Below are 288,358 nucleotides of genomic sequence, written 5' to 3' on the forward strand. Positions count from 1 at the left end.
CTATTGTACAAACATACGTGTGTGTTTAAGAAGGTACCTTCAATTAATACATTAGATCTTATAAAAAGAAACAACAGGTTGGCCAACCTTGAAAAACATTTTTCCGCTTTTTTTATATAAAAGAGCACTTATCCACTTGTTTTTTAAAAACACTTTAGCGCATTAGGAGTTCATGTAGAAATTATAGTGGTCAGAGTATAACTCTAATTTCGTTGAACGCTTTTGAATGTAGTGGTGGAGATAATATTGGAGATTAAACTGTTTTAAGTGTCAAAGTGAAATTATCAATCTGCTTGCTGGCCGATGTCGTTAATGGATTATAAACAGCTTTGGTATGAATCCAGTTTTTAAGTGCAAGAGATGTGGTAGATGTGGTTAGAAATTTCTAACCTTTGTATCCCTTGGTGATCTGTGAAGTCACTGCTAAAATCCTGTTTAGGATGTGAGAATGGAGGGTTCAGGGCTTCTAATTCGCCCTCTGCCCAGGTGATTTGGTTCTTCTTCGATGTGTCCGTACTCCAAAAATAGATTTTGTTCAAATTATTGGCGGGTCTTTAGGGTTCAAACTCGCCCATAGTCAGATCTGTCACAGATACCAGACAGCTAAGGCTATCCCCCACCCCCCTACAACCTCACCCCTGTTGTTTGTCAGTGGTTTTGGGCTCCTCAGAGCAACCACCATCTCTGGAAGCTGTTTGTTTGCTTTGTTTTGGCTTGTTTTTGTGTTCAGAGAAGAGTTGATTTATGACCAGGCTGGCCGGGCTCCTGGAACTCCCGGTCGGCCGCCTCACAACGGACACCCGCCTAACCCCTCTCAGGCTGGCCAGGCTCCTGGAACTCCCGGTCGGCCACAGGACAGCAGAACACCCGCTAACTTTAACCCAGGTCGCTCCAGCAACCATGTGCCCCAGAGCTCCGCTCTTTTGAAGATTAGTAGCCCCTGGGGAGTACAAGGTGTGGGGGAATTGCCGGAGGGGAGCTTCTTTGGGAACCGGGAGTTTTGGACACCCCTAACCCCATAACTTCAACGGACTGTAACTCCGGTCCCCAGTAACGAATCATGCTGATTTTTGGACTGTGAAATCTGGGGACAGAGAGCTTTAAAATGACACCCGAAACCGCCACCCTTAGATATTGAGATTATGTGGGATTTTGGCTCCTATGGAGGCGCTGGTCAGTCTGGAGGGGTGAGAATGGCAGGAAAATAGTGGGATTGCCCAGGGTCTTATCAAGATGAGCTGACTGTATAAGGAGTGTGTGTTTTCAATAAAATCAGTTCCTGATTAACCTGAAGGCTAGTCTGTCTAGTTATTTGGGTTGGCTCCAGCTAAAATAACTTTCCTGTGCTACATAGCAGCCTGTTCCAGGCAGAGGAAGGACACGCTGGAAGAGCTACCTAGTCTGGGTAGCTGGAGTCTGCCATAGGGTGGGACCCTGAGTACTGGTGCTGTCAGGCATCAGGGGTGGCTACAGGCTGTGGTCACTTGCCAGCTACATAGCTGCAGTCAGCAGGGAGGAAGCAGGACCCCTTTTGACAGAGCTACCCAGTCAGGGTAGTGGGGGTATCCATCACAAGATCCTCCTGTAATCAGTGGTGGCTTTTTTGGGGCTTTGATTCTGCTCGTGGTTTGTCTGTGGTTGAAGGGTCCTTGCTTCAGCTCTTGCTGGTCTTTGAGCAGCTGGATACAGCATGTATCAGCGTTTGGTGTGTCCATGTTCTCACTTCCTGTGGGTGTGGCTGCCTCAAAAATTCTTATCTGCTCTGCGGCAATACTGGATAATGATAGAGACTCAGGAAAAGGATATTGCAACGCATTTTGGCTGTGATAGTCAGCCTTTCTCAAGCATATCCATCTGAGTATTCAGGATGTCTTTAAATAGTCTTCTCCTAATTATGTCCTAAACCATTGATTGTGCTTTAATTAGGAAACTGGTGTTGCTGATCACGTAGTGTAAATTTTGCAAAACTGTATCTATTTTGAAGATTTTTTATGACTCCATGGATATTGTCTGTTTTTTACTTTGTTGATTTGTTGATTTCTTATTTATACATATACACTTAGGTTAAAAAGTGGTCTTGCTCTGAGCATAAAGAGTGTCCAAAACATTTATTTTGCTTTGCATATAAAAAATCCATCATGGGTATTTGCAAACCCAAAGTGGTGTTAAACAACGTGACCATAGAAAGGACAATGTAAGAACAAGCTAAGAAACCATTAAAACATTTACATCATAATGAAAAAACAGAATACAACATTATATTACATGAGGTGGTTAGATGGACATATATAAAAAATTGTCTTATGATAATAAAATTGTTAATTAGAATAAAAATGTTAATTCGAAAAAGTTTCAAAGTTATCCATTGAATAATCAACATTTCAATAAAGTATATCTTAATATAGTTATTTTGTTTGATATTCAAGTATTTGTTTTTTGTTGGTATTAGATTTGTTTATTTGGGACTAGTATTCCACTGTAAGTTGGGAATTCCTAAAGAGGGAGATATTTTGTTGCAACTTTTATTTATCTAGTGTTACCATATTAAATAAGTGGTGGGGGATTCAGATGTACTTCTGTCTTTAATCAAATTGGATGGTCACAAAAGGTCTTTAGAGTAAGCAGGATTATCAGATTTGGCATATATGTTGTTATTCTTGTAGTTGTCAAATATTATTTTTCATTATTAAGTATTCAGGAAGCAATTTAGACTAAAGTCTATATTTAACCCCTTGGGCTTTAAAGTCTGGAGGTCAAAGATCCAATTGGCTTATTTCTTTAGAGGTGCTGTAGCTTGATTCCCACCTCTTTTATATGGTCTTACTCTCGCTATAGCTGTGTATCTAAAAAAATGTAGGTTGCAATTATTATTATTTTTTAAATGTTTAGGGACTGTGAGGTCCTTCTTTCGCTCTGCTTCAAAGTGTTCAATGGAGAGTATATGCTCCCTTATTCTCTCTCTGACAGTTCTCTCTGTCTCACCTACATACTGTTTCCCACATTTATTGCAATTTATTAGGTAAATGACGTTCATATCCATACATCTAATTGTTTCTTTTATTTTGTATTCTTTATGCGTCTGATTTGATTTGAAGGTTTTTGATTTATTGGCATGCCTGCATGCCTTACAAATTCTTCATTCCCTGTAGTTCCTCTCCCAATACGCCCTTTGCTATTTTTGTGCTGCAATGTGTCTACCGTGAAACATTACAGCACAAAAATAGCAAAGGGAGTATTGGGAGAGGAACTACAGGGCTTCTATCCATGCGGAATTTGTAAGGCATGCTAAATCAAAAACCTTCAAATGCTTACTCTAAATACCTTTTGTGACCATCCAATTTTATTAAAGACAGAAGTACATCTCTGAATCCCCACCACTTATTTAATATGGTAACACTAGATAAATAATATGGATTTTTTATATGCAAAACAGAGTAAATGTTTTGGACACTCTTTATACTCAGAGCAAGACCACTTTTTAACCTAAGTGTATATGTATAAATTTGAAATCAACAAATCAACAAAGTAAAAAACAGGCAATATCCATGGAGGCATAAAACATCTTCAAAATAGATACAGTTTTGCCAAATTTACACTACGTTATCAGCAACAACAATTTCCTAATTAAAGCACAATCAACGGTTTAGGACATAATTAGGAAAAGACTATTTAAAGACATCCTGAATACTCAGATGGATATGCTTGAGAAAGGCTGACTATTACAGTCGAAACGCGTTGCAATATCCTTTTCCTGGGTCTCTATCATTTTCCAGTATTGCCAAAGATAAGAAGTATCGAGGCAGCCATGCCCACAGGAAGTGAGAGCACGGACACGCCAAACGCTGATACATGCTGTATCCAGCTGCTCAAAGACTGGCAAGAGCTGAAACAATGACCCTTCAACCACAGACAAACCACAGGCAGAGTCAAAGCCCCAAAAAAGCCACCACTAATTCCAGGAGGATCTGACTATGGGCGAGTTTGAACCCTGAAGACCCACCAATAATTTGAGCAAAATCTAGCTTTGGAGTATGGACACATCGAAGAAGAACCAAATCACCTGGATAGAGGGGGGATTAGAAACCCTGAACCCTCCATTCTCACATCCCAAACAGGATTTTAGCAGTGACTTCACAGATCACCAAGAGATACTAAGGTTAGAAATGTATAACCACATCTACCACATCTCCTGCACTTAAAAACCGGATTCATACCAAAGCTGTTTATAGTCCATTAATGACATCGGCCAGCAAGCAGATTGATAATTTCACTCTGACACTTAAAACTGTTTAATCTCCAATATTATCTCCACTACTACATTCAAAAGCGTTCAACGAAATTACAGTTATACTCTGTTCACTATCATTTCTACATGAACTCTTAATGCACTATAGTGTTTTTAAAAAACAAGTGGATAAGTGCTCTTTTATATAAAAAAAACGGAAAACTGTTTTTCAAGGTTGGCCAACCTGTTGTTTCTTTTTATAAGATCTAATGTATTAATTTAAGGTACCTTCTTAAACACACACGTATGTTTGTACAATAGTTCTATGAATAGATTCTACGGCTGTTTCTGTAGATTTTGTACATTTTAACTTATAGGCCCATATTTATCAAGGTCTGTCGGACCTGATCCGACAGTGCGGATCAGGTCCGACAGACCTCGCTGAATACGGTGAGCAATACGCTCATCATATTCAGCATTGCACCAGCAGCTCACATAACTGCTTCATAACTGCTTCATAACTGCTGTTTCTGGCGAGCCTGCAGGCTCGCCAGAAACACGGGGCATCAAGCTCCATTCGGAGCTTGATAAATATGCCCCATAGACTGTATGAAATATTGCTTCACCTTGTGACTGTTCTTATGAGATTTTATTATATACTATTGCTACAACATTTAATAAAAATGCTTTATTAGAAATTTGGCTACACCTTCACTCTATTATCGGTCACAATAATCTTTCACAATAATCTCTTTATATATATATATATATATATATATATATATATATATATATGTAAAATAGATAATTGGAGTCCAGCACCATAAATTTGTAGATAGTTTCCAGCCTGTATGCCAGTCACAATGGAGTATCAGCAAAACTCCAATAGATACAGTCCATGTACAAAATATGTGTCAGCACCACAGTACAAGCTTCTTTTAAAGGTGAAAAATTCTCTTTATTTAGGGTATAACAACCATAAAAAGCAACGTTTCGGACCTACATGGTCCTTATTCATGCATAGTTAAAAAACAATTAGACAGACTTTTAAAAAGGGTATCTGGGCCAATTAGGTTTCAATGCTGCATGCTAATTAGATTAACTCCTACCTGTCCAGGTATTCCAAATTTCATTCCATTAGTGAACTCTAGTGGTACCAGAATACATAACATACCACTCTATTTATAAAACATATATATATATATATATATATATATATATATATATATATATACGTTTAGATTTTTAGATCTACATATCTGACTATAAAGAGGTACACAGAGGTACACAGAGGTATCCTGTGATCACCCCATTTAGGTATTAGCTTTCCAGCACTTTCTTTTCTTATTACACCTTTTCCTTAATATATAAATATATGCATATATATTTAAGTGAGTAGAAAGAGAAAATCTCAACTATTAGTAAGGCGCACCGCTATAAATAGTATAATGATTATTTTCGTAAGTGTGAGGACACGGGACATCCCGCTATCTAAAGAGAGAAAAACACCTAGAGAGCCCAAGATCACCATTGCTATAAAGGTCATTCAAGACAATCATCCAGGCACCAATAAAGAGGGAGCCAAAGGATCATCCTTGCTTAAGTAAGATAGTCCAGGATTCCCATTCCCACAGACGGGCATATTCCAGGAGATTCTCTCAGCATCCAAGAAATCATCTCTACCCCTCCGCTGATCACTTACCTAATAGGATTGAGGTTCGCTCTGGTAAGCACAATATACTTACCATACACTAGGAAATATCCATATAGCTAATACTTGTACTACTGCTACTGTTACAGTACTACACTATGTTCTTGTTTTTTCTTTTTGTATCCACTTGCATATGAGAACATGGGACTTCTAACCTTCTGAAAGGAGGAAAAAATACATAGAGAGTCCAGGATTGCCATTACATGAAAAAGGTCTTTCAAAAAAAGTTATCCAGTCAATACTACAGAGAGAACCAGAGGATCATCCTTGCTTTCGTGAGAGAGTCCAGGATTCCCATTTCTACTTACTTACAGACCTGAGGAGATCGCCAAGGGAGCATACAGTTTCCTAGAGATCATCTATACCCCTTCGCTGATCACTTACCTCATAGGATTGAGGTTGGCTCTGGTAAGCACAATATACTTACCATATACCAGGAATCTGCTGACAAAAAAAAAAAAAAAAAAACTTGTACCACCACATTGTTTTTGAACTTTTCTACGTATATACCATATAGAAAATAATCATTATACTATTTATAGCGGTGCGCCTTACTAATAGTTGAGATTTTCTCTTTCTACTCACATTTTACACAGTGACACGGGTACACTGACTCACAACACAGGCAGCACGCTTAGATCTTATATTAACATTTTCAGCACTCCTAATAAACATAGGCCTAGATTTAGAGTTGGGCGGTAGCCGTCAAAACCAGCGTTAGAGGCTCCTAACACTGGTTTTTACCGCCCGTTGGTATTTGGAGTCAGTCAGGAAAGGGTCTAACGCTCACTTTGCAGCCACGACTTTTCCATACCGCAGATCCCCCTACGCCATTTGCGTATCCTATCTTTTCAATGGGATCTTTCTAACGCCGGTATTTAGAGTCGTGGCTGAAGTGAGCGTTAGAAATCTAACGACAAAACTCCAGCCGCAGAAAAAAGTCAGTAGTTAAGAGCTTTCTGGGCTAACGCCGGTTTATAAAGCTCTTAACTACTGTGCTCTAAAGTACACTAACACCCATAAACTACCTATGTACCCCTAAACCAAGGTCCCCCCACATCGCCGCCACTCTATTAAAATTTTTTAACCCCTAATCTGCCGCTCCGTACACCGCCGCCAGCTACGTTATCCCTATTTACCCCTAATCTGCTGCCCCTAACACAGCCGACCCCTATATTATATTTATTAACCCCTAATCTGCCGCCCCCAACGTCGCCTCCACCTACCTACAATAATTAACCCCTAATCTGCCGACCGGACCACACCGCAACTATAATAAATGTATTAACCCCTAAAGCTAAGTCTAACTCTAACCCTAACACCCCCCTAACTTAAATATAATTTAAATCTAACGAAATAAATTAACTATTATTAAATAAATTATTCCTATTTAAAGCTAAATACTTACCTGTAAAATAATCGGAACAGCCAATAGAATGCGAGCTCAATCTGATTGGCTGATCGGAACGGCCAATCGGATTGAACATGATTCTGATTGGCTGATTCCATCAGCCAATCAGAATTTTCCTACCTTAATTCCGATTGGCTGATAGAATCCTATCAGCCAATCGGAATTCGAGGGACGCCATCTTGGATGATGTCCCTTAAAGGAACCGTCATTCGTCGGGAAGTCGTCGGTGAAGATGGATGTTCCGCGTCGGTGGGATGAACATGGATCCGGAAGAAAGAAGATTGAAGATGCCGCTCGATAGAAGACTTCAGCCGGATCATGGACCTCTTCAGCTCCCGCTTGGATGAAGACTTCAGTCGGATCATGGACATCTTCAGCCCCCCACTTGGGCTTGGATCAAGACATCGGAGGAGCTCTTCTGGATCGATTGGTGAACCCGGCGTGGTGAAGATAAGGTAGGAAGATCTTCAGGGGCTTAGTGTTAGGTTTATTTAAGGGGGGTTTGGGTTAGATTAGGGGTATATGGGTGGTGGGTTGTAATGTTGGGGGGGGGGTATTGTATGTTTTTTTTACAGGCAAAAGAGCTGAATTCTTTGGGGCATGCCCTGCAAAGGGCCCTTTTCAGGGCTGGTAAGGTAAAAGAGCTTTGAACTTTTTTAATTTAGAATAGGGTAGGGCATTTTTTTATTTTGGGGGGCTTTGTTATTTTATTAGGGGGCTTAGAGTAGGTGTGATTAGTTTAAAATTGTTGTAATATTTTTCTAATGTTTGTAAATATTTTTTTATTTTTTGTAACTTAGTTCTTTTTTATTTTTTGTACTTTAGTTAGTTTATTTCATTGTATTTATTTGTAGGTATTGTATTTAATTAATTTATTGATAGTGTAGTGTTAGGTTTAATTGTGACTTAGGTTAGGATTTATTTTACAGGTAATTTTGTAATTATTTTAACTAGGTAACTATTAAATAGTTATTAACTATTTAATAGCTATTGTACCTGGTTAATATAATTACAAAGTTGCCTGTAAAATAAATATTAATCCTAAAATAGCTACAATATAATTATAATTTATATTGTAGCTATATTAGGGTTTATTTTACAGGTAAGTATTTAGCTTTAAATAGGAATAATTTATTTAATAAGAGTTAATTTATTTCGTTAGATTTAAATTATATTTAACTTAGGGGGGTGTTAGGGTTAGAGTTAGACTTAGCTTTAGGGGTTAATACATTTATTATAGTAGCGGTGAGATCCGGTCGGTAGATTAGGGGTTAATTTTTGTAGGTAGGTGGAGGCGACATTGTGGGGGGCAGATTAGGGGTTAATAAATATAATATAGGGGTCGGCGGTGTTAGGGGCAGCAGATTAGGGGTACATAGGTATAATGTAGGTTGCGGCGGTGTACAGAGCGGCAGATTAGGGGTTAATAATAATATGCAGGGGTCAGCGAGCGATAGCGGGGGCGGCAGATTAGGGGTTAATAAGTGTAAGGTTAGAGGTGTTTAGACTCGGGGTTCATGTTAGGGTGTTAGGTGCAGACTTAGGAAGTGTTTCCCCATAGGAAACAATGTAGCTTGTATCTAGAGTTGCAGTGGCGGTAAATATGCTTTACGCTCCTTTTTGGAGCCTAACGCAGCCCTTCTGTGAACTCTAAATACCAGCGGTATTTAAAAGGTGCGGGAGAAAAAAAGCCAGCGTAGCTAACGCACCCCTTTGGCCGCAGAACTCTAAATCTAGGCCATAGTGAGTCTAGACTTAGAAAAAGGAAGAAAAAAACATCACTTACTATCAGAAAGCTTCTCAATACAAAATATAATAACAGAGCAAATATTCTTATTGTAGTTTTAGCGCTGGTGGCCCCCCCTTTTTCTTACCATATATATTTATGTGTTAATATTTGTATATACACATATTAACACATAAATATATATGTTTATAAGCCTATAAATATATATTTACAGAAAACACACAGTCCCCATAGACTGCAATGTAAAGGGACTATACAGTGTTGTTGTTTTTCTAACACCACACAGCCGCCACTTATAACCCCTTATAACTGCTTTTAGCAGTTATATATTTAAAAAATAAAGATACTTATTTTTTTTCTTTTAAAAAAGAAAACACACCACTTTATTTTGGTGCCAATTGGGGGACATTTAGAAAATTAACCAGAGATCTGACCTGTGGTTCATTTTCTGAGAGCTAATCGCACTCGCTGTAGCAATATTCAGCCACTTTTAATGGCTGGTTATTTGTTATGCACCCATAAACAAGCAAATTTGCCTGTTTGCGGATAAATAAGCACTCCACTTGTAATCTAGCCCTTTGTGTGTAATTTATATTGGGTGCTTTAGGGCTGTGCATAGTGGGCAGATACTTTTTTGGGCACAGTCAATGCTTTCATAATGTGATCACTTGATTGTTTTGCTGAAAACTATCCCTGGAAATGTTTTTCCTTCCCCATACCTATCTTTCAATATGGGCAAAATTGAGGAAACAAGCCAGGGTCACACCAGGAAAGGGAGGTCAGAAGCAACAACATCATGATCATCATCATTAATAAATAACAAACAGCTTTTTTAGGGGCCTTTATAACCTTCCCTGATACTTTTAGCGCACACTAAGTCCTTAATAGCACAACACCTTGCTCTATGTTCAACAACTCTTTCGGGCACTCTGCTGTCATTATTGCACCTCAGGGTTCCGGTGGCACTACCACCTTAGTAAGGGATATGGCGTTGACAGAGGAGCGCTTCTAGGCCTGACACACATCAGTTTCAGTCTGTGAGATATCTACACAAATCATACTTTGTTTTTTCAGCAAATAATTTCTTTGGTAATTGTGTGTAACAGAGAGCATTAGCTGAACCTTGGAAATAGCTCTGCCCTTTAATAGCATTTTTTTTTTCATTATTACTTTCCTCATAAAAAGTCTTTTAAGCAGTGGAGATTTATTTGGGAAAGCATTACAATATACACTTTACCTGGCATATATATATATATATATATATATATATATATATATATATATATATTGTATATATATAATACTGTGTTTTAAATGTGATATTCAATTCGAATGTGATATTCGATTTGAATGTGACATTCAAATTCGAAATAGTATTTCTAGTCCAATACTGTGTTTTATAAATGTAATATTCGAATTCGAATGTGATATTCGATGCAAATGTGACATTCGAAATGGTGTTTCTAGTCTACAATTGTGTTTTATAAATGTAATATTCAAATTCGAATGTGATATTCGAATGTAACATTCGAATTCGAATGTGACATTCGAATTTGAATGTGACATTCGAATTCGAATGTGACATTCGAAAACTGTAAATAACATTCGAAAATCAAATTTTTAAGAATATTCGTTCTTATCAACATTCTATTATGTAAATCGAATTTCTACAATAACATTCGTTCTAAAATTCGAATTCAGATATAAACACATTCGCCCATCCCTAGATGAGAGGGCTGTGGCTCCTCACATGTACCGGTGCTGGCTGATACCAGTAGGTTGCGGATGGGCACCACTTTGTACACACTCCTGCTGGTGGGTAGGGGTTTGTGCAAGTGTGATTTATGGAAATAAGGAGCGGGGACCTGGATCTGTTTTGGTTCATGCCATTACCTTATATCCCTGCCTGAGACCTGCAGGTTGGATGTCGGTCACTCACCTGGTACAAGGGGACGGCCTATGTGTTCTCAACATCGCAAATAACACTGATCGTAGTTGGTGTTAAAAATTTAAGGGCGATATGATAAACAAACCAGTTAAAATGTATGCAATATTATGTACTAACCATTATCAATGTGCATAAAATATGAATATGATAGATAATATACACATTGTGTTACAGATGTACACGAAGTTGTGATAAAGTGTAGTCTGGAAGGCCTGTTTTCTAGACAGGAGCCGATATAAGTTATTTTGTTTTTAATTGCTTACTTTTTATTTACAAGTTTTTTGTTCACTGTGGCTGTATTAGGAGCACAAATTTCAGTATAGTTCTTAGGAGTGGCTTGTTATTAATTACCTGTTCAAGTTAGGATGATGTAAACCAACATTAGCGAGTGTGCACATTAGTAAACACGTGTGACGCAAAGTAACCGGAACCGGAAGTGACGTAACTTCCTGAACCGGACTTGCGATACTAACACATGAAAGTTACGATGGTATAATTTAGCACTTATTGAGTGGGTACCAAAAAGGAGAGTGTGTGTGTATAACACTTGGAGAATGCACATTGCAATTTGGTAGTATATGGTATTAAGACACTTATTGAGTATATTGGCTATACACTTAATGTTTGCCATTGTGTACCGGAAGTGGTTGTATAACTTCCGGTGTTGGCTTCACCACAGAAGTGGCAATGTTACATCACAAAGTTGTATAAATTGGATAAATGTTGTGAGTGTAGGGGACACAATGTATTAGCACACAATGTTGGCATAATAAGATATTTTGTGAGTTTATAATTAAAAAGCACTTTTTTACTAGTATGTAAATACATACCGGAAGTAATTGACCAGAGCACTTCCGGGTTACAAAGGAGGAACCAGAAATAATGCAATGTAGGCGCCTTTTCTGAACAGGATGTAGAAAGTGATTGTGTATTAGTTTGCTTATATAAGGTGCTGTGTTTGGGGCATATTTATCAAGCTCTGTATGGAGCTTGATGCCCCGTGTTTCTGGCGAGCCTGCAGGCTTGCCATAAACAGCAGTTATGAAGCAGCGGTCACAAAGACCGCTGCTCCATAACCTGTCCACCTGCTCTGAGCAGGCGGACAGACATTGCCAGAAATCAAGCCAATCGAGTACAATCGGGTTGATTGACACCCCCCTGCTGGCGGCCCATTGGCCGAGAGTCTGCTGGGGGCGGCGTTGCACCAGCAGCTGGTGCAATGCTGAATACGGCGAGCATATTGCTCACCATATTCAGCGAGGTCTGGCGGACCTGATCCGCACTGTCGGATCAGGTCCACCAGACCTTGATAAATAGGGGCCTTTGTGTACACTTTATGTTCTGAGGAAGGGGATTACGTCAATAAATTTGACCCCTGTTTTTTTAAGAAATCCTGTCTGGTTGCTGTTATTGCAGAAGGTTATTTATTCCACAGAACCTACAGATGGTTGACTCACGGAGGGCAGATTCGCATTGAGAGATATGTGTATATATATATTAACATGTATAAATATATATGTGTAAATATGTATAACACATCTCTGATAAATGTGATTTACCAGTGACTTGTAATATCAAGTTGCACACTAATGTTAGTGCGGACCAGCAATACTGCTTATATTTGTAAACACAATATGAAATATTAGGAGTTTTTTCCATATTGTTATGTTCCCATATGTAATGAGAGAAATTTACTTTCTAACACCAAAACTTCTGATGATGCAATGTTTGATCCAAGTGTTAAAAGCCTCATAGTATAATATATAATTAATTTACACTTTATAGACGACTCCTGCAGAGCTGCCATGTCAGGGATATACAGTTCCATATAAAATATGCAGCTGCTGAAAGTGACCTGAACACCCAGCTTAATTAAATTATAAAAAAAAAAATTAGGTTACATTAATACCGGTATTATCTTTACATATCATTCACCTATTTCATGCCATCTGAAAGGAATCAGTGTTTACTAAAATTGTTTTTTTTTTTATTTATAATGTTGGTGAAGAAGGAATATTCATCCCTGAATGAAAATGAATGTAACTCAGTAAAATAGCATGATAATGTGCCAAGGTTAGGCTCATGTGAATTAGTTTCCTGGGGTAAATAATTTATAGTTGTATTTAAACACTTTGGTGGCCTTTTTGGTCAAATGACAGTGACATAAGTTTGAACTGGATTTCATATAAACTGCATAAATATGAAGTTAATGTAAATGGTTGCCTTCAGAGAGAGCTACATTTTACATATGTACTCATTACATCACAGCATTTAAAATGACGAGGACACAAGGATATTATACAGTAATATTAAATATGTAAATACTCTATGCTTTAGAGAATTTTATTTTACATAGTAACAAAGTAGATAAGGTTGAAAAAAGACAGAAGTCCATCAAGTTCAACCTATACAAATTTCCTTTGCTTACTATATGTTAAAGTGACAGTATTTTTGTGCAGTACAGCGGTCCCACCCCTTGCTCTCTCCCCCAATCTCATTTGCTCTCTCTCTCCCCTCTCTTTTGCTCTCTCTCCCCTCCTCTTTTGCGCTCTCTCCCCTCTCTTTTGCGTCTCTCTCCCCCCCTCTTTTTTGCTCTCTCTCTCCACCCCCTCTTCTGCTCTCTCTCCCCCCTCTCTTTTGCTCTCTCTCTCCCTCTCTGTTTTGCTCGCTCTCTCTCCCCCCTCTCTTGCTCTCTCTCTCTCCCCCCTCTCTTTTGCTCTCTCTCCCCCCTCTCTTTTGCTCTCTCTCCCCCTCTCTTTTGCTCTTTCTCCCCCTCTCTTTTGCTCTCTCTCTCCCCTTCTCTTTTGCTCTCTCTCCCCCTCTCTTTTGCGCTCCCTCTTCTCTCTTTTGCTCTCTCTCTCTCCCCCCTCTCTTTTACACTCTCTGGCCTCTATTTATCAAGCTGTCAACTTACCTGCATTCAACGGCACCAATACGCCCACCTAAGTTCGCATAACATCGCTGCCATGGACCTGAATACGTTCTCCAAAATTACCAAAAAAGCTGTCAAAAAGTCGCGCACCAAGTACGGAGCAATAAGCAGCGGACTGTTGTTAACTAACAGTCATCGATCTCGCTGCTCTTCGGCTTTTTCACAGCTTTATTGGTAACCTGTCACTAAACACCCACACTATACTAAACTGTTTTACCCCCTAAACTGCCGCTCCCGGAGCCCACCGCAACTCTAATAAATGTATTAACCCCTAAACCGCCGCTCCCGGACCCCGTTGCAACTAAATAAAGTGTTTAACCCCTAAACCGCCGCTCCCGGAGCCCACCGCCACCTACATTATATTTATTAACCCCTAATCTGCCCCCCCTACACCGTCGCCACTATATTAAATTTATTAACCCCTAAACTTAAGTCTAACCCTAACCCTAACACCCCCTAACTTAAATCTATTTTTAATAAATCTAAATAAAATTACTATAATTAAACTTAAATATTATTTACATAAATCTAAATAAATATTCCTAGCATTAACTAAATTATTCCTATTTAAAACTAAATACTTACCTATAAAATAAACCCTAAGAAAGCTACAATATAACTAATAGTTACATTGTAGCTATTTTAGGATTTATTTTTATTTTACAGGCGACTTTGTATTTAATTTAACTAGGTACAATAGTTATTAAATCGTTATTAACTATTTAATAACTACCTAGCTAAAATAAAATAAAAATTACCTGTAAAATAAAACCTAACCTAAGTTACAATTACACCTAACACTACACTATAATTAAATTAATTACCTACATTAACTACAATTAACTACAATTAAATAAAATTAAATAAAATTATCTAAAGTACAAAAAACCCCCACAAAATTACAGAAAATAATAAAATAATTACAAGATTTTTAAACTAATTACACCTAATCTAATCCCCTTAACAAAATAAAATAGCCCCCCCAAAATAAAAAATCCCTACCCTATACTAAATTACAAATAACCCTGAAAAGGGCTTTTTGCGGGGCATTGCCACAAAGTAATCAGCTCTTTTACCTAAAAAAAAAAGTACAATACCCCCCCCCAACATTACAAGATTTTTAAGACTCCGCGTCGGATGTCTTGAAAATGGAGCTGCTCCGTGCCGGATGGATGAAGATAGAAGATGCCGTCTGGATGAAGACTTCTGCTCGTCTGGAGGACCACTTTCCCGGCTTCGTTGAGGACTTCGGCCCGGTTGGGTGAAGAGTAGACTTCTCAAGGTAGGGTGATCTTCAAGGGGTTAGTGTTAGGTTTTTTTAAGGGGGGATTGGGTGGGTTTTAGAGTAGGGTTGGGTGTGTGGGTGGTGGGTTTTAATGTTAGGGGGTATTGTACTTTTTTTCAGGTAAAAGAGCTGATTACTTTGGGGCAATGCCCTGCAAAAAGCCCTTTTAAGGGCTATTTGTAATTTAGTATAGGGTAGGGCTTTTTTTATTTTGGGGGGCTTCTTTATTTTGTTAGGGGGATTAGATTAGGTGTAATTAGTTTAAAAATCTTGTAATTATTTTATTATTTTCTGTAATTTAGTGTTTGGTTTTTTTGTACTTTAGATAATTTTATTTAATTTTATCTAATTGTAGTTTATTGTAGTTAATGTAGGTAATTAATTTAATTATAGTGTAGTGTTAGGGTGTAATTGTAACTTAGGTTAGGTTTTATTTTACAGGTACTTTTGTCTTTATTTTCACTAGGTAGTTATTAAATAGTTAATACACTATTAACTATTTAATAACTATTGTACCTAGTTAAAATAAATACAAACTTGCCTGAAAAAAAAATAAATCCTAAAATAGCTACAATGTAACTATCAGTTTTATTGTAGCTATCTTAGGGTTTATTTTATAGGTAAGTATTTAGTTTTAAATAGGAATAATTTATTTAATGCTAGGAATATTTATTTAGATTTATTTAAATTATATTTAGGTTAGGGGGGTTAGGGTTAGACTTAGGTTTAGGGGGTTAATAAATTTAATATAGTGGCGGCGGTGTAGGGGGGGCAAATTAGGGGTGTTTAGACTCGGGGTACATGTTAGGGTGTAGACATTACCATAGGAATCAATGGGATATCGGGCAGCAGCGAACATTAACTTTCGCTGCTTTCAGACTCCCATTGATTCCTATGGCATCCGCCGCCTCCAGGGTGGCGGATTGAAAACCAGGTACGCTGGGCCGGAAAAGTGCCGAGTGTACCTGATAGTTATTTGATAACTAGCAAAAGTAGTCAGATTGTGCCGAACTTGCATTCGGAACATCTGGAGTGATGTAAGCATCGATCTGTGTCGGACTGAGACCGACGAATCGTATGTTACGTCAATTAATTCTACTTTGCCGGTCTGTAGGGTTTGATAACTAAGGCGAATCAGGCTCGCCACAAATACGCTGCGGAATTCCAGCGTATTTGCGGTTGACAGCTTGATAAATAGAGGCCTCTATCTCATCTCCCTTATCCTTATGTATTCGTGCTGTATCTTTCTGTATTTTGTTTGCTCTGTTATTTTTGTTTGCTCTGTTATTATTTTACACCTACCCCCTACCCAGCTAACCAGCCCGCCCACCTTCCTGCTGTATTTAATGGTGATCGCTGCACCACTAAAGTAAGTTTTCTCTCCCTTATCCCTATGTATTTGTGCTGTATCTTTCTGTATTTTGTTTGCTCTGTTATTATTTCACACCTACCCCCTACCCAGCTAACCAGCCCACCCACCTTCTTGCTGTATTTAATGGTGATCGCTGCACCACTAAAGTAAGTTTTCTCTCCCTTATCCCTATGTATTTGTGCTGTATCTTTCTGTATTTTGTTTGCTCTGTTATTATTTCACACCTACCCCCTACCCAGCTAACCAGCCCGCCCACCTTCCTGCTGTATTTAATGGTGATCGCTGCACCACTAAAGTAAGTTTTCTCTCCCTTATCCCTATGTATTTGTGCTGTATCTTTCTGTATTTTGTTTGCTCTGTTATTATTTCACACCTACCCCCTACCCAGCTAACCAGCCCGCCCACCTTCCTGCTGTATTTAATGGTGATCGCTGCGCGACAGCGCCGAAGGCGAGCCAAAGGCATGCCCGTCAGCGCCTGTCCGCGCCCTGACTGCACCCCGACTGCGCCCAATGCCACGAACCTTGGCTCCAGAAACTTCCGCCGCTACAACGCCAGCACCCTCCACGCGCTCAACACCGGTAGATTGTCCGCCTGCCACCACGCATCCCTGACCAACACCTTCGGACCTTTCACCTGCCGTAACTGCTCCTTCCCTTCCCTCCGGACCACAACCAAACCAACTAACCCACCCAAAAACAACCGCAATTACCTCAACTGCATCCTCCTCAACACCCGCTCCATCCACAAGCACGCCCTCGAAATCTGGAGCCTGCTGGACTCCACCTCACCTGATATCGCCTTCCTCACTGAGGCCTGGCTAAACCCTGCATCAGGGCCAAACATCGCCACTGCAATACCCGACGGCTATAAGATCTGCCACAAAGACCGCAGTAACCGACCTGGAGGAGGCATCGCCATTATCCACAAACACACCATCCAAGTCACAACCAGCTCCGACGACCACTCACCAGGCCTAGAACACCTACACTTCAAGATCCAGGTCAACCCCAACACCACCCTCCACGGCACCCTCATCTACAGACCTTCCGGACCTCGTCCCACCTTCTGCGACTCCATCACTGACCACATCGCACCCCATGCCCTCACCTCAACGGACTACATCTTCCTCTGTGACCTCAACTTCCATCTTGACAACCCCAACGATCACAACACCTCCACCCTCCTGGAAAACCTTGGGACTATTGGACTAAAGCAACTTGTAAACTACCCAACCCACACAGACGGCCACACCCTTGACCCGATCTTCTCCTCAGGCAACCACATCTCAGTCAATCACATCACCGAACTTCTCTGGACTGACCCCCACTGCATACACTTCTCCTTCAACAAACCCACCACCCAACTCCGACAATACCACCCACCCCGCAGAAACTGGAACAACATCACCCAAGACCAACTACACTGCATTCTAAACAAATCCTCCCCACCTACCTCCACAGACGCCAACTTCTCCACCTGCAACCTCCACCGCTGGATTACAGACTGCTCCAACACCCTCGCCCCCCTCAAAAAACCATCTGGCCGCCAAACCACCAACAAAGCTAGCTGGTTCACCCCGGCCCTCCAGGACTTCAAACGCCAGTGCAGATGACTGGAAAGAACCTGGAAATCCAGCAAGACCCTGGATAAAGCTGCCTTTAAGGAAGCAATCACCACCCATGACCACCTCATAAAAACCGCCAAAAATACAGCCATCCAACTCTAATGCACAAAACAGCAAGGAGTTCTCAGTCATCAAGGAATTCTCTAAACCCAACAGCGACACCACCAACATTCCACCCTCCCAGGACCTCTGCAATACCCTCGCTGCACACTTCCACCATAAGATCCTCGACATCTATGACAGTTTCACACCTCATAACTCAACCTCTACCACCCACTCCCCTACACCCGACACCCCTCCCAAATTCGCCCCCCCCTCCCCACACACAGACTATTTGGAGCCCCATCACCACAGATGACACCCTCAGAAACATGAAATCCATCAACTCTGGTGCACCCTCGGACTCATGCCCCCATCACATATTCAACAAAGCAAGCAACATCAACGCCCCTGAAATCCGCCGCACCATCAACTGCTCCATCAAAACCTGCACCTTCCCGGATATCTGGAAGCATGCAGAACTGAAACCCCTGCTGAAGTTCTGCATTTGGAGCCCCATCACCACAGATGACACCCTCAGAATCATGAAATCCATCCACTCTGGTGCACCCTCGGACTCATGCCCCCATCACATATTCAACAAAGCAAGCAACATCATCGCCCCTGAAATCCGCCGCACCATCAACTGCTCCATCAAAACCGGCACCTTCCCGGATATCTGGAAGCATGCAGAACTGAAACCCCTGCTGAAGAAACCCTCGGCAGACCCCATGGACCCGAATAACTACCGCCCCATCTCTCTACTCCCCTTCCCGGCCAAAGTCATGGAGAACTCCATCAACTTGCAACTTATTGACCACATTGAGTCCAACCACATCCTGGACCACTCCCAATCCTGTTTCAGAAGCAACCACAGCACCGAGACCGCCCTCCTCACTGCCACAGATGACATCCGTGCCATGCTCGACCAAGGAGAAACCGCCGCACTCTCAGCAGCTTTCGACACTGTCGACCACAACACCCTCCGCACCTGCCTACACAATGCCGGCATCCGCAGCAAATCCCTGGAATGGATCACCTCCTTCCTCATGGGCAGGACCCAGAAAGTCAGACTCCCACCTTTCTCCTCCAAACCCACACCGGTCAACTGCGGTGTACCGCAAGGATCTTCGCTGAGCCCCACCCTCTTCAACATCTACATGACCCCTCTTGCCGTCATTGTCCGATGCCATGACCTCAATATTGTCTCCTACGCCGACGACATCCAATTAATCATCTCACCAGAGATCCCACCACCGCCATAAAGAACGTCCACGAAGGCCTGACAGTAGTCGCCGCCTGGATGAAGGACAACCGGCTTAAACTGAAGACAGACAAAACCAAAGTCCCCCTCCTCTGACCCAATAAATCTGCATGGAACAACTCCTGGTGGCCCACAGCCCTCGATCACCCTCCAACCCCAACCGACCACGCACGAAATCTAGGCTTCATCCTGGACTCCTCACTCTCCATGGACTGACAATGAAAAATCTTCAAGTGGATCCCTACCGAAACCAAGAAAACAGTCACCCACGCCCTCGTCAGCAGCCAGTTAGACTACGGCAACGCACTCTATGCTGGCTCCACCATCAAACTCCAAAAGAGACTCCAACGTATCCAGAATGCCTCAGCAAGACTCATCCTTGACATCCCCCTCCATTGCAACATCACCGAACACCTAAGGAACCTTCACTGGCTCCCCATAAACAAGAGAATCACCTTCAAGGCCCTACACAACATCGGACCTGAATACCTCAACTACCGTGTAAATTTCTACACCCCTGCCAGACAACTCCGATTGGCTGACCAAGCACTCGCAGTCATCCCCCGCATCAGCAAATCCACAGCGGGTGTAAGATCCTTCTCCCACATGGTGGCTAAGACATGGAACAACCTCCCGCTTAAGCTCAGACAATCCACCTCCCTTACAAAGTTCAGAAAGGACCTCAAAACCTGGCTCTTCGACTGAATGCCCATCTCCTCCCCCCCTTCTCCTATCCCCTATCCCCTTTCCATTAGCGCCTTGAGACCCTCACGGGTGATTAGTTTGCGCTCTATAAGTACCCAATAGAAAGATAGAGACTTCTCTATTGCCCGCTCTCTCTCTCACCCTCTATTTTGCTTGCTCTCTCTCCCCCCTCTCTTTGGCTCTTTTGCTCTCTCTCTCCCCCCGTCTCTTTTTCGCTCTCTCTCCCCCCTCTCTTTTGCTCTCTCTCTCTCTCTCTCTCTCTCCCCGTATCTTTTGCTCTCTCTCTCCCTCTATCTTTTGCTCTCTCTCTCCCCCTCTTTTTGCTCTCTCTCTCCCCTCTCTCTTTTGATCTCTCCCCCCTCTCTTTTGCTCTCTCTCCCCTCTCTTTTGCTCTTTTGCTCTCTCTCTCCCCCCTCTCTTTTGGTCTCTCTGTCTCCCCCTCTCTTTTGCTCTCTCTCCCCCCCTCTCTTTTTCGCTCTCTCTCCCCCCTCTCTTTTGCTCTCTTTCTCTCTCCCCGTATCTTTTGCTCTCTCTCTCTCTCCCTCTATCTTTTGCTCTCTCTCTCCCCCTCTTTTTGCTCTCTCTCTCCCCTCTCTCTTTTGATCTCTCCCCCCTCTCTTTTGCTCTCTCTCCCCTCTTGTTTGCTCTTTTGCTCTCTCTCTCCCCCCCTCTCTTTTGGTCTCTCTGTCTCCCCCTCTCTTTTGCTCTCTCTCCCCCCCCCCTCTTTTGCTCTCTCTCCCCCCTCTCTTTTGCTCTCTCTCTCTCTCTCTCTCTCTCTCTCTCTCTCCCCATATCTTTTGCTCTCTCTCTCCCTCTATCTTTTGCTCTCTCTCTCCCCCTCTTTTTTCTCTCTCTCTCCCCTCTCTCTTTTGATCTCTCCCCCCTCTCTTTTGCTCTCTCTCTCCTCTCTTTTGCTTTATCTCTGTCTCCCCCCTCTCTTTTGGTCTCTCTGTCTCCCCCTCTCTTTTGCTCTCTCTCCCCCCCTCTTTTGCTCTCTCTCTCCCCCTCTTTTGCTCTCTCTCTCCCCCTCTTTTGCTCTCTCTCCCCCTCTCTTTTGCTCTCTCCCTCCCCTGTATTTTGCTCTCTCTCACCCCTATTTTTTGCTCTCTCTCACCCCTCTCTTTTGCTCTCTCTCACCCATTTTTTTTGCTTTCTCACCCCTCTCTTTCATTCTCTCCCCCTCTTTTGCTCTATATCTCCCTTCTGGTGCTGCTCTCTCTCTCATGCAGACACTCAGACAGACACGGCAGCTCCCGCCCGACCATCACGCTCAGACTCCGCTCCTTCACTCCCAGCTCTGCCCCTTCACAATATGGCTCCACCCCTTCACGGCCGGTCGGCCCCACCCCCTTCATGGATTAGGTGCCAGCAGCCAGCCCAGGTCAGTTTGTTGAAGGCCATGTGTGTTTGTCCTTGTGCTGTCTCTACTGCGCATGACAGCTTCGGACAAACGCACTTGGCCTTTTTATATAGGAAATACAGAGTATATATATATATATATATATATATGTATGCAAACCATTTGGAATTAGTTAGTTTTCTTCATGAATTGGTCATAAAATGTCATTTATTTATCTATATACAAACACAATATACACAAACAATTGTAATGTTTAATGTCACCCTCCGCACCTGCCTACACAATGCCGGCATCCGCAGCAAAGCCCTGGAATGGATCACCTCCTTCCTCATGGGCAGGACCCAGAAAGTCAGACTCCCGCCTTTCTCTTCCAAACCCACACCAGTCAACTGCGGTGTACCGCAAGGATCTTCGCTGAGCCCCACCCTCTTCAGCATCTACATGACCCCTCTTGCCGCCCTCGTCCGATGCCATGACCTCAACATCGTCTCCTACGCTGACAACCCAATTAATTATCTCACTCACCAGAGATCCCACCACCGCCATAAAGAACGTCCACGAAGGCCTGACAGTAGTCGCCACCTGGATGAAGGACAACCGGCTCAAACTGAAGACAGAAAAAACCAAAGTCCCCCTCCTCTGACCCAATAAATCCGCATGGGACAACTCCTGGTGGCCCACAGCCCTGATCACCCTCCAACCCCAACCGACCACGCACAAAATCTAGGCTTCATCCTGGACTCCTCACTCTCCATGGACTGACAATGAAAAATCTTCAAGTGGATCCCTACCGAAACCAAGAAAACTGTCACCCACGCCCTCGTCAGCAGCCGGTTAGACTACGGCAATGCACTCTATGCTGGCTCCACCATCAAACTCCAAAAGAGACTCCAACGTATCCAGAATGCCTCAGCAAGACTCACCCTTGACATCCCCCTCCAATGCCACATCACAGAACACCTAAGGAACCTTCACTGGCTCCCCATCAACAAGAGAATCACCTTCAAGCTCCTTACCCACACGTTCAAGGCCCTACATAACATCGGACCTGAATACCTCAACTACCGTGTAAATTTCTACACCCCCACCACATAACTCTGATTAGCTGACCAAGCACTCGCAGTCATCCCCCACATCAGCAAATCCACAGCAGGTGGAAGATCCTTCTCCCACATGGTGGCTAAGACATGGAACACCCTCCCGCTTAACCTCAGACAATCCACCTCCCTTACAAAGTTCAGAAAGGACCTCCAAACCTGGCTCTTCGACTGAATGCCCATCTCCTCCACCCTCCCCCCCTTCTCCTATCCCCTATCCCCTTTCCCTTAGCGCCTTGAGACCCTCACGGGTGATTAGTTTGCGCTCTCTAAGTACCCAATAGATAGATAGAGACTTCTCTATTGCCCGCTCTCTCTCTCTCTCACCCTCTATTTTGCTTGCTCTCTCTCCCCCTCTCTTTTGCTCTTTTGCTCTCTCTCTCCCCCCCTCTCTTTTTTGCTCTCTCTCCCCCCTCTCTTTTGCTCTCTCTCTCTCTCTCCCCGTATCTTTTGCTCTCTCTCTCCCTCTATCTTTTGCTCTCTCTCTCCCCCTCTTTTTGCTCTCTCTCTCCCCTCTCTCTTTTGATCTCTCCCCCCTCTCTTTTGCTCTCTCTCCCCTCTCTTTTGCTCTATCTCTGTCTCCCCCCTCTCTGTTGGTCTCTCTGTCTCCCCCTCTCTTTTGCTCTCTCTCCCCCCCCTCTTTTGCTCTCTCTCCCCCTCTCTTTTGCTCTCTCCCTCCCCTGTATTTTTGCTCTCTCTCACCCCTATTTTTTGCTCTCTCTCACCCCTCTCTTTTGCTCTCTCTCACCCATTTTTTTTTGCTTTCTCACCCCTCTCTTTTGCTCTCTCCCCCTCTTTTGCTCTATATCTCCCCTCTGGTGCTGCTCTCTCTCTCATGCAGACACTCAGACAGACACGGCAGTTCCCGCCCGACCATCGCGCTCAGATGTATATTTCCCTTTTCTGCAGACTATCAGTTTCAGTATGGAATTTATGCACGCAAACTAGGCTTGCGGGGACGCAAAATGCTGTTTTTTTATGGCATCATTTTTTGCGCAAATAATTTTTTTGGCGCAAAATTGAATGTAAGGTGACGTAAGTTTTTGTCATTTCCTGCGTCTTTGTGGACGCAAGTTGTTTGGGCGAGAAGTTGCGCTTATCATGATGCGTGTTGCGTCATTTCCTGATGTTAGCTTTGGCGCCAAAAAAATTGTAACTTCCTTTTTGCGTCATGCGTCGTACTTGGCGCTAAAAACCTTTTTGGGATATTACCCCTCTCCCTTTAATGCTTCTGGTTCTCTTCATATTAAGAGCTATGATGCTTATTTCAGAAGATCCTGGTTAAGATTCTGAAATTGACAAACCTTCCTATCTGTTTAAGATCGATTATATTCTTCTTTATTGAAGGAAGTTCTGGTTACTTTGGGTATTGAAGAGTCTAGTCCTCTTGATAATAAAGCCAGTAAACGTTTGAATACTGTTTTTAAACCTCCTAAGGTTTTTCCTGTTCCAGATGCTGTTTTTGATATGATTTCTAAAGAATGGTCTAAGCCTGGTTCTTCTTTCAATCCTTCTTCTAGGTTTAAGAAGTCATATCCTTTACCTGTGGTTAATTTAGAGTTTTGGGAAAAAAGTTCCCAAGGTTAATGGAGCTATTTCCACTCTTGCCAAACGTACTACTATTCCTATGGAAGATAGTACTTCCTTTAAGGATCCTTTAGATAGGATGATTGAATCTTATCTTAGAAGAGCATATTTATATTCTTAGACCTGCTATTTCTATGGCTGATGTGGCTGCTGCTTCAACTTTTTGGTTGGATATTTTTGCCCGGCATGTAGAAGATCATGATTTATCCAGCATTATTCTTCTGCTTCAACATGCTAATCATTTAATTTGTGATGCTATATTTGACATTATTAAAATTGATGTTAAATCTATGTCTTTAGCTAGTTTAGCCAGAAGCTTTATGGCTTAAATCTTGGAATGCTGACATGGTGTCTAAATCTAGATTACTATCTCTATCCTTTCAGGGTAAGAATTTATTTGGTTCTCAATTAGATTCTATTATTTCCACTATTACTGGAGGGAAGGGAGTTTTTTTACTGCGAGATAAAAAATGTAAGGGTAAATTTAAGGCTCCTAATCATTTTCGTTTCTTGTGTCAAAATAAGGAACAAAAGCCCACTCCTTCCCCTAAGGTCTCTGGTTCCAATTGGAAACCATCTTCAAATTGGAATAAAACCAAGTCTTATAAAAGACCAAATCCAGGGGGGCGGAGCCAACGCTCAGGAAGAGCAGACGTGCCTGAGATGAGCTCCCACTATTTTTCTGGTCTAAACAGCAAAATCTGCCATACACGTCTCAGAAATAGCCTAAAAAGTTGAACTATTGCTAATCTAATGTCCTTGACAACTATGGGATGAGTTTTGCTACAGACATACTTCAAGAATTTGGTGTGCCCTAAGCTAAACATTTGAGGCCTTGCGACCTGATTGCACCAATTTTTCTGGGTACCGGATCCTGTCTATCTTGGGTGCACAATCGCTACCTTGCTTTGCCATGATCATGGGGGCAGATAATGCTACCATCCGGCAGATGTTATTGAACTTTGAGCGTAATATGGATGGGAAATTTGAAGCCCTACTCTGTGTAATCAGAGATAACCACGTGGAGTCGGCCATATCTAATTCTGAGGTGTGGGTCGAAGATAATGGCCAGAGGAGAGACGCTCGAAAGAGGCAGCCCACAGAGGAGTGTGTTCCAGCCACTTTGTTGTGGACCTCAGAAACAAATCTCGCGCCTCTTACCCCAGATCCCATGTTGAGAGATGCGACTGCTAGCGGGGAGGAGGCAGGGGGAGATGGCGCGGATGCCGGGGCCTTGCATGCTCAAGAGATTTTCGCTCACCTCCTGAGTACTTCGGGACTCAGCTATGGCAGGCCGATGGAAACACGGGCATCTGAGTCAGAGCAGCAGAATCGCAATACACCTGCAGGAATCATAATAGCGGAGAAAGGATCTATACCACTGCGGCTGAAGTTGTCCCCGGACTGTGAGTACCTTGGTTGCTTGCAGCCTATGGCGGCTGATGTCACATTCTGGCCGTGTCATGTTGGCACATTATGTGGGAAGAGCGAACACCATTTTTCTGTAAGTCTGGCTCGATGTCACCACAGTTTTTTGTAGCAAGCGGATTGAGGCCAGGGGAAGCTGAAGGGCGAGAGAAACTTTATACCTACTTCTACTATTGACTAGTGGGCATAGGCTAAAAAGCTGGAGTGGGATGAATCCAGAAGCTATGTTGCTGAAGCCTTATTCACCAGCTCCAACGTTGGACTCCCAATCGGCAGTAACTTTTGGAGATTAGCAGGAGATTTGTGCAGCAGATGGTAACATGGCTCTACGGGTGCTCTGTTTATTTTCCCCAAGACTGCCGTTAACATTATATGTGCCTTTTGCAGAATCTTCAAATATTTACCAGGCCCACAAACTACTACTGATGAAGACATACTATATATGTCTGATGTGATGTCTCTTGGACACTGGCTGTGCTCCTTTAATTTACCGGGAACAAGTTTCTCTCTACCAATAAGTCCTCTGTGACTATCTAACTGTTGAACATACTTGCATCACTACAGCTGCCTGAACTGACCTGCTATACGAATTCTGCAGCTGCTGCTTTTACTACTTTCCCAAACCTTGTAGGTAGAACTTAACATAAAGCTATGGGTTCTGCTAATGAGTTTGAATGAGACAGGATAACCTAATCTATATCATACACTGTCCTCTATTTCTGCAAAGTTAGCTAATTAAACACTGGTTTGTAGGTAGAATTGCATCTTCCAATAATAATTTGGTTCTAATTGCTTGAATTGAGCTAATTTTATGATAACTGTCATATAGAGCCTATAAAGAACTTTATCACACAATCAGTTCAGTTATTATGAATGTTATATAGGTTCACATCGTTTATTATTAGGCTAATATGGAAGCTGAAAGTTTGGTAACAGTTTCTTTATATGTTAAACTAGCCCTTTGCATTCAGGTGGGAATGTAGGCATTGCAAATTATATGTCCACCTTATGCACTAAGCAAACCAATCTTACTACTATGTACATAACAGAGAGATAGCATGTGGTGATTTACTATAATACAGGTTTTAGCATGGTTCTGATTATGTAGGCTTGTTCTGAGCCCTCTGACATACCCAAGTCTGTTAACTCAATGTGTTGACCTACTCCCTAATACAGATAAGTACTATCTTCATTGTTTTCTCTATGAGATGGTTAGATGGGGTACTTGATATTACATGTTCTTGCTTTACTAAAGAATCTATATTTCTCCTAACAGTTCTTAACTCTTTAGATAAGCAGAATGTTTTAATGACTAAGGATAATACCTAGATTTGAGCTATAGCCCTAATAATACATGTTGGCTCACCTATACTGTAAACCTCCTTACTTATGGCCAATATCTTGCCAACACTAACCTGTTTATGCTATAGCTTCATTATTATGCTCATCTGCTAACACCTTCATAGGAAGGCTCATTAGGTTTGCATAACTACTACTACTTTGATGATATACACTCCTTACTCTATCTGATAACTCTTAGAGTGTTATAGCTCTTATAGAATGTACACTAGTGTACATACACTCATACCGCAGCACCCTAAATATCTCACACTTTTTGAGGTATTAAATGCAATCACCCTCTCCTAGACATATGCCTTGCTAACACCCATTATGATGTAAATACTCTGGCTTTTGTGACTAGGGGTAGATTTGGGGCATATTGTGTTTACCTATAGTGTGTATTAACATGACCCATAATCTCTTTAAAAAAAATAAAAAAAAAAAATTCTGCTCTCATGGCCCAGTAATAGGGAAAGATTAGACACCAGATTGAGAAATGTTTGTTCTTATATTTACAGGACATAACTGTTTACTATCTTCTCAAATGTTATATGGAAATATATATTTATTTTTATCAGACTCCATTTTAGCTAATGGACAAGTTTAATACACAATGTTTGGATAAGTTCATATATTGCCTGTTTCATTACTCTTTAGGTCAGTCCTGAACACCTATGTGAATTGCTGTCATTGTGACATGTATACATTTCTTTATAGTTTATGCTTGTAACATCTGATTCTTCCTAAATGAATCAGCAGAGTGGCCTTTGGCCCCTATTTAGCTACTCCATTTCGCGTTAAGATGTCACTATATCCCACTATCTACTCCTAAGTAGACTAACTTTCCAAGCCATATCTAGTTTGTCTTTTTAGTAATCCAGCCGCCAGGCCTACGGTCTCTACGTTTGGGCACCTCTAAGCCCACACCAGGTACCCTATGCTACTTACACTTATATATGGCTCCGTCCCCCCATCCCTTTCCCTATGCATATAGCGGTGCTTACCCGCTGAATATCCCCCTCCCCCCTATATTTCTCGGCCCAAGAGTGGCTGATACTTATGTTAACCCTCCACAGGCTGATGTTTTGGTCTTAGGTAAAATATTATTAGAATGTGGAGTTCATACGCTGACAATATAAAAAAAGAAGTTCTATTTTATCTCGCCTAAGATATTGTCTATCTTCATATCCAGATTTGAAATGTATTGTTTCTTGCTGTATATGCATATTGCTCTCTCAATAATGCCTTTGTATAGACAATGTATTACTCTCTTTGTTGTAACTTTGGCCTTAGGGCGAGTACTTGTTTTGATGATATGTGCTTTAACTTCAATAAAAAAATTATTTAAAAAAAAAAAAAAAGACCAAATCCAGCCCCCAAGATGGCATGAAGGTGCGGCCCTCAATCCAGTTCAGCTGGTGGGGGGCAGGTTCTGTTCAGAATCAGTGGATCCAGTATATTGTGTCTCAAGGGTATCAAATAGGTTTCAGAATAAGACCTCCCATGGGAAGATTCTTTCTTTCTCATGTTCCAACAAATCCTGTGAAAGCTCAGACTTTTCTGAAATGTCTTTCAGATCTAGAACTTTTAGGGGTAATTATTCCAGTTCCTCTACAGGAACAGGGTTTGGGGGTTTATTCAAATCTATTCATTATCCCAAAGAAAGAGAATTCTTCCAGACCAGTTCTAGATATGAAACTTTGAAATCGTTTTGTAAGAATCCCAGCTTTCAAGATGGTGACTATAAGGACTACTCTGCCTTTTGTTCAGAATGGGCATTTTATGTCCACAATAGACTTACAGGATTCTTATCTTCAAATTCCAATTCATCCAGACCACTATCGGTTTCTGAGATTCTCTTTTCTAGACAAGCATTACCAGTTTGCCGCTCTTCCATTTGGCCTACTGACGGTTCCAAGAATCTTTTGAAGGTTCTCGGTGCCCTTCTATCTGTAATCAGAGAGCAGGGTATTGTGGTGTTTCTTTATTTGGACGATATCTTGGTACTAGCTTAGTCTTTTCATTTACCAGACTCTCACACGAAACAACTAGTGTGGTTTCTTCAAAGGCATGGTTGGAGGATCAATTTACAAAAGAGTTTCTTGATTCCTCAAACAAAGGTTACCTTTTTAGGTTTACAGATAGATTCAGTGTCCATAACTGTCTTTAACAGACAAGAGGCAAATTAAATTTGTTTTAGCTTGTCTAAACCTTCAGTCTTGATCATTCCCTTCAGTGGCTATGTGCATGGAAGTTTTAGGTCCTATGACTGCAGCATCGGACGCAATCCCCTTTGCTCATTTTCTTATGAGACCTCTGCAGCTTTGCATGCTGAATCAATGGTGCAGGGATTATACTCGGATATCACGATTAATGTACTTATATCCCAACATTCAACTCTCTCTGTCTTGGTGTTTGGACCATCATCAGATTATTCAAGGGGCCTCATTTCTTTGTCCTTCCTGGACTGTGATCTCCACAGATGCAAGTCTTACAGGTTGTGGAGCTGTCTGGGGGTCTCTGACAGCACAAGGGGTTTGGAAACTTCAAGAGGCGAGGTCACCAATCAACATTTTAGAACTCTGTGCTATATTCAGAGCTCTTCAGGCTTGGCCTCTATTAAAGAGAGAACTTTTCATTCATTTTCAGACAGACAATATCACAATATCCTATGATTAAGTGCGGTAAGACACGAAACATGTCAGGACTCCACCTCCTCCTACCATTGTAATCGTTGTTTGAGTGAATGTTTTAATCTACATGAAAATAAAGAATTAATTTTTATTTCAGGATTTTTTGGAGTGCTGCCTATTCTATTTTTTAATATCACAATAGTGGCATATGTCAATCATCAGGGAGGGACTTGCAGTTCTTCAGCAATGAAGGAAGTATCTTGGATACTTTTTAGGGTGGAGTCCAACTCTTGTATAATTTCTGCGATTCATATTCTGGTTGTAGACAATTGGGAAGCAGATTATATCAGTCATCAGACTTTGCATCCCGGGGGGTGGTCTCTCCATCCAGATGAGTTTCATCAGATTATACAGATTTGGGGTCTTCCAGAAATAGATCTGATGGCTTCTTGTTTAAACAAAAAACTTCCTAGATATCATTCCAGATCCAAGGATCCTCAGGCAGAGATGGTAAATGCTTTAGCAGGTCCTTGGTTCTACCAACCTGCTTACATTTTTCCACCTCTAGTTCTTCTCCCAAGGGTGATTTTCAAGATCATAATGAAACAATCTCATGTAATTCTAATAGCACCTGTATGACCTCACAGGTTCTGGTATGTGGATCTTGTCCAGTTGCCAGCCTTGGCCACTTCTTTTAAGGCCAGACCTTCTGTCTCAAGGGTCATTTTTCCATCAGGATCTCAAATCAATAAATTTTGAAGGTATGGAAATTGATCGCTTAGTTCTTAGTCATAGAGGTTTCTCTGGCTCAGTAATTGACACTATGTTACAGGCTCGTAAATCTGTTTCGATGAAGATTTATTATCGGGTTTGGAAAACTTATATTTCATGGTGCTCCTCATAAATTTTCTTGGCATTCTTTTAGAATTCCTCGGATTTTACAGTTTCTTCAGGATGGTTTGGACAAGGGTTTGTTTGCAAATACTTTAAAGGGACAAATCTCTGCTCTTTCTGTCTTATTACATAGATTGCTAAACTTCCTGATATTCACTGTTCATTTTGTTCAGGCTTTGGTTCGTATCAAACCTGTTATTAAGTCAATTTCTCCTCCTTGGATTCTTAATTTGGTTTTAATTTGGTTTTAAGGATTTTGCAGGCTTCTCCTTTTGAGCCTATGCATTCTTTGGATATAAAACTACTTTAGTGGAAAGTGTTATTTCTTTTGGCTATCTCTTCTGCTAGAAGAGTTTCTGAATTGTCGGCTCTCTCTTGTGAGTAATCAAGATAAAGTGGTTTTACGGACTTTTTTGCCTAAAGTTGTGAATTCTAACAATATTAGTAGGGAAATTGTTGTTCCTTCTTTGTGTCCTAATCCTAAGAATTCTCTTGAAATATCTCTACATTCTTTGGATGTGGTAAGAGCTTTGAAATACTATGTTGAAGCTACTAAGGATTTCAGAAAGTCTTCTAGTCTATTTGTTATTTTCTCTGGTTCCAGGAAAGTTCAGAAAGCCTCTGCCATTTCTTTGGCATCTTGGTTAAAACTTTTGATTCACAAGGCTTATTTGGAGGCAGGGCAGTCTCCGCCTCAGAGAATTACAACTCATTCTACCAGATCAGTTGCCGCTTCTTGGGATTTCAAAAATGGAGCTTCAGTTGATCAGATTTGCAAAGCAGCAACTTGGTCTTCTTTGCATATATTTAATACATTTTACCATTTTGACGTATTTGCTTCTTCAGAAGCAGTCTTTGGTAAAAAAAAGTTCTTCAGGCAGCTGTCTCAGTTTGATTCTTTTTGCCTATGATTTGAGATTTTTGAAATTTAAGAAACTTATTTTTTTTATTTAATTTTTTCAGCGGAAGTAGCTGTTTTTATTTTATTAAACTACAAAAAATATTTAGTAAAGCTCTCCTAAATAAATCAAATAACATTAACTATAGTGCAACCTAGAAAGCTATATATTAGAAAAAACAGGAAAAGAAAGAAGATTCCACAAATAAGTGCAATCTCAAAGTCTAGGATACAAAGCACATATAGACAGGACCAGTAAGTTCAGTGCAAAAACAATATATTTAAGTATATATAATAAACAATGAAATATGCAATTTAATGCATTCAACTAGTCATTCATACACACACATACATTCTTCATAAAAAGGGGTACCCCAATTAGCAGCAAAGGATTAACTTATTATCGTGGTGCACCACATAAGTCCAGAGACTGTAAATCACAATTGGCACAGGATGTTAAAGCCAAGCACTAAATACATGCAAACATGTGCGTTAGCCGGGTGTAGTAAAGCAGGGATTTAAACATTTTGCAATAGTTCTTCATGCAAGTTGGTTAGTGCATTAAACTAATGAATCACAGTCCCATCCAAATATCCTGTGCAAGCAGTAGCGTCAATAGCATGCAGTAAAGCAAAGTTCAATAAGATTCATTTTTAGTGCAGCAAAGTTAGTAATGCACAATCTCTGCCAGAAACACTGCTATGCAGTAAATAAGTATAAATAGTATATACGTCTCATTGGTGCATATTTTCTCTCCATGGACAAGAGCCACAAACAAATATAAAGTCACTTGCAGTCCGCAAATACATGCTTAGTAAGCACATCAAAGTAATCACAGACAGGTAATCACATACCAGCCGCATCGAGCGGCATGCTTGGTTGCAAAGACACAGTGATCCTCATCCGTCTGTGTATATGTAGCGTCAGTGGCACAACCTCCAAATCTTGGTTTCTTGGCTTTTGCTTTTAACGGGGTAACTCTTCCTAGTATCAGGCTGGAAGTGTAAGGTAGCGACCTACCAACGCGTCCCCGTGCGCATTTCGCTCCGCCCTTGTGGCCGCTCGGAGCTTCTCCTGTTTTTATTTTATCCCTCCCTCTCTAGTGACTCTGTGGATTTCCACATCTTGGGTATTGTATCCCATACGTCACTAGCTCATGGACTCTTGCCACTTACATGAAAGAAAAAAATAATTTATGTAAGAACTTTCCTGATAAATTCATTTCTTTCATAGTGGAAAGAGTCCATGAGACCCACCTTTTTTTTGGTGGTTATGATTTTTTAGTATAAAAGCACATTATTATTATTTTACAGTTCCTCTTTTTTATAAGCTTTTATACTCCTTTTTACACCTAACTACTTGGCTATACATTAAAACTGAATATGTATGTGGTGGGAGGGGTATTTATAGGCAGTTTGAGGTTTGGGAAACTTTGCCCCCTCCTGGTAGGAATGTATATCCCATACGTCACTAGCTCATTGACTCTTGCCACTATGAAATAAATGAATTTATCAGGTAAGTTCTTACATAAATTATGTTTTTTGGTAGCTGCAGATTAGACCTGCACAACCTTTAGTAGGAATGTTGGCCCACTCTTCCTTACAGAACTGCTTCAGCTCAGACATATTCTTAGGATGTCTGGTGTGAGCAACTCTCTTGAGGTCATTCTACAGCATCTCTATGGGGCCACTCCAAAATGCGGATTTTCTTTTTTTGAAGCCATTCTGTAGTGTATTTACTTCGATGTTTTGGATTATTGTCCTGCTGCATCACCCAACTTCTACTGAGCTTCAGCTGGCACACAGCAACCCTGATATTATCCTCAAGAATATCTTTATAAACTTGGAAATTTATTTTTCCCTCGAGGATGACATGTGGTCCAGGTCCTAAAGCATCAAAGCAGCCCCAAATCATGATGCTACCTCCACCATACTTAAACGTTGGGAAGATGTTTTTATGTTGGCATGCGGTGCCCTTTTTACTCCATACATAGTGCTGCATGTTCTACCCAAACAACTCAACCTTAGTTTCATCAGTCCACAAATCATTTTCCCAGTAGCGTTGTAGAGTGTCAAGGAGGTATTTGGCAAACTTCATGTGCGCAGCAAAGTTTTTTTTAGGAAAGCAGCAGTTTTCTTTGTGGTGTCCTGCCATGGACACTAAGGGGCTGATTTAACAATGTCTGGCGGACATGATACACTGTAGCGTATCATGTCCACCAGACATCGCTGAATGCCGACAGTATACGCTGTCAGCATTTAACATTGCACAAGCAGTTCACCAGAACTGCTTGTGCAATGCCTCCCCCTGCAGATTCACGGCCAATTGACTGCTAGCAGGGGCCGTCAATCAACCCGATAGTCTGCAATTGGACGGATTAATGTCCGCCGCATCAGAGGCGGCGGACGAGTGAAGGAGTTAACTTCTGTTTCCGGTGAGCCCGAAGGCTCACGCAGAAACAGAGGCATTGGGGCAGATACGGACCTTGTTATAATGGCCCCCATGTCTGTAAACAAACACCTATTATACATGTAGTATTAGTATTTATTTATATATACAGTGGGGATTTAAAAAAAAAAAAGGGTACTTTACATTAAATGAGCTACAGACTTCTATGCCTAAGGTGAGTTTGTATTTCACATTTCTAAACTTGGAATGTCTCTGATTGGCTACTGTCCAAAGGATTTATTAGACTCTTGGAGAAGAGGTTCTACTGTTATACTGTCTAATGGGAGTTAGGTTTCACAGGCTGAGAAGAATGCAATGCATCAAATTTTGATGAAACACCTGAATCAGTTGCTAAATTCAGGTGCAAACAGCAATGGAAATGAAATCTAGGTCTGATACTGAACCACTGGGACTAACAATACCAGTGCAACAGAGAGGAAGTGAGCAGTACTAATAAATGTACTTAAAATCGTATGAAGTGAATGAAGAAATATCAGTATAGAATCATAGATATTAGTTGCAATATTTATTTAAAGGGACAGTAAAGCCAAAATTAAACTTTCATTATACAGATAGAGGATGCATATTTAAACAACTTTCCTATTTATTTCGGCCTCTTGGTATCCTTTGTTGAAGGGTAAACTTAGATACAGATGTGCACTACTGACAGCTAGCTGAACACATTTAGTGAGCCAATGACAGGAGACATACATACGCAGCAATCAGCAGCTAGTTCCCAGTAGTGCACTGCTGCTCCTGAGCCTACCTTGGTATGCTTTTCAACAAAAAATAGCAAGATAACAAAGCTAATTTGCTAATATGAATAAATTGGAAAGTTGTTTAAAATTGCATGTTCTATCCGAATCATGACAGTTCAATTTTTATTTAATTTTTTTTAGATCTATAGGGGTCAATTTATCAAGCTCCGTATGGAGCTTGATGCCCCTTGTTTCTGGCGAGCCTTAAGGCTTGCCGGAAACAGAAGTTATAAAGACTGCTGTTCAATAACTTGTCCGCTGCTCTGAGGCGGCAGACAGAAATCTACCCGATTGAATACGATATACAATGTGAATAAGATTTGCATTGTCATGTATAATGCATATTATTTTATTGTATCTAATTTAAAATGTTGTTATTTTTGCTTGTTCATTTTCTTATTTTAAGCATAAATATATTAAATTATATATTTATGCTTAACATAAAAAAATGAACAAGCAAAAATAACTACATTTTAAATTACTTACTTAAAGGGACACTGAATTAAAGAGAAACTTTGCATTAATCAAATAAGCATTGTTAAACAATACACTTTTCCATGTACTCTTATTTTTAAAAACGTACCGTTCGCCGCAATCGTTTTTTAATATTTTATCATTTTCCAAACCCACTCTGTGGGTACCGTTTCTATGGGTCCTATAACGGCTGACAACCCAGGTTGGAAGATGGCGGCACATAGCCGCTATGCGCATGCGCAAGTTTCACTTGTAACTTGATCTTACTAAACAGCTTCATCTAAAGAAAAGCGCAAAGGACGACGACATATTATTTTAATTATATTCATATAAACGGCCGCTGATTGGAGGGAAAAATTAACAATAGCACAGCCCATATTAGTGGGTTGTCTGTAATGACATCAGTATAAAAAATATAAAATAGTTTTTTTAATATGTTACATGGATCATTCGACACAAAAGTAAGTGCATTTTATAAGTTTTATTTTGAGAATAACGGATATATCATCGTTGTACACAACTAAAAAAAATACAGTAATTCTTTAAAATAATATGCATTATACATGACAATTCATATCATTTTAACATTGTATATAATTGGGAGGTTTTTTTTTGTATACTTTGATAGTCAGGTAGATTGCAGACATTATGTAGGTGTAGGCGTTCTGTGTGAGTTAGATGGGCGTTCCAGGGGGAGTATAGGGAAGACATGAAGTAGGTGTAGGCAGCATTAGGGAGTTAGCTTGGCATTTCAAGGGAGTGTAGATAAGATGTGACATAGGTGTAGGGGGTATTAGGGAATTAGCTGGGCGTTCCAGGGGAAGTATAGCTAGAGTATGACATACGTGTAGGCATTCTGTGGGAGTTAGTCGGGCATTCCAGGGGGAGTAACATATACTTTGATTGGGATACATCACTAGCAGTGCAATATTCCAATCTCTGAAGTACAGGTTGCGAGTAGGGTGTCAGCCATGTTTGTCTGGCCACCTTTACAGTGTGAGGCAGGTAGTGTAGGTGTAGTTAGAGTTAGGTCGCACAGGCATTATTTGAAGTGTTCTGACAGAGAAACTGTGTTTGTTTTCAGTGAGTGCACTGTCTGCACAGTGTAAGAACACTTCAAATATAGATCCCCAGCCCACAGAAAATGCCAACAAGTGGTGATGTCGGCGATCTTTAGCTGACATAGTGCTCCCCATTAAAGCCTATTGGAGACACCTCTCCACTCACCGGCACTTTGCGGGTCTGCTCCCTTTTTAGAAAAATTCAACAGACCAACAGACTCCGAGGATGACAAGGCCAGAAAGGCAGTTTCTCATCAGTCTGTCGATGTTTTGAATATCAGGGCCACAATGAGATACAGCAAATATTTAATCTAATTATGTAAAAAAAAAAAATTGCTGTATAGATTAACTTTTTTTTCCACACTTGTGAAGGCCTATATCCCACAATACAGCTGTCGGGAGCTGTTCATAACCATATTCAATATAGTGTATTACCTATATTTTCTTCAATAAAATATTGAAATAATAAAAACAAATCTATCATGGTTAAAAAATCAGCAAACATGAGAGTCTAATGTTAAGTATTTTTCACTATTAATTACAACCTCTTTAAAAAAAGCTTCAATTCAGACTTTCCAGTCCACTGCTCTTTCTATGCAAGACAGAATGTTTTATTTTTTTTTTATTTGTTTGTTTGTTGCTTTTTTTTTCTTTACTTTTACCTTTTATTGTGCAAATCTTTAAAAATACTGAAGCTTGTGAATGGATCACATCCAAAGTAAAGTACTACAAACTAGAGCAAGTGTCTAAAATAAGGACCTTGTAATACTAATAGTTCAGGTACAGATCCCCAAATCTGGAAATCTAAAATCCAGAATTATTTCAAAATTCTGATTTTTTCATTAATATTTATTTATAAATAAAATTATTAAAAATGAAAAAAAAATTCCCACCAGTAAGTCACAATCTTCTCTGCCTGTGACTTTGGTTTGTATTTCTGTTATAAAATTAACATATTAATTTATTTTAAACAACTATTACCTTTCAGATTACAGTGCAGTACTATCTTTCTGATAGTACAATGTACACATACATTGTAGATGAGGTTAAAAGAGGACTATTTAATTTAACCTAAAATATAAAAATATTACAACTTGATATAAAACTACATATAGGTTGCATGTATAAGCTCTATTATGACATGTAAATATTGCCTAAATGACATGATATTATTGTTTACTATACTATACTATACCATACTATGTACATGTTTACAGATGCAAATTTTCAACTATTCCAAAATCCAAGCCTTTTATTGTCCCAAGCAGTTTAAATAAAGGCAGTGGTGGGATTCAGCATGTTCTCATCAGTTCTTAAGAAATAAGAACCTGTTCCTAGAATTTAGAAAATGTATATAACCTGTTCCTAAAATGTAGATAATGTATTGGTTCTGTATTGTATATAAGTTAGAGAATCTGTTCTTAAAATTTTGGAAGAGGAGGGTTTGTATCTCCTCTTTAAATGCTTTATTGTGTTATTTATGTCATAGGACCACTATTTGAACACTAACCTGTTATCTTCACACAGATCCACCTTAGAGAGTGGCTGCAAATGTAAAATCCCCAATGTACAAAACAAAAATAAGTACCTACACACAGTTTCTATAATAAAAAAAAAAAGCTTTTTAGTACCACGTTATATCCAAAGCATGTAATCACTTCTGCTAACATCATGAAAAAATCCTTATAGGTGAATTCTAATTTATTTAAAAGTATCACTAGCTGCTTTTAAAACATTTAAATACATCTGTACAGAACAATCTACAATTAAGTTCAATTATAAAATAACTCAAGTTGTCTTTAAAACAAGCTAATTTAAAAACTATTATTTTGTAGATGTGTACCTTGGTTATATACACAACCTATGCACAATATTTCTCATCATTTTGGATGTGATAAAACGGTTATTTTAAACAAGCTGACATATGATTTAAAGCAAAAATAGCTTATCTGAAGGCAAAAAGTTACGACCACCTGGTTTTAAGATCTTAAAGGTATCTTATACTATGTATAGTCTGTAATATAACGTTTATGTCTCCCACAATTTATTTCACTGTCTTCTCAACAAATGTTATATATACAGATTGAATCTCTTGATCATTATCTCTAAAGTAACTAGATATAAATCCACCAAAATGTTTGTGTATGGAATTCCTTGAAGCTATAGACTTCTTTGTGCCACTCTTCATTGCATTCATTGGGACTGAGAGAAATACAGGGGGAAAAGCAGATATATTTTCTAACATTGGGTATTAATTCCAGCAATATAAACCATTGATTTCACATAATAGCATATGATGTTGTAAATCTGTTTGTTCGTGTTTCAGATCATGAATAAAAATACAGAAGCAATGCTGCAAAGCAGTAGGACGTAAATATGCTCTAAACAAAAAGATGTAATAGCCTTAGAATGAATAATAACTATTCTAAAGGAAGGCTAGAGAAGGGTGCAAAATATAGAGAAATAAAACATTAGGGAAGACTTCACATTAGTATCTATAGCCTGGGGAAAATAGTACAAATAATTTTTAGATCAAAAAGTTATATCAAAAAGATCAATAAAGATTCATAGATACTACTATTTCATGGAAAACAACTCCCTCTAACATTGCAACTTGAAAATTGTGCTATTCAATTAAGATTTGCACCCGCCCCCTTGTCACATTTGCAAGTTGTGATTTAAATGGACAGTCTACTCCAGAATTTGTGTTGTTTAAAAAGATAGATAATCCCTCTGGGAAGCAGATTTTCTCAGCAGACAATCCTTTCATCCGGGGGAATGGTCTCTCCATCCCGAGGTGTTTGTGGAGATATGCAACAGGTGGGGGACTCCGGAGATAGATCTCATGTTGTCCCGTCTCAATACCAAGCTTCCCAGGTATGGGTCGAGATCCAGGGATCCTGAGGCAGAGCTAATAGATGCATTAGTGGTGCCTTGGAGGTTCAGCCTAATATACCTTTTTCCGCCATTACCTCTCCTTCCTCTAGTAGTGGCCCCGCATTAAGCAGGAGCGGGCATCAGTGATACTGATTGCTCCATTGTGGCCGCGAAGGACGTGGTTCGCGGATCTGGTGGGGATGTTGTCATCTCCTCCATGGAATTTACCTTGTCACAGGGATCTCCTGGAACAAGGTCCATTTGTTCATCAAAATCTAGATTCTCTGAGGCTGACTGCGTGGAGATTGCACGCTTAGTCTTAGCCAGAAGAGGTTTCTCGGAGAGAGTTATTGATACTCTCATTCATGCTCGTAAGTCGGTTACTCGTTGCATCTATCATAAGAACTTACTTATTCTGGTGTGAAGAGCGTGGATTCCTCTGGCATAAGGTCAGGGTTTCCATGATTCTTTCTTTTCTCCAGGATGGTCTGGAGAAGGGCCTTTCTGCTAGCTCCCTTAAAGGACAGATTTTGGCATTATCTGTTTTACTGCACAAGAGACTCGCTGAGCTTCCAGATGTTCAGTCTTTTTTTCAGGCTCTGGCTAGAATCAGGCCTGTGTTTAGATCTAGCGCTCCTCCTTGGAGTTTAAATCTTGTTCTTAGAGTTTTGCAGAAGGCTCCATTTGAGCCTATGCATGTAGTTGACATTAAATTACTGTCTTGGAAGGTTCTTTTTCTACTGGTCATTGCTTCAGCTCACAGACTCTCTGAAATGGCTGCCTTGCAATGTGAGCCTCCTTACCTAGTATTTCATGCTGATAAGGCTGTTCTTCATACTGGGTTAGGTTTTCTTCCTAAGGTCGTTTCAGATCGCAACATCAATCAGGAGATTGTGGTTCCTCATCCTTCTTCGAAGGAACGGTTACTTCATAATTTGGATGTGGTTCGGGCCTTGAAGTTCTATCTTCAGGTTTTGAAGGAGTTTACACAGACTTCTTTGTTTGTTGTCCATTCTGGGAAGCGTAGGGGGAAGAAGGCCCCGTCCTCTTCTGTATCTTTTTGGTTAAGGAACATTATTCGCTTAGCTTATGAGACAGCGGGACATAAGCCTCCTCAGAGAATTAAGGCTCATTCAACTAGAGCAGTGGCTTCCTCTTGGGCCTTCAAGAATGATGCCTTTATGGATCAGATTTGTAGGGCGGCTACGTGGTCCTCCTTACATACCTTTTCAAAATTTTACAAATTTTACGTTTTTGCTTTTGGCTGAAGCAGCTTTTGGGAGAAGGGTTTTGCAGGCTGTGGTGCCCTCAGAATAGGACCTGCATTACATTTATCCTCCCATTCATTCAGTGTCCTACAGACTCTATAGGATACTGAATGAATGGGAGGGTAAATGTTTCCCACAAATAAGGAATGAAGCTGTGGACTCTCCTCATATTAAGAAGGAAACATAAATTATGCTTACCAGATAATTTCCTTTCCTTCTGTATGAGTAGAGTCCACGGCCCCCGCCGTATTCTCCGAAGGGCGAACCTAAATTTTGTTTTGTTCTTCTGGCACCATTTATACCCTGATATTTCTCCTACTTTTCCTTGTTCCTACTGGGATATGAGGGAAGTGGGGGAGGTATTTAAGCCGTTGGCTGGGGTGTCTGTGCCTCCTCCTGGTGGCCAGGTTCTGTATTTCCCACAAGTAAGGAATGAAGCTGTGGACTCTCCTCATACAGAAGGAAAGGAAATTATCTGGTAAGCATAATTTATGTTTTTAAGGGATACTACTTACTTTTTTGAGCTGGAGCGTGTGTTAACCCAATCCTCTTCTTGCCAGAGCTCCAGACGCAGGTCCTGGAAGACGAACGAGTTAAGCCTGCTATGGCCTGGGCACTGACAAGAAGAGAATCGGGTTAGAGCGCTCTCCAGCTCGCTAAAGGTAAGTATATAGCTTAATGAAATGGCGTTGAAAGGCTAGAAACGCATTGCTGTGCTTTTATAATAAACTTTTTTATTCTACCGCTATCTCCACTTGTGTGTTTTACCCCTCTTTGGCAACGTTCCCTTCCTCCTTTGATTCACAGGACTATTCGTATTTGTAAACACTGGGAAGGACATAGACGGTGATTGAAATACCCGGTGGGGAGTTTGTACGTGTTTTGTCACCTCCGTTGGGCATTTGAATCATCGCTGCCATGAGGGGAGTCAGTCGAGTGGCTCAGAAGTCTCGGTCTGCATTCTTAGCACAATTGTGTGCATAACTTCAAGTAAGTGGGACTAATTCTTATGTTATTGTCTCCATACCTTGATGATATTGCGCTACGAGGCACCTCTGTTACGATTTTTAGGTCTCTACTCATTTGCCAGACTATATCACAGAGAGTGGCAAAGACCCCTTTATGTATAAATTTGGAACTATTGGGACTTTCTTTGAGTTTTATATTTTGTTTGGGTCCCCTGAAATATCTTGATTTATCGTCATTTAGTGCCCCCTTTTTGGGATCTTGGTGCTCATCTATAAAGCTACAGGTGAACTTTTTCACCTGTAGCTTTTAACATTTACATTAATTTTAACGAAAATTAATGTAAATAAAAAAAACAAAAAAGCTAGAATTCAGTATTTGTTTTGTTTAAAATGAAACAAATACCGAAAAGTGCAACCAACAAATATTCAGTGAAACTAATTTCCCAGACTATTTGTTATGAAAATGTTGTCCAAGCCAAAATTTTCTTGGCTGCACAATTCTAATGCACACATTTTTTTTTCTGTGCACACTTTCTGAGGCGCCAGCTCATACTAAGCATGCACCCAATTTCACATTATATAGGTATATGGGTCTGTAACTGGCTGATAGGTGTCACATGATTCAGGAGACAAGGAATTTAAAAGGCCGCTAAACACAGTAGAATATCATGGTCAGTAAATGTATAATACAAAATACAACCCAAAAGCACTTAGCTTGAGTTTCATATGAGTAGTAGATTTCTTTCTAAAACATTTTAAAGTTAGTTCTTTCTTTACTTTTTTTAACCATTACACTTTATGCTAGGTCTAAAGCCACGCTATTATTAGTTTGTGTTTGTGCTTGATAGCAACTTGTAATGTGAGCATTAGTTAACAATAGCCGCCACTTGTAATCTAGCCCATAGCTATGTTTAGGCAATAGTAGGATAACATTTTCAACACATGATCACAATTTGCTCTTTAAAGACATGAGAACCCTTTTAAAAAAATTATATATATATATTAAGAGTTCATTTTAATTATGATTGTAACTGTGGAGAAATATTTTATATCAACTGAAGATGTAGCATAAATTAAATATTAAAATTCTCTGCTTACAAATACAGTAACTTAGCATAGCAAATGATTCATTAATCTTCAAACCTAAACCTCAAAAGACAGAACATTTCAAAAGAGCTGAAAAAACACTTAATTCAAAGAGGCTTTGTAAAGGCTCTAGTTTAGTTTTTTTGTTTTTTTAAGACAGCATGAAAATGCAAGTAGAGTTTGGCTGCTGAGGAAAGACCCATAAAACTATAAACGTAGTCACATACGCCAGAAATTAAGCTTGTGGTTCCTTCCCCATAGAACCAGTTTCTGCACTGTGTTAAATGTTTCACATATTGCAATTCTAGTACTTTAAAAAGGTTTGCCTTGATTTGCAGTAATTTCTGTGATTCTGGAAGTCCTAATTTAAATGTTTCTGCTCTGACAAGAGAAGATTTAGTGCTCTTTCAGTCAAACTCACTTATCTTCATTCATTAACGCCTTTGAGGAGAAGACATTTTCTTGGAGTACTTTGTGTTGCCCTATGCCACCATAAATTTATAGAAACAGTTTCTTGGAATACAGAGCAGCTTGCCTTAAAAGCAAACTGTCGTTCAGTTAGGAAAGCGGAACAGTGGAACAAAACCTTTGTCACTGAGACGGTCTCATTTTAAAGAGCCACATTCATAAGTTCTTTTGTAAGCTTAAAGTGGCATTTTCTCCTTGATGCAATTCTCACTGCACAACAAGGTATGACGTATGAGATCTGCTATACAGAAAATAGGTGTTTTCTTTTAGCAATCACTTTGTATATCCTGCATATTGAAGAAGAGATTGCTTCAGTTATAAAGATAGTCACAGCATGCAGATTGCTACAGCCCTGCTTTCAGATATTCTTGGTTCTAAAACTCTAAGATTTCATCTTTAAAAATATGTTTTAACAGGGTATGAAAAACAAAATTAAACTTTAAAGATTCTGATAAAGTCCCACCCAGTTTATTTATATTGTCATATTTACAACTTTTTCTTGGTTTCTTATACTGAAATATACCTCCATTCCATGAGAGCATACTGGGGTAGGATCCAAAATCTGTACTTATCTGGAGCACAATATGGTAGCAAAGGATCAGATAACAAGTGGGTAGTTATTTAACACTCCCGCTCAAGCGCTAACTACGCTATAAGTAAGCTTTTTGCGCTCGTCTGCTTGCGCTCGTATTATGAGTTGAAAGTACATTGTTTTCGCTCTCGGGCTTAACCGGCAATCGCAAAAAGCTGAATATAGCCCATGCAGTAACCTATTCCTCCATAGAAGTCAATGGAGAAAAAAAAGTGGAAAAAAAAACCCCTAATTTCCAACTTGCACAAAACTGATCGCATATTCTCATGTGCGCTAACCATACATGAAAATAAGAATATTTTACATTCCAAAGTTATTCACATAGATGCATATGTTCTATTTAGTCTTAAATATTTATATAAATGTCCAAATTTATATATATATATTATATAAATTTGTACATTTATATATATATATATATACTGTATATATAATATAAATATATATCAATTATATATATATATATATATATATATATATATATATATATAAAAATGTCCAAATTGGGCCCAATTAGCCATTGTCCCTCCCCAGTGTCATGTGACTCGTTAGGGTTACAAGGTCTCAGGTGTGAATGGGAAGCAGGTGTGTTAAATTTGGGGTTATCACTTTCACACTCTCTCATACTGGTCACTCGAAGTTCAACATGGCACCTCATGGCAAAGAACTCTCTGAGGATCTGAAAAAAAGAATTGTTGTTCTACATAAAGATGGCCTAGGCTATAAGAAGATTGCCAAGACCCTGAAACTGAGCTGCAGCACGGTGGGCAAGACCATACAGCGGTTTCACAGGACAGATTCCACTCAGAACAGGCCTCGCCATGGTCGACCAAAGAAGTTGAGTGCACATGCTCAGCGTCATATCCAGAGGTTGTCTTTGGGAAATAGATGTATGAGTGCTGCCAGCATTGTTGCAGAGGTTGAAGGGGTGGGGGGTCAGCCTGTCAGTGCTCAGACCATACGCCGCACACTGCATCAAATTGGTCTGCATGGCTGTCGTCCAGAAGGAAGCCTCTTCTAAAGATGATGCACAAGAAAGCCTGCAAACAGTTTGCTGAAGACAAACAGACTAAGGACATGGATTACTGGAACCATGTCCTGTGGTCCGATGAGACCAAGATAAACCTATTTGGTTCAGATGGTGTCAAGCGTGTGTGGCGGCAACCAGGTGAGGAGCATAAAGACAAGTGTGTCTTACCTACAGTCAAGCATGGTGGTGGGAGTGTCATGGTCTGGGCCTGCATGAGTGCTGCCTGCACTAGGGAGCTACAGTTCATTGAGGGAACCATGAATGCAAACATGTACTGTTACATGCTGAAGCAGAGCATGATCCCCTCCCTTAGGAGACTGGGCCGCAAGGCAGTATTCCAACATGATAACGACCCCAAACACACCTCCAAGACGACTACTGCCTTGCTAAAGAAGCTGAGGATAAAGGTGATGGACTGGCCAAGCATGTATCCAGACCTAAACCCTATTGAGCATCTGTGGGGCATCGTTAAACTGAAGGTGGAGGAGTGCAAGGTCTCTGACGTTCATTAGCTCTGTGATGGAGGAGTGACTCCTCCGTCATGGAGGAGTGGAAGAGGACTCCAATAGCAACCTGTAAAGCTCTGGTGAACTCTATGTCCAAGAGGGTTAAGGCAGTGCTGGAAAATAATGGTGGCCACACAAAATATTGTACATTTACACTTAGGGATGTACTTTTTTTGCCAACGGTTTAGGCATTAATGGCTGTGTGTTGAGTTATTTTGAGGGCACAGCAAATTTACACTGTTATACATGTTGTACACTCACTACTTTACATTGTAGCAAAGTGTAATTTCTTCAATGTTGTCACATGAAAAGATATAGTAAAATATTTACAAAATGTGAGGGGTGTACACACTTTTATACATATACATATGCACACACACATATATATATATATTTTATTAGTTTTATAATCAGTGTAACTGTACTTTGTAATGTATTTTTATGTTTTGTGACACTTTTTTGTTTCTCAAAACAGTTAACCAGAGCTCTGAAGACAAGGTAATCATTCTAGCGTAAATCACACTTGCACTCAAGTGATCGCGTTTACTTTCAACTTGTAATACACACGGAAAACCCAATGCACAAACACCCGCAAAATACCCCTTATCGATCGTGCATATCTGTTAGTACCACTAATAATATGGTCCATAATGTTTATAACACATGCATTCTCCTGCACTTACCTCAGTATGCTCTTTGGAAAATAAGTTAAATTCCAACAAAGTAGACCAAGAGTATAAGGTCAATTTGACAATAGAATTATTCTTAAATTTGTTTAGTTTTTTTTTCTGAATCATGAAAGTTTAATTTCAAATATAATATTGTTTAATGTGTTTGCATGGGTTTGACTTAATGCAAAATTGGAACGCAATACTTAAAGGGACAGTATACACCCATTTTCATATAACTGCATGTAATAGACACTACTATAAAGAATAAGATGCACAGATACTGATATAAAAATCCAGTATAAAATGGTTTAAAAACGTACTTAGAAGCTTCAGTTTAGCTCTGTTGAAAAGGTAACTGGAAAGCCCACTGCAAGTGGGAAATAAGACACCCCCCTCCCCCTTCTTTCTTTTCTTTTTTTTTTTAAAGTATTTTTTATTGAGGTAGCATGACAAACACAACAAATCTTTACAGTTATCATGGCAACACACCTGCCAATATACATCAGTACATATGCCTCTAGTACAAAAGTTATGTCCTAGTGACTATGAACAGTTTTAAACCCTAATTGATAAGGGAATATACTTAGCCATGAGCAGCACCTCTTTTAACATAAATAGATTTTAAATTGGACATTCAATTTTTAGATTAACATATGCTAACTGGGTGGCCTAGTTTCCATAAATGAATGTCAAGTGGAAGAAGGTAGGCCTTTATACGTCCATAATATTCACAACCAAACATGAAACTAAACCAAAAACCACGATATAGAATACCTATCTCCCAGTCAACCCGTAGCCCCTGCTGGACTTCTGGTCATATTTATGCAATTCAGTTCAATTCAATACAATAGGGGGGGAAGGGGGATATTATGTAGAAAACATAGGCCGTTTAGTTTAGCATTTACAGGTAAAAACAAATATATATCAGGGTTGCATGGTCGTTTGGTGTTCTGAACAAATGACAGCATATCTATAAGATCCATTTCTTCAAACTACTAAAGTGGTAACCTGTATACTATTAGCTTTTCTAACCTCCTAACTGCATTAAGATTTCTCCTGGACCTTAAATATCTATTGTATGTAACATAGGAGGCAGTTAGACAACTGTATAAATAACATTAACCCATAACAAATCAAATTCCCCCCAACAATATATTTTCACATATGAGTCAAACTTAAGAGATATCCTCTAATGTTACTCTGTGGCAAAGTATAGGAATAAAGTATATTGTTGAGTCGAACAGGCCCATTTATCAAGCTCCGTATGGAACTTGAAGGGCCGTGTTTCTGGCGAGTCTTCAGACTCGCCAGAAACACAAGTTATGAAGCAGCGGTCTAAAGACCGCTGCTTCATAACCCTGTCCGCCTGCTCTGAGCAGGCGGACAGGAACCGCCGGAAATCAACCCGATCGAATACGATCGGGTTGATTGACAGCTCCCTGCTGGCGGCCGATTGGCCGCGAGTCAGCAGGGGGCGGCGTTGCACCAGCAGCTCTTGTGAGCTGCTGGTGCAATGTTAAATGTGGAGAGCGTATTGCTCTCCGCATTTAGCGAGGTCTTGCGGACCTGATCCGCAGTGTCGGATCAGGTCCGCAAGCCCTTTGATAAATGGGCCCCTAGGTTTCCAAACCCCATGAAGGCGTATAATGGTAACAGACTACCCCATCTCGGCCGCTGACAGGGCCCATCTGAACCATTAATAGGAGCTTTTACAGCATTATTCTCCAATGAGGTCCAAAATATTATAAGATACTCTGACACAGCAGCAGGCAGTTGGGCAACTATTGCATTAGTATATACATCATTCTCACTAAAGTACCTGGTTGCGGTAGAACTCATATTCATTATTCAATTATAAGTTGGGGGAAAGCATGTTCATAATAAATATACCGCAGAGTTTCTTTATTAACCCAAGGGATGGGCAGATACTATAGTTCCTGACTGGAGTATGTATGATTTCCAGAGTAGTAGATAGAATCTGGAGTGAAATATTTAGTTAGCTTGGTTAACAGCTTATGAGAGAATGTGTTAGGGTAACAATGCCAAGACTTTTTCGTGCTGAGTGCAACATTATATGTACAAGCATAAGAAGCTGAACTACAGGGATCAAAATGTGTGTTACCAGCAAGCAATATCGCTATTTTAAGTTAGGGGGATCCTGTAATCTATGGGAGTCTATTGCTGCCAACCCTAACCCATTAACTCAATCCATGTAGTAGTTAACTTAACATAGGTGAGCCTCAAGAATTTATGAACTACAAGGCATATACTCATTTGTTATCCGACACTTTAGTGCTCCCAAAAGTTACCAGTCCTGAGGTGTAGCGACATGTGATAGTCCCAAAATGTCACTATTATGGAGCTTCAAAGCACCACCGGTATCGGCCCTAAGCTTTAGCCGACACTAACTCTGTGTACCCGCAGCGGCTGCCGCAGACCCCGTCTAGCTAGCAAAGTTCTCAGCAAGGACTGCATAGGTTCCGACCAGAGAGACACATACAGTCTAGACACTGAGGGTTCTGTCCTACTTCTCCGAGTCTCACGTAGCCCTCCCGCAGCAGCCGCTCTCTCCAAGGGCTGCAAAAGAGAGGACAGCAGCTGCAGCTCCGTCACAGAAAAAATAAGAGAGTGCGCAGGGTCGACCATCTCCCTCTCTGGCTCTGGAATCCTCACAGGCAAACTTTCCATCAGCATCAAGGGACACCAAAAATATCTATTAGTGCTGGTATGTTCCCCAGGCATAACGCCCGCTCTTGTATTATTTTCGAAGGCTCGGGCTTGGCTATGTATAGTAGGAGTAGGAGCTCTGCGCTGATTATCAGGGGAAGTGAGCACTTTATCTATGCGACGATCTAGCCATGCGTTCAGAGTGGTGAAGTGTTCCTCCAGAAGTATCAGCACCATCTCTTCTGATATTTGCTCCATATTCGCCATATAAGTAAGTAGATTACAACGTAGAAGGTCGTTGTAGTACGGCAGAGACCCGAAGGTACTCCACCGGGGGGGGGTAATGGGAGGCCTCAACCTCATAAAAAGTTCCGGTGCTCCATTGCCATCAGCTAGCTGTGAAATATTGTTATCTTCAGAGAGATAACATCTAGCTTAATAACATGCCATAAGTATCATTGCCGGGTGTCAGCTTAGGAAGACGGTTCCTCTTCAGGGTCGGTAGACCGATACAGGGCAGCATTACCTGCTAGGGACCAGTGGCAGGGAGCAGAGTGACTTGTGGGCACAGCACATGTTGCAAAGCTGCTCCATTTCAGACCAGGCAGCGGGAAGGGGGGTTCGGATGAAGGTTAGGGTCCATAGGGGGCCTAGAACAACAATTGCTGGAGTCCTAGAAATAAATTGTTCCACCCCTGTCTTTGGAATGTGCTTTATATTAATTCTACTTCTAGTAGCTTACTACTCATGGAATGGTCTATTTTAGTTTCAGGAAAGAAACTAGTGGTATATACAAGAGGTACGCTAACATTAGCGAGCATGCAATAGTAAAATATTGTGCCCAAGCTATCTTGCGCTCGTATTACAAGTTGGAAGTAAGCACCACCGCGTAAGTGTATATATTTATATCTATTTAAAGTGAAAAACAAAATTTTCTTTTGTGAATCAGAGAGCGCATACTATTTCATTTTTCCAATTTACTTATATTATCAATTATTTGCTTAGTTCCAATGATATTCTGTGTTGAAGAGATACCTGTGTAGGCATCTGGAGCAGCATAAGAAAAATGAATGTATAGTATTGCGCTGGCCCAAATATTGATATCACACCCTACTAAAAAACACACCTTCCTCTAAGTGTGTTTAGACGGCATCTGGAGCAGCACATGACAGCAAATAGTGCTGCCATCTAGTGCTTTTACAAATGAATAATATTTTTACAAAAATGCTGCCACATAGTGCTCCAGAAATGGGCGGGGTCCTAAGCATATGCCCCTGATTTTCAACAAAAGATACCAAAAGAGCGCAGAAAAAATTGATAATAGACGTAAATTTGAAAATGTTTAAAATCTCATGCTCTATCTGAATCATGAAAGAAAAAAAATAGGTTTTATATCCCTTTAAAAATATTTTCTTCTATTTGAAGAACATTGGAATGTAAAATATTCATAACTACCTTTGGAGTACCACTTTAGGTTTAACTCCTGTTGCGTTGAGTGTTAGAATTTTTTACAGTTTGAAGTCTATGGGGAGAAGTTAGCACAGTCGCGGTATCTGAAGTCCTGAAGTTAGCAATGGCTTTCACTGGCACTAACATTTTACTTTTAACTTGTAATACGTGTACTAATATGCATACTTTAAGGGGTAGATTTATCATAGTGCTAGCGAACATGATACAATGTAGCTTATCATGTCTGCTGCACATTGATAAATGTTGACAGCATACGCTGTAGGCAGTTATCATTGCACCAGCAGTTCTTGTGAATTGCTGGTGCAATGCCGCCCCCTACAGATTTGCGGCTGCTAGCAGGGTGTGTCAGTCTGATTGAAAAGGGTTGGGTTTATTTCTATCTGCGACATCAGAGCTGGCAGACAAGTTATGGAGCAGCGGTCTTTAGACCGCTGCTTCATAACTTCGGTTTCCTGCAAGCCTGAAGGCTCGCGCAGAAACATGTGCATCAAGCTCCATACGGATTGTTTGCACACAAGCGAAAATGCTAAATAGCGTGCTACTTGTAATCTGGCCCACTATTTTTAGGGAAAAAATGTGTGAATAGTGTCAGACAGCTGGCTAAATAATTAAAGTCATTGCAGCATGGAGACACATTAAACGTTAGCTCAGAAGTTGTAAAATAAATTATAATATTGGAATCTATCCTTAGTACATCATCCAGTTTTGCACATGGGCAGCCCTAATCTCAGTATCAATGTAAATCAGTATCTAATGATCAGACCATTGTAACAGTAACAAGGTTTCTTTCAAACATTGAATATATCTATGGAAATTAGGATATTATTAAAATGCTGAATTGCATGGATTTCAAAGTAGGTCTATAGGAATCAATATTCAAGTTCAATATATGAATATATACTGTATATGAAAATAACTATTGGTGGTACATATTAATTTATAGTCATAACCTTACCTTTTGTTTTTTGAGAAATACCTTTTTGACTATTATTTTGAGTAAAACGTTACTCATTTTGCTCTAAATCTAAGGAAATTGTGGTGTTTTAGCAATTTACCCCATTCATAGAGGGATGTCTACAGCTTTTTTAATGTTTAAATATAACGACCCTTGAAAAGATTATTGAAGAGTAAACTGTAAGCTCTATATCCAGTTCCCCCACAGCCTTCTGGTTCATGTGGTATTTACTTTTGTGATGGTGAGCATTGCTGAGCTAAAGGATTTATTGGTTTTGTCTTTAACTACAAAGACCTGATATTAATGGCATGGTCCGGTCAGTTTCAAAATTTACATTATCTAGATCACCAATTGACTCGCAGTGGTATTATACATTGTGAGAAACAGAAAGTTTTGGTTTTTACGGGGAACTTAATTCTTGCAATGTTAACATTATATATATATATATATATATATATACACACACATATATATATATGTTTCAGCAAGATATATACTTTCGTTAATGGCCATGGGAAAGTTGTTTTCCAATTTGGAACAATATTCCCTTCATTATTTTGATATTATAGATGATAGATAGATAGATATTATTGACAATGTATGGCAACACTTTGGTTATTCCTTATTATGTATGAATGATTTATTAGCTTTACACAAAATGACACTTTTGGGCATTTCATCATGTTATAATTATTGAATACATTGGCCCCTATTTATCAAGGTCTGGCGGACCTGATCCAACAGTGCGGATCAGGTACACCAGACCTCGCTGAATACGGCGAGCAATACGCTCGCCATATTCAGCATTGCACCAGCAGCTCACAAGAGCTGCTGGTGCAACCCCGCCCCCTGCAGACTTACGGGAAATCGGCCCCCAGCAGAGGGGTGTCAATCAACCCGATCGTACTCGATCGGGTTAATTTCCGGCGATGTTTGTCCGCCTGCTCAGAGCAGGCGGACAGGTTATGGAGCAGCGGTCTTTGTGTCCGCTGCTTCATAACTGCTGCTTCATAACACGGGGCATCAAGCTCCATACGGAGCTTGATAAATATGCCCCATTGTGTTAAAATGTTATGTACAGTGTATTATGCTGTATGTAGCCAGATTAATACAATAATGGAAGATGGGACTGAGTGAGTTTACACCAAATGGTCTGAAACAGTAATCTTCTAAAGGTTGGCCCAATAGTGTACGGCTTTTTCTGTATCAGGAAAACATATCCCCCTGTGGTGTCCAGTATAAATGCCAGCCACCAAGAATATTATTCAGGTAGCTAAACCAAAGAGACCATGATAGACCCCTTCTGCTAAATCCCCCTGTTTGCATACAATCACACAGTACTCCAGATATAAATATGTCCTGTTGTCCCAAATAGAATGTGTGCCATTTCCCACTGGCTTGCTGGCATCCTTGTTTGGAGTAATCAGAGAGGGAGGCTTAGATTTCCATTGTTGCAGTGACAGCTATACCACTTGGGCTATTTCAATTTGGCTACCTAAGTGCCTGTATTTTTACACAATCCCTTTTTGTTGTTGTACTCTCAGGTTGCCAAGTAAACACCATCCTCGATTTGGCATCAGTGACAGTGATGTGGAATATGCTTGTCCGACACAGGCTTGCATTGTATCATATTTTGTTCTTCGTATTTTTAAACGCAAATTTTATAATGATAAAAATATCCAGTTCAGAAACCTTTTAAACAAGCTTCTGTAGTTAATTATTTCACTTTCTTAGTGTGGTATTAAAAGGATGAGATAAGATTGCTTATTAAGAATCCCATTTTGTCGCTTTAAATAGGTTTATAATTTACATTTTGGTACTATAGTACAAACATTAATTTTCTATTTTACCAGCAGCATTTACATTTGAAGCTACGAGAAAATAGTAAAGGGACACTAAACCCCAAATTTTTCGTTCATGATTCAGGTAGAGAATACAATTTTAAACAACACTCCAATTTACTTCTATTATCTAACTTGCTTAATTCTTTAGATATCCTTTGTTGAAGAAATAGCAATGCACATGGGTGAGCCAATCACACGAGGCATCTATGTGCAGCCAGCAATCAGCAGCTACTGAGCCTATCTAGAAAGAAAATCATGAAAAAAAAAATGGGTTTCATGTCCCTTTAAGTATCTGCATGACGTTTTCTTGAAAGATTAAAGTATCAATGCACTTCAGCTATTTCATCTATCTTTATAGCTAAAGGGTCAGAATTTCCATTGATTGTTTAGTTGTCCAGGCTTTTATAAGAATCAAACTACCCGTTTTGGAACGTCCTTTGAATTTGCCATTGGTAATGCCTTGGTTTTCCCTCCATTTCAGCCTTTGAAACAAGTTTTTCTTTGAAATATGTCTCTGAACACATCTCTTCCATAGTCTACTACCCCCGCTGTAAAAGTTTCTAATATTCAGCTCAGAGAAACTCAGTTTGGTGTCTCATCAGGCAAAGGTGGTGCTGTATCCACTTTCTGAGTAGTCACTCATTTTTATTTAATGCAATAGATTTTTCAGTCCGGCTTGTCCTGGTTTTTTCCTTATTGCACTTTGTCAGAAGAACAAGATTTCATAGGCTAAATTTTATAAGCTACCTCTTAAAAAATAAGTAGGTTGTTTGTTATTCTGCAAGGATATAGAAAAGGACTGATTACAGCAATGATGACTTTGGGAAAAGTTGATTGTGGCTTGTTTTTCCAAGGCATGTCTAGCTGAGAATAAGATGATCTTAGATTTAAGTGGACCACAAGGGCAGTCTCTCCTTCTTGACAGTCAAATCAACAGACATCTGCAACTATTAGACGTCTGGGCATCATCTGATGGGAGTTTTGATACGTTTTGATATATTTAATGCTTATGTCTTGTGACTGCTTGATAAGCTAAATGATTTTGATTTACAGAGCTCTATTCCAAAAAAACTAAAAGGATATGTCTTTGGAAAATGTAAATGTAACAATTATTTTTGTAAAAGGAAGTTTAAAACTAAAAGATAATTGTAAAATAAAACAATGTGAGAGAATTGAACTGTAAATTTATTATATATTTCTACTTTTTTTTTTTTTTTTTTTAACATTTCACCCAAAGTAACAGAATTTACGTTTTCATTGTTTTACTTATGATCATAGATTGCTTATTTTAAGTATTTTGATGGAAGGACATAAGACATGTATCATATCTAAAATAAATCAAAATGATAACTGAATTTCTAGTCCAGTTAAAGAAAGGCTCTGGTAACAACAAAACAAACAACAGCTTAAGAAAATGTGTTATTATATAACACACAATAGTGTTGTTGTTTTATTGTTTTGTTTTGTTTTGTTTTCTCAAGTCATTTGAATTTTTTTATTAAAGAATTATCTAAAATATATGGCTATTTAGATTGCTGTATTTCTGTGGTAATGAATTGTTCTTGATGATTTTAGTCTTCATTGGTGAAGTATAAAGGGCAAAAAAATAAATTGTTCATGTGTAATAATTGGCTTTAATAAATGTAAGTTTACCCACAATTACTTCATATTTCTTTTACATATTTCTCTGCTTCCATGACATTACTTTTCTTAACTCCTTCAGGCTGAATTTCCCCATTCTGTGTATTTCCCTAACTATATTTCAGCCCACTAGCTTCCGAGTTTTAAAATATCCTTGGAAAAAAAATCTAGAGAAGCCAATCATCATGAGGGAAAATGAAATGGTGCCAAGTGGATCACCCATCCTACCACCACAAGCATAATAATGGTCCTAGCACTCGGTCAGTAAATAAACCCTAGTGTAACCAACATATAATAAGGATATACCTTGTGAAACTGCTAAGTTCTTCAAAGTGAAACTTTATAGCTCAACACAACACTGGCTTTGATAGCTCATATAAATAACAGACAGTGGTAAGGCTGTCTGTTTTGCAGGATCTCACAGTCCATCAGCTTTTAATTAGGCCCAGGTGTTTCTTCATTGAAGTATCTGAATTAAACCAGTAAATGCCAACCCAGATCTTTATTTGCACCTGTGGGTGCATGATGTAATCATTTTAACACACTGCTTTTTAATATGGAAAATAGGCAAAACTTATTTATGGCTGCACTGTATGTTTTCCCCTCTATAAATAGAGGTAAGCAATATAGCTAGAAAACAAATGATGTATTTGATGGATAATTCTAAAGAAAGTCGCTAACAGAAATGCATTACACATAGAGATAGATTGATGGTAAATGGAAATCTCTAAAGCAACAGTTGCCGAGCTTTGAGTGTTTATATTAAGCCAACCAACCCTACACTAGCTGTAAACAGCCATTTTATAAGGTGAAATTTACTATCAAGATGATGACAACAAACGGTGAAACAAAAGAGGGTGAAAATTTCAATAAATGTAACAGCAGGGCCTAGAGATGAATATCAATTATTGTGATCATTTTTATGTGAAAAAGGAGCCTGATAGATTTAAAATGGCAGCCTTTGTTACACGGTGTAGTTTCTGTTCCTGTTATGTTCAGGTCACTTGTAACAATAGAACAATTTGTATGTAAATATTTTCATTTTTGATCTCAGTACTATAAATTATAGTTTACTGCTTTCTCACATAAACCAATCACATAACCTCTGTGATCTCTTCTGCCATGGAATATGTTTTGTTTGACCCCTGAGATCCTCCTCTTTCTCTGCCTAGCACTGATGCCTTTCTCACACTATTACTGACCCCCTCCCCTATTAGTTCACTGACCGCTTCTCCTCTTTTCTGTTTTACTTCAACCCATCTCCTTTACTTTGCTCTCTTTACTAATTGTTCTCTTTACAGATACATTTTCCTACACATCTGATAAAGGAGAAAACAATTGGATTTTTTTAATATACTTTTTATTTTAACTAAAATGTAATATTGCAGTCAAACTATGAATGTAGATAGACAGATAGACAAGCAGGCAGACAGACAGACAGATAGATACTGTGGCCCCTATTTATCAAAGGTCTTGCGGACCTGATCCGACAGTGCGGATCAGGTCCGCAAGACCTCGCTAAATGCGGAGAGCAATACGCTCTCCGCATTTAACAACGCCGCCCCCTGCAGACTCGAGGCCAATCGTACTCGATCAGGTTGAATTGTTGCAATTCCTGTCCGCTCTTTGTAGCCGCTGCTTCATAACTGCTGTTTCTGGCGAGCCTGCAGGCTCGCCAGAAACACGGGGCATCAAGCTCCATTCGGAGCTTGATAGATAGGCCCCTTTGTGTTTTTGTGTGCGTGTGTGTATATATATATATATATATATATATATATATATATATATATAAATACACACACACAGTATGTACAAGTAAAGTAATCTACAAGTAAAGTTATGTAGGTATAAAGAATCTGCACTCTAAGGTTTATAAGGTTTAAATAAATAAATGTCAAAATGTATTTGATGTTTCAAGGACAATTCAATTCCCTTTTTCAGAAATATATATTGCAGTAAGTAATTATTTTTTATTGTACAAATAATGCATTTACAAAATGATAATTGTTCTAGCTTTTTCTCTCTTTCTATATAGTATAAAAGTTTTTTGTTTTTTTAAATTGTTCATCCAATGAAAAGTTATCACTGCTTGCTGCAATACTCTCATTATTTTGGCATTGGAAAAACTGGATTAACACAGTTACAACAGTCAGTAAGCTTGTTGCACTGTTCAATGTTAAAGGGACACTGAGCCCAATTTTTTTCTTTCATGATTTAGATAGAGCATGCAATTTTAAGCAACTTTCTAATTTACTCCTATTATCAATTTTTCTTCGTTCATATCAATATTTCTTCGTTCTCTTGCTATCTTTATTTGAAAATCATGAATGTAAATCTTAGCAGCCAGCCCATTTTGGGTTCAGCACCATGGATAGTGCTTGCTTATTGGAGGCGGACATTTACCCACCAATAAGCAAGCATAATCCAGGTTCTCAACCAAAAATGGGCCGGCTCCCTTGCATTGCATTCCTGCTTTTTAAATAAAGATAGTAAGAGAACGAAGAAAAAATGATAATAGGAGTAAATTGGAAAGTTGCTTAAAATTGCATGCTCTATTTCAATCATTAATTAAAAAAAATTGTGTTTAGTGTCCCTTTAACCCCTTAACGACTCATGTCGTACAGGGTACGTCTTGCACAAACTGGTCTTTAAAGACCAGTGACGTACCCTGTACGACATTAGGGGTTTAAAGCAGCTGGAAGCGATCCTGATAGCTTCCAGCCGCTTTCCGGTTATTGCAGTGATGCCTCAATATAGAGGCATCCTGCAATAACACCCCTTGGCCATCTGATGCAGAGAGAGCTATTCTGTGGCTCTCTCTGCACCGGACATCGATGGCTGGTATCGTTGGTGGGTGGGAGCTGACGTGGGAGGCGGGTGGGCGGCCATCAATGTGCCCTATGACATCGAAGGGGGCAGGATCGTGGGCGGGATAACCGAGGGGCGGGGGCGGGCGCGTGCACGGGGTGGAAGTGGGTGGGAACGGCTACACTACAGAATTTTTTTGAATATAAGTGGGATAGAGTGGGGTAAAATTTAATTAAAAAAGCATCTAAGGGATCTGGGAGGGGGTGGGGGGTTGGTCTCTGGAGGGGGAAGCTACACTACAGAAAAAATAAAAATAAAATGAAAAAAGAAGCATTTTTTTAGTAAACTGGGTACTGGCAGACAGCTGCCAGTACCCAAGATGGCTACCAATAAGGTAGAGGAGGAGGGTTAGAGAGCTGTTTGGGGGGATCAGGGAGGTTGGGGGCTAAGGGTGGATCCTACACATCAGCATATGTAAATATGCTAAAAATAAATAAATAAAAAAATACCTTTTATTTTAGTAAATAAGATGGCGGGACAATTGTGGGGAGGGGGAGGGAAGAGAGCTGTTTGGGAGGGATCAGGGGGTGTGATGTGTCAGGTGGGAGTCTGATCTCTACATTAAAGCTAAAATTAACCCTGCAAGCTCCCTACAAGCTACCTAATTAACTCCTTCACTGCTAGACATAATACACGTGTGATGCGCAGCGTCATTTAGCGGCCTTCTAATTACCAAAAAGCAACGCCAAAGCCATATATGTCTGCTATTTCTGAACAAAGGGGATCCCAGAGAAGCATTTACAACCATTTGTGCCATAATTGCACAAACTGTTTGTAAATAATTTCATTGAGAAACCTAAAGTTTGTGAAAAAGTGAATGTTTTTTTTTTATTTGATCGCATTTGGCGGGGAAATGGTGGCATGAAATATAACAAAATGGGCCTAGATCAATACTTTGGGTTGTCTACTACACTAAACTAAAGCTAAAATTAACCCTACAAGCTCCCTTATTAACCCCTTCACTGCTGGGCATAATACACGTGTGGTGCGCAGCTGCATTTAGCGGCCTTCTAATTACCAAGAAGCAACGCCAAAGCCATATATGTCTGCTATTTCTGAACAAAGGGGATCCCAGAGAAGTTTTTATAACCATTTGTGCCATAATTGCACAAGCTGTTTGTAAATAATTTCAGTGATCGCATTTGGCGGTGAAATGGTGGCATGAAACATACCAAGATGGGCCTAGATCAATTCTTGGCATTGTCTAGTACACTACACTAAAGTTAAAATTAACCCTAGAAGCTCCCTACATGCTCCTTAATTAACCCCTTCACTGCTGGGCATAATACACGTGTAGTGCGCAGTGGCATTTAGCGGCCTTCTAATTACCAAAAAGCAACACTGCTATTTCTGAACAAAGGGGATCCCAGAGAAACATTTACAACCATTTGTGCCATAATTACACAAGTTGTTTGCAAATAATTTCAGTGAGAAACCTAAAGTTTGTGAAAAAATTTGTGAAAAAGTGAACAATTTTTTTTATTTGATCTCATTTGGCGGTGAAATGGTGGCATGAAATATACCAAAATGGGCCTAGATCAATACTTTGGGATGTCTTCTAAAAATATATATATATACATGTCAAGGGATATTCAAGGATTCCTGAAAGGTAACTAGAGCTAATTTTGAAAAAAAGTGGTTTGGAAATAGCAAAGTGCTACTTGTACTTTAAGATATGATGAAAATAATGGTATCTTTAGAAAGTCCATTTAATGGTGAGAAAAACAGTATATAATATGTGTGGGTACAGTAAATGAGTAAGAGGAAAATTACAGCTAAACACAAACACTGCAGAAATGTAAAAATAGCCCTGGTCCTTAAGGCAAAGAAATTGAAAAATGGCCTTGTCCTTAAGGGGTTAAACATTGTTTTCCAAATGCTTTTAACTTTGGATTATCCCAACAACTGTCCTTGAAATGAGTCAGATTTGTGGAAACCCTAAGTGACTGGAAAAACTGAAAAATCAAATAAATTAATTTTTTTGAATATTATGTGTTGAAAATTGCTCTCTTCCTTATCTCTAAATAATGAAAATGACTAGCCGAACCTGCAGCAAAGACTTTCGCACCAATTAAGCAGGTTTAGTACATACTAAACAAATACTACAAACACCACACAAACATTACAAACTGCACATCCTGTAATGGACTGCTAGTTTTCATGGATGCCTGTGAAAAGGCAAGGGTAGTTACCTCTGGTTTCAGTATGTAGGTCAGGGACAGGCCGAGGTAAACAACTAAGATATCAGTCAGAATCCAGGCAGCAGTACACAGGGAGAATCCAGAAGAGTAGTCAGATTTACAGTTTCAAAGGTCAATAGCCAGATAATAAAATAAAATCAGACAACACACTAAGGGGTCAGGAACAAATACAAATCAGTCCAAGGTCAAGCCAGGAGAAGGGGTTATAAATCAGGAGACGAGTATCTTCATCGAATAATAACCAACCACAGTACTGATCTAGCAAATCATTTTTCGATCCTTGTGCCTCTCGGTGCACTCTCATTGTCCCTTCTGGCATAAACACTATAAATTACACAATATATGTCATCGGCCTCGATATTCACTCAGTGTTTAGCATCAACTGGAAGAATCTTCGGTGCATCAAACTACAACATTCTCCTACTTTAACTATAAGATAGAGACTAAATGACAACTGTCAGTGCTTCAACCCACTTCTTGTCCCTTTTCCTGATCATAACATTAGCCGAGGTAAGGGTGTGGTTTGGGTCTTACAATGGCAGAGTGTTTTAGAGATAGAGAAAAGTGTAACAGTGCTCACAAGATGTGTGTAGGAGCTCCTGTGCTACTTGAACAACAATGAAGCTGTTCTGTAACAACACTAGACTTTTATGCAACTGTCAGGTCCCTCTGCACTGTTGACACCACACTGTGCTTACCTGCTGGAATGGAGCAGTGGGTCAGAAGTGTGCCGGTCCCATAGCAAAGGTTGGATGGAGGATGTGAGGCAGAGTGACAGGCATGCAGGTAGCTTGGAACAGTCTGTGTGTCTGGAGCTTCATAGAGGTCTGTGAGTATATTTGTTGGTACTGTTCTTATGTTCTCTGTGCAGGAAGTGTTTCATAAAGGGTTCCTGGCTTCAAAACAATTGGGGAGGTGTTAAAAGCCCTTTGCTGTCCCTTATTAAGTTGTTGACTATTCTTTTTTCTGGCCTGAACTTTTTGGTTCTATCCCTGGAAAGTTTTGGTTTACCTCTCCTGCCTAACCCTTGTCTGTACCTTTACTTGTGGACTGATAATTTGGCTAAAGACGTCTGGATCAGTTAACCCTACTGATATTCCCTTTTGTTGTAGTAACCATTTCTATACTATTTACCTGGCACTAATCCCAGGCTTGTTTGTCGAATACTCTCCTGTCTTACCTAAATTTGCCTATACCTGCTGCTACCTATCTGAAGCTTAAAACGGTCAAGTCCTGTTTACAATCTGCAACACATCTCCTGCAGAAATGATCCCAGTCTCTAAATCAGGTAGTTATTTAATTACCTTATAGAAACTAAGATTTTTCCAGCCAAGGAACTGTAAATATTTTATAGCCAGTACTGTAACAGGTGTCTCTGTGCCTTGATACGTTTTGTGTTTGTATGAAAAAAAAATTCCATTCAGAAAAAAGATCTTTTCTTCAGCCAACAATCTGTTCAGAAGTAAGTATCCTGGGTAACAAAGAACTTTGTCATCCCTTGTAGATAAGGATGAACACATTACATTCACTAAAGTGCATTTATTAAACAAAAGAGAAATGCAGAAAAACACACACTACACATGAACACCTTGCACACAGACAATCATACACACGTTTTAAAGTAAAAAGCATATAAAATGTAATGCCAAATATATATATTAATGCCAGAGTTAATGTATATCATTTCCCAATGATTACATTAGCAACATGGACATTTTGAAATTAAACTGTCCCACCCCACAGATAGAAAATTAGTATTTATATACATTTTCAAAACAAAATACCTAAGTTTAAAAACTGTTCCAATATCACTTCTTCCACTGTTACAAAGGTGCCGCCATCATGTAGCCTATGTTTTCCTCAAGGCCGTTTGTCTTTTACATGCTGAGAAGATGATGGTGATATAAGCACTACTACTGTGAATTGTGGCACCTAACAGCCATTGAAAATGAGAAGATGAGAGTGGAAGAGAAAACACTTTCACTATTATCCTGAATTAATAACATAAACAGGAATAGCAGAAGCTTCAATGGCTACTCAAAACAATTTTTACGGAATTATTTTTTGTATACCTTTGTAATCTGTGGCTGCCCTTGAAGTAACTGGTGTATGAATCAGATTGTGAATTGTAATTTGGTGTATGAATCAGATTGTGAATTGTAATTAGCTAGTTAAGCATTATATGAGCTAGGAGAGATGTTTGTGTGAGGAATTAGCTATGGGTGCAGAAGAACTGAGTATGATAATCACACACATAGGGACCAAAATATCAAGCTCCGAATGGAGCTTGATGCCCCTTGTTTCTGGCGAGCCTGCAGGCTCGTTGGAAACAGAAGTTATGAATCAGCGGTCTAAAGACCGCTGCTCCATAACTTGCCTGTCTGCTCTGAGGCAGCGGACAGAAATCAACCCGATCAAATACAATCGGGTTGATTGACACCCCCTGCAAGCAGCCAATTGGCCGCGAATCTGCAGGGGGCGGTATTGCACAAGCAGTTATGGTGAACTGCTTGTGCAATGATAAATGCCCACAGCGTATTCTGTCAGCATTTATCAATGTGCAGCAGACATGATACGCTACATCATATCATGCCCGCTTGCACTTTGATAAATATGCCCCATAGAGAGAGACCTGGGCGCATGCACACACACACTGGACATCTGAGACCCCAGACCCCCTGTGGAGCTAAGCTGGAAGTTGATCCTCACAGAAAATTTGAAAACAAACTATGGGAAAATAATACAAATACTATAAATATGTGTTATTTTTCTAGTTGATGTGTGCTCTTCATTGCTTTTAAAGAATTATGAATAGTTTCCCATGCTTTTTAATGTTTGATTTGGAAATTAAACAAGAGAGAGAGAGAATTATGGTAAATTAAAGAATAAAATCGTGTCCCAGACATATCAAAATTATAATAATAATTATCTCTATGTGCCATAAATACCGAGAAAGAAAACATTGTGTGAATGTGGCACCAATAGGAAGCAAAGCTGCATTACATTTTTATTTTGTGCTAAAAAGATAATAAAGCTAAGATTTCTGAGGTACTACTAAACAGATAATCCTGGATCTTGTTTTCTATATAAAAAAAAATCCAGTAAAAAGTACAAAAACATATTAAATTGAAATATTATTAAAGGTTCATGAAGGTGATGAAGCACTTTTCACAAAAGGTTTCTGTGCAGTGTCTGCAGCTAACTAGGGCTGATGTTCCCTGATGGTCTGGAAGAGATTCTGAGACGTGTTGCCAATTTATTTATTTATTGTCTGCAAATAAATGAATATCTATCCAATGTTGGTTCTCCATATGTATTTACATTTCCCACTTGTCAGTTGGGTTATCGTACTTCTGTGCTCCAGGAACTGATTACTCACAGATTTAGATGCATGTTAATGCATGTTTGTTGACAATATGAAATATGCCAACACTGTCTCATTTTAAAAGATCTGCTGTCATTGGTGTCTGCATATCTTTTATTTCTGAGGGGGTCTAGGCACAAACTTAAAGGGCCAGATTAAATGATGAAGCACTAATTAATGAGAGTTAATTGCGAGTTGTGCTTGTATTTTGAGTTTGAAATAAAAAGTTATCGCTCTTGCTCTAACCAGAAACCCGCAAAAAGCCGAACTTAGAATATTGCACGCACAATAACATATCCCCCATAGAAGTCAATGGAGGAAAAAAAAGTGGGGGAAAAGTTATCGCTCTCGCGCTAACCCGACTTGTGCAAAAAACAAACTTAGAATATCAAGCACGTGATAACCTATTACCCATCGGAGTCAAAGGAGAAAAAAAGTGGAAAAAACGCCCAACTCGCACGCAAACCCGATAGCATATTCTCATGTGCGCTAACCCGACATGAAAATCTGAATATTTCACATTCCAATGTTCTTCAAATATAGTTTTTTATATATATATATATATATATATATATATATATATATATATAATGGTATTATTTTGGTACAATATATATCTATACCTATATATATACAGTATATATATATATATATATATATATATATATATATAATTATATATAGGTATAGATATATACAGATATATAGATATATACAGATATATATAGGAATTTCTATTTACAAATACTTTGAACATATTCTGCTATGTGCACAACAGTGGAATGTGAAATATGAAAGTATAACACTTTATTAAATATGAATATTGCATAAATATGCTTTATCATGTTTTAATCTACTTAAAGGGACATGAAACCCAAAAATATTCTTTCATGATTCTGAGAATACAATTTTAAACAACTTTCCAATTTACTTCTATGCATATACAGGGAGTGCAGAATTATTAGGCAAGTTGTATTTTTGAGGATTAATTTTATTATTGAACAACAACCATGTTCTCAATGAACCCAAAAAACTCATTAATATCAAAGCTGAATAGTTTTGGAAGTAGTTTTTAGTTTGTTTTTAGTTATAGCTATTTTAGGGGGATATCTGTGTGTGCAGGTGACTATTACTGTGCATAATTATTAGGCAACTTAACAAAAAACAAATATATACCCATTTCAATTATTTATTTTTACCAGTGAAACCAATATAACATCTCAACATTCACAAATATACATTTCTGACATTCAAAAACAAAACAAAAACAAATCAGTGACCAATATAGCCACCTTTCTTTGCAAGGACACTCAAAAGCCTGCCATCCATGGATTCTGTCAGTGTTTTGATCTGTTCACCATCAACATTGCGTGCAGCAGCAACCACAGCCTCCCAGACACTGTTCAGAGAGGTGTACTGTTTTCCCTCCTTGTAAATCTCACATTTGATGATGGACCACAGGTTCTCAATGGGGTTCAGATCAGGTGAACAAGGAGGCCATGTCATTAGATTTTCTTCTTTTATACCCTTTCTTGCCAGCCACGCTGTGGAGTACTTGGACGCGTGTGATGGAGCATTGTCCTGCATGAAAATCATGTTTTTCTTGAAGGATGCAGACTTCTTCCTGGACCACTGCTTGAAGAAGGTGTCTTCCAGAAACTGGCAGTAGGACTGGGAGTTGAGCTTGACTCCATCCTCAACCCGAAAAGGCCCCACAAGCTCATCTTTGATGATACCAGCCCAAACCAGTACTCCACCTCCACCTTGCTGGCGTCTGAGTCGGACTGGAGCTCTCTGCCCTTTACCAATCCAGCCACGGGCCCATTCATCTGGCCCATCAAGACTCAATCTCATTTCATCAGTCCATAAAACCTTAGAAAAATCAGTCTTGAGATATTTCTTGGCCCAGTCTTGACGTTTCAGCTTGTGTGTCTTGTTCAGTGGTGGTCGTCTTTCAGCCTTTCTTACCTTGGCCATATCTCTGAGTATTGCACACCTTGTGCTTTTGGGCACTCCAGTGATGTTGCAGCTCTGAAATATGGCCAAACTGGTGGCAAGTGGCATCTTGGCAGCTGCACGCTTGACTTTTCTCAGTTCATGGGCAGTTATTTTGCGCCTTGGTTTTTCCACACGCTTCTTGCGACCCTGTTGACTATTTTGAATGAAACGCTTGATTGTTCGATGATCACGCTTCAGAAGCTTTGCAATTTTAACAGTGCTGCATCCCTCTGCAAGATATCTCACTATTTTTGACTTTTCTGAGCCTGTCAAGTCCTTCTTTTGACCCATTTTGCCAAAGGAAAGGAAGTTGCCTAATAATTATGCACACCTGATATAGGGTGTTGATGTCATTAGACCACACCCCTTCTCATTACAGAGATGCACATCACCTAATATGCTTAATTGGTAGTAGGCTTTCAAGCCTATACAGCTTGGAGTAAGACAACATGCATAAAGAGGATGATGTGGTCAAAATACTCATTTGCCTAATAATTCTGCACTCCCTGTATATACACCGATTGTAATTGGCTCACACATGTGTTCAGTCAGCAACCAGACATGCATTGCTGCTCATTCAACAAAGCATACCAAGAGAACAAAGAAAAATTGTTAATAGGAGTAAATTAGAAAGTTGCTTAACATTTCCTGCTCTATCTGAATCATGGAAGAAACAATTTCGGTTTCATATCCCTTTAACTGCAAAGGGCTCCAATGCACTTATGTATGTGTTTATATGTGTATATTTGTCTGTAAATACATATATGCACATGTAAACATATACTGTAAACACATACTGCAAATACATATGTACATATATATATATATATATATATATATATATATAAGCATACATGAGCTTTATACATACATCACTTTAATTATTTCAGGCACATATTTATTAATGCATGTTGATATATTCGCCTTGTTGTTTTGTTATGTTGTGGTTTTTTGTTAGTTTTTTTACTAAAGAAATCATGTAATTATTAGGATGAGGATGAAGTACACTTTTATGTAAAATATTGCCAATCTTTCAAATATGACACTGGAGATATAGAGGCTTATGAGAAAAGCATTTCCTGCGCTCATATTGTAACTAGAACACAGCTTTCTGGCTTGAATTGCAGATTGTAACCAGCTTTATGTTTGTTGATACTTATTTAGCATATAACATCTGTGATCACTAAAATGGATGAACTATATTTAATTATTCAAACATAATGGACAATTTGTAGATAATTTTAACACCTGCCTATAAAAAGCTGCAATTACTACCGTTAACTGTATACCATAAAATACATGTCCTATTTTAGTTATTACTTCATTAGAGTGCTGAATATGTGTGTGATTAGTACTTTTAACAAAATGCACAACACTAAGGACTAAATTACAAATGGAGTGCTAATTTATCGCGCACCCACAAACGGGCAAATTTGCCCGATCGCGGGCGTGCGATAAATAACCATTACAAGTGGATGGTTATTGCTACCGCAAGCTCTAGTTAGCAATTAGCGCTCAGAAAATTAACCAGAAATCAGATCTCTGCTTAATTTTCTAAAAAAAAAACTACTGCACTAGGCAGTTTTTAGGGACGTGGTGGGCGTGGGGTGTTAGAAAAAAAACGGCACTGAAAAGTGCCTTTACATTGCAGTCTATAGAAACTGTGTGTTCCCTGTAAATATATTTCTAATATATGTAAAATGTATATGTAATATACACATATTAACACATAAATATACTGTATATGTAGAGAAGCATATATATATATATATACACTTTGTTGCCCATCGCTGCGTGACTTAACCCCTTCGCTGCACTAGCTCTCATGCACGTTGTTGCCCATCACTGGCTGTTTTCTACTAGGGATTGGCAATATAGTACTTTACATATGTGTTTATCCCCTTTGCAGGGCTAGTCACCTAGGCCTAGATCACAAGTTCAGCTATACTGATTGCTTGCAGCATGTTACTTTCACTTGGCCTCAACCTGTTTGGTATTAGAAGACAATGGTTTAAAAATGTAACCAAATTCGTTCAATGGGCACATTGTAAATTTGGTTTGCAAAAGCTGAAGTAAACTGTTATAGCAAGTGAAAACATTACCAATCAGCTTACCTAATTCCAAGTAATAAATACCTAAACCACCACACTCCCCAGTCCATGTAAAATAAAAGTAATGTGTAATATTATATATATACTATATGTATATGAGAGAGACATGTGTGTGTGTAAAGAGATAGATAGATGTGTGTATGTGATTAAAATAACCAGTGCTGTGCAATATGTTTCTACATGTCTATGTATTTACATATATACCCTATTTGAGAGACTTTTCCCAACATCACATATAATAGAAGGTATGTTATTCTGAGTAATATAAAAATCAAATATACACTACATCTAAATGAGAAGGCAAATAGTATTCTTGACCTAGGACTGCTTATTTTTAAAGTAAATGAAACTCAAATTATGAATAAGTAATTACATGATATAAGCAATATATGTAAAGAGACACCTTCTAAAGAGCCTAAAACTTAAGCATTAATAGGAAACATTATTGTAATCTAGACATTGGCTTGGTTCACTTTCAAAATGATCAAAAGGTGCATTCTGTGATCAGCACAGTTGCTGCATGAGTGAGACTTAGTTATCATGTGTGACACATGACGTGACTGAATGGGTCTTTATTCCCTAAATAGATAACATTATTAATCCAAATGAATCTGACCGTTTTCTGTTTCCCACTGCCTTTAGCTTGTGCCAGAAAATAGGTTAATCAACAAAGGCTTTATCAGTACTTATGCAGAAATACACAAAAAGGCATTGTGGTTGATATTGTTAAAGAGGAAGCCACAGATGTGTAAAGAGCTGAGCCCTGGCATCTCTGATTCTACCTTCCAAATTGGGAAGGTGAGAGAGAAAAGAACAGACAGGGGAATGATTAGGCTGGTGTTTTGTGATAACAAATGACATCAGCAGATTTCCTGACTATAACATGACTACCCAGACAAAAGAGACAATCTGGGAGCATTACACCATATGCTAAACACGTCACTGTTGGAATCACTGCAAGTAATGGAGAGAGAAGTCAATGGAACCTATCAGAAAAATGCCCAGCAGCACGAGCATTCTGTAATGCAACAATAAGATGCCTCAGAAAGAAAGAACTTTAAGAGGCACCCACCCCAAGCATATTATTTAGTTTTAGCGTAAACATAAATATAGGCACTTTCTGCATATGGCTGCTGTTCATTTTGGAGCATATGCATCTGCATTACCTTGCTTGTGGGTCAAGCTAATGCACAGGACTTGCTTACCAATCTGCAGCTAAATTAGCTCTCAGATTGGCACCAGATTTTGTCATTTTAGAGGTGCTGATCCTAGTGTTACAAAAATACTAAAGCAACTTTTTGTCTTAATTAACACAGTTTGAATTGCAAAGACCCCACATTCCATTAACTCTATTCTATCCCGCTAATATGGATCAGGGCATTATGTTTAGGACACTATGTACCAATGCTATATGAATGCTGCAGTAGAACTAGTAGCTGTGCTAAAAAAATATAAATCTGTAGTGGATTTACACTAGAAGAAAAGCTACACAACAAATTTGATCTGCACAATTTCATACTGCTCTAAACTGCATTCACAGCTAGCCCTAAACTCGTTTTCCTAATTCCCTGTTTGAGATGTCTGCAAAGTACCTTTTTTTTGGTAAGAAAGTATGACCCAATAGTGTTCAACCCTGTTCCATAATAAAACAAAAGACACAAAACTATAGGCATACGCTATTTCATTAACAAATTCAATAAATAACATTTTGTAAACCAAATATCTTAAAGGGACAGGAAACTCCCACATTTTCTTTCAAGATTTGGATAGAACATACAATTTTTAACAACTTTCTAATTTACTTTGTTTATCAGATTTGCTTCATTATCTTGTTATCCTTTGCTGAAGGAACAGCATTGCACTACTAGCAGCTAGCTGAACACATCTAGTTAGCCAATCCCAAGGGAGAAATGTGTGCAGGCACCAAGCAGCAACTAGCTCCCACAAGTGTATGATATGTGCGTATTCTTTTTCAACAATGGATACCAAGAGAACAAAGCACATTAGAAAATAGAAGTTTAAAATATCTTAAAATTACATGTTCTATCTAAATAATGCAAGCTTAATTTGACTTCCCTATCCCTTCAAACAGAAGGAGACAAGCTCCAATAGCAAAACTCTCTCACAATACCCACAGGAGATACCATCATATAATTTCCTTTCTTAAAGACAGGCAAACACCTGAATCTCATTGCTGCGACTCCACTAACCAACATACAGGGAGGGAGCTTCTCCTCAAATGTTTTAAACTAGACTGGTACAACTTCCTAAACCTCCCTGCATCACCCGCCTAACCTACCCCTGAGGCACTATAGGAGTCAATAACCCCTTCCTCAATCACTCTCCTCTAGAGTTGTCAAGGCTAAGAACTTCTGTTAATTTAAAGGGGCATACTAATACAAAAATGACATGTTCTAATTTGTTATAGCATGCAACCTATGAATTACTAAACCTATCTAACTATGTTGTTGACCACAGTCTATCACCTGATTATTATCAGCTTGTTAACGCTTACGGGTGAGCAGTTTTCTATGACAGTGAACACCCTGAGATTTTTATATATGTTTAGTTACGTGTAATAAAAAAAAAACATAATTTATGTAAGAACTTACCTGATAAATTCATTTCTTTCATATTGGCAAGAGTCAAGCAGGCCCATTTATCAAGCTCCGTACGGAGCTTGAAGGGCCGTGTTTCTGGCGAGTCTTCAGACTCGCCAGAAACACAACTTATGAAGCAGCGGTCTAAAGACCGCTGCTCCATAACCCTGTCCGCCTGCTCTGAACAGGCGGACAGGAATCGCCGGACATCAACCCGATCGAATACGATCGGGTTGATTGACAGCTCCCTGCTGGCGGCCGATTGGCCGCGAGTCAGCAGGGGGCGGCGTTGCACCAGCAGCTCTTGTGAGCTGCTGGTGCAATGTTAAATGCAGAGAGCGTATTGCTCTCCGCATTTAGCGAGGTCTTGCGGACCTGATCCGCAGTGTCGGATCAGGTCCGCAAGCCCTTTGATAAATGGGCCTGCATGAGCTAGTGACGTATGGGATATACATTCCTACCAGGAGGGGCAAAGTTTCCCAAACCTCATAATACCTATAAATACACCCCTTACCACACCCACAATTTAGTTTAACGAATAGCCAAGAAGTGGGGTGATAAGAAAGGAGCGAAAGTATCAAACAAGGAATTGGAATAATTGTGCTTTATACAAAAAAATCATAACCACCACAAAAAGGGTGGGCCTCATGGACTCTTGCCAATATGAAAGAAATTAATTTATCAGGTAAGTTCTTACATAAATTATGTTTTCTTTCATGTAATTGGCAAGAGTCCATGAGCTAGTGACATATGGGATAGCAGATACCCAAGATGTGGAACTTCCACGCAAGAGTCACTAGAGAGGGAGGGATAAAATAAAGACAGCCAATTCCGCTGAAAAAATAATCCACAACCCAAATCAAAAAGTTTTAATCTTATAATGAAAAAAACTGAAATTATAAGCAGAAGAATCAAACTGAAACAGCTGCCTGAAGTACTTTTCTACCAAAAACTGCTTCAGAAGAAGAAAAAACATCAAAATGGTAGAATTTAGTAAAAGTATGCAAAGAAGACCAAGTTGCTGCTTTGCAAATCTGATCAATAGAAGCTTCATTCCTAAAAGCCCAGGAAGTAGAAACTGACCTAGTAGAATGAGCCGTAATCCTTTGAGGCAGGGATTTACCCGACTCCACATAAGCATGATGAATCAAAGACTTTAACCTAGACGCCAAAGAAATGGCAGAAGCCTTCTGACCTTTCCTAGAACCAGAAAAGATAACAAATAGACTAGAAGACTTTCTGAAATCTTTAGTAGCTTCAACATAATATTTCAAAGCTCTTACTACATCCAAAGAATGTAAAGATCTCTCCAGAGAATTCATAGGATTAGGACACAATGAAGGGACAACAATTTCTCTACTAATGTTGTTAGAATTCACAACTTTAGGTAAAAAATTAAATGAAGTCCGCAACACCGCCTTATCCTGATGAAAAATCAGAAAAGGAGATTCACAAGAAAGAGCAGATAACTCAGAAACTCTTCTAGCAGAAGAGATGGCCAAAAGGAACAAAACTTTCCAAGAAAGTAATTGAATATCCAGAGAATGCATAGGTTCAAACGGAGGAGCCTGTAAAGCCCTCAGAACCAAATTAAGACTCCAAGGAGGAGAGATTGACTTAATGACAGGCTTAATACGAACCAAAACCTGTACAAAACAATGAATATCAGGATGATTAGCAATATTTCTGTGAAAAAGAACAGAAAGAGCAGAGATTTGTCCCTTCAAGGAACTTGCTGACAAACCTTTTTCCAAACCATCCTGAAGAAAATGTAAAATTCTAGGAATTCTAAAAGAATGCCAAGAGAATTTATGAGAAGAACACCAAGAAATGTAAGACTTCCAAACTCGGTAATAAATCCTTCTAGACACAGATTTACGAGCCTGTAACATAGTATTAATCACTGAATCAGAGAAACCTCTATGACTAAGTATTAAGCATTCAATCTCCATACCTTCAAATTTAATGATTTGAGATCCTGATGGAAAAATGGGCCTTGAGATAGAAGGTCTGGCCTTAACGGAAGTGTCCAAGGTTGGCAACTGGCCATCCAGAACAAGATCTGCATACCAAAACCTGTGTGGCCATGCTGGAGCCACCAGCAGTACAAACGAACGCTCCATTAGGATTTTGGAAATCACTTTTGGAAGAAGAACTAGAGGCAGAAAGATATAAGCAGGTTGATAATTCCAAGGAAGTGACAACGCGTCCACCGCTTCCGCCTGAGGATCCCTGGATCTGGACAGATACCTGGGATGTTTCTTGTTTAGATGAGAAGCCATCAGATCTATTTCTGGAAGTCCCCAGATTTGAGCAATCTGAAGAAATACCTCTGGGTGAAGAGACCATTCGCCCGGATGTAACGTCTGGCGACTGAGATAATCCGCTTCCCAATTGTCTATACCTGGGATGTGAACCGCAGAGATTAGACAGGAGCTGGATTCCGCCCATACAAGTATCCGAGATACTTCTTTCATAGCCTGAGGACTGTGAGTCCCACCTTGATGATTGACATACGCCACGGTTGTGACATTGTCTGTCTGAAAACAAATAAACGATTCTGTCTTCAGAAGAGGCCAGAACTGAAGAGCTCTAAAAATCGCACAGAGTTCCAAAATGTTGATTGGTAATCTCGCCTCCTGAGATTCCCAACCCCCTTGCGCTGTCAGAGATCCCCATACAGCTCCCCAACCTGAAAGACTCGCATCTGTTGAGATCACAGTCCAGGTTTGGATGAAAAAAAGAGGCCCCTTGAATTAAATTATGGTGATCCAACCACCAAGTCAGAGAAGATCGAACATTGGGATTTAAGGATATTAATTGTGATATCTTTGTATAATCCCTGCACCATTGGCTCAGCATACAAAGCTGGAGAGGTCTCATGTGAAAACGAGCAAAAGGGATCGCGTCCGATGCAGCAGTCATGAGACCTAGCATTTCCATGCACAAAGCTACCGAAGGGAATGATTGAGACTGAAGGTTTTGACTAGCTGAAACCAATTTCAGACGTCTCTTTTCTGTTAGAGACAAAGTCATGGACACTGAATCTATTTGGAAACCCAAAAAGGTTACCCTTGTCTGAGGAACTCTTTGGTAAATTGATCCTCCAACCATGTCTTTGAAGAAACAACACAAGTTGATTCGTATGAGATTCCGCAGAATGTAAAGACTGAGCAAGTACCAAGATATCGTCCAAAATTAGGAAAGATCCTTGGAGCTGTTGCTAGGCCAAAAGGAAGAGCAACAAACTGGTAATGCTTGTCTAGAAAAGAGATCTCAGGAACTGATAGTGGTCTGGATGAATTGGAATATTAAGATATGCATCCTGTAAGTCTATTATGGACATATAATGCCCTTGCTGAACAAAAGGCAGAAAAGTCCTTATAGTCACCATTTTGAATGTTGGTATCCTTACATAACGATTCAATATTTTTAGATCCAGAACTGGTCTGAAAGAATTCTCCTTCTTTGGTACAATGAACAGATTTGAGTAAAACCCCAGACCCCGTTCCAGATCTGGAACTGGCACAATTACCCCAGCCGACTCCAGGTCTGAAACACATTTCAGAAACGCCTGAGCCTTTACTGGGTTTACTGGAATGCGTGAGAGGAAAAATCTTCTCACAGGCGGTCTTATCTTGAAACCTATTCTGTACCCTTGAGAAACAATGTTTTGAATCCAAAGACTTTGAATCGAATTGGTCCAAACATCTTTGAAAAATCGTAACCTGCCCCCTACCAGCTGTGCTGGAATGAGGGCCGCACCTTCATGCGGATTTGGGAGCTGGTTTTGACTTTCTAAAAGGCTTGGATTTATTCCAGACTGGAGAAGGTTTCCAAACGGAAACTGTTCCTTTAGGGGAAGGGTCAGGCTTCTGTTCCTTATTCTGACAAAAGGAATGAAAACGATTAGCAGCCCTATATTTACCTTTAGATTTTTTGTCCTGAGGCAAAAAGGCTCCCTTCCCCCCAGTAACAGTTGAAATTATTGAATCCAACTGAGAACCAAATAATTTATTACCTTGGAAAGAAAGAGAAAGCAACGTTGACTTAGAAGTCATATCTGCATTCCAAGACTTAAGCCATAAAGCTCTTCTAGCTAAAATAGCTAAAGACATATACCTGACATCAATCCTAATGATATCAAAAATGGCATCACAAAGTTATTAGCATGTTGAAGAAGTTTAACAATGCTATAAGCATTATGGTCTGACACTTGTTGCGCTAAAGCCTCCAACCAGAAGGTGGAAGCTGCAGCAACATCAGCCAAAGAAATAGCAGGTCTAAGAAGATTACCTGAACATAAATAAGCCTTCCTTAGAAAGGATTCAAGCTTCCTATCTAAAGGATCCTTAAAAGAAGTACTATATGCCGTAGGAATAGTAGTACGTTTAGCAAGAGTAGAGAGAGCCCCATCAACTTTGGGGATTTTTTCCCAAAACTCTAATCTATCAGATGGCAAAGGGTACAATTTCTTAAACCTTGGAGAAGGAGTAAATGAAGTACCCAGACTATTCCATTCCCTAGAAATTACTTCTGAAATAGCATCAGGAACTGGAAAAACTTCTGGAATAACTACATGAGGTTTAAAAACTGAATTTAAACGCTTATTAGTTTAATATCAAGAGGACTAGACTCCTCCATATCTAATGCAATCAACACTTTTTTAAGTAAAGAACGAATAAACTCCATCTTAAACAAATATGAAGATTTATCAGTGTCAATATCTGAGGCAGAATCTTCTGAACCAGATAGATCCTCATCAGAGATAGATAAGTCAGAATGATGGCGGTCATTTAAAAATTCATCTGAAATATGAGAAGTTTTAAAAGACCTTTTACGTTTACTAGAAGGAGGAATAACAGACAGAGCCTTCCGAATAGAATTAGAAACAAATTCTCTTACATTAACAGGAACATCCTGAACATTAGATGTTGAAGGAACAACAACAGGTAATGGATTATTACTAATGGAAATATTATCCGCGTTAGATAGTTTATCATGACAACTAACACAAATTACAGCCGGAGGAACAGTTACCAAAAGTTTACAACAAATGCACTTAGCTTTGGTAGAACCAACATCAGGCAGTGTCTTTCCATAAGTAGATTCTGATCCAGGGTCAGGTAGTGACATCTTGCAATATGTAATAGAAAAAAACAACATATAAAGCAAAATGATCAAATTCCTTAAATGACAGTTTCAGGAATGGGAAAAAATGCAAAACAAAACAAGCCTCTAGCAACCAGAAGCAACTAAAAAGTGAGACTGAAATAATGTGAAAAAAACTGGTGCCAAGTATGACGCCCACATTTATTGGCGCCAAAAAACGTCTGCAACAAACATGCGTCAAAAATGACGCAACCACGTGAAAACTTCCGGCGTCAACTATGATGCCGGAAATGACGATATTCTTGCGCCAAAAATGACGCAATAAATTGTAGCATTTTCTGCACCCGCCAGCCTAACAGCCCGCAATTTAGAAGAAAAAAGTCAATTGAAAATTTTAAGGTAAGAAAAATATTTTATTCATATGCATTTTCCCAAAAAATGAAACTGACAGTCTGAAAGAAGGAACACTGATTATCCTGAATCATGGCAAATATAAGTTTAAAACATATATTTAGAACTTTACATATAAAGTGCCCAACCATAGCTTAGAGTGTCATGAATAAAATATGACTTACTTACCCTAAGACACTCATCTACATATAGTAGATAGCCAAACCAGTACTGAAACGAGAATCAGTAGAGGTAATGGTATATAAGAGTATATCATCGATCTGAAAAGGGAGGTAGGAGAAGAAATCTCTACGACCGATAACAGAGAACCTATGAAATAGATCCCCTAGAGGAAGACCATGGTATTCAAAAAGGCAATACTCTCTTCACATCCCTCTGACATTCACTGCACTCTGAGAGGAAAACCGGGCTTCAGCCTGCTGCGAAGCGCATATCAACGTAGAAATCTAGCACAAACTTACTTCACCACCTCCATGGGAGACAAAGTTTGTAAAACTGAATTGTGGGTGTGGTGAGGGGTGTATTTATAGGCATTTTGAGGTTTGGGAAACTTTGCCCCTCCTGGTAGGAATGTATATCCCATACGTCACTAGCTCATGGACTCTTGCCAATTACATGAAAGAAAATTGCAATATACTTTCATTATTTATTTTGCCCCATTTTCATGTAATTTAGCTCTGAAAATTAAGGATTTTTTAATTCTCAGAGCTGGAAATGCACTCCGCTGACTTCTAATGGCTAAACCTGCTACAGGTCATTCTCTAATTGGCTTTACCTGACTCAAACAGCAAAACAATGCACTTTATACTAACATAATGGCCGTGGCTAGTCTTGTTGTCTGCAGAGTAAAGCCCAGACTGGCTCCTCCAAATAAGGCAAATGGTGGGTGGATTTTGGCTTTTCTAAAACAATTGTAGTAAAAAGGATATTAATCTGTTTTAAAACAACGTTTAAACTTGTGTTGCTCTACAAAAACATAAAAAACAACAGAAATGTACTGAATTTAGGTGTTTACTGTTCCTTTAACATGTGCCAGACCTGTTTTTTCTGATAACAATCCAAATTCTCGATACTTAACAAGACATTTATGGGATCATTTTCTCTTAAAGGGATAGGTAAGGCAAAATTAAACTTGCAGGATTTAGAGCATGTCATTTTAAGACACTTAAATTAATTTCTATTTTCAAATGTGCTTTGTTCTCTTGGTAACCCATTTTGAAAATGAATACGCACATATCCTACACTAGTGGGAGCTAGCTGCTGATTGGTTCCTACACACATTTGTCTCTTGTGATTGGCTAACTAGATGTGTTCAGCTAGCTGCCAGTAGTGCAATGCTGTTCCTTCAGCAAAGGATAACAAGGGAATGAAGAACATTTGATAATAGAAGTGAATTGGAAAGTTGTTTAAAATTGTATGTTCTATCCAAATCATGTAAGAAAGTTTTGGGCTTTCCTGTCCCTTTAAACAATTCCATAGTTAAAGGTCTTGATAAACCCAGGGCCCAGACATCACTTTTCAACTTATTATCAAGTACTCCAAACAATTTGAAATGTAACATTGGTTTTGTGCAAGGGTAAAACACTGAAATCAATCCCGCTATTGTATCTATCATTAGTAAACAACATCACCAAACAGATACAAACGATTCCTACTCAATCAATTAAAGGGACATTTAAATGCACATAGATGAATTACATCTTTGAATACAAACATATTTATAATATACATATATTGTCAAAAAAGCTTCTAGTAAAAGTTATCACTGTTTTAGTGTTAATATTTTTCTCTGCACATGCATGTGAAGCATAGTTAGATATTCTAAGTGCACCAGCATTTTAAATACAGCAGCTGCTCAGAGAGCCAGTGAGGCTTGTAGCATGTCAGCAATGAAGCAAATTGAGTCATTAACAGATAATGCAAGCACCTTAGGCACTCTGAGCAAGTGCTGTGTGTAAAATGCTGGTGCACGGAGCATACTTAAATATACTCTTGAACTAGTTATAGCTTTTACTTGAAGCATGTTTGCTAATACATGTATAATACAAAAATGCTTCTAATGAAATGTAAAATGCAACCATTTTCATTCCAATTTTGGCCAGAATGTCCCTTTAAAGGGACAGTCAAGTCCAAAAAAACCTTTCATGATTTAAATAGGGAATGCAATTTTAAACAACTTTCCAATTTACTTGTAGCACCAATTTTGCTTTGTTCTCTTGGTATTCTTAGTTGAAAGATAATTCTAGGAGGTTGATAAGCTAATTTCTTAGACCTTGAAGACTGCCTCTAATCTGAATGCATTTTGACCACTAGAGGGCATTAGTTCATGTGTTTCATATAGATAACATTGAGCTCATGCACGTGAAGTTACCCTGGAGTGAGCACTGATTGGCTAAACTGCAAGTCTGTCAAAAGAACTGAAATAAGCGGGCAGTTTGCAGAAGCATAGATACAAGATAATCACAGAGGTAAAAAGTGTATTTCTATAACCGTGTTGGTTATGCAAAACTGGGGAATGGGTAATAAGAGATTATCTTTCTTTTTAAACAACAAAAATTCTGGTGTTAACTGTCCCTTTAAAGTTAAAAAAATAATAATAAGCATTTTCACACAAAAAAATTGCAAAATCAATAACCCAACAAACTCATATGCCCATTATAATGATAATGCCCCTATTTGAGTTCTTTAAAGTGACATACGCACATTTTTTTGTGGTTTGGGGCACAACAGGTTAATTGCACACTTGTCATCCAAGTAGCATTACTACACATTATTAAAAAGGCTAAATTCAAATAGAGGCCTTTCAACCTGTGATGAAATTTGCTAAGCCCACAACATTGTCATTTTAATTAATCCTGTATGTTTGACTTTTGGATTATGAAATGTAATGAGATTAAAACTGCAGATAACAATTTCATTTTGTTTTCGGAAGGAAACTATTTCCAGCTTCAGGAGTTTTACCAGCAGAAGCATTTTAGGATTGTGATCACTTGAAAAACACAGCAGAAGCATTTTAGGACTGCGATCACCTGAAAAACACACTGACAATTCAGGCCAAGGTTCAAAAACCAAAAACATGTGCAAGATTGTTATCGACCCCTTTATGTTTAACCCAAGCAAATGGGGTTAAACACATAAGTAAAGTCCCACTGCAATGCTTTTTCTCCCAAGCAGGAAACCACCAGTGAGTCAATCAGGAGCAGCAGATATAAATAGCCACCAATCACCAGTGATTTGTAAGGGATAAACAAATAAATTGCTTGGAAAAATAGTGCAAAAATGACATGATCTTAGGGTAAATACGTTTTTACACCAGATTGTCCCTTAAGAGTATTTTTCCATGGGAAAAAAATAGTTAAACATGTTAATACTCTTAAATGTTTAATATGTACATACCACATTTACGTTCAGGTGATGGAAATCTATAATCTAAAGCAGTTTTATTCAATGTCAACATATTTTGCTTTGAGAAATCTATGTTGTATTGTTAAATCAATTTTCTGTTTTTTATGTGCGATTATTCCCTTATGTTTCATTAAGGTATAAAAATGAAAAAACAGTTAACTAAGAAGTATGTAGAAAAGTTACAGGAACTCTAAACTGCATATTTTATGCAGTTTTAACCCCCTTATAAGTATTTAGAGAAAGTAAAAGTCTCTTTTTAATTTAAAGGGACAGTCTAGTCAAAATTAAACTTCCATGATTCAGATAGGGCATGCAATTTTAAACAACTTTCCAATTTACTTTCATCGTCAAATTAGCTTTGTTCTCTTGGTGTTCTTTGTTAAAAGCTAAACCTATATAGGCTCATATGTTGATTTCTCAACACCTACCTACAATTATTAACCCCTAATCTGCCGACCGGACCTCACCGCTACTATAATAAAGTTATTAACCCCTAATCCGCCTCACTCCCGCCTCAATAACCCTATAATAAATATTATTAACCCCTAATCTGCCCTCCCTAACATCACCGACACCTAACTTCAAGTATTAACCCCTAATCTGCCGACCGGACCTCACCGCTACTCTAATAAATTTATTAACCCCTAAAGCTAAGTCTAACCCTAACACTAACACCCCCCTAAGTTAAATATAATTTAAACCTAACAAAATAAATTAACTCTTATTAAATAAATTAATCCTATTTAAAACTAAATACTTACCTGTAAAATAAACCCTAATATTGCTACAATATAACGAATAATTATATTGTAGCTATTTTAGGATTTATATTTATTTTACAGGCAACTTTGTATTTATTTTAACCAGGTACAATAGCTATTAAATAGTTATTTACTATTTAATAGCTACCTAGTTAAAATAATTACAAAATTACCTGTAAAATAAATCCTAACCTAAGTTACAATTAAACCTAACACTACACTATCAATAAATTAATTACATGAAATACCTACAAATAAATACAATTAAATAAACAAAGGTTCCTTTAAGGGACGTCATCCAAGATGGCGTCCCTCGAATTCCGATTGGCTGATAGGATTCTATCAGCCAATCGGAATTAAGGTAGGAAAATTCTGATTGGCTGATTTAATCAGCCAATCAGATTGAGCTTGCATTCTATTGGCTGTTCCGATCAGCCAATAGAATGCGAGCTCAATCTGATTGGCTGATTGGATCCTCTCAGCCATTCGGAATTCGAGGGACGCCATCTTGGATGACGTCCCTTAAAGGAACCGTCATTCTGTGTTAGGACGTCGGAAGAAGAGGATGGATCCGCGCCGGAGGTCTTGAAGATGGAGCCGCTCGTCGTCTGATGGATGAAGATAGAAGATGCCGCTTGGATGAAGATGGTTGCCGGTCCGGATCTCCTCTTCTGCCCGGATAGGATGAAGACTTTGGAGCCTCTTCTGGACTTCTTCTTGCCGCTTGATAGAAGACTTCAGCCGGATGATGGATCTCTTCAGCCCCTGCTTGGGCTTGGATGAAGATTTCGGAGCCTCTTCTGGACCGATTGGTGATACCCGGCGTGGTGAAGATAAGGTAGGAAGATCTTTAGGGGCTTAGTGTTAGGTTTATTTAAATGGGGTTTGGGTTAGATTAGGGGTATGTGGGTGGTGGGTTGTAATGTTGGGGGGGGGGGTATTGTATGTTTTTTTTTACAGGCAAAAGAGCAGAATTCTTTGGGGCATGCCCCGCAAAAGGCCTTTTTAAGGGCTGGTAAGGTAAAAGAGCTTTACTATTTTAATTTTAGAATAGGGTAGGGCATTTCATTTTGGGGGGCTTTGTTATTTTATTAGGCGGCTTAGAGTATGTGTAATTAGCTTAAAATTGTTGTAATGTTTTTATTATGTTTGTAATTAATTTTTTTATTTTTTGTAACTTAGCTTTTTTTATTTTTTGTACTTTAGTTAGTGTATTTAATTGTATTTATTTGTAGGTATTTGTAGGTATTTTATTTAATTAATTTATTGATAGTGTAGTGTTAGGTTTAATTGTAACTTAGGTTAGGATTTATTTTACAGGTAATTTTGTAATTATTTTAACTAGGTAGCTATTAAATAGTAAATAACTATTTAATAGCTATTTTACCTGGTTAAAATAATTACAAAGTTGCCTGTAAAATAAATATTAGTCCTAAAATAGCTACAATATAATTATAATTTATATTGTAGCTATATTAGGGTTTATTTTACAGGTAAGTATTTAGCTTTAAATAGGAATAATTTATTTAATAAGAGTTAATTTATTTCATTAGATTTAAATTATATTTAACTTAGGGGGGTGTTAGGGTTAGGGTTAGACTTAGCTTTAGGGGTTAATAAATTTATTAGAGTAGCGGTGAGGTCCGGTCGGCAGCTTAGTTGTTAATACTTGAAGTTAGGTGTCAGCGATGTTAGGGAGGGCAGATTAGGGGTTAATACTATTTATTATAGGGTTAGTGAGGCGGATTAGGGGTTAATACATTTATTATAATAGCAGTGAGGTCCGGTCGGCAGATTAGGGGTTAATTATTGTAGGTAGCTGGCAGCGACGTTGTGGGGGGCAGATTATGGGTTAATAAATATAATATAGGGGTCGGCGGTGTTAGGGGCAGCAGATTAGGGGTACATAGGTCTAATGTAGGTTGCGGAGGTGTACAGAGCGGCAGATTAGGGGTTAAAAAAAATATGCAGGTGTCAGCGATAGCGGGGGCGGCAGATTAGGGGTTAATAAGTGTAAGGTTAGGGGTGTTTAGACTCGGGGTACATGTTAGGGTGTTAGGTGCAGACATAGGAAGTGTTTCCCCATAGGAAACAATGGGGCTGCGTTAGGAGCTGAACGCTGCTTTTTTGCAGGTGTTAGGTTTTTTTTCAGCTCAAACTGCCCCATTGTTTTCTATGGGGGAATCGTGCACGAGCACGTTTTTGAAGCTGGCCGCGTCCGTAAGCACCGCTGGTATTGAGAGTTGCAGTGGCGGTAAATATGCTATACGCTCCCTTTTTGGAGCCTAACGCAGCCCTTCAGTGAACTCTAAATACCAGCGGTATTTAAAAGGTGCGGGGGAAAAAAAGCCAGCGTTAGCTATGCGGGTCGTTACCGACAAAACTCTAAATCTAGCCGTATCTAATTACAAAAAATAAAAAAGTCTAAATTACAAAAAATAACAAACACTAAATTACAAAAAATTACAAACGAAATGATCAAAAATAAAAAAAAGAATTACACCTAATCTAATAGCCCTATAAAAATAAAAAAGCCCACCCAAAATAAAAAAAACCTAGCCTACAATAAACTACCAATAGCCCTTAAAAGGGCCTTTTGTAGGGAAGCTATTTTACCTGTAAAAAAAATACAAATACCCCCCAACAGTAAAACCCACCACCCAACCAACCCCCCCCCAAAAAAAAACTAACTCTAACAAAAACCTAATCAGCCAATAGGATGAGAGCTACTGAAATCCTATTGGCTGTTCAAATCAGCCAATAGGATGAGAGCTACTGACGGTTAGGTTTAGGGTTAGGTTTAGGAGTTAATAGTTTAATTTAGATTGTTGTGATGTGGGGGACTGGTGGTTTAGGGGTTAATAGGTTTATTTAGTGGTAGTGATGTGGGAGGCCAGAGGTTTAGGGGTTAATAACTTTATTTATTGGCGGCAATGTCGGGGAGTGGCGGAATAGGAGTTAATATCTTTATTATAGTGTGGACAATGTTGGGGTGCAGGGCAATAGGAGTTAATAACTTTTATATAGTGGCAGCGATATCGGAAGCAGCAGATTAGGGGTTAATAACATTATGCAGGTGCTGGCAATGTCGGGGGCAGCAGATTAGGGGTGTTTAGACGTGAGGTTTATGTTAGGGTGTTAGGTTTAAACGTATCTTTTTTTCCCCCACATAGATATAAATGGGGCTGCATTACAAAGCTTTTCATTCCGCGATCGCAGGTGTTATGTTTTTTCTGACACCTTCTCCCCATTGATGTCAATGGGGAAAGCGTGCACGAGCACTTCAAAACAGCGCATGTATTTTGTGCGGTATGGAGCTCAACGCAACCATATTGCACGCACAAGCCTGCTGTTTTAAAACTTGTAATGGCTGCGCTATAGAGGGTTAAATAACGCAACTTTTGTTGCGTTCGTTTAATTCCCTATAGCGCGCATAACTTGTAATCTACCTGAATGTAATTTCAACTGCCCCAAAAGAAACTGTAGTGCATCTTTTAGCATTAAAGTGAATGTCAACTTTACGCAACTGCTCCACGGCATTGGATAGACTTTGCAAAATGAGGGTGGGTTTAATTCATCAAATTTGTTATATTTCAGTATTTTTTAAAATTTTTACCTTTTGAGCGCTCCGACGATAAGCGCAGCTTTTCCGCCCGGCATTTTTTCAAATTGATTGACAGATGACAATTCTTAAAAGAATGAATCCTTGTTTCCCCCCAGGCCGTGATGTTTATGAAAAGGGGCTGAATGCCCCGGAGGGGGAAACAAGGATTCATTCTTTTAAGAATCATCATCTGTCAATCAATTTGACAAAATGCTGCACGGGAGAGCTGCGCTTATCGTCGGAGCGCTCAAAAGGTAAACATTTTAAAAAATACTGAAATATAACAAATTTGATAAATTAAACCCACCCTCCTTTTGCAAAGTCTATCCAATGCGTGAAGCAGTTGCGTGAAGTTGACATTAACTTTAAGGTCCCCAACCCAGCAATATTCTACACAATGGTGGCTTGGCCAGTGCAGAATATTATTGATATATTTCCCTAATTGACTAGAGAAAAATAGATAACCATAATAAAAATGATTTTCAGTAGGTTTGTCTTTGGACTGTAAAAAACAATTATTTTGTATGCATCTGGCACAATATAGTGCTTTATTGCTCACACATACCATTAAAAAATAGTTTAATGATCATTTACATCAAATCAATCCATTGCTCAGTCATTTTGCCTTTGCCAGTTCAACTAAGAGTTAAAAGACAGATCAAGCAAAGCTGGCAGATTAGTAGAACGTTTGGCAGGTTGCTCACAGTGGCAGCAGGAGGACATTGTGGTTTTGTATACAATTACAGCAGGTTAATATTTTCACCATCAAGTGATATACTGTACTATGCTGAATGATTAGAGACTGCATTACATGAACTTGTGGTTTTGTTTTTTAACACACCATCTATTGTTATGAATATAAAGATTTTATTAATTGATTAAATAAGAGGTCAGGTTTGTTTTTCAGTCCTGAGGTTATTGTACGTGATTAAAGGGACCTTTAAATCCAAATTGTCATTGGTGCGTTAAGAAATACTTTAAATAGCATTTTTCTTTTTTAATATATATATCTGTATATTTATGTATATTTTCCTTGTTATATGTTTTACATTTATTTTCATCAATAAGAAATACTTTCTTAGTAATAGAAATTCAATTATCCTCTTGTAAGTCTGTGATCTGCTAAGGCTATAGATATCATTATACAATTAAAGATGCATTTATTACAGAACATGTTAAGAAGCAATGAGCTGCCCCTCTCTTATAAAGGTTAACATTTTTAAGGGCTGACACTTGACCAAAAATGATAAAACTCTGATTTTACATTCAGCCCTAATAAAACTATTTATTAAATGCATATTAGTTTACTCAGAGCACAAGCTGGCTAAACTATGTTAATCTCTCCAGCATTAGTCACACTGAAATAAATAAATGTACCTTTGATATGGGGGCTAATTGTGAGCTATAACTGGCTTCAAATTGGCTGAAAAGGGCTGTACGATATTTGCATAAAATGTTTAAGTCAAGTGCAAAGTCATTACATGGATTTTCCACTTCACCGCTAAGTATTATGGGATGAATAATCATTAGATGTTTTTTTCTGTCAGACTGGATTTATATTTGGTATCCACCTGCCTGTGGCTCAAACTCACAGTTTACTATTGCTGTTTATGATCAGAAAAATACAACCATTTCATAACAACAAAATATACAAATTCTTGCAGTTATATCTTATATTAGTTCCTCTGTCAGTTGCCAGGCTTATTCTGCCATCCAATCTTCTATCATATCCACTGCACAGTTCACTATGGTTTATTGTCTTACTTATTCATTAATATATGTGGGAATGGTCTATAAAATGCAATATTCTATATTACGCCATGTCAGAGTAGTTATGTCAAATTTTGTAATACAAAGTTCAGTTTAAGCTACAGCCATATCATTTGATCTTGAGAAAATCACTTCATCTCCACATGTCTCTATTCATGAACCGATTACGTTATCTCTCTGTGCATGACCTTAAGCACCTGCAGCTGGGTAATGATATCATTGCAATGATGCAAAAATCCCCTCCTACAGACGAATGCCCAAATTGGATTTGGATACACACTGGATATCATTGTAATAGAGCCATTAATAATCTATGCTGGTAAGGATGAGTTTAATATTGATCTACCACAGCTTTCATAAAAATAGTGTATTTATGTTATTTTAAAATGACCAACAACCCTATGTATTCTTTATTTTTTTCAAACCATGGCCATGCTTCTTTTGCGGATGTTTATCCCTAACTTACAAGCTTTTATTAATATCTAAACCACCCCTGTCTATATTTGGAAAGGCAAGGTCCCATATATATATATATATATATATATATATATATATATATATATATATATATTACAAAAAAAATACATTAGACATACGGTATATAGAAATGTCTATTTAAAAATAAATAGAACATTTTCTTCCATGTGAAGGACATAATAATGTTAAATATTGAATAACATTAGAATGTAAAATATTCATAACAACATGTGCGTTATCGCAGTTGGTCTTACGCAGGATAGCTCGCAAGTGATAAGTGTTGTTTTTTTCTCCAGTGTGTTTGCTACATTGAAGTCTATGGGGAGATGAAGTTAACTTGGTCGTGATATCCGAAGTCCTTAAGTTAGCACTTCGGCTTTCGCTTGCACAAATTTCTTTACTCTCAACTTGTAAAACGTGCGCGTTAAACGTTTACTTCTGGAGGTGTTTGCGCCCAAGAGAAAGTGATAAATAGAGCACCACTTGTAATCTGGTCCAATATATATCTACCAAAAGATAAAGGAGCTTTAGGAATACTGACCGTTGCACAATACTGCTTAGCTTTCATCCTACAGAGTCCTAGAATGGGAGAAAATACTACAACAATGAGTGTGTCCACCTGTTTCTACCCAACGTTATAAAATTAGGCAGTAATTGTTGGCTTCCAGACAGCTGCAGGTTATCAACCACAAAACATAGTATCTTATATTAAGACTCTTATTGTACTAATTATTCATCTAAATACATTACATCTCCACCCTCATTGAGAGATTGTCATGAATTGTTCACTAAGATGATATACAGAAGCGCTATCCATTGAAGGTTTAGCTATGCACTGTAAAGCAGTGTTTCTTAGCCGCAGTCCTCAAGTACCCTTAACAGGCCAGATTTTCAATATAGGTGAAATAATCAGCTGATCAGTAACCATGGTTACTAACCTGCTCTCACCTATAAACTGATTATTTCATCTGTGCTCTAGCTCAGCTATAATGAAAACTTGGCCTGTTGGGGGTACTTAAGGACCGCGGTTGAGAAACACTGCTGTAAAGCCTGTGAACAATGCTATAAACAGATGATATTTCAGGACATTTTTCAACTCAGTTCTTACATATTCCTAAAGGAGCCAAAACCAATTAATTTAATTAATTAAATTAAAGGGACAGTAATGACCTTTAGATTGGCTTCAGCTGATAATAACCTGCAAAAGAATGCAGTGTTTGCTAACATAATAACTGTGGCAGCCTTGACTACTCCCGTTGGCTTGTCCAAATAAGTCAAGTATTGGGAGGCGTTTGGCTATTGAAAAAATATTGTAGCAAACAAAGTATTATTTTGTTTTAAAAATGTTTAGACTTGGATGACTTGTTATTCTGTAGCCAGACAACAGACATGTCTTCTAACTGCAAGATGGTTTGTGTTCCTTTACTCATTTAAAGGTCTACTTGCTTAACAAAACATAATCTATTAATCATAATGTTTCCTTTATCCTAGTTCATAAACAGCATCCTCTTTTTAATCTGTACATGCCATACAAAAATCTTATAAAACTAAACCTCTAAGTACAAAACTCATAACACATTATTTACATATGCACAAAATAATAAAGATGCATGAAAAGATTTACACTCTGTACTCTTTATAATAATGCAGGAATTAATCAATTTAGTTGTTCATTTAGGGGATATTGTTCATACATTTAGGGGATATTGTACATACATTTAGGGGATATTGTTCATACATTTAGGGGATATTGTTCATACATTTAGGGGATATTGTTCACACATTTAGGGGATATTGTTCATACATTTAGGGGATATTGTACATACATTTAGGGGATATTGTACATACATTTAGGGGATATTGTTCATACATTTAGGGGATATTGTTCATACATTTAGGGGACATTGTACATACATTTAGGGGATATTGTTCATACATTTAGGGGATATTGTTCACACATTTAGGGGATATTGTTCACACATTTAGGGGATATTGTTCACACATTTAGGGGATATTGTTCACACATTTAGGGGATATTGTTCACACATTTAGGGGATATTGTTCATACATTTAGGGGATATTGTTCACACATTTAGGGGATATTGTTCACACATTTAGGGGATATTGTTCATACATTTAGGGGATATTGTTCATACATTTAGGGGACATTGTACATACATTTAGGGGATATTGTTCATACATTTAGAGGATATTGTTCACACATTTAGGGGATATTGTTCACACATTTAGGGGATATTGTTCATACATTTAGGGGATATTGTTCATACATTTAGGGGATATTGTTCACACATTTAGGGGATATTGTTCACACATTTAGGGGATATTGTTCACACATTTAGAGGATATTGTTCATACATTTAGGGGATATTGTATATACATTTAGGGGATATTGTTCATACATTTAGGGGATATTGTACACACATTTAGGGGATATTATTCATACATTTAGGGGATATTGTTCACACATTTAGGGGATATTGTACCTACATTTAGGGGATATTGTTCATACATTTAGGGGATATTGTACATACATTTAGGGAATATTGTACATACATTTAGGGAATATTGTACATACATTTAGGGGATATTGTACATACATTTAGGGGATATTGTTCATACATTTAGGGGATATTGTTCATACATTTAGGGGACATTGTACATACATTTAGGGGATATTGTTAATACATTTAGGGAATATTGTACATATATTTAGGGGATATTGTTCATACATTTAGGGGATATTGTTCATACATTTAGGGGATATTGTACACACATTTAGAGGATATTGTTAATACATTTAGGGGATATTATTCATACATTTAGGGGATATTGTTCACACATTTAGGGGATATTGTACCTACATTTAGGGGATATTGTACCTACATTTAGGGGATATTGTTCATACATTTAAGAGATATTGTACATACATTTAGGGAATATTGTGCATACGTTTAGGGGATATTGTACATACATTTAGGGGATATTGTTCATACATTTAGGGGATATTGTTCATACATTTAGGGGACATTGTACATACATTTAGGGGATATTATTCATACATTTAGGGGATATTGGACATACATTTAGGGGATATTGGACATACATTTAGTGGTTATTGTTCATACATTTAGGGGATATTGGACATACATTTAGGGGATATTTTTCATACATTTAGGGGATATTGGGACATACATTTAGGGGATATTGTTCATAAATTTAGGGGATATTATTCATACATTTAGGGGATATTGCCCTTCCTCTGGAACTTCCTTTACCCTCTTTCCTGGCTTTTTAATGTGGTCAATTAACTGAAATCCCAGCTGAACACACTATACCCAGCCTAGCATAAGCTACCACTATCCAATAATGAAGGCAGCAAATACAATATCCACTTTAGATAAATGTCCCTACTTGTGCATATAAAAAGCACTGTCCCATGTGATAAGGAAGTTACAGATGACCTACCTCTCTTACTCTATATAACCTAGCATTATAGTTTTTAGAGATAAATTACAGTAAATGCAGGGAAAATAGCACTTTATTCAAAAAAGTAATGAGAGACTGAGTCTACCATCATCTCATCTAAATACAATAAAAACACAATAATAAAAAACCTAGCAAGGTCCATATATATATACAAGACCAGCACAGACAGAATGTAAGTAAAACACCCCCACATGCTAGCATGTACCTAGGCCGGACACTATAATGTTCATATGGAATCCAGGTTCTCAAGTGTCAAAAGACACTCTCCAGTTTGAATAAATTGTATATTTTCTCACATAGTGCAGCCTTGGTCCTTCTTTGGTAAGGAATTCTTTTTTCCCTCCTCTTTTCATTTTGAGTTTGTAATTAGTTTGTTTTGGACTGCTTTCACTTGTGAAAGTGCACTAGATACATTTTTTTATATTGTGTGCACCATATTTGTTTGTTTCTATTTTTGTAAAATGAAGAATGCACATACAATAAGTACAAATGTTATGAGGAATGACATTTTGAGTTTTATGTCCTTTTATCATTTGGTACTGTCATTTTTATATACTGTCCCCACTCTATTTGCTTACATGTTAGATCACTAGGTTGTAGAGTTGCCAGCTGTTCTCCACAAAAATACTGGACAATCTATCGGTGACTGGGCACAGTGCTAGGTGGGGTCAAATATTGCCCCCCCCCCCCCAAAAAAAAAAAAGCTCTAGCTTAGTCCCCACTCTTTTATTTTATTTTTTAAACTTTATTTATAACCAAGACAAAGAAATTTACTACATTGACGGTTACAGGTAAAAGTAAGGACAAAAGTCACAATAATTATAAAAATACCTCCATAGTGAAGTAAAAGCGGTAAGCCAAGATAAGGGGCCTAAAGTGCCTGTGCATAGATACAAATCTTACAAACTTGTTTAAGGCAAACATTCATATGTTGGCTAAAGTGCATGTTATAAACATATAACCTTTTATCAAATAGCTATTGTTTCTTCATCTTAGTGCATTTTTATCTTTCCACCCCCTCCCCCCCCCTGCACAAACATTACCACGCAAACATTGATACAATATCCCGTATGACAGGATTACCCTGCCACAGCGGGAAGAAAAAAACAAAAAAAAAACAGGCTGACCTATCCTCTCCCCTCACCCCCCGTCCCCATCCCCCCCCGACCCCTCACTCGGTGTCCTCTGCCCATTCACTCGGGAAATGGCCCGCCAAAATATTCATCTGTATAAACTCTGAGTTTCTAATTGGTTTAATTAATTTTTTTTGATGTATTAAGGGCAGAGAGCCTACGAATGTCTCCCACTTTTTAAGGAATACCGCTATGTATTTATCCTGTGGGTATGATATATTAATCTGTTCTACTATGAATTGATCTGTCAAAGCCCTTTTAAATTGGGCCATTGTAGGTGTAGAAGATGCTTTCCATGCTTTAAAGAGAAGGTTGCGTGCTACCAATATAATAGTATTTATTAGGCTGTAATTCTTAGGTATACCCTGGAATTTTACCAAGAAGAAGATCTCAATAGGAGATAATTTATGGGCCATTTTCAAAACTGCCGTCATCCAAAATATGATTTTCCCCCAATATTGGCGAACCTTAGGGCAACTCCATAAACAATGGAATAGATCAGCGCCTGTAGCAGAACATCTAGGGCAGAGAATCTTTGTCTTATACCATTTAGAGAGAACCGCAGGTGTAAGGTATCTCTGTAGTCCAACTTTCATCTGTGACTCCCTCCATGAAGTCGGAACCCAACTCTGTTGAACTATTTTAAAACTCCCCACAATTGTCTGCTCATCTATATCCGGAAATAGAGTAGCCCATCTATCCACCATCTCATAATAAATAAGGCCGTAAAACGGCCTTAGAGGCCTCCCAGAATGTCTCGATCTTGTCTATGTAATTACCATTGTTGTTAAGATATTCTGCCCATTTCAAGCGTAAATGGTTCTGGAATTTAATGTTACTACTTAGATGTCTGGGGAAAGAGATGTAGTTCATACCAGGCCGCCTATGTCCGCTAGTAAGATTTAATGTTATAACCGCGTGATCAGAAATAGCTATGTCTTCTATATTAGTGGCCCAATTCTGAGCAAGCATTGATTCTGATACCAGAAAATAGTCAAGTCGAGAGAAGGAGCGTTGAACGTGGGATACACATGTAAATGTACGAACATCCGGGTTCTGTACTCGCCATAAGTCGACCATACCCAAATGTGAGCACAGTTTCCGGAAGATCCGGGCTTTTCTGCCTCTACTATTTAGCACCCTCTTATTAGAATTGTCCAGCAAAGGATCTGCTAGCAGATTAAAATCTCCTGCGATAATTAAATTTAATCCTATAAATCTGTGTAATTTTATGGAAAGGGCTGACCAAAAATTATGGTCAATTTGATTGGGTCCGTATATATTACACAGTATATATCTGATATCTTTAATTTCCAATTCCACTATTAAAAATCTCCCTTCAGGATCAGGTACAGTGTTAACTATTCGATATTCTAATTTTCTATTCAATAGGATTGCGACCCCCCTCTTCCTCGAAGTAAATGGAGCCGCCACCACTTCCCCCACCCACTTTGACTTTAATTTGGGAATTTCTATAGCGTTAAGGTGTAATTCCTGTAGAAAGACTATGTCAGGGTTAAATTTCCCCAGATGTTTTATTACGGTTTTTCTTTTGATTGGTGAGTTAATGCCCCCTATATTCCAAAAGAGTAGATTAGGGTTACATGTCATCAGTACTATTTATCTTGCCAATCAAAAAATACAAAAGAAGTGCTGCCTATAATTTCACCCTTAGAGAATCTCAGGGAGCCCTTTCTGAAGACTGTAAACGAGGAAGGGACAAAAAGGGAGTGGGGAGAAGTAGACGGGGAAGCGGAGGCGAGAGAGGAAAGGAGAGAGAAAAAAACAAAAACACAACACAGCCAATTTCCCCCCCCCCCCAAACCGAACCTGAAACACCATTTCTATGTCTACCATATTCCTTAGTTCATGTACCATATTAATCTGCTACCTGGCTCTAAATGACTAGAAATTCTAGTTCTATGTTCAAGAAGCCTCTCCTAGTAAATTGTCTATGTATTCATGGTACCCCTGCTTCCCTACAAAAAGCCTCAGCCTCCATAACATTGTTAAGTGTGTGTGTAGTGCCGTCTTTCTGCACTATTAGCTTTGCAGGGTAGATCAATCTGATATTATAATTTTCTTTCTGTAGCCTCCCATAAAAAAACGACATATCTCTCCTCTTGGTTAGCGTTTCCGAAGAGAAGTCCTGAAACAATAGTAACTTATGAGAGCCTAAAGAGAGAGGACTACATTTCCTGTAATGTTTGAGATATAATAATTTGTCTTGAAAATTCACAAATTTAAATATTACTGGCCTGGGTCTCAGGGCCTCGCTATCTTCCCTTCGTTGGCCTATCCTATGTACCCTTTCAATCAGAAAGGGAGCAGCAGGAGCTGGAATCTGCAGGGCCTGTGGTAATGTGGTGGTGACAAAATTCATTAGGTCTTGGAACTCGGGAGTTTCGGGTAGACCAATTACTTTGAGATTATTACGTCTCGATCGATCCTCGAGATCCTCTATCTTAGCTTGCAATGAAGTGATAATTTTACTGTGAGTGTCTATAGTAGGATCAGCTACATTAAATCTGTCTTCCAAATCTGAGATCCGATTCTCAATTTCCTCTAATCTAGAGGAAAACTGCCTGACCTCTAAAGTGAGGTTTGATATCTCATTTCTGATCTCCTGTTTGATCATATCAAATTGGGGAGTCAGAATTTTTGCCACTTCAGCTGCAAATTCTACCATATTGTAAGAGGGGGGATTGAAAACACTTTTTCCCGATGGGGAAACAATGCTAGTGTCCAGATTCCTGCTGCCCCCTTTTTATCTTTTGCTTTGGGTGCCATATTGGAGGGAGAGCACTTTGACTGCATATATTTATCCATGAACAGGACCTAACTAATATTTGTAAGTATTGTGACAGCTATTACCTGTGTGACTTAAAAATAGTATACCAATCAAAAAATCTCCAACTAATACTCTAATAAACTAGCTCCAATTAGTATAATTTGTGTAAAACCTCCTATATTATACAGGAAGAGTCATTAAAGACAGGAAAAAGAGGGTGCTAACTTTTCTTGTTAAGTTACAACAATTTGTGTTAAAGTAAATGCTAATGTTTTTACCCCCCCCCAAAAAAAAAAAAAAAGAAAAAAAAAAAGTTATTGCTTACTTCAAAATCATTTCTAATGTGTATTATAACGTGAAGTTAATGCTGAGAGCACAGTACTTCTATATAAATAGGTGTGGATAATTAGATGCAGGTAGAGATAAATCCTGTAGCCACAAAGTAAAAAATTACCCACTATATTTTATGCATATACATATACAATGATAGATAGCTATTGCAACAGCTAGGTTTCAATCTCTAATAGTTCAGTGCTATTACTTTAAGGAGACACTCATTAATAGCATTTTATATCTTCCATAGCAGCTAAAGCATAATACCTTATGGTCCAGCAAAGGTAATATTTTAAATTGAATATCTATAAAATTCCTCAGCGTATACCTTCCTCTAAAGTGTAGAAGGGTTATTCCTTACTTCAACACCCTTTCTAACGTAAGAGAAATTCAAGCTAATAACTCTATACTTTGGAATATATAGATGTAAAAAAATAGCCATAGGTATATATAGATAGTTTCTTAACTTAAAGCAACACAGCGAGAAGGAAAAAGAAAAAAACCTACCCAGGATAGTTTGTATGTGTACACCTACAATGATAGATAACTATAAGCTTAATTGACAGAGATAGAGATACAAATCCTATAGTTCAGCACTGTTAATTTAAAGCATACATTTATCAAACAAAGCTAATATTTTATCTTGACCACCAGAGACATGGCATAGTGCCCCATCTATGTTACTTTGCTAAAATGTATAACACCTCTCATGTTCATAGATAGAGTATCTCTGTAGTACAACCTGAAAAGGAAGAGGGATTTAGATTAATACAGTATACCCCACATAGTTTATGACCATAGCTGGAGGTGATGACTCCCCCGTATTCAGTCCTCAAATACACCTTATAGAGACCAAACAGTGGTTCACCCCGTGGCCTTCCCTGCCATAGCCGCCATTTGCCCAGTCCACATGAGCTAATAGATCTCTCAATGAATCTCCCAGGGGGACCAATGCGTTGTGTGTTACAACTACCAGAAGCACTTAGGCAGTCTGTGCATCTACAATAAGCAAAGTCAAAGTACTTTGTTCCCCTGCAGGATACCCATACTCCGGCCTGGATACAATACCTCAGTGTCCGTGGTTACCCTCTCATCGGGTGCCTTACCACTTCGATCGCCCACACTTGTGGTTTACTGCTGCTGAAGAACCCAGAGATGTGGTCAGGATAAGGTGACAGAAGTACAGTAGAGCCGTCCGCCCACTTCGAGGAGAGCAGCAATCCAATCGGTCTCACCAGCCACTATCTCCCGACTTGTATGTGGGCCAAAAAAGGAAAGAGCCTGACCAAGCAGCAGCCAGAACCGATGGACGGTGACACCCCCAACGTCTCACGCTGGGGGGAGGCGGGATCAACTTTGGCTGTCTGCCCGACCAGGGGGCACCGGCCTCCTGTGTTCGACTCACCGCTGACTTCAATCCACTCTCAGCCCGGGAGAGGGACTCCACCGCTTCCACTGCAGGGGATTCCAAGCAAGCCCGCACAACTTGAGCCCTGCCGCAAACGGGCCGGACCCGCCAGAGGATGGGAGGAACTGCCGCCTAGGTATCCAGTAGTCTCAACCAAGTGAGTGTTATAGCCGTCTCTCCGTTTGATGTATCGCGGCTTGTAGCTATTTCTCCCCAGACGTCTGCACTTGTATAGACGAGCCTCGCAACTTTCTTTTGGAAAGGCAGGTGCGGTAAGAAAGAAGACTGATAGTTATTAATGCGAAAGTCCTGTATATAGTTAGAGGGCTTTGTCTTAAAGAGTCTTTATTTCAGCACTTAGGAGCCCCTATAGAAATGGTGTGCACCAGCCACCGTGCACATCTAGGCTGCTGTTTTTAACTTCCCATGCTGGATCGAAATCCTTACTCCCAAGCCTGTACATGGCCAAGGGAGACAAAGCATATGTTGGCATGGTGTTAGGCCTCTCACAGAGGCACTGAGCATCCACAGCACCTGCACAGCACCTGCAGTTACCTGTCTGCCCCGCCTCCAACAGGAAGTCTAGTCCCCACTCTTGATCCCACATTGACTGCAACAGTAACATACAAATAAATAATTTTACCTCTTTAGCTGCTAATAACATATGTAAACAGAAATTATTTGACCCTCTTGACTGATCCTCACTTCTTTCTGCTCCATATCTGTACTGTATTCAGCAGCCGGTAAGTGCAAGTCCCACCCTCCTAGTGACGTCAACAATTTTTTATATAACAGACTTTTAGTCATGCAGAAAGTAATTTTCCAATAATTTGTAGATGGTAAATTATCTATAGCAAAATATCTCTTTTATATATAAATACCAAAGTTAACAATGAACTTGATTTGTACTTAGTTGGTTTCAAAAAGAGATATTTTGCTATAGATAAATTACCATCTACAAATGATTGGAAAATGACTTTCTGCATGAGTAAAAGTCTATTATTTAAAAAAATATGTCTCATTGCAGATAGCCATTATCCAGTTAATATCTATAATGTTCTATTTTTACTTTAAAGATAAATATCACTCTTTGTGTAAGTTAGTGTGATCTAGCAAAGTTTAGATATTCAGCCCCTAAGTCTTTTTATACCTATGATCCACTTCCTATTTGCCTATGTGAGCCCTTGAGCAGAGGGTTGTGTGTATGCTATTGCTTTGACACTTAGAGCTGAGTTATAGCTCATAAGAAGATGAGTACTGCTCCTTTCTATACATACGATTAATCGCTCTTTTTCTCTCTTGGAGGTTGGCTGACATTGACAGGAAGATCCCAGATGGACCATCACTGTATATTTGGGACTATATTCTTTTGTGCACTTTATCACAAATTTGTAGTGCACAGTTGTCCTCACATATTTTGACCTCTAATTGTCATGTTTCAAGATTCACATTTTTTTTAACTGTATGAGAAAAAAAGTCAAATTTTTCAATTGTGGAATTTCAAGAAATGATTCATGTTCTAGAGCACAGATAACATGGATCACCGAAGCCCCCTTATAGATAAAATGAACCCAAAGGTATGCATAGTCAATCTTCATATTGAGGAAAAGTAAAAAGAAAAGATCACTAAATTACAAAAGAATATAAAACATTTTTTCTCTCTATCCATCTCTTCTCTATCGAAAACAAAAATTAATAAAATATATTAATAAACTCAATTTGCAACATGAAGAAATAATTGTTTTAGAAAAAAGCTGCACCCATCTGCTAAACAACAATCTTTATGTTGGAATTTATCCCATTTTGTGTTCACTCTCTGACTGATAGCAAACGGTAAAAGCAATGTCTCAAATGGAGCAGGTATTTGTTTGCTTATGAAATTAATGATATTCATAGAAGAGTAAAATTTAATAGACTCCTCCACCTGTAGCAAAACCATTTGTCTATGATTCCTTAGAAGACAAGTGACTTTTACAGAGCTTATGAAACTGTGGCCTCAATTAACTTTAGCTAATTAGTGAATGTTTTAATGATATTCCGTCTGTCATATTAAACTATAAATAACCATAGCATGTTACTCCATTTCATTAACAGTGAGAAATTGTTAAAAGACAAATAAGATGTAAAACCGTATTTAAAATACATACATGAGAGGGAAGAGTTGACAAAGCATGAAAAAAACACAATGACATCTAAAGGAAAGGACAAGATTACTTAGCCTCCTCCCTTGTCAAATTATTTTTTTTATTGACACGTTATCTACATCAGGAAGGATCAGTAAATGTTTTTTGGGGTTTTTTTTAATCTAAGATTTATCAAGTCTTGTTTTGACAATGTTACTCATTAAAGATTTATTAAATTGTTCATTTTGGCATAAGCGTTAACAGAAGTAAAGTTAATAGCTGATTGCTAAAATGAGCATAACTAAATGAGTCTTTAAAATTGGTCTTTAGAATTGGCAGTCAAGAGGTTAAACATAATTAAAAATGGAATTACTTTTTGATACCATTTCAATTACCCTTTAATTAAAAATCATCTTTATATATTTGTTTTTGAAAACTCCGCTTGCTAATTTATCCTTTTCCTGCTGCTACAGTAGAAGCCAGCTTAATCTTTCTGCAGTATGTGACCAAATTCTCTCATTTGACCCCTGTGAGAAGATCATACAAATTTTAGCTTATGCGCTAAGTGTACAGATTTGGCATGGCTAACTCATATTTTAATAATTTAATAGTTATCACATTGTCATATAAAAAACAAAATGGAGATTCATTAGCTTGGGATTGTATAGCCAGTCTCTAAATAGAACCTAACAGTACTGTATTCTGCTCATATTTTCTGCACAGACACAGACAACATGGTCTAATGAGATTATTCTCCATTGTAGAAAATATGTACTTCGACATCCTGTATTAAAGGGACAAGACACCCAAAACTTTCCTGTATAAGGCAGAGCATACAATTTTAAAAGTGTCCAATATACTTCTAATATCAAATTTGCTTTATTCTTATGCTATTTTTTTATTGAAGAGATATCTAGATAGGTAGTGTGCACATGTCTGGAACTGCAGACATGTGCACAATTCTAAGATTACCTTCCTCCTTTTCAACAAAGGATTCCAAGAAAATGTAATAATAGAAGTAAATTGGAAAGTTGTATGTTCCATCTGAATCATGAAAGAATCATTTTGGATTTTATGTCCCATTAAAACTGCACCCTACACTGCAGTTCCAATGTCACCCCACCATATCATGCTCATATGTTGCAACAATACACTATCATTATTCCTCAGAACCTCCTCATTCTGCACCTTCTTATCAGACAAATCAATGCACAAAAACACTGACAAATACTGCAAAACCATATATACGTAAAATATGTATGTAAATTCATTAACAAGGTGATGACAAAAAGCATTACTGAATGCATCCTTTTAAAGCATCCCCTGGTGTAGTCCGTCTGCTGCGTCAAGTCTCTACCTTCCCTCATCTGCAGTGAAACAAAAAATATGTTTCTATTGTGTTTAAATTATTTCATAAAGTTATTTGTGATATAATCATGCAGGTTGCTGCCATTGTCGTATCTCATGTGGTCTTTAATTTTATATCTGATGTTATTGGTTTTAATCACGTATGTATATCATGGCCCCTATTTAAGAAAGTCTGGTGGACCTGATCTGACAGTGCGGATCAGGTCCGCCAGACCTCACTGAATACGGCGAGCAATACGCTCGCCGTATTCAGCATTGCACCAGCAGCTCACAAGAGCTGCTGGTGCAATGCCACCCCCTGCAGAATCGCGGCCAATCGGCTGCCAGCAGGGGGTGTCAATCAACCCGATCGTACTCGATCGGGTTGAATTGCGGCAATGTCTGTCTGCCTGCTCAGAGCAGGCAGACAGGTTATGGAGCAGCAGTCTTTGTTACCACTGCTTCATAACTGCTGTTTCTGGCGAGCCTGCAGACTCGCCAGAAACACGGGGGAACATCAAGCTCCATTCGGAGCTTGATAGATAGGCCCCCATGTGTTTTCAGAATTTAATTCTCTGAATATCATTAGGTTGTGTACATTTAATTGAAATGTAAGTGTAGCCAATAATCTACACACTACAATGACCTGAAAAATAAAGACAAACTTAATTACACCACTCAATATGTTAAGAAATTTTAAACATTAATTCATTTGGTAACAAAGTTCTTTATAAGGATCGTACCTTTATAATTATACAGTCTTTGACTGCAGGGTATTTAAATTCATCCTGCATTTTCAAGTAATAGTAGGTCACAGTCGGTAGCCACTATGCAGTAACGTACCTTGCAACTTGTTTATCCAAGACCACAAAGTGTCCTCAGTTCCCTCTGGTGTATCGCGGCTAGTATGTGTCTCGTGTTCCCGGCGTCTTACGTCACGACCGGTAGTCTGGAGACTCGGCCCACACCTGCCAATCAATCCTCTAGAAGATCGTTTGTAGTAATCACCGCTCTGTAGCTAGTGTTGAAGTTTGTGAAAGATCACCAGAATTTTGGGAATAGTACTGATAGTGCTGTTGAAACAAATCCCTTATGTTGTAGTAACCTGCCCTTAGTGCTTCAGCACGCAGGTTTTTTTCGTAGAGCAAAGTTAAGTTATATCAATATGGGCAACCCGGGTTGAGAGAGTTGATAATGGGTGATATTGATATGAAATCAAGGTACACAGTCCCACAGAATTCAACGCGTTTCACTCTTTCATAGAGCTTTATCAAGAACAACTCCCTTCGCAGCTCTTCACTAAAAACATAAGAAAGTACATATTACAATATCAGCTGAACGAACATCATAATATCTATGCATTTGAATATGGACTTTCCAACATATTAATGAGCTATACCTTGGTCTATCATTAACTGATTTTATACATATTTGTGTCGTTAGATTGTTAATATTTACCAATTGTGAGATATGCTACATTATACCTGATGATACATTTTAAGTCAATGAATTTTATGCTCCTAAAAAGAGATTTTGACCTCTAGTTATCAACGTGTCTACCTCAAATACGCTGGAATTCCACAGCGTATTTGTGGCAAGGCTGATTCGCCTTAGTTATCAAGCCCTAGATACTGGCAAAAGTAGAATTTAGTGACGTAAGCTTTGATCCGCCGGACTCAGTCCAACACAGATCGATTCTTACATCACTCCAGATGCGGCACAATCTGACTACTTTTGCTAGTTATCATAAAACTAGCAGGTACGCTCGGCACTTTTCCGGCCCAGCGTACCTGGTTTTCAAACCGCCGCCCTGGAGGCGGCGGATCCCATAGGAATCAATGGGAGTCTGACCATAGCGAAAGTTCATGTTTGCTGCTGCCCGACATCCCATTGATTCCTATCTAGGTCTACACCTAACACCCTAACATGTACCCCTAATCTGCCCCCCCCTACACCGCCGCAACTAAATAAAGTTATTACCCCCTATACCGCCGCTCCTGGACCCCGCCACAACTGTAATAAACTGATTAACCCCTAAACCGCCGCTCCCGGTCCCCGCCGCAACTATAATAAATATGTTAACCCCTAAACCGCCGCTCCCGGTCCCCGCCGCAACTATAATATATGTATTAACCCCTAAACCGCCGCTCCCGGACCCCGCCGCCACCTACATTATACCTATTAACTCCTATCCTGCCCCCCCTACACCGCCGCCACTATAATAAATTTATTAACCCCTATCCTGCCCCCTCTATACCGTCGCCACCTATAATAAAGTTATTAACCCCTATCCTGCGGATCCCGGACATCGCCACAACTAAATAAATAGTTTAACCCCTAAACCGCCGCTCCCGGACCCCGCCGCAACCTATCTTAAACTTATTAACCCCTAATCTGCCCCCCCTACACCGTCGCCACCTATAATAAATTTATTAACCCCTATCCTGCCCCCCCTACTCCGCCGCCACTGTAATAAAATTATTAACCCCTATCCTGCCCCCCTACACCGCCGCAACTCTAATAAAATTATTAACCCCTAAACCTAAGTATAACACTAACCCTAACACCCCCCTAACTTAAATATTAATTAAATAAATCTAAATAATATTTGTCTTATTAACTAAATTGATCCTATTTAAAACTAAATACTTACCTTTAAAATAAAAACTAATATAGCTACAATATAAATAATAATTATATTGTAGCTATCTTAACATTTATTTTTATTTTACAGGCAACTTTCAATTTATTTTAACTAGGTACAATAGCTATTAAATAGTTATTAACTATTTAATAGCTACCTAGATAAAATAAAGAGAAATTAACCTGTAAAATAAAAACTAACCTAAGTTACAATTACACCTAACACTACACTATACTTTAATAAATTATTCTTATAAATTATTATACTTACCTGTAGAATAAACCCGAATATAGCTACAATATAATTAATAATTACATTGTAGCTATTTTAGGATTTATATTTATTTTACAGGTAACTTTGTATTTATTTTAGCTAGTTAGAATAGTTATTAAATAGTTATTAACTATTTAATAACTACCTAGCTAAAAGAAATACAAAATAACCTGTAAAATAAATCCTAACCTAAGTTACAATTAATCCTAACACTACACTATCATTAAATTAATTAAATAAATTACCTACAAATAACTACAATTAAATACAATTAAATAAACTAACTAAAGTACAAAAAAAAAAGCTAAGTTACAAAAAAAAAAAAATAAGTTACATTTTAAAAATATTACAACAATTTTAAGCTACTTACACCTAATCTAAGCCCCCTAATAAAATAACAAAGCCCCCCAAAATAAAAAAATGCCCTACCCTATTCTAAATTAAAAAAGTTCAAAGCTCTTTTACCTTACCAGCCCTTAAAAGGGCCTTTTGCGGGGCATGCCCCAAAGAATTCTGCTCTTTTGCCTGTAAAAGAAAAATACAACCCCCCAACATTAAAACCCCCCACCCACATACCCCTAATCTAACCCAAACCCCCCTTAAATAAACCTAACACTACCCCCCTGAAGATCATCCTACCTTGAGTCGTCTTCAGCCAGCCGACCACCGATGGAACCGAAGAGGAGATCCGGAGTGGCAGAAGTCATCATCCAGGCGGCGCTGAAGAAGTCTTCCATCCGATAGAAGTCTTCATCCATGCGGCGTCTTCAATCTTCATCCATCCGGAGGGGAGCGGAGCCATCTTCAGACGAGCCGACGCGGAGCCATCCTCTTCTTCCCGATGACTAATGACGAATGGATATTCCTTTAAGGGACGTCTTCCAAGATGGCATCCCTTCAATTCCGATTGGCTGGTGTGTTAAGGTAGGAAAAATTCCGATCAGCCAATCGGATTGAACTTGAATCTGATTGGCTGATTCAATCAGCCAATCAGATTTTTCCTACCTTAATTCCGATTGGCTGATAGAATCCTATCAGCCAATCGGAATTCGAGGGACGCTATCTTGGATGACGTCATTTAAAGGAACCATCATTCATCGGGAAGTCGTCGGCCAGGATGGATGTTCCGCATTGGCGGGATGAAGATGGATCCGGAAGAAAAAAGATTGAAGATGCCGCTTGATAGAAGACTTCAGCCGGATGATGGATCTCTTCAGCCCGATGATGGACCTCTTCAGCCCGATGATGGACCTCTTCAGCCGGATGATGGATCTCTTCAGCCCGATGATGGACCTCTTCAGCCCGATGATGGACCTCTTCAGCCCGATGATGGATCTCTTCAGCCCCCGCTTGGGCTTGGATGAAGACTTCGGAGCCTCCTCTGGACGGATCGGTGATACCCAGCGTGGTGAAGACAAGGTAGGAAGATCTTCAGGGGCTTAGTGTTAGGTTTATTTAAGGGGGATTTGGGTTAGATTAGGGGTATGTGGGTGGTGGGTTGTAATGTTGGGGGGGTATTGTATGTTTTTTTTACAGGCAAAAGAGCAGAATTCTTTGGGGCATGCCCCGCAAACGGCCCTTTTAAGGACTGGTAAGGTAAAAGAGCTTTTCTATTTTTATTTTAGAATAGGGTAGGGCATTTTTTAATTTTGGGTGGCTTTGTTATTTTATTAGGGGGCTTAGAGTAGGTGTAATTAGCTTAAAATTGTTGTAATATTTTTATAATGTTTGTAAATATTTTTTTATTTTTTGTAACTTAGTTCTTTTTTTATTTTTTGTACTTTATTAGTTTATTTAATTGTATTTATTTGTAGGTATTTTATGTAATTAATTTATTGATAGTGTAGTGTTAGGTTTAATTGTAGATAATTGTAGGTATTTTATTTAATTAATTTATTGATAGTGTAGTGTTAGGTTTAATTGTAACTTAGGTTAGGATTTATTTTACAGGTAATTTTGTTATTATTTTGACTAGGTAGCTATTAAATAGTTATTAACTATTTAATAGCTATCGTACCTGGTTAAAATAAATACAAAGTTACCTGTAAAATAAATATTAATCCTAAAATAGCTACAATATAATTATAATTTATATTGTAGCTATATTAGGGTTTATTTTACAGGTAAGTATTTAGATTTAAATAGGAATAATTTATTTAATAAGAGTTAATTTATTTCGTTAGATAAAAATTATATTTAATTTAGGGGGGTGTTAGTGTTAGGGTTAGACTTAGCTTTAGGGGTTAATACATTTATTAGAGTAGCGGTGAGGTCCAGTCGGCAGATTAGGGGTTAATACTTAAAGTTAGGTGTCGGTGATGTTAGGGAGGGCAGATTAGGGGTTAATACTATTTATTATAGGTTTAGTGAGGCGGGAGTGAGGCGGATTAGGGGTTAATAACTTTATTATAGTAGCGGTGAGGTCCGGTCGGCAGATTAGGGGTTAATAATTGTAGGTAGGTGGCGGCGACATTGGGGGCGGCATATTAGGGGTTAATAAATATAATATAGAGGTCGGCGGTGTTAGGGGCAGCAGATTAGGGGTACAAAGGGATAATGTAGGTTGCGTCGGTGTACGGAGCGGCAGATTAGGGGTTAATAAAAATATGCAGGGGTCAGCAATAGTGGGTGCGGCAGATTAGGGGTTAATAAGTGTAAGGTTAGGGGTGTTTAGACTCGGGGTTCATGTTACGGTGTTAGGTGCAGACTTAGGAAGTGTTTCCCCATAGGAAACAATGGGGCTGCGTTAGGAGCTGAACGCTGCTTTTTTGCAGGTGTTAGGTTATTTCTCAGCTCAAACGGCCCCATTGTTTCCTATGGGGGAATCGTGCACGAGCACGTTTTTGAAGCTGGCCACGTCAGTAAGCACCGCTGGTATTTAGAGTTGCAGTGGCAGTAAATTATGCTATAAGCTCCCTTTTTGGAGCCTAACGCAGCCCTTCTGTGAACTCTAAATACCAGCGGTATTTAAAAGGTGCGGCGGGAAAAAAGCATGCGTAGCTAACGCACCCCTTTGGCCGCAGAACTCTAAATCTAGCGGATAGAACATATATAGCAAAGAATTAAATGAAAAACTCCATTACTCAAAGGGACACTTAACCCAAATTTTTTCTTTCCTGATTAAGATATAGCATGCAATTTTAAGCAACTTTCTAATTTACTCTTATTATCATTTTGTCTTCGTTCTCTTGCTATCTTTATTTGAAAAAGAATGCATCTAAGCTTTTTTTTTGTTTCAGACTTCTGGACAGCACTTTTTTTATTGGTGGATAAATGTATCCACCAATCAGCAAGAACAACCCAGATTGTTCACCAAAAATGGGCCGGCATCTAAACTTACATTCTTGCATTTCAAATAAAGATACCAAGAGAATGAAGAAAATTGATAATAGGAGTAAATTAGAAAGTTGCTTAAAATTTCATGCTCTATCTGAATCATGAAAGAAAAAATTTGGGTTCAGTGTCCCTTTAATTGGAATTTTAAAGCTCGATTGGTTTTGTACTCAAATATTTTGCACTCAAATGCACTATATTACCCTGTGCACAATAAATATTACTTTTTTCCATAAGGATACATTCAAGTCATTGCAAACTCTTTTAACAGTTCTTCTTTGATTTTTGTTTACATTACGTATTTATCTATTAGCAAATCCTAGAATGAAGTTGAAGTTTTAATTAATTTTATCATGTATCCATAATGTTCTATTAAGTTGCTATTTTTTTATTTTAATATTTTTTTGTTAAACTTAAAGATGGTTACAACACACAGGTATATAAGAAATGTATTTATACTAGCACAGATATGTTTATATTTTCTAAATTTTATGCAAATGGATTCTTGCACATTTAGAGCAGTTGACAAAATTAGTAACTTTAATTATTGGGTTTTAAATTTGCAGTTTAGTGAATGATCTGATTAAAAAAGCACAATTAGACTTGTGCAGCACTGAATAATTTGTTTTAGTCGAATCGTTTGGAACGAATATTCTGAAAATAATTGTTTTTAGAATATTTGTGTGCTGCACTTTTCAGTATTTGGTTAGTTTAAAACAAACTGAAAACTGAATATTCGTTAACATTTACATTTGATTTTGTTAAAGGGATAGAATGTGTATGTTCTCTACTCCTGTCACCTGTATACTTAACTGTAGTGCGCTGGGGAGCCACAGTAATCCTCTTCTTCTTCATAGACTCCCGCGCCGCACTAATCCTCCTATTAGCAGGGTTCCCCAGTGTACAACAGCTACATTAGTGCAGTGGAGCCCCTCTAATTATACCCAGGCAGGGGGAGTGCTAATCTGACCCTTCTTCAGAGAGTCCAGGGCCTAATTCTCCTATTAGCACGGCCCTGGACGCTGTAAAAAAAAGGTTAGATTAGCTCCTGTCTGTGCTAAAAAATAATTGATCTGCTGCGCTAATGTACCTGTAGCACGATGGGGAGCAGCGCTATTAGGAGCATTAGTTTGGCCCGGGAGTCTATGAAGAAGAAGAGGATTAGAGCGGCTCCCCACCTCGCTACAGGTAACTAATACACCCAATTTAAGTATGTTCGTTATTCTTTAAATTAGTCATTATATTAGTGCATTCATTCAGATATTCGTTTTGTTAAAATGAAACAAATATCCGCAAATTCGTTATGAATTAACATTAATAACAAAACAATTGCACATCCTTAAAAACTATTTTGATTGACTGGTGAATTTTTGAAGATGGTGGTGCACTAGAACCCACCCCTTGAAATAAAGCCCCGCCCCTTAAATATAAAACTATGTGTATATGATAGATATGCACTTGGCTGTATGGACGCACCTGCATAACTCAATACAGGACAACACCATACCAAGCTATAGAATACTTTAATTAACCAATATATTTTTTCTCTCAAATCAAGGCCAAATCAAAACATCTTTAAGTTATTTTATCCCAGATAAATTACACTTGTTGAAAGCAGACCGGCAGTCTGGACCAGCATATAGAAATATCAAATAGTGCATTGCATAACAGAGAGCTTTCTGAAAATAAAAAAAAAAAGCATAACTATCTTAAAATTAAATCATTCAGCACCATTTAAATATAATTAGCAAGTTAACACTGCTTTGATCATAATGCAGTTAACATTCACATCCAATCAAATAATATGTTCAGGGCAGACCAGCAAAATATTTTATGTGGGAAGCATCAGGATTAGTAGCAGCAGAGGCGGTCATGGCGCCAAGTAAATTTAGAAATATTTTATTTCCTCTCTAAAGGAACTAGTTAATACTAACTAGCAAACAACTTAGGCAAAAGCAATTTTACAGCACCGAGACACCTCTGTCTGCAGTCTGCATGTGGTCCTGCATATGTTACGATTCGTAAGATATACAGAACCGCATGCAGACTACAGAGGTGTCCCGGTGCTGTCAAATTGCTTTTTCCCAAGTTGTTTGCTAGTTAGTACTAAGGTCCTTTAAAGATGATATAAAATTACTGTGTGACTGAGACTCATAATAAATATAACACTAGCTCACACAGAAAGTAAGGTTAACATTATTAGCAGCATAGCTCACACTAACCTGAAGCGCTGCATCCAAGCATAGCAGCAGCCAGCAGAGTACTTAAATTTAGGCAGGTCTAGGAGCGGCAGAAGCGAGCAAAGTAAATATGTAACAGGCATCTCTTCTGACTATCAGCGGTGCGGCTGCCAGAACCACGGCCTGAATAACTCAGGCTGGAAAAGGCTTCTCTCCTGACTCCCAGTAGCGAGGCTGGCAGCAGTACGGCCTGAATAACTCAGCCCAGTGGTGGCGGGAAGGTTGTGTACTATGGTGTGTGTGTATAAAATATTTGTGCAGTAAGTAAAACTGATGTTTGCCTATAAATCTAGGTTCATGGCACAAATATACAATTTACCAATTATATAAATAATTGGTTTAAGATAAAACTTACCTGGAAATAATAAAGGGGCCCTGTGTCGCACAGTGATAGAGCAGCAGGAAGTGGAACAAATTCCTATGCTCTATAATAGTTTTATAGTGCACCCTACAGTTCCCTATGTGCGCCTCTCACACACATGGCTCTCAGTGTGTGAGTGTCACGTGACAGCTGGCTCTCACTCGCACACTGAAAGGTGTGCGATTAGCAAGGCTATGGACTGGGTTGTGGGCGGCGCTGCAGGCACTGCAGACAGAAAGTGGAAAGTGCTTTTCCCTATACTTCTATCTATCGCACGTGCAGTGCGATTAATAGCAGTAAACATCTGCAGTGGAGCCTGGATGAAAAATCATATAATTATATTATTATTATTAACTATATAAATAGTTTTATTAAGCCAAAAAGATTTATTTATTTAATTTGTTATTATTTTTTTGTTTATTTATTATTTCTTTCTTCTTCTTTTGGGGGTTCACATGCTCATGTTAGCCTATAGAGGAGCCTCCACTGCTCCAGATTATTCTAGAACAAATTGACACAAATTAAGTTTCTAAGGTTCAACAAATGTTTTGGTACAATTGTATAAAATATGAAATAATGAACGTTAACCATATGTGTTTGTTCAAAATGATTTCTTGCCAAATATTATGCTAGTATTTGTACTTAAAGGGACGCTAAAGTAAAAATAAATGTCATTATTCAGATTCAGATAGAGCATGCATTTTTGTAAAAAAAAAAACTTTTTGTTACTGGAATTAAAAAAAATAATAAAAAAATAGGCCATGCATAATATTTGAATGTACACACAAGCATAGATTCCATCACATAAAGGGCCAGACTACGAGTAGAGTTCTAACAGTTACGCATGAGCGAAAAGTTTTTTTTTTGCTGGAGTTTGCAGAGTTTGTGAATGTCAGGATTTTCTTCGTATTACAAGTTGAAAGTAAACGTGAATGCTTGAGCGCCATTAAAGTTAATGCACTTTGAGATAGCGCGTCCTCAGAGCTCTGTTTAACTGTTTCACAAAACAAAGAAGTGTCACAAAACACATAAAAATACATTACAAAGTACATTTACATTCATAATAACACTATATGATTAAATTATTTAAAAATATATTGCAAAAAAAGTTATAAGGTCTCAAAGGCAGGTAAAGGGCTTTAACATAGAGATACATACATATGTACAGTATGTCTGAAGATATATATGTGCAATGTAATGAAAATATGAAAAAGCATATTTACGCAATATTAAATTTAATTAACTGTGTATTTACTATAAATATTTCAAATTCTAATGTTCTGCACATAGAAGAATATGATCTATGTATTTAAAAATAGATATTCCTATTTATACCTGTATGTCATGATCCAGCCTAGAATTGAACCTGGGACCTGTATCTATTTCAGCTGCTGTTCTTTCCAGCCTGTTGTTTCACCACTTTGCCACCAGATGGCTTGATCACAGCCTAAGAATATTGTGTTTTTCTGTTTGCTGCAACTTTGGCCCTCTGGCTACACCTGCTTACCAGCTGAAACAAATCATATAATCAGCAGCCTGCTATGTTTGGGAGGTTTGCTTGCAGTTCTGGGCCTTGACATTGAGTGTTATACTCTGACAGATAGGGTTGCCACCCGTCCCTTAAAATACAGAACACTTATAAGTTACACATGCTGCAGGGTGTGCAGGGAGGAATATGAATAGTGCTGTCTATATACACAATACATGTTCCTCCCTGCACACCCTGCAGCATGTGTAACTCATATGTGTCCAGGAAAACATGGCTGAGGTGGCAACCCTACTGACAGACCCTCTGGTCCTGTTTCCTGAGTGAAATACAGATTTGTTGGATTTCCTGGTGCCTGATTTCTGCTTCATTTTGTGACTACTCTTCTGGATATTCCCTTGGCACTGTGTTTCATTTTTGGACTGATTTCCTGGCAATTGATCATGGCTAATTCTCTATTTCCTAAGGACTCACTCAGGTACATTTGCTTGCTTGTTACCTGATACTACAGAGTTCCAGTCTACAGCATATGCAAGTATCCTGCCTGTTATTACAAAGATCTGTATTCCTGCCTGTTATTACAAAGTTCCAGTCAACAGCATATGCAAGTATCCTGTCTGTTATCACAAGGACTGCATTCCTGCCTTTTACTACAGAGTTCCAGTCAGCAGCATATGCAAGTATCCTGTCTGTTATCACAAGGATCTGCATTCCTGCCTTTTACTACAGAGTTCCAGTCTACAGCATATGCAAGTATCCTGCCTGTTATTACAAAGATCTGCATTCCTGCCTGTTACTACAGACTTCCAGTCTACAGCATATGCAAGTATCCTGCCTGTTATTACAAAGAGCTGCATTCCTGCCTGTTACTACAGAGTAACAGCGGGAGCGTTAAATACAGCTCCACTTGTAATCTGGCCCAAAATGTCACAAAAAAACCATCTACATTTTTCACCATACGGGGTGTTTTTAACATAGACAAAATTTTGAATGAAAACAGAATTAAATTAAATTTCTTCCTAATCTCAAACCATTATATAATAATTAAATTTCCATTAAAAAAAACACACCCCAAGCATTTGTGCTTCAAAAATTGCTTTGGAATTCTTGAATGGAGATATTATCTGAATCTGAACATTCTTTTCTAATGGTTTAATATATTATCCTCACTTTGCAAGAAACCTTATAATACATGTCTCATAATTAAAGGGACATGATACTTTGAAGCACTTCAAACTGATGCAGCATAGTTGTAAAAAGCTGACTAGATAATATCACCTAAACATCTATATGTAAAAAAGGAAGATATTTTACCTCACACCCCATTGTAAAGAGACTTTAATTAGCTGGTCAGGATGCTTGTCCTAGGACAAGCTGGGGAGTGTGTATCTGGCATGTGCAGGGACAGTCATGTTATTTTCCTATTCAGTTTAAGGAAGTTCTATGAAATCTCATCACAGCAAAGACAAATCATTACATCAGCACTGCTGATGCTAATTGGCTATTGCTTTTTTTTTTGGGGGGGGGTTAAACTTGCAGCTGGACAGCAGCTCAAGTATAACTGTTTACACAGCACTTACTCTGGTGAGCTGAGGAAATGTTGGGGTAAAATATCTTTCTTTTTTAAATAGAGATGCTCAGGTGATATTTTCTTGACAATTGTTTACAGTTTTGCTGCATCACTTTCAAGGGATTTAGCATATGAGTATTATGTCCCTTTAAAGGACACTAAACACTTTTTTGCACCTCCCTCTAATTATTGGTGTTTCAATTTTGGAACCTATGTTTTACTGCAGGTATCTGAAGAAGAGTTGCTGCACATTTGAACAAAACACATCAGCACAGGAATGCCTTAACAGGTAGATTTCATCATGGCCTTACCCATGACTAGAGGAAAGCAGACAATAACTTCAATACAATGCTTATAAAAAATATTTAGGGACAAATAACAAGTTGAGCGCAAAATATGACTTACGCTAAAGCAATATTTGCGCTCAACTGAGTAATACCAGCAAATGTTAATGTACGCTGGTATTGCGAGTTAGGTGCAATGCAATTTGCATAGAAGCATTGTGCTCACGAGAGCGCACTTCCATAGGCTCCAATGGGAGCCTCGTTCTGATGGCATCATACACAGCCCAGAACCTAAGCGCAGCGAAGGGGGTAAGTTGTGCAGTGATGGGCAGCAATTTGAAATTTATATGAATATATACATATATATGTATGTGTTAATATGTGTATATACACATATTAACACATAAATATAGATATGCAAAATCTCATTTTTTTTTGCTTCAAATACTGTTTTAACACAGCGATACGTTAACAGGATTATTGCAGCAACACAGAAACCACTCACTAGACAAGCTTGTTTCGTTATTGTTAGAACTCGTCAGTAGGAGATAGATTTCTGGTTGCTGCTTTGGTAAAGCTAATTTCAGGGTTAAATCAAAATTCATTAAAATTATGGTGGAGATAAAAATCTGAGATTAAAATCCTCCATGTCTCAAAAGTAAATCAATACAAATGTTTGCGTATTTGCTAATTTTCTATGCAAAAATTTGTATTGATTTACTTTTGAGACATGGAGGATTTTAATCTCAGATTTTTATCTCCACCATAACTTTAATGAATTTTCACACACACACACACACACACATACATATATATATATATATATATATATATATATACACTGTATATAATTTTAATGAATTTTGGTTTAACCTTGAAAGTAGCTTTACCAATGCAGCAACCAGAAATCTATCTCATACTGATGAGTTCCAAAAAGAACAAAACAGGCTGTCTAGTGAGTGATTTCTGGTTTGCTGCAATAATCCTGTTAAAAGGATAGCTGTGTTAAAACAGTATTTTGAAGCAAAAAAACTGAGAATTAGCATATTTAATTTGCATATCTTACCCAGAATTCTCTTGTGCATTGGTAAAATTGTATATGAGGTATTTCTGGGAAAAAGCAAGCGGGGAATCTTGCCTAGATGTGCTAATTTCCTATGCAAATATTTACATTGATTTAATTTTGAGACATGGAGGATTTTAATTTTAGTTTTTTTATCTCCCCCCATAATTTTAATGAATTTTGGTTTAACCTTGAAAGTAGCTTTACCAATGCAGCAACCAAAAATCTATCCCCTACTGATGAGTTCCAAAAAGAACGAAACAGTCTGTCAAGTGAGTGATTTCTGGTTTGCTGCAATAATCCTGTTAAAAGGATAGCTGTGTTAAAACAGTATTTTGAAGCAAAAAAACTGAGAATTTGCATATCTAATTTGCATATCTTACCCAGAATTCTCTTGTGCATTGGTAACATTGTATATGAGGTATTTCTGGGAAAAAGAAAGCAGGGAATCTTGCCTAGATGTTCTAATTTCCTATGCAAATATTTACATTGATTTATATATATATATATAAGCATATGCATAAATATTTACAGGGAACACACAGTTCCTATATGTAAAGGCACTTTTCAATGCTGTTTTTTTCTAATACCCCACACCCGCTAACTATTAACCCCTTAAAACTGCCTAGTACAGTATTTTTTATGGAAAAAAGATGCTACTTTTTTCATAAAAAAAATAAAAGACCCTAGGCGATGGAGCTTGGCTGCTTTGAGAAATGGAGGAGAGCCACACACTGCGGTGCTAGCAAGCAGGAAGCCGGCGAGTAGGAGCTGCAGATCTTCGACACAGCCTTAGACCATGCTGACAAGCAGGAGTTGCAGACTGCTCAGCCTAATCTACCCAGCATTCCTGCAGGTAAAAAACGGTTGTCCTTTATTAAATGGGCAATCACCTATACCTTAAGCCCTGCAGTATACTGTACACTTGGCACACAGGCCACTAAATCAGCCTAACACAGCAATAATTAGGAAGAGCTGCAAGTATAAAAATCAGGCTTCACATCCCCGGCAAATGTTGCACTCAGCTGAGACTTTTACTAACCATAATATTTAGGGCATAATACCCTTGAGAACGCTTTATCCTGATACCAGGATCAGAAGAAATCCAGGCATTACATATAGTGACACTGTGATGCAGCAGATCAGTAAACAGCCAACCATCACATAAGGGTGAAGAAAGGGAGCTCAGGATAAGAGCTCTTCTGCAGGGGTGTATATAACAGCCCAATAAAATACACAGCAAGGTGAAAGCAGGACTTTATGCCTTACCACAACATAGCTCACCCTGATAAGTTCATAACAACCAGCTGCCACGTAGCAATAGAATTCCATCTAAAAGGTCAGTATGTTGGGAACATCAACACAAACCCACCTGAGCAATGCCGGGGCAAAAGTCTAACAAACCTGAGGGGCTTTCCAACACCAAAATGCTCCAAAATTATCTAAAACCACCAGAGACAAGCCTTTTACCTCCTGTCAATGGAATAGATGACGACTCTCTGCTGACTAGCCATAGAATCACCCTTCACACCCTCCACACACCTGCATGTCTTACTAGGGAGGACCTAAAGTCTTTATGTAGGAAAGATGACATTAAAGAAATTATGTCAGAGATTAAAATATGGTATGGCGATCTGAAGAGAGACCTGACAAGAGTGACGCAAAGAGTCACGATCCTGGAGGAAAATCATAACACCACCTATGATGACATACAATATATGTCCCAACTGGTTTATGAACAAGATGAGATGATACACCATTTAATGGAGAAGGTTGAAGACCTGGATAATCGGGGAAGGAGATAGAACCTCCAAATAAGAGGAATCCTGGAACCTATACAGACCCCAGCACTGGAAGGCTGCCTGCAAGCCCTCTTTCTGACTTTTAAAGGTGATAGTAACGCTCCCAATCTGAGAATTGAAAGAGCCCATTGTGCTTTCTGCGCTAAACCACTACCAAAGGCCCCACCAAGAGATGTTCTGGTAAAGCTGATCAATTTTAAAGACAAAGAAGACATATTGAGATTTGCCAGGCAGAAACAACACATCACCCACGCAGGCAACTGAATCCAAATATTCGCTGACCTTAGCCCTGTCAAACTCCAGAAGAGAAGAGACCTAAGTTACATAACCTCAGCATTAAGAGATCATAACATAATATACAGATGGGGCTTCCCTGTGAGCATAATTGCTACAAGAGGAGACACTACAGCCGTCCTCAAAACTGCAGATGACCTACCCCGATTCTGCAAGCTACTACAGATCAACATCCCAACACAGGAACCCCCACAACTTCCTCTTAAGGCTCTACAATCAACAACTGGAAAAGAATGCACACCACCTAATTCTACACTAGAAAGCTCCATAGGCTCACAACCATCCACCTCTTCTACCTGCCTGGGCCACAAAGACACTGACAAGCTTCTTGATACAAACTTTTCCAAAGGACTCTAACCATGTGAAGGCGGCTACAGGTCGTATGTTTTATATGTTTACACATTTTTGTATAGGATTGGGGAAGGGGTTACTTCCCACTCTTATTTATACTGTTAAGCAATCCCAATTTGAATACTGTTAAATAACTAAATTGTTTTAATACTTAGGAATTACTATTGTTTTGCTTGACCAATTTGGAATTTGTAACACATTTGGCTTAGACTTGTATTAGCCTACCACAGGTTTTCTTAATTCATATCTGGGACATACATTAAAAGCACTTTCTCTGGCCTTTCCTCAACAATACAGACACCCCTCTCACAAAACCTATTTACAGTACATACTGTACATGTTAAACCAAACACAATTGCATCCTAGACTACCATAATGTCAGATCCAACACTTACACCCCCACGCACCTTAACTTTAATTTCCATCAATGCTAAAGGCCTCAATAGTCCTTTAAATGGTTGATAGCCTTTAGACAACTGCACGGAGATGCTTGAGACATCATCTTTGTGCAGGAAACACACTTTAAGAAGGGGAGGGAACCCAAACTAATTAACAGTAGATACAGAACATTGTTTCTCGCCTCGGGCAATTCTAAGAAAGGGGGAGTGGGCATCATACTTAATATCTCGATTAAGTTCCAAAAAAGGCCCTAATGGCAACTACATTATAGTAGTTGGCCTTTTGTTCGGATTGCAGGTAACTTTAACTAACATTTATCTCCTAAACCAAGGTCAGCATCAAACCTTCAAGCAAATAACACAATTATTGCTAGAACATTCCAAGGGTACATTATTTCTGGGCGGGTACTTTAATTTGCCACTTAACCCTACATTAGATACCCCAACAGGACACACAAGCACCCCAAAAAAGACCATTAAGGCTATAAACACCCAGATACATCAACTCAAACTGTATGACATTTGGAGTACTTCACACCCCATCCTGTGGGATTACACTTTTTACTCCCATCCATATAATATATACACCAAAATTGACTATTTTTTAACTGACCAAATATGACTTTTAATGATAAACATCACTATACTCCCCATCACTTGGTTAGACCATGCACCCATATAATGCCAACTTGAGTGGCCAAATACTCCAAAGCTATCATTTCTTTGGAGACTGGATGAATCCCTTTTAGACAACGCCATAATCAAGTCAGAGGTAGATATTGCCCTAGGACATTACTTTAGAGAAAACACAAATGAAAACACATGACACACCATGGTATTAGAAGCCCATAAATGTATTGTAAGGGGAGATTTTATTAAGTACAAAGCAAGGGAAACTAAAAACAATAGGCAATTTCTGAATTCCACACTATCTCAAATCTGTTATTGGGAAACAGAGCACAAAAACACCCCTCATCCAATGATATTCTTGAATTCCTAAAGCAAGCTAGAAATGATTTAAACATACACTTCACTAGAGAGTACCAGCACAAATCCAATTTAATTGAAACAAAAATACTTTGACATAAACAACAAAACAGGCTCATCCTTGGCAAAAGCCCTTAAGCGCAAACAACTAAATACACATATTTACATGACAACTGACAAACAGGGCAATAAACATAAAGACAGCAAAAACATTGCTGAAACATTTCGACAATACTACGAGGAATTATACAATTTAAATAACAATTGTTCTCAAACCGACATAGACAATTTTATTACTGACTTATAACCTCCCCACCCTTGACAAAGAAGACGCAGAAAGCCTAGATGAACTGATCACTCCAGAGGAGAGCAAATCCGCCATAAAAAGTATGCCCAATGGGAAGAGTCCAGGCCCAGATGGACTTAGTATAAGGTACTATAAGACTTACTTACATCATGTCAAAAGCCCTTAAGCGCAAACAACTAAATAGACATATTTACATGACAACTGACAAACAGGGCCATACACATAAAGACAGAAAAAACATTGCTGAAACATTTCGACAATACTACGAGGAATTATACAATTTAAATAACAATTGTTCTCAAACCGACATAGACAACTTTATTACTGACTTATAACCTCCCCACCCTTGACAAAGAAGACACAGAAAGCCTAGATGAACTGATCACTCATGAGGAGATCAAATCCGCCATAAAAAGTATGCCCAATGAGAAGAGTCCAGGCCCTGATGGACTTAGTATAAGGTACTATAAGACTTACTTACATCATGTACTACAACCCCTTACATCCTTATTCAACTCACTATTGACAGAAGGCGGCTTCACAGACCAAATGTTAGGAGCACACATAACAATAATTCCTAAACAGGGAAAAAATCCGGATAGACCAGAAAACTTTTGCCCCAGCTCTCTGTTGAACTTAGACATCAAAATATTTGCTAAAGTACTGGCCACTAGAATAAATAAACACTTACCCAAACTGATATATCTGAATCAGGTGGGATTCATCCCTGGCAGAGAGGCCCATGACAATACCCTGAAAATATCCCAACTCATAACATACGCCCAACAAAACAACACACCTATGATACTTGTTTCAACAGATGCAGAGAAAGCCTTTGACAGGGTACATTGGCAATTCTTAAGGTCAATTCTGGAGAAAATGAAATTTGGCGACACAATTATAAAGAACATATTTTCCCTTTACCGCTCACCCACTGCACAGGTCAAAGTGAATGGCCTCTTACATATAAGAAATGGAACACGTCAGGGTTGCCCACTCTCACCCATTCTCTTTGCGATTTCCATTGAAGCTCTCGCACAAAAGATCCGCAGTGAACATCAGATTACAGGAATACACACAAGAACACAACTTAGCCATATATGCAGACAACGTCATGCTTACACTGACAAACACAGACACCTCTCTACCCAAAACCTTGGAAGTCTTTAGGGACTACGATAAAGTGTCGAACTCCCACCGCAACTTAAATAAATCTGAATTACTAAACATAACATATGACCCCAACTTTATATCCAGATCACTTCAGCAATGCCCTTTTAAAAAACAACAGGTAAAAATGAAGTACTTGGGAGTCTATCTCTTACCAGACCCCCAAGTAATCTTTCAATCTAATTACAAATGCCTGGAAGGAAAATTGGTTGCAGATCTCTCGAGCTGGAGAAACAAGACAACATCCTGGCTTGGCCGGATTAATGTGGTAAAAATTAATATATTACCTAGACTGTTGTACTTACTCCAAACCACACCTATTCCATTACCAATAAATTATCTACAGAAAATCCAATCCGTTCTAGAGCAATATATTTGGGGGTGGGGATCAGACCCAGAGTAGCCAGATGCACGTTATATTTACCAAAGGATAGGGGATGACTGGGAGTGCCAAATCTTCTTGTTTATAAACAAGCTATCACACTTCATAGACTTCTAGACTGGTGCCAGAACAATCCAAATAAAGACTGGGTCCAATTGGACCATGACGTACTTGATACTAATGATGTTGGAATGTTCGCTTGGATACAAACGACTCACAGACCAAAAGCAACTCTTACATACCCAATGTATCTAGACTTTTTCTCTATCTGAGAAAAAATATCACACACCTCAACAAACATCTCAACAATGAACACACCGCTGATGCCTATGCTACACAATCCTTCACTCCCTTGGAACCACAAAGTGACCCTAAATGATACACATACCAATCTCGGCGCAGGGACCATAGGCATTTTGGTGGAGGGCGGCAAACTTAAACCCCTCAATGAGATTTTAGAGGATACACCCAAAATATCAATGACTTGGTACTCGCATGCACAACTTAACCACTGCTTAAAGGTACACTCAATCAAAATTAAATTTTCATTATTAAGATAGAGCATGCAATTTTAAACAACTTTCTAATTTACTTCCATTAACAAAATGTGCACAGTCTTTTAATATTTAAACTTTTTGAGTCACCAGCTCCTACTGAGCATGTGCAAGAATAAGTGTGTATGCATTTGTGAATGGCTGATTGCTGTCACATGGTACGTGTATGCATTTGTGATTGGCTGATGGCTGTCACATGGTACAGGGGGAGTGGAAAAAGACATAACTTTTAAAATTGTCAGAAAAAAAATCTACTACTCATTTGAAGTTCAGACTAAGTGCTATTGCATTGTCTTGTTATCTTGCATTTGTTGATTATGCAAATCTACAGTGTTGACTGGTCCTTTAACAACGCACCCACAGAAACAGCACATTACAAGGCAAGTAACTCTGATACACTTAGAGAGATACCACCACATACAAGAGGGATACACAGATCTCCATGAAGCCATGCTAGACATGTGGAAAACGCACAGAAGACCCCAACATATATGAAGATGGGGACACAACTTACTATATATCCCAACTCGACAGGCACACACATACACAATAAGATGTTCATAATATAACTAAAAAAAAAAAGAAGACAATGCAATCCGAAACACTCTATTTAAAATGGTGATCTGTACTACGAAATTATGCTGCAATGTGGGTTTCTGCTCACTCTAACTCACAACATCCTTTATCCATATACTGTAAACTGTAATAATTTGAAATTTTGATGGACTTTATGTTGCAACATCAACCGCTGAGGAAGATGACGGACTATCTTTTGCACTATCTTGCCTCAACAAACAAGGCTGTTCCTGCTTATAAACTGTATGACTTCACACAAAAAAAATTTGCAAAAGGAAATAAACGTTTATTTTTGTGTCTTTTAAAAAAATTAAAAAAATTAAAAAAAATAAAAGACCCACTATTTGGGGGCATTTGGAGCACTTTTAGAAAATGAATCAGAGATCTGATCACTTGTAATGGCTGGTTATTTATCATGTGCCCGCAAATGGGCACATTTGCCTATTTACGGGCACGTGATAAATTAGCGCTCCACTTGTAATCTAGCCCTTAGTGTTTAATGTCTTTTCAAGATTGATATCAAACTGTTCCATTATTATCTGCAATGTATTTTATTTATCATTATCAATTGTCTCAGTTTGGGCTCTCTTTTTGATTTCCACAATTTCAGCATAAAGTTTTCTTCTTGACAATAAAACTGTATTAAAAATCTAACAAAAATATTATCTCCAAACAAACTTAAATTAAAGTTCTTTAAATAATTTTTTTATGAAACTCATACTTTGTTTTAACCAAAATGTTTTGATTTGCGAACAATCTACAATCCAACAATTAATAATATCTGTTCTCTCTAGACTACATTTTTTTTACAATACTCAGTTTGCATTTTCCTCCTCCATTTAGAGATTTTTATAGGAGTATAAAATTAAAACGATTTTTAGATCCTCTGCAAGAGGACAGTAGTTGTGACTTTTTTATTTGTTTTACATTGAATGTTAACATTTGTAAGACATTTTAATTCAGAAAATGTTGGTTACATTTTTGTGCTAATTTTTGATATATCAAAGTATTATACCAAAACTCCTTGTTTGTAAGTATGCAAGAATTGATTATTCCAGCATTTAAATCTTTGTATAATCATTTCAGATATTTTATTCTCCTGTTTATCTATTAATTGATGTGCATATATTGAACATTTTTATTCTAATTTCTAAAAATTAATAAAAAAATAAACCTTCTAAAAAGTCATTATTGGTAAATGCTTATAAATTGCAAAAATGATTTGTAATATACTACATTGTTTTTGCGATGCTATGATAGGCTATTATATGCACACTTTCTGAGTTGCCAGATCCTACTGAGCATGTGCAAGAGCTCACATGGTATACATGTATGAATCTGTGATTGGATAATGGCTGTTACAGGATACAGGATGGTGGCAAATTAAAGGAAATTTAGAAATTTGTCAGATAAAAATCTACTGGTCATTTAAAGTTCAAAGTGTTATTACATTATCTTTTAATTATGCCCTTGTTGATTAGGCAATTCCACTGTATTTAGTGGTCATTTGAGAAATATCAAGTTCATTATTTTGATTTAATTATATTTATTGACGGTTGTTTATTTTTAACTAACAAAATGGTAGAAATTACAAAATTCAGGAACAACAAAAATATCGCTATTTAAAATGTACAAAAAAAAAAACCTTTGAGATTGTAACAAAGAATATTTAATGATCTATTCTGCCCCTTTTCATGTAGTTTAACTTTTAAAATGGGTTTTCCAGTCCAAAGAATTTGAAGTGGACACTGCAGAGTTAACAAGTCTGAGTCTGACACATATCTGTCCTTTACTGGCTCCAACAGGTGATAATATATTGCAAGACAAAATGACAGTAACAAGTGTGAATTGACTCCTCCAAATAAGGCAAATGGTAAAAAGAATTTGGAAATTGATGAACATATGCAGCAGTTTGTGAATATATTCCAAAAAATATATATGCTTGACTGGTATGTTAATTTATTGCAATACTTCAGAAAAATCTTGTAATTAAGTTGTTTTACATTTTTTGAGTCTGTGGGAATTAAAATTAGAAAACTTCATTTGAATGTTCTTTTCAAATCTTTTCTATAGAAACTCTGCCATTTAAAAATGCCATAGCCTATTCCTATTTGTGATATCTTGTCTTAAAAATACCTCCTTCACTTCATAAATGTAAAGGTTATAAACGCAATCTTCATTCTACATGTGCAGCAGTATATATTATTTTCCTCAAATGTTTCCTTGTAAATACTGTATATAGCTAAATATAATTTGTAGATGGGTGATGCCGATTTTTTTGTAGATGTGATGCCGATCTCGGTAAATGAAATTGTGCCATAGATAAATACATTTGTAGCTGCAGCACAGATATCATTTTGCAAACAACATTTAGCCCATGAAGGTTAGGCTATTCTCCATTTCTCAGCATTTGTCTTATTCCAGTGGCTTTCAAAGCCTAATTGCATATTACACTATCAAATTTTAGGTGGCGAAACAGAAATACAGCAGATGATAGAATCGCCAGGATGGCACGTTGCGTCTCTCATCTGCTATAATGTTTCAGTCGTCATTGCTTGGCTGCTCTCTGCAGCCTGTAGGTTTCACAGCACAATTCTCTAGTCTGTTCTATTCACCTCAGCTTGGCAACGTATCATATAGTAGGTGAGTATATTGAGCTGCAGCTTTAACTTGTTTGCTGCTGGAAGAATATTTGCAAAGCCAAAAGGTTAATATAACTTCTTTAGTTAATGCCAGCTTTAAAAAAAAAATTAAAAAAAAAAAAATCCCTTTCTTCTCTAAACAAGGAGAAAGAGTGACCTCTACTGGCTAAATAATACCCTTGAATTATCCTAGGGAGCATAAAAATAATGAAATAAACTTGTGCTGCCCTTGAATGAATGAGCATTTTGTCACTAGAAATTATTCTTAATATCCATGTCATTTCTATCAAGAAACCTATTTATTTTCTTACCCCACACAGCTAAATTATGTTGACAGCTTTTAGTGAAATGCAGTGTTTTCTGTTTGTATTTATCAAATATCACTGAGCAGCAATTTTAGACACATTTCATAGCAACCAAAATAATAAAAACAAATAGCATTTTCCACTTAAAACAGAAAGATTTTTATTAGAGCAATACCTTTCAAAGACATTGATAAATATATTACTTGGTGTGAACATCTCATTATTGTATTGATTGACAACTGGTCAGTGGCATTAGACCTTTGCATGTCATGGATTTTGGATACATTTTGCCTGTGGCACAACATGATCTTAAAAAAGTTAATATCATTTTTAAGTTGATGGTGTTTCTTTGCTAATTCTAAACCGCTACTTTAAAATGTGGAATAAATGACAACACCCTGCAGCTCCCACACTGTAATCCTAAATGATTTAGCAGAATAATCCCCTTCTGGTGTTTCTAATCTATATATCACTGCTGGAGCATTATCTTTAATGTTCAGTTTATTTTATTCATTTATTAATTCTTAAAGGAATATTTTACTTTAAAATGTTATATCTTACAGAGCTCTAATTAAGGCCTAGATTACAAGTGGAGTGCTCTTGTTTGTGCACTAGCAATATCGGGTTTTCGCTGTTTATTTGCCTACAAGTTAAATCCCGTTTATATTAAAAGTTGAAAGTAAATGTGAACGCATGAGTGCAATCACAATTTACTCTAGAATGATTCCCGCAACTTCAGAGCTTTGGTTAACTGTTACACTCGACAAAATGTTGCACAAAACACATTAAAAATACATTACAAAGTACAATTATACTCATAATAATACTATCTAATAAAAAAATATTTTTTTAAAAAAGCATAAAAAAAATCCCTGTAGTGCTGTGGAATCGTACCTTGTGGCATGGAAGAGTCTAACTGGAGCAGGATTGACTACAGATTATGCTGAGACCCTTTCCCTCACTAATGAAGAGGCTGATCAGATATTATCCACTGAATCTGTGGGGTGGAATCGCCCATTTATAATGAAATTGTTTAGTTTGATTTAAGGAAGTTTAGCTTGATTTGCATGGTATTACACTGTCTGAGTATCATAGGATTAAGAGGATATCCAGGGGTTTCCATATAAAAATTGTTCCTACAAATTGGTAGAAACAATCCTGAATTTTGTAAAGATTAGTGCGTCATCTTAAATAAATGTTCATTGGATTTGATGTTAATTGTTGTAAGAGAAGTGGGAAGGAACTCAAGGTTGTGACAGAAAAAATAATTAATTAATTAATTAATTGGTTAATTTTGAAAATACTAACATTAATTTGTTAAAAGAGGATAAGACTGTAGACTGGTTAGAAAAAGTAGCACACAATTGTATAGCTTCAGGGAAGATTTAAAAGCATTTAAGAAAAAGAAGTTTGCCTAGGTCAATTCAGCCTTTACAGAACATAGGGTGTACAGGTGACTGTCAGGTCAGAGTGATACTGCACAGTGGAGGAGATTTTGCAGGGAGAGAGATACTAGCAGTAGCAGCAGTAGTGGTGAAGAACTTAGAAGGGTTACAGGATCAGAAAGAAGGCCTTTTTTTAGGCAGCGCAAAGGACCTCGCCAGAGACGTGTCAGGAGGGGGGCAGGGGATACAGGTATAAGGAAAAAGAGCAGCGCAAGATGAGGGAACAGGAGGTAATCTATAATCTGAGTGATCATAAACTGTCAGAAGGAGAAACACTATTACTTTTTAAAGGTCTCAATTTTATCCCTGCCTTTACCCCTAGTAAATTGGAAATAGATCTAGAGATCTATAAGATGCAGCAATTGTTAAGCATTGGTGAATTATTTAGAAATGTACCCCCTTTCAGTCAAGTCAGAGTTTAGATTAAGGAGTTCTCAGGATTTTACGAGCAAAAGTGCTGGTATCACTATATTTACAAGGTTGGTCAGACAGGATGTCTATTCTAAAGCTAAAATGTTTTACTATAATTTAACCAAGAAGGAAAAAGAGGCCCTGAGATCCCTGAGAGATAACTATAGGATTGTAGTGAGGGGTGTTGATAAGGGAGGAGCCATTGTTGTTCAAAATTATTCTGACTATAGGCAGGAGGTACTGAGTGATAAAGTGGTTTATGAGAGGTTAATAAAATAATTGTGACTCAGGACTCCGCTAAACAGATTAGAGAGCAGGACTTTTTTGAAAGATTTGTTGACAGGGGTTATAAACCTTCTATTGTCAAAGAAGCTCATGTTAGGGCTATTGAGGGTCAGAATAAAATGGCTCCTGATGAACCACCCTCTTGTATCTTCACCCCAGTGTATAACTCAGGGCCAGACTAGGACCAAAAAAAGGCCCAGGCATTTTAGGGCAAAGAGGCCCACTCCCCCCACCTCTGCTCACCATTTCTTATTTAATCATATACCAAACAATAATACAATAAAATAGTAATACATACTTGTTTAAGTGACAAAAACATTTCCAACACCCTATAATCACTGTATTTTCTCAATTGGTTGGTATGAAAAAAATAAAGTAAAATATAAAAATAAAACACAACAAAACCAAAATAAAGTGCTAATTTTTTTTTAAATGGTTTCTTATCTCAATGCATTTGACAGTTTTTCACAGATAGAGGGTGTTAGTACATGTGTGCCATATAGATAACATTGTGCTCACGCCCGTGGAGTTATTTAGAAGTCAGCACTCATTGGCTGAAATGCAAGCGTGTCACCGTAACTGAGATAATGGGCAGTCTGCAGAGACTTAGATACAAGGTAATCACAGAGGTAAAAAGTATATTAATATAACTGTGTTGATTATGCAAAACTGGGGAATGGGTAATAAAGGGATTATCTATCTTTAAAAATTAAAACTCTGGAGTTGATTGTCCCTTTAACTAGATTTTGCTGTCACTTTGTTTACTAATCTGAATGTTTTACCAGTTTTTCTATGGGATTGTAATAAATAAAAAAAAGATTAAAAAAAATCACATTGCACAGAATTCCAAGAGATTAGAATGGGGGCCTGTGTGTTTTATATAATGGATCAGTGAAGATTAACAGCACAGAATATTCACAAAATATTTACAAATCAGCCAAATTTCAAGAACTTTAATAATAAAATGAAAGTGTGGGAGAGATATATAATATATATATTACACCAGTGCTAGTTTGCAAGTTAACAAGGATTTACTCCACAGTGCTACTTGCTTCTATCCAACTACAGGAGGACCCACAATTATTGTTTGAAGCAATTGTAGGAACAGAGTAATTACAATTCAAGTAACAACTACTTTTGAGGGCCCTGGAGTCTGCATTTCTTTCACTAGAAGTAAATACCAGAATACAAGAAGTCATGATTTGAAGTTAGATGAGTTCAAGAGTAATTTATGAAAGCATTTGTTTATACAGTAAAGCTTCATACACACACACACACACACACACACACACACACATACGCATGCATACGGGTGAAGTGGCGGAACTCCAGGACCCAGTTGGGTAGAAGGCTCCTGCATGCAAGTAAATTAAATAAGGCACTTATCATCAACATTGAATTAATACACTTTTTTTTTTTGCTCTGGCCTTATTACTTTGGTGAAGATCTGTAACAACCCATTGGAAAATCCCCTTAAAAAGGCTATACCCTTGCTTATGGCTGCTCTGCTTATGAACTGGAATCACTTAGGAAAGTATCCTATTCTATTTTTTTGTGTGAGAAGTGAGAACATGTTACTACTATATTACAGGCATAAAGCTGGAATACAACGTTCTTTATATAGCACTATAACATTTGCTAATACCTATATATTTAACTCTTGCAAATGAGTTAAACACACAGTTCAATTCACCTCCAGGGTACTGAGGATACATAGTGGAACATGGCTGGAGATTTGCAGCTATATGGACATATGCTGTCCCTGATTGGCTCACTGCTTGTGATCATTGCCCGTCCGCAGCTGAGTTTAGTTTGTTACCTGTACTAACACATAGGTTAGCAAAACATTCTAATGCATTAGATTTAGAGCATTTTGTTATAGCAGCTTTGTGTCCATTTAAATTGCCATCTTGAATGGTTGTTCAAACAATACATAAACAGGTGCATAAAATATTTGTTAGAACAATATGAATCATGTTCTTGTGATTGCATAAAATCTTCTTGCTTCCCCTTATTTATTCAGGTGAAGTTTAATACTGTAAAAACTATTATTGATTTTACTTGGTGAATGGTGAAATTTTGAATGTTTAAGCTAACACAAGCACACAGTTCCCCAAAAAATTGGATTTTTGTGTTCCATGCCATCATTCACAATCACAGCACATACTGAAAACATAGTCAGAGTATTGTCCCCATGTCACCCTAACCCAGTGATTTTTAACCTTTTTTTTGCCGTGGCACACTTTTTTACATTAAAAAATCCTGTGGCACACCACCATTCCAATTTTTTTTTTAAAAATCACACATTGTAGCCTAATACAGCATATATATACACATACACACAAACACACACATACTGTATGTATTGTGCTGTTATGTCATGCCTCCTACAAACTACCCCTGCACTGGGAGTAAAAAACAAGTAAAGTTTAAAAATATGTCACACTGTTGTCAGTCTCCCGTGGCACACCTGAGGATCTCCCACGGCACACTGGTTGAAAAACACTGCCCTAACCTACCCCAGGAGAGGAGGAGGTCGCAGCACCACCGGGAGCAGAACAGGGACCCCCCCCCCCCCCCGGTACACAGCATATCCTATTACAAGACACACACAAATTTACATAAACACACACTAAAAAACACATATTTACACACACACATATAGCCATACACACACACATATACTTACACACACATACATGCATATACTTACACACACACATACATACTTACACACACATACATGCATATACAGGGAGTGCAGAATTATTAGGCAAGTTGTATTTTTGAGGATTAATTTTATTATTGAACAACAACCATGTTCTCAATGAACCCAAAAAACTCATTAATATCAAAGCTGAATAGTTTTGGAAGTAGTTTTTAGTTTGTTTTTAGTTATAGCTATTTTAGGGGGATATCTGTGTGTGCAGGTGACTATTACTGTGCATAATTATTAGGCAACTTAACAAAAAACAAATATATACCCATTTCAATTATTTATTTTTACCAGTGAAACCAATATAACATCTCAACATTCACAAATATACATTTCTGACATTCAAAAACAAAACAAAAACAAATCAGTGACCAATATAGCCACCTTTCTTTGCAAGGACACTCAAAAGCCTGCCATCCATGGATTCTGTAAGTGTTTTGATCTGTTAACCATCAACATTGCGTGCAGCAGCAACCACAGCCTCCCAGACACTGTTCAGAGAGGTGTACTGTTTTCCCTCCTTGTAAATCTCACATTTGATGATGGACCACAGGTTCTCAATGGGGTTCAGATCAGGTGAACAAGGAGGCCATGTCATTAGATTTTCTTCTTTTATACCCTTTCTTGCCAGCCACGCTGTGGAGTACTTGGACGCGTGTGATGGAGCATTGTCCTGCATGAAAATCATGTTTTTCTTGACGGATGCAGACTTCTTCCTGTACCACTGCTTGAAGAAGGTGTCTTCCAGAAACTGGCAGTAGGACTGGGAGTTGAGCTTGACTCCATCCTCAACCCGAAAAGGTCCCACAAGCTCATATTTGATGATACCAGCCCAAACCAGTACTCCACCTCCACCTTGCTGGCGTCTGAGTCAGACTGGAGCTCTCTGCCCTTTACCAATCCAGCCACGGGCCCATCCATCTGGCCCATCAAGACTCACACTCATTTCATCAGTCCATAAAACCTTAGAAAAATCAGTCTTGAGATATTTCTTGGCCCAGTCTTGACGTTTCAGCTTGTGTGTCTTGTTCAGTGGTGGTCGTCTTTCAGCCTTTCTTACCTTGGCCATGTCTCTGAGTATTGCACACCTTGTGCTTTTGGGCACTCCAGTGATGTTGCAGCTCTGAAATATGGCCAAACTGGTGGCAAATGGCATCTTGGCAGCTGCACGCTTGACTTTTCTCAGTTCATGGGCAGTTATTTTGCGCCTTGGTTTTTCCACACGCTTCTTGCGACCCTGTTGACTATTTTGAATGAAACGCTTGATTGTTTGATGATCACGCTTCAGAAGCTTTGCAATTTTAAGAGTGCTGCATCCCTCTGCAAAATATCTCACTATTTTTTACTTTTCTGAGCCTGTCAAGTCCTTCTTTTGACCCATTTTGCCAAAGGAAAGGAAGTTGCCTAATAATTATGCACACCTGATATAGGGTGTTGATGTCATTAGACCACACCCCTTCTCATTACAGAGATTCACATCACCTAATATGCTTAATTGGTAGTAGGCTTTCGAGCCTATACAGCTTGGAGTAAGACAACATGCATAAAGAGGATGATGTGGTCAAAATACTCATTTGCCTAATAATTCTGCACTCCCTGTACTTACACACACACACATACTTACACACACACACATACTTGCACACACACATGCATATACTTACACACACACATAAACAAATACTTGCACACACACATGCATATACTTACACACACACACATACTTACACACACACACATACTTGCACACACACATGCATATACTTACACACACACATACTTACACACACACACATACTTACACACACACACACACACATACTCGCACACACACATGCATATACTTACACACACATATACTTACACACATACACGCATATACTTACACACACATATACTTACACACACACACATACACACGTTTACTTACACACACATACTTAGTCTTACACACACATATACTTACACACATATATACTTACACACACATATACTTACACACACACATATACTTACACACACACATATACTCACACACACACATATACTTACACACATACATTTACACACACTTATTTACACACACTTGTATACACAAAAATAGATACATGCACATATTCACAAACTCATTTAGAGAAGGGCACTAGGACCATGTTAGTCTAGAAGGTAGTGGTACAACCTACTTTCTGCAGCAGTCATGTTTGGATTTGACCCTTATCAGACAGGTCCCTTACTGATGATCTGTGGGACGTCTGAAGTAGCTGTAACCACCTGTGTTAATTACATACTTTATCATAATTTGTATAACCTTTAATAAATATATTATAATTACTTTATGTAAAACTTAAGTTTAACTTTACTTAAAAAGTCCTCTCTCTGAAAGACTAGACCTCATGGTCAACTACCTGCCCTGCTGCCGGCCACCTGCTGAGTCGCAGCCTCCTCAGTCCTGAGTCTGTCTGATGTCCTCCAGTCCTCAAGACACAAGACTCCTCATCATCGCTGCTCCTCTGCCTCTCTAGCCCCCCCGCCAACCTCATGGAATTCCGGCCCCAAGACCATGATGGTGGAGGGAGAGTCTGTGAGTGAGAAGATGATTGTCATCATGGTACTGGAGCCCGCCACATAGCCTGGCCAGTAGCCGCCCCCCCCCCTGGATTTGGAAGTCCGCGTTGCATCACTCTCCCAGGCCCAGCCACCAAGGGGGCCCCCAGCAGCTACCCGGCTCAGGGCAGCATCTTTCCGGCTTCTCTGCTCTGCCTGCTCCAACCTGAGTCCTGACACAGACACCGCATGTGACACACGGCCAGCAGTCAGCAGCACTTCTATCACCTCGCAGCTGCCTGAGCCTCAGTGTGTCACGTGGACCCGGCACGCGGCATGAGTGTAGTGTAGCCGCGTGCAGGGTGTGTCACTCACAGTGCCGGGCCGGAAGCAGGCAGTGCGCATGTGCGGGGTGGCCAGTGCGGCCAATCCATTCCAAATGGGGGGATTTGGGAGGATATTAGAATGTATGTCTGTTGCGGTATGTTTGTATAGATGATGGCGGCGCAGCGCAGCGGCCCTGATTGAATCCACACTAACTTGTGTACAGTGGTACCGTTCAATTGACTTGTATTCTCTGGTGAGGTGACAGTCGGCCGCCCGGCCGGGACTCGGCAGCCAGTGACCCAAATATAGTTGATTTGTGCTGCACAGCACAGCACTGGCCTGCAGTAGTAATACACAAACATATACATATGTATATATAAATTATCATCATTATAAGTTTTACGTATTAAATATTTTTAAAAAAAAATGTTCTCCAAAATTGTTTTTTTCTGTGCCGTGCATGAGGCGCAGTGGGCGGGGCTAAACTACCTTGCGGCCTACCGGGCAAATACCCGGTAGGCCCGATGGCCAGTCCGGGCCTGGTAACTTACAGTCATTGCAGTTAAGTAAGTCTGTTATGCAATATTGGGATTTAGTATCTTCTGATAAATCTCTAGGGAAAATTTATACAGGCCGCCCCCTGGTGTGATTCCAAAGAGGAAAGAATTTGATAGATCTGTTGTATAGGGCAGACCCTGTGGAAAGTTATACTGCTAGAAGCTGGACAGTGAAACCTGGATGCTACAGTTCAGATGGATTTGTTACTGGTCCATCATTCAGTCACCCTAACACTGACAAAAATGTAACTCTGAAGCATAGACTTTCCTGCGCATTGAAAATAGTGGTCTATATCATTAAGCGTCCGTGTGACCTCACCTATTTGGGGAAAACGGAGCGCCCCCTCAAGGAGAGGATAGCGAACCATCGCTCGACCTTAAGAGCGTCGCTAAAGGACGGAGAAAGTGAGCATCCTGTAGAATTTCACTTTTTACAATCAAGACATACGGTGGCGGACTTAAGACGTATGCCTATTGATAGAATCATAAGACCACCAATAGGAGGTGATGTGAAGAGATTACTTCTACAGCGGGAGGTGGTATGGATCTATAAACTTGGAAAAATGCACCCTGGAGGCCTGAAATAACAGGCAATGATGTCCTGCTTTTTATTTGAGAGATAAGGGCTCCAGAACCTGGGGGTGACCTGTAGATATCTATGGCTGCATGCTAATTATTTATATGAAGTAAAAAGTATACTAGTGAGAATATACACTGGGGCAGTATTGTGGTGTGTTGTCATGGCAACCGATCAAGTTAGATTATAAGAGATTGAAATCATTTTGAGGGTTAGAACCAATACGGTTCACCTAGTTTAACATTTGTTAACAGACTTAGAGGATTTACTTATTAAAGAATACAGTTTTTCGTTATGTTTTTTTTGCATTGAAGGCCAGGATCGGAAGTGCTCTGACATCACTTCCAGGTTTCCGCAAGGTAGCGGCTTAGAGTTCTGCTTAAAAGCAGGTATGTGATGTAAATACTTTATCCTGTTTGAATTATGCTGTGAATTGAAGTAATACCCTTGACAAAGATCCAGCGCCTGGACCGAAACGTTGGGATGAGATTGTGAAAATAAAAGACAAGTGAGTTACAAAAAGCTGTGTTGCGAAGTGTGTGAAGCTGTTATATTAATTTGGATCTCTGCACTAGCAGACAACTAAAAAGAGGGAGTGCAGAGGTAAGACTGTATACAGGGAGTGCAGAATTATTAGGCAAATGAGTATTTTGACCACATCATCCTCTTTATGCATGTTGTCTTACTCCAAGCTGTATAGGCTAGAAAGCCTACTACCAATTAAGCATATTAGGTGATGTGCATCTCTGTAATGAGAAGGGGTGTGGTCTAATGACATCAACACCCTATATCAGGTGGGCATAATTATTAGGCAACTTCCTTTCCTTTGGCAAAATGGGTCAAAAGAAGGACTTGACAGGCTCAGAAAAGTCAAAAATAGTGAGATATCTTGCAGAGGGATGCAGCACTCTTAAAATTGCAAAGCTTCTGAAGCGTGATCATCGAACAATCAAGCGTTTCATTCAAAATGGTCAACAGGGTCGCAAGATGCGTGTGGAAAAACCAAGGCGCAAAATAACTGCCCATGAACTGAGAAAAGTCAAGCGTGCAGCTGCCAAGATGCCATTTGCCACCAGTTTGGCCATTTTCAGAGCTGCAACATCACTGGAGTGCCCAAAAGCACATGGTGTGCAATACTCAGAGACATGGCCAAGGTAAGAAAGGCTGAAAGACGACCACCACTGAACAAGACACACAAGCTGAAACGTCAAGACTGGGCCAAGAAATATCTCAAGACTGATTTTTCTAAGGTTTTATGGACTGATGAAATGAGAGTGAGTCTTGATGGGCCAGATGGATGGGCCCGTGGCTGGATTGGTAAAGGGCAGAGAGCTCCAGTCCGACTCAGACGCCAGCAAGGTGGAGGTGGAGTACTGGTTTGGGCTGGTATCATCAAAGATGAGCTTGTGGGGCCTTTTCGGATTGAGGATGGAGTCAGGCTCAACTCCCAGTTCTACTGCCAGTTTCTGGAAGACACCTTCTTCAAGCAGTGGTACAGGAAGAAGTCTGCATCCTTCAAGAAAAAACATGATTTTCATGCAGGACAATGCTTCATCACACGCGTCCAAGTACTCCACAGCGTGGCTGGCAAGAAAGGGTATAAAAGAAGAAAATCTAATGACATGGCCTCCTTGTTCACCTGATCTGAACCCCATTGAGAACCTGTGGTCCATCATCAAATGTGAGATTTACAAGGAGGGAAAACAGTACACCTCTCTGAACAGTGTCTGGGAGGCTGTGGTTGCTGCTGCACGCAATGTTGATGGTGAACAGATCAAAACACTGACAGAATCCATGGATGGCAGGCTTTTGAGTGTCCTTGCAAAGAAAGGTGGCTATATTGGTCGCTGATTTTTTTTTGTTTTTTTGTTTTTGAATGTCAGAAATGTATATTTGTGAATGTTGAGATGTTATATTGGTTTCACTGGTAAAAATAAATAATTGAAATGGGTATATATTTGCTTTTTGTTAAGTTGCCTAATAATTATGCACAGTAATAGTAATAGTCACCTAACACACACAGTTTTTTGGGTTCATTGAGAACATGGTTGTTGTTCAATAATTAAATTAATCCTCAAAAATACAACTTGCCTAATAATTCTGCACTCCCTGTATATATATATATTTATTTAGGTCTAATGTGGTGTCGGGTTTGCGCACTTGAAGAATTGCAAACTTCAATGCGTGCTCTTGAAATATTACATATAAAATACTTAAAAATATTAATGATTAAAAATAATTATACAGGGAGTGCAGAATTATTAGGCAAGTTGTATTTTTGAGGATTCATTTTATTATTGAACAACAACCATGTTCTCAATGAACCCAAAAAACTAATTAATATCAAAGCTGAATAGTTTTGGAAGTAGTTTTTAGTTTGTTTTTAGTTATAGCTATTTTAGGGGGATATCTGTGTGTGCAGGTGACTATTACTGTGCATAATTATTAGGCAACTTAACAAAAAAACAAATATATACCCATTTCAATTATTTATTTTTACCAGTGAAACCAATATAACATCTCAACATTCACAAATATACATTTCTGACATTCAAAAACAAAACAAAAACAAATCAGTGACCAATATAGCCACCTTTCTTTGCAAGGACACTCAAAAGCCTGCCATCCATGGATTCTGTCAGTGTTTTGATCTGTTCACCATCAACATTGCGTGCAGCAGCAACCACAGCCTCCGAGACACTGTTCAGAGAGGTGTACTGTTTTCCCTCCTTGTAAATCTCACATTTGATGATGGACCACAGGTTCTCAATGGGGTTCAGATCAGGTGAACAAGGAGGCCATGTCATTAGATTTTCTTCTTTTATACCCTTTCTTGCCAGCCACGCTGTGGAGTACTTGGACGCGTGTGATGGAGCATTGTCCTGCATGAAAATCATGTTTTTCTTGAAGGATGCAGACTTCTTCCTGTACCACTGCTTGAAGAAGGTGTCTTCCAGAAACTGGCAGTAGGACTAGGAGTTGAGCTTGACTCCATCCTCAACCCAAAAAGGCCCCACAAGCTCATCTTTGATGATACCAGCCCAAACCAGTACTCCACCTCCACCTTGCTGGTGTCTGAGTCGGACTGGAGCTCTCTGCCCTTTACCAATCCAGCCACGGGCCCATCCATCTGGCCCATCAAGACTCACTCTCATTTCATCAGTCCATAAAACCTTAGAAAAATCAGTCTTGAGATATTTCTTGGCCCAGTCTTGACGTTTCAGCTTGTGTCTTGTTCAGTGGTGGTCGTCTTCCAGCCTTTCTTACCTTGGCCATGACTCTGAGTATTGCACACCTTGTGCTTTTGGGCACTCCAGTGATGTTGCAGCTCTGAAATATGGCCAAACTGGTGGCAAGTGGCATCTTGGCAGCTGCACGCTTGACTTTTCTCAGTTCATGGGCAGTTATTTTGCGCCTTGGTTTTTCCACACGCTTCTTGCGACCCTGTTGACTATTTTGAATGAAACGCTTGATTGTTCGATGATCACGCTTCAGAAGCTTTGCAATTTTTAGAGTGCTGCATCCCTCTGCAAGATATCTCACTATTTTTGACTTTTCTGAGCCTGTCAAGTCCTTCTTTTGACCCATTTTGCCAAAGGAAAGGAAGCTGCCTAATAATTATGCACACCTGATATAGGGTGTTGATGTCATTAGACCACACCCCTTCTCATTACAGAGATGCACATCACCTAATATGCTTAATTGGTAGTAGGCTTTCGAGCCTATACAGCTTGGAGTAAGACAACATGCATAAAGAGGATGATGTGGTCAAAATACTCATTTGCCTAATAATTCTGCACTCACTGTACATATACTAGGCGACTAGCCTGCCCAGAGGGCAGTCTATTTAACCCCTTACTTAATGACCAGTGTTGTACCCTGTACGATGCTGGTCATTATGCCCTTAAGGACCAGCGACATACCCTGTACATCGCTGCAGTCCTGGGCTTCTCTCTGCCGCGATCTCGCTCAAAATTTTGAGATTGCGCTATTTCTGCCTAAAATTGTGAAAAAGTTAAATATTTTTTTTATTTGATCTCATTTGGCAGTGAAATGATGGCATGAAATATACCAAAATGTGCCTAGATCAATACTTTGGGTTGTCTAATAAAAAATATATATATAGTTTTGATAGGTAAATATAAAAAAAGGCTCTATTTCTGTTTAAATGTAGTGATAGCAAAAATGCTAAAAATGTTCTGGTCTTTAGGGGAAGTTTTTGTTTAAAATTACAAAAAATAAAAAATGTAAAATTACAGAAAAAAATAAACAAAGCTATCTAAAATAAAAAATTTAAACCTAAATACCCCTATAAAAATAAAAAAGCCCCCCCAATCTAATTCTAAACTCCCAATACCCCTTAAGGGGCTTTTGTAGGGCATTGTCCTAAGTTAAACAGCTCTTTTACCTAAACAAATTACTAATTACCCCTTAACAGTGAAATCCCCCACCCAACAAACCCCCCAAAATAAAAAAACTAACACTAAACAAACCTAAACTACACATTGCCCCTAAAGGGGCATTTTATGGGCATTGAGCTTAAAAGGCATTCAGTTCTTTTACTGCCCTTAAAAGGGCAATCAGCTCTTTTCCAGCCCATAAATACCTAATCTTAAAAATAAAAAAAACGCAAAAATAAAAAAAATTTCCTAAAAATAAGCCCCAAATAGTTACTCACAGTTCCTGAAGTCCGGCGGAGAATGTCTTCTTCCAGGCAGCTCCATCATCTTCTATCTTCCTCCGGAGCGAAAGCGGCGTGGAGCGGTGGTGCGGAGCTGTTAATCCTCAGTGGCGCAGAGGTGCGGAGCTGTCTTCCCTGATGCCTGTATCCTCAGCGGAGGCCCTCAATGGCAGCGGTCCTTGGTGGCAGTGGCGGCAGTCCTCAGTGGCATGGAGGCTCCTCTTTATCCAATGTCCGTCATACTCTAAAGATTGAATGCATGGTACCGCAATCAATTTGGGGTACCTTGCATTCCTATTGGCTGAAATTTTGAAACCAGACAATAGGATTAGAGCTATTGGCTGTTCAAAATTTCAGCCAATAGGAATGCAAGGTACCCCAATAAATATGGGGTACCTTGCAATCAATCTTCAGTGTGCGACGGAGGATTGCATGAAGAGGAGCCTCCACGCCACTGAGGACCGCCGCTGCTAAGGACCACCACCGAGGACCGCCGCCGTTGAGGACCGCCGCTGAGGATCCAGGTATCGGGAAGACAACTCTGCCCCTCCGCTCTGTGCAGCCTTCACTCCGGATGAAGATAGAAGATGATGGAGCCGCCTGGAAGAAGACTTTCTCCTCTGGACTTCAGGAACAGTGAGTACATATTTGGGGCTTAGGTTTAGGCTTTATTATTTTAATTTTTTCTGTGTTTTCTTTTTAGATTAGGGTTTTTTAGGGCTTGAAAAAGAGCTGATTGCCCTTTTAAGGGCAGTAAAAGAGCTGAATACCCTTTTAAAGGCAATGCCCATACAAATGCCCCTTAAGGGGCAATGGACATTTTTTTTTTTTTAGTGTTAGTTTTTTTTATTTTGGGGGGTTTAGTGGGTGGGGAGGTTTACTGTTAGGAGGGGACTTAGTATTTTTAGAGGTAAAAGAGCTGTTTAAAGGGACAGTCTACACCAGAATTTTTATTGTTTTAAAAGATAGATACCCCAGTTTTGCATAACCAACACAGTTATATTAATATACTTTTAACCTCTGTGATTATCTTGTATCTAAGCCTCTGCAAACTGCCCCCTTATTTCAGTTCTTTTGATAGACTTGCAGTTTAGCTAATCAGTGCCTGCTCCCAGATAACTTCACGTGCACGAGCACAGTGTTATCTATACAAAAACATGATCTAACACCCTCTAGTGGTGAAAAACTGTTAAAATGCATTCTGAAAAGAGGTGGCCTTCAAGGTCTAAGAAATTAGCATATGAACCTCCCAGGTTAAGCTTTCAACTAAGAATACCAAGAGAACAAAGCAAAATTGGTGATAAAAGTAAATTGGAAAATTGTTTAAAATTACATGCCCTATCTGAATCATGAAAGTTTATTTTGGCCTAGACTGTCCCTTTAACTTGGGGCAATGCCCTACAAAAGGCCCTTTTAAGGGCTATTGGTAGTTTAGATTAGGGGGTATTTTTATTTTAGGGGTATTTTTATTTTGGGGGGTCTTTTTTATTTTCATAGGGATTAGGTATAATTTTTTTTGATAATTTTGTTTAATTTTTTCCATAATGTTAGACTTTTTAATTTTTTGTAATTTAATGTTATTTATTTTTTTATTTTAATTGTAATTTAGTACTAATTGAGGTTAATTTAGGGGGTGTTAGGTTAGGGGGCTTAGTAATTAAATTAGTTATTTGTGTTGTGGGGGGTTTGGTGGCTTAGAGGTTAATAGGTTAATTAGGTTGATTGCGTTGTGTGTGTTTGGCGGTTTAGGGGTTAATAGGCTAATTAGGTTTATTGCGATGTGGGGGGTTGGCGGTTTAAGAGTTAATAGGTTAAATAGGTTTATTGCGATGTGGGGGTTGATAGGTTAATGAGGTTTATTGCGATGTGGGAGGTTGACAGTTAAGGGGTTAATATTTTAATTATGTTATATGCAGATTAGGGGTTAAATACTTTATTGTTTTGCGATGTAGGGGTTGACGGTTTAGGTGTTTATTAATACTTTGTGCGGGAGGTTAGGTTTTTTTGTTATACTCAGGCGGTTACGTGTTTTAATTTTTATTTCTTGCGGGCGGTTCCTCTTTTTAAGGCTTCTTTCTACCTATGCTGCATCCAGGTGGATTATTTTGGCTGCACGCACAGCCAACAATCCGTTGAGGATGCGTGCGCAACTGGCGGCGGGCACGTTACAAAAGCAATTATAGTATAGATTATGTATAATATATATATTTTTTTTTATTAATACTTGTAAATATTTTATATTTAATGTTTCAAGACGTGCATTGAAGTTAGCAATTCTTCATGTGGGCTAACCCTAAAGCATGTTATGCATATTTTACATTTCTATGTTCTTCACATAGAAAATAATGTAATTTTTATCATTAAATATATATTTCTATATATATGTGATAATGTTAATGTAAAAGAGATATCTTTACCTATATATCTAATGGAATAGATATACAGGTATAGGTATATATAGATATATACAGTATTTACAATAATAGTTACATTATCCTGCATGTGAAGTATATAACTCCTGTAGGGTTACTGTGTGTGTGGTAGGTGTAAACTTTTTCTTCTGTGCTCTCCATTGACTTCTATGAGGAGAATACATTAAAGCAGTCACAATATTTGGTTAGCACACTTCAGGTTTTGATTGCGTGCAAACTTTTTACTTTCAACTTGCAATACAAGTGCAACCCGATGCACACAAAAACTTCCATCTAGCTGAGTTTACACTCAAGAGGGGGTGCTAAATATTGCTTCAATCATAATGTAGCCCGGAGTATGGTGGATTACATTATACATGTACCAGGGTGTTTAATTATCTAATGCTGGAAGGGTTAAGGAACTATGTGGCCTGAGTGGATTTAAGGATCCTGCGAGAGTCATAGTTATTGAAATAAAGTAGGAGTCCAGCATTAGGCTCAGTGCATAATCAGTGTTTTGCTAATAAACATTGACAACTTATAAATGGTGCCACAGTATACACCTAACTGCATATTTAGTTGAAAGTAGCACTTTATCGTGATAACCAGTGGTCTTGTAAGGGGTGTGTTTAAATAATTAAATAACCAATAAGAAAGCATTGTTTCCTCACTCCCACTAATGTCACCTATATACTATAAAAACTTAATCCTCAAATCATCCAATATGCTTTAAATACTAAATCTAAAGGAACTGATCATAATATTAGAAAATTACTTTATTTCCATAAGTGTGAATCTCTGTGTGTCCCAAATACCAGAATAAAGAAAGGAGTGTGACAATGTCTGCTGCACAAGCACCAGTCACAGGTCATAGAACGGCAGATATTACAAACTAGAAGTGAGTGTGTAGATTCTCTAGGTGCCAGATGAGTTTTTCAGTTTGTCAGTTAGCTCAGCTGGTCTTTGAGGTTGATGACAGAGTAGTTGAATCTTATAACAGTGACACATTGGCCTAGGTTTACAGATGCTTGTGAGGTTGCCAAAGGGCCTCTTTTTAAAGGCGAGATCATGTTTAAAATGAATTGAGGATCACTTGACACATATTTTCTCACAGTTTTATAGTTAGTGTTCCTGCCAATAACATCTATAGTTGTGTGTGGTGCCAATTACATGATATCTTACACATCAAACAAAAACCGTTAGCATCAGGGAAAAACAATAATTACAATTGCAATATTTAGACAAGACACTTGAAAAATGAGTTACATAAATATTTGTAATTGTAAAATATACTCATGTCTGTCTGTTAAGGTAAAGTCGTCTCGCTGGATAGAATGAAACGTGTCTCCAGGAGCTGGACCACGGTATTCCAGGGTCTTCTAGAATCAGAGTCATGATTTTTTTCACCTACACTTAAGCCCAGTATGTGGAATTAATTAATGCTCTATGGCCCTTGAGAAGAATTTCAGCTCTAATTGTCTTGTTATTTCAAAGTTTGCAAGATTGTCTCTCTTTTACTTCTCTGTATCTGTTTTAATTTTTTGTTTCTTGCACATGTTAGCATGGACTGTTTTATAGAATGAGCTTTGTATTGTTTTAATTAACTTGTTCTTTAAGTTTTTAAAGGTTTTTGTGATGTTGGTATCCTTCATAGTGGAACACATACTATGCGTCAAGGGCTGAACAGTTACAAGATAGATGCTGCTCTATTGATTATAGTGAAGAGTTGTTTCCAACTTGCGGGACTGTACAAACCTTTATGAATTCCATGATTTTTACATTGCAATAATGTGGCAATTATTAATACTTACAAAGTTATTTTAATATAGAACTGAAATATATAAATATGGAGAAGCGCCACAAGAACTCAAGTGAAGAATTGTAATAACATAAATAAAAACACTAAAAATGGTATTCGGCGTACCAGAGTTAAAATGGTTATAAGCACATCAGGTAAAATCATAGAGGCAGGTGAATGCCATGAAGTCTTACTGCATCTGTACCGTTGCCACAGAATCCCAAAGTGCCTGAATGTATGATTGTCAGATCCACGGAGCCTTCCGTATCAGTTGTGTGTGAGGTGACCTTTAGATCAGCTGTTTGGATACCGTAGGTACGTAAGTCCGTTTTTCACACAGCACAACAAAGAAAGACGTCCTGTTACAAACACCTGAGGGTGTGTATATGTCTCGACGCGCGTTTCGTTCCCAACCATGGGAACTTTGTCAAGAGATATAAATTGAAGGGGGTAGTTCTTCCCTTATATACCCTTATCAATGTTAACATAATTAAATAAACTGATATGTATTACAATAACAGATGAATGAATACGTTATTACATGAAGAGTGTATGAAACATATACACATTTTCCACTGCAATGTGTCAATGGCAACAACAGTATTCCATAAAACCATATCCTATACATATGAAATTATACTCATAAATACATATTATTCACAATCAATTTTTAAAAAAAGCGAATACATGTGTGATAATATTGTCTACAATCAACAAAACATATGCATAAATATAATAAAGGTGTAATTTTGCTGACATTTTTTATATGGATATTGACCCCTTATTTTGGATTCTAATGCAGTGAATGAATATTTAAATAGGAAAAGCCTAAATATCTAGATCTATGTTCAAACCTTCTGGATGTAGGCTTTTTATGAGTGGGGCACTGCAGAAATAGAGTTGCAGAGTTGTCGATGTGGCCTCTGCATCGGCCAGCAATGGTGCCTTTCGTTGGTGAGTGAAAGCAGTAGCTGGGAGGCGGGTGGGCGGCCCATCGCTGCAGGGACTTCCTGTTCCTGTCCCTGCAATGTGCGCAATCAGGAGCACGCGGGAGGGGCGGGGTGCGGGCGCACGTTACATAAATGTGATAGAGGGAGGGAGACTGAGGGAGAGGGATGGAGAGGGAGGGAGGGAAATTATTTTTTGTAAAGGGATCGGGGAGGGAGGAGGGTGTTGAGGGGGGGCAGCTACACTTCAGAAAATGATTTAGGAAAAAAACCCACAAAAACCCCCACATGTATTATGGCAAAATGGGTACTGGCAGAGAGCTGTCAGTACCCAAGATAGTATAAGGTAGGTAGAGGGGTGAGGGTAAGAGAGCTGTATGGGGTGGATCAGGAACGTTGGGGGCTGAGGGGGGATCCATCACTGCAAATAAATATATTAAAAAATTTTTTTTTAAAAAATTGCCTTTTATTTTAGTACTGGCATACTTTCAGCCAGTACTTAAGATGGCGGTGACAATTGTGAGGTGGGGGAGGGAAAAGAGCTGTTTGAGGGGGTCAGGGAGGGATCAGGGGGTGGGATGTATCAGGTAGGAGGCTGATCTCTACACTAAAGCTAAAATTGACCCTACAAGCTCACTACAAGCTACCTAATTAACCCCTTCACTGCTGGGCATAATACAAGTGTTGCCAAAGCCATATATATTTCTGTCCTGTGTAGACTTCTTCAAGACAACTTTGGACGAACTGTGTCAGTTCGTCCGAAGTCATCTTGACAGGACCAGTGTACGCATCCATTCCTTTGCTTGAGAGAGGGTTCTCTTACAGGGACTTCAAACTGTGGTACTGCTGATAAACATTGGTATTGGAGGATTATAAACTCTTGGGAATGAACTGTGATTTATGCAGCCTGGAGCCGTAAATATACATATGCTTTTAAGGCGGTTTTTTAATCTCATTTCCTGTAAGTGCGTTGCATTGTGTGTGCTAAAATTAAATTCCATATTACTACCTTGAGTCGAGGTTGTGCTTCTGTGTTCTTGTCTTTTACTACACTAAAGCTAAAATTAACCCTTTAAGCTCCCTAATTAACCCCTTCACTGCTGGGCATAATACACGTGTGTTGCGCTGCGGCATTTATCGGCCTTCTAATTACCAAAAAGCAATGCCAAAGCCATATATGTCTGCTATTTCTGAAAAAAGGGGATCCCAGAGAAGCACTTACAACCATTTGTGCCATAATTGCACAAGCTGTTTGTAAATAGTTTGTGAAAAAGTGAACGATTTTTTTTATTTTATCGCATTTGGCGGTGAAATGATGGCATGAAATATACAAAAATGGTCCTAGCTCAATACTTTGGGTTGTCTACTAAAAAAAAATCTATACATGTCAAGGGTTATTCAGGAATTCCTGACAGATATCATTGTTCCAATGTAACTATCGCTAATTTTGAAAAAAAAAAATGGTTTGGAAATAGCAAAGTGCTACTTGTACTTATTGCCCTATAACTTGCAAAAAAAAGCAAAGTACATTTATACATTGGGTATTTCTAAACTCAGGACAAAATTTAGAAACTATTTAGAATGGGTGTGGTTTGGTGGCTGTAGATGTGTAACCAATTTTGGGGGTCAAAGTTAGAAAAAATGTGTTTTTTATATTTTTTCATCATATTTTATATATAAAATATTATTTTATAGTAAATTATAAGATATGATGAAAATAATGGTATCTTTAGAAAGTCCATAATCAGGGCCGTTTCTAGGGGTGAGCAGACTGGGCAGTGGCCCGGCGGCGCATTGGAGAGCAGTGGGGAGCACTTTAAAAAAAAAAAAGTGGTAGTGCTTGCTTGATAAACTACTGGTATAGCAAATTTTAAAATAAACAGTTCACAAGCATATACATTTTTGAAATGAAGCTGTTATGTTAATTGGCTGCATTGGATGTCAATCATACTAATGGAGCAACAAGATCTCAAAGGGGGCGTGTTAAGACCAGATAACTACTTAGAGCTAAAACTGAAAGTAAAAAGGAGAGGAATCACTCTGAGGAAAGTAGGAGACTATCTCACTGATCTCTGTCACTAAAGAGGTGATGCTTTATGCATATGACAAATTATTCATGTATTTACATAATGATATGTACATATTTTTTCGTTTTACGGAGCTAATTTAAAAACATGCTTTATAAAAATTGGGTTTCCACTAAGGAACAGGCTTTCTGTTAAGGACTGTTGAATAAAAAAACATCTTTTTGACATTATGCCTTTTTTTGTGTATTTATTTACTTATTGTTTACAAATGCTTAATAGTGATGGATGTGTGTATGTGTCATTTACTCCATAATAACAATGGCAAGTTTTCACAAACTCATATGTGAGTGCTTGTTTCTGCTATTACTGCCTGAGTGAGTTGTGTGTGTGCCTATCCCTGCCTGTGTGTGTATCTGTCTATTACTGCCTGAGTGTGTGTGTGTGTGTGTATGCCTATCTATCCCTGCCTGTGTGTGCATGTCTCTCTCTATTACTGCCTGTGTGTGTGTGTGCATGTCTCTGTCTATTACTACAGGTGTGTGCATATCTCTGTCTATTACTGCCTGTGAGTGCATGTCTATGTCTATTACTGTCTGTGAGTGCATGTCTCTGTCTATTACTGTCTGTGAGTGCATGTCTATGTCTATTACTGTCTGTGAGTGCATGTCTTTGTCTATTACTGCCTGTGAGTGCATGTCTATGTCTATTACTGTCTGTGAGTGCATGCCTATGTCTATTACTGTATGTGAGTGCATGCCGTTGTCTATTACTGTCTGTGTGTGCATATCTCTGTCTGTTACTGCCTGTGTGTGCATGTCTCTGTCTATCACTGCCTGTGAGTGCATGTCTCAGTCTATTACTGTCTGTGAGTGCATGCCGCTGTCTATTACTGTCTGTGTGTGCATATCTCTGTCTGTTACTGCCTGTGTGTGCATGTCTCTGTCTATCACTGCCTGTGAGTGCATGTCTCAGTCTATTACTGTCTGTGAGTGCATATCTCAGTCTGTTACTGTCTGTGAGTGCATATCTCTGTCTGTTACTGCCTGTGTGTGTATGAAGCTGTCTATTACTGTCTGTGTGTGCATGTCTCTGTCTATTACTGCCTGTGTGTGCATGTCTCTGTCTATCACTGCCTGTGAGTGCATATCTCAGTCTATTACTGTCTGTGAGTGCATATCTCTGTCTATTACTGTCTGTGTGTGCATGTCTCTGTCTATTACTGCCTGTGTGTATAGTATATTTGAAAAATAAACAGCTATTCTATTACAGTTCTTTATCAAATTATTTATGTGCAAGAATCTCATAGACTTTAATAGTGAATTTTGTAAAAAAAATAAAATGTTATAACTTTTCTAAATAACTGTAATAGACCCCTAAATATGTTACAAATACACCTAGTGACATATTGCAATCCTTTAGAAAATCTTACCTGACGACTTTTTTGCAAAGTTCAACTTTAAAGTCTATTGAAAGTTTTGTAGATACATTTTGGATACAAATTTAAAGGGATTGATATGCATTAAACAAATAAATATGCATAGCTGTGAGAAAAGTATAAGTATAATGGCAATTAGTAAAAGATATAAAGATATTTTTAGATAATATCAATATATTTGGAAAAAACATTGTAGTAGAAAAAGGACATATTTAAAGGGATAGGAAAGTCAAAATTAAACTTTCATTATTCAGGCTACACCAAAACATTTCAAGACAATTCTAATATTCTTGTTCTCTTGGTATCCATTGCTGAAAAACATTTGTACATATCCTTAGCAGCAGCAATGCACTACTAAGAGCTAACTGGTGGTTGGCCGCAACACACGTTTGTCTCTTGTCATTTGCTCACCAGATGTGTTCAGCTAGGTCCCAGTAGTGCACTGCTGCTTTGGAGCTGACCTCTAAATGACAGAGTGATATGCAAGGTCTAGGAGGGGGACTTTAGAATCTGTGAGGGGGGCGCATTTTGGAATTTTGCCCTGGGAGCCAGATTCTCTAGAAACGGCCCTGAGTCCATTTAATGGCAGGAAAAACAGTATTTAATATGTGTAAGTACAGTAAACGAGTAAGAGGAAAATTACAGCTAAACACAAACACCTCAGAAATGTAAAAATAGCCCTGGTCCTTAAGGGAAGGAAATTGAAAAATGGCCTTGTCCTTAAGGGGCTAAATTACTTTCACTGATAGGCCTGTAGGATCACTATTATGTTCTAGTCTAAAGTGTTCTGACACACTATGATTCTCAAAAGAGTTCTCAATATTTCTGATGTGCTCCTGTACTCTATACTTTAGTTTACGTTTGGTTCTGCCTATATAGATTTTCCCACATTTGCAGGTCAATTGGTACACTATATACAGTATGTACCATCACATATACAAGTGTTCTTGCATTTATATGATTTGGATCTGTTAAATTTCTTCATTGTTTAGAAAAGGACAGGCACTACAATTTTTTTTCTTACATTTCCTCGAACCCTTTCCTCAAATTCAGCCACATATTGTTTGTGATCTGTTCTTTTTTTATGGGTCGTAGTTTGCTTGGGGTCAGTATGTTTTTCAAGTTGCTATTTCTTTTGTATACTATATTAGTTTTTTTTATCTAAATTTGTTCCAAGGATTGGATCCTTCAAGAGGATTCCCCAATGTTTATTTAGAATCCTGTGTATATCTTTATGATTTTCAATATATGTGGTTATGAACCTGACATTAGATTTACTAAATGGTTCTGCCCTAGATTTATTTTTATTTTTATATTCTATTAATTCTAATTTCTGATCTATTAGTTCTTAGGACTTTTGTATTAGCATTAGCAAGTATTGATTCAGAGTACCCCTTCTGTATGAATTTTACGTTAGTACCCTTGCTTCCTTGTTGCAATCATTTATATCTGTGCAATTTCGTCTAATTCTTTGAAAATGCCTAAATGGTATGTTTCGTTTCCAAGTTTGCAAATGTCCACTATTTGCCCTCAAATAGAGGCGATGACTTTTTTCTTTTTGTTTATTTTAATATAGAGCTGGAATTGTTTTTTAATGTAAACAGATACCAGGATTTCTAAATATTTGATACAAAACAACATTTTTGTATATAAATTGCAATTATTTTCATGCACAAATCAATTCCTTTTATTAAGGTCTATAAGTAATTTACGTTACAATTGACACCATGTTGACAGTTATATTGATTTGTAAACATATCCCACTATACTGTTTCATTTCCTGCAACAGCAAGAAACCAAAATATGTTTGTTTGATTTTGACACTGCACCAAACTTAACTCTTTATGTGGAAGGACAGCAATCTCTACTGACACTGAATACGATAAAATCTAACTTTTAATTTGTGTAACCATGGGGCTAGTTATTTATTTCAAATATGTATCAAAGTAAAATGTTTTCCCTGCTGTGATTTGATGTTGAAGAGCTTACAAGCTGCAATTCCTAGGAGGTGGAGTTTTTTTTTTCTTAAGGAATAGAAGGTCAACAGACTTTGTACTCCCCCAGTTCCATCTGTTATCCTAATGGGAAGCAAAAAATACGTCATAATAAATCTTCCAACATACAGAGTGAGATTGTGCCCACTTGAGCCAAATATTGTTTGGAATAAAAACTAAAGAAAAGCAGTTGGTTGGGCGGAAATAGTCTGAGTCACAATGTGTTGCCGACTTATGTTACAACCTCTGCTACAGAATACTGTACATTCTGTGAAATAATTACATTGATGGGGATAAACACTGGGTTTGTAACAGTTACAATGTGATTAATAGAACAAGGAAACTTTTTAAGCTGTGCGATTTTCATTTAAACTCAGTGCTGGATTCTAGCTATGCAACAAATTACAGCATTGAGAAGAGTAAATTGCTGTAAATGTGTTCATGACGCTTTAGGGGGCTGTTCTTTTGTGTGATAGATATAATTGTCAGATTTTGATAGGAAAATCGGGTTCTGGAAATACAGCATAATTGGAATAAAAATAGTGATTGAAGCTTTTTTTCATGTAATGTGGCAGGTAAACAAATGCCATTGGTTTAATTATCCATTTGTTGAGAAGCAACTAAATGCTATAAAGTATTAAGTAAATTAATTAAATGAAGTCATTAAATCTTAATTACTTCCAAGACCATTCTGTCAATTACTAATAGGGATGAAAGTTCAAGGGCTACCACTTATCATACTTTTTAGAAATTTTTATTTAGACTAGATTTAGCTAGTGTATAAACAGCCAACAGGAAAGTGCAGAAAATCAGATGCATGTAGTTTAATTTATTTCTAAATTAACTAAAAAGAGAATAATAGAAAATATTAAACATTTCCCTTACCAATAGTAGACGGAAATAAAAGACTTGCATTGCAGGTGTCGCACTTATTGATTTAGCAGATGGCTGGCAGTCTACTCTGTAGATGTATTATTTACATCCCAATTGTAGACACAATTCATCTGATTCAGGGGTACAATTCTTCATAGGTCAACTTGACAAAGTCTTAGGAAAAAATTAAAGGGGTAGCAGACAATTAACTATAATTACACTAAAAATAAAATGTTTCCTGGTTCTGCATTGAGGCAGTCGGTGTAGGTTACCTCTCGTTTTTATTTTCCAATGAAGTAGACATAAAAGGAAAAGCAGAGGAGGTAGAGAAGTCGATCACAATCTGTCAGCTAAGGCCTTTCGGCTTTTCTGTCTAAAAAGGCCACTTTTTGATTAAACACAATCACATTAGCACATTTTTAGTTATTTCCTGCAACGTGTTTTCAGCCCCTCACTAAAAGCTCTATTTTTACAATGTGAACAAAAAGAGAAACCTTTAAACACCTTTTCAAGACCAGTTTTAACTTTTTAAATTGAGTACCTCAAGGTACTCGATAAAGCCCCATCATGGCATTCTGAACATGTTTGCAACTAGTCCAAGACTAGTTAGAAACATTCTATTATCTTGGACATGTGTAAAACACTCTAAAATGGCCACAGGAGACATTGTAGAGGTCTAGTAACATTCACATATCAATATATTAAAGCTCTAATTATCACTATTGAATATGCTGTCTGCAGTGGACATGGCCTACATTTGCATACTTATAGGTTCATTTACATACGTATATGTACTAGTATGTGATTTCCCGTACAGCTAAGGGGATCTGCGGGAAAAGTGACATCAGGATCCCAACATCTACAAATGGTATCACGCAATCGTGAGTTTAAAAAGAACCTATTGTAATGCAATTATATCCTTCCCACTGCTTTTCCATGAAAATGTAATTTGCATATTGGCATGATGGGCATACTGGGCATAATTTGTTGTAGGTATTATTTTTTTACAATATTTACATTCATTGTTTGTAAAAGCACTGTTTCTGGTTTGGTGTGATCTGTAAACAAGATGGAGACTACAGGTTCCTATTAGAAGGACTTACGCCATCTTCTCGTTCTGGATTTTACCAGTATTGAACACGATCCCTTGCAATATTGTATTTGCATTGATGATGTTCAAATGAGATTGTACCTTCATAACTGGGCTTTTATGGGAGACACATGCTAAGTCCAAACATAGTCACAACAGTGTGTTTTACAATGCTTGCACCTACATTACTGGACTCGCGTTCACAAAAGCGGAATCCCTTTTAGAAGTTCATTAATAACTCTTTTTAAACAGCTAATTTTATTTAGCTCTATACTGCAATGCATGTTTCTTTTACAGAATTGTAGGGTATCCCTTTCAAGATATGTATCTTTCAAGGTAAAATGGTCCCTTAGAGACTACTGTGAAGGACCTCTTAGATTTAATTGATGTTTTTAAAGAATCTCACCTGAAGGAATAGCTTTAGATAATCCTATGTTCAATTGAATAGCCATGTATTATTTTCCCAAATTTCCTGAATCACTTTGATTTTTATCTCCCAAAATAAATCTCATTAGCCTAGATTTGGAGTTTGGCGGTAGCCGTGAAAACCAGCGTTAGAGGCTCCTAACGCTGGTTTTAGGCTACAGCCAGTATTTAGAGTCAGTCAAAAAAGGGTCTAACGCTCACTTTTCAGCCGCGACTTTTCCATACCGCAGATCCCCTTACGTCAATTGCGTATCCTATCTTTTCAATGGGATCTTCCTAACTCCGGTATTTAGAGTTGTGGCTGAAGTGAGCGTTAGAAATCTAACGACAAAACTCCAGCCGCAGAAAAAAGTCAGTAGTTAAGAGCTTTCTGGGCTAACGCCGGTTTATAAAGCTCTTAACTACTGTGCTCTAAAGTACACTAACACCCATAAACTACCTATGTACCCCTAAACCGAGGTCCCCCCACATCGCCGCCACTCGATTACATTTTTTTAACCCCTAATCTGCCGACCGCCACCTACGTTATCCTTATGTACCCCTAATCTGCTGCCCCTAACACCGCCGACCCCTATATTATATTTATTAACCCCTAATCTGCCCCCACAACGTCGCCGCCAGCTATCTACACTTATTAACCCCTAATCTGCCATCCGCACGCCGCCGCCAGCTACATTATAGCTATGTACCCCTAATCTGCTGCCCTAACATCGCCGACCCCTATATTATATTTATTAACCCCTAATCTGCCCCCCTCAACGTCACCTCCACCTGCCTACACTTATTAACCCCTATTCTGCCGACCGCAAAGAGCCGCCACCTACATTATAGCTATGTACCCCTAATCTGCTGCCCCTAACACCGCCGACCCCTATATTATATTTATTAACCCCTAATCTGCCCTCCCTAACATCGCCGACACCTAACTTCAATTATTAACCCCTAATCTGCCGACCGAATCTCGCCGCTATTCTAATAAATGTATTAACCCCTAAAGCTAAGTCTAACCCTAACACTAACACCCCCCTAAGTTAAATATAATTTAAATCTAACAAAATTAATTAACTCTTATTAAATAAACTATTCCTATTTAAAACTAAATACTTACCTGTAAAATAAACCCTAATATAGCTACAATATAAATCATAATTATATTATAGCTATTTTAGGATTTATATTTATTTTACAGGTAACTTTGTATTTATTTTAACCAGGTACAATAGCTATTAAATAGTTAAGAACTATTTAATAGCTAAAATAGTTAAAATAATTACAAAATTACCTGTAAAATAAATCCTAACCTAAGTTACAATTAAACCTAACACTACACGATCAATAAATAAATTAAATAAAATACCTACAATTACCTACAATTAAACCTAACACTACACTATCAATAAATTAATTAAATACAATACCTACAAATAACTACAATGAAATAAACTAACTAAAGTACAAAAAATAAAAAAGAACTAAGTTACAAAAAATAAAAAAATATTTACAAGCATAAGAAAAATATTACAACAATTTTAAACTAATTACACCTACTCTAAGCCCCCTAATAAAATAACAAAGCCCCCCAAAATAAAAAATGCCCTACCCTATTCTAAATTACAAAAGTTCAAAGCTCTTTTACCTTACCAGCCCTGAACCGGGCCCTTTGCGGGGCATGCCCCAAGAAATTCAGCTCTTTTTCCTGTAAAAAAACACATACAATACCCCCCCCCAACATTACAACCCACCACCCACATACCCCTAATCTAACCCAAACCCCCCTTAAATAAACCTAACACTAAGCCCCTGAAGATCTTCCTACCTTGTCTTCACCTCACCGGGTATCACACCGATCCATCCTGGCTCCGATATCTTCATCTAAGCCTAAGCGGGGGCTAGACATCCATCATCCGACGGCTGAAGAAGTCCAGAAGAGGCTCCAAAGTCTTCATCCTATCCGGGAAGAAGAGTAGATCCGGACCGGCAACCATCTTCTTCCAAGCGGCATCTTCTATCTTCATCCGATGAGGACTGGCTCCATCTTGAAGACCTCCACCGCGGACCCATCTTCTTCCGACGACGACTTCCCGATGAATGACGGTTCCTTTAAGGGACGTCATCCAAGATGGCGTCCCTCAAATTCCGATTGGCTGATAGGATTCTATCAGCCAATCAGAATTAAGGTAGGAATATTCTGATTGGCTGATGGAATCAGCCAATCAGAATCAAGTTCAATCCGATTGGCTGATTAGATCAGCCAATCGGATTGAACTTGATTCTGATTGGCTGATTCCATCAGCCAATCAGAATATTCCTACCTTAATTCCGATTGGCTGATAGAATCCTATCAGCCAATCGGAATTCGAGGGACGCCATCTTGGATGACGTCATTTAAAGGAACCGTCATTCGTCGTCTAGTCGTCGGTTGAAGAGGATGTTCCGCGTCGGCTTGGAAGAAGATGGTTCCGCTCCGCTCCAGAAGAAAGAAGATTGAAGATGCGGCTTGATAGAAGACTTCATCCAGATGATGGACTTCCGACTTCAGCCCGAGGATGGATTTCTTCAGTCGCCGCTTGGATCCAGACTTCAGCCCGAGGATGGACGTCACTCTTCAGCCCCCCGCTTGGGCTTGGATCAACACTTCCGAGGCTTGAACCTGGCAGGGTGAAGATAAGGTAGGAAGATCTTCAGGGGCTTAGTGTTAGGTTTATTTAAGGGGGGTTTGGGTTAGATTAGGGGTATAAGGGTGGTGGGTTGTAATGTTGGGGGGGGGGTATTGTATGTTTCTTTTTACAGGCAAAAGAGCTGAATTCTTTGGGGCATGCCCCGCAAAGGGCCCTGTTCAGGGCTGGTAAGGTAAAAGAGCTTTGAACTTTTGTAATTTAGAATAGGGTAGGGCATTTTTTTATTTTGGGGGGCTTTGTTATTTTATTAGGGGGCTTAGAGTAGGTGTTAATAGTTTAAAATTGTTGTAATATTTTTCCAATGTTTGTAAATATTTTTTTATTTTTTGTAACTTAGTTCTTTTTTATTTTTTGCACTTTAGTTAGTTTATTTCATTGTATTTATTTGTAGATATTGTATGTTTGTAGGTTTAATTGTAGGTAATTGTTGGTATTTTATTTAATTAATTTATTGATAGTGTAGTGTTCGGTTTAATTGTAACTTAGGTTAGGATTTATTTTACAGGTAATTTTGTAATTATTTTAACTATTTTAGCTATTAAATAGTTCTTAACTATTTAATAGCTATTGTACCTGGTTAAAATAAATACAAAGTTACCTGTAAAATAAATATAAATCCTAAAATAGCTATAATATAATTATAATTTATATTGTAGCTTTATTAGGATTTATTTTACAGGTAAATATTTAGCTTTAAATAGGAATAATTTATTTAATAAGAGTTAATTAATTTCGTTAGATTTAAATTATATTTAACTTAGGGGGGTGTTAGTGTTAGGGTTAGACTTAGCTTTAGGGGTTAATACATTTATTAGAATAGCGGTGAGCTTCAGTCGGCAGATTAGGGGTTAATGTTTGAAGTTAGGTGTTGGCGATGTTAGGGAGGGCAGATTAGGGGTTAATACTATTTATTATAGGGTTAGTGAGGCGGATTAGGGGTTAATAACTTTATTATAATAGCGGTGCGGTCCGGTTGGCAGATTAGGGGTTAATAAGTGTAGGCAGGTGGAGGCGACGTTGTGGGCGGCAGATTAGGGGTTAATAAATATAATATAGGGGTCGGCGGTGTTAGGGACAGCAGATTAGGGGTACATAGGGATAATGTAAGTAGCAGCGGTTTACGGAGCGGCAGATTAGGGGGTAATAATAATATGCAGGGGTCAGCGATAGCGGGGGCGGCAGAATAGGGGTTAATAAGTGTAAGGTTAGGGGTGTTTAGACTCGGGGTTCATGTTAGGGTGTTAGGTGCAGACGTAGGAAGTGTTTCCCCATAGGAAACAATGGGGCTGCGTTAGGAGCTGAACGCTGCTTTTTTGCAGGTGTTAGGTTTTTTTTCAGCTCAAACAGCCCCATTGTTTCCTATGGGGGAATCGTGCACGAGCACGTTTTTGAGGCTGGCCGCGTCCGTAAGCAACTCTGGTATCGAGAGTTGAAGTTGCGTTAAATATGCTCTACGCTCCTTTTTTGGAGCCTAACGCAGCCATTCTGTGGACTCTCAATACCAGAGTTATTTTAAAGGTGCGGCCAGAAAAAAGCCAGCGTTAGATACGCGGGTCGTTACCGACAAAACTCTAAATCTAGCCGATTGGAAGTTATATTCACTTTTGCCCTATTTCTGCAACTGCAATAAAACATCTTTGGCTTCTCATTTCATGGTTTATCAACTCCAAACTCTTCCAGGGACTTACTTCTCTAATAAATGCAGATAAACACGTCAGCTGTTAATGCAGCTTCATATATGAATATTCCTGTATTTGAAGTTTGTTGAAGCATCTAGATGAAACACTCTGGGATGAGCAATGTTGTCTAAATGTGAATACTATCGCTGAGTGCAGCATTATTTTATGAAATGTATAAAAGACACAAATGACTGATACTGTACATAGCATGCAATACTACAATCAATGTGGAGGCACGAATACAGAATTTAATTCTCACATGACTGGAGCATATCTAGTTGTCTCATATATAAGGGTATATAAACACACTAGTAGCAGTGATACCATAATTCCCATAAACAGAAAGCAGGTATATAACAATAATATAGATCTAATTGATTAATACATTGTGCAATGTCCTCTGCATTTTTTTTACCTTTTTTGTCTGTCAATGTCATCACATGCACATAGAAACACAAATATTCACATATACATACTGTACATACATATACGCACACACAGATATACACACACAAGTGGCACACATATGTATACACATAAACTCACATACACATATACACAAACATACAAGCATTTACATTAATACCCTTTTTGTGATTCAGGCTTACCTGACAATGGGGCATATGTATCAAGCTCTGAATGGAGCCTGATGCCTCGTGTTTCTGGCGAGACTGCAGGCTCGCCAGAAACAGCAGTTATGAAGCATGAAGCAGCGGTCACAAAGACTGCTGCTCCATAACCTGTCCGCCTGCTCTGAGACAGACATCGCCGGAAATCAGCCAGATCGAGTACGATCGGGTTGATTGACACCCCCCTGCTGGCGGCTTATTGGCCGCGAGTCTGCAGGGGGCGGCGTTGCAGAGTCTGCAGGGGGCGGCGTATTCAGCGAGGTCTGGCGGACCTGACAAATATGCCCCAATATATTTTTGAGCAGTTTATTTTGTGCTGAAATGTCCATTTAAAGGAGATCTACTCCAGCAAATTAGGTCGTTTTATCAATGATAATAATAGGGAATTCAATTCAACAGATTTTAGGAGTACTGGAGCACCTTTCAGAACAATTATTTTGTTCATGGATGATGTCTATAAATGTGAAATAGTTCACAATCCCAAATCCTTCCATTTGTATTTCACTAAAGCATTTAATTCTCATTTGTAATTTATTCAGTAAATGCAGCAAAGAATATTGTGCATTATTTCTCTTACTGATATGGCTGATTATCATTTCCATATCCTTCTGTTGTAAATGTAATCATCTTTGTCAGCATGTGTCATGGCACTAAGTTTGGGCACCCAGCCTTATGCACAGGCTGTAAATCCTCACATTCAGAGCCAGTGCAAGCATTTACCCTTGCTATTTCCTGACCTAAAAACATCTCCTTGTAATTCAAACTGCAGAATTATCTCACACTTCAAAAAATGTATAAAGTTATAATAATTAACTTTCTGAATAATATTTCCTGAAAAACATACGTTTTTTATTATGCTATATGCGATATGATGCCTTTAAGCCTCGATATAATAAATTTGTTTCCTCTCCTAACAGTCTCCTCTGTCTCTGCATATATTGCAGATATATTTTCTTTGCGTTTTTACATTTAATTGATTGCGCTGTGAAGTTTTTTAATTTGCTGCGATCTGATCATCATCTAAGAGGGCTGTCTCTGTTTTTAGCATAAGAAGCTCTATCTTGTTTTTTAAATCCATGCATGCTCAGAATGGTGCCAATATCATTATTGTTTGTCTGACGTGTGTTATCTGTCAGTCTGTAAATGTTGAGCATTTATCAAGTGCCTTTGGCTGTTGAATTTGATGTCCATTTTGCTGTCTTATGGTCGGGTGAATTGTAATTGCTGAAGCCAATGTTGTCCATGCATCATATGGATGACTTTTCTGATATCCAGTTTAATATTTTAAAAGACAATTATATTTTGCATTATGATTGTTCCGATATCAAAAAATTTGTATCGGCATTTGAAAAACACAATCCACTAGATTGGAATCATCCCCTAGATAGGATAAGACAATATTTAATATTTAAATTATATTGTGTGGGATTTATACTGGATGCTTTGGGGAGGATCAGAGTGGGTGGGGTTATGGAAATATATGATGGGCGTGGTCAATACTCCCATAACCTACTTACCTGATTGAACTGCTGAAATACTGTGAACAATTCAAATGCTGGCAATACCGTGTACAATTGTATTTGATGTCTCCAAGACATGTTTTGTGAGCAGAAATCCTATATCCCCAATTCTTTTTTTCAACCATTACCTTTTTTTTGCAGTTTTAACCTTTCTAAGATTTAACAAATTTTATTTCGGATTGAGTGCCTACAATAGTACATTAAAAAGAATTGAATACAGTAATTATATTTTGAGTTCCTCTGTATTTTGTACAATGATATTTCCCTATAACTTCCCATGAAGGGTTTATTTAATCAGTATTGAGTTATACAAAGCCACATAAGGTCACAGTTTACAAGGATTGCTTGGCCTAGCAAGCAGATGGCTCTGCTTTGCAGTAATTAGTCAGCAGGAATTCTCATATCTGGTTTTATCTCCTGATTTAGTGTTTATAAGATTGTCTATGTAACTTAAGTTCCTTTGAAAGTGAAGCTGTTTGGAAACCATTATAGACTGTTTAAATTTTAATAACAGACTAGATAAAGTAATGCTTGTGCAAGTGCTTGGAGAAATATGTAGCCTATGCCAAGCTTCAGAGGACTTGAAGTCTGATTACATCTTATGATACCACTACCCAATATAGCTAAATATATGTGTGTGTGTGTGCATATATACATTTATGTGTGTATATATATATATATATGTGTGTGTGTGTGTATGTACAGTCTATATATATATATATATATATATATATTTATATATATGTGCGTGTGTATATATATACATAAATATATATATATATATATGTGTGTGTGTGTGTGTGTATATATATATATATATATATATATATATATATATTTGTTCTATATGTAATTGGTCATTACTTGGCCATCCTGTTAGTTTTAAAAGCAAAAGGGATATCATATGCATTATATTTTAGTTGTATGCCCCTTTAAATAGAGTAATATTGTCATGAATACTAGGCTGCCAAGGTTGAACCTCCACCCCCCTACTACCTAGCCCCTCACATTTCTCCCCAGATTTAGGCTCCCAGATGCTTGGTTTTGTTTGTTTTGTATGCTTTACATCCTCTCTGAAGAGCTGGTTGCTGACCGCCCAGCCCCTCTCCAGCCGGCCGGGCTCCTGAAACTACTGGCCGGCCGCGCCTCCCCACATACCTGCTGCCATTTACACCTGGTTGCTCCAGCAGCCCTTCACCTCAGAGCTCCGCTCTTTTAGGGTTTGGTACTCCCTAGGGAGGGCAAGAGATGGGGTGATTGCCGGAGGGGAGCTCCTTTGGCAACTGGGGGTTCCAGATGCCCCTAGAACTCCTATTCCCCATTGCCCTTCCCGGTGTATGTTTGATCAACTGTAGCTTCGGCCCCCAGCCATGGATCACATCACTTTTTGGTCTGTAGCATCTGGGTACCAAGGGCTCTCCAACAACACCCTGGGAAGTACCACCGCTACCCTGGGATCACCCCGGAATAACCACTGCTTTACTGCTGGGACACTGTAAGACAATAGACACTATGGGGGGCGCCAGCCTGTCTGGAGGGGCGGGAAGGGCGGAAGATCCTGGGATCTGATAAGGCTCTTTATATTGATCAGTTTGTGTATAAAAGCAGTGTGTTTCCATTATAAAGTTGTCTTTTGTTTCACCTGAATACTAATCTGGTCCAACTTCGACCAAACAGGAAAATCCCTTACAGTTCGTGTGGCTGGGGGTACTGTACTTTGGATCCCTACAGCACGGGTGCACCTGGATTGGGTGTTCTGTTGAAGTAGGGATCATGAGCCATCTGCCTTCTGAGGTCTTGTTAGGAAACAACCTCGGCCACCTTGCTTCAGCCTTTGTGTGTGATAACCCCACGGATGCTTGCCCTGTTACCAACCACCAGCAAGCTGGATGCCAGGCTGCTGCACATGATCTGGGAGCCCAGGTAAGCCACTCCACCCCGACTCCTGCCCTTTCCCACTACCAGATCTCCTTGGCATCCCCCACTGACTTCGCCCAGGAGACATTGAGCGAACTGACCCTAGCCCCTTACAGAGACTGGGTAGGGACTGACCCCAAGGGCTCCTGTACAGGATGGGAGTGGGAGGGAGGGCTCCTGTACAGGATTGCAGAGAGAAAGAAAGGACCATTGCCCGAGTGCCAGCTAGTGGTACCGCTGAAGTATCGGTACGACCTGCTGCGTATAGGACATGACATTCCCCAAGCAGGACACCTAGGGATCTCTTCGACCCATCATCGACTGACCCAGACATTCTTTTGGCCAGGGGTTACAGGGGATATTAGGCAGTATTGCAGGACCTGTGACATGTGCCCGAGAGTAGGAAAGACCGGGGACCACTCCAGAGCCATCATCGACAAACCCTTCAGCCAGGTAGCTGTAAATATTATTGGTCCATTGCCCCGTCCCAGCCCCTCAAGGAAAAAATATATACTGACAGTGGTAGATTATGCAGAGACAGTGTCAGATGCACTGCTCCGGATATTTACCAGAGTAGGTTTTTCCAGGAAAGTGATCTCCAAGGAACCCAGTTCACTGCCGTGCTTACCAGGCAGCTATGGAGACTTTGCGGGATAAAACCCCTGTACAGCGCTCCATACCACCCCAGACTAATGGGTTGTGTGAGAAGTTCAATGGGACCCTGAAGCAATTGCTTAGGATGTTCTCGGCCTCTCACAAAGACTGGGAGAGGTACCTGCCGCACCTCCTGTTTGCATACCAAGAGGACCACAACCCCCTGGTTTGGCTCAACCGAGTTGCTGGAGACAATGGATGATTGTTACGGTGGAGTTTAGCCTTGCAGCCCTTTTACTTTACCATCCAATACAGGCCGGGAAAAAGCAATGGAAATGCTGACGGACTTTCCCGGCAAACTGAGTAAGAATAGCTCCCCAGACAGCTCGACCCATATGTGGATATTGCCTGGTCTACCAGACTGGAAGGGGGAGCTGTCATGGATACCAGGCTTCCAAGGTTGAACCTCCAACCCCCTACTACCTAGCCCCTCACAGTCCCCCCCGGATTTGGGCTTTGGAGAGCACTCACGATTTTCCAGACACTTGGTTTTGTTTGTTTTGTGTGCTTTACATCCTCCAAGAAGAGCTGGTCGCTGACCGCCCAGTCCCTCTTCGGCCAGCCGGGCTCCTGGAACTACCAGCCGGCCGCACCTCCTCACATACCCGCTGACATTTACACCTGGTCGCTCCAGTGGCCCTTCACCCCAGAGCTCTGCTCTTTGGGGATTGGTACTCCCTAGGGAGGGCAAGCTCCCTTGGGAACCGGGGGTTCCGGACCCCCCTACAACTCCTATTCCAAATTGGCATTCCCGGTGTACGTTTGATCAACCATAACTCAGGCCCCCAAGCATGGATCATGTCGCTTTTTGGTCTGTAGCATCTGAGGACCGAGGGCTCTCCAACGACACCCTGGAAGTGCCGCCGCTCCCCCAGGATCACCCCAGAATAACCACCACTGTACCGCTGGGACACTATAAGACAATGGACACTATGGGGGGCACCAGCCTGTCTGCAGGGGCGGGAAGGGCAGGAGATCTGGGGATCTGATAAGGCTCTTTATCTTGATCAATTTGTGTATAAAAGCAGTGTGTTTCCATAATAAAGTTGTCTTTTGTTTTACCTGAATACTAGTCTGTCTAGTTATCTGGATGGGCTCTGCTATAATCACTTTCTCCGCTACATAGCGGCATGTTCCAGGTATAGGAAGGACCCCTTTGGCGAAGCTACCCAGTCGGGGTAGCCGGTATCTGCCACAAATATGACTTTTAAACGCTACAAAATTTAGTTTGAACACTAAAATGATTTTAATTAATATGCAAGTTGCAATTAAGCTATGCCCACAATATAAGTATTCCTTTAAAGGGACATGAAACCCCACAATTTATTTTGTGATTCAGACAGAGCATACCATTTAAAAAAAAAAGTTTCCAATTTACTTCTATTATCAAATTTGCTTTGTTTCCATGATACTGTGTGTTGAAGAGATACCTAGGCCTAGATTTGGAGTTTGGCGGTAGAAGGGCTGTTAACGCTCCGCAGGCTTTTTTCTGGCCGCACCATAAATTTAACTCTGGTATCGAGAGTTCAAACAAATGCTGCGTTAGGCTCCAAAAAAGGAGCGTAGAGCATTTTTACCGCAAATGCAACTCTCAATACCAGAGTTGCTTACGGACGCGGCCAGCCTCAAAAACGTGCTCGTGCACGATTCCCCCATAGGAAACAATGGGGCTGTTTGAGCTGAAAAAAAACCTAACACCTGCAAAAAAGCAGCGTTCAGCTCCTAACGCAGCCCCATTGTTTCCTATGGGGAAACACTTCCTACGTCTGCACCTAACACCCTAACATGAACCCCGAGTCTAAACACCCCTAACCTTACACTTATTAACCCCTAATCTGCCGCCCCCGCTATCGCTGACCCCTGCATATTTTTTTTAACCCCTAATCTGCCGCTCCGTAAACCGCCGCAACCTACGTTATCCCTATGTACCCCTAATCTGCTGCCCCTAACACCGCCGACCCCTATATTATATTTATTAACCCCTAATCTGCCCCCCTCAACGTCGCCGACACCTGCCTACACTTATTAACCCCTAATCTGCCGAGCAGACCTGAGCGCTACTATAATAAAGTTATTAACCCCTAATCCGCCTCACTAACCCTATCATAAATAGTATTAACCCCTAATCTGCCCTCCCTAACATCGCCGACACCTACCTTCAATTATTAACCCCTAATCTGCCGAGCGGACCTCACCGCTATTCTAATAAATGTATTAACCCCTAAAGCTAAGTCTAACCCTAACACTAACACCCCCCCTAACTTAAATATAATTTACATCTAACGAAATAAATTAACTCTTATTAAATAACTTATTCCTATTTAAAGCTAAATACTTACCTGTAAAATAAATCCTAATATAGCTACAATATAAATTATAATTATATTATAGCTATTTTAGGATTAATATTTATTTTACAGGCAACTTTGTAATTATTTTAACCTGGTACAATAGCTATTAAATAGTTAAGAACTATTTAATAGTTACCTAGTTAAAATAATAACAAATTTACCTGTAAAATAAATCCTAACCTAAGATATAATTAAACCTAACACTACCCTATCAATAAAATAATTAAATAAACTACCTACAATTACCTACAATTAACCTAACACTACACTATCAATAAATTAATTAAACACAATTCCTACAAATAAATACAATTAAATAAACTAGCTAAAGTACAAAAAATAAAAAAGAACTAAGTTACAAAAAATAAAAAAATATTTACAAACATAAGAAAAATATTACAACAATTTTAAACTAATTACACCTACTCTAAGCCCCCTAATAAAATAACAGAGCCCCCCAAAATAAAAAATTCCCTACCCAATTCTAAATTAAAAAAGTTACAAGCTCTTTTACCTTACCAGCCCTGAACAGGGCCCTTTGCGGGGCATGCCCCAAGAAGTTCAGCTCTTTTGCCTGTAAAAGAATAAATACAATACCCCCCCCCCCAACATTACAACCCACCACCCACATACCCCTAATCTAACCCAAACCCCCCTTAAATAAACCTAACACTAAGCCCCTGAAGATCTTCCTACCTTGTCTTCACCATCCAGGTTCACCGATCCGTCCTGAAGAGCTCCTCCGATGTCCTGATCCAAGCCCAAGCGGGGGGCTGAAGAGGTCCATGATCCGGTCAAAGTCTTCATCCAAGCGGGGCAGAAGAGGATCTTCCATCCGATTGAAGTCATCATCCAGGCGGCATCTTCTATGGTCTTCCATCCGGAGCGAAGCGGCAGGATCCTGAAGACCTCCAGCGCGGAACATCCATCCGGACCGACGACTGAACTACGAATGGCTGTTCCTTTAAGGGACGTCATCCAAGATGGCGTCCCTCGAATTCCGATTGGCTGATAGGATTCTATCAGCCAATCGGAATTAAGGTAGGAATTTTCTGATTGGCTGATGGAATCAGCCAATCAGAATCAAGTTCAATCCAATTGGCTGATCCAATCAGCCAATCAGATTGAGCTCGCATTCTATTGGCTGATCGGAACAGCCAATAGAATGCGAGCTCAATCTGATTGGCTGATTGGATCAGCCAATCGGATTGAACTTGATTCTGATTGGCTGATTCCATCAGCCAATCAGACAATTCCTACCTTCATTCCGATTGGCTGATAGAATCCTATCAGCCAATCGGAATTCGAGGGACGCCATCTTGGATGACGTCCCTTAAAGGAACAGTCATTCGTCGTTCAGTCGTCGGTCCGGATGGATGTTCCGCGCTGGAGGTCTTCAGGATCCTGCCGCTTCGCTCCGGATGGAAGACCATAGAAGATGCCGCCTGGATGATGACTTCAATCGGATGGAAGATCCTCTTCTGCCCCGCTTGGATGAAGACTTTGACCGGATCATGGACCTCTTCAGCCCCCCGCTTGGGCTTGGATCAGGACATCGGAGGAGCTCTTCAGGACGGATCGGTGAACCTGGATGGTGAAGACAAGGTAGGAAGATCTTCAGGGGCTTAGTGTTAGGTTTATTTAAGGGGGGTTTGGGTTAGATTAGGGGTATGTGGGTGGTGGGTTGTAATGTTGGGGGGGGGTATTGTATTTATTCTTTTACAGGCAAAAGAGCTGAACTTCTTGGGGCATGCCCCGCAAAGGGCCCTGTTCAGGGCTGGTAAGGTAAAAGAGCTTGTAACTTTTTTAATTTAGAATAGGGTAGGGAATTTTTTATTTTGGGGGGCTTTGTTATTTTATTAGGGGGCTTAGAGTAGGTGTAATTAGTTTAAAATTGTTGTAATATTTTTCTTATGTTTGTAAATATTTTTTTATTTTTTGTAACTTAGTTCTTTTTTATTTTTTGTACTTTAGCTAGTTTATTTAATTGTATTTATTTGTAGGAATTGTGTTTAATTAATGTATTGATAGTGTAGTGTTAGGTTAATTGTAGGTAATTGTAGGTAGTTTATTTAATTATTTTATTGATAGGGTAGTGTTAGGTTTAATTATATCTTAGGTTAAGATTTATTTTACAGGTAAATTTGTTATTATTTTAACTAGGTAACTATTAAATAGTTCTTAACTATTTAATAGCTATTGTACCTGGTTAAAATAATTACAAAGTTGCCTGTAAAATAAATATTAATCCTAAAATAGCTATAATATAATTATAATTTATATTGTAGCTATATTAGGATTTATTTTACAGGTAAGTATTTAGCTTTAAATAGTAATAAGTTATTTAATAAGAGTTAATTTATTTCGTTAGATGTAAATTATATTTAAGTTAGGGGGGTGTTAGTGTTAGGGTTAGACTTAGCTTTAGGGGTTAATCCATTTATTAGAATAGCGGTGAGCTCCGCTCGGCAGATTAGGGGTTAATAAGTGTAGGCAGGTGTCGGCGACGTTGAGGGGGGCAGATTAGGGGTTAATAAATATAATATAGGGGTCGGCGGTGTTAGGGGCAGCAGATTAGGGGTACATAGGGATAACGTAGGTGGCGGCGCTTTGCGGTCGGAAGATTAGGGGTTAATTATTTTAAGTAGCTGGCGGCGACGTTGTGGGGGGCAGGTTAGGGGTTAATAAATGTAATACAGGGGTCGGCGGGGTTAAGGGCAGCAGTTTAGGGGTACATAAGTATAACGTAGGTGGCGGTCGGCAGATTAGGGGTTAAAATATTTTAATCGAGTGGCGGCGATGTGGGGGGAGCTCGGTTTAGGGGTACATAGGTAGTTTATGGGTGTTAGTGTACTTTAGGGTACAGTAGTTAAGAGCTTTATGAACCTGCGTTAGCCAGAAAGCTCTTAACTCCTGCTATTTTCAGGCGGCTGGAGTTTTGTCGTTAGAGCTCTAACGCTCACTTCAGAAACGACTCTAAATACCGGCGTTAGGAAGATCCCATTGAAAAGATAGGATACGCAAATGGCGTAGGGGGATCTGCGGTATGGAAAAGTCACGGATGAAAAGTGAGCGTTAGACCCTTTAATCACGGACTCCAAATACCAGCGGGCGGCCAAAACCAGCGTTAGGAGCCTCTAACGCTGGTTTTGACGGCTACCGCCGAACTCCAAATCTAGGCCCTAGGTAGGTATCTGGAGCATTACATGGCAGGAAATAGTGCTGCTATCTAGTGGTCTTGCAAAACATTCTTGCAAAACTACTGCCATATAGTGCAACAGAAATGGCAGGCTCCCAAGCATACCTCCCTGCTTTTCAACAAAAGATACCAAGAAAACAAAGAACAATTATAACAGAAGTAAATTAGGAAGTTTTTTAAAATCACTTGCTCATTCAGAATCAAGAAAGAACATTTTCATAGTATCAAATCTCTTTAAATTATACATTTGCAAAACTTAACCTTCCACTTGTTATTGTGCTTTTTCTGTAACACATTATATCATTTTGAATAATAAGCTACAGTTCCAGAATGTGCTTTTTATAATTAAAAGGTAATACTATAATATTTGCTTTATTGATTCTCTGTGTCTGTATACCATATCTGAGCTCTAGTGTATACCAGACGGGATATAAAAGAACAATAATACAATTATTTAAAGGGACACTGAATCCAAATGTTTTCTTTCTTGATTCAGATAGAGCATGCAATTTTAAGCAACTTTCTAATTTACTCCTATTCTCATATTTTCTTTATTCGCTTGGTATCTTTATTTGAAAAACAAGAATATAAGTTTAGATGCCGGCCCATTTTTGGTGAACAACCTGAGTTGTTCTTGCTGATTAGTGGATAAATTCACCCACCAATAAACAACTGCTGTCCAGCGTACTGAACCAAAAATTGGCTGGCTCCTTCGCTTAGATGCCTTCTTTTTAAAATAAAGATAGCAAGAGAACGAAGAAAAATTGATAATAGGAGCAAATTAGAAAGTTGCTTAAAATTGCATGCTCTATCTGAATCACGAAAGAAAAAAAATTGGGTTCAGTGTCCCTTTAATGCACTAGAGCATTTTATTATGGCACTATTGCTTGCCTACATCTATGTGTTTAACATACTTACCCTAAAGTCACTTCAAGGGGTATATTTACTAAACAGCAGATGCTGCTTTTTCCGCACGAGCCTTCCAGCTCACCGGAAACAGGAGTTAAGAAGCAGCAATCTTAAGACCACTGCTCCTTAACTCGTCCACCATCTTTTAGGTGGCGGACTGAAATCATCCCAATCCCATACGATTGGGGTGATTGACACCCCCTGCTAGTGGCCGATTGGTCACGAATGTGCAGGGGCGGCATTGCACAAGCAATCGGCATTTAGCAATGCAGGGCAGACATGATTCGCTATAGCGAATCATGTCCGCCTGGGGTTTGATAAATCTACCCCCAAGAGTGGACATTTCCTGCTAGTTTAGAGCTGGACCAAGCTGCTGAGCCAATCAGAGAGAATATTGCCAGTCTGAAGTTTGCTAAGTCTTTACCTGCTTTGCTGGGGTCAGGCACAAAATAGTTCTGCTTTAGTAATTGTGCAATAATAAAATCCTCTAGCTTATTAAGTCCTTTTGACTCCTTAAAGAGATACACTCTAATATATACAACAGAGTCAATGTATGACTTACATGGTCTAGTTTTGAAAGCTTCAAGCAGTCCCTAAAGACTCTACTATTCAGGAATGCATACAACCTACACTAACCTTACTATCTCCACTGCTATCCCCTTGAACCCCTTAGTATGTAAGCCTATGAGCCCAGCTGTTTGTAGTTCACCTTAATAAGAGCCGATTACAACAGTGCAAATCTCAGCAGGGCCTCTACCCATTTGATCACTGTAAATGTAATCTTGTATACCGCCTATGTTTATAGCGCTGTGGAATCTGTTGGCGCTCTGCAAATACCTGATAATAATAATGATAACATTATATTTGCAATAGTCCGATTAAAATGCAAAACAAGCTTTATTTATATTAAACATCTTTTATATTTCATATAGATTAAAATGTACAGTATATGCATACTAATATATGGTATATATTATATTTACAGCAAACAACTTACCTTTCTCAAAAATGTCAGGAGGAGTTATTAGTTACATTAGAATCTAAATTCATATGGGAGATATAAAATATTAAAAAAGTAGAATAGAACAAATACACAAAGCCTTATGGAGCTCTCTTCAGTAGCCAACTAGTCAATTTTTATTTTCATTCAGATAGCTAGTTATCCATATATTACATTCCACAAAATGCATTTTATATTAAAATACAATTCTATTCAATGTTTTTCCTTTTGTAAAACTATTTCTTAAATGGACAGTCTACACCAGAATTTTTATTGTTTTAAAAGATAGATAATCCCTTTATTACCCATTCCCTAGTTTTGCTTAACCAACACAGTTATATAAATGCACTTTTTACCTCTGTGATTTTCTTGTATCTAAGCCTCTGCAAACTACCCCCTTATTTCAGTTCTTTTGAAAGACATGGATTTTAGACAATCAGTGCTGGCTCCTAGGAACTCCACGTGCGGGAGCACAGCGTTATCTATATGATACACACACATGAACTAACACCCTCTAGTAGTGAAAAACTGTCAAAATGCCCTGAGAGAAGAGGCGGCCTTCCTAGGTTTAGATTTCAACTAAGAATACCAAAAGAACAAAGCAAAATTGGTGATAAAAGTAAATAAGAAAATTGTTTAAAATTACATGCCCTATCTGAATCATGAAAGTTTATTTTGGACTAGACTGTCCCTTTAACACAATTATCTATTACAGAGGTGATCAACTTTGGCTCTCCAGAGGTTTTAGAACTACATTTCCCATGATGCTCATCAGGGTCGCCATCAGGGGATGACAGGGGTGACTCCTGTCAGGGGCCCAATGGGACAGGGGGGCCCCATGAGGCAAGAACTAAAAAAAATTGTCAGGTCAATGTAAACAAGTGCTGAGTGTCTGTTTGGGTGTCTGAGTGTGTTTCTTTGCGTGTCCGCTAGAGTGTCTATATGTGAATCTTTATGTGTGAGTGTCTGTGTGTTTCAGTGTATGACTGTGTCTGTGTTTGTGTATGTTACTACCTTTACAACATTTCCAAGTTTAAATAGACACTTAAGAATAAAGGCCTCGATCCGATAAAAATCTTCGCCCGCAAAAGCCGCTGACGCCAAATTTTGCGATGGTTTGGTATCACATATACGGTGTAACATAGAAGTTACGCTCGTATATTTCTGCCTTCGGCCGTAGTTTTTTTACCCATAGACAGGTATACCAAACCAGCGCAGTTTGGTATCCAATATACAGCGTAAGGACGTGGCGAAAATGGAGAAATCTTACTCCATTTTCACCTCGCCACAAATTGCAGGCGTAGTAAGCCTTACGCTGTGTATTGGAGCCCCGTAACTCCCTAAACTACCTGCAAAATAAAACGTAACACCTAACGCATGCGCAATGTCTATCTACCTGTCAACCGCGATCCCCCGCCTCAATCCCTAATAAAGTATTTAACCCCTAAACCACCGCTCCCGGACCCCGCCGCCACCTACATTAACTACCCCCTAATGTGAGCCCCTTACTCCGCCGCCACCTACATTACCTACCCCCTTATTATATATATATTAACTATATTAACCCTATCTAACTCTAACACCCCTAACTTAATTATTATTAAAATAAATCTAAATAATATTAATAATATTAACTAAATTATTCCTATTTAAATCTAAATACTTACCTATAAAATAAACCCTAAGATAGCTACAATATAATTAATAATAACATTGTAGCTATTTTACGGTTTATACTTATTTTACAGGTAACTTGGTATTTATTTTAACTAGGTACAATAGCTATTAAATAGTTAATAACTATTTAATAGCTACCTAGTTAAAATAATTAACAATTTACCTGTAAAATAAATCCTAACCTAAGTTACAAATACACCTACACTATCAATAAATTAAATAAACTACAAATATCTAAACTAAAATACAATTAAATACACTAAACTAAATTACAAAAACAAACAAACACTAAATTACAAAAAATAAAAAAAGATTACAAGAATTTTAAGCTACTTACACCATATCTAAGCACCCTAATAAAATAATAAAGCCCCCCAAAATAAAAAAAATGCCCTACCCTATTCTAAATTAAAAAGTAACCAGCTCTTTTACCAGCCCTTAAAAGGGCTTTTTGCGGGGCATTTCCCCAAAGTAATCAGCTCTTTTGCCTGTAAAAAAAAACACAATACCACCCCCAACATTACAACCCACCACCCACATACCCCTACTCTAAACCCACCCAAAACCCCCTTAAAAAAACCTAACACTAACCCCCAGAAGATCTCCCTACCTTGAGTCGTCTTCACCCAGCCGGGCCAAACTCTTCATCCAGATGTGGTCCTCCATCCCGGCGATGTCTTCATCCAAGCGGCAAAGAAGAGGTCTTCCATCCCGGCGATGTCTTCATCCAAGCGGAAAAGAAGAGGTCTTCCATCCCGGCGATGTCTTCATCCAAGCGGCAAAGAAGAGGTCCTCCATCGGGGCGAAGTCTTCCTCCAAGCGGCATCTTCAATCTTCTTTCTTCCGGCTTCTTCCGACCTCCGACGCGGAACATCCAGCTGGCCCGACGACTGAACGATGTATGAAGTTTCCTTTAAATGACGTCATCCAAGATGGCGTCCCTCGAATTCCGATTGGCTGATAGGATTCTATCAGCCAATCGGAATTAAGGTAAGAAAATCTGATTGGCTGATTCAATCAGCCAATCAGATTCAAGTTCAATCCGATTGGCTGATCCAATCAGCCAATCAGATTGAGCTCGCATTCTATTGGCTGTTCCGATCAGTTAATATATATATAATATAATAACTGTATTAACTATATTAACCCTAATATAATTAGGGTTAATATAGTTAATATATATAATATAACTATATTAACTATATTAACCCCAACATAATTAGGGTTAATATAGTTAATATAGGTGGCGGAGGTTTAGGGGGATTAGATTAGGGGTTAATGTATTTAATATAGCTGGCGGCGGTGTAGGGGGATTAAATTAGGGGTTAATAATTTTAATATAGTTTGCGGCAGGGTAGGGGGATTAGATTAGGGGTTAATACTTTTTTAATATAGCTGGCGGCGGGGTAGCAGCTCACATTAGGGGGTAGGTAATGTAGGTGGCGGCAGAGTAAGGGGCTCACATTAGAGGGTAGTTAATGTAGGTGGCGGCGGTGTAAGGGGCTCACATTAGGGGGTAGTTAATGTAGGTGGCGGCGGGGTCCGGGAGCGGCGGTTTAGGGGTTAATAACTTTTAGGTGCGGCGGGGTCCGGGAGCGGCAGTTTAGTGGTTAATACATTTATTATTAGGAGAGTGAGGGGGGATAGAGGGGTATACGTGTCGGGCTTTGTTTGGGAGGCGTGTTAGACAATACGGGAGATTTAATACTTTAGTCAGTTTTTGTAGGCGCCGGCAGTTTCTAAAGTGCCGTAAGTCACTGACGACTCCAGAAATTTGTACTTACGCAGATTTCTGGACATCGCTAGTTTATCGGACTTACGGGACTTTATCAATTGCCGGCGGGGTATATTGGATAGCTCGAGTTTGCGAGCTGAAACTACGGGCGGCGGGGGTTCCCTCGCTTGCGCCGCAAACTACGCCGTATATCGGATCGCGGACAAACTGCATATACGTCTTAGTCACTTGGTCAAAAATTGCACATGTCAAAGGGGGGGGGGGGGGGGAGGGCCTTATCATTGGTTAAATCAGGGGACCCAAAATTTCTAGGGGCGGCCCTGATGCTCATAAACTTGAAGCTGGCTAAGCATCATGGGGAATGTAGTAGCAGAACCTCTGGAGAGCGAAGGTTGATGATCCCTGATCTATACAAGTACTGAAAATGTAATATTTAACACATTGGTGTAAGTTTTAATCCTTTAGCAACACAATTTCCCATAATCTTTAATCAGTAAGTTTGTAGAAAAAAAATCTTGCAAAGCTTTTATAAAGTATTAGACTATACCCATGTCAAGTCTGAAATGATCTACAGAAGCTCAGTTTTACTATAAGATTTTATTTAAAAAAATGTGATGGCATTTGAACAGCTGGTTATTTATTGTGTGCATCTGTGTATTTTTGTATGTACGGTATATGTTTGTGTGTGCATGCGTGTCTCTCTCTCTCTCTCTCTCTCTCTCTATATATATATATATATATATATATATATATATATATATATGTGTTTATATATGTGCTTGTGTCTGTGTGTGTATATGCGTGTATGTGTGTGTTCATGTGTGTATCTGTGTTTTGTACATGTGTTTTAGTGAATGTGAGTCTGTGTGTGTGTATATGTATGTCTCTATATGTGTGTACATGGGCATGTGTGTGTGAGTCTGCATGTCTGTGCTGGTATATATGTGTGAGTTTGTGTGTGTCTGTGTGTGCTGGAGCATGTGTGTTTGAGTTTGGTTGTGTGTCTCTGTATTTGTGTGCAAGGGCATGTGTGTGTGAGTCTGTGTGTGTATGTGTATGTATGTGCATGTGTTTATGTCTGTATTTGTGTGCAAGGGTGTGTGTGTAAGTCTGTGTGTTTATGTATGTTTGTTTATATGTGTATCTGTATGTGTTTCTCATTATGTTTGTCCAAGACCATGTGTGTGTCTGTGTATGCCTGTGCATGCATGTATGTCTGTATGTGTGTGCAATGACATGTGCGTGTCTGTGTATGTCTGTGCATGCATATATGTCTGTTTGTGTGTGCAATGGCATGTGTGCGTCTGTGTATGGCTGTGCATGCATGTATGTCTGTATGTGTGAGCAATGGCATGTGTGTGCATGCATGTATGTCTGTATGTGTGTGCAATGGCATGTGTGTGTCTGTGTATGTCTGTGCATGCATATATGTCTGTATGTGTGTGCAATGGCATGTGTGTGTAAGTCAGTGTGTGTGTTTGTGTATGTGTGTGCATGTTTGTGTGCGTGTGCAAGAACATGTGTGTGTCTCTGTATAAGTGTGCAAGGACATGTGTGTTCAAGTCTGTGTGCATGCATGTGTTTGTATGTTAAATTGTTTGTGTGTGACTAGATTTTTTAAGTGTCAGACACTTATCATCTACATATAGTGTATTCACCTACCAAGGCTGAAGGTGTAAGAAGAGGTGGCATACATTATATACAGAGATACTGTTACATAGCCAGTGATTCACAGTGCTTACTCATACACTTTCAGCTTCCAGCAGGGCTACCAAATGCCACCCCACCCTTACCTTCAGAGACAGGAAAACAAACATTTTGGCTGCTCACTGGGAGCTTAAGATGAGCTATAACTGTATGAAAGAGAACTTCCATAATCTCTAAGAAGCTATGCAAATTATCCCCGATACCTGACACCCAGTCAACATGACCCAAGGTTTAAGATTAACCTTCTCCTGTATAACTACATGTTCTCCTATGTGTGACAGCCATATTTGGCCACTCTTTGATCAGGTATAATTCAAAACAGGGACTTGACAGTATAAAATCAAACACCATGAAAATGTCTGGTCACCCCTGTTGGACTAGTCAACTCCTGGACTTATTTTTATTTAAGTGTCAGTGAATATAAAAATCAGAATAAGTCTCTATTGATTGCAGAATATGAACAATTGCAGCCAGGTGCACAACACATTAGAGACCCTGAATTATTTCAGAACTTCATAGAAGTATTTTCTACATTAAAACTGTGTCTTTGGGGCATATTTATCAAAGCATCAATCTTAGTGCATTTGCCGGCGTCAATACGCTCGCCAGACATCGCTGACATGGATCCACATATGATACCCTTATTTAAAAAAAAAAAAAACGTCAAAAACACATGCGTCAAGTACGGCGCGATGAGCATCAGACTGTTGTTAACTAACAGTCATCCATGACGTGGTTATTCTGGTTTTTCACAACTTTATTTATACCGTTTCATTACTGTCAATGAACAAACACATTTCTCTAAAGCTAATCTTTTATTTTTCATCTATTAATGTCCAAGAAAAAGATTTATACCTCAACAAACAACATCTCAAAGAAAGTTATTGTTATATTTATTTGTTATATGATACTTCTACATAAATTAATGTGTATTTGTATTTCTAGAAGTCATGATATGCTTTTATCTCATTTTTTTATAAATTATTATTAATGCTAGAATGTGTACATATATCTGCACATACTTGGATTTTTTAAGAGCTGGGACATATTTCTCTCTGTACCTGTGTAACCCCTCCTTATTGCAATCTAGTTTTAAAAACCACCCCTACACAGTTGTTATAAAATGGGCTGGCATATAAGATGACATTTCTTATTGAAAAAGAAATTCAAGAGAAAGAATAAATACACTGAAAATAGCATGACAGTAAAGAGGTGATTTTAATTTCTGCTGTATCTGAATCATGACAGTTTAATGTTATGTGGGCTATACCTTTGAGCTATCAGTTTAAGATTATATTGAATCAAACATAAATTCGAACTTTAAAATCATTGTCTAAAATATTACACTGTGTGTCCTAATGTCAGCATCAATGTTTATCTTTAATACTAATTTCACTTATTTATACTTTCAAAGTATAATGCACAATGTAACAAATGTCACTTACAAGTTCTGATGAGTGATCAATGACACAAGTATCGAGCAATTTGATTTGTTAGTGATAGTTTAAAATGTATATTTGAATCAGATTGGCTGATGTCATAAATCATGTGATTATGCATATTCCAATCAAAAATGGTTTAAAAATTCACTAGTGTGTGGGTTGTTTAGGAGTTTTCATCATAATTAGTGCGAAAAATGTTGCATCAAAATTGGTGCGAAGTGGAGAGTGTGACTTGTATTACATGGCTTAAACATGGTGCACATAGATTTTTTCACAAAAAATAAAAAGAAAGTTAACTATATTGTATTGTGTATTTATTTCATTTTTATCTCTATATCTATTAGTGCAACAAGTTTGGGGTAAAACGTTTCAAAAAATTTGGAGAAATAATATTGTCCCCTTGCTTTGTAATGAGAGACAAATTTGTAACATAATTCATAAGTAGTAATGTATTTTTCATTTTTATCCCTATATCTACTACTGCACCAGATGTGGAGCAATAATATTGTTTGATTTAGAAAGGGTGTACAATTTTAATAGAGTTTCTAATTTACTTTTATTATGTAATATACTTCATTCTCTTGCAGCATCGAACATAAGCTTTCTTTGTTTTCAGACTCCCATTGATTTCTATGGCATCCGCAGCCTCAAGGGTGGTGGATGGAAAACTAGGTACGCTGGGTCGGAATAAACATGAGCATAGCTGTTAAATGTTTGATAAATTTGGAAAAGGGTCAAATAGAGTCGAATCTGAATTCAAAACATCTGTAATGACGCAAGAATCGATCTGCGTCGGATTGAGATCGCGGTAAGTTACCGCCGGTAACGTATATTATGTCACAAATTTCAACATTTGACGATCTTGATGCTTTGATAACTACGGCGAATCAATCTCGCAACAAATACGACGCAGGATTCAAGCGTATTTTAAATTGACGCTTTGATAAATATTCCCCCTAATGTCTAACTTGGTATCAAGTTAATGTCATATAATCATAATAAATCTTCAAATGTGGACAATCACAATAATCAAATACAATACAGTTTATTTAATACTAAAAGTATAACTGGGATATCAGAGACACAACAATATATTGTTTATTTTGTCACATTTTTGACTGATTTAAAATGTTCAAATTATATCTGCTAACATAACAGTCTGGATTTCAACTAAAAAAAAAACAATGCAGACAACTGCCTAGGGGCTTCTTCCGTAGAACAGTGGTAGTTCTGCAGCGGTTATCTAGTTTTATGAAACACCCCCACTGATGAGCTTTAGTAGATGTGCACCTGGTTAAATGTTAACGTTAAGGCATACTGCAGGCTTCGGTTGCAGAGGATAAGTAACTGGTGTGAAAGCTGTATTGTAGGCATAGATGGGGATGCAATAGACATGAACATGTTATGGGGCTAAGTGCTCTCATAGAATGAGCCGCAGGGGTAATGTACATGGTATAGAGGTTAATATGGGATCATACAAGGGGTAACAAGGGGTATGCATGTTATAGAATGTGTATTCATATAAAGATCTGCAGGGCTAATGTACATGTTACAGAGGTTAATATGTGGTTATTCAAGGGGGTACAGGGGGTATGTATGTTATAGAATGTGTAGTCATACAAAGAGCTGTAGGGGTAATGTACATGGTATAGAGCTTAATATGTGGTTATACAAGAGGTTACAGGGTGTATGTATGTTATAGAATGTGTAGTCATATAAAGATCTGCAGGGCTAATGTACATGGTATAGAGGTCAATATGTGATCATACAAGGGGTTACAGGAGGTATGTATGTTATAGAATGTGTAGTCATACAAAGAGCTGCAGGGGTAATGTACATGGTATAGAGCTTAATATGTGGTTATACAAGAGGTTACAGGGGGTATGTATGTTATAGAATGTGTAGTCATATAAAGATCTCCAGGGCTAATGTACATGGTATAGAGGTTAATATGTGATCATACAAAGGGTTATTATTATTATACTTTATTTATGAAGCACCAACATATTCCTCAGCGCTGTCCATGGATACAATTCATTTAAATAAAACAATACAAGACTTGTAAGAGACAGGACAAAAATTTACAAACACATACAGGAGTCATTGAGGGCCCTATTCCCTTGGGAACTTACAATCTAGAAGGGTAGGAGGTTGAGAAACAGGAGGTGAGGACTGCAAGATTGGGAAAGATGCTAATACAGAGATAGATGAGGGAAATGTTAGGTAAGTGAAATTAATTTATTATTGAGTTGGGTGGTAGGCTTCCCTGAACAGAAAAGTCTTCAGGGAACATTTAAAGGAAGACAGATTAGGGCAAAGCCTGACAGCACGGGGGGGAGAGTGTTCTAGAGGGTAGGTGCTGCATGACAGAAGTCCTGCAGTCTAGCTTGAGAGGAGGTGATAGTTGCGGATGCAAGGAGCAGGTCATTGTTAAATCTTAGTGGAGGGGCTGGAGTATACTTGTCTACTAGAGAGGATAGGTAGAGGGGAGTGGCGTTGGTGAGAGCTTTGTATGTAAGGGTGAGAATTTTGAATTTAATTCTGCTGTGAATGGGGAGCCAATGAAGGGACTCGCAGAGAGGTGCAGCAGATACAGATCGACGGGAAAGGTAGATCAGCCTAGCCGAAGCATTTAGGATGGATTGAAGGGGGGAGAGGCAGGAAAGAGGAAGGCCAGCGAGTAGGTTATTGCAGTAGTCAAGTCGGGAGATAACAAGGGAGTGGATTATTTGCTTTGTGGTGTCAGCGCTCAGAAAAGGGCAAATTTTTTAAATATTGCGTAGATGGTTGCGGCAGGATGAAGAAAGCGATTGGATATGGGGGACAAAGGATAGATTTGAGTCAAGTGTGACTCCGAGGCAGCGGACTTGGGGCAATGGGGAAATGGTGATGCCGTCAACAGGGATAGAGAAGTCAGAAGTCGGCGTAGAGCTTGAGGGGGGATAAGAAGGAGCTCAGTCTTGGACATGTTAATCTTTAGGTGGTGAGAGGCCATCCAGGAAGAAATACCAGATAAGCAGTCACTGACATGAGAAAGGACAGAGGGAGAGAGAACAGGGGAGGAGAGGTAGATCTGGGTGTCATCAGCATAGAGGTGATATTTGAAGCCATATTGATAAGTTTACCCAGCAAAGAAGTATAGATGGAGAAGAGTAGAGGACCCAGGACATATCCTTGAGGTACTCCAACAGACAGAGGCATAGGAGAGGAGGAGTCGCCGGAAAATGACACAGAAAAAGACCTGTGAGAAAGATAGGAGTGAATCCAGGAAAGAGCAGTGTTACAGAGGCCAAAAGAGCTAAGGGTCTGTAGGAGGAGGGGGCGGTCAACTGTGTAATGTACATGGTAATGAGGCTAATATGTGGTTATACAAGAGGTTACAGGGGATATGTACGTTATAGAATGTGTAGTCAGAGGAAGTTACTGCAGAGTGCTATTGTAAGCGGGAAATGTCATTACAAGGAGTAAAGCATTAGCATTTGAGAGGAGTGTGCACTAAACCATTATGCACAGTGTGAGATAGACTTGGCACTTGTTGTACAGTTTGTAACAGTGGTGTCTGGAGTCAGATGGCAGATAACTTTCATTTGCTGAGGAGGGAGGACTTAGTAAATGTTTTTTATGTCTTTGTCCAATTTCGGATTGTAACTTCAGTGTGGTAGTTGTATGGTGGGGCCCAGGGGTCCATAAAAACACATTTTTTTTAGGCAATATATAGCAGTGTATGTATGATTATTTTGCAATACTGTAGAAATTCTATATTTAAAACTTTGCAGAAATGTTTCCTCCTCAATGACAAATTATAGGTGCCCTTTTGTCAGATATAGTGTTTTTTATTTATATATATATATATATTCCAATTTACTGCCCCTTTATGCAAGGACTTAACCAGATGCCAGGAGGCATTGAGGGGTAGTTATCAAGCTGTCTACTTTACCTGCCCTTCGCCGGTTCAATACGCCCGCCTAAGCTCGCCTACCCATCGCCGCAGCGGACCTGAATACGTTCGCCTAAGTTATCAATAAGTCTGTCAAAAAGCCGCCGCACCAAGTACGGGGCGATGAGCAGCGGACTGTGATAGTTATCACCTTATCGATCCTCGCTGCTCTTCGGCTTTTTTTACAGCTTTATTGCTAGCCTGTCACTAAGCACCCACACTGACTACATGTTCTACCCCCTATACCGGCGCCCCCGGAGCCTCCCGCAACTAAATAAAGTTAGTAACCCCTAAACTGCCGCTCCTAGACCCCGCCGCAACTCTTATAAATGTATTAACCCTTAAACCACCACCTCTCCGGACCCCGCCACCACCTACATTATACCCTAGTAACCCCCTTATCCTGCCCCCCCTATTACGTCGCCCTCTATAATAAAGTTATTAACCCCTATACTGCCGATCCCGGACCCTCGCGGCAACTAAATAAATAGTTTAACCCCTAAACGGCTGCTCCCGACCCTGCCGCAACCCTATATTAAACTTATTAACCCCCTACACCGTCGCCACCTATAATAAATGTATTAACCCCTATCCTGCCCCTCCCTACACCGCTGCCACTGTAATAAATGTATTAACCCCTAAACCTAAGTCTAACACTAACCCTAACACCCCCCTAACTTAAATATTAATTAAATAAATCTAAATAATGATTCTCTTATTAACTAAGTTAATCCTATTTAAAACTAAATACTTACCTTTAAAAAAAAAACTAATATAGCTACAATATCAATAATAATTATATTGTAGCTATCTTAGGATTTTTTTTTATTTTTACAGGCAACTTTCAATTTATTTTAACTAGGTACATAGCTATTAAATAGTTATTAACTATTTAATAGCTACCTAGCTAAAATAAAGAGAAATTTACCTGTAAAATAAAAACTAACCTAAGTTACAATTACACCTAACACTACACTATACTTAAATAAATGATTCCTATTTAAAACTAAATACTTACCTGTAAATAAACCCTAATATAGCTACAATATAATTAATAATTACATTGTAGCTATTTTAGGATTTATATTTATTTTACAGGTAACTTTGTATTTATTTTAGCTAGTTAGAATAGTTATTAAATAGTTATTAACTATTTAATAACTACCTAGCTAAAAGAAATACAAAATTACCTGTAAAATAAATCCTAACCTAAGTTACAATTAAACCTAACACTGCACTATCATTAAATTAATTAAATAAATTAACTACAAATAACTACAATTAAATACAATTACATAAACTAACTAAAGTACAAAAAAATAAAAAAAGCTAAGTTACAAAAAATAAAAAAATAAGTTACAAAAATTTAAAAAATATTACAACAATTTTAAGCTAATTACACCTAATCTAAGCCCCCTAATAAATAACAAAGCCCCCCAAAATAAAAAATGCCCTACCCCTATTCTAAATTAAAAAAGTTCAAAGCTCTTTTACCTTACCAGCCCTTAAAAGGGCCTTTTGCGGGGCATGCCCCAAAGAAAACTGCTCTTTTGCCTGTAAAGAAAAATACAACCCCCCCCAACATTAAAACCCACCACCCACATACCCCTAATCTAACCCAAACCCCCCTTAAATAAACCTACACTACCCCCCCTGAAGATCATCCTACCTTTAGTTGTCTTCAGCCAGCCGACCCACCGATCGAACTGAAGAGGAGATCCGGAGCGGCAGAAGTGATCCTCCAAGGGGCGATGAAGAAATCTTCCATCCGGATGAAGTCATCATCCAGGCGGCGCTGAAGAAGTCTTCCATCCGGGCGATGTCATCTTCCAAGTGACGCTGAAGAAGTCTTCCATCCGGGCGATGTCATCTTCCAAGCGGGGTCTTCAATCTTCTTTCTTCAGGATCCATCTTCATCCCGCCGACGCGGAACATCCTTCTTCCCCAACGGACTAACGATGAATGAAGGCTCCTTTAAGGGACGTCATCCAAGATGGCGTCCCTTCAATTCCGATTGGCTGATAGGATTCTATCAGCCAATCGGAATTAAGGTAGAAAAAAATCTCATTGGCTGATTGAATCAGCCAATTAGATTGAGCTCGCATTCTATTGGCTGATCGGAACAGCCAATAGAATGCAAGCTCAATCTGATTTGCTGATTGGATCAGCCAATTGATTGAACTTCAATCTGATTGGCTGATTCAATCAGCCAATCAGATTTTTTCTTACCTTAATTCCAATTGGCTGATAGAATCCTATCAGCCATCGGAATTGAAGGGATGCCATCTTGGATGACGTCCCTTAAAGGAGCCTTCATTCGTCGTTAGTTCGTCGGGGAAGAAGGATGTTCCGCGTCGGCGGGATGAAGATGGATTCTGAAGAAAGAAGATTGAAGACCCCCGCTTGGAAGATGACACTCGCCCGGATGGAAGACTTCTTCAGCACGCTTGGAAGATGACATCGCCTGGATGGAAGACTCTTCAGCGCCCGCTCTGGATGATGACTTAATCGGATGGAAGACTTCTTCAGCGCCCCTTGGAGGATCACTTCTGCCGCTCCGGATCTCCTCTTCGGTTCCATCGGTGGGTCGGCTGGTTGAAGACAACTCAAGGTAGGATTATCTTCAGGGGGTAGTGTTAGGTTTATTTAAGGGGGTTTGGGTTAGATTAGGGGTATGTGGGGTGGTGGGTGTTAATGTTGGGGGGGTTGTATTTTTCTTTTACAGGCAAAATAGCTGAATTCTTTGGGGCATGCCCCGCCAAAAGGCCCTTTTAAGGGCTGGTAAGGTAAAAGAGCTTTGAACTTTTTTAATTTAGAATAGGGTAGAGCATTTTTTTATTTTGGGGGCTTTGTTATTTTATTAGGGGGCTTAGATTAGGTGTAATTAGCTTAAAATTGTTGTAATATTTTTTAAATGTTTGTAAGTTATTTTTTTTATTTTTTGTAACTTAGCTTTTTTTATTTTTTGTACTTTAGTTAGTTTATGTAATTGTATTTAATTGTAGTTATTTGTAGTTAATTTATTTAATTAATTTAATGATAGTGTAGTGTTAGGTTTAATTGTAACTTAGGTTAGGATTTATTTTACAGGTAATTTTGTATTTGTTTTAGCTAGGTAGTTATTAAATAGTTAATAACTGAATTTAATAACTATTCTAACTAGCTAAAATAAATACAAGTTACCTGTAAAATAAATATAAATCCTAAAATAGCTACAATGTAATTATTAATTATATTGTAGCTATCTTAGGGTTTATTTTACAGGTAAGTATTTCGTTTTAAATAGAAATAATTTATAAAGTATAGTGTAGTGTTAGGTGTAATTGTAACTTAGGTTAGGATTATTTTACAGGTAAATTTCTCTTTATTTATAGCTAGGTAGCTATTAAATAGTTAATAACTATTTAATAGCTATTGTACCTGGTTAAAATAAATTGAAAGTTACCTGTAAAATAAAAATAAATCCTTAAGATAGCTACAATATAATTATTATTTATATTGTAGCTATATTAGGGTTTATTTTAAAGTAAGTATTTAGTTTTAAATAGGATTAATTTAGTTAATAATAGAAATATTATTAGATTTATTTAATTAATATTTAAGTTGGGGGGTGTTAGGGTAGGGTTAGACTTAGGTTTAGGGGGTTAATAATTTTATTACAGTGGCGGCGGTGTAGGGGCAGGATAGGGGTTAATAAATTTATTATAGGTGGCGACGGTGTAGGGTACAGGATAGGGGTTAATAAAATGTATTATAGGTGTAGGGGGCAGATTAGGGGGTTAATAAGTTTAATATAGGTTGCGGCGGGGGTCCGGGAGCGGCGGTTTAGGGGTTAATACATATATTATAGTTGCGGCGGGGTCAGGGAGCGCGGTTTAGGGGTTAAACATGTTTATTATAGTGGCGGTGGGCTCGGGAGCGGCGGTTTAGGGGTTTATAAGTTTATTATAGTTGCGGCGGGGTCAGGGAGCGGCGGTTTAGGGGGTTAACAATATTTATTATAGTGGCGGTGTGCTCCGGGAGCGGCGGTTTAGGGGGTAATACATTTATTTAGTTGCAGGCGGTGTAGGGGGGGCAGATTAGGGGTGTTTAGACTCGGGGGTACATGTTAGGGTGTTAGGTGTAGACAGCTCCCATAGGAATCAATGGGATGTTCTGGCAGCAGCGAAAATGAACTTCGCTATGGTCAGACTCCCATTGATTCCTAAGGGATCCGTCGCCTCCAGGGCGGCCGGATTGAAAACCAGGTACGCTGGGCCGGAAAAGTGCCGAGCGTACCTGCTAGTTTTGTTGATTAACTAGCAAAAGTAGTCAGATTGTGCCGCACTTGTTGTGCGGAAACATCTGGAGTGACACAAGAAATCGATCTGTGTCGGACTGAGTCCGGCGGGATCGAAGCTTACGTCACAAAAATTCTACTTTTGCCGGTCTCTAGCCTTTGATAATCTAAGGGCGAATCAGCCTCGCCACAAATACGCTGCGGAATTCCAGCATATTGAGGTTGATGGCTTGATAACTACCCCCCATTATAGCTAAGATTTTTACATCTGCATAAAAATGTTTATACTTTCAGGCTGATTGCTCAGTGTTTGAAATGAGACCTTGTTTTCTGTGGGTGTCTCTGTGAGGGTGTATGTGTGTGTGTGTGTATTTTTCTGTGGATGCCTCTGTGATGTTGGGGTGTGTATGTCTTGTGTGTGCTTTTGTTGTCGTCTCTATGAGTGTGTATGTATTTTTTTTTTCTGGGGGTCTCTCTGTGAGGGTTTGTGTGTATGCTTTTGTGCATTTGAAAACTGTGTCTTATGGCATATTTATCAAAGCGTCAATCTTAGTCCATTCACTGGCTCAATACACTCGCCAGACAACGCCAGACATTGCTGACACGGGATCCAATACGATCCCCTTATTTATTTAAAAAAACGTCAAAACATACGCGTCAAGTACGGCACAATGAGCATCAGACTGTTGTTAACTGACAGTCATCGCTGATGTGGTTATTCGGGTTTTTCACAACTTTATTTATATCATTTCATTACTGTCCATGAACAAGCACATTTCTCTAAAGCTCCTCTCTCCTGAGCTCACTATACCTCCTCATGCGACTCACTTTCCCTCATGCACTCATTATGACCACTGAGCAATGGTTAAGTACGAGGCCCCAAAATTTCTAGTGTGGCCCCCTGCTTCATATATGTAGGATGATCACCTAGTTTTGGCACTTAAAGGTCACCTACCACAGTCAGTACATTATTGTTTCAATACTACACTTTTTTAAATTGAATATGCTAGCATTGTAAGTGTCTAAGCTTTTAAAACAACTGAAAAGAAGACATCTCAGAGTTTATACAATTGGGTGTTTTGACAAATTTCATGTGGTCATTTGATTAGCAATATCTGCCAGAATATTAATAATAAGATTTTGTTATTTTGTGTTGCATACACAACTCAGTCAATATTGCATTTCGATTGTGAATATGGAAATCCTGATATGTGCCACTGCAGAGAAATTCCTCAATATTTGTTTAGCTACTTAGTCCTCCAGTACCTTAATTTATAGGTTTGTCTACTTTTTGTGAAGTTATAGGACCTATTTAGGAAACTTGATCATTTCTGTTTCCAAAGGCAGGTTATTTTTACCATATTAATTTCCAGGGCCTATGTTTCAATTAAAGTAAGTGCAGTAGCCAAACAGCTCAAGAATAGCCCCCATAAGGCTACTGTTTTCAAATGTAGATGCCACAGGGAATCTGAAATGAAACATTTCAAGCTTTTATGAACCACCATCTCATCATCAATTTCTTCCAAAATCTGTGTTAAAAAATTGCATTTTTTGCACATAAGTTGCATTTTCATTCCTCAATATGTGTTATACTACATTTGCTGAGTCCACAGTATCCCTTGTTTGTATCAGTTTGTCTATTTTTGGTGAAGTTATAGGGCCAAATTAGGAATCTGTCTATTTCTGTTTTCAAAGCAGGAATTTTTACAGATTAATTTCTTGAGCCCATGTTGTATTAATATTGGGGCTGTAGCCTACCAGCTCAAGAGACCCCCACAATGCATAGTATGGAATTATAGGGGTATCTTGAGCTGGTAGGCTACTGCACTACTCTTAATGCAACATGGGAATCTGAAATGGAGCATTTTTATGAGCCACCAGCTCATCACCCATTTCTTCCCAAGTTTGCAGGAAAAAACAAATCTATATTTCCTTCTTAATATGAGGAGAGTCCATGGCTTCATTCCTTACTTGTGGGAATACAGAACCTGGCCACCAGGAGGAGGCAAAGACACCCCAGCCAAAGTCTTAAATACCTCCCCCACTCCCCTCATCCCCTAGTCATTCATTGCCTTTCGTCACAGGAGGATGGCAGAGAAGTGTTGGAAGATTCAGAGTAGTCTCTTTTGGAGGGTAGTTCTCTTCAATATGGTACTGGAGTTGTAAGTAGTCTTGTCAGCCTGTAAGTGAGAGCCCTGACAAATGTAAGGGTCTGGAAATGCAGGGAGAGTCTTTCTGCGAAACCCTCAAGGCTTGTATTAACAGCTCCTAAGCAATCAGTGTTGACGAGTTTCACTGCCTGCTTCTATCACTCAAGTCTATGTTAGGTGCAATGCTACAAGACTGTCAAACTTGAGACACTGTGTTTCTGTTCCACAGCGGTGATTCCGGTAAGATCGTTTCATTTTATACTCATACGATAACGCAAGAAGACAGGGTCACAGTGTGACTCCTTTTATCTGTATGGAATCAAAGGTTAATATCTCTAGAAGGGGATTATTGAACATGGGGTATTTTTGAATAATTTGCTTTGTTATGTTTTATGCTGTGACATGTGTGAGATTAGACTCAGGCATATGTTGAAACAATCAGGTTTTACTTTCGTTTTTGGATAACTACATGGCCTGTTAGGTTTGGCGTGCTTATTCCAGGAGCAGGGGTGGTCCTGCATGGCACTCCACATGACTGGGTGTGGTCTCATTGACTTCCTCTTTCCTGACTGTGTGGTTTACAGTAGACAAAGCAGTTTATCTGTGGAGCCTGGGTCATAGGAGGTGGTGAGTGTCCCAGCAATTGGGAGTATAAAGGTGCTATTTATCTTTTTCTATAGTCCATCTTAAAAGCGCAAGCTATGAAGGACTCTGATATGTTAGAGGGTACTCCCTCTTTACTAAAATCTAATACCTGCTTTTATTGTGAGGAGGTTACGGTATACCCGCCTGCTCAATTATGTTCCACATGCCTTGATAAAGTACTTATATCTAAGAAAACTAAGATGTTTAGTACAATTGAGCCGTCTACCTCTGAGGGGTCTCTTGTGAAGTGCATTCCCTGCTGTCATCTCCTATTACACATGCAGCTTCCCATTGCACTGCTAATCCTCTTTTGGGAGGGGCCCTCTTACCTCCAGACTTTACTGAACAGCTACAAATGGCAGTGTCTGAGGTCTTCAGTGATTTACCTAGCCCTGCTAAGCGCAATCGAAAAGGTCAAATATTGCTATCCTTCTCAGGGGTTATCTACCAACTTGTTGGATTTATCTGATACAAGATTATCTGCTGATGAGGACGACTCTGATTCTTCAGAGGATGCTCTTTTTGGGTTGGAATCTGCTGCCTCTAAACCTCCGGCTGCGGAGGAACTAGACTTTAGATTTAGGATCGAACGTTTACGCTTTCTGTTAAAAGAAGTGTTGGCTACTTTAGAGGTTCCAGAACCTAAATAACCCAAGGAACCTTCTATTCCTAAGCTTGATAAGGTTTATGAGAAGAGGGTGGTGCCACAGACTTTCCCGGTTCCCGTAAAGATGGCAAATATTATTTAGAATGAATTGGAGAGACTTGGATTTTCTTTTTCCCCTTCTTCTTACTTTAAGAAATTATTCCCGGTTCCGGACTCTCAATTAGAGTTTTGGGGTTCCGTCCCTAAGGTGGAAGAAGCAATCTCCACGCTTGCTAAGCACACTACCATTCTGCTTGAGGATAGTTTGTCCTTTAAGGAGCCCATGGATAAGAAGCTAGAAACCTTGTTAATAAAGATGTTTCAGCACCCAGGATATTTATTTCAACCTGCAGCAGCAGTTGCTGAGGTGGCTGGAGCCGCTACCTATTGGTGCAACTCTCTATCAGAGATGATTGAGGTGGAAACTCCCCTTGACGAGATCCAGGAAAGAATTAAGGCCCTGAGGGTAGCTAATTCTTTTATCTGCAATGCCAATATGCAGATCATTCGCCTGAATGTCAGGACATCCGGTTTCTCTGTTCTAGCCCGTAGGGCACTCTGGCTGAAGTCTTGGTCTGCGGACATGACTTCAAAATCTAGATTACTTTCCCTTCCATTTAAGGTAAAGATTCTTTCCGGTTCAGGCCTGGACTCAATCATATCCATGGTCACTGGAAGCAAAGGTGTCTTTCTACCGCAGGATAAGAAGAATAAACCTAAAGGACAGGGTCCTAATTTTCGTCCCTTTCCTTTAGATAAATCCCAATGCCAGCAGCCCTCCATGAAGACTGAGCAGTCCAAGAGAACTTGGAAACTGTCTTAATCTTGGAATAAATTCAAGCAGAACAAGAAGCCCACCGAAACAAAATCGGAATGAAGGAGCGACCACGGATCCATTGCTGGATCGTGTTGGGGCAGATTATCTCTCTTTGTGGAGGCTTGGCTTGGGGCCGTACAAGACCCTTAGGTTCTGAAGATCATTGCACAAGGTTACAGGATAGGTTTCAAATCTCATCCACCCAGGGGCAGATACCTCTTATCAAACCTGTCTTCAAGACCAGAAAAAAGAGAAGCTTTTCTAGGGTGCGTGAAGGATCTCTCTTTCCTGGGAGTAATTGTACCTCTAGCAGATAGAGGTCTGGGGTACTATTCAAACCTTTTTGTGGTCCCAAAGAAGGAGGGTATGTTTCTCCTGATTCTTGACCTAAAGTGCTTAAACAAATTCCTGTTGGTCCCATCTTTCAAGATGGAGACGATAAGGTCTATTCTGCCCTTAGTTCAAGAGTGACAGTTCATGACTACAATAGACTTGAAGGATGCTTACCTTCATGTGCCAATACACAAGGATCACTTCAAGTTCTTAAGATTCATGTTTCTGGACCAGCACTTCCAGTTTGTTGCTCTTCCATTTGGTCTAGCTACTGCCCCAAAAGTCTTTATGATGGTTCTGGGGGCTCTGCTCGCGGTGGCAAGATACAGAGGTATTGCAGTAGCGCCATACTTGGATGACATCCTTGTTCAGGCTCCATCTTGTCAGCTGGCAGAGGACCATTCAAGAGCTCTTCTACATCTACTTCGATCTCATGGATGGAAGATAAACTTAGGAAAGAGTTCTCTGATTACCAGTACCAGGGTGGAATTCCTGGGTAGGATAATAGATTGCATATCAATGAGGATATTTCTTACAGACCAGAGACGTTGCAAGATTTCTTCCAATTGTCATGCCTTCCAGATCTCCTTAAGGCCCTCTGTATGGAGGTAATTGGACTTGTGGTGTCCAGCATAGATGTCATTACATTCACCAGATTCCATCTCAGACCTCTTCAGCTGTGCATGCTGAGGCAGTGGAATGGCAACCACTCAGATCTGTATCAACAGATTTCTCTGGACAACCGGTCGAGAGAATCACTCTCTTGGTGGCTCTGTCCAGATCAACTGTCCCAAGGGACATCCTTCTTGAGACCATCCTAGGAGATTGTGATTACGGCCCAAGTCTTTCAGGATGGGGGCTGTTTGGGGTGCCAGGAAGGCACAGGGCCTGTGGACTCAAGAGGAATCTCTCCTTCTGATCAACATTTTGGAACTTCAAGCTATTTTCAATGCTCTGAAGGCTTGGCCTCTTCTGGGTTCATCCCAGTTTATTAGATTCTAATCAGACAACAGAACCTCAGTGGCTTACATCAACCATCAGGGGGGAATGAGGAACTCCCTAGCAATGAGGGAAGTATCTCGGATTCTGGAATGGGCGGAGGCCCAAAACTGCTCGCTGTCAGCGATCCACATTCTGGGTGTGGACAACTGGGAAGCGGATTTTCACAGCAATCGTTTCATCCGGGGGGAATGGTCTCTCCATCCCGAGGTGTTTGCGGAGATTTGCAACAGATGGGGGATGCCGGAGATAGATCTCATGGTGTCTTGACTCAACACCAAGCTACCCAGATACGGGTCGTGGTCCAGGGATCCTCAGGCAGAGCTGATAGATGCATTAGCAGTGCCTTGGAGGTTCAGCCTAGTTTACATTTTTCCACCGTTACCACTTCTCCCTCGTGTAGTGACCCGCATCAAGCAGGAGCAAGCTTCAGCTATTCTAATTGCTCCATCGTGACTGCGAAGGATGTAGTTCGTGGACCTGGTGGGGACCTGGTGGGGATGACAAGGTTACCTTGTCATAGGGATTTGCTGGAACAGGGTCCTTTTGTTCATCAGAATCTAGATTCTCTGAGGCTGACTGCGTGGAGATTGAACGCTTAGTCCTAGCGAAGAGAGGTTTTTCAGAGAGAGTGATTGATACTCTCATTCAAGCTAGAATGCCTGTCACCCATTGCATCTATCATAAGGTGTGGAGGACCTACTTATTCTGGTGTGAAGAGCGTGGATTCCCCTGGCATAAGGTCAAGGTGTCCAGAATTCTTTCTCCAAGATGGTTTGGAGAAGGGACTTGCTGCTAGTTCATTAAAGGGAAAGATTTCTGCACTTTCTGTGTTATTGCACAAGAGGCTCACTGAGCTTCCTGATGTACAGTCTTTTGTTCAGGATCTGTCTAGAATCAGGCCTGTGTTTAGACCTACAGAGGCATCAGAGAAGTGGATAAACCATCCAAATCAAAGGCAGTCAGCGTCTCATCAGATGCAGCAGCAGTTTCACTTCGGCATTACATAAATGTGCCATTTTTACTGGCAAAAACTTTTTTTAATAGTACTTTTTTTTATTTGTTTGGTTTTGTGTTTTTTCCCCCTTAAATGTAAATATGTAGAACTTATTTTTTTCTTTTTAAAGATTTTCTCCCTTTCACTAAACCTTTACCAGGTTAAATTAACCAAAAAACATAAAGAGAGGTAGAAGGACCCCCTCTTTAGAAAGACTACATATATATAGCACTCTAGGGGTTAGATGGGGTAGAACCATTCATGGATAGAGTACAAAAATAATACACAACTAACAGCTGTGAGGCTTCAGCCTCAGTTGTGTGGCAAGCTCTGGTGCTCCAATTGGGTGCCGGAATGCTGCAATATCCTTTACAACAGGCTCATAACCACTAATGTACTTAAAGATGCAATTTCCCATACATTTAAAACTTTGCAACTGGTATAATGAGTCATTGTAAACACATTAAGAGACAGTATACCACCAATTTTCATATAACTGCATGTAATAGACACTGTCTATAAAGAACAATATGCCACAGATACTGATATAAAAAATCCAGTATAAACCCTTTTAAAAACTTACTTAGAAGCTCCCAATTTAGCACTGTTGATGAGGTTAGGTTGGGACACCCAGTGAAAGGGAATGAGAAAGCGACACTCCCCCCTCCCCTGCATATGAACAGACCCATTACACAAACAGGAGCAAGCTGGTGTCTGTATACATCTGATACTTCAGGGGTTTGGTGAGGAGTCTGAAAATCAGCACAATGTTTTTTAAAATTAGCAAAACTATAAAAAAATTTAAAAAATCACCCAGGATGGGCCTACCTTCTAAATAGATATTCTACAAAACATTTATGCAAAGAAAAATCAAGTGTACAATGTCCCTTTAAGAAGAAACAAATTTTACAGTACACTGACCCTTTAATAATCATTTGGAGCCTTTCAGGTAAGCAATGAGTATCAGGGAAGGTGAAATAGTTCTAGGTTCCACATCTTTTATATAGAACACGGTCTGATTCTGGGGAGGATCAATTTGAATGATTAAATTGTAACAGCTCTTGTCATAGCAGGATCATTCTAAAATGTGGATATATATTCACTCTTTCATGGAAGACTTATGCCCATCTTTGATGTCTTTTATAACAAAAGCCATTAGTCTTCCATTATTAAAGGCTTGTGTGAATACATACGTTTTTTCTTCTAATGTGTGCCTAGAAGGATCAAGCCATACACATTTTTGTCACGATATGTATTGTAGGTCAAAAGAAAAGTAAGTGCTATGTGTGAAAACCAAGCAAAAACTTGTATATTTCTGTGAAAAACTTAGCAATGCCTGAATGTTTATATAAAAACAAACATTTTCTGCCTTCGTGAAACCCCTCCAAAACCTTTATGTATGCAAGAAACATGTGTGTAAAAAAAAAGTTTTGTATGTGTTTAAAAAAATAAAAAGCAAAACCTTTTATGCTATTGTCATATGTAATTGTTTATCAGGGTGCTCAGATCAATGCCATAAAACCTGTAGACATTTTAATGTGTACACTACTGTCTTGGCTCTCTTTGTCCCAATGCTTACAATGAAATCAGCCTACAGTCGGGGGGTACTTGTGTAGCTTGATGAGTGGTGGATTTGTGTGGCCAAATGGTTTTTGAATAGCAATTCCAGATAATACGGCTGCTGGACATATAAAAAGTTGCAAGTTGTTATTGCTTCCTCCATCTATAAACATCTGAGGAGGTGATGTGTTAAGATGATTGACACTAGGTTAGATTACATGTGGCGCACTGACATATTGACATATCAAGCCCACTCTAAATTACAAGTTGAAAGTAAACTTGACTAAAGTCCTGGCGTAAAGGGTTAGGGCTAAATTATAAGTTGCACCAAACACAACATAAATACATAAAAATAAAGTGCAACACTCATATATATACACTGTTTAATAATTATTCATATAATTATTAAAAAATGATAATTACAAAGGTTAAAAAGGTATATGGAATATGACAAGGTATTTGAATGGAAAGGGCTATAATGTGTATATATATATATATATATATATATATATATATATATATATATACATACATATATATGTCTAAATATGTGTAAGTATGTATATAAACATATGTATATATGTGTATATATGTGTATTTATGTTTATATGTGTATATATGTATGTAGATACACGTATAAACACATACAAACATGTATACACATATATAAATATGTATATATACTTTGGAGCACTTTCCACTCACATACCTGAAAACAAGAAAATATTTTTTAATACATTTTAATATTTAATATGTTTTACTATGTATGTACTGTAAATTCCAATGTTCTTCACATAAGGGAAGTGGTCTATTTATTATGTTAAAAAAAAAAAATGACGTTTTGGGGTGTTAATCTGTAATCCCCTTCATCAGACCACAGAAATGTCACTCGTTTATAGGGATAAACACTTTTTATTTCACCTGTATCAAGTCCAGCGAGTGCTTGTGTTATAAACTTGGATATTTTGAACTTTCTATAGCACCCTGGCAGATTTGAAACTTACTGTTCGTGGGGAGTTGCACTATTTCAGTGGATTTTATATATATATATATATATATATATATATATATATACCTTCACCTATTTAAATTCATATATATATATATATATATATATATATATACAGTATATACGTATATATATATCAGAAAAAGAAAGTAGCAGAGACGACATCCATTTAAAATCCAAATAATTTATTAAAAAAAATATTAAAAACGCTTTACACACAGAGACACAGTGTGTGTACTGCTAACATGTTTTGACACTAGGCCGTAATAATAGCTAATAGTGCACACATGTCTCTCGACTTATAAACCTTACAATCATCAGTAATTGGTTAAAAACTTTAGCTGGTCTCTATGTTTACAAAATTAAAGGTATATACCATTCTAAAGATCACAAACCAAATCTAGACAAGGAAATGTAGTAATTGCTAGTAAACATAATACACATACAATCTTGACATGGAACAGATATATGTTGTCAAATAGATATAATATCTAATCTTGAGAGAGAAAATACCTCTGCTACTTGCTGCATTGAAATTGCAAAGATAATTACAATATACCACATTATAGGGTTTGCATCCTGCTGTCTATGTCTTAGTTAAATCCTAAGGATAAACATTACCATAATATAAATATCCAACATTAATTTGGGCATGTATATATATATATATATATATATATATATATATATATATATATATTAATATAAATATGTATATATATATATATGTATATATATATATACTATATATATTATATATATAATATACACAATCCGGTGTGTATATACATATACAAAGGAGGGTACCTATATTTATATGTTAACCCTATATGGGGTAAATTAAAGGATGCAATTAGATTAAATTAAATGGATCCAGCCTGGAAAAGCATTGCAATATCTGTTTTTATATAGTGAATTTTCCTTGGCCGATAAGATAAGATAAGACAATCTAATTCACATGGAGATTTTTAGCATAACTGGGTTCATTATTTCAATTGATTAGTTGGTAAACACTATGCATAAAGTTCAAGCATATGATCTAGTGATTCAATCAAATGAATGCAATTATCAAAGCTAGCATACTAGATACATACACATATACTCAGGGCAAAAGTATCATATCAAGACTTATATTTACTACCATCAATACCATGATATCATGGATAGCATGTAAGTTGGTCAGTTAAAATGAATAAACATCTGTTACCCAAAGGATTTATGTACCTATACTTCATTATCACTTTCAAACTAATAGATAAATAAGTATTTGTCTAGGTGTCATATATATATATATATATATATATATATATAGCTTTGCCTATTTAAATTCATATATATATATATCTATATATACATGTAACCTTCAGGTTAATGCAGTTTGTCGAATGCATGTTGGGTTAGCATGCAAGCAATAAGTATTAGGGTTTTTTTTCAGTTTGAACTCTCTATTGAAGTCTATGGGGAGAAAGAGCATGCTATTGTAAACAACTTTCCAATTTACTTCTATTATCTAATTTGCTTCATTCTCTTGATATCCTTTGTCAAAAAACATATCTAAATAGGCTTAGTAGCTGCTGATTGGTGGCTGCACATAAATGCCTTGTGTGATTGGCTCACACATGTGCATTGATATTTCTTCAACAAAGGATATCTAAAGATTGAGGCAAATTAGATACTAGAAATAAATTGGAATGTTGTTTAAAATGATATCCTCTATCTGAGTCATGAAAGAAAATGTTTGGGTTTCATGTCCTTTTAATGCTAGAAGCGTAGGCTTAGCTTTAGGCTTGTGATCACTGGAATAACACACTGACACTGCTGACCTAAGTTCAGTAATCGTTATCTATCGAAAACAAGCAAAATATTGTGATTAACCCTTTAATAAGTAATGGCCAAATGTCTGATTGCACTAAACGGGACCTACACTTATCATCAATGCACTCCACTTATCTTCAACAGTCTCTTTAACGATATCAGTGAAAGCTTAGTGATGACAGAAAATCTTCTTTCCATGGGATTGATTTTCAATTTTAAAAGTAAATAGTGTAATTTACTTTTTATTTCCACAGATAAAAAAGATTTTAGAAATGCCCTAATTTTATGTTATCCTCTTTGTGAGCTGTCACCACTTTGAAAGAATACTGTGTTTTGTCTCCTATAATTCATCTGGTTCCATCTCTTATATATTTGTGTTGACCAAACTTATGTTTTTAGATAATTTGTGGTTAAAATATGATGGTTGAGAGCTGCACTGTATGTGGTTATAGAGATAAGCCAAAATAAGAAGGTTTTTTTATAAAGAAAATGACTTTCAAGTTAAATATATTATACTTTATAAATAATTTATATTCTATATTTTATTTCCTTGGCACAAATTATAATATGGTAGTATTAAGCCAACATTTTGCTGTATTTACCATTTTCAAGGAATGCTTGAAAGACAAACTTTCTATAGCAACATCAAATGGCAATGTATTTTCCTTGAGTGTTTCATAACAATTCACTCTCACACAGCAATTGAACCATAAAAATGTAAAATCTTGGTGTTTGTGTTGGAAAAGGAAAATGCTGGAAATGCAGCATATTTTTAATGGGTATAGTTTTCTCTTGGAATAAATGTAGTGATTTAACTCCAGCTATGTAGTGATCTAGACCATACTATTAATATAAAAATGCAGCACACCATAAACAGAGAGAAACATATATATGCAAGGTGCACACATGGGCTCCATTTATCAAGCCATGGTGGACAGGGTCGTATATATGCGCCCATCTGCCCCAACTCGCTTCTGATGGGCAGCAATCCGCTGGCGTTATTCAGCATTGCACGACAGCACTATTTTGCGCTCACGTGCAACACCGCCACCTCCCCCGCGCACAACCAATCACGAGCGAGAAGGAGCTGTTAATCTCTGTTATTCTCCGAGGATATTGAAATTCTCCACCTAAGAGGTGGAAAAGTGGCTACGAAAGCAGCTCTGATGACCGCTGCCTGATAAATACTGAATGTTAGTTCAGTTAAATGAGGTTTATCAGGCGAGCAGATAATTGTTTCTTATTTATGTTATAATTAAATAAGCTGCAGCCTTTACAACCCAAAGAGAGTACATGTGTGTAAATGTATTAATCAGGAGTCAAAGCATTCACAACTACAACTTATTAGTTCTCACAGGAATACCGGCATCAAAACATTACTAAACAAACTAATTAAAAACAAAAAAAACATATCCTCTAGGAAACAGCCCTCTTTAATATATGCACAAATAAAAACTTTGAACATTTTAAAGACAATGCAAAATAAGACAACCTTGTAAGCTTTGAAATACAGAGACTTCATAGCAAGACGCTATACTTCATATGGGTATAGAGTCTTTATGAATGAAAGCTTCACACCCCAAATAATTCTGTCCCAATCTGTCTGCATTTATTCAGCAATGCCTTTTATTCTATCCAGTAAGTCTTTAGACCGCTGCCCCATAACTTGTGTTTCTGGAGAGTCTGAAGACTCGCCAGAAACACAGGCCTTCAAGCTCCGTTTGGAGCTTGATAGACAGGCCCCTAAGTGTTATTGCATTGTCTTGTTATCATGCATTTGTTGATTATGCACATCTACTGTATTTACTAGCCCTTTAAAACATCGCTGACACAATTTATGCTCTTTCTGAATAGATTTACATAATTTAAAAGGGTTCAAAAGGGATCCTCATGCATTAACCATTTTTTAACCTGAATTGTGACCATATTAATTTAATTGCAAATTTGTATGAAACAGGCTTGTGCTTTGCATTCATTTGTATAACATAACTGTACTTGCTTTATATTCTTGAGTTTTAAGCAGATACAGAGAAACATATTGCTTTATGAATTGCTGCACATTCCACATGTTGACATTCTCACTGTTTCCTACTGGAGGCTTGCTCTGGTAAGCATTATTGCTTTATACGTTACTGAATGACATAGAATGATTGTTTCCAGGAACAAAGCTGTCTAGGCAAAGTGCTTTCATATCACAAGTGTTGTTGAAAACTTTTACTTTTGTCTCCTGTGTAAAAGGTACTTTAAACTGACAGATGACTCATTAGTCACCTTTTAGATAAATACACTTAATTATGGGTACTATATAAACACAACTTAAGGGTGATCCTGTTCACAACTGTGCCCTTTGTGGAATGCTTGCACATGGCTAATGATACATAATTACACTATAACCAAAAGCACCTTAACCCTTTATTTTACAGATCATTTTACAACACGCGGCTGTCTGGCACATGTTCATACGTTTTGGATACAAACTGGTTAAAGACAGCTGCTGTAAAATTGCTTATCCCTAAGTAATATTACTAATAGTATTATTTTGATTGGATAAGCAACTCATTAAGTGTCATTATACAAATGCATTCTGGAAAATAGCTGTAGCTTCCACATATGAACACTATTATAAAAAGCTAGATTTTATAGTCAACTGAATGCCCCCATTAGAAGAAGAAACAAATACTGATTGGAGCATTTACCATTAATATTGGTTTAAAATTAAGAAATGGACAAATGATGTAATGGGACATATTGAATGCTGAAATAATGTAAAACAAAGACAGATACAGTATGTTGTTGTCTGCATCTTTGAGCAGGACTGAGCTCATTATTTGTCTTTGGTCTAGACTCCCACTCTGTTTTTGCCTTGATATCTTCTTCATACATTGCTTTGCCTAATTTAATATGTGTAGGAATATTTAGAAATTGTCAGAAAACAGGAAAAATATTTGACTAAACAAATTGTCACAAATTTTCTCTTTGTCTTTTTCTATTTTCAAATAATTTTATAAAACTAAAGTTAGTTTAGCAATCCTACATGTGCCAAGCCAAATTCAATGTAAATGATATAAACTATTATTATGCTTTAGTAAAAAATTAGTGGCAGTTTTTCCCAGATTTATACTAGGATACAAAACATACATTGTAAGACAAAAAACAAACATGAAATTACATTGATACAAACAACATTGTTTGCACAGAACTTACAAGTGATGCAAGACTGAAACATTATAGGTTACACAGTTTAATCATCACCCTGATTTCCATCACAGGAAATCTCTAAGTAAAAAAGTGTTGTCGCCTTAAAATGTTATAAAACCCCAAAAATGTATTTCACGATAATTAAAACATTTCCAATATATTTATATTATCTAATTTGTTTTATTCTCTTGATATCCTGTGTTGAAAAGAATACCTAGGTAGGCTAAGGAGCTGCTGATTGGTGGCTGCACTTATATGCCTCATTATATTGGCTCACCCATACACATTGCTGTTTCTTCAACAAATGATACTAAGAGAATAAAGCAAATTAGATAGCAGAAGTAAATTGAAAAGTTTAAAATTGTATCTTCTATCTGAATCAAATGAAAATGAAAGAAAATGTTTGGGTTTTATGTCCGTTTAAAGGGTTATTAAATTCAAAATTAAATCCCCAATAAAGGGCTAGATTACAAATTGAGTATGATTAATAGTGTAGGGTGTGTTATCTTGCTCTTGGTTTCGCACCAAGAATAATGCACCATCTGGTATTACAAGTGGATGGGTAAAAAATGTTTAAGCAGAGCATTTTAAAGGGCCAGTTTAATTAAAAAAATAAATGTCCATGATTCAGATAGGGTATGTAATTTTTAACAACTTTCCAATTTAATTTTATTATCAATTTTGCTTTGTTCTCTTGGTATTCTTAGTTGAAAGCTAAACCTAGGAGGCTCATATGCTAATTTATTAGCCCTTAAAGGCCGCCTCTTATCTGAATGCATTTTGTCATTTTTTTTTCACAACTAGAGGACGTTGGTTCATGTGTGGCATATAGATAACATTGTGCTCATGCACGTGGAGTTACCTAGGAGTCAGCTCTGATTGGCTAAAATGCAAGTCTGCCAAAAGAACTGAAATAAGGGGGGCAGTCTGCACAGGCTTAGATATACAGTAATCACAGAGGTATAAAGTATATTAATATAACTGTGTTGGTTATGCAAATCTCGGAAATGGGTAATAAAGGGATTCAACAATTCTGGTGTAGACTGTCCCTTTAACAAGGGTAAAACTTTTTTAGTGAGCTCATATTACAAGTGGTTAATTTAAGTTTTGCTCTCGAGCACAATCCAAAATACTGTTGAAAATTTTGATTTCTGAGACTTGAAAAAAAGCCATTTTATTATTATTATTATTATTAATAATAATAATAATAATAATAATAATTGTATAGAAAAGAATTTCATGAAGAACTATTTGCCCATCATTTGCTTTACACACTATCGACTATTTGCTCACCATCAGCTGATAAAAACATGAATTTTGTCCTTTTTTTCCTGTAATTTACTTTTAAAAATTGTGAGTTATATCTATGGACTGCCATAAGAGAGTAAAACAATGCACAATAAAATGAATGGCTGCTATTTAAATAGGAATATAATAATAGCCAAGGTGTTAATCAAATTATTCATTTGAAATTGTATAATGTATACATGTAGTTTACTAAACAGGAAATTATAAAGCCAGAAGCATAAAGTGATGCTAGAGTTTACAAACAAATACAGAAAGAGGAAAATAAACTTTGATCAATGGGGGGCAGTACATTTTTTATGTTTCAAATTTTGCAATAGTAAAAAAGTTAAACCTAGATCACAAAATGTATGGGATATTTAATGTTTGCCACTAGGGTCGTAACTAAACCTCATTGGGAACCAGTGCATGGGTTCCCTATTTCAACAGTACCCTTTGTGTATGTTTAAAATCAGCAGATCCAGCAACCATATGGGAGCAAGAGAAGCTGATTTCTTATGATTACGACTCGCCTGTCCATCTTGATTATCTGCACCAGAAGATATATATTTGCTCAGCCTTCCTGTACAAATATTGTAGAAGGTTTTTCTTTGCAGCTACACAATGACATCCATCTTGGAAAACCTGCAACCATATTTGTAAAGGCAAATCCATACACTTTCCTTACACTGTGAGCCTTATTTTGCAAGGGGGAACATTGAGGGGTCCACCAGCCTCCCCCTCACTAAACCAATGCTACTTTTAAAAACAGATTAGCCCCTTAGAGTTGCAGACCCCTGAGACCCTGTAGTCACCCCCTGTTTAAAATCATTCCAGGGATGGTTTGGGAGTAATTAAATATCATGTATGTGGAGGGCAGTGACAATGTTTTTGCATTTTAAAAATATTTTTTTTTTGTTTGCATAATTTTTTTTAATCCTTTTCTTTAAAATGTAACTTCATGAGTCCATCTGCTCTCTCAATCATTTTATGTAAAGATGGTTTATATCTTACAGTAACTCAAGGGCAGAGCACTCTACCCTTATGATTTATGTAATTGTCTTCTAATAATTGTACTCCATAACTGTATGGGTCAGATTTATAAGTTTTCTGTTTATTGTACTCCATAACTGTATATGTCTGATTTATGTATATGTTTCCTGTTTATTGTACTCCATAACTGTATATGTCTGATTTATGTATGTTTTCTGTTTATTGTACTCCATAACTGTATATGTCTGATTTATGTATATGTTTCCTGTTTATTGTACCCCATAACTGTATACATCTGATTTATGTATATGTTTTCTGTTTATTGTAATCCATAACTGTATACGTTCGATTTATGTATATGTTTTCTGTTTATTGTACTCCATAACTGTATACGTCCGATTTATGTATAAGTTTCCTCTTTATTGTACCCCATAACTGTATACATCTGATTTATGTATATGTTTTCTGTTTATTGTGCTCCATAACTGTATACGTCCGATTTATGTATGTTTTCTGTTTATTGTACCCCATAACTGTATATGTCTGATTTATGTATATGTTTTCTGTTTATTGTACTCCATAACTGTATATGTCTGATTTATGTATACGTTTTCTGTTTATTGTACTCCATAACTGTATACGTCTGATTTATGTATATGTTTCCTGTTTATTGTACCCCATAACTGTATACGTCTGATTTATGTATATGTTTTCTGTTTATTGTACTCCATAACTGTATACATCCGATTTATGTATATGTTTCCTGTTTATTGTACCCCATAACTGTATACGTCCGATTTATGTATAAGTTTCCTGTTTATTGTACCCCATAACTGTATACATCCAATTTATGTATATGTTTTCTGTTTATTGTACCCCATAACTGTATACGTCCAATTTATGTATATGTTTTCTGTTTATTGTACTCAATAACTGTATACATCTTATTTATGAATATGTTTTCTGTTTATTGTACCCCATAACTGTATACGTCTGATTTATGTATATGTTTCCTGTTTATTGTACCCCATAACTGTATACATCCGATTTATGTATATGTTTTCTGTTTATTGTAATTCATAACTGTATGTCTGATTATGTGTATGTTTTCTGTTTATTGTACCCCATAACTGTATACTTAGGGGCCTATTTATAATGGTGCGAGCGGACATGATCCGATATAGCGGATCATGTCCAGTGCACATCGATAAATGCCGACTGCATACGCTCCTGGCATTTATCATTGCACCAGCAGTTCTTGTGAACTGCTGGTGCAATGCCACCCCCTGCAGATTCATGGCCAATCGGCCGCTAGCAGGGGGTGTCAATCAATCCGATCGTATTCAATCGGGTTGATTTCTGTCGTTTTCTGTCCGCCGCCTCAGAGCAGGCGGACAGGTTATGGAGCAGCGGTCTTTAGACCGCTGCTTCATAACTTCTGTTTCCGGTGAGCCTGAAGGCTCGCCAGAAACACAGGGCATCAAGCTCCGTACGGAGCTTGTTAAATATGTTACAGTGCTGCTCTGTGATACGTTGGCGCTTTATAAATAAACGAAAATATTAATAGTTTTATTTTTCACTAATACCAACTTTATACAGTAAATTGCAGAAATCATGTATTAGATCATATGTATTGATTTGTCATAATGTGTTCATATTTGACAACAAAGTTTTCTTATTTTGAAAATATATACATTTTTTAATTAGATCGTTTACATTTCAATCCTTGTTGAAGGGACAGTAAAGTCAAAATTTAACTTTCAGGATTTAGATAGGGCATGCAATTTTAAACAACTTCCCAATTTACTATTATCATAAAATTTGCTTTGTTCTCTTTATATTCTTTGTTGAAAGCTAAACCTAGGTAGGCTCATATTCTAATTTCTAAGCCCATGAATGCCACCTCTTATCTCAGGGCATTTTATTAGCTTTTCAGAGCTAGACAGTGCTAGTTCATGTGTGCCATATATATAACAATCGGCCAGATTACGAGTTTTGCGTTATGAGCGGTTTGGTAATAACTTGCAAGTTATTTCCACCGCTCAGCTTTAATAGTGCTGCTATTACAGGTTTTCCAAAAACCTGCGTTTGCGGGCAATATGGCTGCGTTGAGCTCCATACCGCACACAACTACCAGCGCTGCTTTGAGCTGGTTTTACGTGCTCGTGCACGATTTCCCCATAGTCATCAATAGGGAGAGCCGACTAAAAAAAAGCCTAACACCTGCAATAAAGGAGCGTAAAGCTCCGTAATACAGCCCCATTGACTCCTATGGGGAAAGAGAAGTTATGTTTACACCTAACACCCTAACATAAACCCCGAGTCTAAACAACCCTAATCTGCCGCCCCCGACATCACCGACACCTACATTAGACTTATTAACCCCTAATCTGCTGCCCCCGACATTGCCGCCACCTACCTACACTTATTAACCCCTAATCTGCCGCCCCCAATGTCGCCACAACCTACATAAATCTATTAACCCCAACATCGCAGCCACCACTATACTAAAGTTATTAACCCCTAAACCTCTGGCCTCCCACATCACTAAAACGAAATACATATATTAACCCCTAAACCTAACCCTAAGTCTAATCCTAACTTTAATATAATTAAAATAAATCTAAATAAAACTTACTATCATTACCTAACTAATTCCTATTTAAAACTAAATACTTACCTATAAAATAAACCCTAAGCTAGCTACAATATAACCAATAGTTACATTGTAGCTATCTTAGGTTTTATTGTTATTTCACAGCTATGTTTATATTTATTTTAACTAGGTAGACTAATTAGTAAATAGTTATTAACTATTTACTAACTACCTAGTTAAAATAAATACAAATTTACCTGTAAAATAAAACCTAGCCTGAGCTACACTAACACCTAACATTACACTACAATTAAATAAATAACATTAATTAAATACAATTAACTAAATTACAAAAAAAATAAACATTTAAATACACAAAATAAAAATGAAATGATCAAATATTTAAACTAATTACATCTAATCTAATAGCCCTATCAAAATAAAAAAAAACCTAGCCTAAACTAAACTGCCAATAGCCCTTAAAAGGGCCTTTTGCGGGGCATTGCCCCAAAGAAATCAGCCCTTTTACCTGTAAAAAAAAAATACAAACAATCCCCCCAACAGTAAAACCCACCACCCACACAACCAAACCCCCAAATAAAATCCTATCTAAAAAACCTTAGTTCCCCATTGCCTTGAAAAGGGCATTTGGATGGGCATTGCCCTTAAAAGGGCATGTAGCTCTTTTCCGTTGCCCAAACCCCTAATCTAAAAATAAAACCCACCCAATAAACCCTTAAAAAAAAACCTAACACTAACCCCCGAAGATCCACTTACAGGTTTTGAAGACCGGACATCCATCCTCATTAAGCCGGGAGAAGTCTTTATCCAAGCGGGCAGAAGTCCTCAACAAAGCCGGGAGTAGTCTTCATCCAAGCGGCAAGAAGTCATCCTCCAGGCGGGCAGAAGTCTTCATCCAGACGGCATATTGTATCTTCATCCTTCCGACGTGGAGCGACTCCATCTTCAAGACATCCGGCGTGGAGCATCCTCTTCATACGGTCCCAGCCGTACACTGAAGGTTCCTTTAAATGACGTCATCCAAGATGGTGTCCCTTGAATTCTGATTGGCTGATAGAATTCTATCAGCCAATCGGAATTAAAGGTGATAAAATCCTATTGGCTGATGCAATCAGCCAATTGGATTGAGCTTCAATCCTATTGGCTGATCCAATCAGCCCAAAGGATTGAGCTCGCATTCTATTGGCTGTTCCAATAATAATTTCTTTTTTTATTTTGTGTAATTTAGTGGGTTTGTTTTTTTTTGTAATTTAGTTAATTGTATTTAATTAATGTAATTTATTTAATTGTAGTGTAATGTTAGGTGTTAGTGTAAGACAGGTTAGGTTTTATTTTACAGGTACATTTGTATTTATTTTAACTAGGTAGTTAGTAAATAGAAAAAATGAAAAAGAAATCTACCAGAGAGCTGCACCATAGATAGAGTAATGTGTAGTATAAATGATAGAGGAGCTATTATGGGGGCTGTTAACTTAGCAACATCTAGCATGCGTGTGGGCGGTAGTTTGTACAAACAGCAGTTGTATGTATAGACAGTTGTGGATCAATCCAATATTCACATTTATAATTGAAAGCGAGTGGGGTTGAAATCCTGCCCAAAAACGCTATATCTAGTAATTGGCAATAAGACAATCCACTATTCGAAACTGTGTGACAGATTCCTGTACAAAACTGTTATGAGGTATCCCACAGTGCGGTGTGTGTGTAAAGTCCACCTACATATCAGGGATGAAAACAGCGTTCACAGAGAGAACACACCGTGCTGACCAGGCAGCATTTAACAGTGTACCTCGTATCGGATCCCTTTTAGAAATATGTAGTACACACAACCATTAAGCAGCCAAAGCCTGTATCCTGCTGGAGTATCTAGTAACACTCACAGTTTAGCGTAGGCGTCTTGCGTGTCACCGGAGAGCTGCTGCACCATGCCTTCTCGGCGTCCTCATCAATCCTCCTTACAGAACACACGCTAGTCGGCCCCTAAGCTCCCCCCTCTGACGTCCAATCTGTGAAGAATCCCTTGTCAGCTCCCTTGGGGTATGCCGGAACACAGTGCAATAGAATGGAGTCCCAGTACTCCACAGATAAAATGAAAAAAAAAGAAGAAAAAGTTCCAAACCCTCTTGCAAAAAACTTCATGGTAGTAAAACTTAGGTTGAAATAAAAAAAATACTTTATTAAATGGTAATCCATAGACAAACAGCAGGACTCCAAAGGTTAAAATAGGTGATACAAAGTTTGACCGGTTTCGGTCCTCAGACCGTAGTCATAGGGCTCCATGTACTAAGCAGTCAGCGAGCTACCCGCAACAAATCTCGCGTCAAAACTCGCAAACTGATATGTACAAAGCCGTCAATTATGTTAAAACTCGCATATTTAAAATTGTGAGCGTACTTATCCGCCAAACCTCGCTACCTCTCCATTTTTTACTGTAATTAGACACATTTGACCACCAACTTGCCAAAAACGAATGTACTAAAAAATCTATTTGTCCGCTCGCGTCAATCTCCACCCCCACCTCGTTATTTTTGCCTTGCCACCTTTTAGGTGGCGGGCAAGGTACAAAACAATAGGAAAGTCACTCTAGACGCCAGTCTAGACATATATAAAAGGCAGTAATATCAGCATTGTACTTACATTGTTCATTTCAGCAGCTATGGAGAAAATTCTGTTTTTGTTTATTCTCCATGTGATGCAAATCCGGGCTAGAAGACAGAATACTGGAAATGTAGCTAATCGTATCGTTAGAAGAAGGAGAGTTCGTGTCCCCCGTGTATTCCTTCCACGGGTTGGCTTGCACGGCCTTTCTGACCGAGAGATCATACAAAGATTCCGGCTTGATCGTGAATCGATATTACACCTGTATCGAGAGATTGAAGATCATTTGGAGCTGATGACTGCTCGTTCACAAGCTATTCCGGGACTTCTGAAACTATTAGCTGCATTGCATTTTTTTGCAACAGGCTCCTTTCAGGCAGTTTATAGCGTCATTATTGGAATGAGTCAATCTGCTTTTTCACGCCACTTATCCAAAGTAATAGGGGCTATGATGGTTATTTTTCATCGATATGTTTGTTTGCCATCTACCCCTGAAGAATGGCAATCTATCAAGTCAAATTTCTATAGGATGGCTGGGATGCCCAATGTCCTAGGTGCCATAGACTGTACCCATGTTGCTGTAAGACCACTTCAAGCTTGTGAGGAGATCTATAGGAATAGAAAGCATTTCCATTCCTTGAATGTCCAGATGGTCTGTGACCCCAACATGAGGATTATCAGTGTCCGTTCTAACTTTCCTGGCTCCTGTCATGATTCTTACATCTTAAGGCAGACTGGGTTATATCGGAAGTTCGAGGACGGAAATATGCCTGAAGGATGGCTTCTAGGTAAGCATAACTGGCGTCTAATTTGTCTCTCATTTCAATGTACAAAAATTGCGCCCAATTTGTCGACTATAATCTGTATAGTTTAAATTTGTATTGTACAGTTCTGAATCTTTATAATTATTCTTATATTAATATTTATATTTATTATATCTTCTATTAGGAGATGGAGGGTACTCATGTACAGAATGGCTGTTGACTCCCTATAACAACCCACAGACCAGAAGTCAAGTACGTTTCAATGAAGCTCACCGATCTACCAGGGGGATTATTGAGAGGACTTTCGGTCTTTTGAAAATGCGGTTTCGATGTCTTGATCGTTCTGGTGGTGCTATGCAGTATGCACCAGAGAAAGTTGCAAAAATTATATTGGTTTGCTGCATACTGCACAATATAGCAATTAAAAGAGGCTGTCCATTAGAAGATGAAGATCCAATAGATGCTGATGATTTACCAGAAGAAATATGTGTAGAACAAGCTAATAGGCGTGGAAATGCAACAAGGGACATGGTTTCAGAACAATATTTTGAAGATTAAAGTTTCAGTTGATCAATAAAAAACTTTCTTTATTAACTTGTCTCCATTTTTTTTTTTAAGAATTAAGGTTATTAAAAATCACTCATGATAAACAGTTAAATACATAACAGTTGTTGCTCTTCAATTATCAAATGTTTCAAATAAATAAAGTTTATGATCAAAGTTATTACAGACAATATATTATAGGTAATACATTGTCTTTGTGACATCACACTAGTGTCTACAGCTGCTCTCACTCTTTTACATAATGTGATTAGTGTAATGTAATCCCTCCATAGCTGATGCTAATTCATTGTATTGTGTCATTGAATTGTAGCTGTAACAAGTGACAGTATATTCAACAGTGCTTTATGTTATCAGATAGGATTTTTGAGTTAAAAAAGACTTGCTAATTTGATTTGTTTTATTCTTTTTTTTTTTTAATCTTTTTATTGAGGTTCTGAGTAAGGCATACATGAAATGTGAAAAACAAACACAGTGATAGGAAACTGTAGGAAACATATTGTACAATTCTGCGCGACACCATTATACATTTCTAAAAGGAAAATGCAAAAGCAAACTGTTCAAGAGTTATGCCTAATAGTCTGTGTGCCTCCTAGTTGACAAAGGAGGCCACTCTTGGACCTCATCCATATATACAGGATCATAGATAGGGGGCTATGTCTAGTGAAGAGACCACTCTTGGATCTCTAAGTGAGAACCTCTTTTATATAAATTTAATAGTGACTCATATAGGAATACGGGGTAGTGTAGCGTTATAAGTTTGACAAAGTCACACATAGATTTAGGATATTTGGTATACACAAGGTAGAGTTAACATTGTGAGAAGCTTTGTGCGTGTTAGGTGTGTATAATATGGAATACATATAGTTAATCAGGGCACCCGCCAGTGATCTTTATGTACAAGGTATTTCAGATATCTGCTGTACATGTCCAGCCAGTAATAGGAGGGGGGAAGCCAGTTTCCACATTACCAGGCAGATATTTAACATCTACTGCTCATTACAAACTTAATATGCATAAAAAACTAAACAGCTATCTTCTAACAAGAGTGTGGTAAAACGTTGTGAATAGGACAGGAGCTCCTCATCTCTTACTATGTGGGGAAGGTACTGAAGTATAGGAGTTGGGCCAGGTAATAATATAGGCTGTAGGTAATATGAATCTGAATTGTAGGTATGAGCCTATGATCTATTAGAAGTATGGCCAGGCCTGCTCCCTTCTTAAGAGTAGTTACACACTGTTATATATAAAGTTTTCCAAGCTATATCACTTAGAATCGTATATGATTACTATATTGCTATTGGAGGCTTATTCTGAGCCCTCTAGTATGTTATCCCTGGTCCTCCAGAGCTTAATACAAAACTAACAAACATGTCATGCATTAACCAGGTCAGCTAGAGATTATATATTATAGCACAAAGTTGGCAAAAATGATAGCAATAAACTTTTATCTTATTAGGTAAAGCAGTGTAGGAAATAGTGGTATCGCATATCCCAGACAAGCAATGTGAGTGCATATTGAAGCCCCAACACACAGTATGCCACCCTGCCTCGGACGCAGGCTGCGCAGCAGGGTGTCGGGAACCCCTTGAAAGATTAGTTTATAGTGAAAGCGGGCATCTCAAATAATGCGTAATAGTTCCTGCAAGACTAACAGATGCACTGAGATCTGGGATACAATCGATGTGCAATAATAAACAGTTGTAATTTGTCTCTGATAGTAACCTTCAAAACACGGCAAGTAAAGTGGGGGGGAAGCTCTGTCTTTTATGAAGAGAGATCATATGCTAGCAGTGTAAGGTATAGATGGTGAAAAACATTAGGGTCCGGTAATTGTATGACAGTCCTCATGTTATCATCGCATAGCTACCCCACTCCAGATCTATCGGGCAGGGATCGGAATCCCGCGCAGGAGAGAAAGTTCAATGTGGTGACCCAGAGGAGGTATAGTAAGAGGGATGCGGTAGTTATAATGTCCAGCTCACCTCTGTTAAGACTCCCAGGTATTCTGAAGGGCTGTAGCGATAAGGGTAGGTGCCTTTTGTCAGTGCGTGCCATGGCGGTGAAATTCAGGTACCTCCCTGATGATAGCTGTATGGAGCTCACTTGGTGTGGTTGCTTCCTTTCTGCTAAGTCCAGCGGTTCCTGGGTTCCGGTAGGTCTCGGCAGGGGCTGTGATGGGGCGCTAACCCTGCGATGTCCTGAAGCAATTAGTATTGCGGGTATTGCACCAAAAGATTCACTTTCATCATCTACGCTCACTGCTGTAGACTTTCCCTCTACAAATATGGTAGTTACGCTGCTATCCCCCAATTCCAACACAGGAAGCTTCTCACTCCCGCCTCTGAGCAGGTAGTTAGTGTCCGAGTCTCTATTGACAGCCAGGGAGGTAGGCGGCTGATGCCGGGGCCCCAAAGCACCACCACCCCCATACCCGTTGGGTGCATATATAGGTTTCTCGCCCAGTGGATTGGGGTGAAAAGCTGCATACATGGCTTCGGTGAAAGCCGTTTGGTATGTGTCTAGCATATCACTGATCGCCTGTAAGAGTAAATCTGCCATCTCTTCAGCACTTCAGATAGATATTGATGGCGGGTGTATATAGAATAAAAGCAAAGAAAGGGTTCTCTCTCACAGCCCTTAGTAACGACAGAGATCCAAGGACCCTCTGCCAGGGGGTTAGATAGGAGGCCGCAACCTCGTGTAGTCTCCGGTATATAGTAATTGCGAGTAAATTAGTAAATTTTTGCTGCAATCAGTTGAGCTTTGTTATCTGCATCAAAATTTGTATGTGTTTCAGCTCGATGTCAGATGTGGAAACAGATATTTGCAAGATTAATCTGTAGGTCTATGGCAGCTAACTGAAATGCGACCTGTCATGGCCGCCGCCCGGAAGTTCCTGATTTGTTTTATTCTAACCTCAATTTTTAACAGCTACTAGGTTTTCCCATATTCAAATAAATACCTTAAGGGCTTACTCTTAACACTTATTTTCTTATCCTTAATAATATATTTTTCCATTCAAGATTTGTTAAAAGAATAGTGGCATATAGAAAATAATGGCAAATAAATTATTTTATTACAAAATTACAATCTTTAAACATTATATATTAACAATTGTAAACCAAAGTAACTTTTAATACATATAAACACATATGAAAAAAAAGAAAATGTTTAGAAACAAAATAACAATTGTAAACCAAAATAAATTTTAATACATAATAACACATATGAAACAAAGAAAATGTTTAGAAAAAAAATAACAATTGTAAACCAAAGTACATTTTAATTACATATAAACACATCTTAAAAAAATAAAATGTTTAGAAACAAATAAAAATTGTAAACCAAAATAAATTTTAATACATATAAACACATCTGAAACAAAGAAAATGTTTAGAAACAAAATAACAATGTAAACCAAAGTAAATTTTAATACATATCAAACACATCTGAAACAAAGAAAATGTATAGAAACCAAATATCATTTGTAATAACTATAAACATCGATATTTACAAACCTTCATAAAATACATTAATCTACATATACATTATATTTTTTTCTATTTTTCGGGGGATACATATCTATATCAATGCGCTAATGATTGACATAACGATTAATCACGTCATCGTCAAACATGTCGCGTCCTGAACCTTTTGGTGCTGGAGAATTGGTGATATTAGTTTATGCCATGGATAAATATTTCCCTAAACGGATTGGTGGTGTGAGGGGAGTGAGACAGGAATGCAGAGACAAAATTATATACGAGATGCTGAGAAGAATGCATCGTATTTCAAAAATTAAAAGAACAAGACGACAGTGTCTTAGAAAATATAGTGATTTGAAGAGAAGAGAACCGATATACTATAAATCAATTCGAAGATTGATAAGGACATGTAAGTTTCAAAATTATATATGAAATAATTTTTTATAATATAAAAAAAGGGTTTATTTTTGAACTGCGTCATCATTGATGAATCCAGGACAATAATATTTTCTGAGTGTTACTTTGACTATATTAGTATATACAATTGCAAAAAGTTACAAAAGTAAGCATGCAGAACTGAGTTAGTAGATTAAAATTTAACTATATTACTATATACACTTAAAAGGTTAGAAAAGTTAGCATACAAAAATGAGTTAGTAGAGTAAAATATAACTATATTAGTATATACCATTGAAACATGCAGAACTGAGTTAGCAGAATAAAATATAAATATATTACTATATACCATTGAAACATGTTAGAAAAGTAAGCATGCAGAACTGAATGTTTTGAAAACAAAAAATTACTTGGAATAATTAAAAAAAAAAATTTTATTCCAATTTTTTTTTATATATATATGTTTATAGATATGAGAAGTAGGAGAATGAAGTGTGAACACCCACCACGCTACCTAAGGTCAATGTTGGTGCAAACACCCAGAAGTGAAGCTCTTTCTCCACCTTTGCCAATAACACTATTGGATATTGAATTATCTCCAAATCCATATGAAATTTTTCATAAAAAGACACAGACAGGTAATGACTTATTATTTAACTGTTAAATCATATATTTTAGGTTTTGGCTTAAAAAGTTTTAGCATGCAATATTAATCAAGTTGCTAATTTACTTCTATTATCATTTTTTTCTTCATTATCTTTCTATCTTTATTTGAAAAAGAAGGCATCTAAGCTAAGGAGCCAGCCAATTTTTTGTTGAGCACCATGGACAGCACTTTTTGATTGGTTCTGTCCAATTAGCAAGTACAACACAGTTGGTTCACCAAAAATCGGCATCTAAACTTTCATTCTTGCTTTTCAAATAAAGATACAAAAAGAATGAAGTAAAATAGAAAGTTTATTTAAATTGCATGCACTATCTGAATCATGAAACTTAGAAATTGGGTTCAATGTCCCTTTTAATGATTATTATTATAGTTTTAAATTAATATATCCTAGGTTTTTGATTTAATAGTTTTCTATCTTTATCTTTGTAATTACGTTCATAGATATTACCATGGAAGACATGGGAAAATAGTATGGAAATGGAAGAATTTCAAAATCCTGATAGTGTGCCAATATTTGAAGCCTTGAGTTCAGATGATACTCAACCAAGGATAGAGTTTTACCAACAATGATGGTAGATAAAGGTATGTTTCATATCCAGTATTCTTAAATCTAAGAAAATCAAAGTTTTAACTAATACATATTGTATATTTCAAATAGGATTGGCTCAGATGAAAGCTTTAAAGGAGTGGACATAAGTGTAGAAGCTAATATAGTAGATAACCTAGATAACAGCACATCAGGACGGTAATATTTGTGATGAAAAACCCTATCATACCATTGCATATGTATATGAAAATTGAATTAAAATTTGCTTTGCATTTATTTTTCTACAGATTTATCTTCAACATCAACTATTGAAACTGCAGACAAAAGTACTCAGAGTTGTCTTGAAGATCATGTTAAACAAAAAAATTTCTAAAAATTAGGGCAACTTTGGGAATGTTAATGGAGCAAGTAGCTTTTTTATACCGTTAAATATGTTATTTGATTTCATTTTTTGTTTTGTCATTATGATTGTCAGAAGAATGACAATTAATAACTGAGAAAAACTTTTGTGTTGAAGAATCAAAAGTGATTTTGAATTTTATGTAAATAAACTTATTTTTTGGGCATAAAAAAATTTGTCCTTTATTAAATAATAACATTTTAAACTTAAAGAACACAAAAACTAACTTATTAAACAATATATCGATGAAAAAAAAAATTAACAATGACTAATATAGTGTTATAAATAATAAATTAAAATGTTCACTCAGACGTGGCCTCTTGTGGGTCTGTTGTACCCTCCCTTTCACTGACAATAGGCCAACAGAGATTGTAATGTCCTTTCACTGATGGTTAAAGGCTCTGTAATTTACTGTGTTTTTCTCTTCATCATCCGCCTCTGCCACTGGAACATTTCTCTTTGCAGCTGTAATTTCTGCATTTCAATCTCATTCCTTTGCATTTTTAGTTCAACATTTTTTTCTGACAGAGCAGCCCAGCGGTCAATATTAGTGTTAATAATATTTTGCATTCTCAGTGGTCCTCTCGGTATTGCCTTGCAAGTGTCAACATTCCCTCAATCCAACATCGGCCAATAGTCCCTTCTGCCGGTGTATTGTAAATATTTAGACCACCTGTTTGCTGTGCAATTGGTGGTGGCCTGTGTTTCAACAGGTTCCTCAAGGTTTCCGGTGTGGTGAATTTCATCTGGTTGCGCATCTCCAAAATCTTCAAGAATATCTGGAGTCTCGCTTCCATCATGCCCTCCTGGTGGTTCATCTTGAATGGGATTTTCCACTGTCGGCATGAGAATTGATAGTGATCTCCCTTGATGAGTTTTCTTCTTCTAGATCAAGACATAACAATTTGTTAGTAAATAAAAATAAAATGTTCTAAAAACACTTGCAGAAATAGAATAGAAGGAGAGAGCAGATACAACCGTCATACACCAATTTAAGTTATATTATATATATATATACATATGTGATACATACCATCAAATAATGGAGATGAATGTCCAGTCAATCGCTGGAAAAAGACGTCCCAAATCACCTATAAAAAAATAAATAAAATAAAAATAAATAATAAATAAAATAAAAGGTTTTTTTAGTCAATGTAACCATATATTCAAACGCTATTACATTCAGTGAAATTTCTATTTGGAAATTATTAATGGAAATGTACTTTGCAATTAACTTGGACACTGAAAGCAAAAATAATATTTTTGAGAATAAGATGATATAGCAGGGAATTCAATCAACTTTCTAATGTAATACTATGATCAATTCTCAAAAAGAAAATAATGATAACATTTAAACCCATTAGAAAGTTGCCTTACAATTGCATGCATGTTCTTACACGTAATCCTCATTTAAAAAATTTGTACAGTGTCCCTTTCATGAAAATCTATGATCATTGCTATTTGTCCTTCAAATTACATTCCATCTGTAAAAGATCTCGAACTAGAATATGTCAATAATGACAGTTGACATTTAAAAAAAATAAAAAATAAAAAAAAATTGATAGATAAAAGAGATAAAACACACAACATTGAAAATTATTAATTTGTTAAAGTACTTACCAGTTGCTCTACCACCACCAGTTTCTGGGAGTGCTGGGTCCTTAGATCAGGAAGTGTGTCCACCGAGGAAGTTGTGTGTGTAACATTAGATGTGGAGCGTATTAATTGGTCATGTGTAAAACTGGTCCGAAGGTCTGGAAACGCTGAACTGGGTGGTCTGTAAACCGCAGAAGATGAAGTAGAACAAGGTGGGCACTTCGTTACTCCTCAAGAGCTCTGCTTGTGTTGTTGGCGTTGCTTTAAAAAAAATAAAAAAAAATATGTTAGGTTTATTTTTATTTCTAGTTGAAACTGAAAGCTAAAAGTGTTAATAATATAATCACAGCAGTGAATGAAGGCTCAATCATTTAAGGGACATGCCACCCACCTTTTTTATTTTATGATTTAGAAAGAGAATGCAGTTACTAAACATCTGTATAATTTTAATTATATTATCTAATTTGTTTTATTCTCTTGATATTCTTTGTTGAAAAGCATTGATTGCTGCACAAAGAAGCCTCGTGTGATTGGCTCTACATGTGTATTGATTTTTCTTCAACGTATAGAATAGTCTGAGAAAATGAGAGCCAAAGAAATAATGGAGAGTAATTTGTAAATGTTGTTTAAATTTCTATTCTCTATCTGAATCATGTAAAAAAGATTTTGGGGTTTAAGGTGGCCCTTTAAAGGGACATGAACAAATAAAATTTCCTTTACAAATCGCATAAGAAAATGCTTTTTCAAAAATATTTAATTGTATTATGTTTTTGCCTTCATTGGTTTTTTATACTTTGATGAAAAGCAAATCTATACAGGCACAGTAAATGATCATTGGTTGATGCACATAGATGGTTCATGTGACTGCGTCAACTATGCGCATAGCTATATCTGAAAAAAGTATATGTTTATAAAGCGGAGAACAATTTTGAAAGATGTTAAAAATAATATTCTATAGTCAAATAACGCAACATGGAAGTCAATAGATCAGAAATTTAAGAAGGCATGTGATCTGGGGTTAGTCTCATGATTAATGTCAGACATACCATGTTACACAACATCAATATTTTTTTAATAGTTTCAAATTACATTATTTCTATTGTCATTATCTCTTTAAGGTTTCTATGCAATACTGGTTTGAAAATAAACACATGGGTGTTATCTTTAGGGATCACTATATTAATAATCAACAAATCTATAGTTCCGTTAGACCTTTAAAAAAAAAGGCAGTATAACAACCCTATTATTGTACAATCCCTTATACATATATGCGACATAAATGATTACAGTATTTGGGGCCTAAATGGCTTGTACAATCCCTTATACATATATGCAACATAAATGATTACAGTATTTGGGGCCTAAATGGCCTATATAGATTCACATACTGAAGCGTAAGAAGTCAGATAATGTTATTTTAAAGAAATATATATTGGAGACAATGACCTATCATAATTTTAAAAAAAACATTTGCGTCAATTATGTTGTACATTTACCTCTTAAATCACTGTCACAATCATCCGTTATGCCAGTGATGATCTCTGGTCCCAGACGCTGAACAAGCTTCTGCTCATAATCATTGAGGTCTGCCACATATGCTGGTCCACCTCCAGTAGCACGTGCCAAATTTTTTTCTCTGGCCAATTTAGCTTTGGCGAAACGTTTAATGTCGTTGTAACGCTTCTTCAGCTGATCGACATCCTTTTTTCCTGGGCACTAACAGCATCGCTGATCCTTTGCCAGATCTGCTTCCTCCTAGAAAAATTTGTCTGTTTGACACGACATCCAAACAAATAATCATAAGAGTCAATAATCATGTCAATCAAAACGACGTTTTGCTGATGAGAAAAGTGAGGATTCTTGGATTTTGAAGCGGTTTCAGATCCAGATGAAGCCATATCGAATTTGTAAATAAAGATCACAAAAAAGAGCGCTCTGTAATTACTCTCCAAAAATTTTGGAGCAATAATAAAGTTGTTTAGAAAAGTTGTACATTTATAGGAGCAAAATTCTATTCCCGCGACTACTATGACGTTCATGACACCTTACATGTCACGTGTTAACAATTGGCCAGACAATTCAACTGAAAGTTAAGTAAATCAGCTTAGTCGCGGCGAGCGAGGCGTAAAATTTATCAATATTCTGCCACTGCTCGCGGCGGGCTAGACGTGTCTATTTATTGTGGGATTATTAGTACATAGCAACAGCGGACACCATTTCGCCCGCGGCGAGTAACAGCGAGTTTAGCCGCGTCTAAAATGACGGATGAATTGACGGCTTAGTACATGGAGCCCATAAACTAAAATGATACAGCATGTGCACGCTATTTAAAACAAACAAGAACCTCTCAATGGAGGAGCTAGAAACACCCTTTCTTAACCCTTTAATTACTTATCTGAAATAGGAACTTATTAATTTAGTCTCACCCCAATTGATAGTATTTCTATCATATATATGGAAATAGAACCGTACAGTAGAACAACACACATATATGTGAATGAAGTGTAGAAAGGATGACATATATCTAAAAAACACATATATATATATATATATATATATATATATATATATATATATATATATATATATATATATATATATATATATATGTTAAATCTCATAGCTTTGGAAAAAATACAACAATAATATATTGCTATTATAATATGTTATATAAAGCAAAACAATGTGATCAATACTTCCAATTATGTACGAGTAACATATAAATAAATACCATTAGAATTGACAGTGCCTATATATATGCATACTTGGTATTGTTACATACATAAATTGGGATATGTATAGAGACACTAGCATATATGTATATACAAGTATGCAATAATTCGTAGATGTTAAAGGAACAAATATAAAAGTTAGAAATGCAAAAATGAAGAGAGCAGCAACCCCCAGTTGAATGAACCTTGTAGAAAAATCTACTAGTCTAGGGTATTTAAACGGTATGCTCAAGAGCGACATAATAACATTTAAGCAGGCAAAACATCATATCATGACAATACTTCATTGCTTTGAGGAACAATTGTGAGACATGTATGTATATTAAAAAAAAAAAGTGATATAAAAGAAAGAAACCACAACACCAGATCAGAATGAGCCTTATAGGAGAACCTGAGTACTCAGGAATGGTAAACTAGTGCTCTCTTATATCTACGCCATTACTAAACATGAATTAGGCACAGTGTTAGAACTACACGTACCCAAGTATACTACAAACAAAATGACAAACTATAAGTTATTGTCATTACACTTATACCTGGAATATATGTGTGTATAGTTGGAACTAAATGCCTTAACATGACATATAATGTAATGTGTTTAGGTGTAAAAATAAAAATGATAATAATAATAAATGTCATTTGTCTAAACATAGAGTAATTAATTATGTCAAATTCAGAATTGAACCCCACAGGAAGCAGGCTACCAAGTTTGTGGATCCAGTATATTTCTTGCCTAGATAATATCTGGAATCTGTCACGACCACGGGGAGGTCTCATTACCTGTTCGATAGCCTGCCACCTGAGGGATCCAACATTGCCACTGTGAGCTTCAAGAAAATGCCTTTGCTGAGAGTGCTGATACTGCTCTATTGTGGCTGATATGTGCAAGGTGTTCCTTGATACGAGTGCCTACCTCCCTTGTGGTTTTACCCACATATTGCCAACAGCACAGGGTACACTCCACAAGGTAGACAACAAATTTATTCGAACACTTCACACATCCCCTGGTCTCAAACACCTCAGAAGAGATGGCCGAGACAAAGGTAGTGGAAATGTGTACATGCTCACACGATTTGCATGTTCTTTTTCCACACTTGAAGGTCCCCTTGAAGTGTAGCCAAGAACTCTGGACTTTGTTTGTTTTTAATAAACTGGGTGATAGAATATTCCCTAGTGTCATATTTCGTTTATAAATAAACTGGCATCAATCACTTATGGAATTACGTAATTTTTGATCACACCTCAAAATGGGAAGATTCCTCCTAATGATATTACAGACCTTGTAATACTAATTTGAGAAGGACGTAATGAATAGCAGCTTTTGTTTGTTCTCCTGACCACCTGGCACACCATTTTGTCGCTCATTCTTGGGGACCAATAGTTGATTCCTCTCAATCAATTGAACTTCCTTCTTAGCTCTAGCGGAGTGGCTCCATCTTCAAGACATCCGGCGCGGAGCATCCTCTTAATACGGTCCCAGCCGTACACTGAAGGTTCCTTTAAATGACGTCATCCAAGATGGTGTCCCTTGAATTCTGATTGGCTGATAGAATTCTATCAGCCAATCGGAATTAAAGGTGAAAAAATCCTATTGGCTGATGCAATCTCGCATTCTATTGGCTGTTCCAATAATAATTTCTTTTTTTATTTTGTGTAATTTAGTGGGTTTGTTTTTTTTGTAATTTAGTTAATTGTATTTAATTAATGTCATTTATTTAATTGAAGTGTAATGTTAGGTGTTAGTGTAAGACAGGTTAGGTTTTATTTTACAGGGTTATATTTGATTTCTTTTAACAGGTAGTTAGGGAAATAGTTAATAACTATTTACTAACTAATCTACCTAGTTAAAATAAATACTAAACATTAGCTGTGAAATAAAAATAAAACCTAAGATAGCTAAAATGTAACTATTATTTATATTGTAGCTAGTTTAGGTTTTATTTTACAGGTAAGTATTTAGTTTTAAATAGGAATTATTTAGTTAATGATAGTAATTTTTATTTAGATTTATTTTAATTATACTAAAGTTATGGATGTTAGGGTTAGACTTAGGGTTAGGTTTAGGGGTTAATAACTTTAGTATAGTGGTGGCGGTGACGTTGGAGACGGCAGATTAGGGGTTAATAATATTTAACTAGTGTTTGCGATGCGGGAGTGCGGCGGTTTAGGGGTTAATATGTTTATTATAGTGGCGGCGATGTCCGGAGCGGCAGATTAGGGGTAAATATTTTTATTATAGTGTTTGCGATGCGGGAGGGCCTCGGTTTAGGGGTTAATAGGTATTTTATGGGTGTTAGTGTACTTTTTAATACTTTAGTTATGTTTTATGCTACAGCTTTGTAGCGCAAAACCCATAACTATTGACTTTAGATGGCTGAACGAATCTTGATGGTATAGGCTGTACTGCTTACTTTTTGGCCTCCCAGGACTTTTTGAAAGGTGCGGTAGTTACGTTGTGTTACGGCAAAAAAAGTGTGTGGTACACCTATACCTGCTGCAAGACTCGTAATAGCAGCGGTAGTGAAAAAGCAGCATTATGAGGCTTTTTCACTCATAACGCAAAACTCATAATATAGCCGAATGTTATCACTCCTGTGGAGTTATGCAGAAGTCAGCACTAATTGGCTGAAATGCAAGTTTGTAAAAAGTACTGAGATAAGGGGCAGTCTTCAGAGGTTTAGATACAAGTTAATCACAAAGGTAAAAAGTATATTAATATAATAGTGTTGGTTATGCAAAACTGGGGAATAGGTAAAAAAAGGATTACCTATCTTTTTAAACAATAAATAGTTTTCAAGTAGACTGTCCCTTTAATAAAGATACCTTCCTATTTACTTAATGTATAGACCTTAAAGGGACATTACAGCCAAAATTTGAAATCCACATGGATGCATTTCAGTTTTAAAAAGGAGCTTTTTTGTAATATACATGTATTAACAAAAATGCTTTTTAAGGAAGCTATAGCTGTTTCAAAAGTGTAAGTATGAACCGTGCACCAGCATTTTAAACACAGCACTTGTTAAGAGAGCCTAAGGTTCTTGTACCATCTGGTAATGACTCAATCTGTTAATTGCTTACATTATACAAGCCCCACTAGCGCTCTGAGCACCTGGGGTATTTAAAATGCTGGTGCACTGAGAATATCCAGCTATGCTTCACGTGCACGTGCAGAGAAAAATGTTAACACTAAAACAGTGATAACTTTTACTAGAAGCATTTTTGCCATCATATGTATATTACAAATATGTTTCAATCCAAAGATGTAATGCATCGATGTACATTTTAATTTTAACTGGAATGTCCCTTTAATGTACTAATTGCCAATCTTAGGAAAACTATGATTTTCTCAACATTTTAATATTTATGTATTACAAAATAATACAACTGTAAAAAAGTAATTAATAAATGCTTCTTTACTTTACCATATTTAATTTGTAAAATATACTAGCAGTGCTTGGGCCAGGTTCATTCATCATTGATAATTGTTACACTGGCTGACCCCTCTACTTAAAATGCAGAACTTAATAAATGTAAAGATTTCAATCTTTATTTTCCTTGTCAATTCAAGGAAATCTTTTCCATACTTTGGCACCAACAGAGGATTGCTTGGCTTTCTGAGCTCATTTCTCATTACAGAATAAGGTGAGGATTTGGAAGAAATAGTTAATGCTTGATATAGGTTTACTGCATGAACTATTCTTTCTTGAGTTTGTTTGCCAAATGTTACTCTATCTTGCAAAGAACAACTGCACTTTACCTCCACCCATTGGCAATCAACTAACAACATTTCATTGTTTGTGAACAGACCTTGTTTTGTTCACTTTATTGAGAAGAATATGACTTCTATTAGTTATTCTAATGAATGTCTCTTTACTATCAGCTAGATTACGAGTTTTACGTTATGAGTGAAAAAGCATCGTTATGCTTCGTAACGCTGCTTTTTCCCTAACGCCGCTATTACAAGTCTTGTGGTATAGGTGTACCGCACCCCTTTTTGGCCGTCACGCAACATCAGTACCGCACTTTTAAAAAAGTCCTTTTTCAATGGGACTCCCATAGCGCCGGTATTACGAGTTTGCCTGGGAGGCCAAAAAGTGAGCGGTACACCCTTAACTGACCGTACCGCCATCTAAAGTCAGTAGTTATGAGTTTTACATTACAAAGCTGTAACATAAAACTCATAACTAAAGTGTTAAAAAGTAAACTAACACCCATAAACTACCTATTAACCCCTAAACCGAGGTCCTCTTGCATCGCAAACACTAAAATAAAATTAGGAACAAACAAGAAACCAATGGCACTACTGATTACATTTATTGGAGCTCTCGGTAACTCAAATATTTAGATTACTATCAGCTATGTAATCTATTAAATAATCTTGAGTAAAGTGGTGCTATGCATTGTTTAAACTTGAAAAGTACTAGTGGGTTAAAGAAACCCCTATGAAGAATACACATATAGCACTCAGGAGCTATGTCTAAATATATGGCAATGTACTGCTAAAGTATAGATATGAATTATTATTCGTGTCAGTTCTCAGAAAAAGAGGGTGAAGATATTTTGAATTAAAACATAACTTTTAATAATTTATTACAACTAAAAAATATATAGGGAAACAAATACTTTACTTAAAAACACACACAATATGTTGACTGATTATATTGAGATTGTTTATATACGTATGTATAGGTGTATTAATGATCTTCAGGGGCGATTTGATAATCAGAGTCAAGGTTAAAGTTGCAAAGAATAATCCAGTAGATTGGTAGGTGCTACATACAAATTGTCAGTCCCATTCCCATATAACAATATATCACATATGAGACAATTTGGTGATTCTACTTGTTACAATTGTGTAAAGATTATAATAGATCAAACTGTTTCTCTTGACAGTTTGGTGATTCTACTTATTACAATGGTATAAAGCTTGTGATAGATCACACTGTTTCTTTTGATATTAGGGTTATCTCAATTTGTTATTTAGTACCGGTATGGTATACGTGGTATTCGTGGTACTATGAATTATTTCTATCGGATATAAATTATTAATTTGTAATGTTAGAACAAGTTGTCTTGTAGTTCCAGTTTTAGTCATTTAGTCATTTCATTCTCCCATGTCAAGTCAATGTGTTCAGCAGCAAGATATATGTATATATATATGTATATATATATATATATATATATATATATATATATATATATATATATATATATGGTACTAGGTTTGTGTCTTGTAATTGTGCCTTCTATTATATGTGGAATTTATTTATTCACCTTCAAAAAGAGTATATGTTTGACAGTGCTTTGATTTGAATATTTTAAATAAATGATATAATTTCGATGCATGAGAAAAGTCTGTATTGTAGTTGATACTATACATAGCCCTTGATCAATAATTTGATACTTGTATCTTATGTGAGACATTCCTTGTTCATGTAATAGAGGTTGAGAGTATGTATATACATAGATTATTTTTAGTTATTCAAAATTGCGAGTGTTCAGTTCAATGACTAGTAGTAGATACAAATTTCAGACGTAATATAAATCTTGTTTCTAGTGCAGCATAACTTAACAGCTCGCTATATTGTATTTGCAACAGTTTGACTATCCACATATGATATCCTTATGTTAATCGATTAGCAATATATGTAACAGAGTGTCAAGTTGCAACAATGTCTCTATAATACAATTATGGTGTGTATTTTTGTCTCATATACTATATGGGATAATATATGACAATTGCGGCTTGTATGTAGAAAAGGTTACACCGTGCATATGGTTCACGAGTTATACACTGATTGGATCTAAGAGTCTAATACTGATTATGAAAGTTTAATATTCCCCCAGAAGGGGTTAAGTATAAAGAGGAATTACTTTTTTTTTTTTTTTTTTTTTTAAACAAATTTTTATTGAGGTTCTTTACCAAACAAACAGGTATTGCTTATCCATACATAGTAAAAAAGAAAATAAATTATTACAGAGTAAGCTGCCATAACAAGGTCACATAGGTACATAGTATAATTAAATGACAGATTACCTATTAGATATAAACAATAAACTCTGTGCAAACCTGAAACCTGCTACAAGATATAAGCAGCCACATAGGGATCGCCAAGATATTGTTGTACAATATAGGGCAGGAAAGCAGCAATGTGATAGGGCCACTTATGGGCCCCTAATGGAGAACCTCTATTTTATATTTTTAAAGCTATAATTAGGAAGTATTGTAAATAACCAGGTAAATATCAAATATAAACTGAATAATTAGAGATATATAACAATAGGGTAAACCACAGTGTAAGCTCAATATTTATATGAAAGTTGCTTAGGGAAACACTATTTGTGAAAAAGGAATATATTACTAAACAATCTTGCTTAGCTTTGGAGGGAGAGTAGTGCCAATATGAGTTTATAGTACTAGACGTAGTTATAAGAAGGGAAGTAAGGTGTGGTATTGGGTAGAGAAACCACAGAATTCACTCTCCTGAAGTGGGAGATATATTAAGGAGGGGGGGGGAGGTGGTAAATTAAGTATGGTAGACCAAATATATGAGTGAAGCGCCTTGTCTAGTCTAGGAGTTATACATACCCTATGCTATCTGAAAGTATTCCATGGGTGTATTGGAAGCTGGCGGATATATTGTGGGGGGTGGGGAGGTGATAATGGCATATGCAAAGCGCTGTAACCAATTTGGGAGAAGCCAGGGTGTCAGATGGTTAGAGGGCATATAGTAGGTGGAGTCCGTAGCTTAGTATTTAGAGTTCTTACTTGGGGAGTAGAAAGGTTTCGGATAGACTCATTAGAATATGTGGTTTAAATGCTAAGGGGCTTAATATGGGTTGGAGGGGAGGTAGCAAAGAGAATATGAGAAGTAGTTGGTATTGAGCGGATGGACTAAATAGGTACAGGGCAATGTAGTCATATATAGAGCCTCATAGACATGATAATAATCAGGGGGGTAACAGGAATGGTCTGGCTACCTAGTAGGAAATTAGTATCTCTGACGTGTGAGAGCCTAATTCTAATGTGTACAATAGTGGCGATATCAGTTACTTGTGCAGTAGCTCTTTGTCCAGCAATAGAAGGACAATAAGTTACAAGTAGTAACAGACTATGTGGAGAGCTTATGTTAATACTCAGCAGATATTTGCTAATGTGTACTAGAATAAGAGATTAAGGTGGATACATTAAGTATAGTGTGAGAATGTCAAAGTGGGGAAAAGTAGGTTTGCACTGTTATAGTTTCTGTGGAGCAAAAAGTGATCTACTATCTAAACTTCTACCTGCGATCTCGGCCGCTGATCGCATGGATCTAAATGATCCCAGTGCACTAAAGCGATGAATCACTCAGCTCAGAATCCCACTTCCCTTAAGAATATAGACACACACATGTAAGCAGCAGTGCTACATTTAGGGGAAACACAAGCTTGGCTACTAATATCTACACATCGTATAAAATAAGGAATGGGGGTATCTTAGCTATAACGGATATTTAGGGTGTTAAATTTTAGGCCCCTAATTTAGACTGGATTTAATACAGCTGAGGAGGTTTCTCCGCTATAGTGAGTTCTCAACATATGTGATGAAACAGAAACTAAAATAAATATCAAACACATTTAGCACGATACAGCACCATATGAACTGATGAGAGCTCAGAGCTTAGGGTAGGTAGTATAAGCAGGAATAATCATCAGTCTTCTACTAATAGCATTGTGTCTTTTTGATCAGTAGGAGGTAGCAAAGAAAGATAAATAGCAAACTGGCTATGGCCTGTATGTATATAAATAAGTAAGTAAACTGCAAAGGGTAACTCGATATATACATTATTAGGCATCTTAAAGTAGTCCCAAGTGATATATAATCTAGGCCAAGCTTAGACATAAATAGGCTGTAATTAAAGCAAAAACGAATCTCTACTCCCCTCCAGTGGTAGAAAGATGTAGTTGTATCAGCCATCAAAAGTATAAAAATTGAAATTTCAAATTATGGTGTAGAATAACATAAATGATTTAAATGATTTGGGTTTGTGGAGCAATATAAGGTAAATTAACTAAACCGACTCCCAAATGGCTGCTCCAAGTGGAGTGAGGGATACAGATATAAAAATATACCAATACAAAATAAACAGCACCATCACCTACCCATACTAGATTAAGAACATGGTTAAACATACATTGCTCAATAATAAACAAAACATATACACAATGTAAATGTAGGCATGGATTGAAGGTAAACTTATCGTTGTGGCAATATGTCCAGAGATTAGATCAACATGGAGTAGGCAATAAGGCATAAGCAATATGTGATAGCGCTAGAGTTCACTGAGCCATTCGCTTCGCAAAAAAGTCTCTACCCCACTCCAGCTCGCTGCGTTGCACTAGGTATGAGCTGAGGGTTAAAGTTCCATCTCTCGAAACACGGGCCATACCGGGCTAGACTTTCCGAGTGGGGGAACACTTCTGCTTGTAGCAGGTGAGAGCCTCTGCGAGTTGCTGCGACATCGGGTCGGAATAGCCATACCGGTGTTAGTTTCCTGTACACATTACAAGCCCTGCTACAGGACATCAGCCATTTCGCCTTCATTTCACATGCTGCTGCATCGGGTGGGTCCCAAGCTGGACTGACAACCCACATAGGCTGATGTTTCTCAGGAGGTGTATGCTGCTGTTCCAAAATTCCTCCACCTACGGGATCAGGCATGGCAGAATAGGCGGCGTGGGGTAAGAGTGTTACCGCTGGTTGCTGATATTTCTTTTCAGGCTGGCATCCGAACACATCTTTGCATGCCTCTAAAAATGCATGCATTTGCTCCAATATGAGCTCAGCATCCCCCATGGTGAGAGAGGGAAGCGGTCTCCCAAAATAGAGGTGGAAGATAGAATCTCTTAGATCTGCTCACAGCAAAAGGTGCTGGCTGGGCCGCAAGATGGCTGCTGTAGTCTACGCAGCAAGAGGAGAACGCATCAGGGTAGATGAAGTCTATATATGTGGCGCTGCTCCCATTAAAAGTAGCTGTCGAGAACAGCTGTTCAGTTAGACCAACACTAGCAGCTATTTAGTAAGGTAGATGGCCACAAACAGTCACTAGATTTAACTTTTGTAGAAAGTGTGGTAGGAGCTGCTGAGAGATGCGACTGTTCGGCTTCAGAGTTGGCTCCACCCCCCAAGAGGAATTACTTTTGACTGATTACGGATATATTACCCGGTAGTTGCTAACTGTGTCTTAAGAGCATTTATAAGTAAAACTTAATTTTTGCAAATTTTTATACTTTATTGCTTAGAGATTTTGTAACTATTTGTCTATACGTAGCATGATAATGTTATATCTTGTTGTCTATATATAGCCCAGCAATGTTAACCAACTACTAATATAGGTATAATTATATAAAGTTATACAACAATATATCTCTGTCAGGTTAATGCTTTGAGGCCTATTTATCAAGCCGTCAATTAATCAGATATTGTGGCAGATTAAAATTCAGGAGTTCCCATTGACTCCTCACCAAGTCCCTAACATGTTTCGCCGTCTAGCACGGCTTTTTCAAAGGGTATCGCAAGCATAGTGTTCTCGGTCTCTATTTATGGCGGTGCGTTGCATATCTCCGCCCATTTTAAGAACGTTATCTTGGGAGCGTGTTTAGAGAGAATTCTGGGTGTTGTAGGATTACCTCAGCTGACAGTAGTTTCAGAGTGATGTTAGAAAGATCATGCTCATTACCTATGTGATAATATATTTATATCTTGGATCCTGAAATCACTGATTATTTTAATAAAATGTATATATTTAAAAATATGCTAAGAGTTGGTTATTTAGTTATCGTTAAATTGTTAAACTAGTGTGTTTAAGGAAAAATATTGAACCATAATCTTATTGATCATTTTGTTTTGTTTTGTGTTTAAAGATCGGTTTATTATTATGTACCTGTGTATATAATGATCTTGAAGATGGGTTTGTTATACCTGAATATAATAATGGTGCTATAACTACAGCTCTGAAAACAGGTCTTGTGTGATGTGACGAATGTTGGGTTGGTGATCAATAGTGCTGCAATGCTTTTGGTGATGCAAATTGTGATGGGAAATAGCGACTAATGAATCACAAAATCTTGATTTGTGTGGGGTGATGTGGGAATGTCCTGAAGGATGGGTGGTAGTGAAACTGGTGTATCATTGGTTATAGTGATATGTAGAAATAACCATTGGAACTTGATGTATCTTGACTAGTGATGAAATAATTTGTGAACAGTGCCACTGTGTATGTGGTGGATAATGTTGTTGATTGAGTGAAAAGTGACAAAATAAATGAAAAAGTGTATACAAATAGAAAATAGAAACTTAAAATGCACTCTGATAATATTCATGGAGAGAGAGAGAGATTGGTGTAGCCCCTATTGTGTCAAATTAATCAGTGTTTGTCATAACTTCTAAAAATTAATTAAGGTGTGTGATAAATTGATTGAGTGTAATTTAAGGAAGTGTTGAAAAAATGGATAACATACAGTGTTGTGTTCATAATGTGTTTCTTGATGTCAAAATTGTTTGCTTGCTTTGTGAGATTGTTAACATTATATTCTTTTTAAGAAATATATATTTTTTATAGAGTTTTGTTAGTGATAATATTCAAAAATAAAATAGCAGTATGAGATGTTAAAAAATCTCAATTTTAATGATTAGGATTATCAGTTAAGGATCAAATCCAAATTTGTGGAACAAATTACTTGTATATTTTAGTTAGTTATGATAACTACATTAGGAGTATGATCTTTAAAAAACATTTCTTCTCTCATCTATAAAAATGAACCAAAAATGTTTTATTCATTAAGTCCATGTGGTTGGACAGAATTGTACAGAAAAATCCACTTGGTTTCAGCACGGAGCAGAAATTTCTCTAAGTTGCCTCCTCTGATTCCTAGGGATATTTTTTGTAACCCAAAGCATTTTATTTCGGACTGTTTTGACTGGTGGCTATACAAAAATGTCTTGCAACCAAAGTGGGTTTTTTTTTACCCTTTTTGAGATCTTTTTAAGCATTTTTAATATTTCTTAAATGTTCCTGAAGTCTAGTTCTGATTTTTCTTGATATCATTCCAATATAGATTTTTTCACACTTGCATTTAAGGGCATATATTACTCCCTCTGTATGGCAATCTATATATGTGTTTATTTTGTGACATTTGTTGAATCTGTCTGTGATGGTATTAGTCTTGAGCATAAAGTTACATGTATTACATGTACCACATTTGAACGAGCCGGGTTTCAAGGCATTCCTGGTTTTGTGTCCTTTAAAGTGGCTTGGGCTTACCATGTCCTTTAGATTTTTTTGCTCTTCTATAGCCCACTTGGACATTATCACCCAAAATATTTTATGGTATTGGGACAGATTTGAGGATATGCAAGTGGTCATTTAAGATTACTAGGATTTCCCTTGAGTTTGGATTATAGGTTGTTATGAATCTTACTTGATTTTCAGATTTTTTAGGTTTTGTTTTGAGTAGTGTTGCTCTTGATGTGGTTCTTGCTCTAAATTCGTCTTTTTTAATATATCTTTTACTGTATCCCTTTATTAATAACCTCTCTTTCAGCTCTTTTGCTCTCTGATTATAGTTCTGTTCCGTAGAACAATTTCTAAAAATTCCCCAATGGGTAGTGATTTAATTGTGTTGGGAGCATGTGCACTCGAGCTTTGTAACAGCTTTGTAGCTGTTTTTTCCTATGGACATCCGTAGTTAGATCCCCATTTTGTTTTTTGGTGATTAGGAGGTCTAAGAAGGATATAGATTTCAGATCTGCCTCATAAGTTAGCTTTATGTTTGCATTATTGTTATTAAGTTGGTTGAGGAACTGATCCAGTTCTTCTTTTGGTCCTTCCCACAGAAACAGCACATCGTCAATGTACTGAAGCCATAATTATATGCTGCAAGTACTTGTCATTGGAGTCAGAGAAAATCATGCTTTGCTCCCACCAACCTAAAAATAGGTTGGCATATGTGGGAGCAGATGCATTGCCCATCGCAGATCTGCAAATTTGTAAGTAAAATTGATGATTGAACGTGAAAAAATTATGGGTTAGAACAAACTTCAGTAAAAGAAGAATAAAATCTTCATGTTCCATATTTTCTTCAGATCCCATTTTTAGGAAGTATTCAGTTGCTTTTAGACCTAGATCATGTTGGATACTTGTATATAACGACTCAACATCAGCAGTTACAAGCCATGTGGAGGGGGTTATATGAATATTAGATAGTTGAAGTAAAGCATTGCGGGTATCTTGTATGTATGAGCTTAATTGCGGAAGGTACTCTCTGAGTCTAAAGTCTACGTACTGGCTAGCCTTTTCTGTTAGGCTATTTATTCCAGAGATTATTGGATGGCCAGGTGGATGGTTTATATTTTTGTGTACTTTAGGGATTAGATAGAGGGTAGGTATCGTGGGGTTAGAATTATTGAGAAAAGAATATTCCTTGGACTTTATTATTTTTTTGTTTTTTTGGCTGACTCAATTAGTTTAGTATATTGTTGAAGATATTCTTGCATAGGGTTGCAGTTTAATTTCTTATAGCAGGATTTATCATTGAGTTGTAATTCTGCTTCCTTGAGGTATAATTCAGTCGGCAAAATTACGACATTGCCACCTTTGTCAGAGTTTCTGATGATGACATCATGCCAGTTTTTCATTTCTTCCAGGGCTTTGAGTTCTTGTTTCGTTAAATTCTTTGGAGCTTTAATTTCTTCAATTTTAGTTATTTTGGTACACACTACGTGGTTGAAGACCTCTAATTGAGGACAATTCTGTGTTTTTGGCATACATTTTGATTTGTTCTTGATTTTGTCTCTCCAGAGGGGTTCCTTGACAGGTTCATTTTCCTTTAATAGTTCCTCCAAGATTTCTAAATTTACACATGGCAAGAAATTGTTCTACAGAACAGAACTATAATCAGAGAGTAAAAGAGCTGAAAGAGAGGTTATTAATAAAGGGATACCGTAAAAGTATATTAAAGTATATTAAAAAGGCCGAATTTAGAGCAAGAACCACATCAAGAGCAACACTACTCAAAACAAAACCTAAAAAATCTGAAAATCAAGTAAGATTCATAACAACCTATAATCCAAACTCAAGGGAAATCCTAGTAATCTTAAATGACCACTTGCATATCCTCAAATCTGTCCCAATACTATAAAATAATTTGGGTGATAATGTCCAAGTGGGCTATAGAAGAGCAAAAAATCTAAAGGACATGGTAAGCCCAAGCCACTTTAAAGGACACAAAACCAGGAATGCCTTGAAACCCGGCTCGTTCAAATGTGGTACATGTAATACATGTAACTTTATGCTCAAGACTAATGCCATCACAGACAGATTCAACAAATGTCACAAAATCAACACATATATAGATTGCCATACAGAGGGAGTAATATATGCCCTTAAATGCAAGTGTGAAAAATACTATATTGGAATAACATCAAGAAAAATCAGAACTAGGCTTCAGGAACATTTAAAAAATATTAAAAACGCTGAAAAAGATCTCAAAAAAGGTAAAAAAAATCACTTTGGTTGCAAGACATTTTTGTATAGCCACCAGTCAAAAAAGTCCGAAATAAAATGCTTTGGGTTACAAAAAATATCCCTAGGAATCAGAGGAGGCAACTTAGAGAAATCTCTACTCCGTGCTGAAACCAAATGGATTTTTCTATTAAATTCTGTCCAACCACATGGACTTCATGAACAAAACAATTTTGGTTCATTTTTATAGATGAGAGAAGAAATGTTTTTTAAAGATCATACTCCTAATGTAGTTATCATAACTAACTAAAATATACAAGTAGTTAGTTCCACAAATTTGGAATTGGTCCTTAACTGATAACCCTGATCATAAAAATTGAGATTTCAACATCTCATACTGCTATTTTATTTTTGAATATTATTACTAACAAAACTCTATAAAAAATATATATTTCTTTAAAAGAATATAATGTTAACAATCTCACAAAGCAAACAAACAATTTAGACATCAAGAAACACATTATGAACACAACACTGTATGTTATCCATTTTTTCAACACTTCCCTAAATTACACTCAATTGTTCCTTTAGTATCTCACAAAGGAATCAATCTATCACACACCCTAATTATTTTTTAGAAGTTATGACAAACATTGATTAATTTGACACAATAGGGGCTACACCAATCTTTTACCTGTATTTTTTTTACAGGTAAAAAAGCTGATTTATTTGGGGCAATGCCCCGCAAAAGGCCCCTTTAAGGGCCATTGGTAGTTTATTGTAGGCTAGGGTTTTTTATTTTGGGGTGACTTTTTTATTTTGATAGGGCTATTATATTAGGTGTAATTGTTTTTTTTATTTTTGATAATGTGGTTTGTTTGTTTTTTGTAACTTAGTAATTTTTAATTGTAGATTTAAATAATTTGAGTAGGGTTAGGTTTTTAAATATGTAATATAGTTAATTTAATTGGTAGTTTAATGTATTTTTAGTATAATAGTTAGAGAAGGTTAATTAATAGTTTAATATAGTTTAATGTAATTGTAGTATAATAGTTAAGGTAGGTTAATTAATAGTTTAATATAGTTTAATGTAATTGTAGTATAATAGTTAGGGAAGGTTAATTAATAGTTTAATATAGTTTATTTTAATTCTAAAGGTAAGTTTAAATTTATTATAAGATAGGGATGAGGTAATTTTAATGTAAAGTTACGGGTTGTTAGGTTTAGGGGTTAATAGCTTAATTTAGTTTATGGGGATGTGGGGGGCTGGCGGGATAGGGGTTAATAGGTTTAGTAAGTGGTAGTGATGTGGGAGGCAAGGGGTTTATGGGTTAATACATTTATTTCGTTGCAGCGGGGTCTGGGAGCATCGGGATAAGGGTTAATATATTTATTTAGTTGCGGCGGGGTCCGGGAGTGGCGGGATAGGGGTTAATATGTTTATTTAGTTGTGGCGGGTCCTGGAGCAGCGGGATAGGGGTTAAACATTTTAGTATAGTGGCGTTGTTTAGTGACAGGATATAAATAAAGTTGGGAAAAAGCCAAATAGCAGCGAGATCGATGACTGCTAGTTAACAACAGTCCGCTGCTCATCGCCCCATACTTGGTGGGCGGCTTTTTGCCGGCATTTTATTATAAATATGGAGATCGTATTTAGGTCCGCGGCCTCGATGTTAGGTTATGTTTGGCAAGCTTATTGGTGCCGACGAATGCAGCATAATTGACGGCTTGATAAATAGGCCTCAAAGCATTAACCTGACAGAGATATATTGTTGTATAACTTTATATAATTATACCTATATTAGTAGTTGGTTAACATTGCTGGGCTATATATAGACAAAAAAAATCTGTTGGTTAACATTATCATGCTACGTATAGACAAATAGTTATAAAATCTCTAAGCAATAAAGTATAATCATTTGCAAAAATTACGTTTTACTTATAAACGCTCTTAAGACAATAGAGCCACAATTACCAACTACCGGGTAATATATCCGTAATCAGTCAAAAGTAATTCCTCTTTATACTTAACCCCTTCTGGGGAATATTAAACTTTCATAATCAGTATTGGACTCTTAGATCCAATCAGTGTATAACTCGTGAACCATATGCATGGTGTAACCTTCTCAACATACAAGCCGCAATTGTCATATATTATCCCATATAGTACATGAGACAAAAATACACACCATAATTGTATTATAGAGACATTGTTGCAACTTGACACTCTGTTACATATATTGCTAATCAATTAACATAAGGATATCATATGTGGATAGTCAAACTGTTGCAAATACAATATAGCGAGCTGTTAAGTTATGCTGCACTAGAAACAAGATTTATATTACGTCTGAAATTTTTATATACTAGCCATTGAGGTTCACAGAGGTAGAAAAGTGGATCTCAAAAAACAAACTCTTCCTAAACACTGACAAAACGGTCACAATGATCTTTGGAACGGGACCTAAAATACATAAATTAGAAAATTCCCATCTTCGCATCAAAACAAAATCGAATTGCACGCTGACCGCAGTCCACTCTTTTAAATACTTAGGTATGTTGTTAGACCCCAATCTATCTTTTGGACTCCACATAGAAAAAATTGCCTCTAAACTTTATCCAAAACTAGGTGCCCTGTACAGAAACAAATCTTGCCTCAGCCCTACAGTAAAGGAAAAGATTGTACAGCAAATGCTGATGCCTATCTTGGATTATGGGGACATAGTATATGCACCTGCTCCGCAAACTCACCTTAATAAACTAAATACGTTATATAACTCGCTCTGCCGCTTTGTGCTACAATGTAACTACAGGACCCACCATTGTGACATGCTAAAAGAACTAAACTGGCTGTCGCTGGAATCCAGACGCACCCTCCATCTTTCCTGCCTTGTCTTTAAGAGCCTTTCTGGGAAGCTCCCACCCTACCTGAGCAGAATGCTCTCCCCTGCTATTCCCACCTCCTATAACCTCCGATCCAATAACAGCACATTATTTAGCTTGCCTCAATACAAAAAAAAAGTAGCTCGATCCTCCTTTTCCTACAGAGCGCCACAATTATGGAATGACCTCCCTCACACTTTAAAAACTTCCCCAAGCCTAAAATCCTTTAAGAGATCCCTCTATACATATCTCAAAACAGAATGCTCCTGTCATGGTTGATAAAATATTTCATACCTGCTCTATGTTAAATGTTTGCATATAATGTGTATTTTTATTATTGTTTTTGTATTTTATTGTACCCTATTGTATCAATGCAATGTTTTGTGATCCCAGGACATACTTAAAAACGAGAGAAATCTCAATGTATCCTTCCTGGTAAAATATTTTATAAATAAATAAATAAATAAATTGAACTAAACACTCGCAATTTTGAATAACTAAAAATAATCTATGATATACATACTCTCAATCTCTATTAAGTGAACAAGGAATTTCTCACATAAGATACAAGTATCAAATTATTGATCAAGGGCTATGTATAGTATCAACTACAATACAGACTTTTCTCATGCATCGAAATTATATCATTTATTTAAAATATTCAAATTGAAGCACTGTGTGGCAAGTCCACACTATTAAACATATACTCTTTTTGAAGGTGAATATATTCCACATATAATAGCAGGCACAATTACAAGAAACAAACTTAGTACCATATATATATATATATATATATATATATATACACACACACATTGAATCAGCCAATCAGATTTTTCTACCTTAATTCCGATTGGCTGATAGAATCCTATCAGCCAATCAGAATTCGACGGACGGCATCTTGGATGACGTCATTTAAAGGTACCTCATTCCTCGTTTAGTCTTCGTGCCGGATGGATGCTCCACGGCGGAGGAGCGAAGAAAGAAGATTGAAGATGCCGCTTTGCTTGAAGACATCGCCGGATGGAAGAAGACTTCACTGCCGCTTGATTGAAGACATCGCCCGGATGGAAGAAGACTTCACTGCCGCTTGATTGGACATCGCCCGGATCGGATGAAGAGTTCTGCCCGGCTGGGTGAAGACAAGGTAGGGAGATCTTCAGGGGGGTAGTGTTAGGTTTTTTTAAGGGGGGTTTGGGTGGGTTTAGAATAGGGGTATGTGGGTGGTGGGTTGTAATGTTGGGGGGTGGTATTGTGTTTTTCTTTTACAGGCAAAAGAGCTGTTTTCTTTGGGGCATGCCCCGCAAAAGGCCCTTTTAAGGGCTGGTAAGGTAAAAGAACTGTGAACTTTTGCAATTTAGAATAGGGTAGGGAATTTTTTTTATTTTGGGGGGGCTTTATTATTTTATTAGGGGGCTTAGAATAGGTGTAATTAGCTTAAAAAATCTTGTAATTTTTTTAATTTTTTGTAATTTAGTGGGGTTTTTTTTGTAATTTAGTTTAGATTATTTTATTGTATTTTAGTTTAGATATTTGTAGTTTATTTAATTTATTGATAGTGTAGGTGTATTTGTAACTTAGGTTAGGATTTATTTTACAGGTAAATTGGTAATTATTTTAACTAGGTAGCTATTAAATAGTTATTAACTATTTAATAGCTATTGTACCTAGTTAAAATAAATACCAAGTTACCTGTAAAATAAATATAAACCCTAAAATAGCTACAATGTAATTATTAATTACATTGTAGCTATCTTAGGGTTTATTTTATAGGTAAGTATTTAGATTTAAATAGGAATATTTTAATTAATAATATTAATATTAATTATATTTATTTTAATAAGAATTTAGTTAGGGATGTTAGAGTTAGATAGGGTTATTATACTTAATAAATATATATATATATAATATAATAACGATATTAACTATATTAACCCTAATATAATTAGGGTTAATATAGTTAATATATATAATATAATAACTATATTAACTATATTAACCCTAATATAATTAGGGTTAATATAGTTAATATAGCTGGCGGCGGTGTAGGGGGATTAAATTAGGGGTTAATATTTTTAAAATAGATGGTGTAAGGGGCTCACTTTAGGGGGTAGGTAAGATAGATGGAGGCGGGGTAGGGGCTCACTTTAGGGGGTAGGTAAGGTAGATGGCGGCGAGGTAGGTGCTCACTTTAGGGGGTAGGTAAGGTAGATGGCGGTGCTGTAAGGGACTCACATTAGGGGGTATGGTATTAACCCTAATATAATTAGTTTTTAATATAGTTAATATAGCTAGCGGCGGTGTAGGCGGATTAAATTAGGGGTTAATATTTTTAAAATAGATGGTGTAAGGGGCTCACTTTAGGGGGTAGGTAAGATAGATGGAGGCGGGGTAGGGGCTCACTTTAGGGGGTAGGTAAGGTAGATGGCGGCGAGGTAGGTGCTCACTTTAGGGGGTAGGTAAGGTAGATGGCGGTGGTGTAAGGGACTCACATTAGGGGGTATGTAATGTAGCTTGCGACAGTGTAGGGGGATCACATTATGGGGTTATACTTTTAATGTAGGTGGCGGCGGGGTCCGTGTGCGGCGGTTTAGGGGTTAAATACTTTATTAGGGATTGCGGCGGGGGATCGCGGTTGACAGGTAGATAGACATTGCGCATGCGTTAGGTGTTAGGTTTATTTAGCAGGCAGTTTAGGGAGTTACGGGGCTCCAATAGACAGCGTAAGGCTTACTACAGCTGCATTTTGTGGCGAGGTGAAAATGGAGTAAGATTTCTCCATTTTCGCCACGTAAGTCCTTACGCTGTATATTGGATACCAAACTGCACTGGTTTGGTATACCTGCTTATGGCCCAAAAAACTACGGCCGAAGGCAGAAATATACTGGCGTAACTTCTAGGTTACGCCGTATATAGGATACCAAACCAGCGCAAATTTCGGCGTCGCCGGCTTTTGCGGGCGACACTGCATATCGGATCGGGCCCGTGATATTTTGTTATATCGGAATGGGACTGACAATTTGTATGTAGCACCTACCAATCTACTGGATTATTTTTTGCAACTTTAACCTTGACTCTGATTATCAAATCGCCCCTGAAGATCATTAATACACCTATACATACGTATATAATGATCTCAATATAATTAGTCAACATATTGTGTGTGTTTTTATGTAAAGTATTTGTTTCCCTATATATTTTTTATTTGTAATAAATTATTAAAAGTTATGTTTTAATTCAAAATATCTCCACCCTTTTTTTCTGAGAACTGACACGAATAATAATTAATATCTATACTTTAACAGTATACTGCCATATATTTAGACACAGCACCTGAGTGCTATATGTGTATTCTTTATAGGGGTTTCTCTAACCCACTAGTACTTTTCAAACTAAAATAAAATGATTAACCCCTAATCTGCTGCTCTGGACATCGCCACCAGTAAAAAAAAATTATTAACCCCTATTCCGCCACTCCCTGACATCGTCACCACTATAATAAACCTATTAACCCCTAAACCGCCATCCTCCTGCATCGCAAACACTATTTAAATATTATTAACCCCTAATCTGCCGTCCGCCTACGCTGCTGCTATAATAAACCTATTAATCACTAAACCGCAAGCCCCCCACAACAAAATATACTAAAATAAATTATTAACCCCTAAACCTCTGACCTCCCACATCACTAACTCTACATAAATATATTAACCCCTAATCCTAACCCTAACTTAACCCTAACACTCCCTAACTTAAATATAATTAAAATAAATCTAAATAAACCTTACAATTATAAACTACATAATTCCTATTTAACACTAAATACAAACTTACCTGTAAAAAAAAAACCTAAGCTAGCTACAAAATAACTAATAGTTATATTGTAGCTAGCTTAGGTTTAATTTTTATTTCATAGGTAAGTTTCTATTTGTTTTATCTAGGTAGACTAGTTAGTAAATAGATATTAACTATTTACTAGCTACCTAGTTAAAATAAATACAAAGTTACCTGTAAAATAAAACCTAACCTGCCTTACACTAAAAACTAACATTACAATAAAATGAAATACATTAAATTAATAAAATACAATTTACTAAATTACAAAAAAAAAATAAACACTAAATTACAAAAAATAAAAAAATAAATTATCAAAAATATAAACAAATTACTCCTAATCTAAAAGCCCTATCAAAATATAAAAGACCCCCAAAATAAAAAAACCTAGCCTACACTAAACTGTCAATGGCCCTTAAAAGGGGGCCCCAAAACTTCCCCAAAGAAATCTGCTCTTTTACCTGTAAAAAAAAAACACAAACACCCCCCAACAGTAAAACCCAGCACCCAACCAACCAACCCCCCCAAATAAAAATCTAAATAAACCTAAGCTAAGCACTGCCCTGAAAAGGGCATTTGGATGGGCATTGCCCTTTAAAGGGCATTTAGCTCTTTTACATTGCCCAAAACCCTAACCTAAAAAAAACCCCACCCAAAAAAACCTTTAAAAAACCTAACACTAAACCCCGACGATCCACTTACAGTTATTGGCTGATCGGAAAAGCCAATAGAATGTGAGTTCAATACGATTGGCTGATTGGATCAGCCAATCGGATTGAACTTTAAACTGATTGCATCAGCCAATGAGATTTTTTCTACCTTAATTCCGATTGGCTGATATAATTCTATCAGCCAATCAGAATTGAAGGGACGCCATCTTGTATGACGTCCCTTAAAGGAACCTTCATTCGTCGTTAGTCCGTCGGTTGAAGAGGATGGCTCTGTGTCGGCTTCTTTGAAGATGGCTCCGCACCGATCCGGATGGATGAAGATTGAAGACGCCGCCTGGATGAACACTTCTACCGGATGGAGGACCTCTTCTTGCCCCGCTTGGATGAAGACTTCTACCGGATGAAGGACCTCCTCTGCGCACCTTGGATGAAGAATTCGGCTCAGCTGAGTGAAGACGACTCAAGGTAGGATGATCATTAGGGAGTTAGCGATAAGTTTATTTAAGGGGGGTTTGGGTGGGTTAGAGTAGGGGTATGTGGGTGGTGGGTTGTAATGTTGGGGGGTATTGTATTTTTATTTTCAGGTAAAAGAGATGATTACTTTGGGGCAATGCCCCACAAAAAGCCCTTTTAAGGGCTGGTAAAAGAGCTGATTACTTTTGTATTTTAGACTAGGGTAGGGAATTTTTTATTTTGGGGGGCTTTTTATTTTATTAGGGGGCTTAGATTAGGTGTAATTAGTTTAAACTGCTTGTAAATCTTTTTTAGTTTTGTAATTTAATGTTTGTTTGTTTTTGTATTATAGAATAGTTTATTTTATTGTATTTTATTTTAGGTAATTGTACGTAATTTATTTAATTAATTTAATGATAGTGTAGTGTTAGGTGTATTTGTAACTTAGGTTAGGATTTATTTTACAGGTAATTTTGTATTTATTTTAACTAGGTAGCTATTAAATAGTTATTAACTATTTAATAGCTATTGTACCTAGTTAAAATAAATACAAAGTTGCATGTAAAATAAATATAAATCCTAAAATAGCTACAATGTAATTATTAGTTATATTGTAGCTATATTAGGGTTTATTTTATAGGTAAGTATTTAGTTTTAAATAGGATTAATTTAGTTATTAATAGGAATATTATTTCGTTTAATTTAAATTATATTTATGTTAGGGGGTGTTAGGGTTAGAGTTAGGTTTAGGGGTTAATACATTTATTATAGTAGTGGCGGGCGGGAGATTAGGGGTTAATAATTGTAGGTAGGTGGCAGCGATGTTAGGGAGGGCAGATTAGGGGTTAATACTATTTATTCTAGTGTTTGAGAGGCGGGAGTGCAGCGATTTAGGGGTTAATACATTTATTATAGTGGCGGCGAGGTCCGGTCGGCAGATTAGGGGTTAATAAGTGTACGTAAGGTAGCAGCGATGTTGGGGGGCAGATTAGGGGTTAATAAATATAATATAGGGGTCAGCGGTGTTAGGGGCAGCAGATTAGGGGTTCATAGGGATAATGTAGGTTGCAGCGGTGTTCGGAGCGGCAGATTAGGGGTTAATAGTATAATGCAGGTGTCAGCGATAGCGGGGGCAGCAGATTAGGAGTTAATAAGTGTAAGGTTAGGGGTGTTTAGACTCGGGGTTCATGTTAGGGTGTTAGGTGTAGACTTAGAGAGTGTTTCCTCATAGGAAACAATGGGGCTGCGTTAGGAGCTGAACGCTGCTTTTTTTTTTTTAACCCCTAATCTGCTGTCCTCCTACACCACTGCTATAATAAACCTATTAACCACTAAACTGCAAGCCCCCCACAACAAAATATACTAAAATAAATTATTAACCCCCAAACCTCTTACCTCCCACATCACTAACTCTACATAAATATATTAACCCCTAATACTAACCCTAACGTAACCCTAACCATAAGTCTAACCCTAACGTAACCCTAACCCTAACACCCCCTAACTTAAATATAATTAAAATAAATCTAAATAAATCTTACAATTATAAACTAAATAATTCCTATTTAAAACTTAATACAAACTTACCTGTAAAAATAACCAAACACCTAGATTTAGAGTTTTGCGGCCAAAGGGGTGCGTTAGCTACGCGTCTTTTCTTTCATGTAATTAGCAAGAGTCCATGAGCTAGTGACGTATGGGATATACATTCCTACCAGTAGGGGCAAAGTTTCCCAAACCTTAAAATGCCTATAAATACACCCCTCACCACACCCACAAATCAGTTTTATGGAGGTGGTAAAGTAAGTTTGTGCTAGATTCTACGTTGATATGCGCTCCGCAGCAGGTTGGAGCCCGGTTTTCCTCTCAGCGTGCAGTGAATGTCAGAGGGATGTGAGGAGAGTATTGCCTATTTGAATGCAATGATCTCCTTCTACGGGGTCTATTTCATAGGTTCTCTGTTATCGGTCGTAGAGATTCATCTCTTACCTCCCTTTTCAGATAGACGATATACTCTTATATATACCATTACCTCTGCTGATTCTCGTTTCAGTACTGGTTTGGCTTTCTACAACATGTAGATGAGTGTCCTGGGGTAAGTAAGTAAGCTTATTTTCTGTGACACTCTAAGCTATGGTTAGGCACTTTTTTATAAAGTTCTAAATATATGTATTCAAACATTTATTTGCCTTGACTCAGGATGTTCAACATTCCTTATTTTCAGACAGTCAGTTTCATATTTGGGATAATGCATTTGAATCAATCATTTTTTCTTACCTTAAAAAATTTGACTTTTTCCCTGTGGGCTGTTAGGCTCGCGGGGGCTGAAAATGCTTCATTTTATTGCGTCATTCTTGGCGCGGACTTTTTTGGCGCAAATTTTTTTTTCTGTTTCCGGCGTCATACGTGTAGCCGGAAGTTGCGTTGTTTTTTGACGTTTTTTTTGCGTCAAAAGTGTCGGCGTTCCGGATGTGGCGTCATTTTTGGCGCCAAAAGCATTTAGGCGCCAAATAATGTGGCCGTCTTATTTGGCGCTAAAAAATATGGGCGTCATTTTTGTCTCCACATTATTTAAGTCTCATTTTTTATTGCTTCTGGTTGCTAGAAGCTTGTTCACTGGCATTTTTTTCCCATTCCTGAAACTGTCATTTAAGGAATTTGATCAATTTTGCTTTATATGTTGTTTTTTCTATTACATATTGCAAGATGTTCCACGTTGCAACTGAGTCAGAAGATACTTCAGGAAAATCGCTGCCCGGTGCTGGAGCTACCAAGCTAAGTGTATCTGCTATAAACTTTTGGTATCTGTTTCTCCAGCTGTTGTTTGTATTGCATGTCATGACAAACTTATTAATGCAGATAAAATTTCCTTTAGTACTGTTACATTACCTGTTGCTGTTCCGTCAACATCTAATTTTCAAAGTGTTCCTGATAACATAAGAGATTTTATTTTTAAATCCATTAAGAAGGCTATGTCTGTTATTTCTCCTTCTAGTATACATAAAAGTCTTTTAAAACTTCTCTTTTTTCAGATGAATTTTTAAATGAACATCATCATTCTGATACTGATAATGGTTCTTCTGGTTCAGAGGTTTCTGTCTCAGAGGTTGATGCTGATAAATCTTTGTATTTGTTCAAGATGGAATTTATTCGTTCTTTACTTAAAGAAGTATTAATTGCATTAGAAATAGAGGATTCTGGTCCTCTTGATACTAAATCTAAATGTTTAAATAAGGTTTTTAAATCTCCTGTAGTTATTCCAGAAGTGTTTTCTCTCCCTGATGCTATTTCTGAAGTAATTTCCAGGGAATGGAATAATTTGGGTAATTCATTTACTCCTTCTAGAACGTTTTAAGCAATTATATCCTGTGCCATCTGACAGATTAGAGTTTTTTGGGACAAAATCCCTAAGGTTAATGGGGCTGTCTCTACTCCTGCTATATTTTTTAGCGGATGTTGCTGCAGCTTCAACTTTTTGGTTAGAAGCTTTAGCGCAACAAGTAACAGATCATAATTTTATAGCATTATTATTATTCTATAACATGCTAATAATTTTATTTGTGATACCATCTTTTGATATCATTAGAGTTGATGTCAGGTATATGTCTCTAGCTATTTTAGCTAGAAGAGCTTTATGGCTTTAAACTTGGAATGCTGATATGTCTTCTAAGTCAACTTTGCTTTCCCTTTCTTTCCAGGGTAATAAATTATTCGGTTTTCAGTTGGATTCTATTATCTCAACAGTTACTGGAGGGAAGGGAACTTTTTTACCAAAGGATAAAAAATCTAAGGTAAATTTAGGTCTAATAATCGTTTTCGTTCCTTTCCTCACAACAAGGAACAAAAGCCTGATCCTTCATCCTCAGGAGCGGTATCAGTTTGGAAACCATTTCCAGTTTGGAATATATCCAAGCCTTATAGAAACCTAAAGCCAGCTCCTAAGTACCCATGAAGGTGCGGCCCTCATTCCAGCTCAGCTGGTATGGGGCAGATTACGTTTTCTTCAAAGAAATTTGGATCAATTCTGTTCACAATCTCTGGTTTCAGAACATTGTTTCAGAAAGGTACAGAATTGGCTTCAAGTTAAGGCCTCCTGCAAAGAGATTTTTTTCTTTCCCGTGTCCCAGTAAACCCAGCAAAGGCTCAGCATTTCTGAAATGTGTTTCAGATCTAGAGTTGGCTGGAGTAATTATGCCAGTTCCAGTTCTGGAACAGGGGCTGGGGTTTTATTCTATCTCTTCATTGTACCAAAGAAGGTCAATTCCTTCAGACCAGTTCCGGATCTATCAATATTGAATCGTTATGTAAGGATACCAACATTCAAGATGGTAACTGTAGGACTATCCTGCCTTTTGTTTAGCAAGGGCATTATATGTCTACAATAGATTTACAGGATGCATATCTGCATATTCCGATTCATCCAGATCACTTTTAGTTTCTGAGATTCTCTTTTTAGACAAGCATTACCAGTTTTGTGGCTCTACCGTTTGGCCTAGCATCAGCTCCAAGAATTTTTTCAAAGGTTCTCGGTGCCCTTCTGTCCGTAATCAGAGAACAGGGTTTTGGTATTTCCTTATTTGGACGATATCTTGGTACTTGCTCAGTCTTCACATTTTCGCAGAATCTCATACGAATCGACTTGTGTTGTTTCTTCAAGATCATGGTTGGAGGATCAATTTACCAAAAAGTTCATTGATTCCTCAGACAAGGGTAACCTTTTTAGGTTTCCAGATAGATTCAGTGTCTATGACTCTGTCCTTGTCAGACAAGAGAAGTTTAACATTGATATCAGCTTGTCAAAACCTTCAGTCACAATCATTCCCTTTGGTAGCCTTATGCATGGAAATTTTAGGTCTTAGGACTGCCGCATCGGATGCGATCTCCTTTGCTCGTTTTCACATGCGACCTCTTCAGCTCTGTATGCTGAACCAATGGTGCAGGGATTACACAAAGATATCTCAATTAATATCTTTAAACCGATTATACGACACTCTCTGACGTGGTGGACAGATCACCATCGTTTAGTTCAGGGGGCTTCTTTGTTCTTCCGACCTGGACTATAATCTCAACAGATGCAAGTCTTACAGCTTGGGGAGCTGTGTGGGGGTCTCTGATGGCACAAGGGGTTTGGGAATCTCAGGAGGTGAGATTACCGATTAATATTTTGGAACTCCGTGCAATTTTCAGAGCTCTTCAGTCTTGGCCTCTTCTGAAGAGAGAGTTGATCATTTGTTTTCAGATAGACAATGTCACAACTGTGGCATACATCAATCATCAAGGAGGGACTCACAGTCCTCTGGCTATGAAAGAAGTATCTCGAATTTTGGTTTGGCCAGAATCCAGCTCCTGTCTAATCTCTGCGGTTCATATCCCAGGTATAGACAATTGGGAAGCGGATTATCTCAGTCGCCAAACGTTGCATCCGGGCGAATGGTCTCTTCACCCAGAGGTATTTCTTCAGATTGTTCAAATGTGGGAACTCCCAGAAATAGATCTGATGGCTTCTCATCTAAACAAGAAACTTCCCTGGTATCTGTCCAGATCCCGGGATCCTCGGGCGGAGGCAGTGGATGCATTATCACTTCCTTGGAAGTATCATCCTGCCTATATCTTTCCGCCTCTAGTTCTTCTTCTGAGAGTATTCTCCAAGATTCTAAAGGAATGCTCGTTTGTCCTGCTGGAAGCTCCAGCATGGCCTCACAGGTTTTGGTATGCGGATCTTGTCCGGATGGCCTCTTGCCAGCTGTGGACTCTTCCGTTAAGACCAGACTTTTCTGTCGCAAGTTCCTTTCTTCCATCAGGATCTCAAATCCTTAAATTTTAAGGTATGGAGTTTGAACGCTTGATTCTTGGTCAAAGAGGTTTCTCTGACTCTGTGATTGATACTATGTGACAGGCTCGTAAATCTGTATCTAGAGAGATATATTATAGAGTCTGGAAGACTTATATTTCTTAGTGTCTTTCTCATCATTTTTCTTGGCATTCTTTTTGAATACCGAGAATTTTACAGTTTTTTCAGGATGGTTTAGATAAAGGTTTGTCCGCAAGTTCCTTGTATGGACAAATCTCTGCTCTTTCTGTTCTTTTTCACAGAAAGATTGCTAATCTTCCTGATATTCATTGTTTTGTACAAGCTTTGGTTCGTATAAAACCTGTCATTAAGTCAATTTCTCCTCCTTGGAGTTTGAATTTGGTTCTGGGGGCTCTTCAAGCTCCTCCTTTTGAACCCATGTATTCTTTGGTCATTAAATTACTTTCTTGGAAAGTTTTGTTTCTTTTGGCCATCTCTTCTGCCAGAAGAGTCTCTGAATTATCTGCTCTTTCTTGTGAGTCTCCTTTTCTGATTTTTCATCAGGATAAGGCGTTGCTGCAAACTTCTTTTGAATTTTTTACCTAAGGTTGTGAATTCTAACAACATTAGTAGAGAAATTGTGGTTCCTTCATTATGTCCTAATCCTATGAATTCTAAGGAGACATCATTGCATTCTTTGGATGCTGTTAGAGCTTTGTATTATTATGTTGAAGCTACTAAGTCTTTCCGAAAGACTTCTAGTCTATTTGTCATCTTTTCCGGTTCTAGAAAAGGCCAGAAAGCATCTGCCATTTCTTTGGCATCTTGGTTGAAATCTTTATTTCATCATGCCTATGTCGAGTCGGGTAAAACTCCGCCTCGAAGGATTACAGCTCATTCTACTAGGTCAGTTTCTACTTCCTGGGCGTTTAGGAATGAAGCTTCGGTTGATCAGATTCGCAAAGCAGCAACTTGGTCCTCTTTGCATACTTTTACTAAATTCTACCATTTTTGATGTGTTTTCTTCTTCTGAAGCAGTTTTTGGTAGAAAAGTATTTCAGGCAGTGGTTTCAGTTTGAATCTTCTGCTTATGTTTTCATTAAACTTTATTTTGGGTGTGGATTATTTTCAGCAGGAATTGGCTGTCTTTATTTTATCCCTCCCTCTCTAGTGACTCTTGCGTGGAAAGATCCACATCTTGGGTAGTCATTATCCCATACGTCACTAGCTCATGGACTCTTGCTAATTACATGAAAGAAAACATAATTTATGTAAGAACTTACCTGATAAATTCATTTCTTTCATATTAGCAAGAGTCCATGAGGCCCACCCTTTTTTGTGGTGGTTATGATTTTTTTGTATAAAGCACAATTATTCCAATTCCTTATTTTTTATGCTTTCGCACTTTTTTCTTATCACCCCACTTCTTGGCTATTCGTTAAACTGATTTGTGGGTGTGGTGAGGGGTGTATTTATAGGCATTTTAAGGTTTGGGAAACTTTGCCCCTCCTGGTAGGAATGTATATCCCATACGTCACTAGCTCATGGACTCTTGCTAATATGAAAGAAATGAATTTATCAGGTAAGTTCTTACATAAATTATGTTTTTTTTTCCAGCGCTACTTATAAACAACGCTGGTATTGAGAGTTCTCTGAAGGGCTGCGTTAGGCTCCAAAAAGGGAGCGTTGAGCCGAATTTACCGCCACTTCAGCCCTCAATTCCAGCGTTGCTTACGGTAGCGGCTAGCTGGAAATACGTGCTTGTGCACTATTCCCCCATAGGAAACAATGGGGCAGTTTGGGCTGAAAAAAAAACTAACACCTGCAAAAAAACAGCGTTCAGCTCCTAACGCAGCCCCATTGTTTCCTATGGGGAAACAGTTTCTAAGTCTGCACCTAACACCCTAACATGTACCCCGAGTCTAAACACCCCTAACCTTACACTTATTAGCCCCTAATCTGCCGTCCCCGCTATTGCTGACACCTGCATATTATTATTCACCCCTAATCTTCCGCTCGGACATCGCAGCAACCTACATTATCCCTATGAACCCCTAATCTGCTGCCCCTAACACCGCCGACCCCTAAATTATATTTATTAACCCCTAATTTGCCCCCCCCCAACGTCGCCGCTACCTTACCTACAGTTATTAACCCCTATTCTGCCAACCGGACCTCGCCGCTACTCTAATAAATGTATTAACCCCTAAACCGCCGCACTCCCGCCTCGCAAACCCTAGAATAAATTGTATTAAACCCTAATATGCCCTCCCTAACATCGCCGCCACCTAACTTCAAGTATTAACCCCTAATCTGCCGACCGGACCTCGCCGCTACTATAATAAATGTATTAACCCCTAAAGCTCAGTCTAACCCTAACCCTAACACCCCCCTAAGTTAAATATAATTTTAATCTAACTCTTATTAACTAAAGTATTCCTATTTAAAGCTAAATACTTATCTGTAAAATAAACCCTAATATAGCTACAATACAACAAATAATTATATTGTATCTATTTTAGGGTTTATATTTATTTTACAGGCAACTTTGTATTTATTTTAACTAGGTACAATAGCTATTAAATAGTTAATAACTATTTAATAGCTACCTAGTTAAAATAATTACCAAATTACCTGTAAAATAAATCCTAACCTAAGTTACAATTAAACCTAACACTACACTGTCAATAAATAAATTAAATTAATTAACTACAAGTACCTACAATTACCTACAATTAAATAAACTAAACTAAATTACCAAAAAAAACAAACACTAAATTACAATAAATAAAAAAAGATTACAAGAATTTTAAGCTAATTACACCTTCTCTAAGCCCCCTAATAAAACACAAAGCCCCCGAAAATACAAAAAATTCCCTACCCTAATCTAAATTACAAAAGTTAACAGCTCTATTACCAGCCCTTAAAAGGGCTTTTTGCGGGGCATGCCCCAAAGAAATCAGCTCTTTTGCCTGTAAAAAAAAAACACAATACCACCCCCCAACATTACAACCCACCACCCACATACCCCTACTCTAACCCAAACCACCCTTAAATAAACCTAATACTACCCCCCTGAAGATCTCCCTACCTTGAGTCGTGTTCACCCAGCTGGGCACCGATGGACCAAAAGAGGACATCCGGAGCGGCAGAAGTCTTCATCCTATCCGGGCAGAAGAGGACATCCGGACTGGCAGACATCTTCATCCAAGCGGCATCTTCTATCTTCATCCATCCGACGAGGAGCGGCTCCATCATCAAGACCTCCAGCGTGGAACATCCTCTTCCTTCCAACGACTACCCGACGAATGAAGGTTCCTTTAAGTGACGTCATCCAAGATGGCATCCCTCGAATTCCGATTGGTTGATAGGATTCTATCAGCCAATCGGAATTAATGTAAGAAAATCTGATTGGCTAATTGAATCAGCCAATCAGATTCAAGTTCAATAGGATTGGCTGATCCAATCAGCCAATCAGATTGAGCTCGCATTCCGTTGGCTGTTCCGATCTGCCGGTCCAGATGTCCTCTTCTGCCTGGCTAGGATGAAGACTTCTGCCGCTCCGGATGTCCTCTTTTGGTCCATCGGTGCCCGGCTGGGTGAACACAACTCAAGGTAGGGAGATCTTCAAGGGGGTAGTGTTAGGTTTATTTAAGGGGGGTTTCGGTTAGAGTAGGGGTATGTGGGTTGTAATGTTGGGGGATGGTATTGTGTTTTTTTTTTTTTACAGTCAAAAAAAGCCCTTTTAAGGGCTGGTAATAGAGCTGTTAACTTTTGTAATTTAGATTAGGGTAGGGAAATTTTTTTATTTTGGGGGGCTTTGTTATTTTATTAGGGGGCTTAGAGTAGGTGTAATTAGCTTAACATTCTTGTAATCTTTTTTTATTTTTTGTAATTTAGTGTTTGTTTTTTTTGGTAATTTAGTTTAGTTTATTTAATTGTAGGTAAATGTAGGTACTTGTAGTTAATTAATTTAATTTATTTATTGATATTGTAGTGTTAGGTTTAATTGTAACTTAGGTTAGGATTTATTTTACAGGTAATTTGGTAATTATTTTAACTAGGTAGCTATTAAATAGTTATTAACTATTTAACAGCTATTGTACCTAGTTAAAATAAATACAAACTTGCCGGTAAAATAAATATAAACCCTAAAATAGATACAATATAATTATTCGTTATATTGTAGCTATATTAGGGTTTATTTTACAGGTAAGTATTTAGCTTTAAATAGGAATACTTTAGTTAATAAAAGTTAATTTATTTCGTTAGATTAAAATTATATTTAATTTATGGGGGTGTTAGGGTTAGGGTTAGACTTATCTTTAGGGGTTAATACATTTATTATAGTAGCGGCGAGGTCCGGTCGGTAGATTAGGGGTTAATACTTGAAGTTAGGTGGCGGCGATGTTAGGGAGGGCAGATTAGGGTTCAATACAATTTATTCTAGGGTTTGCGAGGCGGGAGTGCGGCGGTTTAGGGGTTAATACATTTATTAGAGTAGCGGCGAGGTCCGGTCGGCATATTAGGGGTTAATAAGTGTAGGTAGGTAGTAGCGACGTTGGGGGGGGGCAGATTAGGGGTTAATAAATATTATGTAGGTGTCGGCGATGTTAGGGCCAGCAGATTAGGGGTTCATAGGGATAATGTAGGTGGCGGTGGTGTGCGGTCGGCAGATTAGGGGTTAAAAAATTTTATTATAGTGGCGGCGATGTGGGGGGACCTCAGTTTAGGGGTACATAGGTAGTTTATGGGTGTTAGTGTACTTTAGAGCACAGTAGTTAAGAGCTTTATAAACCGGCGTTAGCCCAGAAAGCTCTTAACTACTGACTTTTTTCTGCGGCTGGAGTCTTGTCGGTAGAGGGTCTAATGCTCACTTCAGCCAAGACTCTAAATACCGGCGTTAGGAAGATCCCATTGAAAAGATAGGATACGCAATTGGCGTAAGGGGATCTGCGGTATGGAAAAGTCGCGGCTTGGAAGTGAGCGTTAGACCCTTTCCTGCCTGACTCTAAATACCAGCGGGCGGCCAAAAGCAGCGTTAGGAGCCCTTAACGCTGCTTTTGACGGCTACCGCAGAACTCAAAATCTAGGCGTAAGCTAGCTACAAAATAACTAATAGTTATATTGTAGCTAGCTTAGGTTTTATTTTTATTTCACAGGTAAGTTTGTATTTGTTTTAACTAGGTAGACTAGTTAGTAAATAGATATTACCTATTTACTAGCTACCTAGTTAAAATAAATACAATTACCTGTAAAATAAAACCTAACCTGCCTTACACTAAAAACTAACATTACGATAAAATGAAATAAATTAAATTAATAAAATACAATTTACTAAATTACAAAAAAAAATAAACATTAAATTACAAAAAATAAAAAACAAAATTATCAAAAATAAAAACGAATTACTCCTAATCTAAAAGCCCTATCAAAATATAAAAGCCCCCCCAAAATAAAAAAAAACCTAGCCTACACTAAACTGTCAATGGCCCTTAAAAGGGGGCCCCAAAATTGCCCCAAAGAAATCTGCTCTTTTACCTGTAAAAAAAAATACAAACACCCCCAACAGTAAAACCCACCACCCAACCAACCAACCCCCAAATAAAAACCCAAATCTAAATAAACCTAAGCTAAACATTGCCCTGAAAAGGGCATTTGTATGGGCATTGCCCTTAAAAGGGCATTTAGCTCTTTTACATTGCCCAAAACCCTAACCTAAAAAAAAAAAAAAACCCAAAAAACGCTTAAAAAAAACTAACACTAACCCCTGACGATCCACTTACAGTTATCGAAGTCCGGACATCCATCCTCATCCACCCGGCGAAGTCCTCATCCAAGCGGAAAGAAGTCTTCACCCAGACGGCATTTTCTATCTTCATCCATCTGGCACGGAGCGGGTCCATCTTCAAGACATCCGTCGCGGAGCATCCTCTTCTTACGGTCGTCACTGGAAAATGATGGTTCCCTTTAAATGACGTCATCCAAGATTGCATCCCTTACATTCCTATTGGCTGAAAGATTTCTATCAGCCAATAGGAATTAAAGGGGGGAAAATCCTATTGGCTGTTGCAATCAGCCAATAGGATTGAGCTTTCATCCTATTGGCTGATTGGAACAGCCAAGAGAATGAGAGCTCAATCCTATTGGCTGATTGGATCAGCCAATATAATGAAAGCTCAATCCTATTGGCTGATTGCAACAGGCAATAGGATTTTCCCCCTATAATTCCTATTGACTTTCAGCCAATAGGAATGTAAGGGACTCCATCTTAGATGATGTCACTTAAAGGGAACTTTCATTTTCCAGTGACGACCGTAAGAAGAGGATGCTCCACGCCTGATGTCTTGAAGATTGACCCGATCCGCGCCAGATGGATGAAGATAGAAGATGCTATCTGGATGAAGACTTCTTCTCGCTTGGATGAGGACTTCGCCGGATGGATGAAGATCGAAGAGGCCTCCAGGATGAAGACTTCTTTCCACTTGGATGAGGACTTCGCCGGATGGATGTCTAGACTTTGATAACTGTAAGTGGATCATCAGAAGTTAGCGTTAGGTTTTTTTAAGGGTGTTTTTTTTTTAGCTTTGGGTTTGGGCAATGTAAAAGAGCTAAATACCCTTTCAGGGCAATGGTTAGCTTAGGTTTGTTTAGATAGGTTTTTATTGGGGGGGGGGGTTGTTGGTTGGGTGGTGGGTTTTACTGTTGGGGGTGTTTTGTATTTTTTTTTACAGGTAAAAGAGCTGATTTCTTTGGGGCAATGCCCAACAAAAGGCCCTTTTAAGGGCCATTGGCAGTTTAGTGTAGGCTATTTTTATTTTTATTTTGGGGTTCTTTTTTATTTTGATAGGGCTATTAGATTAGGAGTAATTTGTTTTTTATTTTTGATAATTTCGTTTTTTATTTTTGTAATTTAGTGTTTATTTTGTTTTTTTGTAAATTAGAAAATTGTATTTTAATAATTTATTTTATTTTATTTTATTGTAATGTTAGTTTTTAGTGTAAGGCAGGTTAGGTTTTATTTTACAGGTAACCTTTGTATTTATTTTAACTAGGTAGCTAGTAAATAGTTAAAGGACATGAAACCCAATTTTTTTCTTTCATGATTTAGAAAGAGAATGCAATTTTAAACATCTTTCTAATTTACTTCTATTATCTAATTTGTTTTATTCTCTTGATATTCTTTGCTGAAAAGCATATCTAGATATGCTCAGTAGCTGCTGATTGGTTGCTGCACATAGAAGCCTCATGTTATTGGCTCACCATGTGCATAGCTTTTTCTTCAACTAAGGATATCTAAATAATGAAGCTATATAAATAATAAAAGTAAATTGTAATGTTGTTTACATTTCTATTCTTTATCTGAATCATGAAAGAAATAGTTTGGGTTTAGTGGCCCTTTAATAACTATTTAATAACTAGTCTACCTAGTTAAAATAAATACAAACTTGTGAAATAAAAATAAAACCTAAGATAGCTACAATTTAACTATTAATTATATTGTAGCTAGCTTAGGTTTTTTTTACAGGTAAGTTTGTATTTTGTTTTAAATAAGAATTATTTAGTTATTAATTGTAAGGTGTATTTAGATTTATTTTAATTATATTTAAGTTAGGGGTGTTAAGGTTAGGGTTATACTCAGGCTTAGAGTTACGTTAGGGTTAGGGTTATGCTTAGGGTTAGGGTTGCGTTAGGGTTAGGGTTAGGTTTAGGGGTTACTATATTTATTTAGTGTTAGTGATGTTGGAGGCCAGAGGTTTATGGGTTAATAACTTTAGTATAGTGGCAGCGACATTGGGGGTGGCAGATTAGGGGTTAATAACTGTAATGTAGGTGTCAGCAATGTTAAGGGTGGCAGATTATGGGTTAATAAGTGTAGGTAGGTGGCGGTGATGTTAGGGGCAGCAGATTAGAGGTTAATAACTGTATGTAGGTGACGGAGATATCGGGAGCGGCAGATTACGGGTTAATAGTTTATTTAGGTGGCGGTGATGTTAAGGGCAGCAGATTAGGGTTAATAATATTATAGGTGGCGGCGATATCAGGGGCGGCAGATTAGGGGTGTTTAGACGTGGTTTTTATGTTAGGGTGTTTAACATAACTTTTTCTTTCCCCATAGACATCAATGGGGCTGCGTTACGGATCTTTTATTTCCGTGATCGCAGGTCTTAGGCTTTTTTTTTTCCGGCTCTCCTCATTGATGTCTATGGGGAAATCGTGCACGAGCACGTCAAAGCAGCTCTTGTATTTGGGTGCGGTATGGAGCTCAACGCCACCATATTGCCCGTACAAGCCTGCTTTTTGTAACCTTGTAATAGCAGCGCTATAGGGAGGTGAAGTAACCACACTTTTGTGGCGGTCGTTAATTTCCCTATAGTGCTGAAAACTCGTACTCTAGCTGTATGTGAAGACATTTCCAAGCATTTTAAATATGCAAGATAGGGGCATTTTGTTTAAAGATATTCTATAAAGTACATTTAGTATATATTTATAAATATGTTATTAGGTCAGCAACAATAGTTTTAAGTTAATATAAGACATTCTGATCAAAATTTTATTTCTTTGAAACTTTAAGTTGATATTGCGTGACATGTGGCAGTAAGTTTCCCTCTTGCAATTGGTACAAATATATTTGATATGTCAATTAATTATTAATTAATTAATTATTGCGGGCGGATAATGTATGCTGTCCACATTTAACATTGGACAAGTATTTCTAGTGAAATGCTTGTGCAATGCCGCCCCCTGCAGATTCGCGGACAATCGGCCGCTAGCAGGGGGTGTCAATTATCCAGATCGTATCTGATCGGAATGATTGCTGTGCGCCACCTCAGAGGTGGCTGATAAGTTAAGGAGCAGCGGTCTTAAAACCACTGCTTCTTCACTTATGTTTCGGCGAGCCTAACAGCTGCATTTGCAGCATGTTAAATTGGCCCCAGTGACACAGCCAAAATGACTGACAATTCTGTTTGAAATATATATACAGGGAGTGCTGAATTATTAGGCAAATTAGTATTTTGACCACATCATCCTCTTTATGCATGTTGTCTTACTCCAAGCTGTATAGGCTCAAAAGCCTACTACCAATTAAGCATATTAGGTGATGTGCATCTCTGTAATGAGAAGGGGTGTGGTCTAATGACATCAACACCCTATATCAGGTGTGCATAATTATTAGGCAACTTCCTTTCCTTTGGCAAAATGGGTCAAAAGAAGGACTTGACAGGCTCAGAAAAAGTCAAAAAATAGTGAGATATCTTGCAGAGGGATGCAGCACTCTTAAAATTGCAAAGCTTCTGAAGCGTGATCATCGAACAATCAAGTGTTTCATTCAAAATAGTCAACAGGGTCGCAAGAAGCGTGTGGAAAAACCAAGGCGCAAAATAACTGCCCATGAACTGAGAAAAGTCAAGCTTGCAGCTGCCAAGATGCCACTTGCACCAGTTTGGCCATATTTCAGAGCTGCAACATCACTGGAGTGCCCAAAAGCACAAGGTGTGCAATACTCAGAGACATGGCCAAGGTAAGAAAGGCTGAAAGACGACCACCACTGAACAAGACAAACAAGCTGAAACGTCAAGACTGGGCCAAGAAATATCTCAAGACTGATTTTTCTAAGGTTTTATGGACTGATGAAATGAGAGTGAGTCTGATGGGCCAGATGGATGGGCCCGTGGCTGGATTGGTAAAGGGCAGAGAGCTCCAGTCCGACTCAGACGCCAGCAAGGTGGAGGTGGAGTACTGGTTTGGGCTGGTATCATCAGAGATAAGCTTGTGGGGCCTTTTCGGGTTGAGGATGGAGTCAAGCTCAACTCCCAGTCCTACTGCCAGTTTCTGGAAGACACCTTCTTCAAGCAGTGGTACAGGAAGAAGTCTGCATCCTTCAAGAAAAACATGATTTTCATGCAGGACAATGCTCCATCACACGCGTCCAAGTACTCCACAGCGTGGCTGGCAAGAAAGGGTATAAAAGAAGAAAATCTAATGACATGGCCTCCTTGTTCACCTGATCTGAACCCCATTGAGAACCTGTGGTCCATCATCAAATGTGAGATTCTACAAGGAGGGAAAACAATACACCTCTCTGAACAGTGTCTGGGAGGCTGTGGTTGCTGCTGCACGCAATGTTGATGGTGAACAGATCAAAACACTGACAGAATCCATGGATGGCAGGCTTTTGAGTGTCCTTGCAAAGAAAGGTGGCTATATTGGTCACTGATTTGTTTTTGTTTTGTTTTTGAATGTCAGAAATGTATATTTGTGAATGTTGAGATGTTATATTGGTTTCACTGGTAAAAATAAATAATTGAAATGGGTATATATTGTTTTTTGTTAAGTTGCCTAATAATTATGCACAGTAATAGTCACCTGCACACACAGATATCCCCCTAAAATAGCCTAAAAATAAAAACAAACTAAAAACTACTTCCAAAATTATTCAGCTTTGATATTAATGAGTTTTTTGGGTTCATTGAGAAACATGGTTGTTGTTCAATAATAAAATTAATCCTCAAAAATACAACTTGCCTAATAATTCTGCACTCCCTGTATAAAACATGGAAGGGAACTGCACTCCAAGACCTGATCAGGTACACATCCTGTGACTCAGCAACATCCAGCCCTGAGTGCTAAATAGAACTCCAAAAAGCTGTGATGGTCACCAGAGCCACAGGCAGTTAACCCCAGTCCGGAATGGGTGCAAGAAATAAGGGGGATTACAAATAAAAAGTAATACAAACACCTAGAAACAACCAGCACTCACCAGCTAGCTCACAGCTAAGATAAAATCACAACTGGAAAGGTTAGTTACCCGCATCTGGCCAAATGGGAAGCTCAGGCACCGTGTCAAGGTCCTTTCCATTGCCTGAGTCCCTAACACAGCCACACCATCATGCGAGCTCACAAAGCCAAACAGACTAAGAACAAAGAAGGGGTGCACAGGTGGATGTAATCACCCATAGAAAAATACAAAACATGGAAGGGAATTGCACTCCAAGACTGGATCAGGTACACATCCTGTGACTCAGCAACATCCAGCCCTGGGTGCTAAATAGCACTCCAAAAAAGCTGTGATGTCACCAGAGCCACAGACAGTTAACCCCAGTCCGGAATGGGTGCAAGAAACAAGGGGGGATTACAAATAAAAAGTAATACAACACATAGAAACACCCAGCACTCACCAGCTAGCTCACAGCTATGATAAATCACAACTGGAAAGGTTAGTTACCGCATCTGGCCAAATGGGAAAGCTCAGGCAACACGTCAAGGTCCTTTCCATTGCCTGAGTACCTAACACAGCCCACACCATCATGCAAGCTCACAAAGCCAAAACAGACTGAGAACAAAGAAGGGGTGCACCAGGTGGATGTAATCACCCATAGAAAATACAAAACATGGAAGGGAAATGCACTCCAAGACCGGATCAGGTACACATCCTGTGACTTCGCAATATCCAGCCCTGGGTATTAAATAGCACTCCAAGAAAGCTGTGATGTCACCAGAGCCACAGGCAGTTAACCCCAGTCTGGAATGGGTGCAAGAAACAAGGGGGATTACAAATAAAAAGTAATACAACACATAGAAACACCCAGCACTCACCATCTAGCTCACAGCTAAGATAAAATCACAACTGGAAAGGTTAGTTACTGTATCTGGCAAAATGGGAAAGCTCAGGCACCACGTCAAGGTCCTTTCCATTGCCTGAGTCCCCTAACACAGCTGGTGAGTGCTAGCTGGTGAGTGCTGGGTGTTTCTATGTGTTGTATTACTTTTTATTTTTAATCCCCCTTGTTTCTTGCACCCAGTCCGGACTGGGGTTAACTGCCTGTGGCTATGGTGACATCACAGCTTTTTTGGAGTGCTATTTAGCACCCAGGGCTGGATGTTACTGAGTCACAGGATGTGTACCTGATCCGGTCTTGGAGTGCAGTTCCCTTCCATGTTTTGTATTTTCTATGGGTGATTACATCCACCTGTGCACCCCTTCTTTGTTCTCAGTCTGTTTGGCTTTGTGAGCTCGCATGATGGTGTTGGCTGTGTTAGGGACTCAGGCAATGGAAAGGACCTTGACGTGGTGCCCTGAGCTTTCCCATTTGGCCAGATGCGGTAACTAACCTTTCCAGTTGTGATTTTACCTTAGCTGTGAGCTAGCTGGTGAGTGCTGGGTGTTTCTATGTGTTATATATATATATATATATATATATATATATATATATATATATATATTATTCAAGTGAATGCAACTAGTATTTCCAAATATATTTACATTCAAAGAAAATTAAAAGATTTTGTCATCTATCTACTTTTTTGGGGGAGGGTTGCATTTAGTGAAACTGCAATAAGAGGTCTGGGCTGTAACTGGGTTATTCAAAGACTTTCCTTTAGTAAAGCCATGCCTTGATTGCTTTGGTTGGGTGTTTCAGGTCATTGTCATGTTGGAATGTGATATTCCTCTTAATCTTCAGCTTTATGACAAAGGCCAATAGATTTTGTGCCAAAAAATACTATAACAGCGAAAGTATCCTATTTTGTATGGCTGGTTATAAAACACACCTAGACCCTTTTCATAGCAACTGCTTTGAATTGTTCTAAAGTCCTTGCATTAGTCTCAAGGCAGATGCATTCTGTAAAATAAAAAATAAAGAATCCTCCACATCGCACAGCAAAACCACCATCACAGTAACCCCCATATGATCCCCTTATAACAGTTCCATACACTTAAAGGGACACACACAATCTAATTTTTTTTCTTCTTTCATGATTCAGATAGAGCATGCCAATTTTAAGCAACTTTCTAATTTACTCCTATTATCAATTTTATTGGCTGTTCCAATCAGCCAATAGAATGCAAGCTCAATTATATTGGCTGATTGCATGAGCCAATAGGATTTTTTCTACCTTAATTCCGATTGGCTGATAGTATCCCATCAGCCAATCGGAATTCAAGGGAGCCATCTTGGATGAAGTCATTTAAGGAACCTTCATTCATCGGGAGTCGTCGGAAGAAGAGGATGCTCCGCGTTGGCTGGCTTCAAGATGGACCCGCTCCGCTCCAGATGGATGAAGATAGAAGATGCCGTCTGGATGAAGACTTCTGCTCAAGGTAGGGTGATCCTCAAGGGGGTAGTGTTAGGCTTTATTAAGGGGAGATTGGGTGGGTTTTAGAGTAGGGTTGGGTGTGTGGGTGGTGGGTTTTAATGTGGGGGTATTGTATTTTTGTTTTTACAGGTAAAAGAGCTGATTACTTTGGGGCAATGCCCTGCAAAAGGCCCTTTTAAGGGCTATTTGTAACTCAGTATAGAGTAGGGAATTTTATTATTTTGGGTGGCTTTTTTTATTTTATTAGGGGGATTAGATTAGGTGTAATTAGTTTAAAATTCTTGTAATTATTTTTTTTTTATTTTCTGTAATTTAGTGTTTGTTTTATTTCGTACTTTAGTTTATTAATTTAATTGTATTTAATTGTAGTTAGTTTAGGTAATTTATTTAATTATAGTGTAGTGTTAGGTGTAATTGTAACTTAGGTTAGGATTTATTTTACAGGTATATTTGTCTTTATTTTAACTAGGAAGTTATTAAATAGTTAATAACTATTTAATAACTATCTACCTAGTTAAAATAAATACAAAATTGCCTGTAAAATAAATATAAACCCTAAGCTAGCTACAATGTAACTATTAGTTATATTGTAGATATCTTATGGTTTATTTTATAGGTAAGTATTTAGTTTTAAATAGGAATAATTTATTTAATTGTAGTTATTTTATTTAGATTTATTTAAATTATATTTAAGTTAGAGGGTGTTAGACTTAGGTTTAGACTTAGGTCTAGGGGTTAATAAATTTAATATACTGTAGTAGTGGCAACGATGGGGCGGCAGATTAGGGGTTAATAATTGTAGTTAGGTTGCAGCAATGTTGGGGGTGCAGATTAGGGGTTAATAACTATAAGTGGCGGCAATGTTGGGGGCAGCCAGATTAGGGGTTCATAGGGATAATGTAGGTTGCGGCGTTGTCCGGAGCGGCAGATTAGGTGTTAAAAATATAATGCAGGTGTTGTCGATGTTGGCGGCGGCAGATTAGGGGTTAATAAGTGTAAGATTTGGGGTGTTTAGACTCGGGGTTCATGTTAAGGTGTTAGGTGTAGACATAAAATGTGTTTCCCCATAGGAATCAATGGGGCTGCATTAGAAGCTGAACGCTGCTTTTTTTGCAGGTGTTAGGTTTTTTTTTTCATCCCGATCTACCCCATTGATTCCTATGGGGAAATTGTGCACGAGCACGTTTAGCCAGCTTACCCGCTAACGTAAGCAACGCTGGTATTGAGGTGAGATGTGGAGCTAAATTTTGCTCTACGCTCACCTTTTTGTGGCTAACGGCAGGTTAAAAAAAACTGTATTACCAGCGTTGTCTTAAGGGAGCGGTGAAAAAAAAAGGCTTGTTAGCAACGCACCCCTGTTAACGCAAAACTCGTAATCTAGGTGTCTGGTTGCACAGAGACAGGGCTACAGACAGTGAATCAGGGGTCCCAGGTTCAATCCCAGGCAGAGCAGTGACACAAGTACCCATAAATGTTGAAATATTGGTTTTGTGCCATGGGTAAAACACACAGCACTTACCCCTGGTTTAAAGGAACATAAAACCCCCCAAAATATTTTCTTGATTCACTATAGAGCATACAATTTTAAGCAACCTTCCGATGTACTTCTATTATCTAATTTGCTTCAGTCTCTTGGTATAATTTGTTTAAAAACAGCAATACACTACTGGGAACTAGTTAATGCATTGGGTAAGCCAATAACATGAGATCTATATGTGAAGCCACCAATCAGAAGATCCTGATCCTACCTAGATATCCTTTTCAACAAGGGATATCAAGAGAACAAAAGAAATTAGATAACAGAAGTAAATTGAAAAGTTGTTTAAAACCACATGCTCTATCTAAATCATGAAAGAAAAAAATGTGGGGTTCATATCCCTTTAATGGACAATATTGGGAAGCAATGTCACTAAACAGATATACATGATAACTGCTCAATCAAAGTTAAACAAAATAATATTAAACACTTTTGCGTTAACAAATAGCCAGATTAGTAAACCAACAAACATACATGCCCACTTTATCCATAATGCCCCTGTTAAATCCCACAGAGAGACAAACATACATATCTCAATGGTTTTGTATTACAATGGGTTAATTTCACATGCAAACTATAATTATAACTTTAAAACTATTAAAAGTGTTCAATCAACATACAGGCCCCTTAACCTTTCATGCAATCATTAATCCCCCCAAAATTGCCATTTTGTTTATTCTTAATTCTGTGAATTTTTCTGTGCATTTTGGTCTATGGTTTATCTGTCAAAAAGAAAAAGAAAAATGGCAAGATTATGATTAACCCCTTTGTTGTAATTTTCAGGTGATTGAGGAACTGGTCTTTTTTTAATGTCCCAAGGTAGAAATGTATAATTTATGCATCATTTCTGAAGATTTATTAAAATAAAAAATATTATAAAAAACATATATTTGTCTACATATGTAAAACCTAATAGGAAATGTTCATACTTTCTGTATTGGCTTATATAGAATGTGTTGCATCTGTAAACTATAGAATGTTGTTGGTAATTAAGGTTTATGGATCAAGTTTCACATTCTATCAGTAAAAGTTTATATGGTCCAGCTCAACACAATGTCAGAGTTACAATTGTTTCTTTTGCTGGGATCTATTAACGGAAAGCAAAGTATGATTTCTGTATTGTTAGAATTAAAAGCTTGAATACCTATGACAAACTGTGCATTGTGTTTATATAACTGTTCCTCAGCAAGATAGAATTTTTTTTTTTCTTCAAAGCAAATACAATGAGCACATAAAATACTTTCAGTCAGAATGAAGTCCGCCACATCTACCATCAATCTCAATAACTTAAAACTGATGCAGTTCAAAGAACATAGCTGTACATCTACATCTTCTCGCAATCCATGAAATTGCTCCACTTTTCAATACAATTTAAATAGTATGTTGTCTTTTTTCATACTATTTTAGAAATGGCAGAGCATAAAGAGGATGTTGGTGCAGAAAAAAAAAATGTATAACATATTCTAATAGAATATATTATATATTAAAAGTTTAGAAGGGAATGCAGTTCTGGGTGAAGTTGCTACAGTACAGAAGCAAATATATCAAAACAACTGTGACTCACTTTCTTGGGGTTTCCCCAAACATAGGTTAAGGTAAAATTGGAATTGGGAGAAAGTTTGGACTATGGGAGCTAAAATGGTTAAACCTTTGAGGCCATTTATCAAGCTCCGAGTGGAGCTTGAAGGGCCAGTGTTTCTGGCAAGTCTTCAGACTCTCCAGAAACAGCAGTTATGAAGCAGCGGTCTAAAGAACGCTGCTCCATAACCCTGTCCGCCTGTTCTGATGGGGCGGACAGGAAGCGCCACAAATCAACCCAGTCGATACGATCGGGTTGATTGACACCTCCCTGCTGGCAGCCGATTGGCCGCGAGTCTGCAGGGGGCGGCGCTGCACCAGCAGCTCTTGTGAGCTGCTGGTGCAATGCTGAATACGGAGAGCATATTGCTCTCCGCATTCAGCGAGGTCTTGTGGACCTGATCCGCACTGTCGGATCAGGTCTGCAGGACCTTTGATAATTTCCCCATGTCTTTACATTATAAAGCTCTAAACTGATGTAGATACAGGAAGAGCTTGGGAAAAAGATTTGCAAATGAGTATTACAGACAATATACTTCAACAGGCTTTAACTTTCACACAAAAAAAACCTTAATTCTGCTAACGCATTGGAACTGTATGGTAAAATTCTCTTATGTTGGCACTACACACCATTAAGGCTCTCACAAATCAGTTTGAAAAATTCCCCGATTTGCTGGTGAAACTGTGGTGAGAGGGGTTCCCAGATCTGATATATGGTGGAGTTGCCTGCAGTACAAGTGTATTGGCATGAGTTGTTTACATATGTAAGGAATTGAGTATAGAGGTTTGTTGTCCCAAGAGATTGGTCTCTTTAATATTTTTCCACCCAAAATATAAAAAACACTAAAAAGTCTTGCAATCTTTATTTTCTGCCTGCTATGAAAATTATGATTGCAAGATGGTTCGTATCACCCCTCCCCCCACCAAACGAATGTTATAGATAATGTAGAATATTTTGCTGGACTGGAAAAAAGCTTTTTATCAGAGCCTAGACAAACTTGACTCATATGAAATATATGGAATTCTTGATATATAGAAATTTCTAGACTGACAGACTTGAGATGTATGTAATTTACACCTATTTTCTCTTTTTACTGATTTTCATAGCTTTCTTTCTTGCTTTTTTTTTCCCCATTTAGTTTTAAACCTCAATTTTAAGATGAGGTAAAATATCGATAAAGTAATTAGAAAATTAAAAGGTTTGCTGTCTTCAAAAAGACAACAAATTTTGAGTTTACTATTAACAATTATTGTTTGTCAAGATACAGATTTTTTAGATGTACACTCCTATATTTCATTTGACAAGATCTTTGTATAGTAATACTCCTTAATCTGATTGTAATACTGGCTTGGCTACACTCATATCACAAACTTTGTTGGACTTGTTTGGCTTTTAGGATTTACTTCACCTGTGGATAAAGATTCATGCCTTTCAAGGATTTTGCCTTGTGATGTATGTTATCCAATTCATTACTGTATCATAGTGATAGTGATTATTTTTTGTTGTTTCTGAAGAGTGCACACAGAAAGAAGTGCACTCACAGGAAGAACAAACTAGCTCAATAACATTGTTAGCCTGTTCTATGGCGATTTACCACCTGGATGCAGGTTCTTTTTAGACCGAAGTAATGCTTTTACAGAGTAAAAACCTTTCCTGTGGTATATCAGTCTGATCCCGCCTATTACAGTCAGTCCACGTCGAAATATCAGGCAATTCCTCTCTGAGCAAGGAACACAGCAACCTCAGACGATTGTTTCAGCCTTCATTGGGCCTCGTCAATGAGGTGTAACCATATTCCTCTAAGCATACTGAGCAAGGAATCCACGCCTGGTTGCCCCTTATTCCCTTAGGGAGACTAAATACACACATAGAGAAGTGCACTCACAGGAACAAACAACTAGCTCAATAACATTGTTAGCCTGTTCTATGGTTATTTACCACCTGGGTGCAGCTTCTTTTTAGCTCACTAATGCTTTTCACAGAGTAGAACATTCCTGTATGTATGTGTATATATATATATATATATATATACATATATAGTCCAGGAAAAGAAAGGTTTGCAGAGACTGCTTCATATTGTTTCGGTACTAGGTCATAATCATAGCTGATAGTGTACACCTGTTTCTCTCTTCTTATAGCAAACAAACTAATGCGATAGGTCAAAACAATTTTTGTAGTCTCAATGTGTTAATCCCTTAAAGGCATATATCAACTAAAGGGAACGCTACCCTGTCTAAGGCATTCAATTGTCAGTCAGTTGTGAATCTATATGTATTTATATGTGCAGTCTTAACTCCTCTCTATGCAATTTGTAAAGATATTTGAGTATAACCCTGTTATTATTTTGCTGTGGATTTTTCTCAGACAGATTATGGAAAACTACATGGAAACAGTAGATCTGCATAGGACATAGTAGTCTATAAACCATATGGTACAATGAAATGAAATGAAAAAATAATGTAAATATTTAAAATTAGTAATACTAAATCTGCAGGGCATATAATTCAGTAATGATCTCCTTCACCTATTGGCTTATTTATGGCACTAGAGAACATGAACTTGAACTTAATTAGATGTTCACAGAGAGCATAAACTCACAGTGATGAAGAACAACAGTGAGCAAAAAGACTGCAGTAAGTAAAGAAAGTGGAAGTAACAATACTACTGGCAAACAGACATAGCTTGGAAATAGTGAGTCATGACCTCTGGGTGTCACATTTGCACACAGCCTACAGTATGTTCAAATTAATCACATTCATAAGGATAACCTTCCATTAACACATACCCTATATGTGCATCTTATATATGCCACTCTAAGTATACTTCTAAAGGTAAACATAATAACTCTCTAGGGGAGTAAGGGGATACCATATTACACTCAAAAAAACTGAGTTTAATTCCTTTTTATTTCCAATAATTTATGAGCTCATACTCGGAGTTAATCCCCGTTTGGGGGCTCAAGTTGTTTAATGGAATATCCAATACATTTCCCTCTTGCCCACACCTTGTCCCTATCCCCCACCTCCAAGTGGGAGCAGGTACTTTTTCAACAGCCTGCCACCTAAAGGTGGTCAATGATTTCTTGTGTTTCTTGGCAAAATGTTAGACAAGAGGGGTAGTGGCCTCACCTGCATTTATTGTGGATAAGTGGTTTCTGATGCGGGGTGTTAGTGTCATTTGATGTTAACCCTGCATATTGGATCACTACATTCTATGCATAACGTAAATAACATATGTCGTGTGTGCAGTCCAAACATGAGTCTACTTGTGACTTCAGATCTAAATGTATCCAAGACCAATGTGTACTCACAAAGCCCACAACTCCTTTTGCTACACTTAAAACATGCCCCTGTGTTGCAACAGGAGCTTTGTGTGTTCTTAGTAGAGTTGGGAACACAGGAGGGGAACAAGATTTTTGCCTAGGATCTTGCTCCTTCTATATGAGTATTGTAGTCCCCTATCAACACAATCAATTAAACGGTCACCTGCCGATAAGAGCCTAAAATGCTGTTGAACTATATTGCAGATCTCTTTGTACTGTGCACTATAATTAGTGACAAAGTACACTTCCCATTCTTAGGCTGTCCCTACTATCTTTCTTATGGTGTTGGTCCTTCAAGAGGGACTGTCTATCCAACTTGGCTACTGATTCTGCGCCTTATCAAGTACTGTGTTGTAGTAGCCTCTTTCCTTGAATCTTGACTTCAGAGCCTCAAACTTCCTGCCAAAAAGCACCCCTCCTCTGTGCAGTTTCTTTTTATTCTCATGAACTGGCCTTTAGCCACTGCAAAAGGCACATGAGGAGGGTGACAGCTTTTGGCATGCAGGATGATGTTTCTTGTGAAAGGTTTTCTGTATGTATTACTTTTGAGGTTTCGTCTAGCGTGCACTGCTGACATGTTTCGGCACTAGGCCGTAATCATAGCTGATAGTGTTACACCTGTTTCTCTCTTCTTATAGCAACAAACTAATGTGATAGGTGAAAAAAAGTGTAGTCTCTTGTGTTAATTCCATAAAGGCATATATATATATTTTCTTATATATATATATATATATATATATATATATATATATACTATATATATATACAGTAGCCCACAAAAGTGAGTACACCCCCCTTTAAATTTTTGTAATATTTTAATTTATCTTCTTTTAATGACACTTTACTACAATGTTAAAGTAGTGAGTGTACAGCCTGTATAACAGTGTAAATTTGATGTCCCCTCAAAATAACTCAAACAACTAGCCATTAATGTCTAAACAGATGGCAACAAAAGTGAGTACACCCCCTAAGTGGAAATGTCCAAATTGGGCCAAAAGTGTCAATATTTTGTGTGGTCACCATTATTTTCCAGCACTGCCCTTAACCTCTTGGGCATGGAGTTCACCAGAGCTTCACAGGTTGCCACTGGAGTCCTCTTCCACTCCTCCATGACCAACATCACCAGAGCTGGTGGATGTTAGAGACCTTGCGCTCCCCCCACCTTCCGTTTAAAGGATGCCCCACAGATGCTCAATTAGGGTTTAGGTCTGGAGACATGCTTGGCCAGTCCATCACCTTTTACCATCAGCTTCTTTAGCAAGGCAGTAGTTGTCTTGGAGGTGTGTTTGGGGGCCAGTTATCATGTTGGAATACTGCCATGTGGCCTAGTCTCCGAAGGGAGGGGGATCATGCTCTGCTTCAGTATGTCACAGTACATGTTGGCATTCATGGTTCCCCCTCAATGAACTGTAGCCTCCCCGGTGCCGGCAGCCACTCATGCAGGCCCAGACCATGGCACTCTCACCACCATGCTTGACTGTAGGCAAGACACACTTGTATTTGCACTCCTCACCTGGTTGCCGGCACACACGATTGACACCATCTGAACCAAATAAGTTTATCTTGGTCTCATCGGACCACAGGACATGGTTTCAGTAATCATTTTCCTTAGTCTGCTTGTCTTCAGCAAACTGTTTGCAGGTTTTCTTGTGCATCATCTTTAGAAGAGGCTTCCTTCTGGACGACAATCCTGCAGACTAATTTGTTGCAGTAGTGCGGCGTATGGTCTGAGCAATTGACAGGCTGACCCCCCACCCCTTCAACCTCCTGCAGCAATGCTGCAGCACTCCATATATCTATTTCTAAAGACAACCCTCTGGATATAACGCTGAGTACATGCACTCAACTTCTTTGGTAAACCATGGCAAGGCTGTTCTGAGTGAAACCCTGTCCTGCAAAACCGCTGTATGTTCTATGCCACTGTGCTGCAGCTCAGTTATAGGGTCTTGGCAATCTTCTTATAGCCTAGGCCATCTTTATGTAGAGCAACAATTCTTTTTTTCAGATCCTCAGAGAGTTCTTTGCCAATGAGGTGCCATGTTGAACTTCCAAGTGACCGTATGAGAGAGTGTGACAGAGATAACACCAAATTTAAAACACCTGCTCGCCCATTAACCACCTGAGACCTTGTAACACTAACGAGTCACATGACACAGGGGAGGGAAAATGGCTAATTGGACCCAATTTTGGGCATTTCCACTTAGGGGTGTACTCACTTTTGTTTCCAACAGTTTAGACACTTAATGGCTGTGTGTTGAGTTATTTTGAGGGGACAGCAAATTAACACTGTTATACAGGCTGTACACTCATACTTTACATTGTAGCAAAGTGTCCTTTTCTCAGTGTTGTCACATGAAAGATATGATAAATATTTACAAAAATGTGAGGGGTGTACTCACTTTTGTGGGATACTGTATATATATATATATGGGAAAAAATAAGCACTCTCTGGACTTCAGACATCAGTGACAAACCAAATATTTATAGTGACGTTTCGGGACAAACAGCCGACGCTGTTTGTCCCGAAACGTCACAATAAATATTTGGTTTGTCACTGATGTCTGAAGTCCAGAGAGTGCATATTTTTTCCATATTCTATATACCTGATAAAAGCACCCTGGCAAGTTGATTTTGGCTGGTGAGAGTGCATATACTACACATCATGGATCTATATATATAAATATATATATATATAAATATATATATATCAGATAAAGCAGGCAATTTTAAAACAACTTTTTGAACTTAAAATTATCCTATCTGTTTGCCTCATTCTCACTATATCTTTTGTTGAAGAGCATACCTTAATAGCCATACACTGCTGGGCTAGCTGGTGGATTGGTGACTAAACAGACTTAAAGAATCAAGCAAATTGTATGCTCTATCTGAATAAAGAAGGTTCAGTAAATGTTTTTAGGAAATGCCAATGAGTACTTGGATGATAGGGAACATTTAATATTTGTTGTCTGTTACTTGAGTGTTTGGATAGATTGGGGAGAATAAAAATGATTTATTACCTTAGTTGTGGGTTAGTGGTTATGGGGCTGTAGAGAGAACAGATATTTACATAAAATGTTATTCCTAACCATCATAGGACTAGATAACATGTGTAACGCTAAATTATCGTGCTCCCGCAAATGGTCAACATTGCCCATTTGTTTAGAGCATAATAATTAACCAGCCAGTGGCTGGTTATTGCTACTGTGACCTTGTGGTAGCAATTAGAACTTTGAAAATTAACCAGTGATCAGATCTTTGGTTAATTTTCTAAAAGTGCCCCAAATGCCCTCAAAATAGAGGGTATTATAGTTTTTTATTAAAAAATGTACAATTTTTTTAAAAAAATAAAAAGTTGCTGCACTAGACAGTTTTGGGGCTTTAAAGTTGGTGGGTAGTGCTCTTACGATTGAGGTCTATGGGAACTGTGTTTTCTCATAGACAGCAATGTAAATATATATGTATATTTATTATATCCTGTACATATATATTAATGTGTTAATATGTGTATATTTGGTAGAATAACCCCAATTTTCAATCACAGCTTTCATGCTCTCTCACCTGTCTTTGACATTGCTGTTGGGTGACTTTATGGTGCAAAATTTCAAGCATCTTGGCTTTGATGACTTATGAACATCCATCTTCCTCTCGATCATATTCCAGAGGTTTTCAATGAGGTTCAGGTCTGGAGATTGGGCTAGCCATGACAGGGTCTTGATCTTTTGGTCATCTATCCACACCTAGACCTGACTGTGTAGGATGTATCATTATCCTGCTGGAAAAAAACAATCCCCAGAGGAACATTGTCAGAGCAGAAGGAAGCAAGTTTTCTTCCAGGGTAACCTTGTACATTGCTTAAATTATGCGTCCTTCACAAAGATAATTCTGCCCAAAGCCTTGCTGAAGCACCCCAAGTTCATCACCAGTTCCTCCACCAAATTTCACAGTGGGTGCAAGACACCTGTGGTTTTTAAGCCTTTCCAGGTCTTCACCTAGTCAATAGACAACCAGTTGTTGTGCAAAGCTAAAAATTGGACTCATCAGAGAAGATGACCTTACTCCAGTCCTCTATGGTCCAATCCTTATGGTTTTTTTGCAAAACTCAGCCTGACTCTTCTTTGCTTCTCATAGATAAAGGGCTTTTTCTAGCTTCACAACTTCAGCCCTTCCCCTAGGAGCCTGTTTCGAACCATCCTCACTGTGCACTTCACCCCAGCTGCCATTTGCCATTCTTTTTGTGGGTCACTTGATTTCATCCGATAGTTGCTGAGTGACATTCAAATGAGTTGGTAGTCATCGTGGGCAGTGGAGAGTTGTTTTGCCCTCTGCCTGTTTGTAGCTTTGTTGTCCCCAATGTCTGCTGCATGACTGTGTTTTTACGAACCGCCATCTTTGAAATTTTTTTAGTTTCCCTCTACCAGTAAAAGCCAGACTTGAACCCTTCTTTTCCTCACTCAAAACATTTCTTTTCAACTCTTTTGGCATGATTAATAGTTATTTTTTTACTTGTGAATAACTACTAGCACTGTTTTTGCCATCCAGTTGGTCCTATTGTAAGTGGATAGGCATGACCACAACAATGTTTATTATACTTTTCTTCATTAAAGAAGATTTAGTTCAAGTTGAATGAGGTGTGTCTGTGTTGGGATTCAACAGACACAGACACTGGAATGGAATGACTTCCATAAATGTAGAGATTATTTTTTTCAGGAGCTGTAAATATAGATTTTAAAATTCAAAGAATAAAATTAAATTTTCATGTTCAAAAGGTATTTGTCTGAAAAGGGCTCCAGAGTGTGTGTGATGTATATATATATATTATATATATATATATACATATATATACTGTATATATATATATATATATATTATATGTATGTAAGTATATCTATATGTGTTCATATGTGTATAAATGTTTGTATATACATATCTAAAACACACATAAACATATTTACAAACACACATATATATATTTATATACATATATGTGACGAATCAAGCCTTCTCAGCATCACAATAGAGGGGCGTGGGCATGAAGGGGTTAATGGCACACAGCTCTGGTTCCCTTATCCTTGCAACTCTGCAAAAGGACCTTTAAAAGAGACACCACATTAACAAATCCGGTCCACACTGCTCTAACAATTTCCCTGCTGCCACCACCAAAACTTTATATAAAGGGGGAGTTTCTGGGGAACCCCTTAAAAACTCAAACTATTTAATACTTAGGTAACGTGCCTTTAACCTTGTCTCAACAGGAGTGGGAATTCAGATATTAGAGCCAAAGATAGAATTAGATTTTTCTATGTGTTTAATAACAAAAATATCAACACAGGTTACACAGTGCAAAATTACACAGACATTCAAAATAACATACAAATGCAAAGCTACAGTTCTTTAAAAAGAAAATGGGACATGAAAAACAATTACACACAATATCTTACTTAATACAAGTTCCTTTAAATACATGGAGAGCTGCCATTCCAGATGTTATGGTCGCTTGAGTCCGCAAGGCAGTTCTGCCTAAAAAACTTTTTCTTGCCTACTTGAATCCAATTCTCTTTGTCTTGTCAAAGACAAGCCCTGGTTATAATTTATGACGACTTCAGCCAATGCCAACAAGTTTTAACTACCACTATCAGTCTCCAAGGGGAGGAGCGTCTGCATTCCTTTACAGTTACATTAATAGCACTAGGCTGAGGAGGGGGGAAGGAAGGGGGGAAGGAAGGAGGAGGGGGGGGAGAAAGTCTCAGCTTACAGCCTTCTGAGCAGATTTCACACAGACAAAGGCAATTCACATTAACCTTTTTCCAGGCTGAGAACACAATACCACCTCTGCTAGAGTAGCCAATCCAGGTATCAACTACTCCACATGATTGTATCATGACACCTCCCCTTTTAAAATGGTGGAAATAGGGGGGTCAGCCCAAACTGATCCCCTATGTCAACCTAAATCCTAGTCTTTCCTCGTTCATAAGACCAGATCATGCCCTTTCTGCACCTCTCAGCATTCATTCGCCCCCTGTAACAATTGGCATCACCTGACACAATTCCTCTCGTGAAGGACATTTCCTTGCAGGATATCACACACTCGCTCTCAATCATAAAGGGATCTAGCAGCCCCTCAGGGTAACTCACTGGGGGACTAAGAGTAATTCTTGCTATGCTTAGGCCAGATACTCCACTGTTCACACCTACCCCAGTATGCTCTGTAGGAGTAGTAGGTTCATTAGTCACTGCAGCTACATCTCCCTCCTCCTCTTCTTCACATCTGCCATTCCTGTAGAGGAGGGTCCACAGCCACACCCAAGATCCCATCTTGTTTTACCCTCTGTAACAGGGCAGGATGTACTCTGACCCCTACACCAGCCATGCCATTCACTCCTCCTGGCATATGCAATGCTGGTTCTAGCACAGCCCAGCCCTGCTGCTCTCTCACATTCCCATACACTGCATCAAGCATCCCATTGTCAAAATCAATTGCAGTATACCCCTTTTCACTGGCACAATACAGTACTGGTACAGGTTCAGGTAAATCATCATTAAACCTAGGCTCTCCCTCCCAGCACCCAGGTTCAATAGCAGCAACATTGTTACAAACATTTTCAATACATCCCTCCCTAGGCTCTCCCTCCCAGCGCCCAGGTTCAATAGAAGTAACATTGTCACAAACATTTTCATTACGTCCCTCTTCATCAGAACAAGACATTACTGGTGTACACACAGGCAGAGCTGCATTAACCCTCAGCCCCCCTCCCAGCAATCATGTTCAAGGGGAATCATCCTTTATCCTTTGGTGGGATACCTCCAGCTCTGGTGCAGCTAGCGATGTGTCCATCCCCAGCCTCCCCTCTGGGTCCCCCAAAGTTTCACACAGTACCTCAGATGGTGCAGGCCCTCTACTGGCCCTTCCAGGTTGCAGGTGTTGTCTTCTGGGGCGTACTGACAAAGCATCCGGCCCAAATCATCGCCCAGCAAAACATCAACAGGGATATCGGCAGAAATCCCCACCTCCCGCACACCTTTTCCCATACCCCAATCAAGGTACACTCGTGCCACAGGCACTGCGGAGCAAACTTCCCCAATTCCTTGAATGGACACAGTCCTCCCTGGTATAATGTTCTCCCGCTTTACCATTTCAGGATGCACCAAGGTAACCAAAGCTCCACTATCCCTGAGTCCTGTTGCCACCTGGTCACCCACAGATACCCTCTGTAGGTTATATCTCCGCTTTTGCCTTGGGAACCCACCCACAAACAAAACAGATGCTGGGTGCCCCAGCCACATTCCCACCTTCAGGCTCTTCTTTTTCTGGGCAGGTGAAACTCAGATGCCCCATCTGGTTACAAGTGAAACACCGGTGAGTATCCCCCTGCCCCGGTGTGGCCCCTGCCCCTCTGGCTGTAGGGTGTAGATGAGATGGTTTCTCTGCTAGCTTGGTTGCTCTTTTCCACTTAGGAGACACAGCTTGAATAGCTGCCTGCCTTGTTTCAGGTGCTCTGTTGTTGGCGTAATCATTAGCCAGATCTGCAGCCTCTGCCACTGTTTTGGGCTTTCTGTCCAGAATCCATACTCTGGCATCAGGACTTTGCATTTGCATGAACTGCTCCAGGATCATAAAATCCTCCAAAGCCTCATGAGTGAGGACTTTTAGGCCCCCAGTCCATTGCTTAAAAGCAGACCTTAGCTGTGCAACATATTCTGTGCAGCTGTCCTCTGCACTTTGGGGAAGACTCTGAAGTTTTTTCCTGTAGAATTCCGGAGTGAGGTTAAAACTTTTAATAAGGCTGTTTTTATGGCCTCATAGTCCTGGTCATCCTCCCCTGGAAGGGAAGCAAATACATCCAGTGCTTTACCCTTCAGGCGAGGAGCTAAATAGCGAACCCATTGCTCTGGGGGCAGCTGATACTGCTTGCATATCTTCTCAAAGCCCCTCAGAAAAACATCCAAGTCAGTGTCTCTTTCCAACATTGGAAAATACTCCAGACGTGGCTTCTCTGTTGCGGTTTCCCCGCGTTCACTGGTTTGGGGAGACAGGCTGGTTCTATTCCTCTGCATATCCAGCTCATGTCTCCGTTGAGCATCCATTTCCTCCCTCTCTCTTTCTCTCTCTCTTTCTCTTTCTGCAGCCTCTCTCTCTTCTTTTCAATAGAAGTAACATTGTCACAAACATTTTCATTACGTCCCTCTTCATCAGAACAAGACATTACTGGTGTACACACAGGCAGAGCTGCATTAACCCTCAGCCCCCCCTCCCAGCAATCATGTTCAAGGGAATCATCCTTTATCCTTTGGTGGGATACCTCCAGCTCTGGTGCAGCTAGCGATGTGTCCATCCCCAGCCTCCCCACTGGGTCCCCCAAAGTTTCACACAGTACCTCAGTTGGTGCAGGGCCCTCTACTGGGCCCTTCCAGGTTGCAGGTGTTGTCTTCTGGGGCGTACTGACAAAGCATCTGACCAAATCATCGCCCAGCAAAACATCAACAGGGATTTCCGCAGAAATCCCCACCTCCCGCACACCTTTTCCCATACCCCAATCAAGGTACACTCATGCCACAGGCACTGCGGAGCAAACTTCCCCAATTCCTTGAATGGACACAGTCCTCCCTGGTATAATGTTCTCCCGCTTTACCATTTCAGGATGCACCAAGGTAACCAAAGCTCCACTATCCCTGAGTCCTGTTGCCACCTGGTCACCCACAGATACCCTCTGTAGGTTATCTCTCCGCTTTTGCCTTGGGAACCCACCCACAAACAAAACAGATGCTGGTGCCCCAGCCACATTCCTACCTTCAGGCTTCTTCTTTTCTGGGCAGGTGAAACTCAGATGCCCCATCTGGTTACAAGTGAAACACCGGTGGGTATCCCCCTGTCCCAGTGTGGCCCCTGCCCCTCTGGCTGTAGGGTGTAGATGAGATGGTTTCTCTGCTAGCTTGGTTGCTCTTTTCCACTTAGGAGACACAGCTTGAATAGCTGCCTGCCTTGTTTCAGGTGCTCTGTTGTTGGCGTAATCAATAGCCAGATCTGCAGCCTCTGCCACTGTTTTGGGCTTTCTGTCCAGAATCCATACTCTGGCATCAGGACTTTGCATTTGCATGAACTGCTCCAGGATCATAAAATCCTCCAAAGCCTCATGAGTGAGGACTTTTAGGCCCCCAGTCCATTGCTTAAAAGCAGACCTTAGCTGTGCAACATATTCTGTGCAGCTGTCCTCTGCACTTTGGGGAAGACTCTAAAGTTTTTTCCTGTAGAATTCCGGAGTGAGGTTAAAACTTTTTAATAAGGGCTGTTTTTATGGCCTCATAGTCTGGTCATTCCTCCCCTGGAAGGGAAGCAAATACATCCAGTGCTTTACCCTTCAGGCGAGGAGCTAAATAGCAAACCCATTGCTCTGGGGGCAGCTGATACTGCTTGCATACCTTCTCAAAGCCCCTCAGAAAAACATCCAAGTCAGTGTCTCTTTCCAACATTGGAAAATACTCCAGACGGGGCCTCTCTGTTGCGGTTTCCCCGCGTTCACTGGTTTGGGGAGACAGGCTGGTTCTATTCCTCTGCATATCCAGCTCATGTCTCCGTTGAGCATCCTTTTCCTCCCTCTCTCTTTCTCTTTCTGCAGCCTCTCTCTCTTCTTTTCTTTCTCTCGCTGCAGCCTCTCTCGCTGCAGCCTCCCTCTCTCTTTCTCTCTCTTCTTTTCTTTCTCTCTCTTTCTGCAGCCTCCCTCTTTCTCTCAGCTGCTTCTTGAAACTTGAGGATCAATTCCATTCTCAGTTTAGGATCAGCATCCCCCAAGTACCTGAGTGCTGTTTGTAGCTCAGACTCTTTTTCACTCACAGGGGTAACAGCAGTAGGTATCATGTCCTGGGTTACCAGTTCACAGTAACCTTCTCTGTGCCTGTTTCCTGCTCTGCTGGAAGGCGATCTGCATGCTGCAGTTCCTGGACCAACTGATCCTTTGTTTTGCCAAAAGTTGCAATGGCTCTCTCCTGACAAATTAGCTCAAGGGATTCTTTCGGCATCTTTCTATATGCTTCCATAATGAGAGTAGCAACGAACAAACAAGAGGGAGGGGAAAAAAACTGCTTCTTTGCACTGTAATGTCAATATAATTAGGCACTGAGTTCTGTCTTTGGGAAATTGCACAAAAACATGCAATTTCTTTTAGTACTATCCAAATAGCACTAAAAAACTCTAAATATCCCACTGCTGCCACCAGTTTGTGACGAATCAAGCCTTCTCAGCGTCACAATAGAGGGGCGTGGGCATGAAGGGGTTTAATGGCACACAGCTCTGGTTCCCTTATCCTTGCAAACTCTGCAAAAGGACCTTTAAAAGAGACACCACATTAACCAAATCCAGTCCACACTGCTCTAACAATTTCCCTGCTGCCACCACCAAAACTTTTAAATTAAAGGGGAGTTCTGGGGAACCCCTAAAAACTCACACTATTTAATACTTAGGTAACATTCCTTTAACCTTGTCTCAACAGGAGTGTGAATTCAGATATTAGAGCCCAAAGACAGAATTAGATTTTCTATGGCCTAGATTTAGAGTTTGGCGGTAGCCGTGAAAACCAGCGTTAGAGGCTCCTAACGCTGGTTTTAGGCTACCGCCGGTATTTGGAGTCAGTCAGGAAAGGGTCTAACGCTCACTTTTCATCCGCAACTTTTCCATACCGCAGATCCCCTTACGTCAATTGCGTATCCTGTCTTTTCAATGGGATCTTTCTAACTCCGGTATTTAGAGTCGTGGCTGAAGTGAGCGTTAGAATTCTAACGACAAACTCCAGCCGCAGAAAAAAGTCAGTAGTTAAGAGCTTTCTGGGCTAACGCCGGTTCATAAAGCTCTTAACTACTGTGCTCTAAAGTACACTAACACCCATACACTACCTATGTACCCCTAAACCGAGCCCCCCCCACATCGCCGCCACTCGATTAAATTTTTTTAACCCCTAATCTGCCGACCTCCCCCTACGTTATCCTTATGTACCCCTAATCTGCTGCCCCTAACACCGCCGACCCCTATATTATATTTATTAACCCCTAATCTGCCCCCCACAACGTCGCCGCCAGCTACCTACACTTATTAACCCCTAATCTGCCGTCCGCACGCTGCCGCCAGCTACATTATAGCTATGTACCCCTAATCTGCTGCCCCTAACACCGCCGACCCCTATATTATATTTATTAACCCCTAACCTGCCCCCTTCAACGTCGCCTCCACCTGCCTACACTTATTAACCCCTAATCTGCCGAGCGGATCTCACCGCTACTATAATAAAGTTATTAACCCCTAATCCGCCTCACTCCCGCCTCAATAACCCTATAATAAATAGTATTAACCCCTAATCTGCCCTCCCTAACATCGCCGACACCTAACTTCAAGTATTAACCCCTAATCTGCCGATCGGAGCTCACTGCTACTCTAATAAATTTGTTAACCCCTAAAGCTAATTTTAACCCTAACCCTAACACCCCCCTAAATTAAATATAATTTTATTCTAACAAAATAAATTAACTCTTATTAAATAAATTATTCCTATTTAAAGCTAAATACTTACCTGTAAAATAAACCCTAATATAGCTACAACATAAATTATAATTATATTATAGCTATTTTAGGATTAATATTTATTTTACAGGCAACTTTTGTATTTATTTTAACCAGGTACAATAGCTATTAAATAGTTAAGAACTATTTAATAGCTAAAATAGTTAAAATAATTACAAAATTACCTGTAAAATTAAATCCTAACCTAAGTTACAATAAAACTAACACTACACTATCAATAAATTAATTAAATAAACTACCTACAATTATCTACAATTAAACCTAACACTACACTATCAATAAATTATCTAAATAATATATCTACAAATAACTACAATGAAATAAACTAACTAAAGTACAAAAAATAAAAAAGAACTAAGTTACAAAAAATAAAAAAATATTTACAAACATTAGAAAAATATTACAACAATTTTAAACTAATTACACCTACTCTAAGCCCCTAATAAAATAACAAAGCCCCCAAAATAAAAAATGCCCTACCCTATTCTAAATTAAAAAAGTTCAAAGCTCTTTTACCTTACCAGCCCTGAACAGGGCCCTTTGCGGGGCATGCCCCAAGAAATTCAGCTCTTTTGCCTGTAAAAAAAAAACATACAATATCCCCCCCCAACATTACAACCCACCACCCACATACCCCTAATCTAACCCAAACCCCCCTTAAATAAACCTAACACTAAGCCCCTGAAGATCTTCCTACCTTATCTTCACCCTGCCAGGTTCACCGATCCGTCCTCGGAAGTCTTGATCCAAGCCTCGGAAGTGTTGATCCAAGCCCAAACGGGGGGCTGAAGAGTGACGTCCATCCTCGGGCTGAAGTCTGGATCCAAGCGGCGACTGAAGAAATCCATCCTCGGGCTGAAGTCGGAAGTCCATCATCTGGATGAAGTCTTCTATCAAGCCGCATCTTCAATCTTCTTTCTTCTGGAGCGGAGCGGAACCATCTTCTTCCAAGCCGACGCGGAACATCCTCTTCAACCGACGACTAGACGACGAATGACGGTTCCTTTAAATGACGTCATCCAAGATGGTGTCCCTCAAATTCCGATTGGCTGATAGGATTCTATCAGCCAATCGGAATTAAGGTAGGAATATTCTGATTGGCTGATGGAATCAGCCAATCAGAATCAAGTTCAATCCGATTGGCTGATCCAATCAGCCAATCAGATTGAGCTTGCATTCTATTGGCTGATCGGAACAGCCAATAGAATGCGAGCTCAATCCGATTGGCTGATTGTTGTGGTTGGTGCAACTTTTTTTTATCCCTTACATTTTTACGCTAGGTCTTCACTCAATGAGCAACTTGTAATCTAGCCCATAATAATCTTGAGTTGCTTTTGCATAAATTACATGTTAAAGGGATAGAGACAAAATATAATAATATGTATTTTAATTACTTTACCTGCAAATTTATACTGCAGTGCCTCAACATTAACCCTTTCTTTTCAGTTTCTGAATTGTAAAGCTCTAACTCTCCCCACACATTTTCTTCTATGGCTGTGTCTATATCTATTGTTGTTTTGGTAGAATGCAAAAGTGCATAGGGATTATCTGCTGGAGCAGGCCTAGAAGCTGGGAACTCAGTTGAAATACAATTCCTGTGTCCAAACACTAATAAGAAGGGGTGGAGTTGGCTTCTCCAGGCAGCTTAGCTATGTAATTCATTTTGCTTATTTTTGAAAATTATTTTAAAATACTTGCCAGCAATTTTTAAACAAATATTTTTTAGCAAACTATTTTTAATTAATTAGTACTTTTAGGATATGCACAGATCTTATGTCCCTTTAACAAATTAGATCATGTATTTATTTTATTCAAATGTACCTTTAATTATGTATTCTGTTATGGTTGCTACAAAAAAATTATTTGCTTTTGCTTAGTATCTAAAGAATAATTATGTTCTGAAACATTGATACAAATATCAGTAATAAGAATATGTGACTACATTTTTTTGTTGTAAGTGAATGTCAAAAGTTTGATGATTTTTCGACTTTTGTTTGTGCAAAAGAAAACATCCTTCCTTTTCCCTTTTTCAGATGATGCATTTGATTTTCTATCAATTAATGTGATTAATCAATTGTTACATTTAGTTTCTGACATTTAAATATTCAAATATCACCTGACAAATTGTGTTAAAATACAAATTCTTTTATAATTCTAAAACAAGAATGTATTTAGCTTCCTGTTTTAAATTTAAATTTGGCAATTAGAAGATTTGGCTCAATATTGTAACAACAAGCCACTTAAAGAATTTTTTCCCAAGTAATATAAGAACTAGTCTAATGTTCCTTATTTATAGAAGGGAAGCATGTTTGACTTCTGCCAAACTGTTAATGCTATTTACTTGAAATATTTAGGCACAGTTCAGAATATTGTGATACTAGGAAAAAGTTGTCTAATATTTTCCGAATAACCTGCTTTTCAAGCCAGTTAACCCCTTTTGTAATGTACAAGCAAGCAGTGTATTGTAGGACCTGAATCTAAAAACTTCCATAGGCCAGATGTAGCTTTCCAAGCCGGCTCTCGTTAGGCTGCTCTCAAGGAATTTTATAAAAAAAAGGGGCTTTCCCTGTGAAAGGCTAGATGTCTCCCATAGAAATTAAGGGACTACTTCACTTTGGAGAGTGAAGTTAGCAGGAAGCATGGGGGCACTTTTAAAATTAAATCCTGCAGCCAATACAAAAATCTAAATACTCTGATTTAAGAGTATCATACCTTATAATAAACTTTATTTTTGTATTGATGTGTTTTCTGTTAATAAGTGTTTTGCATATTTTGAAACAATCTCAACACTTTAATTTGCAAGAAAAAACAGCAAGATCTACAAGGGGAAATTTTTTAGAAAATACTCCAGACCTGAATAAGACATTTTATCTACACACATGAATGGCCCCAATTCAGCCCACTTGCAGAGGTGGGGAAACTAATTTTACAATAAGGAAAATAATATGCTTAGGATTTCATAATCTAAATATGAATTTCACTGCATTGTGCAGTGTACTTATACTATGATTTCTACTGTGTACCTTAAATCATTTCTTTCCTGTACAATTTTGATACAAATGTAATTAATTTTTATAAAATACGATTTTTGAAGAACAATTTTTTATGATTTTTCATGTGATTAAACAATAAAAACGTATTTAATTTTAAAAATATATTTTTTTGTGCGTCCTATTGTAATGTATGTGTTGCTTTTACATACTTAAAGGTGCAGTCTACTTGAAATTTTTTATTGCTTAAAAAAGAACAGATAATACATTTTATACCCATTCCCCAGTTTTGCATAACCAACACTGTTATATTGATACACTTTTTACCTCTGTGATTACCTTGTATCTAAGCTTCTGCAGACTGTCCACCTTATTTCAGTTCTTTTGATTGCCTTTTATTCTAGCCAATCAGTGCTGACTCACAATATTATATGTATATGACACACAAACTAGAGCTGTCTAGCTGTGAAAAACTATCAAAATGCACTAAGATAAAAGGCGGCATTAAAGGCTTAGAAATTAGCATTTGAGCCTACCTAGGTTTAGCTTTCAAAAAAAAAATACCAAGAGAACAAAGCGAATTTAATGATTAAAGTAAATTTGAAAGAAGTTTAAAACTGCATGCCCTATCGAAACCATGAAAGCTTAATTTTGACTTGACTGTCCCTTTAAAAAAAAAAGCTAACACAAGACAAATGTTCTCAAGGTAAAAACTACCTTTATAGAATTAGGACAGAGGCTTCATCGTACCGGAAAGATTTCTTATAGAATTTTACAAGAGCTTTATAGAGTTGAGCCTGTAGTCGTCATTGGTAGGGGTTGGTGAATGTGTCGAAAATACAATTTGTTTGGTCAGACAAGTAGTTCTGTGGACATTCATTTTGGACAAACGAGTGTAGATAAGGATGTAAAACCCTTAAAATGCATTAAATTAATGTTATTTTCGAATGATACTTTCATTTTTCTCAGTTCTATTGACAGACTTGCATTTTAGCTAATCAATGCTGACTCATGTTTTTTTTTTTAAATATTTTTTTTATGGGATTTTCAAGAAAAATAACATCAATTCATATAGCACCAATGTATACAAAAGAAAAATAATATCAGTTGTAGTAGATTTACATTGAAACATTACAGTACAGTGTAACATTTTATCACAAGACACAGAAAGAAAGGAAACCGACTTGATAACTCTGCATATTTATCTTGATCTTATTCGGTTCAATTTTAGCAACAACAATATAATAAGAGCAAAACATCTGGATCATAGAGATAGAGACAAACATAAAAAAATACAAAAATAAAAGGTAGGCCCCCATCCACCCACCCCCCTTGCTGAACTTCTCCAGTCCTATAAACTAGCGGATCCAGATATGTCCCCTATTCGGGTCTCCAATCAGATTCTAGCCAATGCTGATGCAATTCTCCCTCAAGTACAAGTGATATCAGTGTGGGGGAATTTCTATAAGGTTCTATGAATTGATGTTGCAGGGATATAGGCCAGGCAACTAGAAGGTTCTTCCATTTAGCAAAAAAAGCTCTAAGATGTACATCATAATTTAATTTAACATTGTGAAATTTAATAACCATTTGCAATTTCAACAAATTGGACAATTCAGTTATTTTGGGAACCATGGCAGATTTTCACTCCCGAAGTAGTTGGTTACGAACCGACAGAATAGTAAAGTTTATCAATAATTGTTCGCCAACAATACCGTGCACTGGGAATAAAAAAAAAACTTTGGACATTGTGATACATATTTTATTTTGAAGATGTTTATTTAGCCAAAAATTTACCTTATTCCAATATTGCATGACTTTAGGACATGACCACATACAATGTGTAATGTTTGTGACTGACATTTGTAGCAGCGACTAGATTGTATATTTTTAGAGATTTTATATAGTCTATAGGGAGTGAAAAAGTAGTTGTTCAATAATTTAAATTAAGATTCCCTCCAACTAATATTAGCCGTTGCAGTCTCTGATAGGCTGATACTCTTTGTAATATCCTGTTCTGTTATGTTTGGGAAGTACTTTATTATATTGGTTTTGAGATTCTGAAGATTTTTTTGGCCAAGCTTAATCAACAGACATCTATACCAGTAGGATATTGTTCGTCGACCTGCACTATATAATTTAATCCCGTTAGGGATCTCAGGAACTCCCCACTCCAAGCTATGCAGTCTAATACTTTGAGCTGTATAGCTCCTGATCTATAAAAAAGCATAAAAATCTTTTGCTGGGAGATTATAATTTCTTTGAAGTTCAGAGAAAGACTGAAAAATATTTTTATTTTCTTTCAAAATATGGGACAGAAACAAGACTCCTTTCCATTTCCATTTTTGGAATACCAAATCGTAGAGACCAGGAGCGAACTCAGGATTACCTGTAATAGGTAAAAATTAAAGAAGCAAAACAGATTGTGACCCATTTGCATACAAAGAGAGAAGCGCTCTACCAGGAACGAACAACAGCTCAGTAGCTTGTTCTATGGCGATTTACCACCCGGAAGCAGCCTCTTTTAGACCAGTGTGCTTTTCACAGAAGAAAACTTTCCTGAAGTATATCAGTCTGATCCTGCCAAGTAAGGTCAGTCCAGCCCCAAAATACCAGGCAATTCTCCTCTGAACAAGGAACATGACAACCCCAGACGATCGTTTCGGCCTCCTATGGGCCTCGTCAGTGAGGTGCAGCCACATTCCTCTAAGCACACTGGGCAAGGAGTCCACGTCTGGTTTCCCCCATCACCCATAGGGAGACTTCCCCAGGGTCATAATAATTTGCATACAAAGAGAGAAGCGCTCTACCAGGAACGAACAACAGCTCAGTAGCTTGTTCTATGGCGATTTACCACCCGGAAGCAGCCTCTTTTAGACCAGTGTGCTTTTCACAGAAGAAAACTTTCCTGAAGTATATCAGTCTGATCCTGCCAAGTAAGGTCAGTCCAGCCCCGAAATACCAGGCAATTCTCCTCTGAACAAGGAACATGACAACCCCAGACGATCGTTTCGGCCTCCTATGGGCCTCGTCAGTGAGGTGCAGCCACATTCCTCTAAGCACACTGGGCAAGGAGTCCACGTCTGGTTTCCCCCATCACCCATAGATTGTGACCCATTAACTTACAATATTTCTGCCAGGCAGAGATGATATTTACAAATGTCTGCATATACACTATATTCTCTGGTAGTTTAGAGGGAGAATAATGTAACAGTGCCCTTTAATTTAAAGGACTCTACTAAATTTGTCTCAATATCTTAATAAGTAACATGATTTGCCTCTGTTATCCAATCGATTGCGAATTTTATCATACAAGTCCAATAATAGTACTCTAAACTAGGCATCGAAAAGCCACCAAATCTTTTTTGCTGAATCAGTCTCGCCATTGAAATTCGCGGGCGAATCTTTCCCCACAGAAATAGTGTGCATGCATTATTAAATCGCTGAATATCACTTTTAGTGATAAACAAAGGAAGGTTCTGTAGTAAAAATAAAACCTGTGGGAAGAAAATCGTCTTGAGTAGCATTACCTTTGCAGATAGGGACAGATATAATAATTTCCAGCCCTTCATCTCATTAGTGATGTTATCAAATACATCTCCATAGTTAAGGTTGTATCATTCATTAGGGTTTCTGCTAATTTTGATACCCAGATACCTGATATGCTGTACTTCTATAAGAGTGTGAAACTTGATACTTTCTGGAGTCTTGTGAATCCACATGATCTAGGATTTTATGACATTACATCTATAGCCCGAAAATTTGCTAAAACAATTAATAAGATGAAGAGAATGTTGGATACTCTTCTTGGTATCACTCAAGTATAATATAAGATCATCGGCATATAGTGATGTATACTATTATATAGTGATAGTATAATTTTCTGTTTGCCTAATATCATTCCGTGTAACTCTTGCCTAAGCCAAATTGCAAGGGGCTCTACAGAGATGTTGAAAAGGAGGGGCGATAAGGGGCACCCCTGTCGAGTACCTTTCTTTAGTCTAATATACTGTGAGAGGTCACCGTTAACTAATAGCTGAGATCTCAAATTTTTATAAACCTCAGCCAAAAAATTAATTATATTCCCATCAAAACCAAAACTTCTCAAAGCCAGGAAAAGGTGATCCCAAATAATTGAGTTGAAGGCCTTGGCTGCATCTAATGTCAACAGTGCAAGATCTTTTCTAGGTGGATTATTTTGTTTAATCTTGTTGTAATGGATATCTATGGTCAACAGGACCTTTCTGATGTAACGAACAACATTCCATCCTGGCATAAACTCAGTTTGATCGGGATGAATTATAGAGCCGATTACTTTCTTGAACCTTTTAGCTAGGATTTACATCATTAATTTATAATCATTGTTGAGTATCGATATCGGACGGTAGGCCCCCTTATCATCTGGGTCTTTAGATTTTTTATGGATGAGTGTTATAATAGAGTCCGCAAAATACGGAGATTTTATAATATTCTCACATAGATATTAATTGATTAAATACTTTCAGTAAAGTGCCATACAATTCTTCATTTAATATTTTATAGAATTCTGTTGTTAGCCCATCAGGGCCCAGAGCTTTATTTAATTTGAATTTTTTTAAACGCAGAATTAATTTCTTCTATCGTTATTGGCTGATTAACCTCAGCGAGTTGATCTTTAGTAATTTTAGGGGTCTTGATTTTCTGCCAGAAGTTCTCCTGTTCTTGTTTATCTATGCTTTCTTCAGACTATATTTTTTCATAGTAAGAATAAAATGCTGCCCGAATCTCTGTAGTGGTAGCAAGTTTAACTCTATCGACCCTAACACTTGCTATCATATTGCTACTTTTCCTAATCTTCATGATTCTAGCTAAATGTTTAGCCGAGATACCTTAAAAGCCTTGAAAGAAGGCTCTAGTTTTTAAGTCCTCTATTGAACATTTTTATTTAAAAAACTGCTCTCTTTCCTCCTTAGCCTGGCGGTACTTATTCCAACTCATAGTGTTAGGAGAGTTCAAGCACATCCTATGCGCCTTTATAAGCTGGTTGGCTAATTGTATTTTGCGTTTTTTATTTTTTTTTGTGTGCTAATCATATATGATTTTTATCACCCCTCTGAGGACCGCCTTCCCAGCTTCCCAGAAAGTCTCTATTTTTTTTAAGATAGTCCTGATTATGTTTATAGTATTCTCGCCATTTTTCCCTCAGCTAATTAGAGAATCGAATATTATTTACCATATGTTTTGGAAAATGAAATGTATTTCTATTATAAGCTAAAGGAGTATGAAATTTTAAAAAGATTATAGCGTGGTCTGACAACAGAATTTCTAGTATATGAGTATCTGTGTCTAGTGATAATAATTTCTCTTCTATTAAGAAGAGATCTATTCTCGAAAAATTCTTATGTGCCTTCCACTCACATGAAAAAGTGTGATCATCTGGATGCTCTATACACCATATATCTTTCAGGTTTAATGATTTGCAAAACTCCCTAAAAAAATTTGCTTCTACCTGCTGGCGATTTGGCATCTATAAATTGAAACGATCCATTTTTGGAAATAAAGTCATGTTAAAGTCGCCAGCAAGCACTAGGTTTTGATTCACATAGGGGGGCAATTTTACTTTCAGTTTATTCCAGAATGCCATATCAAAATTATTCGGGCCATAAATGTTGCATAACGACCACCTAATTTTATTTAATACAATTTGTAGAATTATAAACCTACCAAGTCGATCTAGCTCTTGATAGATCATTTTATGTGTAACTTTCTTATTCATTAAAATGGCGACGCCAAGTTTCCTATTTATACAGGGTGTTGCTACAATCTCAGAGATCCCCTTTCAACTTATCTATTTCATGGGCTTTTAGATGAAGTTCTTGAAGGAAAATTACATCTGGCTTTTGCTGCTTGAGTAATCTAAGAATATTTTTCCTCTTAATTGGGGATGTTATCCCTCCCACATTCCATGATTACCATATTAATATCTGTCTTCATTATTTCTCATGTTTATTTCTTGCTGCAGTCCAGAAGGGGGGGGGGGGGGAACATAGAAGAGGGAAAAAAAAACCCTACTAAAAAATGTATTAAAAAAACATTTGTCTCTATCTTTACAGCAAACAATAAATAAAAGCCATACTCTTTGTGGCCAGGTAAAAACATTATCAATATTAAATAATAACACACAAGGGACCCTTCTAGTGTTTGAAGGGTTAACCTTTAAACAAATTCTTGACATTTAAAAGTAGATATGTGCATGGCGAAAAAATTTGGTTCGGTTCGGATTGATTCGGATTTTTCGAATTTCGGCTCGGATCGATTAGAATTTGGCAAAATTTGAATGAATTTGTTTCGGATTTATTCGGATTCGAATGAATTTGGTTCTGATTTATTCGGATTCAGATAAATTCGGCTGAATTCGGTTCGATTCGGTACGATTCGGTTCAGAAAATTCGGAATTTCGGTATGTTTTAGGTGGGATATGCTGTGTATTAGACTAGTATTATGTACTGTATATTAGGTGTAAATACTAGTGTAATACACGGCCATCCGAATCTACCGAATAAAGTCAGTAGTTAAGAGTTTTATGGGCTAACACCGGGAATATAAAGCTCTTAACTACAGTTCTAAAGTACACTAACACCCATAAACTACCTATGAACCACTAAACCGAGGCCCCACCACATCGCAAACACTATCATAAAATTATTTAACCCCTAATCTGCCGACCGGACACCGCCGCCACCTACATTATAGCTATTAACCCCTAATCTGCTGTCCCTAATATAGCCGACCCCTACATTATAGTTATTAACCCCTAATCTGCCCCCCCCCCAACGTCGCCGCAACCTAACTACAAGTATTAACCCCTAATCTGCCGACCGGACATCGCCGCCACTATAATAAATGTATTAACCCTTAAACCGCCGCACTCCCACCTCGCAAACACTATAATAAATTTCATTAACCCCTAGTCTGCCCCCTCCCAACGTTGCCGCAACCTAACTACAAGTATTAACCCCTAATCTGCCGACCGGACATCGCCGCCACTATAATAAATGTATTAACCCCTAAACCGCCGCACTCCCGCCTCACAAACACTATAATAAATTTTATTAACCCCTAATCTGCGCTCCCTAACATCGCCGCCACCTACCTACAATTATTAACTCCTAATCTCCCGCCCCCAACGTCGCGGCTACTATAATAAAGTTATTAACCCCTAAACCTAAGTCTAACCCTAACCCTAACACCCCCCTAACTTAAATATAATTGAAATAAAACAAAATAAATTTACTATAATTAAATAAATTAATCCTATTTAAAACTAAATACTTACCTGTAAAATAAACCCTAATATAGCTACAATATAACTAATAGTTACATTGTAGCTATTTTAGGATTTATATTTATTTTACAGGCAACTTTGTATTTATTTTAACTAGGTACAATAGCTATTAAATAGTTAATAACTATTTAATAACTACCTAGCTAAAATAAATACAAATTTACCTGTAAAATAAATCCTAACCTAAGTTACAATTACACCTAACACTAAACTATCATTAAATTAATTAAATAAATTAATCCTATTTAAAACTAAATACTTACCTGTAAAATAAACCCTAATATAGCTACAATATAACTAATAGTTACATTATAGCTATTTTAGGATTTATATTTATTTTACAGGCAACTTTGTATTTATTTTAACTAGGTACAATAGTTATTAATAGTTATTTACTATTTAATAGCTACCTAGTTAAAATAATTACAAAATTACCTGTAAAATAAATCCTAACCTAAGTTACAATTAAACCTAACACTACACTATCATTAAATAAATTTAATAAATTAACTACAAGTACCTACAATTAAATACAATTAAATAAACTAAACTAAAGTACAAAAAAAAACAAAAAAACACTAAATTACAAAAAAAAATTACAAGAATTTTAAACTAATTACACCTAATCTAAGCCCCCTAATAAAATAACAAAGCCCCCAAAATAAAAAAAATGCCCTACCCTATACTAAATTACAAAAGTTAACAGCTCTATTACCTTACCAGCCCTTAAAAGGGCCTTTTGCGGGGCATGCCCCAAAGAAAACAGCTCTTTTGCCTGTAAAAAAAACACAATACCACCCCCCAACATTACAACCCACCACCCACATACCCCTACTCTAACCCAAACCCCCCTTAAATAAACCTAACACTAAGCCCCTGAAGATCTCCCTACCTTGAGTCGTGTTCACCCAGCCCGGCCGAAGTCTTCATCCGATGGGGCAGAAGAGGACATCCAGACCGGCAGACGTCTTCATCCAAGCGGGGCAAGAAGAGGTCTTCCATCCATCAGAAGTCTTCATCCAGGCGGCATCTTCTATCTTCATCAATCCGGAGCGGAGCGGCAGCATCCTGAAGACATCCGACGCGGAGCATCCTCTTCTTTCTTGATCCGACGACTAAATGACGGTACCTTTAAGTGACATCATCCAAGATGGCGTCCCTTGAATTCCGATTGGCTGATAGGATTCTATCAGCCAATCGGAATTAAGGTAGGTAAAATCTGATTGGCTGATTCAATCAGCCAATCAGATTGAAGTTCAATCCGATTGGCTGATCCAATCAGCCAATCAGATTGACCTCGCATTCTATTGGCTGATCGGAACAGCTATTAGGCACAGTAATAGTTATTAATATAAATAATAATAATACTAAGTGATATCTCTCTCTTGCAGAATAATACATAGTACTCCCATAAGAAGAAATACAGAAAAAAAACTCTAGTTTCTTGTTACCAGGAACCATTGCAAACTCCGCAATAGAAAGACCTTCAGGGTTTAAAAGTAACAATATATGTAGACAGATATTACACACCTGAGTTCTCTGGTGCTCGATTGGAACCTAAATAAAAAGTCAGTATAAAGTAGAATGTTCTATCTATCAAAAGAAAACTTTATTATCTAAATTATGAATTACTCTTGATACTTATGTAAATGCATTAATTTGTTAACAGTTGTATTGTTCAGATATACTGGCTAAATTCTTTCCACCTGGCAGATCTTCCTTGCAACTTGGAGCAGAAACACCTAAAAAATGGAAAAACAGGGCAAGCACACCTGGCCCCCAGTTGCTTGAGATCAGATTAAATCAGCTATATCCATACAATCAAGCATAAATATTACAGAAATATACAGATGGCCCTCGTTTTACAACGGTTCAATTTACACCGTTTCAGAATAACAACCTTTTTTTCCAGTCATGTGACTGCTATTGAAAAGCACTGAGAAGCAGTGCATTTATTAAAATAGCCAGTAGGTGGAGCTGTCCGCTTGTGTTACAGCAAAGCCAAGCAAGCTGAAATTGAGATTTCAAAGGAACAAGATGTCCTGTCTATAAATCAGTCCAGATTGGAATGCATAGAAAGAACTGTTTGCAGAAAAATGCAAGTGAAGTCTGTGTTGTGTGATTATTTCATTAGGTTTATAATGCTGTTTAGCAAATGTTTTTGTTCATTTAACTTAGTTTAATTATATATTCTGTGTTGTGTGATTATTTTATTAGGTTTATAATGCTGTTTAGCATTTAAAGTCTTCATTTCAAAGCTTTAAAAATAATGTATTAGGTGTTACTTATGACAATTTTGAGAGGGGCCTGGAACCTATCTCTCTCACTTCCCATTGACTTACATTATAAACTGGGTTTCAATTTCCAACGGTTTCGATTTACAACCATTCCTTCTGGAACCTAACCCCAGCGTAAACTGAGGGCTACCTGTATAGACAATTATTGTCCAGGAAAGGGCTCTAAGTTTCAACTGTACTCCAAGGGCAATACTTATTCCAATATATAGTCAGCCCATTATCTTCGCCCAGGCCAGGCTAGATTTAACTAGGCTTAGGCACAGACTTCAGAGTTTTCTCCAGAGACTTCTGGGATCTTACTCTTGACTGCTTATATACATTTTTTGGTTTTAATTGGGTAGTGCATTTCAGTTCCCTTTTATTTTAAAGCCTCTTTGTGTTATTGCCAAAAGTCAGGATCCTGTATATTTATATAGGTGTTTAATGTCCTCCAGACCATTTAAGTTAAGTCAATGGTATATATAAAGATAGGCCAAAATACATTGCCAGCTCTTCGGGAGAGAACCCTTTTAAAAAAAATTCACTCAAAACTATAGCATCCAGAACGGTCAAGCAACGGGATGGTATCCTCTAGTCCCTGCTATAGTAAGTCAATGTTCAACCCAGCAAATCTTTCACTCTGCTAAATAAGTTGTTGTATCATTATACATTGCAAATAACAGATACTTGCAGTTCATTTAACCCACCTTTGCTCCTTTGTAGTGCAGCAGTTCCACTGTCGCTACCTCCAGGGACCGCCGTATCCAACAAGACATCCGGTGGTACTCCACTGAGGACTTATGCGGCCACTTTAGTGCTGCCACTGCAATCCATTCCTTGTTTATACAGGCTTGGCTGGGGTGCTGGGCCAGCAACTGCCTGGCGATGGAGGGTTGCTGTCCCGTGCCGTCCCTTAGGCCTTTTGAGTTTCAGTCTTGGCTTCCGACCATCAAACCACCATGCAGGCCTCCAGAACACGGCGCCTTCTGCTGATCTCCCCGGGCAGAATGAGTGGTGTCCGCCTATGGAAATCTTAAGGTGCCGTGTGAAAAGTTTGCGTAGCTCGCTCTCGTGAGCAGGAGCATACTTCGCTGCGACTAGCGTCTTGCTCCGCCTTTGCGGAAGCCCTCTTGCCAATCAGTGCTGACTCATAATGTTACTTTCATTTTATGAATGTTCAGAATTAGGTTGAATATCCACATTCAAAATTTCAAATGTAATATTCGATTTAACAAATACTCTTCAGAAGTTCAATAGCTCATGTTGTTGGGAGTTTAGTAAATTGATACATAATAGGTACAAATATATGGATTAAAATTTTCTGTTTCAAATATTGCAGAACTCGAATATTAAATTAAAAGAGAGCATTTAGAATACTATTACATTAAACGAATATTAGAATGTGCGTTGATCGAATAAACAAACGTGTTTAAATTTGTTTCATTTTACAAATGTTCTGAAACGTTCACCCATCCCTAATCAATGGCACCTATAGGGTTAACGCTTTCATTAGCTTTAGTATACAGTATGTATTAGAAGCATTATTTTATAGTCCAACAAAACACAGATTGTTCTGGGCAATACGCTTAGGAAATATATTTCATGATCATTAGAGCAAGGGGTCAGTTGGTATATTAAGCACTAATTAAATATTAATAACCTGTTCTGCTAGATGTTCTTGATGAATGGCGCACTTAGAAATGTGCTTTAATAAATACATGAGGGTATTGCTAAACCGTGAGGAATACAAACTTAGCATAACGTTCCTGATAGACAATGATAAATAAACACATACTGTTTTTACAGCAGCAGGCGCTGACTTTCTTATCTGAAAGATATGCAGTACACAAAAAAAGAAAAAGAAAATGTATTCAGGAAAGCATTAGGCAATGTCTCTGCGTTAGCATCCTTTGTTTCAGACAACAAAACTGCTGTTCAAGACCAATGTGCTGCCATTTGCCAATCATCTGATGTAAGAGCAGACACTCAGCATGTGCATACAGTAAACTTGTTTTTGATTGTCATTGATGGTTGCAAGTCTTTTTGTCACTTATATTACAGATAACATTTACTTCTATGTCTCAATCTCCTTTCCAAGTGTAATTTGTATTCAAAATGTGGAGAAAATACAAAAGATGGATATTTATTACAACAATTTAAATATTGCTATATGTAACAATGCTAAAATACATGATTTAACAAAAGAATTCAATAAAGGTTATAAGTGATGTTTATCTTCCATATGTTAACCCTTTCATGACATAGGCAATTGTTCAAGTTCTGAATGTAAACGAAACCTTGAATTTCAGCTATATGTCTTTTCAACCATAATTTAACCCTTTCACATTAAGTGCACCCACACTAATTATATATTGTTTTTTAGAGGACAGATAGGGCTTTCTTTTGGCATAAAAGATTTATTTCTCAACTATAATTTTATATAAAAAAAATCAAAGTAAGTGTGAGAAATTAAGAAATTTGAAGCTTTCCAAATTATTTTATTGTGAATATCATCATCCTGATATATGTTACTGCAATAAAACACCCATACTTGTGTTAAGCGATGTCCCATGAGTATAATGATACCCCCCATGTACAGGTTTTCTGAGTTTTCTGGAATTTACAAGGCCCAACATACGGCCTACCCATTTACATAGAAATCTGGCACATTCATTTTCTGGGCTTAAGTTGCCTTTCATACATTATAGCAGCCCAGGAATGAAAATGACCCCATCATGGCATACCATTAACAAAAGTAGACACCCTAGGGTATTCCAAAAGGGCCATGTCACGTCTTTTTGTGAAGCCCCTTAGTCACAACACCTGGCCAAATGTAGTGGTCATTTTTGTTGTATGCGTTTTTTACACAAACACTGCACTTTGGCTGTTTCTGTCATCAAGCTTTTATGTTTTACTGCTATAAAACACACATATTTGTGTTTGTCAATGCCCTACGAGTACAACAGTATCCCCCATGTACAGGTTTCACGGGGTTTACAGGAGTTACTGGGCCAAATATGGGGTCTGACCATTTCAGTCTTTATGCATGGAAATTTGGCACCTTAATTTTCTGTGCCTATGTCCTATTTGAGACATTATAGCAGCCCAGGAATGAAAATTACCCCATCATGGCATACCATTTTCAAAAGAAGACACCCCAGGGTATTCCAAAAGGGCCATGTCACATCTTTTTGTGAAGCCCCTTAGGCATAACATCAGGCCAAATGTAGTGCTCATTTATTTTTAATGCATTTTTATGCACAAACACTGCACTTTGGCTGTTTAGCTTTTATGTTTTACTGCTATAAAACACACATATAAGTGTTTTTCAATGTCCTACAAGTACAACAGTACCCCCCATGTAAAGGTTTTATAGGGTTTACAGAAGTTACAGGGCCAAATATGGGGTCTGACCATTTACATGAAAATTTGGCACATTCACCTTCTGGGCCTAAGTCTTCTTTGAGACATTATAGCAGCCCAGGAATGAAAATTACCCCATCATGGCATACCATTTTCAAAAGAAGACACCCTAGGGTATTCCAAAAGGCCCATGTCACATCTTTTTGTGAAGACCCTTAGTCACAACACCTGGCCAAATGTAATGGTCATTTGTTTTGCCTGCATTTTTTGTACAAACACTGCACTTTGGCTGTCTCTGTCATCAACCTTTTATGTTTTGCTGCTATAAAACACACATATTAGTGTTTTTCAAGGTCCTACGAGTAAAACAGTACCCCCCATGTACAGGTTTTATGGGGTTTACAGAAGTTACAGGGCCAAACATGGGGTCTGCCCATTTCAGTTTTTATGCATGGAAATTTGGCACCTTAATTTTCTGTGCCTATGTCCTCTTTGAGACATTATAGCAGCCCAGGAATGAAAATTACCCCATCATGGCATACCATTTTCAAAAGAAGACACCCTAGGGTATTCCAAAAGGCCCATGTCACATCTTTTTGTGAAGCCCCTTAGTCACAACACCTGGCCAAATGTAATGGTCATTTGTTTTGCATGCGTTTTTTGCACAAACACTGCACTTTGGCTGTCTCTGTCATCAACCTTTTATGTTTTGCTGCTATAAAACACACATATTAGTGTTTGTCAAGGTCCTATGAGTAAAACAGTACCCCCCATGTACAGGTTTTATGGGGTTTACAGAAGTTACAGGGCCAAATATGGGGTCTGCCCATTTCAGTTTTTATGCATGGAAATTTCGCACCTTAATTTTCTGTGCCTATGTCCTCTTTGAGACATTATAGCAGCCCAGGAATGAAAATTACCCCATCATGGCATACCATTTTCAAAAGAAGATACCCTAGGGTATTCCAAAAGGCCCATGTCACATCTTTTTGTGAAGATCCTTAGTCACAACACCTGGCCAAATGTAACGGTCATTTGTTTTGCATGCGTTTTTTGTACAAACACTGCACTTTGGCTGTCTCTGTCATCAACCTTTTATGTTTTGCTGCTATAAAACACACATATTAGTATTTGTCAAGGTCCACTGAGTAAAACAGTACCCCCCATGTACAGGTTTTATGGGGTTTACAGAAGTTACAGGGCCAAATATGGGGCCTGCCCATTTCAGTTTTTATGCATGGAAATTTGGCACCTTAATTTTCTGTGCCTATGTCCTCTTTGAGACATTATAGCAGCCCAGGAATGAAAATTACCCCATCATGGCATACCATTTTCAAAAGAAGACACCCTAGGGTATTCCAAAAGGCCCATGTGACATCTTTTTGTGAAGCCCCTTAGTCACAACACCTGGCCAAATGTAACGGTCATTTGTTTTGCATGCATTTTTTGCACAAACACTGCATTTTGGCTGTTTCTGTCATCAACCTTTTATGTTTTGCTGCTATAAAACACACATATTTGTGTTTGTCAATGTCCTAAGAGTACAACAGTACCCCCCATGTACAGGTTTTATGGGGTTTACAGAAGTTACAGGGCCAAATATGGGGTCTGCCCATTTCAGTTTTTATGCATGGAAATTTGGCACCTTAATTTTCTGTGCCTATGTCCTCTTTGAGACATTATATCAGCCCAGGAATGAAAATTACCCCATCATGGCATACCATTTTCAAAAGAAGACACCCTAGGGTATTCCAAAAGGACAATGTCACATCTTTTTGTGAAGACCCTTAGTCACAACACCTGGCCAAATGTAATGGTCATTTCTTTTGCATGCGTTTTTTGCACAAACACTGCATTTTGGCTGTCTCTGTCATCAACCTTTTATGTTTTGCTGCTATAAAACACACATATTAGTGTTTGTCAAGGTCCTACAAGTAAAACAGTACCCCCCATGTACAGGTTTTATGGGGTTTACAGAAGTTACAGGGCCAAATATGGGGTCTGCCCATTTCAGTTTTTATGCATGGAAATTTGGCACCTTAATTTTCTGTGCCTATGTCCTCTTTGAGACATTATAGCAGCCCAGGAATGAAAATTACCCCATCATGGCATACCATTTTCAAAAGAAGACACCCTAGGGTATTCCAAAAGGCCCATGTCACATCTTTTTGTGAAGCCCCTTAGTCACAACACCTGGCCAAATGTAGTGCTCATTTTTTTTGTATGCGTTTTTTGCACAAACACTGCCCTTTGGCTGTTTCTGTCATCAACCTTTTATGTTTTGCTGCTATAAAACACACATATTTGTGTTTGTCAATGTCCTAAGAGTACAACAGTACCCCCCATGTACAGGTTTTATGGGGTTTACAGAAGTTACAGGGCCAAATATGGGGTCTGCCCATTTCAGTTTTTATGCATGGAAATTTGGCACCTTAATTTTCTGTGCCTATGTCCTCTTTGAGACATTATAGCAGCCCAGGAATGAAAATTACCCCATCATGGCATACCATTTTCAAAAGAAGACACCCTAGGGTATTCCAAAAGGCCCATGTCACATCTTTTTGTGAAGCCCCTTAGTCACAACACCTGGCCAAATGTAGTGCTCATTTTTTTTGTATGCGTTTTTTGCACAAACACTGCCCTTTGGCTGTTTCTGTCATCAACCTTTTATGTTTTGCTGCTATAAAACACACATATTTGTGTTTGTCAATGTCCTAAGAGTACAACAGTACCCCCCATGTACAGGTTTTATGGGGTTTACAGAAGTTACAGGGCCAAATATGGGGTCTGCCCATTTCAGTTTTTATGCATGGAAATTTGGCACCTTAATTTTCTGTGCCTATGTCCTCTTTGAGACATTATAGCAGCC

The sequence above is a fragment of the Bombina bombina genome, chromosome 4 (assembly GCF_027579735.1).
Source record: "Bombina bombina isolate aBomBom1 chromosome 4, aBomBom1.pri, whole genome shotgun sequence".
In the NCBI taxonomy this organism is placed as follows: Eukaryota; Metazoa; Chordata; class Amphibia; order Anura; family Bombinatoridae; genus Bombina; species Bombina bombina.